This window comes from Lepidochelys kempii, chromosome 9 (assembly GCF_965140285.1).
Source record: "Lepidochelys kempii isolate rLepKem1 chromosome 9, rLepKem1.hap1, whole genome shotgun sequence".
NCBI classification, from domain to species: Eukaryota; Metazoa; Chordata; order Testudines; family Cheloniidae; genus Lepidochelys; species Lepidochelys kempii.
The window spans coordinates 56,823,329-57,055,249 of NC_136388.1; the positions used below are offsets into that span (position 1 = coordinate 56,823,329).

Sequence of the window (231,921 nt, forward strand, 5' to 3'; positions counted from 1 at the left end):
TGTTCCTGAGGGTAAGCCACATTGAATTGGCTAACCGTTCCTATTCGGAGGGATCACAGCCCGAGGGTTAGGGTTTAGATGGTTCAGAGTCCCGATCCACGTTTTAAGAGTACTTTGTGTAGTTTTCTCCGACTAAGATAGGGTTTATTCTAGGTAGGCCACCTGGAGTTAGTGTTCACTTAATGTTGTGGCATGACATACCTGCCGTAGGATTCGGGATCCAATTCGCAGCACAGTTGGAGTTCAAGTTAGGCTTCCTGTGGCTAGGGCTCCCTGCCCTAGGTTTAGGATTGCTAGCGCTTGGCCACTTGGTGTTAGGTTTAGCATTCCTTCAGGTACCGCTCTCCGCCTTAGGTTTACAGTTTCTATGGGTAGTGCTCCCCAACACTTAGGAACCCTATCTCTAATTCCAAGAAGCCTATTTAGAGGAACTCTGTGGGGCGGGGGAACTCTAACGCTAACTCTGAGTGGCCTACTCATAGGACTCCTTAAGTCAGGGATCCCCACCCAAAGGAACCCTAACCCTAGGTTATAGAGTCTTACACATACAAATTTAACCCTAAAACGGGAAGCCCTGCGAATAGAAACCCTAACCACACGTGCGCTGGTGGGCCGGGGGAGTGCAACCAGTACAAACCCTAACACTATGGCGGGGAGCCCTACCATCGGAATCCTTCCCCAACTCCAAGTGGCCTAATCCAAAGATGGTCAACACTAACCATAGCAACTCTAAGCCTAAATATAAGTAGCCTACCTATAGGAATCCAAACTCTAACTCCAAGTTGCCTAACCATAGGAACCCTAATCCTAACCTGGCTACCCATAGGAACCCTAACTCCAAGTGGGCTAAGAATAGGAACCCTACCCAAATGCCAACTGGCTTACCTATAGGAAACCTTACACTAGCGTGTTCCACTCTACTATAGGAACCGTAATCCTAGGGTGAGGAACCCTGTACTTTGAAAGCCTAATGGAAGCGCTACTCACAGGACTCCTGAAACTAGGGCAGGGAGCACTGCGCAAAGAAATCCTAAGCCATGCTTCGTGTAGTACCCATAGGAATGTTAACCCTGACTCCAAGTGACTAGTGTTCGTTATAAATTTCGTATTGACGCTTTCTCTAAAAGACATTTGGATTCTGTCCTGATCTACTGGTATTACAGGGGAACTACAGGTACTACAGGGGAACGTCAAAAGCACACACATAGGTAGGACACACGCAGCTTCAGCAAGAGAAAGACATTGAAATCAGCACTGCATAGGCAGACTGAGCTATGGAATTCCTCAGAACTCAAGTGCACACCTCTTTTGGAGTGTAAATCCAAAAAGGTATTGTCTTGCACTGATCAGAGAAATGTACAGCACAAGCTCGTGAAATTTCGCCCCCTCCCTCAGTGTGGAGGAAGAGATGCAGTTTTTGCCCTGAAGTTATCAACTGGTTTTAGAGAAAACACAAACACATTTATTAACTGCACAAGATAGATTTTAAGCGATTATAAGGAATAGCAAACAGACCAAAGCAGATTACCAGCAAATAAAACAAAAACCGCAATGTAAGCTTAAAACACTAAAGAAACTGGTATCAAGTAGCTATTTCTCACCCTAAATGTTGTTTTAGACGTTTATTTCAGAGGCCAGGCAGCTTTTCCAGCCAGGGCTCAGTTTTTCTCTGCCCCCACTTTTGTCTTTGTTCCTTAGATGTTTCCAGCAGTCATCCTGTTCAGTGAAGAACAAAAACTAATTAAGTCAGTCCCCTGTCTTAAGTAGGTTTATATATGGTGGGGAACCCTTTGTTTGCCAGTGTGGTCCCCCACCCATTGGAAAAATAGTGGTATTGTATCATGGAATCCAGTGCCAAGTGACTTAATCACATGACCCTTCAGTAAGAAGATTCTCTAAAAGGTAGGAAATTAGAATCTTCAAAGTCCTATTGTTCTCCCTAAAGGCTCATCAAGACGGATTGCATTCTGTTTGGTGGGCATTCCCCAGATGCAAACACTTTTGTAATTGATACATCGTGAATATTCCTCACTTCAGATACAGAAATGATACATGCATACAAATAGGATACTCATATTTAGCAACTCGTGACCTTTCCAATGCTATGTCACAAGACCCATCTTACATAAAACGTATCTTAGTTGTGCTATATTCATATCATACCAATATTTCTATGAAGAATATGGGGTGTAGCATCACACCTCCCGCCTTAGGTGTGCTAGAGCCTTAGTTACTGACTAATGCAAAGACAGTGTGCCTACAATCCTCTTTAGGTCTTGGTTATCTAACTTGCCAGTGTTACCAAAAATAGGAGTGTTATCCATAGGTGTTTTTACAATGTTCTGTGTTTCTTTTTCCAGCTTGCAGGAAAGCATTCTAGCGTGTGCAGCATTGTTAACACAATGTAGATATTAGTATATTTTAGAGTGTAGGTGCCTTAGCATTTAGCTACCAATGCTATGAGACAACATGACTCAGTTTCCCCTTCCAAACAGCACTCCAGGTTTATTATGCTTTGCTGCTGTGCCAAGCTCTAATGCTGTTTACAGGTACTACTAGCTAAGTAGTATTCTTATAGCACTTCCTTGTTACCACTCCTAGCATGTTCAAAAGTTCTTTCAAGAATCATGCGTGTTCCTCGTTTTTTGGATACCACACAATCATATTATAAGGCTGAACATTGCTGTGCTGGGTCATCGCCCAAGGTACAGAATGGCACAGTGCTTGAAGGAGGCTTCAGGGCCTGGCTAAGCAGGACCATGTAAAGGAGCCCAGGCTGGTGGAACAGGCCGGCTCAGTGGTACCCCAATGTAACAGGTGGCACCTCGGCAGGGGCAGGGGGCAACCCATCACAGAGCCCTTTCCCAGTACTGGACCCCGTCTCTCACAGGGATTTTTCCCTGCAGTCCTACTGTGATGGGATTCCCCAACGTGAATCCTGGAACTGGGTTACCGGTGTACTCCCTTGATTCTCCAGCCTGGACTATCTGTCACAATGCTTTGCTAGTGACAAGCAGCAAATCCTTCCAGGCACTGTTATCATGCAGCACAACAGCATGTGGAGCCCCGCATACAGCTACATTGCAGGAGTGCGCCCAAAGGTACTCATGAATCACACAGAGAAAGGCACCAGCCAACTCCCCCCAGCTTTGCACCCCTGAGCTGTACCATCTTGTCCTGGTCAGAAGCCTGAGCAGTGTAAGTTTATTACCCTGCCTGCCCCTCCCTCAACATGGAGAGGTCATGCACCAGCCTTTGTAACCAGAACTGAGATTTTCCAAGCACTTCGAGCCAAAGGCAGTGTTTTATGTAAAGTATAAAACAGATTTATTAACTACTGAAAGATAGATTTTAGGGGATTAAAAGTGGTAGGCATCAGAGGTCAGAAATAGTTACAAAGGAAAATAAAAGATAAGCATATTTTTCTCACCCCACTGGCTGTTACAGTTCTTAATATACAGGCTTCTCCTTAAGCCTGGACCACTCTCCTCAGATGAACAGCTGTTGTTCACAGTGAGATGGGGGAGGTGAAAGACTAAACATGATGCCACAGTCTCCTGTTTTATATCCTTAGTCCATGTACCTAGAAGACACTTGCCCAGACATGTCCTGATGGGCTTTGCTGAATCATAGTGTTGTGCAGGCCCCATTGTGTGCTGCTTAGGCAGGCCTTCTTTACTTCCAGAGGAATTCTGCTCCAAAAAATTAAAAATTCTGCATATTTTGGCAATTTTAAAAAACTACAATACAGAAAAAAGTCACAATAACTATTCAGCATTTCCTAAATACATGAAAGTTAAATTACAAATACTTGGTAACCAATACCCTGCACTCCAATTGTAAACCTGGATTTTAATTTAGATTACATTACAGAACACCAACAGCAAATAAAAATAAAGTAGAATGTCATTTTAAATTGCTTAGACTTTCACACATGAAAGTCACAGTTTTGCTAATCATTATCCTGCATTTCAGTGCAATCTAATATTTTCATTTAATTCAGTTATAGTACAGAAAACAAAGAGCCTTCAAGTTTTTCTCACTTAGTGATTTCCTTGTGCCAGAAAATACACTGAAAAACCTCTCTGCATCTGCAGAGTTTGAGACAGCATTTATGCAATTCAAGGCCAGTTTGGAGATATTTGGAATTTTCTCTGTCACTGAAAGCCAAAACACTTGGCAGTCTACAAAAATAGGTTGACTTTGACTAGCTTCAGGCACAATATTTTCCCTGTACAGTTTCAGCTCCTGTTCAACTATCTCAGAAAAAAACAGGTATTGCTTGAAAATTTTTACAGGGATGTAAACACGATGAGGATCAAATAACCTACAAGTCTTCAGAAAATTTAATCTGGTTGTCCAAATGATAAAGAGTTGTCAAGCTTTTCAGAAGCTTCATGGAATGCCTCTTTAAAAGGAGCTAGACAGGGAAGTCTTTTAACAGGAGGTAAGTTTACTGCTTCCCTAAAATTGAAGAACTCTGAGGTGCTTTCTGAATGGAGCTCTAGATGTGAACTGAAATATATCTGCAGTTCTTCCAGAATGTCAAATGCTTTAACAGTGCAAGGCTTCCTTCTCTCAAATGCCAGATTTAAACTGATAATTTGTTCACATTTTCTGTACTTTCAACAATGCATAATTAGTTGGCTCATTCAGCATTTTCTGAATAGTTTGCACAGAAATTGGGGTGTTGCTATTGCACTCTTCATTAAAGAACTCTTTGTAGAACTGAAAGTTCTTAGAATGATACTGGACAGGATGGAACCAGCTGTTCCAGCGTGTTCCACCTGGGCTAGAAGGCATGGATAATTTGGCATCTGGAGACTCCTCTTGTAGTTTCTGGTTCATGAAAAGGAGGTACCTCTCTTTCGTACTTCCAGAGTTACAGAACATGTTTCTGAAGCATCTTACAAATGTATCAACCAGCTGAAAAGGCATTCTAAATGATTCACCAATTAAGTTAACAATATAACCTGTTTGGCACGTATGCACAGAATTTGGAAACAGTGTAGACAACACAAAATCAAATGCCTTTTTTCATGTAACTAGCATTGTCAGTATCAATTACTACAACATTTTTATAATCAATCTGGCACTCGTTTAGTGCTTTGACTACAGCCCGTGAAACAGTTGAGTGATTAACAGTTATCTAAAAACACCAAAAAAAGAGTTAACATTCCCGGCAATCAGGTTCTTCTAATGGTGCAAACAATACATTCAGTATTGATTTTGCCTCATCATCACAATGTTAATCAAAGATAACAGGGATTTTCTTGTCTTTAAGCTTGTTTTAAGTTTTCCTTTTCTTTGTGGTACACTTCAGGTAAGTATGTTGTTAGAGAATGAGGAGGGGGACCCAGAAGCTAATTGAGTAGACAGGCTTCTTTATTGCGGTACTTGTTCCCCTTGACCCAATTGTCGAGTAAGCACTGAATTAGTTACAGCACACTTCTTTTATTTAAGTTAGTATGTAAATACCTACATTCACTACAACACCCCCAAAACCCTTATTTAGTAATGTGAATGTCCATACCATAAATATTAACAGCTATATACTGATCATAATTATTTCAGCCCCTGATTACTATTTACAACATTAGTATATTCTACAGATAGTTTTTACTTTACAGACACATTTCTTTGTAATAATTGCAGCCACAAATTCCCTTGATCAGCTGACCACAGGGAAGGGAGGAACGGGCCATGACCCCAAGCTCGTTTATGTGGCTGGGAAAGGAAGGGAGGGGGAGCAATCACCGCTTCACATAAACAGTATTTTTAGATCCCCACATTCCTGCAATGCTTATCACTCCTTAAGCAGAAGGGAAGGGAGAGGGATAGCACTTTATCTATCAAAGAGACAGTGCCTGCCCCTGCCTTCCTCCCCAATACAATGCTAGTGGTTACCCAGGTTTTAATTAACCCTTACATACCCCAACACTCCCCCACTCTCTTCAAAGAAGGGCCCAGGTGCCCCTCCTTCCCGCACACTGGATGGTGGGGCACTTGAGCTGGAAGCCCTGGCTCCGATTAGCTCAATACCTTGGTCCACCAGTCATGCTAGGGAGAGAGAGCAAAGGTAGGTTATAAAAGGCATAAGCCGCTGAATTTACAAGTATGGATTTTGGGGCGAGGCTAAGGCAGCATATAATTTTAAGCACCCCATTAATACGATTAATAATACAGTTAGTATGAATAGCACCCCTATAACGTGAGTAATATGACCAAGAAGCGAATGAGGGTCCATTAGGCCTGTCCAAAGGGCACAGACTACATCAGTCCAAGTACAATCAATCAGCAGTTCAGTAGCTAGTTGGAAGGCATTCATTCCTTGAAGGGCCCTGGTTTCCAAGACCTGCATTTGGCGTTGCTTGGCCTGGAGCTGCCACAACTGTGTCCATATCATGAATATTTACAGAGAAACGGGGCACTGTCCAAACCAGCTTGAAAACTTGGTATGGAATTGGGTAATGCACTGGTTCAATTTGTCCACAGCAATGAGTTCCACAGATCCATTCATGCACCAAAGTTCCAATGGCAGCATGTAATTGTGCCAGATGCTGGTGCACTTGTACTCCCAAGTGTTCTATTACAGAATTCTCAAAAAGAAAAGGAGTAGAATCATAGAATCATAGAATATCAGGGTTGGAAGGGACCCCAGAAGGTCATCTAGTCCAACCCCCTGCTCAAAGCAGGACCAATTCCCAGTTAAATCATCCCAGCCAGGGCTTTGTCAAGCCTGACCTTAAAAACCTCTAAGGAAGGAGATTCTACCACCTCCCTAGGTAACGCATTCCAGTGTTTCACCACCCTCTTAGTGAAAAAGTTTTTCCTAATATCCAATCTAAACCTCCCCCACTGCAACTTGAGACCATTACTCCTCGTTCTGTCATCTGCTACCATTGAGAACAGTCTAGAGCCATCCTCTTTGGAACCCCCTTTCAGGTAGTTGAAAGCAGCTATCAAATCCCCCCTCATTCTTCTCTTCTGCAGGCTAAACAATCCCAGCTCCCTCAGCCTCTCCTCATAACTCATGTGTTCCAGTCCCCTAATCATTTTTGTTGCCCTTCGCTGGACTCTCTCCAATTTATCCACATCCTTCTTGAAGTGTGGGGCCCAAAACTGGACACAGTACTCCAGATGAGGCCTCACCAATGTCGAATAGAGGGGAACGATCACGTCCCTCGATCTGCTCGCTATGCCCCTACTTATACATCCCAAAATGCCATTGGCCTTCTTGGCAACAAGGGCACACTGCTGACTCATATCCAGCTTCTCGTCCACTGTCACCCCTAGGTCCTTTTCTGCAGAACTGCTGCCTAGCCATTCGGTCCCTAGTCTGTAGCTGTGCATTGGGTTCTTCCGTCCTAAGTGCAGGACCCTGCACTTATCCTTATTGAACCTCATCAGATTCCTTTTGGCCCAATCTTCCAATTGGTCTAGGTCCTTCTGTATCCTATCCCTCCCCTCCAGCGTATCTACCACTCCTCCCAGTTTAGTATCATCCGCAAATTTGCTGAGAGTGCAATCCACACCATCCTCCAGATCATTTATGAAGATATTGAATAAAACCGGCCCCAGGACCGACCCCTGGGGCACTCCACTTGATACCGGCTGCCAACTAGACATGGAGCCATTGATCACTACTCGTTGAGCCCGACAATTTAGCCAGCTTTCTACCCACCTTATGGTGCATTCATCCAGCCCATACTTCCTTAACTTGCTGACAAGAATACTATGGGAGACCGTGTCAAAAGCTTTGCTAAAGTCAAGAAACAATACATCCACTGCTTTCCCTTCATCCACAGAACCAGTAATCTCATCATAAAAGGCGATTAGATTAGTCAGGCATGACCTTCCCTTGGTGAATCCATGCTGGCTGTTCCTGATCACTTTCCTCTCATGCAAGTGCTTCAGGATTGATTCTTTGAGGACCTGCTCCATGATTTTTCCAGGGACTGAGGTGAGGCTGACTGGCCTGTAGTTCCCAGGATCTTCCTTCTTCCCTTTTTTAAAGATTGGCACTACATTAGCCTTTTTCCAGTCATCCGGGACTTCCCCGGTTCGCCACGAGTTTTCAAAGATAATGGCCAGTGGCTCTGCAATCACAGCCGCCAATTCCTTCAGCACTCTCGGATGCAACTCGTCCGGCCCCATGGACTTGTGCACGTCCAGCTTTTCTAAATAGTCCCTAACCGCCTCTATCTCCACAGAGGGCTGGCCATCTCTTCCGCATTTTGTGATGCCCAGCGCAGCAGTCTGGGAGCTGACCTTGTTAGTGAAAACAGAGGCAAAAAAAGCATTGAGTACATTAGCTTTTTCCACATCCTCTGTCACTAGGTTGCCTCCCTCATTCAGTAAGGGGCCCACACATTCCTTGGCTTTCTTCTTGTTGCCTACATACCTGAAGAAACCCTTCTTGTTACTCTTGACATCTCTGGCTAGCTGCAGCTCCAGGTGCGATTTGGCCCTCCTGATAACATTCCTACATGCCCGAGCAATATTTTTATACTCTTCCCTGGTCATATGTCCAACCTTCCACTTCTTGTAAGCTTCCTTTTTATGTTTAAGATCCGCTAGGATTTCACCATTAAGCCAAGTTGGTCGCCTGCCATATTTACTATTCTTTCGACTCATCGGGATGGTTTGTCCCTGTAACCTCAACAGGGATTCCTTGAAATACAGCCAGCTCTCCTGGACTCCTTTCCCCTTCAAGTTAGTCCCCCAGGGGATCCTGGCCATCCGTTCCCTGAGGGAGTCGAAGTCTGCTTTCCTGAAGTCCAGGGTCCGTATCCTGCTGCTTACCTTTGTTCCCTGCGTCAGGATCCTGAACTCAACCAACTCATGGTCACTGCCTCCCAGATTCCCATCCACTTTTGCTTCCCCCACTAATTCTACCCGGTTTGTGAGCAGCAGGTCAAGAAAAGTACTTGTGGCACCTTAGAGACTAACCAATTTATTTGAGCATAAGCTTTCGTGAGCTACAGCTCACTTCATTGGATGCATACTGTGGAAATTGCAGAAGCCATTATATACACAGAGACCATGAAACAATACCTCCTCCCATCCCACTCTCCTGCTGGTAATAGCTTATCTAAAGTGATCACTCTCCTTACATTGTAACAATCCAACTATTACATTGTAAGGAGAGTGATCACTTTAGATAAGCTATTACCAGCAGGAGAGTGGGATGGGAGGAGGTATTGTTTCATGGTCTCTGTGTATATAATGTCTTCTGCAGTTTCCACAGTATGCATCCCATGAAGTGAGCTGTAGCTCACGAAAGCTTATGCTCAAATAAATTGGTTAGTCTCTAAGGTGCCACAAGTACTCCTTTTCTTTTTGCGAATACAGACTAACACGGCTGTTACTCTGAAACCTGTCATATTACAGAATTGTGCACACTCCCAGCAGAACACTCCATATCCCATATACATTACACCCAATTGTTCACTCCTGGCACAGGGCACTGGGCCTGCTTCTTTATGGCCATTGGAGAGGGGCACATTTAGATATTTTATTTGGACAAATAATTACTTAACTGAATTATTGTTTATTTTACATCATTTGATCTTCTTAGTGGTTCCCAGTGAGCTCTTCCCTTTCTTATTATTTCCATAGGGCTCATGGGGACCACCTTAGTTGCAGTCTTATTTCAAGGTTCCACTGCAACTATTACCCAGGTGCTAGCCCCACTAGTTGAACATTTTGCATTCCCATACACATTTCCCCCCCACACCCAAATTTCATGCACTTAACCCTGTGGTTCCTACTGCTCATAGATTCCTTCTGCAGCAACAATTCTATGTGTATACCCTCACCCACCAATTAAATTGTTGCTTTAACCCTTTTATGTATGTGCTGCAGTTAGAGTGTACCCTGTCCACCCACCATTCTTTGGCTAGTACCACCAATTTATATAATGGACTGAAAGGACACACTGACGAGCTTTTGGTGCACCTGCTCCCACACGTTAGCCCATAAGGACGTATTTTCAGCTCCAGGCTGCAGCCAGCTTAAATCAGGATCCTTCCATCTTGGCATCCATATTACGTGTAGGGTTACATTCTGCAAAGCGGTTAAATTGTTATATTCCTTGTGTCCCAGGGGAGACTTCTTGCCCAGTCTGGTATGTACATAACTGCAAGCTTAAGGATTGTCCTCTGTGGAGGTACCATTATGATTACACATTGTAACACCACACCCTAACAGCGGAACCCCATAACCCAAACACCCCAGGAGGCCAGAGAATTATATTTTTGGGCCCTTTGTGATAAACCACCTGTCTAGATGACTGTTTCCTACTGTCATTCATTATGACATATTCTAAAGAATACCATGCAATATTTCCAGATACATTTAGTATTCTTCACTGGGTTAGGATTCCCCCCTCCAATTCATACATCACTTACTGACATTGCTTAATTCCCATGGGGGGGTGGGGGTGGGGCTAGTAGTACAGTTTTTTACGGGGAAATCCTTAGAGTCCCCATGTGCCTCATTACCACCACTTGGGGGTGTAACAGTTCACGTGTTTCCTTCCTTTGCCACTTCACATCGCTGGATTTGGGTAGGGCTTACAATAGCAAGAATAGCAGCAATGATTATTTTATTCCAAGTCAGGGTGGATTTTGTTTTTCCTTTGTGGGTCCACCTGTAAGATGCATACAACAGAATTGATTTATTCCTATTTTTAACCCCCACTCTGTGTAGTCTCAACTCCATATAGTCCTTGAGAGGGTGACAGCCCTTCTCGAGGGTTGCACTCGCTCTCTGCGGTTAGGCCCTTTGGCCCTGCTGCCTCCTGGGACCACATCTCTGAGCCCTCAGCATGCCTTTCTCTCTCTCTCTGAGCCCCCCTCAGGGAGTCCACTCGTTCTGGACCCCCAGGGCCTCCACACCCAGAGGGAATAATGAAACCCCAATCTCTAGCCTGCAGTGACTCTCAGCCAGGGTCAAACAGAAGGCTTTATTGTACATCTGAACACAACACAGGAAGTTCTCAGGACCCTTGGTCCTCAAAAGTCTTAGCACCATCCATCTGGGTCTATACCGCATCCAGATGCCTCAGGCTGCTCTTTATCCCCACTCCAGAAGCGATCTCCTTCCAGTTGACCACCCAGTATCACCTTCCAGAAAGCCCCTCCTCCATTGTTTGTCTTTATTCCTGGGCAAACAGATCACCTTTGTTACCAATGGCCAGAACCAGCTGGCTCCCAGGCTGGGGTGGGCCTCTGGGTCACTGGTTGCTAAGTTCCACAGTATCCAGGTCATTTTCTGGGGGCCAGGCTACTAGGCGAGATCATACCTGGTCCTCTGCAACAACAAACACGCTCTCCCGCCACCTCGTTAAACATGCAGCACATACGTTATTCATGCAAAACACAAAGAAAATCCCCCACTTCGTCACACCTAAAATTGACCATTTAAATATTAAGAGTCTAATAAGAGAATTTGGCACATTTGCTTTAGGTTGTTTGCAAATTCAAGAAGGCAGCTGTGTCCATTTATATTCATGTTACTGTATGTTAATTTCTACAACCATGATGGCTAAAAAAAATAGTATTTCATTTCAAACAAAATTGTACAATTAGGAACCACTGAATGTTCCCCAGAACACACAGTTTTTTAACAGTTGTAACTTCACGTCTTCTCCCTCACCCACTATTAAGGACAGATTGCACAAAGAAGAACTTCTCTGATAGATAGCAGTACAATAAGCTGTAACAATCTGCTCACTTACATGTTTTTAACAGTATAATAAAAGAAGGAAAGGGTTTGTTCTTCGCATAAAACACAAGCTTGGTGTTCTTTGGACAGAGTTAAAAAAAACAACAACACTGCTCCCTGTCAAATGCAGCATTTAATATCACTGTGCCCAAACCAAAACTCTGGATTCAAATGCACCGTGAACTGTGAGGCAGTTTGTATCAAAAGTCTCTGGCTTCGAGTCCTCTCTTTTATTAACAATTCTGTAAGCATACACAATCTCTTTCCGGTGCTGTTTCAGTCAGATAAGGCTCTGCAAATATGAACTGTATATCTGAAACAAACTGGGTGTGAAAAATCTACAAGAATAAATGTGTGAAGATTTTTCTCAGTGAAAACAGTTTCAGCTTAGCAGTGGAACATTTCACAAATGAAGTTTAAAGATCAGACACACAGAACACAATGACCCAACTTTTCCTTTGTCCCTGAGAAATGACAGAGGCTGGAGAAAACTGATGCACCTACCAAATATATTTCCAACTGTATAAAAAGAAAATCCACAACAAACATATCAGTAAAGGCTGGTCTTCTTCATGATCCTCAGGAATTCCTGCTCATTCACTTCCCCATCTCCATCTCGATCTGCTTCATCAATCATTTCCTGTATGATGTTAAGGATTCAGAGACCAAATTAGATGGGTCCATTAAGGTATATCAGGGAAGGGAGGGAAATGGAATGGAAAGGACACAGGATATTACAGCACATTTCACATTCAATCTATTCAAAAGCAGTTGTTATGCTGCTATACACACTGTGTGGTACAGGAACTATCCTGGAAGAAAACAACAGATCCTGCTGTATTGTATCTTTGTAACTCCAGAGTACTGCAATTTCACTGAAGTCATTGGAGTTACTCGGGATGTACAAAAGGATAACGATAGGGAGAGGGATAGCTCAGCGGTTTGAGCATTGGCTTGCTAAACCCAGGTTGTGAGCTCAATCCTTGAGGGGCCATTTAGGGATCTGGGGCAAAAATTGGGGATTGGTCCTGCTTTTAGCAGGGGGTTGGACTAGATGACCTCCTGAGGTTCCTTCCAACCCTGATATTCTATGATTCTAAGTGGGATCCACCCGGCCATATATGCTCAACGCAGTCTTGGCTTTTAGAACCTATTTCAGACACAGATTGTCATAAACTCTTTAACTTTATTTTTTGTACTAGTGCACGTGGAAAGGACTTTGATTTAAGATGCTGAAGGATAGCACAACATTCACTTAAGTAACACATGACAGTGTCTGCACTGAGCAAGAATCCCCATTATGGTGTGGATCTTTAACTTGCAATCTTTAGTCCCAGAGTACTGCCATTTGAGCCAGAATGACACCAGGAGAGTAAAGGAAACAGGAGGGAGTGGGAAAGAAAAGGGCAGTGGGAAATGGAGATAATTTAAGTAAAACTCAGCACTTTCTGTTGTTACAAATATAATTTACAAATTTACCTGCTTGCATCCAGGGCAAGAGTGGGTTTAAACAACCTTTCCATCCCATCCCTGATCCTGGTGCTTGTGGTGTGCCCCTTCCACATAAGCCAGAGCAGCCACAGGATTGTGCTGGCTGAGAATAGCCCCCAAGGAGCCATAACACCAACCAGGGTTTGCAGGCACACAGCAACACTCTGGACACATTTCCTTGCCCTCCCATCTTCCTGCCTTGAAGACTGAGAGGGTTTTAACACAGATCCAGTTATTCCACCAAGGAATATCCCCACACAAGGGAAATCCTCAAGTACTTGGTTAGGGCAGTCTTATGGACCTTTTGCACTACAACAGCAATGCAAAGGGGATATGTCAGGGACTGGGGATCCGGTCTATGGAGTGCGAAAGAACAAAAGATCTCTTGGGTCACCGATGTTGTTAGATGTTCGGCTGTGTGTATGTGTTTTTCCTGTGTGCTGTCCCAGCTTTGCGCAGACTTGGGCAAACTGCCCAATGACACAAGATCGGTTTAGGAACGAAGACACACAGCTAGGGTTATTGTAGATGAAGCATGGTAATAGCACCTGGCAAACTCTGAGGATACTAAAACATGTATGCCCAGGACAATGGATGCAGCTTAGTTAGTGGCAGGACTTTTCACTGCCCCCTAGGCTGGCCAAAGACACTTCCTCGGAGACTTTATTTTATACATTAGTATAAACAAGTTACGTACTGCCCTTCTGACATGGTTAGTTAACACCCTCTGACGTAGTTGGTTACCACCCACCACCTTATACATTTTTATTCATTACACTGTTATTCTGACCTTATTTTTAGGAGGGGTCTATGTGTCCCTGTTATCTTTGGGGAATATTTATATACCATCCTTAATACTGAAATGCTCTGATACCACCCTTCTAAAACGAGTTTGCTTAAGTACTTTGTGCCTAGCACTTCTTACAAATGTGTGTTTTTTTTCAATATTAGCCCTGTTCTTGCCAAATTCAGTAAATTTGCAAGCAGGCAAAGTCTAACGTTTGCTCACAGCCTAACTTTGCTTCAGCAAAGCTTGTCCACTACTTTAGCTCAGGCCTCATACCAGCCCTCTAAGACAAGGGCTTATATTTTAGGCTCTTTGTACTGCAATGTACACGCATCTCTTTAAAAAGAGCATATTCAAGGCCCCATGTACTGTGTGGCAAACTAAACCAGAACTCTGTTGTAAAACTTCTGGATTCTGTGGCACTCTAGTGTAGCAGACTGGTAATTCCGCAGCAGTTTCACCTAAGTTAAAAAATGAATGTTAATGAATTAAATCTGAAATGAAATAATACAATCAGTGACTACTATGTATACAACATACGTAGGCAAAATCATACAAGGCACAAACCTGTAGCTCCTCCTCTGTGAGATTTTCCCCAAGTTCCTTGGCCACACGTTTAAGGTTTTTGAAAGAGATTTTTCCAGTTTCATCATCATCAAACAGTTTGAAGGCTTTTAGAATCTCCTCTTTGGAATCTTTTTCAGCCTTAAAGAAGTAAGCAACATACCAGTTCATAGCCAAAAACTTTGTTAACTTGTAGTTAAATCTAAGAGTACATATCAGTAACTTAAGTGTAAAAGTTGTACTTATCAAAACAAATATTAGAAACACAGGAAACTAAGCTAAGATTCAATATAAAAGAAACCCAATTATTAGAAATTATGCAAATAGTGAGTGAAAGCACTCAGCGAGCCTTAATTTTGCCAATGTAATGATGTTTTCTGAATGTCACTTTTATGTTCCTGTCATGTCTAGGACCAGATCTTTGCATGATTAAAGTTTTGCAGCATCAACACTGTCAAATATGTTATTTTGTTATCAATGAGTTTTTCTAAGAATTTTTAGGTACAGTACACAGATCATGGACGTAGATATCTTAAATTTGGAAAAACACTGTACTGGCATAGTGACTATCACTGTCATCCTCACAACTTACCAAAACTTAGCACAGCTTCTCTTCTTGGTGGCCAATGTTGTTTTTCCTCTTTGGTGTGGTTTTGATTATATTAATTTCTCTCCACTCCCTTCTTTGTAAGCAATCTTATCCAAGAGAAAGATCTTAAAGACACCACCAACTATGATGGGATGGTTCCTGTTTGCAACCATAAATTTTGCACATGTGGTTGCTAAGATTAGGTAGGGAAGTTTTGAGTCCTTTCAACTCCCACTGAAGTCAACAGGAATTGAAAGGCATTCAGCAACTTGCAAAATTGGTTTCATTGTGACTGTCCCAAGTTACATACCATCTTCTGAGTCATCACCACCAGAAAGTCATGGAAGCTGATCTTTCCTGTTCCTTCCTTATCAATGTCTGATATCATTTTCTTGATCTCTTCTTTTTTGGGTTCAAACCCTAGTGCTCTCATGGCCACCTGCAAACAATGAAAAGAGATTAGCTCCTCAGTGGGCAATGGAAATACAAGTATGGAAGAAAAAAAGTTAAACTATGCCATGCTGTGGTTAAATTAGGTATTTTTTTCTCACGGCAAACAACAAGGTCAAAGAGCAGGTGATGGAAAAATGGTCTACTAATAACACTTAGCAACCTGGAGAGAGCTGAATGTCTTAACAGCAACCCTTGTATAAGGAGCTTTCTAGACATACTCTGGAGAATAATGCCTTCTCTAGTCAGTACTAGCAAGTAAGTGGAGTCAGTAAAGGGGGAAATTAATGGAAGAGAGAAGTTCTTGGTGCTCTGCAGACCCTCTTTCCCCTATAAGAAAAAAGCCCAACAGATGTAAGACTCATCATCCATGCTGCCTGAGAAATTGTACCCTCTGGTCCTGAGGTCTTTAACCTTATTCATCTGATCTTTCGCATTCCAAGTCATTTTCTGAGGTCTGGGTTTTCCCTCTTTCTGGTTACGACTCAGACACCCACTCAGAGGGTAAGTGTTCTAGTTAGGTGAAAGGTTTGGGAAAACAAATAGAACAGATCTAAAAGACCACCTTTTCGCCACGGAAAATCAAGGTACAGGAAAATGCAGAAAACGCTTGTATTCTACTGGTCAAAGGGTCACTACATTACTATTTGGACACTACATTCAGGATGAGGAAGCTCAGATATACTAGATATACAGAGTTCCTGGAGCCACTAGGGAGGTAACTGGAGGGCAAAGAAAGGTCACAGTCTTCAAGGAACGTGACCCCATGGGAGAAGATCCCATCATGCCTAGTACTGTACTGAACTCCAATCTACTGTGCTCAACTCAACCAGCACTTAAGCCCAGAGGGAGTTAGGGTCTATACCTTGACATAAACCTTCAGAAGAAGGTCTAAAACAGCTGGGATTCTGGTTCCTCTATAAATCTTCTTTAAAAAAGCTGAACAGTTGGTTTTGTCTATCATGTATATAGAAGTTACTTCTGCCCCTGCCACATTCCACTGACATAATGGAAATTTCTCTCTAAGGAGAGTAGAAAAAACACTTAGAATCCCCTCAGGAAAGAGTTTCCCCATCCCTCCACACTCTGCTTTTCCATTCCCTAGTGAAGAGACAAATGGCAGACTTGAAGGTTGCCTTTCTGCATGGTCCTCTGAGCGAGGCAGGATTTAAACTGGAGAAGCAGAAGAGGGAGCTGTAGAAAGCAGGAAAATCCTAGACGGGGTTAATCATCATCCTCTCTAACAGAATGAGTGAGGTGGAGACACCAAATATCTGCTCTGTCACAAACAGTGACACAGAAATTAATGACACTGGCATGTCCTTTAACTATGGCTTTCGGAATGGTATGATCCTAAGATGGCTTTCACAATGACCTAAAACCTTGGACCTTCTGCCAACACCTACAAAGCTCATGACATCCTGGAACTACATTTCAGAGTGTGATTTTGTCAATCCAGCTCCAAAGAGCCCCATGGGAGAAGGGGACAGCACAAAGAGCGACAGATAGCAGTTGTGTGGGGATACAGTGACTTTATGTTGTAAAGGGATCAACCCTCCTCTGCCCCAGCTTAGATTAGTTTAAGTCTCTATACATCTAGGTCCTTTTTTTCTTTAACATCGAGTTTAATCTTGCCTTTAGCTCCTTAACATCTATGTTCCCAGTGCCATCGGTATCAAACAGATCAAAAGCCTCTCGGATCTCCTGCTTCTGGTCTTCAGTTAGTTCAAGTTTAGGACCGGTCTTCTTCTTCTGGGCTACCGCCCCTAATGTAGATTTCTTGAAGCTGGAAGCCTTGAAATATTAATAGAAGATCAGAGACTAGAATTAGATTCCCAAAGCAGGCAGACAAGACTTTCAGCATCAGGGGAGAACAATCCAGAATGAAACCAGAAACTTCCGTTCTCAGCAACCCTTGTGATTTCCAGTGAAGCCAGAAAACAATAGACAATGTGGCCACACAAAAATCTAACAAGCTGCCCTTTTAAAGGACAGAGATATGGCTTGTGAAGACAGAAGGTTCCAGCCTGAAGGTGTAACTTGCAGGGGTGATAGGTCCCTGCATATTATGCTCCATCTATATTTGTATATAAGTGCATTCAAACTGAGACAGTGAGACTGAGGCTGGTAATTTTTGCAGGCTACATGCAGAGCTGTCCCTAGGGTATGGTGAATTGGGGCAGCCGCCCCAGGCCCCACGCTTTGGGGGGCCCCTGTGGTGGCCGCCCTGAATCGCCTTACCCTAGGGACAGCTCTGTGAGCGTGTCGTGTGGGGTGTGCTAGGCCAGCCCAGAGGGGGAGTGGGGGGCCAGGCTGGCCCGGGGGGTTAGCGGGGGGGCCTGGCTCCAACAGCAGAGGTCAGGCCTGCACACACCATTGGGAAGTGGCAGCAGTAACCCCAGTCCCCCCTGCCAGCTCCCAGTGTCACTCGGGGGGAGGGGGTAGAAGCCAGAAAGAGGCAGAGCAGGGGAAGGAAGGGGGGGGGGGGGGCTTAAGGGAAAGGTTGGAGTGGGGGCAGGGGTGGTCCCAGGCCGCACACTCACCTAGGGACAGCCCTGGCTACATGGTTGGGATCAAGATGATACAGTGCACACCAGAATATCTTTGCAAGCCACACAGCCGGGACCAGCACCATGTAGCACACACTAGGGACTGTTGCCTATGTAGGCCATGCCACCTACATCAACTGGAGCAACTCATTGTGGCAGTATAGCCTAATGGATTAGCACTGACCTGGTCTCAGAAGACCTGGTTCTAATCCCAGCACTATTATTAGCCTGTAGGGTGACCATCAATAAGTAATGTCTCTGCTCTGTGCCTCAGTTTCCCCCATCTATAAAATGGGGATAATGCTACCGCCCTCCTTTGTAAAGTACTTTGAGATTGACTGATGACAAGTGCTCCAAAAGGGCTGGGTGGTGTTATTACGGCGGGGTGGGAGGAGGACCAGCACATGTGGGGGTCTGCACCCCCTTGGAAGCCCCCCTGCAGCACGGGCAAGGATGCAGCTAGGAACTCTGTACCTGCCACGCCAGCGCGGACCCAGCCCTTTGGACCTCAGGGCCCACTCCCGCAGCTGCTGTGTGGGGGCGGGGCTGCTAATTCCCTGTGACAGGCTTCGGGGCCTACTGCTTCAGCACCATCACTCCATCAAGTGGCCGGCCTAGCCCGCGCCCCTCCGTGTTGTGTGCCCCCGCCCCGTCCTCCAGACCGGACAGCTCTCGGACCCACTCACCATCCCTCAGGCCGGTGCTGCAGGAACAGCGCCTCGGGTCCGGACAGAAAAAAGGGGCGGGCACAGTATCAACGGCAGCCTTCCCCATAGGCCAATAGTTCTACCTTGATGCCATAGCAACCATGTTTTTCATTATGCTTAGTGGGCGGATCCGGAAGAAGAGAGGGGTCTATTCCGCCTTCCGCCAAGACCAGTGGCTGAAGAGGAGTATCCAGGAAACCAATCAGTGAGCGCGTTGGAGCTCGGCTGATTCTCGGCCGCGGGGCGGGGCGGGGCGGGGCTGCGAGAAGAGGGGGAGGGCGGAGCTAACAGGAAATGCTGTCGCCGCTTGGAGCGGCTGAGGGGTGCGCGCGTGTCCCTGGGCGGGGGGAAACTGGGTCTGGGGTGGGGCCGGTGAAAGCAGTGGCGGTGTCGGGATCCTGCCTGCTTCTTTTCGGGGCTGGTGCCAGGTAGGGGTGGGGAAGGGCTGTGGCAGGAGGTTGGGAGCATGGGGGAGCTGGGAAGGGGCTGGATTGGCGGGAACTGTGGGGAGAGGGCAGGGCTGGTGGGAGGGTGTCTGGATGCTCAGGGCCGTACGGGCCTGTGGGTGGGGAGCCCTGAAGCCTGGGGGCGGGGGGGACAGTGGGAGTCCCAGTATGGGTGTTGGGAGGGGTGGTATCCCCCTAGGCTTCGGCCCAGGGCAGGGACTCACCTCGGGGCTCTCTCCCATGTTGCCTTTGTGTGGCCAATTCTTGTGCTTTTATTAAAGCTCCAGCTGCTGGAACTGCTATACTGCATGAGAATCTGAGTTTTCATTTTTTAAAGAAAGTGTCTAGCCCTCCGTGGTGAGGAAGCAAGTGCAATGTGAAGGCACAGAAATATTTTATTATGTAAAATAACTAGTGGATTTTAAGACAATCTAATTATTTTTCAGGGCCAGACTCTGTTTTTTGAAGACTGTGGACTGACAATACTACTCTTCCCTGCCAAAATCCCCCTGATAAAATCCTAACAGCCACTAACTTAACCTCAAATTTTTCCATAAGAGTCACCTTTGCTGTTATACTTACAAACCCCAGCCTGTTAATCATAGCTGGGATAGGGACAAGCTGTGATTCTTCCTCCCCAGTTTGAAAACAGGGTACATCCTATGTAACTAAGTAGGGCCAATTCCTCACCAGATTCATTTGCTTATGTTATAGTCTCATTCTTTTTGTCTTTAAATTGTAAGCAATTCAGGGTAGGGATTGTCTCTTTTCTCTGCACAGAGCACAGTGGGGCTCTAGTTCCAATTTGGGAGTTTGCCCTACCATCATTATTAGAAAATATTTTTGTATTATAGTGGTTCAATTCTGTCCTGGCTAAGGATAAATCATGTGGCCACTGGTTCCTCTGCCTCTGGATGTTGTGCAGATGAGTCTCAACAGATCTGCAGTAGATATTGATTGGCCCAGTGTGGCTTCCAGAGTGGTAGAACTGGTGGGGAGTTCTAGCCCGCAGCTCTGAAATGGAACAATAAACTCATACTTGGGAGGGGAGGCAAGATTGGGAACCAAAGAGGCTGGAGTGGCTACCATGGGTTGGGGGTCAGGCCAGAGAGAGGGACCTGCAGGGGCTGGAGTAGGCAGGGACTACTGGGAGCCTCCTTCCCAGACTAGAAACTCACTCCATTTCCTGGCTGAGTCTCAGTACTACCTCTCAATCCCCCACATTTTCAGGGAGCTTCTGCCCCACTCCCAGGCTGCTCTCTGGGAATTATATTGCACAGTCTGCTGATGTGTTTGCATTATAGTGTTCAATTCAGAGATGACATGGCAGTTTAAACTGTCTAAAATGAGAAGGATTTGCTGATTAAGAGGCATTTTCCCACAGGTACACAATTATCTGAGATACATAACCTGTTTGGAGTTCTGTCATTGGCGGAGAATCTTTATACCAAATTGAATTTCAATAATTTATGTATTTTCTGGAGCTTAAAATAATAAGAGCACAACTATGTTGGCGAGAAGTTTTATAAAAAATAGCCATTTTGTTTTTGTGGGACCTACACAAAAACAGTGTGTTCTCCCTATGAAGATGATGCCAGCGAGTAAAGTGTACAAGATCCAAGTTACTCATCTGTTGTGGTAATGTTATATGGGAAAAATCTGTTTTTTCCAGTTTAAATGGCAGGTGTTTAAGTTCTTTGCACCACTCATTAATTAATTAATTGTGATATGGTTAATTAAATGTGATATGTTAAAGTATTAACATCATTATTTATTTATTTATTTTATTTATTTATTTTAGGGATTAGATTTACAGTGAATCCTCCAAGAAATGGCTACACAACTCAGACTAGTAAGTTTAAAGGAAATATTTTTTCCAAGTTTGTTTTCTAAGCATCACTTATTTTTGTTGGAAGTTTATCCAGAAGAGGAAGAAAAATTGGTTATCTACCCTGTGATAAACACACAGCTAAGGGTAGCATAAAATCCCTCCTTTACCTGTAAAGGGTTAAGAAACTCAGGTAATTTGGTTGGCACCTGACCAAAGGGACCAATGAGAGGAGAAGATACTTTCAAAATCTGTGGGGGCAGGAGTTTGCTTTTGGTCTCTTTGTTGTTTGCTCGGGGGTCAGCGAGGAACCAGGACAGGGAAAATACATCTCCCTAAGCCATATCTGAACTAAGTATCTAATCTTACAGAAATAGTAAGTAATCACAAGAAAATGCATTAGATTATCTTTTGATTCAGCTTGTGAATTTTCCCTGTGCTAAGAGGAAGGTTTATCCCTGTTTTTGTAACCTTAAAGTTTTGCTTAGAGGGGAAACCCTCTGTGTTTTGAATCTGATTGCCCTGTGAGATTATTTTCCATTCTAATTTTTACAGAGGTGTTTCTTTTACTTTTTAATAAAGTTCTGTTTTCTTTAAGAATCTGATTGGGGTTTTTAGTTTCCCTAAAAACCCAAGGTTGGTCTGTGCTCATCTTGTTTATTCTCAAGCCTCCCCAGGAAAGGGGGTGTGGGGCTTGGGGAGGATATTAGGGGGGAGATAGGGGTCCAAGTGGCCCTCCCTAAATGTTTATTTGAATCTCTTGGTGGTGGCAGCTGAATCCAAAGTACAAGGGAGAATTTGTGCCTTGGGGAGTTTTTACCCTAAGCTGGTAAAAATAAGCTTAGGGGGTCTTTCATGCAGGTCCCCACATCTGTACCCTAATGTTAGGATATAGATATTCAGGCCTGTCTGTAAAGGCCTATACTCTAAGAATTTAGATGTATTCTTATCACTTGGCTAGATAGAGGTATAGAAGAATCAAAATCACTGTTTGCCAGTGTAAGGTCCTTCTCTTACTGTGACAGTCTGAGGCTCTGTGCTTAGGCTACGGCCTTAGGCTAAGCAACAGAGGCAGCCATAAGCTGGGCGGCGAAAGGTCACATCCTCACATTCCAACCTAGTCACATTGAAATAAGGTGCTATTGGGCTGTTAGGCATTATCAGGACAGGATTGTATTCCTATCGCTGCCAGAGAAAGGGAAGTGCCTAGAAGATGTAAAAGGAAACTTAGTTTGATAGCATCCTGTCTGGCAAGAACTCACTTATCAATAGCTGGGATGTGAAATCCTCACTTCTGTATTGTTTTGTCATTCTAGTTCCCACTTTGCTATTGTTTGTCTGTATAATCTCTGTCTGGTTCTGTGATTGTTCCTGTCTGCTGTATAATTAATTTTGCTGGGTGTAAACTAATTAAGGTGGTGGGATATAATTGGTTAAATAATCATGTTACAATATGTTAGGATTGGTTAGTTAAATTTCAGTAAAATGATTGGCTAAGATATAGCTAAGCAGAACTCAAGTTTTACTACATAGTCTGCAGTCTATCAGGAAGTGGGTGAGTGGGGGAAATTGGAATTATGTTTGGCTAAGGGCAGGAATGGGAACAGGGACACAGGTGTAAGGCTCTGTGGTGTCAGAGCTGGGAAGGGTGACACTAAGGAAGGAAACTGGAATCATGCTTGCTGGAAGTTCACCCCAATAAACATCGAATTGTTTGCACCTTTGGACTTTGGGTATTGCTCTCTGTTCAAGCGAGAAGGACCAGGGAAGTAAGTGGGTGAAGGAATAAGCCCCATAACACCTAAAGTTCAGAGTGGGGAGGAAACCCTGACATAGCCAGTGAAGTCAGGGACTGTCGTCCAGGACACTGGAATACTCACTCCTGGTATTACTAGTGGGAACGGAACCTGGAGTTGTTGGGATCTATTTATAACATGATTGCTACTGATGCAGTTTTAAAAAGATTCAGGGATGTGTCTAACACACATTTAGGCTTCATCTACACTACAAAATCCACAGGTCTGGAGATTCAATTACAATAGGGCTGTACCTTGATACCGTGCAGATGGGTAGTCTGACTATTTTTTTGTTTTTTATTTTAAACCATGTCCCCGGAACTTGCTAGAGCCATTGTTATCCTGTCACTCTGATGTTTAGAGTGCTTGCAGGGAGTTAGAATGGGGAAAGAATAAAATCTAATTTAGTTCATGTAACTTTTTGGGCGTAGGTAAATTGTATTCGTCAAGTGTGAGCTCTGTTATTGCACAACAACTGTTTATTGTTTTCAGAGGAAATTCTGGCATATTTATCCTCCTGATTCTTTTCATATCATTATTTTTTTAAGCTTTCTTGTGATAAGGACAAGTGAAACTGAGAGATAAGAAAATAAGCGTGAATGAAATAAAATGTTGAGCATGCTTCACAGTGGCAGTTGTAATGCTGTGTTTTACTGGGCTATGGGCAAGATTAGTACACACGCAAGTTGGGACTTTCTAATCTATGCTATGGCATCAGATGGCTCCCTCACTCCTCATAATTATGACATCTCTGCTTGCTGCAGTGCTTTACACAACCCGTTCAGAGACCCTTCAGAATAAGCACTGAACTTTGATATAACTGAACAAGTCCAGTAGACTTTTCTCATCTCCGTTCTGGAAAACTGGTACTCTGCAATGGGATCCATCGAAAGACACAGCACTTAGAACCCATTGAAGAGTCACTTGCCTTGGGCAGTTTCAATGGGATAATTTTCCCCTTAAACTCTGTAGAAGATTTGCTGAGGCGAGTTTTTGTGTAGTAACAATAGGAGCAAATCTATTTGCAAGCAGGACAGAGGGTTCGCTGTACGAAGCTCTTCTGCAAAACCTCAGTTGCTCGCTCTGTGCTGGTGTTGAGCCCATAGGTCACTGGTCTTATTTCAGGCAGGTGAGTACCCAGACCAGAGTGCCTGATACTGACTCTGACCAATATCTCCATAGAAAAAAAGGCTAAGGATTAATTAAAAGGATAAGCTGTATCTGCTTGGCTGCCTTCCTGGTTTTGGAGCCATTAGTCCTGCTCCAGGCTTTGTGAGAGAGCTAGTTTCACCTGCTCCTCTCCATCACTGAGGATGAAACTCTATTGGAATAAACTGTAGCAAGCTAAGTTTGTAGGAGGGTTAGAGCTATATATGAAGGAAACATCTGGAGACGAGGAGCTACTGACAGCCAGAGTGGCCTTTGTTCTCATTGATTTTAAGAGACACTTGGGGCAAATAGATCTACAACTGCACCTATCATCCATGCTTTGGTTTGTAGAGACATACATATATTTCATACTGTGCAGGCAGTGTATAGAAGTAGAGAAGAATTTTGCAATCTGAGTGCTCTAGAGATTGAGATTTTGTAAATGAGTGAGCAAGTGGAATATATAAAGAGTGGGGCTCATTGGCAGAATGGACGAGGGGGTAGACAGCTGGCATGTTGCAAAGCCCAAGAATCCCAGCTCCAGTTTACAGGAAGCTGAACGGACTTTTCTAATATTGGGAAACTAATGTATTTGGTTTATATCTGAGCCAAATTAGTGGCATTACATGGGTTGTGAATCAGTACATAAAGTCAAATAGGATTGTGTAGAACTTAGTTCATCATATTTTTAGGGGTGGCTAAGCTCTTGTTTCCCGTGTCTGTCTCTTGAGCAGTTTCAGCCTGCTTGATACAAGAACTGGGAAATTAAACAAAATAAATGAGTCTAATGAATTTTTGCACTATAATCAACCTCCTAGGAAGGTAAATATAGTCAGGATAAACCTAATCAATGAGAGAGAATGAGACAGAATCTTCTTACAAAGGACATAAGCTGTGCATGTCTACTACACTCTATCCACTGAAGTGGATCTTGGTGAGTCGCTTAATACCTGGATTCAGATTCCTCTGATCAGCCTAATTTACTGACTTGTCTAACTGCAGCAGTGGAAAATTTGAATTCTGGACTTCAGCCAAGTGAATGAGATCATCACTCCTATAATCCTATAAAGTTCAAGCCTGGGTTTAATGAAAGACTTCACAAGTGTGTCTGCTTGTTATGATACTTCTCTCCCCTTCTTGCCTCTGCAGGCCAGTAAGAAATGCACCGTGATAGGTGGCTCAGGATTCTTAGGCCAACACATGGTGGAGAGGCTGCTGGAGAAAGGCTATACAGTCAATGTGTTTGATATTCAAAAGGGGTTTGAGAATGATAAGGTGCAGTTTTTCCTGGGAGATCTCTGCAGTAAAAAGGTATAGTATGAACAGAGCTGACAAATATAACACTGTGTTAGGTAACAAAAGTGAAATATATAAACTGAGCTTAGGATCTTGTAGAGGCACGTTCCCCAAGGTAATTGACTCAGTTTTTGTGTGAGACATGTAATGTGTTCCTTGAAAGGTGGGAAGGTCAACACTACAGCAGTATTTCGTGGAATGGTTGCAGTAAGACCTTGTGAAAGGGTGGTCAACTGTATCCCCTCTCTGCTAGTGCTGTCCTTCACTTCTCTTTCACCAGTGGCTCAAAATGGTCCCTAAAGGAACACTCTTCTTGAACTCTTTGGAACAGTCCTTGGGTGTTTTAGCTTGTATCTGTACAAGGACAGGGCTTATACCTGCCTTCCAATGTGGAGACATGCATCACAATGTGTCTTGGAAATAACTTGCTGCATGTGTCTTTGAGAGGACTTCTCCACAGGCATGATGTACTCCTGAGAGATGCACCATAAAGCTGGGCAGTAATGTTGGGATATGGGGGTTAAATCCTTGGAACTATGCTGAGTTTTTAACTCCTATCTGAGGCATCCTTGGCCTTCTGCCTGCACCTGACTAGCTGGGCATGGCTAGTCTCCAAGCCTTGGGAAGCTTCTGGATTTTTTCCTGGGGGGTGAGGGGGAAGGGAAACAAATAGAGCTTCCTGCCTAGCAGAAAGAGGTCTGGAGATACAAGAGCTGGTCCTGTATCTCGACTCTTCAGCTTCATGAAGATGATGTGGCTGTTATGTTTCACAAAACAAAATGTGGGTATTTGTGTGTTCATATAACCTACACAGTTTTCAAATGGAAAGCACTCCTGGTGTTTTCACTGGTGCCTTGCCTCATCTGTCCCCCTAGGACCTGTTTCCAGCTCTACAAGGTGTGACAGTGGCTTTTCACTGTGCTTCACCAGCACCTTCCAGTGACAACAGGGATCTGTTTTACAAAGTGAATTTTATGGGGACCAAAACAGTCATTGAAGCCTGCAAAGAAGCTGGGGTTCAGGTAAGAATAGAACAGCATATGGGAGGGGCATGAGATGCTGAAGTCCTGATATAAGGCTATAGAGTAATAGCAGCGTTAAAAGAAATGTGAACTTAATGACTCCAGTAGTAACTGTAAGACAACTGCACCATTTTCCCCTTGGTCTTTCCAACATCACATGAGCTTTTTATTTCAATTTCTGCCTATTGAAATCCTCGAGCACTGGATGAATGAGAGACTTTATTTTTTGGTGGAAGGAAGGTTGCTTGTGAAATACAGCCACTGTACAGTTTCTGGGCGGAAATACAGAATTACTAAAACAATACACAGAATTAAATGATGCATGTCAAGTATGGACTCCTGCCCCACAATTGCTTTCTTTCTGTAATAGGCTGCTGGGAGGAAAATAGGCCATGCGTTGTTTACCTTCAGGCTTCAGATTGGGATTCGTCAGAACAGGGAGTACATTTCAGTCTAGAACTTGTTAGGCAAAAAGTAATGTCTCTTTTAAATTGTAAAAAATTAAAAAGTCACATTTCAGAGGGTAATTTGATGATATTTCTGATCATCTGTATATCTTTGACTTCCCATTTCAAATCTGCTGGGCTATATCATATTCCAACAAATGCAGCATAAAAATCTTTTTAAAGATACTTTAACGACTAGCAAATACCAATGTGTGCTTTTTTAAGAGGTATTAAGAGTTGAAATGTACCAGGAAAACAGGCTAAGTGGGCATTCAAGTTCTCCTTGGAAACTATTTTTCTCTCTTGATTGACAGCACTGGAAATTTTCTGAAGTGTCCACTTCACCTGTTTCTGAAGCATTTTGTTACTTCAGTAGGATTATAAAATCCTTAGAGTAGGGTATATTATGAGAAGTTTATGTTGTCAGGCAGTTTGCAGTGGCTCACGACCATGAGTTTCTACCTCAGGGCAGACTGTCAGAACCAGGGGAGATACCGCAAACTGGTGGTCTATTCTATAATTAGATTTCACCAAGCCAGTAACAAATGTGAACTCCTGAATCAATGTAACAGTTTTAGCATAGAGTCAGGCAGTCCTCTAACTCTCCAGTCTATCTTGCCACCCAGACAAACTGGACTTAGTGATAAATGGTTATGTATACCAAAAATCATACCATATTCACATTGCTTCCAATCCCAAGAGACCAGTTACTTACCCCAAATCAATTGGTACCCTAGATTTTACACCAAAGACAATGCTTGTAGCTAATCTTGTAATAAGTTATCTAAAGGTTTATTAACTGGGGGGGGGGGGGGGGGGGAGTTAGTTACAGCTTAAAGCAAGCAAATGTATACACACAAATGACTTACCATCTAAATTCTAAGAGCGACAGAGTTGTAGTGTCTTTCAGAGCAGACCAGGAGGCAGTCTCTAGGAATCTCTAGCTTCATTTTGGTAGCTCTGGCCCTGTGAGAGTTCAAACTGCAAAAAGAGAAAATCTTCCTGTGACTTTGTTTGTTTTATTAGAATTTCCCAGGTGCAATAGGGCCATTAACCAGTCCGTAGTATTGTGATGTTCCTTGATGGCCCATCTGTTTTTGATAGTCCTTTGGGATGACTGGGATGCTTGGGTTCACAAGTTCAGAGTAAATATTTTCAAAGTTATAAAACAAAACTCATGCATTTTCTTAGTATGGAATACCAACATTACAAGTGAGATTAATGCATGCAAAATTTTACAAGCATTTCTTAGAGGCTAAACATTAAATACATTCTTATAAGATAATACCTATTTCGAGCAAAACTAACAAACAGGTGAACTGGTCTGGTCTCCAGCTATGAGTTTGTCAGTTCTTAGCTAATGCCTGCAGCATGGGCAAGAGCTGGCATCTGGTCTGCCAGCATCACATATGTATAATGAGACGTTTATGTATATTTTGTTTGCTTTTTCTCTGTGTATTTAAAAATTAATAAACAGTTCATAGAAATAAATACATTCCTTGGAATAGGGACTTCCTCTGATTTTTTCAGTAATGTGCTATCTAATGGAGCTCAATTAAGAAAATGGAGTTTTTATAACCTGTAATTTTCAGATCACTTTCAATTAAAGCATCTCTAAAAGAAACTGCTGCATTCTCTGTAGAACTAGCCAAGAAGAAGCTAATCTTGTTCCTTCACATTGACTTTCCCTTCCATGCAGCCTTTGTAAACAATATATCTTTTGGCTTATCCTCTAATACAGTGGTTCCCAAACTTTAACAGCCCGCAAACCCCTTTCACTAAATCGTGAAATCTCATGAAGCCCCTCCTAAAAATGAATATTTCCAGGGATTTAAGTTTAAATTTCCTCCACACTCTGTGGGTCTCCTGCTGCTGGACCCTATTGACCACCCTGGTCAACTGAGCTCAGGCTGCAGGTCCTGCTGACCTCTAGGGCTTGGGCTGCCAGCCCCAACTGCCCAGCCCCTTCTCCCTGGGGCTCGGGCTGCCAACCCCGCTTGGAGTGCTGGGTTTCAGGCTGCTGGCTCCCCTGCTCATGGGGCAGGGCTCAGGCTGTCAGCCCCAACTGCCCTGTCCCACTCTTGGGCTGTCTGCCCTGCAACCAGGTCCCACCTGGTGCCTCCAATGCCTGGGGTCCTCTGGTTGCCATTAGTGAAATTTTTCTGGCGAACCTTCTGTAACGTTCTGCGAACCCCAGTTTGGGAACCACTGCTCTAATGCATTACTTTTCTTCCATAACCATTGTCAGAAACTGGTGTTAACCAGCAGTGCCAGCGTAGTCTTTGAGGGCACAGACATCAAGAATGGAACAGAAGACCTCCCTTATGCAAAGAAGCCCATTGACTACTACACAGAGACCAAGATCCTACAGGAGAAGGTATACAGCACCGTGCTGCTAATGCTATCACTCTCTGGGCTTAAACCAGCATTTCTTCTTTGAGTGATGGTCCCTATGTGGATTCCAAATGTGGGTGCTCATGCACGCCATATGCTGGAGCCGAAACTGTTCATAGTAGTGTCAGTTGACCTGCATGACCCATGCTGAGGCTTTAAGAGGTTGCGTGGGTCAACGCCGCTCCAGTTCCCTCTTACCGCCGCATCGCCAGAGTTGGAATCTCTGTTCCTCGGTGCTCTTAGAATCATAGAATATCAGGGTTGGAAGGGACCCCAGAAGGTCATCTAGTCCAACCCCCTGCTCAAAGCAGGACCAATTCCCAGTTAAATCATCCCAGCCAGGGCTTTGTCAAGCCTGACCTTAAAAACCTCTAAGGAAGGAGATTCTACCACCTCCCTAGGTAACGCATTCCAGTGTTTCACCACCCTCTTAGTGAAAAAGTTTTTCCTAATATCCAATCTAAACCTCCCCCACTGCAACTTGAGACCATTACTCCTCGTTCTGTCATCTGCTACCATTGAGAACAGTCTAGAGCCATCCTCTTTGGAACCCCCTTTCAGGTAGTTGAAAGCAGCTATCAAATCCCCCCTCATTCTTCTCTTCTGCAGGCTAAACAATCCCAGCTCCCTCAGCCTCTCCTCATAACTCATGTGTTCCAGTCCCCTAATCATTTTTGTTGCCCTTCGCTGGACTCTCTCCAATTTATCCACATCCTTCTTGAAGTGTGGGGCCCAAAACTGGACACAGTACTCCAGATGAGGCCTCACCAATGTCGAATAGAGGGGAACGATCACGTCCCTCGATCTGCTCGCTATGCCCCTACTTATACATCCCAAAATGCCATTGGCCTTCTTGGCAACAAGGGCACACTGCTGACTCATATCCAGCTTCTCGTCCACTGTCACCCCTAGGTCCTTTTCCGCAGAACTGCTGCCTAGCCATTCGGTCCCTAGTCTGTAGCTGTGCATTGGGTTCTTCCGTCCTAAGTGCAGGACCTTGCACTTATCCTTATTGAACCTCATCAGATTCCTTCTTAGCTTAATAAGAGACAGCTTCTGTCCATTGTACATAGTTTTTTCTCCTTAGTTAGTTTTTCGTAGTGTACTTATTTGTTTATCATTAGTTGGTTAGCTTTTTCCCCTAGACGTCTCCCCTCTGGGGACTTTTTGCCTGGCAAGCTGGGTTCAAATACTGTGCTTCATGCCTGCAATCCTTTTCTGTGAGTGACGAGCACCAACATTGCCTTGGCGAGGCTCATATTGCTGCCCACAGCTCTATTTGTCGATCATTTCTGTCGCGCATCTGCAAGGCCATAGAACGTCACCACCACAAAAACCTCATGGAATAGGCAATGCAACACAACCGTGTGTGCTTCCGGGATCCACAGATCTGCTGGAACGGGGTTCAACACTGGCAGTGAACACCTCTCCAGAGCCATCCCGCCCAGCACCAGCTGCATAAAAAGCACACTCATGGGCATAAAGGTAGCTCCCTGATGGCGACTGCCTCCAAGCACAGTGTTGTCTCCCTGAGCCGTGCCAGGTCGGGTGAGAAGTTGCTCGCCAACTCAGACACTCCAGTTCCAAAGAGTCCCACTCTGAGCACGAGTCTAAGCCCTGCCGCCGGCCATGGTGTCTGGCCCACCACTGTCGCCTCAGGCTCTGTTCAGTCTGCTGGGTCTATCCAGATATACCTACCCAGTACCATGCATGCCAGGACACTTGTCTCCCATTACCCCAAACTTATGCTGCTGTACGTGGTCTCCCTGCTCTGTCCTGGGACCTCTGTCACTATCTGCCTACCATTCCCCCTGCTCCTTCTCCAACCTTCTGTTCCGCTCTTCTACACTGGGCCCCTCTGCAGAGGAGCCTCTGTTGCTCCTGGTCTGTCCTCTCACACCAACGGTGCCAGCAGTTCTGACGGCTCTGCCCCTACCAGACCTGTCTTCTGAATCTAAGTGGTCTTCCAAACTGAACACTGCATTCTCGACTGCACGGTCCTACAGCCCGGACCTTCGGTGCCATCCATACCCTCCCGCATACACCCCACTGGCCGATCCATAGTACCATTATGCCCGAGCATTACCGCCGCCTGGCGACTCATATGCTGGGCCATGTGAAAGCCCTACCATGACTGTGGCATGCCACCTCACTTGTGACACTGTCCATCCCCAATGCACGTGGCCCCTTCCTCCATCTTTGAGGACCCACAGGCTGTCCGTGTTCCGGCGGCACTGGTGTTACTGACTGTGACCTCATCAACCGCAGTCCATACGGGCGCTTCCTAGTCTCCAGATGATGCCATCATCCCTCCTACACTCTCACCTCCTGCAGACCTAGTGTCGTACTGGGACTTATTTTGGTGTCCAGGACCTGCAGGATCAATTCTTGGATATCCTACGATCCCCTGGACCCTTGCATATTTCCCTCCCGATTCACAACGCACTCTTACAACTGTTTAGCACATCCTGGCCTCCTGTGCCCCAACACCGAAGCGGGTGGAATGCTGCTATTGCATTCCCTCTAAGGGCATGGACTTTCCTTTCACTCACCCACTCCCTAACTTGCCAGTGGTCCAACCTGCGACTGAGCGTGCCCGGCATCAACACCTGCGGTCCACATCCCTGATTGGGCTGCCAAGAAGCTGTACCTCATGGGCTGCAAGGTCTACTCCTCTGCTGGTCTTCAATTCTGCATCATCAGCTACCAGGCCATCTTGGCCAAGTATGACTTCCTGTCACAGTCCACGCTTACAGACTTCCAGGCCTTCCTTCCCCCAGAGAAGCAACAAAGACTTCTGATGCCAACTGGATGAAGGCAAGTTGGTGGCCAAGGTTGCTGTCCAGGCTGTGGTTGATGCTGCCAATACTGCCACCAAAGCCACCGTCCTGCTCGCTAGCATCCAGGGTCATCCCTCCCTGGGATTCCTGGCTTCACTCCAGTGGCTTCCTGAAAGAGGTCCAAACCATCCTTGAGGACCTCCCCTTTGACAACCATAAGTTGTTCAGCTACAAAGTGGATGAGTCCCTACACTTCTGTGCCACTCTCCAGTCCCTGGACCTTTATCCCCCCACCGCTGCCCATTATCAACAACGTTCCTCCTTCCATCCCTGCCCTCAGACCATGTACCAGCCTTACCACCAGCCCTATTCTCAGCTCCCACAGGATTCTTCTCTGTGCCACCTGTGCACCCAGCGACCTTGCTAGCCTGCCACTGCTTCATCTGTCTCCAGCATTCCTCAAAGCAGCCTTTTTGACTCCTTCCCTGAGATCCATGAACCTTCCCACCACCTTCCTGCCACTACAAAGGTGATTTTTGGGGGGTCAAGATTACCAGCGACTGCTGGGTGCTGGACATTGTTCATTGGGGGTACCTGATTGAGTTTCTCTGCTTCCTGCCCATCCCGGGAGCACCCTGCCACATTGTTGCACTCTCCCCTTCTCCAGAAGGAAGCATATGCCCTCCTTCTCACCTCCTACAGAAGGAAGCATAAGTCCTCCAACTCAAGCACTGTCGGGGCTTCTATTCCCCTTATTTCTTCTTTTCGAAGAAGGGCGGTGACTTTGGCCCTATTTTGGACCTCAGCCTTCTGAACAGATTTATCTGCAACTTCCGTTTCCTCATGACTCACCCTCCCTCTCATTATATCCTCCTCTTCTCCCCCCCCCCCCCCCAGTGGAGCTTGGTTCACAGTATGAAGGCATCCTTTTATTTATATTTCCATATCGACGTCCACCCTGCTCATCGTAAGTTCCTCCGCTTCACAGTCAAACGTTCTCATGATCAGTTCCGGGCCCTACCCTTTGGGATTGCTAATGCCCCCCACGTCTTCACAAAGATCTTTGCCCTCATGTCAGCTCATATTCACTGCCTGGGCCATTCTGTGTTCCCATGCCTAAACAATTGGCTCTTCATGGCATCATCCCAAGCCCATCTCACCACTATTCAAACCTTGCATGCCCTCCTCAGCGCTCTAGGGGTTTGCATCAATGAGGAAAAGTCTATCTTCACCCCTTCCTGTTCCCTCACCTTTATAGGTGCTCATCTGGACGCTGTTGCGGCCTGCACGTACCTTCCCTCAGAATGCTTCACCACTCTCACCACCCTCCTGCCGCCACCAGTGTACCCACATCTGTCTTGCCTCTCCCTTCTGGGTCATATGGCGGCCTGCACCTCCATTACCCCATACACCAGTCTCCATTTGTGCTGCCTCCAACTGTGGCTCCGGTTCTTCTACAACCTGCACTTGGACCACCTCAACAAATGGGTCTTCATTCCCCCACCAGTTCTTGCCTCTCTCACCTGGTGGCGCAATCCAGCTACAGTTTTGGCTGGTGTTCCATTTGCACCTCCCAAACCACACCTTAATCTCACGACAGATGCTTTGCTTGTCGGCTGGGGTGCTCATCTAGACGACCAAGTGGCTCAGGGTCTCTGGTCACCCAGGGAGGCGCGGATGCATCTCAGCATCCTAGAACTGCAAGCCATTTGCCTTGCCTGCTGGCCTTCCTACCTCTCTTTGGATCCTGCTATGTACATCTGCTGTTGGACAACATGGCTGCTGTGGTTTATGTCAACAAGCAGGGTGGAGCCCGATTTCCCCCTCTCTCTACCAAGGCCATCCTCCTGTAGAACTGGTGCCTCCAGCACGACGACATGTTGCAGGCAGTACATCTTCCCGGCACCAGCAACTCCATGGTAGACCTGCCCAGCTTCTCCTTCCGTGCCAATCACAAGTGGGAACTTTACAACTCTGCTCTCTGGTCCCTTTTCTGCCTGTGGGGCATGCTGATTTGGGACCTTTTTGCCATGCCAGAAAACCACAAACTTCCCCTCTTTTTTGCTCCAGAGGCACTCTTGGCCCAGGCTCCTAGGGCAAGGCCCTCCTCGTTCCCTAGACCCACAGCCTATGCTATGCGTTCCTGCCTATTTCCCTACTTCCCCAAGTCCTCTGCAAAGTACAGCGAAATTGTGCAACTCTTCTCTTCAGAGTTCCCTCCTCACCCCGCCGGTATTGGTACATGGCTCTCCTATCTGTTCACCCTCAGATACGTTTTCCAGACATCCCGAATCTCCTCACACAACATGGCTGACTGTACCTTCCCAACCTGGGTCCTTTCCACTTCATGGCCTGGTATTTGATGAGGCTTATGCGTAGACAACACATGTTCCTCTCCTGTTCGTGGCATCCTTTCCCAGAGTCGCCACCCATCTACTAGGGCATGTTACCAACCTAGCCAAAAGGTGCCGTTTTTTGTTGCCTGGGCACAGCACCGTTGGCTCCCCTTGGACTATTTCCGTTCCTGCCATTCTGGACTATCTCCTCCACCTCCATCAGTCGGGCCTTGCCCACTCTTCTGTCTGTATCCACCTGGAGGTGCTCAGTGCTTCGATTTCTCCATCTTCACCCACCCGACTCCTCCTCCTCTTTTGGAGCTTTCTCAACTCCTTCCCCACCATATGAAAGCCTACTCCTACCTGGACCTTAACCTCATCCTCTGAGCCCTCACCAAACCACCATTCGAGCCACTTGCAACATGCTCCCTCGCCTACCTCTCCATGAAGGTGATCTTCTTAGTGGCCATCACCTCTCTAAGGCGAGTTAGTGAACCTAGCAGCCATGATGGTGGGACCCCCTTTTACTGTTTTGCACAAGGATAAGGTCTCCCTTTTGTCTCCATCCCAAATTCCTCCCCAAAGTTGCTTCCCCATTTCACCTCAACCAGTCTGTGCACCTCCCCACCTTCTACCCTAAACTGCAGGCCTCTCCCCAGGAATGGGTTTTTCACACCCTGGATGTTTGCCACGAATTGGCTTTTACCTCCAGCATATCCAGTGTTTTTTTGGGCCTCCCCACTGGCTTTTTATCACTATTGTGGAATGTTGCTGCAGCCATGCCCTTTCGTTGCAATGCCTCTTAAAATGTATTTCTTGTTACTTCATGGACTGCTATACGCTCTCCCATATTTCTCTTCCGTCCCTCCCCCTGGGAGTCATGGCCCACTTCACTGTTACATCCACCTTCCTGGTGGATGTCCCATGGCATGATATCTGTTGGGCTGCCACCTGGGCCTTGGTCTACACCTTTTCTGCTCATTATGCCATCGCCTCTGCCACGTCAACGGATGCTGCGGTGGGCCATGCTGTTCTTCATACTATCTCTTCTTCCAAGTCCTCGCAGCCACCTCCTACCTGTGCAGTACTCACTACTCTCCCATGTTTGGAATCCATATAGGGGTCACCACTCGAAGAGGAGGAGGTTACTTAGTGTAACTGAAGGGTCTTCAGGATGGTCCCTATCTGGATTCTAATCCTGCTGTCTTTCCCCTCTACTCTGGGCATCTTTGTTGCCAGGTAAGAAGAGGGAACTGGAGTGGTGTCCACCTGCACAGCTTCTTAAAGCCTCGGATGCAGTGGTCAACGGACGCTACTATGAACAGTTCCAGCTCCAGAACGTAGTACGCATGCACACCCACATTTAGAATCCAGATACAGACCACACACTGTGAAGAACCTCCAATTACAGTAAGTAACCTCCTCTTCCCAAAGTGGGACATGCCTAGTGCAGTGGGTGCAGACAACTAGCCACAGGGTGGACAGACCTCTTAGTTGTTTTTTAGAGTCTCAGCTTTCATTTAAAAAACAAGAGGTCTCTAGCTCTTATGGTTGCAAAGAAAACCTTCATAACATGACCAAGTATAACCGATGCAGCAAAGTTTGCCCAAGTTCTCAGAGCCTGAAAGGATAGCTCTAAACTATATGTGCCATTCATTTCACCAGGGTTGCTGTTCTTCTTCAGGTGCTTGTTCATGTTAATTCCTTTCTAGGTGTGTGTGTATGCGCACGCATGCCCACGTGCACAGTTATCAGACACTTTTGCCTTAGTGGTATCCGGAGGGCTGGCTGTGGCGTCCCCTTGAGTGCCGTGCTCATGCATCAGTATATCAGGCGCCGCTGGTCTTACCCACTCTGTTCCTTCTTACCGACCCTGGTGATTAGTAGGAGCACCTCTTTCCCTTGCTTTGCAAGTGGTCAGCGTTTTTTTTCCCCCCTACTTGATCTTTAGTGAATCGAGCTCAGTTTGCTTGTTTTGTTTGCTTAGTAAACTGCTTTGTTCTGGTTGCTGTCCCTTTAACCACTTAAAATCTGCCTCTTAGAGTTAATAAACTTGTTTTGTTTATTATTAAACCCAGTTTGTGCAATTTTTAACTGGGGGGGGCAAGAAGGTGTGCATAACTCTCTTCACATTGGGGAAGAGGGTGAATTTTTATGAGTTTGTGCTGTGCAGATCTTTCTACACAGTGCAAGACAGTATTATTTTGGGTTTATTCCCCAAAAGGGGTGTGCACATGACTTCAGAGCTGACTTCAGTCTTCAGCTGGGTGTGGCCCTACCTGTGTTGGAGAACCTTTGCTGGAGAGCCTAATTCAGCAAAACGGAGAGGGAATCTAGGCTGGTGGAGCAGGATGAGGGGCTCAGTGAAACCACAGTACATCAGGTGGCACTCCTGCCGGGGGTCTAACCTGTCACATGCAGCACCCAGTGCTTTGGCATGTAGTGCACCTCCAGCACCAGGCTCTTCCCGGCAGTGGTCCCCTTCACCAGTGCCCACGAAGAATGCCAAGAAGAGGGACCTGGCACTGAGCAAACTGGATAAAGGGGCTTTGGGCAAAGGACACTGCTTGGCTGGCCCACCCACACTGGAGCTGCAAGGGGGCTCTGCCCCGTGGAGTACCATCCCCCTATTGGACCCGCCACCAACTCTAGGGAGTGGTAGGGGAGCCAGGCTGATGGCTCAGTCAACGCCCTCTCGGCTCCCAGTGCCTGGAGAGCAACGAGCTCTCCCACTGCAATCAGCGCTGCTTGCAATGATGGACCAAGCTAAGGCTCCCCACAGAGGCAAGCCTGCCATGAGGGCCTCCCAGAAAGTAAGTGAGCATCCCCGGTCTCCGGAGCCAAGGCAGAGCCAGCCATGTGCCCCACCATTGGTCTCCATGTCAGCCCAGGTCACCAGTTTGTCACTACAGGTTGCCAGCACCGCTTTACTGGTCTCTGTCCTTGCTCAAAGACTCGTCTAGAGAGAGACACTGGTCGCCTTACAGTTGGCACCAGTCATCTTCGCGATGATGGTCACCATCACCGAGGCCTCAGGGATGCTCCCCAACTCAGCATCTCTCCTCCTACTCGGTATTGGTTGGACCATTCCAGGCACCGGTCACTCGCAGCAGTGATTAACCGCCAGACCCGGGCCTTGATGACCCTGCCCTGATCTCCGGAGGAAGAGGACTTCTCCAGCACAGAGGAAGTTCAGCCCCTCCCCCAGGCAGCAGCGCAACTGGACTATAGAAGGTGCATCCGCTGTGGCAGTGCTGACGTGGCAGCAGGGTCAGTGGCTGACACAATGGTCCTATTGGAAAGCCTGGGGTGTACCTGTTATGCTGATGCCCCAATCCCACTACTCCTTGGTTGCCACATCGGCCAAACCTCAGTCGGCACCGATGGCACTGGGCTCGGTGCAGGATGTGCCGATGGGCGCTGCCGTGGAGGAGTAGGTGCCCATCCTGAGGCCTCCTTCCCCTTCCTGGGAAGATGCCCTGGGCTGTCCCCCGATAGTCCAGTCCACCTCACCGGAGGAGAAGGAGGATGTGGCTGGGCCCTCCTGGCCTAGCCCACCAGATGACTTCAGAGATTATCAAGTGCTGCTCTGCTGGGGGCCACCAACTTGGGCCTCAAGGCGGAGGAGATGGTGGAGCAATCAGACACTTTATTCAGTGTGCTCTCCGTGTTCACCCCTGATCATGTCTCACTCCCGGTCCTGAATATTGCCAAGACCAGCTGGCAAACCCCATCCTCCATCCCACCCACTTCCAAGAGGACAGAAAAGAAGTATTTTGTCCCCGCAAAGGGATTTGAATACCTATACATCCACCCACCCCCGGAGTTGTTGGTTGTGTCGGCAGCCAACAAATGGGCCGGCCAGTTCCATCCCAAAAAATGAGGCCAAGAGACTGGACCTTTTTGGACTCTGGTGGAGGAAGGTACCGCAGCGGCACAGTGCTCCCTCCAGATGGCTTGGGATGCAGCCAATTCGGCTGCCAGGGTGGTCGCCTCAGCGGTGGTCATGAGGCACAGTTCCTGACTCCAGACTGCTGGCCTATCCTAGGAGATGCATGCCTCTGTTCAGGACCTCCCGTTTGATGGAGTTGGGCTCTTCAACCAAATGAACGCAAGGATGCATGGCCTAAAGGATGGTCAGGCCACCCTCCACTCACTGGGGATGCATGGTAGCCATTCCATCCACCCGCACCGCGAAGGTAGTGGTAGCCTCGGCAGGGACCTGCAAGGAGAGGGGACTCTGGTTTTAGTCACCACCACCCCTCATCCTCCAACTCACTGGCACAGCCTGGCCTGGCAAAACACCATGGGGGCCAGAAGTGCTCGATTTGAGGGCGCGCTTGAGAGCGACGCACCAGTCACCTCCCTGGATCTGCCCCACCTTTTCCTCGACCGTCTCTTCTGTTTGGCCTGGTTGAGGGTTACCTTGGACCATTGGGTGTTGGACATCATGTCATCAGGCTACACCATCCAGTTTTCGGCCACCCCTCCCTCCCATCCCTCTTCAGGGACCCGTCTCACGAGCAGCTCCTTGTTCAGGAAATAAACCACCTTCCGCAACTGGAAGCGGTGGAGGAAGTCCCTGAGGAAATGGGGGGGAAGGATTCTACTCCCACTATTTCATTAACCTAAAGGCAACAGGTAGCCTACGTCCCATTCTGGACCTGCAATGGCTCAATAAATACCTCAAGAAGTCGAAGTTTTGCATGGTATCCATCATTTCCTCCCTAGCTCTGGGAGACTGGTATACCGCTTGACTTGAGAGGTGCTTATTTCCATATCTCTGTCTTCCCAGGACACAGGTGGTTCCTTTGTTTCATGGTGGGCCAGTGCCATTTCCAGTTTACAGCAGTCCTCTTTGGCCTATGTCAGGGTTCCCTCACCACTCTGAACTCTAAGTACAGACGTGGGGACCTGCATGAAAGACCCCCTAAGCTTATTTCTACCAGCTTAGGTTAAAAACATCCCCAAGGCATAAATCTCTATTTGTCCTTGGACTGAGGTATGCTGTCACCACCAAGTGATTTAACAAAGAACCAGGGAAAAGGACCACTTGGAGTCCTCTTCTCCCAGCAATCCACCCAAGCCTTTACACCCCCTTTCCTGGGGAGGCTTGAGAATAATATCCTAACCAATTGGTTACAAAATGATCAAAGACCCAAACCCCTGGGTCTTGGAAGAATGGAAAAATCAATCAGGTTCTTAAAAAGATTTTATTTAAAAAAAAAAAAAGAGGTAAAAATCATCTCTGTAAAAATCAGGATGGAAAATACCTCACAGGGTATTCAGATTCAAAATACAGAGGGTTCCCCTCTGGGCAAAACCTTAAAGTTGCAGAAAACAGGAATAAACCTCCCTCTTAGCACAGGGAAAATTCACAAGCAAAACAAAAGATAAACTAATCCACCTTGCCTGGCTTACCTATACTGGTTGCAATACTAGAGACTTGGATTAGGATGGGTTGGAGAAGATGGATTTCTGTCTGGCCCCTCTCAGTCCCAGGAGAGAACAGCCACAGAAACAAAGACACCCCCCCCCCCCCCGATTTGAAAGTATCTTTTGTCCCCATTGCTTCCTTTGGTCAGGTGCCAACCAGGTTATTTGAGCTTCTTAACCCCGTACAGGTAAGGAGGAATTTTTAGGTTACCCTTATGGTTATGACAGCCTATCCTCGGCTCTGCAGGTCTTTACAAAATGAATGGCCCCAGTAGATCCCAGGGGATCTATTCTTATCTTGACGATTGGCTCATCAAGGGCAGATCATGTACAGAGCAGCCTCAATCTGGTACGAGCCACATACAGCAACTTGGGCCTGTTAGTGAACGAAAAGAAGTCAACCCTTGTACCAGTGCAATGGATAGAGTTCATCGGGGCGGTTCTCGATTCCACGCAGGCAAGGGCATTCCTCTTGGAGTCCTGCTTCTGAGACATGTCGGATGTAATCTCTTGTGTGAGGGATCATCTGCTCACCACCGCCCGCACCTGCCTAAGGTTGTTAGGTCATACCGCGGCCTGCACCAACATGGTCTACCATGCCTGGCTCCTTCTCTGCCTGCTGCAGGCATGGTTGGCGTCGGTCTACATCCCCAACAGGCACAACCTGGACCCGGTAGTCGAGGTGCCAGACCACATTCGGGCATCCCTGGCATGGTGACTGGATCCTGCATCAGTCTTGCAGGGAGGTCCCTTCACAGCTCCGGCCCCGTCGTTGACTCTGGTGTCCGATGCCTCAGACATAAGCTGGGGAGCCCACCTGGGAGGGTTCAGTACACAAGGCCGCTGGTCGGGGGTCAACTGCACCCTCCACATAAATGTCAGGGAGCCTCAGGGTGGTTCGCCTGATCTTCCAGGCTTTTCGGTCCCAGCTGCAAGGCAAGGTGGTTCAAGTCCTGATGGACAACATTGCCACAATGTTTTATATCAACAAACAAGGTGGAGCCAGGTCATAAGCCCTTTGCCGGAAAGCCAGCTAGCTCTGGGACTTCTGTGTGCAGCATGTCATTTATCTTGTGGCAGCGCACCTTCACGGGACCAGGAACATTTTGGCGGATCACCTCAGCAGAACCTTCTCATTTTACCACGAGTGGTCTCTCCATCCTGATGTGGTCTACCAAATCTCCCGGAAGTGGGGGTCTCCCCAGGTGGACCTGTTTGCGACTTGCCAGAACAGGAAGTGCCAGCTGTTCTGCTTGTTCTGGGGAATAGACAGGGACTTCCTATCGGACGCCTTTTCACTCCTGTGCTCTGGGGTTCTGATGTACGCTTTCTTGCCAGTGTCGTTGCTCCACAAGGTCCTCATGAAGGTCAAGCAGGACAAGGCCAAGGTCATCCTGATCGCCCTGGCTTGGCCTCACCAGCACTGTTTCAGGATGCTTGTGGACCTGTCAGTGTCGGACCTGGCCAGATCTCCTGTCGAGGAATCACGGTTGTCTCCTGCACCCAAACCTGGCAGCGCTGCACCTCACAGCTTGGTTGCTCCATGGTTGACTACTGAGAAGCAGGAGTGCTTGGTTAGAGTCCAGCAGGTCCTACTGGGAAGCAGAAAGCCTTCCACTAGAGCTACCTATCTGGCTAAATGGAAAAGCTTCATGTGCTGGACTTTTGGCCCGAGGGGTTGGGCCTGAGCAGGTCTCGCTGCAGCTGATCCTGAACTACCTTATGCATCTTCAGCTCCAAGCCTTGTCCCTTTTATCAATTAAGGTCCACTTGGCTGCTATATCAGCCTTTCACTCTCCGTTCCAGGGCAGATCAGTCTTTGCCCATGGCATGACGGTCTGGTTCTTAAAAGGTCTGGAGCGGCTCTATTCTCAAGTCTGGGATCCTGTCCCTCCATGGTACCTTAATCTGGAACTCAAGCAGCTCACGAAAGCACCCTTCGAGCCCTTGGTGTCCTGTTCTCTTCTGCTCTCCTGGAAGGTGTCATTTCTGGTGGCGATAACTTCTTCCCAAAGGGTTTCCGAGATTAGGGCATTCACATTGGAAGCACTGTATACTGTGTTCTTCAAGGATAAGGTCCAGCAGGTGCCACACCCGGCTTTCCTGCCCATGGTGGTTTCGCAATTTCATGCCAGCCAGGACGTATTCTTGCCAGTCTTCTTTCCAAAGCCTTATAAGTCTGAGGAGGAGTGTAGCTTACACTCCCTGGATGTCAGGAGAGTGCTAGCCTCCTACATCAAAAGGACCACACTATTTCACAAGTTGACTCAGTTGTTCATCGCGGTGGCAGATAGGATGAAAGGCCATTGTGTGTCTGCCCAGAGGATTTTATTTTGGATCACTGCCTGCATCCGTTTCTGCTATGATTGGCTGAAGGTGCCTCTGCCAGCAATTGTCACCCCCCACTCAACTAGAGCTCAGGCCTTGTCGGCTGCCTTCCTAGCCCAAGAGCCCTTCAAGATATCTGCGGGGCTGCTATCTGGTGGTCCATTCACACATTCATATCTCACTACGTGCTTACCCAACAAGCTTGAGACAATGCTTGCTTTGGTAGAGCAGTGCTGCAAGCTGCACGACTGAACTCCAAGCCCTCCTCCGTTAATACTGCTTGTGAGTCACCTAGAACGGAATCGACATGAGCAAGCACTTGAAGGAAAAATGGTTACCCACCTTTTCATAACAGTTGTTCTTTGAGATGTGTTGCTCATGTACATTCCATTACCCAACCTCCTGCCCCTCTGTTGAAGTTGCTGGCAAGAAGGAACTGAGAAGGGTGTAGGGCCGGCGGTGCCTGATATACCGGTGCATGAGCATGGCACTCAAGGGGGTGCCACAGCTGGCCTTCCAGATAACGATAAGGCAAAAGTCTCCAACTGTGCATGTGGGTGCACACACTCCTGGAATGGAATGGATCTTGAAGAACAACAGTTACGAAAAGGTGGGTAACTGTTTTTTTATTTAGTCTCCTTGCTGACAATTTCAGCAAAGAGGTTAATGAGCCATAAAGAATGCATGAATATCTGTCATGTAGAGACGATGGAGACTTTCAAAAATACAAATAGCGGTTTGCATGCACCTTTGAAAGTCTCCCCTGGTGCCTTTAAAATAGCATTGTGGCACACTGATGGGGCAGTGGAAAAGATGCTTTCACAGCAGATGCTCATGCTGTTCCTGTTCTTTGGATAAATATAGAGCTTTGTCTTCACAGCTGTCAAACCTGCCCTTATACCAGCAGTACCTTCGCTTAATAGAAAAGAGCAAAGTAAACCTGTGGCATAAGTTAGGCTATTGAAGTAGGGTATACGTTTGAGACATGTTTATTTGTGCAGAAGGTGTGCCAGAGGATTAGTGTGGAAAGAGCAGGAAGGTGAGACTGAGACCGGTAAAGTTAAAGGGACACAATCAACTTAATCACATGTTGTACAAACACATTTTGTTGCCTCTGGTGCAGAGAACATCTTCCATTATGAAAGTAAAAACTTGTCTGTCTTTGTGCACTTTGCATTTTCTCCCACTTGGGACATTGAAAATCTCTGAAGTCTGTTTCACATTCAAATTCTTAGTGCTGCAGGAGTTGGGTGTTAAACATGGCAGGGGACTGTTTTCAAATGAAACAAAACCAAATTCTTGTAATTGGAATTAAAAAAAATGTATGGAAATAGTCTAAAGTTTCATAAAGTTTTCAGCAGAATTTATATTTGAATCCCAATTTGAGTTGACCCTTAAGCAAAAGTATTAGGCTTAACAGCCTTTTTGCATTCCTTGAAAAAACCTTTAATTTTTTTTTTAAAAAAGCCATGTACTTGCTATTCAAAAATCGCATCAGCGCATCTATTCATTTGCAAACTCAGCTGCCTTGCAGATTGATGAACTAATGGAGTAGGAGGCTTATGAATACACGATTAGACAAATCCAGCCCAATACGCCCATAATTATGCCTTTGTTTTTGGCAAAGCAGTGGAACTATCCATATTTATTTGCACATACAACTCAGTACTTCATATCAAATAACACTGGGTTTCTTTTGGGAAAGACACTAGCTGCTGGAATGTGGTAGAACATGTTGTTTGGAAACTCCTAATGGAACTAAAACTAAACTAAGTCTGCATGTTATCAGTTGGTGATTCCAGTGGAGTGAGATGATGCTTTCTCAAAAAGTGGATTAAGGGAGCTAATGATGGAAATTTTTCATTTATTGATGAGCTAAAGGATTTTGGGGTGGAGAAATAATTCTTTCTACTTCTCCTATTCCCCACTACCTCAGCAAGGGGTGGATGGAGTGATGCAGTTCCAAAAGTTCCAGGGTTCCACTGTTCACCTATAGATATGATTTCTTTGGTCCTCCTTCAGGTCTCTCTTTTGTTGGCTGATCTGTGAAGTTGTGTCTGACAATGAAACTGGATGCGGCCTTGTCTGCTGCCTTCTTGGCAGGAAGAGGAGTGGAAAAAAAGGAGGCGATCCAGAGGGAAAAGGTGTTCCACAAAGGCATAGATGGGCATTAGCTCATACATTGATGCTCGAGAAAGGTTCCCCCCCAAAATGCAGAGGAAGCAGTTCTATGGGATGATGATGCAAGGGATGCATTTCTAAGCCATCTGTTGGTCTCGCCAGTCTTTCTTGACTAACTTTTTGTCTCCCACAGGAAGTGCTAAATGCTAATGACCCAGATGATGATTTCTTCACGACTGCCATTCGCCCTCATGGGATATTTGGTCCCAGGGACCTCCAGCTGGTTCCCATCCTCATTCAGGCAGCTAAGAGTGGCAAAATGAAGTTCATGATTGGGTGAGAGAGACTTATATCTTTGTCTCATGGGAAATTTGATACCAAAGTGACATACCCCATTTGGAAGAGAATATTATTAGATCTGTAGTGTCAAAGATGTGGATGGTGCTTCTCCAGTGTTAAATCAAAGGCCCTGCCTGGACATGCCCAAGAACTAGGCAGAATGTGTGATTTAACAGTCCATCAACTTCTGCACAGAACCTACTCAGGAATCATAACATTTTTTCCCAGGAAATGATGGGTTCCCCAGCTATACCACCACTGCTTTGACCCAGGATTCATTTTGAAGAAGCCTTCTTTTTGTGGGATACTGGCACTGAGATGAGTTTGTCTCCTGTTTGAAGAGACATCAGTTGAGCTATCCATTAACCATCTAGAACAAATGTATATAATTATAATATAACTATGTACAAATATTGCTTAATGCACTACTGGATGGTGCTCAGACTCAACAGTAACGAGAGTGGCATATGAGCCTTTATCAGATAGACCATCTTTAGGAGTTTCTTGTTCTATGCCAGTTTATAGTGAAGATTCGTGATCATTATGGCTAAATTATGGTTGTGACATTACAGGTCAAAACAAAGATTGACCTATAAATCAGAGAGAAGTTACATTTAAATGCCACAGCCCTAGTAGTTTGGACAGTAGTTCAAAGCTGACCAGTCACACATTCATCATGGTCAAGTTATGTTCATATGTAATATGCAACAAGACCTGACAGGACATGGATTGTGTTACGTTAACTCATCTAGTGTTATACAATTGTTGCATTCGACTGTCTTATTGTGATCTCAAAACTTAAATTGCATTTTGATATTCATATTGATAACTATAATAAAGTTCAAAAACTTTGCTTCCTCATTGCAAGTGGCACAACTCATAGTGTGGAATTTAAAATTTAGAGCAAGAAATAGTACTGACTGTGATTAAGACTTTTTTTAGACTCGTGTATTGTGATTTAAAAAATAAATTTCCCATCCAGTTTATAATAGATTTAATTGCATACTGGGAGGGGTAGGTGTGTGTGTGAGAGACCTATTTAGAGAGAGGTGTCTTGTGTGGCTTGTGTTAGCTTGCACTTGTGCCATCAATTAAATTTACCTTCTCAAGCTGCTTTATGAATCATGAATCCAAATAAATTTAAGCTTCCCCTTCTTATGTTACTGAAACATTTTTTATAGTCTCCATTTTCCTCCCTAAGAAAGGTGTTGGCTCTGCAGAACTAGAAACACTTATGTATTCCCTTCCAGTGAAGACTCTTTTCTTTTCTATCTTTGTATGACCCATTAAAGCCACAATGACTGAAAATTACAAATCATCAGGAAGTTGTTTCACAACAATTAGCTTTCAGGGACAGGGGCTGGGAGAGTGCATCTGACAATCCAGTTGTTGATTTAATTAGGCTCTTAAAGAGAAATGAACACAGTGGGTTAAATTCAACTCTGATGTAAGCAGGTGGAGATCCCCCTCATTTTGGCCAGGGCTAAATTTGGATGAAATGTAATTTTAATGAGTCAGGCAAATCTATAAATGAGCAGAAAGCTTGTCCTTAAATAACCCTTTGTGTGCTAGATACAATAGTCATATCTGTTCTGCTTCTGTGGATTGTTTCATTGATGTTCTGTGGGTCCCAAAACTTTCAGATTTCAATTAGATGTGACTGCAGGTTTTAAAGCCTTACCTGGGACATTGGACAGGAGCTGGGATGGTGCCAGGCTTGCTCCTGAGTAGTGATTTAGGCTTTGTCTACACTAGCACTTTTATTGATTGGGGTGTGGGAAAAAAACACGCTCTCCCATCAACATAGCTACCACCGCTCATTGGGATGGTTTAATTATGCTGGTGGGAGAGCTGTCTCCCATTGGCATACAGCAGCTACACAGGCGACCTTACAGTGGCGCAGCTGCAGCGGTACAGCTATGCCACTGTAAGGTCCGTAGTGTAGACAAAGCCTTAGAGGCTTCTCGTTCAGAAAGGGGTTGGCCTGAAGCAGGACCTTTTTCTGACATCTGGGGAAGAGGTAGCTGGGAGCTCAGCTATGTTGGTAGCTTTGCCTTTTGCCACTTGCTGATTTTCAGCTGCTTTGTACATTGAGATAAGCTGTTTCCTTTTGTGTGTGCAGGGATGGGAAGAACCTAGTAGACTTTACCTTTGTGGAAAATGTGGTCCATGGGCACATACTAGCTGCAGAGCATCTTCATAAAGACTCTCCCCTGTGTGGGAAGGTAAGGTAGTCTCCCCATTGCATATGGATAGCAAAACTGGGTGTGATCAGAGGTTCCATTTCTTTGTGTCTTAGCTCTTCTTTCCTCTCAGTGACTTGGATGAATTTTTATTACACAGGAAAGTGACTGCACTAACTAGAATAAAACACACTATGAAAAAGTGCTGTGTAAACTTTCCCCAGACTCCATCTCCTCACCCGCACATGCACTGCTCTGCCACACCCCAAGGTCGGGACTTAAATGGGGTTGGAGTGTGGTACCCTATCTATGCTCTGCCCACACTCCTGAAATAGCTGCATGTTTCTGCTAATAGGATTGGCAATAAAATAGTTAATACTGACATGGAAGTATTGGTCTCAATGGGATGTTAACTTTGAAGACCAATGGAGGTGGTTCACACCTTGTAGCTATTTTTCTTTTTTGTCTGCAGATTCATTCAGATGGCTTTGCATCTGGTAAAAGCTTCTCGCAACCATAAGGGCTAAAGATAGATAGACTTTAAAGTTACTGCTCAATCAAAGCTCTAAGCACTTAAAAAGTATAACATAGCAGTTATAAAACACCTACTCCAGCAGAAATTCTCAAGGTTATCTTTGGGTAAAGAATTACAGTGCAACAATCACTAATAGTCTGAGGTCTTGTCTACACTTAAAATGCTACAGTGGCACAGCTGCAGCACTTCAGTATAGACACTGTGTACACTAATGGGAAGGTTGGTCCCATCGGCATAGGTAATCCACCTCCCCGAGAAGCGACAGCGAGGTCAACAGAAGAATTCTTCTGTCAACCTAGAGCCGTCTACATGGGGACTAGGTAGGCTTAACTATGCCATTCGGGGGTGTGAATTTTCACTTCTGATTTGTTGGGAGCAGTGGGCTCTCTTAACAAGGGAGGGAGTTGTAGTTCCATAAATGGCCATTTCTTGATATTAAATATAGTTAATTTTTCTTTAAGTCTGATACTAAGAGTCATCAGAGCAAAGCTGCGGGTGTTAATCTATTCAACAATAAAATGAAATTAAAACTAGGGCTTTATAAAAATGTGTCCAAATTGTCACATTTAACCACAAGGCTTTTTTTGTGTTCTTTTTTTCAGGCATTTCACATCACAAACGATGAGCCAGTCCCTTTCTGGTCATTCATGTCCCGTATCTTGACTGGCTTGAACTACAGTGCACCCAAATACCAAATCCCCTATTGGGTGGCATATTACTTAGCTCTCTTACTGTCTCTGGTGTTGCTGTTGCTGAGTCCACTCATCACGATCAAACCTACCTTCACCCCCATGCGGGTAGCATTAGCTGGGACATTCCATTACTACAGCTGCAAGAGGGCCAAAAGGTACATGGGCTACAAGCCGGTGGTGAGCCTGGATGAAGCAGTGGAGAGGACTATCCAGAGCTATTCCCACCTACGCCGGGCCAAGTAAGGAGACCCAGAGGAACCCCTCTAGCTAACACAAGGGCATTGAAGAGACCCTAATTCTCTGGACAAATGAACCTTTCTTCAAGCCTCTCCTAGGGATAATGCGTTTCTCTGGATTGAAGGACTTCATCCTGTAGTTGTACTAACAGCCTGTACCTCCCTGTGACTGCTTTGTGTGACAACCTGTTCTAAAATAGCTATTGGCTGCTACTCTGTTTGAATAAACACCCGAATGTTTCCTCCTAAAATAGTGAGCTAGTACATCCACATCCCATCCCCTGCTCTGTCCGCCCATGTCTTCTTCTATTTCACTGCTTTGGTGACTATGCCAGCCTTTCCTAATGACTGTGGATTGAGTAACAGAATAGGCACAGGAGGAAGGGGGCGAGCAAGCTGCTGGACCACCTCTGGTTGTGGAGGACCCCTTGGTACCAGCTTCCTCCTACTTGTCACCAGATGAGGCTATAGTGGGGCCCCCTCCACTGGTTCCCTAGAATGATGCCACAGCACATAAGGAGCTGTTAAAGAGGGTTGCCGCCAACCTGGGCCTCCAGGTGGAGGACTTAGAGGAGCCCACAGACTCTCTCTATGATGTTATCTGCCCCTTAGCCCCAGCCAGGATAGCTTTCGCCTTGCATGAGGGGGTCACGAAAATTACAAATGCCCTCCTTGCCTCCGATCTCCAAGTGATTTGGTCCGCTTGCATAAGGGCTTGTTATGAGCTGGCAGGGGATTTGGGTCCCCGGTCACTCAGTGAAAACTGATAATCAGAGCCCACTTGCCTAGAGTGCAGGCATCCTTGGCGGCCTTCCTGGCATGTGTTCCGATCCAGGACATCTGTAAAGCCAAGATGTGTGGTCCTCGGCACACGTTTGCGGCCCACTATGCCATCACGCAGCAGGCCAAGGACGATGCTGGGTTCGGTAGAGCTGTGTTGCAGTCTACATGTTCATGAACTCCTTACCCGCCTCCATGGGTAGTGCTTGGAGTTACCTAAGTTGAATGGACATGAGCAATCACTCGAAGAAAAGACAGTTCCCTTTTTCTGTAACTGGTGTTCTTTGAGATGTTACTCATGTCTATTCAACGACTCCGCCTCCTTCCCCATTGTTGGAATTTTTGGCAAGAAGGAACTGAGGGTAGAGGGAGCCGGCGGCGGCCTATATGACATAGCATATGTGCACCACTCCAAGGGGCTCCAGAGCAGGTCCCCTATGGAGACTGCTGAGGGAAAAACTTCTGGCACGGGTGCATGTGGCGAGCACACCCCCTAAGTTGAATGAGCAACACATCTCGAAGAACACCAGATATGGAAAAAGGTAACTGTCTTTTGCAACCCCCAAGAGTGTGAAATTTAAAGTTTGGATTCTAGACTACAATCCTTTGGCAACGAGTGGCCTCTGTGACATGCTATACTACCTGAGTAGACAGGACAGTGCTGAAACCTCTTGGGTCCATATCCTGCCTCTAGCTTCAGTTGGAACCAGGTGCCCTCATCCATGGGCCGCCCTGGATTTTACTCTGTATGTTCGACAATGACACAGTGGTGTTGGCACTAACTAGTGACTCAAGTGGAGCCATCCTTTACACTCTGTATTTGTAACAGTGGTGGGAATGAGCATCAGTTCTCTTATCCTTTAGTAAGCAAAGGGTGTGCCCTGTTCCTAACTTGTAACAATCTTGGGTTTTTCCTGTAACCAGGATATGCCATGACACCGCTAAACCACAGTTGCCATTACTCATTTCTGTACTGCATGGTCCTGCAGAGAGCATAATGAGAAAACAAGCTTCTCTCCTCAAAGCTTACACCTAAATTAAACTTTTTAGTCATTATCTACCTCTTTGCCCTCCCTGGCTATCCAATTCTGTGTTGGTTCTCTGCCAACTTGTATCCCTCCACAATGGAATGCACCTGCAATCGTGAGGTCATGCCACTTTAGGGTGGGGGTTTTGACACCCTGACTTTGTGAAAGGCCCATAATGCTTCCTGTGCTAAAGAGTGTGTTGGGATATGTAAGGATTAAGTAAAGACCTGGGAAACTGCTGGTGTGCTAGCATGGGAGTAGGAAGTAAAGGCACAGACGGGCACTGTTTCTTCACTTGACAGATAAAGTTGCCATCCCTCTCCCTTCCCTTCTGCTTGTTAAGGATAGATAAGCATTGTAGTTGCATAAGGAATGTGATTATCTGAAGGATACCCTTTGTGTAAAGAAGTGTTCTCCCCCATCCCTTCCTTTCCCAGCTACATAAATGAGCTCGGAATCATGGCCTCTTTCTCCCTCCCCTGTGAACTGCTGATTTAAGGGAACTTGTGGCTACAATTACTGCAAAGAAATGTCTTCAATGTAAAAATGTCTATAATATGCTTAATGCTGTAAACGGGCGGGTATAATTATATTTGGTATATAGCTATTCATATTCATTATATGGGCATTCATATTATCAAATAAGGGTTTTGTGGGTGTTGTAGTAAATGGGGGTATTTACATATTAACTTAGATAAAAGAGCGTGATGTGATTAACTCAGGTTTCAGAGTAACAGCCGTGTTAGTCTGTCTTCGCAAAAAGAAAAGGAGTACTTGTGGCACCTTAGAGACTAACCAATTTATTTGAGCATGAGCTTTCGTGAGCTACAGCTCACTTCATCGGATGCATACCGTGGAAACTGCAGAAGACATTATATGCACACAGAGACCATTAAACAATACCTCCTCCCACCCCACTGTCCTGCTGGTAATAGCTTATCTAAAGTGATCATCAAGTTGGGCCATTTTGGAGGGGGGGTGAGGGAGTGAGAGAACCTGGATTTGTGCAGGAAATGGCCCACCTTGATTTTCACACACATTGTGAAGAGAGTGGTCACTTTGGATGGGCTATTACCAGCAGGACAGTGAGTTTGTGTGTGGGGGGGGGGGGGGGGGGCGGAGGGTGAGAGAACCTGGATTTGTGCTGGAAATGGCCCAACTTGATGATCACTTTAGATAAGCTATTACCAGCAGGACAGTGGGGTGGGAGGAAGTATTGTTTCATGGTCTCTGTGTGCATATAATGTCTTCTGCAGTTTCCACGGTATGCATCCGATGAAGTGAGCTGTGGCTCACGAAAGCTCATGCTCAAATAAAGTGATTAACTCAGTGCTTTCTTGACAATTGGGTCGAGAGGAATAAGTACTGCAATAACGAAGCCCATTTACTCAATCTGCCTCTGGGTCAGCCTGTTCTTTTCATCTCTAACAGAGTGGGGAAGCACTAGCGTGTGTTGTGCTCTTTGCCGAGTAGTCAGGCAAGTTACTGGTGTCCAAATGTGTCTTATTGCACTTCCACTTTTAGCATTTTGTGTGAGAGGAAGCATGGGCCTGGGATTTACTCGCTTCTGACCTTGGACCCATCCCTTAGCCTCTCTGGGCCTCATTTTCCTATCTGTAAGTTGTGGGACACTTGCCCTGTGTTGTGAGGATGAATGCAGAAGGGATTGTGAGGTGCTCAGACCCCAGGAATGAGGGCGAGATAAGTACAGTACCAATGATAGAAAGTGAAAAATGAGCTGTTAGAGGCAATATTGAGGTTGGCCTGCAGGTGGCACTTGCCAGCTAGAATTGTCTGCCAGCTTCTGTTTTCACCATACCACAAGTACTGTCTATCTCAACTATCAGCAGTAATTGCAATGGAGGGCTGCCCCTTTCCTCTCCCGTTGTAGATCATCGGGGTATCAAGTGAATGTAGAATCTAGCCAGAAGTGCTACAGGACCTGAAACCTTGAGACTGGTGGTTGGACTGGTGTAATGTAAGGAGCAGTGTGCGTGCTAGAATTTTCCCTCTAAAACCCAGCTCAAAAAGAGAAGAATAAATGAGAGACTGTGATAGGTGAGGTAGCTAGAATGGTCTCCCTGTGCTGGTAGCTCACAAAAAGCATATGAGAGAATTGGAATTGGACTGACCCACTAGGTGCTCCTTATTGATTAGGTCACCTCACCATCTCTTCAACATAGCATCACTAGCCTTTATTTTCCAAACCAAATAGAAACCTTGCACTATGGCTGGGCTGAAGTCAGATGTTAACATGGCTGAAATTATAGCCACTAGCTTAGAGACACCTCTTCTCCATAAGGACCCAGATCCACACAGGGACTTAAATGATGCAGTGCTGAGCGTCGTGGCTCCCATCTTTTAGGTGCCTAGAGAATGATAGAACACAACAGTGAGCCACAGAGCCTGAGTTGGGCTCCAAGGTTCCGTATACAATAAATGGGGAGAGATAGGTACCTTAGAATTTGAGTCACAGAAGCCAGCATGCCAGGTGGGGAGCCGCCTAAAGTAGCCAATGGGAGATGCTGAGCTGAGAGCTGTGTGCTAAGTCCTGCCCCCCTCTCAGAGATGATGCCTAATTCCAGGCTGCAGGCAGAGGCCTCACAGTGCTTAGTGTTCCAGGAACAGGAACCAGCCACTTTGGCATCTGGTTTAAGCACCTAAGGTACTTTCCTGGGGAATGAGTCAGGCACCTGCTTCACTTCACACAACACAGCTGAAGGAGGAGGCAGTGGCATCTCAGCAATTAGAGCACTTGCCTAAGACATGGGACACCTGGGTTCAATTCCCTCCCCCCCCCCCCCCCCCGCCAGACAGGGAGAAAGGGTTTGAATTGGGCAAGTGCCCTACCACTGAGGTGCTCCCTCAATCTCCTCTCAAAGCTGTTCCACTGTGGGTAACTAATGATTCTTCTTCAAGTAGATGCAGATGTGTATCCTATGTGTGTTCTGTGCACAGGGGCTGGAGACTTTTGCCTAGCAATACCTGTAGAGAGGCAGCATTTGTGCATGTAGTCCTCCCTGTGATTCTGTGAGGTGGCCCCCCTCAATTCCTTCTTACTGCCTGTCAACTGCAATTGTAGCTCTGAGATTGTTGCTTCACAATCTCACAAATTTATATCTTAGCCTAGTTGTATATAGTTGGTGTTTTGTTAAAAGTTTTCTGTATAGTGGTAGTGCTCCTGGTGATGCCCTCACTGGGGTTCAAGCATTACCCTTCATGTGGAGAGGTGATTCCTAACAGTGACCCCACACACGGTGCTCGCTCTGCCTCGGTGAAGCCCACTCTAAGGAGTGCTGTGCGATCTGCAGATTGTTCAAGAAACTGACTCAGGTGGTGTGGGCCTTTGCTTTAAACAGCACCTGCTTGAGCAGGCCATGAGGCTTGACCTGGTACCAAAGCCTTCCGCTGGCTGCAGATCACCCACTGGCTCAGAAAGTGTTACTGCCTCCTGTTCTAGAGCAGGGACCTCTCCAAAGAGGTGCAGGAGTTGTTCCCCATAAGCGGTGCCAAAGAAGAGGTCACATAAGACTGACTAGGAGCACCCTAGGTCTTGGGGCAACTCCTCTGCCTCCTCTAAGAAGAGTGTCGACTGTGACTGTTCGACATGCGGAATGGCATGGTTGGTGTGATGATGTTGACATGAACTGTGACCGTATAGGTCATTGTTGCAACCAAGGTCCTATGGTGGCACCAGGTCTTGTACAGAGGAGGTCAAGTGGGGTGTCTATGGAAAGGTGGTAGTTTGCTGGTTATGATTATGCTGTCTGTATGTGTGTATCATTTTTGTATTTGAAGTTATGAATATTGGCTATCTACTTGTATCTCAATGTGTTTGGTTCTAAGTAGCCTCAGTGAAGCATTTGCTCAGCTTCTTGAGAAGGGACTATTCTCAGTAAGTGCCCAATCAAGAAACACTTAACTGACAATGGACTTTGGGAGACACCAATCCACATCTGAGCTTTCCTGGGAACATTCAAACTAACGTAAACAATGGCGTTGGCCTGCAAAAAGCTGAATCATTCATGGACATGTGACTTGGCCATGTGGCTACAAGCTCCATCTTGTTGCTGTGATTTTGCACAGGAGAACAAAGGGGTTTCCAACCACAAGAGAGAGAGTATAAAAGGCCCTGGAAACCCCTCCATTTTGTCTTCTGCTGGCTTAAGAGATGGCCTCTCTACCCCCAAGAGCTGCCTGAAAGAAACTGGAACAAAGGACAGTAACTATGGGGGTGTGAGTGATTGCTGGACCCAGACTAGGAAGGAGTATAGTCTGTGAAAGAAGCTTATTGGAACATCTCTAAGTGTGAGATTTACCTGTATGCAGTTTCATAGAATCATAGAATATCAGGGTTGGAAGGGACCCCAGAAGGTCATCTAGTCCAACCCCCTGCTTGAAGCAGGACCAATTACCAGTTAAATCATCCCAGCCAGGGCTTTGTCAAGCCTGACCTTAAAAACCTCTAAGGAAGGAGATTCTACCACCTCCCTAGGTAACGCATTCCAGTGTTTCACCACCCTCTTAGTGAAAAAGTTTTTCCTAATATCCAACCTAAACCTCCCCCACTGCAACTTGAGACCATTACTCCTCGTTCTGTCATCTGCTACCATTGAGAACAGTCTAGAGCCATCCTCTTTGGAACCCCCTTTCAGGTAGTTGAAAGCAGCTATCAAATCCCCCCTCATTCTTCTCTTCTGCAGGCTAAACAATCCCAGCTCCCTCAGCCTCTCCTCATAACTCATGTGTTCCAGTCCCCTAATCATTTTTGTTGCCCTTCGCTGGACTCTCTCCAATTTATCCACATCCTTCTTGAAGTGTGGGGCCCAAAACTGGACACAGTACTCCAGATGAGGCCTCACCAATGTCGAATAGAGGGGAACGATCACGTCCCTCGATCTGCTTGCTATGCCCCTACGTATACATCCCAAAATGCCATTGGCCTTCTTGGCAACAAGGGCACACTGCTGACTCATATCCAGCTTCTCGTCCACTGTCACCCCTAGGTCCTTTTCCGCAGAACTGCTGGCTAGCCATTCGGTCCCTAGTCTGTAGCTGTGCATTGGGTTCTTCCGTCCTAAGTGCAGGACTCTGCACTTATCCTTATTGAACCTCATCAGATTTCTTTTGGCCCAATCCTCCAATTTGTCTAGGTCCTTCTGTATCCTATCCCTCCCCTCCAGCGTATCTACCACTCCTCCCAGTTTAGTATCATCCGCAAATTTGCTGAGAGTGCAATCCACACCATCCTCCAGATCATTTATGAAGATATTGAACAAAACCGGCCCCAGAACCGACCCTTGGGGCACTCCACTTGATACCGGCTGCCAACTAGACATGGAGCCATTGATCACTACCCGTTGAGCCCGACAATCTAGCCAATCTAGTTTCTTAATGTATTAGGCTTAACTTGCGTGTTTTGTTTCATTTTGCTTGGTAACTTACTTTGTTCTGTCTGTTATTACTTGGAACCACTTAAATCCTACTTTTTATACTTAATAAAATCACTTTTGCTTATTAATTAACCCAGACTACGTAATTAATACCTGGGAGAGCAAACAGCTGTGCATATCTCTCTATCAGTGTTATAGAGGGCGGACAATTTGAGTTTCCCCTGTATAAGCTTTATACAAAGTAAAACAGATTTATTTGGGGTTTGGATCCCATTGGGAGCTGGATGTCTGGGTGCTAGAGACAGGAGCATTTCTTAAGCTATTTTCAATTAATTCTGCAGCTTTGAGGCGCGTGGTTCAGATCCTGGGTCTATGTTGGAGCAGACTAGCATGTCTGACCTTGACAAGTCAGGGTTCTGGAGGCCCAAACTTGCAGAGAAAACTGACTCAGAGGTAGTCTTAGTCTCCACACCATTCATGATTTTATATGCCTCTATCATATCCCCCTTAGTCTCCTCTTCTCCAAAGCAAAGAAAGGCCGGGAGGGGATGTTCTCCTACGTCCCATAAACGGAAGGAGAGGGCTGAAGGAGAACAAAGACCTGCGAGGGGCAGCTCTTCCCCTCTGGACAGAGGTCAGTCCCTGACTCCCGTTGAGTGGCCGAGCCCACTCCAGGACTCGCCTGCCACTCCAGGGAGCGGCAGAAGTCCTCGGCACCTGGCAGTGTCATCCACTCTGGAGGCCTTTCAGGCCTTATGAGACATTCTGTCTTTGCTGGTGCTGCCCACGCTAACTACAGATGAGGGATAAACTGTCCTTGGAACCCTTACAATGGTCCTCGTCTGTATGGCACCACTCCTTGCCACAGGAGGTGCCCTGTCAATGCTCACCTGAGCAATGGCACCAGCCCATGGACGCAGGCTGGCTGGCCTGCCAGAGTCCCTGGTGTCGGTCCATGGACTCCAGGCAGTGTTCCTTGGGCTTGAGGTGGCCATCACCAGTTGGCTGGCGCAGACCTGTAGAGGCATGACAGCGGTCCTCAGAGCCCCAGTACTGGGAGTGCCTGAGCCCCTCACCCAGCGCACAGCACCACTCCACAAGGTCAAGACGCCAGTCCCCGGAGCCACGCCACCGGTTGCCAGACCACTGGTACGGCTCACCACGAGTGCTTCGGTCTCTGAGTCATCAGTCGACCCGCTCATGTTCCTGCTCGATGGAGCGGCACTGCTCTTGAATCGCAAGGGATTGATCATGGAGGTACTGTCGCAGATCCACTGAATGTGGCTGCTGGTCACCAGGATTGTGGCACTGTGAGGCATTACCATCCTACAGAGCCTCAGCAGAGGCTTGGGGCCAGAGCCGATGGAATTGGAGTTGACAGGTGGCCTCGGAACTGGCCTGGTCCCCAGACATGTACCCCCTCCTTGAGCAACGACAGCGAGGAGGAGATACTGCCCATGGGCCAGAGCTACCCATTGGGGCATCGGCATTCTCCACTGGGCCACCAGTGGCAGCATAGCCAGAGGGCCAGTGGCCTGCCCTTTGGCAGCTCTGGAACCTCTGGGGATTTCCTCAGTCATCACAGGGGCATAGCTTTGTTGCAGGGCATTCTACAAACAGTTGGCAACAGTTTCCTGCTCACCCCTGGACTTGGACGTGGAGTCAGAGTGGGTCCAGCCTGCCTCGGATGAGTCTCCCATGACAGAAGTGGAGCAGTTGGCATCTAGACCCATCTGTACCTGCCTCATCTTCACCTGATGAAGTGTGTTAGAGAGCTTATTCCTTCACTCCCCCACTTCCCTGGTCCTTCTCGCATGAAAAGAGAGCAACAATACCCGAAGTCTGAAGGTGCAAACAATTCGATGTTTATTGGGGTGAACTTCCAGCAAGCTTAAATACAAGTTCCTTTTTCCTTATTTTTGAATCCCAACTTACTTTCTGTTTGCCCCAATTTATATAGTAGTATTCTTAGCTATAACTTAACCAATCATTCTACTGAAATTTAACTAACCAATCCTAACATATTGTAACATGATTAGCTAACCAATTATATCCCACCACCTTAATTAGTTTACACCCAGCAAAATTAATTATACAGCAGACAGAAACAATCACAGAACCAGACAGAGATTATACAGACAAACAATAGCAAGGTGGGAACTATAATGACAAAACAATACAGAAGTGAGGATTTCACATCCCAGCTATTGATAAGTGAGTTCTTGCCAGACAGGATGCTATCAAACTAAGTTTCCTTTTACATTTTCTAGGCACTTCCCTTTCTCTGGAGGTGATAGGAATACAATCCTGTCCTGATAGTGCCTGACAGCCCAATAGCACCTTATTTCAATGTGACTAGTTTGGAATGTGAGGATGTGACTGTTCGCTTCCTAGCTTATGGCTGCCTCTGCTGCTTAGCTAAAGGCCTTAGCCTAAGAACAAGGCCTCAAACTGTCACAGTAAGAGAAGGCCCTTACACCAGCAGACAGTGATTTTGATTCTTTCTTTTATACCTCTAGAACTAGCCAAGTGATAAGAATACCCCTAAATTCTTAATGTCAGGCCTTTGCAGACAGGCCTGAATATCTATATCCTAACAAAGCGATAGCAGGACCCTCTCACCCGGTTCCCCAGAATGATGCCAAGGCTCACCAGAAACTCTTAAAGAGGGTTTTCTCCAGTGTTCCCTCTAATTTTTCCCATGCATGTGTGGAATTAATTTTGTTATGTGCACCAATATGGAGGTGATGTGGTGGGGCTGAGGGGTTTGGAGTGTGGGAGGGGGCAGAGGGTTGGGGTGGGGGGTGAGGGCTCTGGCTGGGGTGCAAGCTCTGGGGTGGACCCAAGGATGAGGGCTTTGGGGCACAGGCTGCCCCAAGACTCCCCCCCAGCAGCACCTGGGCTTGGAGGGAGAGACGCTGCTTCTCCGGCTGTGGCAGGCCAGGGCGCTTCTCTCCTGGATGCAGCCCTGAGCACCTGCGCAGTGCTTAATAGGCTGCTGTGTGACCACTCAGCTTAGAGGGAACTTAGGTCACCTCCAACATGGGGCTGGAAGCCGAGAAGTTGCCAGAGCCCTTGGACTCCTTGTTTAATGTACTCAGTGCAGCAGCGCCAGTCAGGGTGGCATTGTCTACGCACAAGGGAGCGGCAAAAATCACCAAAGCGCTGTGGCAGACACCTTCCTTGTTGCCACCCGTCTCCAAGTGGGCAGAGCATAAATACTATGTAACTTTAGAATCATAGAATCATAGAATATCAGGGTTGGAAGGGACCCCAGAAGGTCATCTAGTCCAACCCCCTGCTCAAAGCAGGACCAATTCCCAGTTAAATCATCCCAGCCAGGGCTTTGTCAAGCCTGACCTTAAAAACCTCTAAGGAAGGAGATTCTACCACCTCCCTAGGTAACTCATTCCAGTGTTTCACCACCCTCTTAGTGAAAAAGTTTTTCCTAATAGCCAATCTAAACCTCCCCCACTGCAACTTGAGACCATTACTCCTCGTTCTGTCATCTGCTACCATTGAGAACAGTCTAGAGCCATCCTCTTTGGAACCCCCTTTCATGTAGTTGAAAGCAGCTATCAAATCCCCCCTCATTCTTCTCTTCTGCAGACTAAACAATCCCAGCTCCCTCAGCCTCTCCTCATAACTCATGTGTTCCAGTCCCCTAATCATTTTTGTTGCCCTTCGCTGGACTCTCTCCAATTTATCCACATCCTTCTTGAAGTGTGGGGCCCAAAACTGGACACAGTACTCCAGATGAGGCCTCACCAATGTCGAATAGAGGGGAACGATCACGTCCCTCGATCTGCTCGCTATGCCCCTACTTATACATCCCAAAATGCCATTGGCCTTCTTGGCAACAAGGGCACACTGCTGACTCATATCCAGCTTCTCGTCCACTGTCACCCCTAGGTCCTTTTCCGCAGAACTGCTGCCTAGCCATTCGGTCCCTAGTCTGTAGCTGTGCATTGGGTTCTTCCGTCCTAAGTGCAGGACCCTGCACTTATCCTTATTGAACCTCATCAGATTTCTTTTGGCCCAATCTTCCAATTGGTCTAGGTCCTTCTGTATCCTATCCCTCCCCTCCAGCATATCTACCACTCCTCCCAGTTTAGTATCATCCGCAAATTTGCTGAGAGTGCAATCCACACCATCCTCCAGATCATTTATGAAGATATTGAATAAAACCGGCCCCAGGACCGACCCTTGGGGCACTCCACTTGATACCGGCTGCCAACTAGACATGGAGCCATTGATCACTACCCGTTGAGCCCGACAATCTAGCCAGCTTTCTACCCACCTTATAGTGCATTCATCCAGCCCATACTTCCTTAACTTGCTGACAAGAATACTATGGGAGACCGTGTCAAAAGCTTTGCTAAAGTCAAGAAACAATACATCCACTGCTTTCCCTTCATCCACAGAACCAGTAATCTCATCGTAAAAGGCGATTAGATTAGTCAGGCATGACCTTCCCTTGGTGAATCCATGCTGGCTGTTCCTGATCACTTTCCTCTCATGCAAGTGCTTCAGGATTGATTCTTTGAGGACCTGCTCCATGATTTTTCCAGGGACTGAGGTGAGGCTGACTGGCCTGTAGTTCCCAGGATCTTCCTTCTTCCCTTTTTTAAAGATTGGCACTACATTAGCCTTTTTCCAGTCATCCGGGACTTCCCCGGTTCGCCACGAGTTTTCAAAGATAATGGCCAGTGGCTCTGCAATCACAGCCGCCAATTCCTTCAGCACTCTCGGATGCAACTCGTCCGGCCCCATGGACTTGTGCACGTCCAGCTTTTCTAAATAGTCCCTAACCGCCTCTATCTCCACAGAGGGCTGGCCATCTCTTCCGCATTTTGTGATGCCCAGCGCAGCAGTCTGGGAGCTGACCTTGTTAGTGAAAACAGAGGCAAAAAAAGCATTGAGTACATTAGCTTTTTCCACATCCTCTGTCACTAGGTTGCCTCCCTCATTCAGTAAGGGGCCCACACATTCCTTGGCTTTCTTCTTGTTGCCAACATACCTGAAGAAACCCTTCTTGTTACTCTTGACATCTCTTGCTAGCTGCAGCTCCAGGTGCGATTTGGCCCTCCTGATAACATTCCTACATGCCCGAGCAATATTTTTATACTCTTCCCTGCTCATATGTCCAACCTTCCACTTCTTGTAAGCTTCTTTTTTATGTTTAAGATCCGCTAGGATTTCACCATTAAGCCAAGTTGGTCGCCTGCCATATTTACTATTCTTTCGACTCATCGGGATGGTTTGTCCCTGTAACCTCAACAGGGATTCCTTGAAATACAGCCAGCTCTCCTGGCTTTAATACCCACTGTGACAGGTTGGACCCCTTAGGAGACCACCTGATGCCACTTGAGCCTGCCTATTACGCCAGTTTGGGCACCTTTTTACCTATCTTGCTGAGTCAGGCTATTAAGCCTGCTCCAACACACACACAGGCAGGGCTACCCCCAACTGCAGAATGAAACAGGCACTGAGATCAGTTCTGGGAAGGCTCAGTTTAAGGGACTTGCCTCAGCACACTGGTGTCCACCTCCCTGAGAGTGCAGACCCAAAGATATATTATGAAATCCACCTCCTCCCTCAATGTGGAGGAAGGTATGCACATCTTCTGCCCCACTCCAGTTAGAAATTACAGAAACTGGGTTTAATAATAAAACAAATTTTATTAAATATAAAGGCAGATTTTATAATATAATGGGGTAAAAGGGGTAACAAACAGAACAAAGATTACTGAGCAAATAAAAAACTACAATCAATATACTTAAGAAACAGGTTACAAAATGTAAATTCTCACCCTAAATGTTATTTTAGGCAGGTTGCAAAGTTTCTGTGGTTCAGCATTCCAGTTATATTCCTTTTCAGACTGGACGCCGTCTCAGTCTGGACTCCCCTCTTGCCTTCCCTTCAGGTGGCTTTAGCAGTCTCTCTTCTTGGGCAGACAGCCATGGAGAGGAGGAGTCCCGTTTGCCTTCCTCCCCACCCTTTAATAAGCTTGACATAAGGCAGGAATCCTTTGTTTCCTAAACTTGACCTCCCACCCCTTCTCTTCCAGTGGAAAGTTACAAGAAGTCCCAGGTAATGTTTAGTGTCAGGTGACAAGACCATCTGACTCTGTAGGATCACAGCATCCATGAGTCACTTTTCATAATCCATTGTCCTTGCTGATGGGCCATTGTTTCCTTTGTTGTACCTGAAGCGTTAGCAGTGGGCGTCACCCAAAGTAGCATAGTTGAAATAGATACATAGTTAATATTCATAACTTCAGATACAGAAATGATACAGGCATACAGATTGGATAATCGCATTCAGTAAATCATAACCTTTCCAATTATATCTCACATGAGCCATCTTGCATAAAGTACATCTCAGTTATGTCATTCATATCATAAGCATATTTTCATAAAGAATGTGGAATGAAACGTCACACCCACCCTGCCCCAAGATCACTGGTTGTGTTGGCAGCCAAAGATCACAACAGACAAGACCAACCGGGATCTATGCCCAAGAACAAGGAAGCAAAGAGGCTTGATCTCTTTGGTAGAAAGATTTATTCTGCCTCCAGCTGAGAGTGGCCAACCACCAGGCCTTGCTTGGCCGCTATGATTTTAATATCTGGCAGTCCATGGCCAAGTTCTTGGCTGCACTGCCAGAGGAACTCATGAAGGAATTCCTGGTAGTCCTGGATGAGGGAAGGGCAGCAGCCAGGGCAGACCTCCAAGTGGCCTCAGATACCACAGACTCTACAGCCTGAACTGTGGCCTCCGTGATTTCAATGAGGCGTGTGTCCTGGTTGCAAACATCAGGCCTTTCGATGGAGGTTCAGCAGTCCATCTGTAGTAGTAGGATTTTGTTTGTATTTTATATAATTTAGAATGAAGGATAAAGAAAAATAATATAGTATGTATTAAATGTATGAATGTATGATTTGATCATATTCTGCCAACCACCCTTTTTAAATAGGAGAAAGGAATGGCCTAATGCTTCATCAGCCAGAATCTGTGTCTGGACTGATTTCAAGGCAGTAACAGATCCTTTGAGGGTCACCAATTTGTTGTAGGTTAAGCATTTTAAAATAAGTAAAGGAATGCCATGATTTTTTTTTTTACACTGCAATTTGATGTTCCTGTTCAAAATGTTCTGTGTAAAGTAATTCTGTTGTGGGTGTGAATGAGGAATGTGTGGGTTAAGAGATAAGTCTGAAGGCCATTGCTGAACCAGATGGCCTAGGGAGGAGCTGGAGACAGACGCAAGGGCTCCAGGAGGCAGCAACACACTCCTATTGAAGCATCAGAGGAGGGCAGATTGACTCTAAAGATGAGACAGGCACCTATCAATGGGGACAAGATAGCGGTGATCAAAACCAGCATGGAATAACTCCCTGAGGAACTTGATGTAAAGAATGAGAAGGACAATTTAAGAAAACAAGCACTTGTCAAACAACAATTGATTACAGCATGACCGTGCAAAACTCATTGGTACCAGTGAAGGAAAGTCACTATATAATCAGGGTGTCTTGCCATGAAACTTTGGGTTTGTCCTGCCAAGACTTCCCTGGAGCATTGTGTTGTGAACCTGGCTCGTCCTCACCGATCAACCTAGTCGGCCACTGGGCTGGTAACTATAACATACTATAACTCTGGACTGGTAACTATAGCATCAACTGGTGGGATTGTGTGTGTGTGTGTGTCTGTGGTGTGATACAATAATTAGCATAAAGAAAAGGAGTACTTGTGGCACCTTAGAGACTAACCAATTTATTTGAGCATAAGCTTTCGTGAGCTATAGCTCACTTCATCGGATGCATACAGAGTTGAGAGCAGAAAAAAGTAACAAGGAGGGAGAGGGGAAACAGGAGGAACACCAAAGAAGTGTGGGAAAAGCGCACCCTGGGGCTATAGACACCGGTGCTGGCAAGGAGGTGGTTTAATCTGCAACATACCCATAGGTTCAGGAGCTAACCTTGGTCAGAGCCCTTCTGCAAGAAGGGCAGGGGCTGTAAGGATCAGCAAGGCAACAGTTGGCTTCCTACCCTCACTCAAGCTCCACCCATAATCAGCAGGGTGGTAAGTAGGCATTTTGAGGGTGCGCTCAAGGGCGATCTTCCAGCCTGTGTCCTGGATCCTGCTCCCCTGTTATTTTGCAACTGCCTGTCCTCCTTGATTGGGCCTCTATAACATCAGACTAGTGGGTCCCCAGCACAGTAGCAGGGGGATATACCCTCCAGGCCTTTTCTGGGTGGGAGCTGTGGAAGGAGTCCTGCTGCATTTAAGGGGCAAGGGGTTTTACTCCTGCTATTTTTTTGATCCTAAAGGCCAAAGGGGGTTTGTGACCCATCCTTGACCTGCAGAACCTCAACAAGTCTCTCAAGAAGTTGAAGTTTTGCCTGCTGTCCCTAGCCTTCATCATTCCTTCCCTGGATCCGTGAGTTCTCTGCCAGGAGGCCCTTTGCCTGTGGGACTTTTGCATCCAGGATGCAATCCACCTGGAAGCCTTGCATCTCCCCAGCATCCAGAACATTGCTGGTGGATCACCTCAGCAGGTCCTTCTTCTCTCACCATGAGTGGTTGCTCCACTCGGAGGTCATCAAGGCACTCTTCTGAAAGTGTGTGTGTGTGTGGGGGGGGGGGCTCTCTGAATGGATCTGTTCGCCACCAGACAGAACAGAAAGTGTCATCAGGTCTGCTCTCTCTAGGGCCTTGGCAGGGGCGCCCTTTCCGATGCTTTTGTCCTGTCGTGGTTGAGACACCTGATGTACGCCTTCCCGCCGATTCCACTTATCGGCAAAGTCCTCTTGAAAATCAAGAGTCATCATGACTTCCCTGGTGTGGCCTCGCCAGCATTGATTTGGCATGCTCATGGAACTGGCCAGGGTAGCCCCGTGGCCACTGCCCAGTTGCCTGGACCTACTCTCACAGGACTGGAGTACTCATCTGGAGTACTGTGTCCAGTTTTGGGCCCCACACTTCAAAAAGGATGTGGATAAATTGGAGAGAGTCCAGCGAAGGGCAACAAAAATGATTAGGGGTCTAGAACACATGAGTTATGAGGAGAGGCTGAGGGAGCTGGGATTGTTTAGCCTGCAGAAGAGAAGAATGAGGGGGGATTTGATAGCTGCTTTCAACTACCTGAAAGGGGGTTCCAAAGAGGATGGCTCTAGACTGTTCTCAATGGTAGCAGATGACAGAACGAGGAGTAATGGTCTCAAGTTGCAGTGGGGGAGGTTTAGATTGGATATTAGGAAAAACTTTTTCACTAAGAGGGTGGTGAAACACTGGAATGCGTTACCTAGGGAGGTGGTAGAATCTCCTTCCTTAGAGGTTTTTAAGGTCAGGCTTGACAAAGCCCTGGCTGGGATGATTTAACTGGGAATTGGTTCTGCTTCGAGCAGGGGGTTGGATTAGATGACCTTCTGGGGTCCCTTCCAACCCTGATATTCTATGATTCTATGACTCTGGTTGACTCCTGCACCTGAACCTTACCTCTCTCCACCTCAGGCTTGGATCCTGCATGGCTGAACCCAGAGGAACAGGCCTTCTCTAGTCAGGTACAGCAGGTTCTCTTGGAAAGCAGAAAGCCCTCCACCAGAGCGACTTACCTGGTAAAGTGGAAGCACTTCTGCTGGGCGTCGGAGCGCAACATCTCCCTGACCCAGTTGTCTTTGCAGTCCATCCTGGATTACCTGCTTCAATTAGAGCACCAGGGCCTTTCCTTCTCTTTGATCAAGGTGCACCTGGCTGCCATATCGCCCTTCCACCCTCGAGTCCAGGGCAAATTGGTATTCTAGCATGAGATGTCGATCAGGTTCCTGAAGGGCCTTGAACAGCTCTTTCCACTGATCTGGGACCTGGTTCCCTAATGGAACCTCAGCCTAGTCCTCTCCAGGGTCACAGGCCACCCTTTTGAGCCAATGGCTTCTTGCTCCCTTTCCCATCTGTTGTAGAATGTTGCTTTTCTTGTAGTGCTTACTTTGGCAAGGTGCGTAGCCGAGATTAAAGCCCTCACTTCAGAGCCACCATATACGGTATTCTACAAAGACAAGGTCCAGCTGCTGCCCAATCTGGCTTTCCCACCTAAGGTGGTGTCCCCTTTTCATGTCAACCAGGATATCTTCCTCCCGAAGCCACAGTCGACCAATGAGGAGAGGCGGCCTCACACTTTCGATGTCTGGTGAGTCCTGGCTTTCTACCTGGACTGTACCAAGCCCTACCGTAGGTCAATCCAACTCTATCGTGACAGCTGACAGGATGAAGGGCCTTCTGGAGTCCTCTCAAAGGATTTCAAATTGGATCACCACCTGCATCCATACTTGTTACAAGATGGTGCAGGCCTTGCCTCCACCCATAGTGAAGGCTCACTCAACTAGGGCTCAGGCGTCTTTGGCTGCGTTCCTGGCACATGTCCCTATCCAAGACATGTGCAGGGCCACAATATGGTTTTCAGTACACATGTTCACGATGCATTACACCATCACCCAGCAAGCCAGAGATTATGCTGGATTTGGCAGAGCTGTGTTGCAATTGACATGTCCATGAAGTCCTACCCGCCTCTGGTGGTACTGCTTGGGAGTCACCTACAAAGGAATGGACATGAGCAAGCACTTGAAGAAAAGACCTTTTTGTAACTGGTGTTCTTTTGAGATGTGTTGCTCATGTCCATTCTCTGACCTGCCCTCTTTCCCCACTGTCGGAGTTTCCGTCAAGAAGGAACTGAGAGTGGGGGGAGCTGGCGATGCCCCTTATACTGGTACATACGTGCGCCCTCTAGAGGGTGCCAGAGCTAGTCCCCTGTGGATACCACTGAGGGAAAAACTTGGCGAGAGCAGACATACCTACGATGGAATAGACATGAGCAATACATTTCAAAGACCAATAGTTACAAAAAGGTAAATGTCTTTTCCGGGGCTTGGTGTGGTCACAGTACTGGAGCCAGTACAAGGCGCTTCAGTACTATGCCCTTCCTTGACACTGGTGCAATCGATGCTGCAGCTGGTTCCATGAAAGTTGTCTCCACCCTCAACGTTGAGGCATACAGGCACTCCAGTACCATCATTTACAACAGGCCTGAACTTGCCTATGGCACCAACCTTTTCAGCACTGTTGGTGAGGACTAATTTGGGAGCACTGATCCTGACCTCATTCTGGGCTATGGATTAATCGGATTGCCTATTGGCTCCCTCTGGAGTCGCTGCTCCCATGTCTCCGAGGTCCTGGGACTCCTTTTCTTCAGAGTTGGGTTTTGTTTCACCAGAGGGCATCCAAGAGTCATCAGTGGACCACTATGGCTACCAAAATTGGCATGTGCCTCGAGGCCATGATGGAGGTCCCTTGACCAGCGCCTACTAGCTACCAATGCCTTACCTGTACCAGTGGCCACCTTGGGCCCAATGGGAGACTACTCACTCTCTGAGGTCTCGCTCGTCGTCCAAGTCAAGAGCGAGATTCCCTGCTTGTGTGGCATTGGTGGCTGCGGATCAGATGCAAGTTCAAACACCTGCGGTCCCCCTGCCTGTGGAGCCACCAGAGTTTCTTCGTCCAGAGGTGGTGTACCAGGAGAAGGACCTGCTGGAAGTCCAGACAACAGACTCATCCTTGTCCCCTGATGATGTGGTGTCGCCTGGTTCTTCCTCCTCTTCCATCCTGGAAGATTTTATGGCATACCAGGACCTGTTATGCCAGCTGGCCTCCTCCCTGGGTACTCAGGTGGAGCTTTTCCAGAAAAAATACCTATAAACTCATGGACATTCTCCAGCCCTCTGTCCCTGGGAGAGTGGCCTTCCCAATTAATGAGGTGCTCCTTGAGAGTGCCAGGCTTTTGGGGGCACACCAGCCTTGGTGCCACTGTTAGCTGAGCAGTTGGGGAAGTGCTAATTTATCCCAGTTTAGGGATATTAGGAGTTTTATTCCCACCCAACCCTGATCTTCCTGGTGGTCACAGCAGTGAATGACAGGGCGCAGCAGGGCAGAGTCAAGTCCTCCCCCAGGAGGCTCAAAGCTCCTAGACCTCCTAGGCCAGAGGTAGGCAAACTACGGCTCGTGGGCCACATGCGGCCCGCAGGACTGTCCTGCCCTGCCCCTGAACTCCTGGCCCAGGAAGCTAGCCCCTGGACTCTCCCCTGCTGCCTCCCACCCCTGCAGCCTCACCTCGCCACGCTGCTGGCGCAATGCTCGGGGGGGGGGAGGGGGGGATGATGTGAACTCCTGGGGCAGCGCAGCTGCAGAGCCTGGCCTGACCTGGTCTCTGTGCTGCGCAGCTGCCTGTCCTGGTGCAGCCACGCTGCCAGCCATCAGTGCTCCAGGCAATGTGGTAAGGGGGCAGGGAGCCGGAAATGGGGGGGGGGGTTGGATGGGGTGGTGGGGGGGCGGTTGAGGGTCAGGGGACCGAGAGCGGGGGGGGTGGATGGGGCAGGAGTCCCGGGGAGACCATCAGGTGGTGAGAAGCAGGGGGGGTTAGATAGGAGGTAGGGGCTGGGCTATGCCTGGCTGTTTTGGGAGGCACAGGCTCCCATAACTGACCCTCCGTACAATTTCAGAAACCCGATGTGGCCCTCAGGCCAAAAAGTTTGCCCGCCCCTATACATATATACATCTCATTGTTACTTCAGATGAGTATTGGAAGTCAGCAAGTGCTGCTGGCCAAATATGACTTCCTCAACTGGCTTGCTATCGCCTAGTTTGAGGAGCAATAGCCCGAGGCCTCCCGGGATGAATTTCAGTCATTTGTCTCTGAGAGCTGCTTGGTGGAAAAAATGTCTTTGCAGTCTGTCCTGGATGCGGCATACACTTTGGCCAGGGTGATGACCCTGGCAATTACTATGAGAACTTCCTGGCTTCAAAACTCAGGGATTGCTCTGGATGCTCAGCAAGCTATTGAGGACTTGCCATTCAATGGCCGAATCTTGTTTTCAGACAAGAATGATGAAACCCTCCATTCCTTCAAGGATTTGAGGGCTACCTTATGGTCTCTGGGGGTGTATACATCACCGGCACAGATACGCCATTATGGGGCTCAGCCACAGCACCCCTTTGTGCAGCCCATCCCCGCGAGACAGCACGACTATCCCAGGAAGAAGAAGCACTTGAGCTCAGGGCATAGCCACTCGGCACACCCTCCTTTGATGCCTACTAAGTTCCCATTTTGACTCACTGAGCCAGTTGTTCTTCTTCCTCCTTCATCATTCCCTGTTCTTTTGGGGACAGGCTGGCTTGCTTTTAGAATGCATGGATCTCTAGAATGTCTGACAGCTGGGCCCTAGACACTGTCAGATTGGGCTATACCATCCAGTTCCTCTGAACGCCCCCTCCTCACCCCTCTTTAGGGACCCCTCTCGTGAGATACTGCTCTTCAAGCAGGTCAGTTCTCTGATAGTACTGAAAGTGGTGGAGGAAGTTCTGCAAGAACACCATGGTCATGGGTTCTATTCCAGGTATTTCCTGATACCGAAGTCCAAGGGTGGGATGAGGGCTCATACTCACTCTCCACAGACTCAACAAGTTCATCAAATACATGAGGTTCTGCATGGTCACTGTGTCAGTTATCGTCCCTGCTTTGTCCCAGAATGACTGGTTGGCTGCTCTGGACCTTCAAGATATCTTCTTCCATATGGCCATTCTACCAAGTCACAGGAAATATATCTTTGTTTCATGGTAGGAGACCACCATTTTCAGAAGATGATTCTCCCTTTCAGCCGCTCTTCTGCCTCCTGAGTGTTCACCAAATGCATGGTGGTGGTCATGGCGCACCTCAGGAGGGAAGGAATCCATATCTTCCCTTACCTCGATGACAGATTGCTGAAGGGCAGCTCCAGAGAGAAGGTTCTCAACCACGTCAACACCACTCTATGCTTGCTCGACTGTTTGGGACTCATTCTAAACACCATAATGTCAACGTTGGCCTCCCACTCAGCAAATAGAGTTCATTGGGGCCCTGTAAGAATCCACGAAGTTGAGGGTGCTTCTGCAGACTGATCACTTTCAGGCAATTTGACAGTTGTGCCTCAGTATGTAATCACAGCTGTCCATGACAGTCCATGTGTGCATGAGCCTGTTGGGCCACATGTCCACTTGTACCCAGGTGGTCCATCTTGCCAGGTCATCCTCTTCAGATGTGGCTCGGGATGGTTTACTGCCCTGCCCTGTGTTCTCTAGACAGGCTGGTTCACCTTCCTCCATCAGTCCTGTAGTCCTTGCGCTGGTGGGAGTCCCCACCCAATGTGTGCCAAAGGGTCCCCTTCACTGTCCCACCAAGTCACTGATTACTGATGTGTTCCTCCTGGGTCAGAACAGGAGACCAGACTCCATATCAACATGTTGGATCTTTGGGCCATCCACAACACGTCTTGCCTTCCTGTATCGGCTCAGGCATTCACTGGTTCACGTGCTCATGGACAATACCACTGTGAAGTACTATGTGAACAAATAAGGGGGCGCTCACTCAAGAGCACTCTGCCTGGAGGTGGCAGTTCTGTCTCAGAGGACATCACCCTGTCCACGTACCAGGGGTCCAGAACCATCTCACAGATTATCTCAGCGGAGTTTTCTCCCCAAGCCACGAGTGGTCCTTATAAAGATGGAGATCTTTCAGATGGTGTTCACGATTGACATCTCTTTGATAAGGGAAAATAGAAAGTGTTGCCTATTCTGTTCTTGAGAGGGGTCAGCCCAGGCTCTCTATTTGACACTTTCCACTGCAGCTGGAACTTGACTTTGCTGTTAGCATTTCCTCCTATCCTGGTCCTTCCCCAAGTCATCGTCAAGCTCAAGGCAGATTGAGCCAGACTCATCCTCATTGCCCTGGCTTGCCCAAGGCAGGACTGTTCTCAGATCATCTTGCTCTGTCTGTTCAGCCTCCCCTGCCACTTCCTCTCCTTTCTGACCTCACACAGGACCGCGGCTGCACCCTGTGTCCGGCAACCAGCTTCTTGCACCTTTTCAGTGTGACTGCTGCATGGCTGAACACGGAGGAAGGGCTTTGCTCAGAGGCTATCCAAAAGGTTCTACTTAACAATGGAAAGCCTTCCACCAGAACAGCCTACTTGGCGAAGTGGAAGAGGTTTTTCTGTGTTATCGTTGGCCTGTGGGACCAATCTGGCAGAGGCTTCCATCCAAGATACCTTGGAGTACCTGTTGCACCTTCAGGAATCGGGCCTAGCATTCAACTCTCTGAAAGTGCACTTTGCATCAATATCGGTGTTTCATCCACATGCCCAATCATGGGTGGTGGATAGCATGGGCTGGGGAAGGCTGTGCCTCCTCAAACAGCCTGGCATGTCCCTGCCCATGCTCTGCCCCCAAGCCCACTCCTGCCTGCTTCCAGTTCCCTTCCCTGCACTCTTCCATGGCTGAGAGGCTGGAGCGGGCAGACTTGGGCTGGTGCTCACAAGACCTGGGGCTGGGGCAGGAGCTGGAGCCTACTTTCACACAGTTCTCCAGGGAAAAGGTTATATTTCAGCCACACCTGTAGTTTGTATCCAAGGTGGTCTCTGTTTCACTTGAACCAGCCTATATTTTCCCCCAAACTGCATTCCTCCCTGGAGAAGCAATGCCTCCATATGCTAGACAATAGACACTGTCTAGCCTTCTTTCAGAAGAGGACAGGACAGTTTCATGTTTCACCTTGCCGGTTTGTATTATGCGGACCACATGAAAGGTTAAGCAGTCTCTGTATAGTCTGCCATCTTTAGATGGATATCATCTTACTTCAAGACTGCATATGAGATAGTATCAGCTACACCTCCTCAACAGATAAGGGCACATTCAACAAGAGCACAGGTAATGTCGGTGGTGTTCCTCAGTGCCATATTGGACATTTGTAGAGGAGCCACATAGTTGCCCATTGATACTTTTATGGACCATTTTGCAATCACTGCTTCTTCCAGAGCGGATGCTAATGTCGGAAGAACAGTCCTGAGATCCTTGCTCAGGTAGACTCCAAGCTCCGCCTCCTGATGGGGGTACTGCTCACTAATTACCTGCTTGGAATACACGTCTGCATCTACTCGAAGCAGAAGAAATGGTTACTTACTGTAACTGTGGTTCTTTGAGATTTCATGCAGACATGTACTCCACAACTCACCCTCCATCCCCCCTGCACTGGAGTCTTCTCCTGAATGTTCAGTGCAAAGGAACTGGGGGGGGGTTGGGGCAGTGCCACCTTATATAGCCAGCAGAGGGGTTACAGACACCAGGCACAAGCACCACCCCTCTACAGATACTGCTAGGCAAAAGGCTCTAGCTCCGGTGTGCGGTGCACACACCTACTTGGAATACATGTCTGCATCACATCTCGAAGAACCACAGTTACAGTAAGTAACCGTTTCAAGAGTGACTGGAGTAGGGGGGACTGGACTACAGAATCATTTCCTCCCAGGTGGGTATCCTTCCCACTGGACTACAGAATCATTTCCTCTGTCTCTGCTCCACTGACAAGTCCATTGTGGATAGATACTTAAGTAGCCGTTGGGTGAGAGAGAGAATGACTCTGTAGTCCAGTGATTAAGGCGCCGATGAGGGAGACCGAGGGTCCAGTCCCTCTGTTCTATTCACTCTTTCATTATTTATACCCAGTGGAACAGCTTCAACAGGAAACGTGGAGGGAGCTCCACATCAGAATATCCTGGAGCTCAGTGGTTAGAGCTGTCTCCTGAGAGGTGGGAGACCCCAGTTGGAATCCTTTCTCCCCATCTGACAAAGAAGTGGGAATTGAACCTGGGTTTCCTACATCTCTGCTGAGTGGTCTAACCAGTGAGGTAAAAGTTGTAAAGTGGGTGATAGCAGCAGCACTGGCTCCTCTAGCTGCATTTTGAATCGGATCCCATCAGGAAACGCTTCTGAGCTCATCTACAGATGACTCTGCACGCGACTTAAGCAGCCAAACATCTGTCTTGCCCTGTTTTTAAATCACTCTGGGGCTTAGGTGGTAGATAAGTGCCCAGGCACAGGGACTGTCAAACTTCATTGCACCACAACCCCCTTCTGACAACAAAAATTACTACACAACCCCAGGAAGGGGGAACCAAAGCCTGAACCTGCCCGAGCCCCACCACCTCGGTCGGGGGGGGGGGGGCCAAAGCCCAAGGGCTTCAGCCTCAGGTGGGGGGCCTGTAACCTGTGATCCACCACCCAGGGCTGAAGTCCTTGGGCTTGGGCTTTGGCTTTGGCCCCAGGCTGTGAGGCTCAGGCTTTGGCTTCTGGCCCAGCAAATCTAATGCCACCCCTGGCGACCCCATTAAAATGGGGTTGCAACCCACTTTGGGGTCCTGACCCACAGTTTGAGAACCACTGGCCTAGAGGAAGGAAGCAGTGTGCATGTCTAGAGGCAGAAACTTAGGTGCCCACAGAACTTTTACCCTGAAAACGTAGGCATCAAGTGAGTTTAGGTGCCTACAGGATTCAGTGGCAGTTTTGTGGATTGCAATGGAGTCTAAAACTGGGACCAGGCATCTAAATACTTTTGTGAATCTGGGCCCAAGAGTCCTTTATACCTTGCTGAACCCTCTGTTCTCATCTTGTATGCTTTTCCCACAATTCCCTTTGGCATACAACTAGCCAAACAGCAACTCTGCCCTCTTCAGGGCTCTGTCCTTTGCTTACTGTAACTGCAAGAGATGAGACATAAATGAGAGCCCTGCACTTCCTCTTCCTCCAGTGTCTTGTGTGGCTGTTCCACCCCTTCCATATTCAGAACCAGTATCTGCCTTTCTTGTGGATGACCAAAACCACAGTTAATTCCCTCTGTCAAAAGCTCCTTTTGACAATCTGGGTTCGAATGTTTTATTGCTGCTATGCAGCTGAAGGTTATTGAGCCCTTCATAGACCCTTCCCTAGGGTGCTCTTACCTGGGGGGTCTCTGTCTCTTCCTGCCTTTTCTTTCCTGGCTTTCTCACCATGGCTTTTAATTTTGCTGGCTCAAAACATCAGTGGACTGGAGTTTTTCTGATTTGAGGAGCAATGGGAACAGCAATAAAGGAGCTCTCCTGTATTTCTCTGAGAGACACAAAAGGGTGATAGAGGGGAAGGTAAATGGCCTTGTGGATTATTAGTGGGGTTAAAGCAATCTCTTCATCTCAGGAGAGAAACTGCAGTGTTCAGTTTGTGCAAGCATCGGGAGGACTTTAGGTGTAAAGAATTCCATTCAGTCTTCTCTCTTGAGTCAGATCTGCTGTAGAGCTCTCAGTACAGGCGCACCTAACCGCCAAAAAAGGCATAACCATTGCTCAGCTGTAGAAGAATGGTTAGTAGCTTGGAGCAGGTGAGAAGAACAATCAGTACAAAGCAGATCAGCAGCTATGGTAGGTTTACTGCTGAATCATGCCCTGGAAGCACAAAGTTCTTCTTCGAGTAGTGTCCCTTTGGGTCCTCCACTGTAAGTGTATGTGTGCCCCTGCACCTCTAATTGGAGATTTTTGGTAGCAGTGTCCCATTGAGCCTGCCAGGGCCGGCTCCAGGCACCGGCTTTCCAAGCAGGTGCTTGGGGTGGCAGTCCGTGACCTGTGGTGGCAATTCGGCAGCAGCTCCGCTGCTCTTCCTGCCGCAGCGGCTTTTGGGCGGCAGCTCCGCCGCTGTTGCAGCAGTGGCAATTCGGCGGCTACTGTTTGGGGCGCCAAAATTGGTAGAGCTGCCCCTGGAGCCCATGCATGTGCCCTTCCTCCTTCATGGACTGCCTCGAGGCTATTTAGCACTGCACGGGTGAACCCCCTCACTTCCTTCTCTATTGCCTTTGGCCTCAGAGGGAATGAGCAGTCTATAAGTAGTGTTTGTTTTGTTACCTTTGTTCTCCTTAAAACTACTTAGGCTAGTATTAGTTTTATTTTATTTCTTTGGGTTAAAAAAAAAAGAGAGAGAGGCAAAGAACTTCAGTTTCCTGCCCTGTCTGGCCCTCTCCCTTCCCCTCCCCCAGACATCTAGTAGACTCATAATTTTTTTTTTCAGTTTAAAAAAAAAAAAGTAAAGACGACTTTCTTCTCCATATTCCTCCCTGCTAGAGGATGACAACTCCTGCCCAGGGGCTTGCCTGGCTCTCTCTGCTCCAAGCGGTGCCTCTCCTGCCAGGAGTCAGTTCATGTAATGACCAGACACTCTCATTGTGCCTGTGAGACCCTCACAGAAGTGCTTTACCTGCCACAGCTAAAACGGCAGCCTCACAGGAACTGGGAGCTGAAGTTAAAACTCCTCCCTATGGAGAAAACACTTCAGTCTACAGGGGACTCCAGTGGGTGCTGACCCCGGATCATCCTCGGAGCGTTCACTTCACTTCAAAAGGGGTCAAGTAATGAAGAGGAGGAAAAAAAAAAGCCACCAGCAGACTTCCCCCTGGGAAGACTTCTTTCCTAAAAAGAGCTCTTCCAAGCAACTGGCCAGCCAGAGCGATTCCCCAGTGTGGCCACCTCCGGACTGATCCCAACACATGGGTTCTGAGTAGCTGACCAGCCAGTGGGGCTACCCAGAGCGGCCACCTCAGTAGGATGACACCAGCAGCTCTGAAGCACGGCACTGAGAAGGGGCCCGCATCTGAAGCAGGCACCTGGGAAGGGGTCTCCTGCTGTGAGCTCTGCAGAGACACCAGGGGCTTCCGCAGTCATGCTCTGAGGCAATGGTACCGCCCCCTAAGGAGAGTGGACAATTACTGTACCATCTCTAAAAGAGCAGCACAGAGAAACCCTTTAGAACCAGGTGCAATAAAACTCCGATCTAAGGCCTGGGCTACACTGGGGAGGGGATCGAACTAAGATACGCAACTTCAGCTGTTGAAGTATCTTAGTTCAACTTACCTGGCCATCCTCATGGTGGTGAGTCGACCGCGGTGACTCCCCGATCGACTCCATTTACTCCTACTGCCGAGGTGGAGTACAGGCGTCGATCCCCAATAGATGGATCACTACCTGCCGATCCGGGGGGTAGTGAAAGTGTACCCTAGAAAGTGTTCTGCACCTTCTCAACCATCGATACTGACAACATACTACAAACACTCCGCTGTGGTACCATGTGAGCCCATGGTAAAACACATGCTCTAGTGCTCTGGAGACCTGTGGCCTCAGTACCCAGGGAGAGACCATTTCTGTACCATCTCTAAAATAGTGGCACCAACAAACTTTCTGTATTGGGTGCAACAAAACTCTCATTTAGGGAGTGCTCTGCCCAACTATCAGTACTGACAACGTACCACGGACACTCCTATGTGGTACCAAATGAACCCATGGTACTGCATGAGCTCTGGTACCCTGGAGACCAGATGGTTGGGAAAGAACTGCAATCCCCATTACTTGGTACCAGAATCCCAGTATTGAGCACATCCTGGCACCCAGAATTGCTCTTGGCACTAGGCTGTATACTGCCAATACCCCAGTCAGCGTCACCCTTACCCACTGATGAATCCTGGCCAGTGTCAGAGGAGATTATTTCCCTGGCCCTTCATCGTGGCCCACTACAAGGGTCCTCCCCAGTTCCATCAAGTCAACCTACAATCGCGGTACAGACCTGCTGAAGTTAGACCACCGCCCATGCCCGCTTTCCTCCCTCTCCCCCCAAGCCATATTGTAACTCTTGGGCGACATACACACACATGTCGCAACCATCCCCGGTGTCTCTTAGGGAAAGTTTGCTTTCCATAGCACCTGAGCTGGGTCAGGAGAGAGCTTTTTTCAGAACAGGAAAAAAAGCACCCGAAGAGGAAGCTACCCCTCCAGCACACTTCTCCTTATCTCTCCCAGGTGAGGCTGTGCTGCCCACCCCTCATCACTAGGTGAAGATTTTAAGAACTTTCTGGATCTTACCAAGGGGTGGCAGACGAGCTGCAGATTCCCCTACTGGAGGTGGCAGATACACATCACAAGTTGGTGGAAATTCTGCACACCACCTTCTCATCTAGAACTGTCCTCCCAATGAATGAGGCTATTCTAGATCCTACCAAAGTCATCTGGCAGACACCAGCCTCCATCGCACCAACCAGCAACAGAGTGTAAAAAACCAAACAAACAAAACAAAAAACCCCACCTACATCTTTACCCAAAGAGACAGACTTTGTTTTTAACATCTGCACCCCAACTCCATCATAGTGGATGTGGTTAATGGATGAAGCAAGCAAGATAATGCCAAGTCAACTACATATGATTAGGCTTGGGAAGACGGTGTATTCATCTACAACATTACTGTTTAGAATAATAATTTATCAAACTGTCATGGCCAAATACAATTTTATTAATTTTGGAAAACCCAATGTGTTTTTGGAACATTACTAGAAACACAAAAAGAACAGATTCATACCATTCTCAGTCAGTCAGTTAATAGCCAGACTGGTCCTAGAGACCGTACTGGATAGAGTGGCCTGCCCAGTCTCCATGACAGTGGGACTGAGGCAGGTTGTGGGTTTTTTTTGTTTTTTGTTTTGTTGGCTACACCTCTCTAGATTGTCCAACGAACTACAGACTTCCAGTTTGAAGGGCCAAACTCTTTGCAGAGAAGACAAATTTTCTCTCCACATCTTGAAGGATTCTTGGACCACGTTACGCTCCTTAGGAATCTATGCTGTGGGACAGAAGAGAAGATATACCTCTCAACTGCACCACAGGTCAGAATATTCTCAATACCCACCATCTCAGTGCTGTTATGAGCCACAGTGTAAGAGGACCAGGACTCAAAAGTGGGAACAGTCTGCACTCCATCTCAGCAGTCTATAGAGCAACAACTTGGGCCTCTGCCCATACTTTCACAGAACATTATGCGATCACTGAAGATTTGGCTGCTGTAAAAGACTCCACTTCAAAGTCTGAGCCTCCAGTGGTGGGTACTGCTCGGAAGTCACCTACAGTGGAACACCCATAGGGACACTACTCGAAGAAGAAGAGGAAGTTACTCACCTAAGCGGCGAACAGCAGAGAGGCTTCCAGAGGGAGTTTGCCTGGGATCTGTCTGAGAGGAGGTACGCTAAGGGCTGCATTAGGGAGGCTGTGTTGGTGACTGTCTGAGTGTCTGTTGTGGGGACAGTTTAAGCGTGTGCTTGATTGGTTGTTTGAAAAGTGTGAATTGGGAGTGCTTTGTTCCAGGTGAGCCTTGAGTGGGCCTGACTGTTATAAAAAGCCAGTCAGCTGCAAACCAGCTGAGCGGCAAACAGCAGAGAGGCTAACAGAGGGAGTTTGCCTGGGAGTTCGCCTGGGGAGAGCCCACTGAGGCTTACATCTTGCTGGCTTCTCTGAGTAGTTACTACAACTCCTGAGGAAGCTCGTAGAAGGAAGGTAATATGGATGGGGAGCATTCAGCTGTTGTGACCTGCACTGGATGTGCCATGTTTGTCTTTCTTCCACAGGACAGAAGCGACTTTGTCTGCACAAAGTGCAAGCTGGTCTCCATATTGGAAGAAAAGGCTCAAGGTCTGGAGAAACAAGTATTGACCCTGCGTTGCATAAGAGAAACTGAAGATTTCTTGGATAGACGTCACGATATGCTTCTATGGGCACAATGTTCTGAAGATTCAGAGCAGGCTGCGCAGCGGGGACAGGAGGATGGTGAAGAAATTTGGCAGCATGTGACCTCCAGAAGAGGAAAGGGGAGAGTCCATGTACCAGCAGTGCAGATACAGGTAAGCAACCGTTTTCATGTTCTCTCCACAGGTACTAATGCAGAGAGTGGACTAAATGATACATCTGAGGGAAGGGAGCAGAAGGAGACTCCACCGATTGGAAGGCATGAGATGCACTGTCCTAGGGTTGGGGGTTCCATAACCACCGCTCCCAAGAGAAGGAGGCGGGTGGTGGTTGTTGGGGACTCTCTCTCCTCAGGGGAAATGAGTCATCTATCTGCCGCCCCGACTAGGAAAACCGAGAAGTCTGCTGCTTGCCAGGAGCTAGGATTCACGATGTGACGGAGAGACTGCCGAGACTCATCAGTCCGTCGGATCGCTACCCCTTCCTGCTTCTCCACGTGGGCACCAGTGATACTGCCAAGAATGACATTGTGTGGATCACTGCAGACTACGTGGCTCTGGGAAGAAGGATAAAGGAGTTTGAGGCGCAAGTGGTGTTTTCGTCCATCCTGCCCGTAGAAGGAAAAGGCCTGGGTAGAGACCGTTGAATTGTAGAAGTCAAAGAATGACTACGCAGGTGGTGTCGGAGAGAAGGCTTTGGATTCTTTGATCATGGGATGGTTGTAGCCAGACAGCCAGCCCCCCCCCCTCAGACCAGCATTGCTGGAAACACAAGAGGAAGCCGGAACAGGGCACTTAACATATATTCCAGCACAGCCTTTGAAGCTGTGAAAGCACAGGTGTGCTGCTACAATGTGCCTCTGGGAGCAGATACAACGATTAAGCTCACAGCAGGCAGAGGCCCTGTGACAGACATGGCTCTTAGCCCCTACTAAATAGCGTGATGCACACACACCAACATCCTAGGTGGGAAAATATTTACCCTGATAAAAGAAATGTCCAGTAGTCGAAACTTATTGTTTCTCTCCTTTGCAAGTGTAAACTACTCTTGCGAAAGCTGGCGTCACCCAGACAGACCAGCCTCAATTTGGCATAAGAAAGGAGAAAGAGAATAAAGGAGTACAGAGGTATAAGTAGAGGACCTACAGCACCATGATTTTTGAGTGCTTTTCACTATCTATCTGCTGGTCAGATAAGTGACAGCCTCCCAAGGCTTCTGCAGCTAAGAGGGTCCCTACGCCTTGTCCCTTATTCGTCTTTCCGCGGAATTGAGTGACCGATCCTGGCTTGGCACCGCTGGAATCGAGAGATGCAAGGAGGGTAAGAAGCACCCACACCTGATCTCCTATCTTTAGTGTACACGTATTTTGAAATAGAGCTCTATACTTTGTTTTCTTTCTTTGGGATTGTGGCTTCAGTTTTGTAACTTGTTTGTGTGTGTAACATCTCTACATTTAAATAAGTAGGCACTAGCAATTTTGTAACCACATGATTAGAATCTAGCTTAATAAATTTTGGTAACCATTTATGCATAAGCCTGACTTGTTTTCTCTGGTTTACTGTAAAGCAGCCAACACAATTAAAGAACCTCAGCCGTTTTGGCTCTAAAGCCTGGCCATTAGGTGAGAGTACTAAGAGCCTAGCGTTGAGTTGTGCCGCCTCCACGGGGCGAACTCTTGGGGCACCTGTCAGTCAATCCTGGCTGCCTGCTGCGAAGGAGCTCTGAGCTCTAGCAGTTAAAGTCATGGGTGTGGAGAGGCTCTTAGTGTGCTGCCATTGGGGCACCTGTCAGTCAGTATTGACTGCCCGCTGCGAAGGAGCTCTGAGCTCTAGCAGTTAAAGTCACGGGTGGTTAGGACCTTGGGGCATCCGTCAGCCTAGCCTGGGCTGCCCGCCGCGAAGGGACAGTGCGTCCTAGCGGTTAAAGTCATGGATGGTATAAACGGGCATAGCTGGCACCTCACCAAACATCCTTGGCCGTCGGCTAACAATGGTGTACCAAGAAGGAAGAGTGCTAGGCAGAGACGGGCTCCACCTAACGAAGAGAGGGAAGAGCATCTTCGGAAGCAAGCTGGGTAACCTAGTGAGGAGGGCTTTAAACTAGGTTCACTGGGGGAAGGAGACCAAAGCCCTGAGGTAAGTGGGGAAGTGCGATACTGGGAGGAAGCATGAGCAGGAGAACACGAAAGGGGAGGGCTCCTGCCTCATACTAAGAAAGCAAGACAAACAACAAATTATCTCAAGTGCCTATACACAAATGCAAGAAGCCTGGGAAACAAGCAGGGAGAACTGGAAGTCCTGGCACAGTCAAGGAATTATGATGTGATTGGAATAACAGAGACTTGGTGGGACAACTCACATGACTGGAGTACTGTCATGGATGGATATAAACTGTTCAGGAAGGACAGGCAGGGCAGAAAAGGTGGGGGAGTTGCATTGTATGTAAGAGAGCAGTATGACTGCTCAGAGCTCCAGTATGAAACTGCAGAAAAACCTGAGTGTCTCTGCATTAAGTTTCGAAGCGTGAGCAACTAGGGTGATGTCATGGCGGGAGTCTGCTAGAGACCACCGGATCAGGGGGATGAGGTGGACGAGGTTTTCTTCCGGCAACTCACAGAAGTTACTAGATCGCAGGCCCTAGTTCTCATGGGAGACTTCAATCACCCTGATATCTGCTGGGAGAGCAGTACAGCGGTGCACAGACAATCCACGAAGTTTTTGGAAAGTGTAGGGGACAATTTCCTGGTGCAAGTGCTGGAGGAACTAACTAGGGGCAGAGCTCTTCTTGACCTGCTGCTCACAAACAGGGAAGAATTAGTAGGGGAAGCAAAAGTGGATGGGAACCTGGGAGGCAGTAACCATGAGAAGGTCGAGTTCAGGATCCTGACACAGGGAAGAAAGGAGAGCAGCAGAATACGGACCCTGGACTTCAGAAAAGCAGACTTTGACAACCTCAGGGAACTGATGGGCAGGATCCCCTGGGAGAATAACATGAGGGGGAAAGGAGTCCAGGAGAGCTGGCTGTATTTTAAAGAATCCTTATTGAGGTTACAGGGACAAACCATCCCAATGTGTAGAAAGAATAGTAAGTATGGCAGGCGACCAGCTAGGCTTAACAGTGAAATTCTTCCTGATCTTAAACACAAAAAAGAAGCTGACAAGAAGTGGAAGATTGGACAAATGACCAGGAAAGAGTATAAAAATATTGCTCGGGCATGCAGGAGTGAAATCGGGAAGGCCAAATCACACCTGGAGGTGCAGCTAGCAAGAGTAGTTAAGAGTAACAAGAAGGGTTTCTTCAGATATGTTAGCAACAAGAAGAAAGTCAAGGAATAGGTGGGCCCCTTACTGAATGAGGGAGGCAACCTAGTGACAGAGGATGTGGAAAAAGCTAATGTACTCAATGCTTTTTTTGCCTCTGTCTTCACGAACAAGGTCAGCTCCCAGACTGCTGCACTGGGCAGCATAGCATGGGGAGGAGGTTGTTAGGGGGCTTATTCCTTCACCCACTTATTTCCCTGGTCCTTCTCGCATGAACAGAGAGCAACAATACCCGAAGTCCAAAGGTGCAAACAATTCGATGTTTATTGGGGTGAACTTCCAGCAAGCATGATTCCAGTTTCCTTCCTTAGTATCCTCCTTCCCAGCTCTGACACCACAGAGCCTTACACCTGTGTCCCTGTTCCCATTCCTACCCTTAGCCAAACATGATTCCAACTTCCTTACTCCCATTCCCTGTTCCCATCTCCCTCACCCACATGACCATGCCCACCCCCACCCACACCCACTCACTCCCTCATTGACTACAGATTATATAGTAAAACTTGAGTTCTGCTTAGCTATAGCTTAACCAATCATTTTCCTGAAATTTAACTAACCAATCCTAACATATTGTAACATGATTATGTAACCAATTATATCCCACCACTTTAATTAGTTTACACCCAGCAAAATTAATTATACAGCAGACAGGAACAATCACAGAACTAGACCGAGATTATACAGACAAACAATAGCAAAGTGGGAACTACAATGACAAGACAACACAGAAGCGAGGATTTCACATCCCAGCTATTGATAAGTGAGTTCTTGCCAGACAGGATGCTATCAAACTAAGTTTCCTTTTACATTTTCTAGGCACTTCCCTTTCTCTGGAGGTGATAGGAACTATCAGGACAGGATTGTATTCCTAACAGCCGAATAGCACCTTATTTCAGTGTGACTAGTTTGGAATGTGAGGATGTGACTGTTTGCTTCCCAGCTTATGGCTGCCTCTGCTGCTTAGCCAAAGGCCTTAGCCTAAGAACAGGGCCTCAAACTGTCACAGTAAGAGAAGGCCCTTACATCAGCAGACAGTGATTTTGATTCTTTCTTTTATACCTCTATCACTAGCCAAGTGATAAGAATACACCTAAATTCTTAGAGTACAGGCCTTTGCAGACAGGCCTGAATATCTATATCCTAACAGAGGTGACCAGCCCGCTGTGAAGAAAGAAGTGGTTCGGGACTATTTAGAAAAGCTGGACGAGCACAAGTCCATAGGGCCGGATGCACTGCATCTGAGAGTGCTAAAGGAGTTGGCGGATGTGATTGCAGAGCCATTGGCCATTATCTTTGAAAACTCATGGCGATTGGGGGAGGTCCTGGACGACTGGAAAAAGGCTAATGCAGTGCCCATCTTTAAAAAAGGGAAGAAGGAGGATCCTGGGAACTACAGGCCAGTCAGCCTCACTTCAGTCCCTGGAAAAATCATGGAACAGGTCCTCAAGGAATCAATTCTGAAACACTTAGAGGAGAGGACAGTGATCAGGAACAGTCAACATGGATTCACCAAGAGCAAGTCATGCCTGACTAATCTAATGGCCTTCTATGATGAGATAACTGGTTCTGTGGATGAGAGGAAAGCAGGGGACATGGTGTTCCTTGACTTTAGCAAAGCTTTTGACATGGTCTCCCAGAGTATTCTTGCCAGGAAGTTAAAGTAGTATGGGCTGGATGAATGGACGATAAGGTGGATAGAAAGCCGACTAGATTGTCAGGCTCAACGGGTAGTGATGAATGGCTCCAAGTCTAGTTGGCAGCTGGTATCAAGTGAAGTGTCCCAAGGGTTGGTCCTGGGGCCGGTTTTGTTCAATATCTTCATTAATGATCTGGAGGATGGTGTGGATTGCACCCTCAGCAAGTTTGCAGATGACACTAAACTGGGAGGAGAGGTAGATACTCTGGAGGGTAGGGATAGGATACAGAGGGCCCTAGACAAATTAGAGGATTGGGCCAAAAGAAATCTGATGAGGTTCAACAAGGACAAGTGCAGAGTCCTGCACTTAGGACGGAAGAATCCCATGCACCACTACAGACGAGGGACCGAATGGCTAGGCAGCAGTTCTGCAGAAAAGGACCTACGGGTTACAGTGGACGAGAAGCTGGATATGAGTCAATGGTGTGCCCTTGTTGCTAAGAAGGCCAATGTCATTTTGGGATGTATATGTAGGGGCATTGCCAGCAGATCGAGAGACGTGATTGTTCCCCTCTATTTGACATTGGTGAGGCCTCATCTGGAGTACTGTGTCCAGTTTTGGGCCCCACACTATAAGAAGGATGTGGAAAAATTGGAAAACGTCCAGTGGAGGGCAACAAAAATGATTAGGGGTCTGGAACACATGACTAATGAGGAGAGGCTGAGGGAACTGGGATTGTTTAGTCTGCGGAAGAGAAGAATGAGGGGGGATTTGATAGCTGCTTTCAACTACCTGAAAGGTGGTTCCGAAGAGGATGGTTCTAGACTGTTCTCAGTGGTAGCAGATGACCGAATGAGGAGTAATGGTCTCAAGTTGCAGTGGGGGAGGTTTAGGTTGGCTATTAGGAAAAACTTTTTCACTAGGTGGGTGGAGAAACACTGGAATGTGTTACCTAGGGAGATGGTGGAAACTCCTTCCTTTGAGGTTTTTAAGGTCAGGCTTGACAAAGCCCTGGCTGGGATGATTTAATTGGGGATTGGTCCTGCTTTGAGCAGGGGGTTGGTCTAGATGACCTCCTGAGGTCCCTTCCAACTCTGATATTCTATGGTTCTTCGAGATATGTCCCCCTGTGGGTCTCCACAACCCATCCTCCTCCCCTGCACTTCGGAGTTCTCTTTAGGGCTCTGCGGTAGAGAAGGAAGTGAAAGGGGTTCACCCCTGCAGTGCTAAATAGCCTCAAGACAGACCACGAGGGTGGGAGGGCACATACACGGGCTCAATGGGACACTGCTACCAAAAATCTCCAAGTAGAGGTGCAGGGGCACACGTACACCTACAGAGGTGCACCCATCGGGGGACACATTGTTACTGCACAAGGTGACTTCCTCATGTGGGGACTGATTTCTGAGTCTGTCCCAGGAATGGGTATGTGTTAGGTTTCAGGTGGAGAGAGCTAAGGACCTGAACTGTGTACAGGTTACATCTCGCATTGGAGGTATGCTACCGTCCATGTCCCTTATGTTAGGATCTTGTTTTTAGTATCCCAATGGTAAAGTACATTTTTTTGGAAAAAGACTATATGAAAATTGCACCTTCCTACTCAGCAGATCCCTACGTATATCAGAGTCACTTCTGCTGACATTAGAGACATGCACACATTTGTACTGTCTTGTACTCCCTTTAGCCTTACGGATCCAGCACACGGGAAAACGTGTGGGCTGACGCTTATTTCTTCCTGTGTCTCATCAACAGAATTGTTTACCGAGTTCCAGTTACACCGGTACAAACCCTTTGAAGGCCCTGGGGTTGCACAGATGTAATTTGGTCTTTAATGTGAGTTATAACAAAACCATGAGATTTGGGGGGGGCGGGGGCCAGAAACAGAGACTTTCTGGCCCATTGGGCTTGGATGAGGTTTGAGCATGTTTTGAAAGCCTGGTTGGGGGTGGCTCATGCCCATTTTGTACACTGGGGGCTGGATGGCAGGGTTGGGGGCATTCCATAAAACACATTCTGAAATAGTTCCTAGTTTTACTGCACCTGTCAAGCCCTACTCCTCACCCCTGACATGATGCTCCCTTGTACCTCCTCTAGGCACTTCATGTGTTTAGCTCTTCAACACAAAGGGAATGCCAGAACTGGGCTCCCTCTGGCTGTAGACATGCAGTTGCAGTTTGGAATGGCTTCTCTCTAATAGTGCCCCTGGACTGGGGAAGGGTGCCTAGGGGAGGGGTCCCTCCCTCATGCCCATTGTCCCATTTCACATTGGAGCAGGAGGCTTAACCCCAGGATTTTTTTGACCAACTCTAGCAAGGGAGTGCCTTGACCAGAATGAGACTCCCAGGAGTTGCTGAGATTTCTGTATGTCACAGCAAGACGGGGAAGGGCAAGACAGGGAAGGGTGCGAGGCATGGTTCTGACACTGCTATTGGAGGAGGGTGGTGAGGTCTGGCATTTTGGCAGAGTTAGGTAATGACAGCTGCAGAAAAACCAGTTTAATTCCCTTGCAGCAAGTGAATGTTATAGTTTACACACCCTTCTACTCTTCACAGCCTCCTTCAATCCACTTAAAGGAGGAAGGCCTTAGTTCTGTGTCACCCTGGCATGAGGCCAAAGGGAGGGATTGATTGGTCACCTTCTTTTTACTCACAATAGCCAATTAAAGTAGAGATTAGTAAATAGGAAATACTCTTGTACTGTGTATAGTCAGCCTATGGAATTCACTGGTGCTGGGGGTCACAGACTTAAATACCATGGCTGGAAAGGGCTTGATAAATTTGACCCATAACAATATCTATTGTGATGCAAGCCAAGATAGCGGTAATCAAGTCATATGCTTCAGGGTATATGTCAATGTCTGCATGGGTCAGGAAGGAATTGCTGCCCAACCTGGCATCCCACCATATTGCTTAATTGGCTGGCTGAATTTTATAGAGTCAGGGGATTACTGGCCTGCTCAGTATGAACTTTCTTGTGTTATGCAATTGTGTTTTGCTGATCCCACTGAATGATCTGCTTTGGAGCTTACCAAAGATATATTTCTTTCCTGGCCTACTGGTGTTTCTTCGAAGGAATATTTTGCCAAGGCCTCTGCCAATTGGTGACTAGATTGTGCAACATCACAGATGGTGCTGGACAGCCTGTTCCACACTGGCTGTGATTTGTGGGGCGTGTCATAAATATAAAGGGAACAGTAACAACCTTTATGTATGCAGTAACATAAAATCCCTTCTGGCCAGAGGTATAGAATCACTTACCTGTAAGGGGTCAATCAGTTCAGTTAACCTAGTTGGCACCTGACCAGAAGGACCAATGGGGAAAGAAGATACATTCAAATCATAGAATATCAGGGTTGGAAGGGACCTCAGGAGGTCAGAGTCCAACCCCCTGCTCAAAGCAGGACCAATCCCCAATTTTTGCCCTAGATCCCTAAATGGCCCCCTCAAGGATTGAGCTCACAACCCTGGGTTTAGCAGGCCAATGCTCAAACCACTGAGCTATCCCTCCCTTTGGGGGGGGGGGAAGAGGAAGTTTTTGTTTGTGATCTCTTTGTTGGTTCCCTCTTGGGACAAAGAGAGAAACCAAGCAGGTAAACCAGCTCCTAAAAACATCCTGAAATGATATATGTAAAATTTCAGAAATTGTAAGTAATAGCAAGGAAATGTGTTAGATTATCTTTTGTTTTAGCTTGTGAATTTTCCCTATGCTAAGAGGTAATTTTATTCCTGTTTTGTAACTGGGAAGCAGAGTCAGAGGGGAATCCTCTGTGTTTTAAATCTTTTCATTTACCCTGTAAAGTTATCTTCCATCCTGATTTTGCAGGTGTGATTCTTTTACTTTTTTTAAATAAAATTCTTCTTTTAAGAACCTGATTAATTTTCAGTGTCCTAAAAACGAGGGATTTGGTCTGTGCTTACTTTGTTAACCTATTGATTGGTATATTATTCTCAAGCCCCCCCAGGAAAGGGGGTGAAGGGGCTTGGGGGGATATTTTGGGGGTGGGGTAGGGCTGCAAGTGGCCCCTCCCTGAATGTTTGTTTAAATCACTTGGTAGTGGCAGCAATACCATCCAAGGACAAGGAAAGGAATTTGTGCCTTGGGGAAGTTTTTAACCTAAGCTGGTGGAATATAAGCTTTGGGGGGTCTTTCATGCAGGTCCCCACATCTGCATCCCAGAGTTCAGAGTGGGGAGGGAACCCTGACATGGTGGCAGCTCGGTGGGATCATTTTGAACCAGAAACACAAACCTCAGGATTTTAAAAGGACAATTTTTTTTCCTTTTGGCTGCTTGAAAAACGTAGAACCATAGAATATCAGGGTTGGAAGGGACCTCAGGAGGTCATCTAGTCCAACCCCTGCTCAAAGCAGGACCAATCCCCAACTAAATCATCCCAGCCAGGGCTTCGTCAAGCTTGACCTTAAAAATATCTAAGGGAGGAGATTCCACCACCTCCCTAGGTAACGCATTCCAGTGTTTCACCACCCTCCCAGTGAAAAAGCTTTTCCTAATATCCAACCTAAACCTCCCCCACTGCAACTTGAGACCATTACTCCTTGTTCTGTCTCAGCTACCCCTGAGAACAGTCTAGATCCATCTTCTTTGGAACCCCCTTTCAGGTAGTTGAAAGCAGCTATCAAATCCCCCCTCATTCTTCTCTTCTGCAGACTAAACAATCCCAGTTCCCTCAGCCTCTCCTCATAAGTCATGTGTTCCAGTCCTCTAATCATTTTTGTTTCCCTCCTCTGGATGTTTTCCAAATTTCCACATCCTTCTTATAGTGTGGGGCCCAAAACTGGACACAGTACTCCAGATGAGGCCTCACCAATGTTGAATAGAGGGGAACTATCACGTCTCTCGATCTGCTGGCAGTGCCCCTACGTATACATCCCAAAATGCCATTGGCCTTCTTGGCAACAAGGGCACACTGTTGACTCATATCCAGCTTCTCGTCCACTGTAACCCGTAGATCCTTTTCTGCAGAACTGCTGCCTAGCTATACGGTCCTTTGTCTGTAGCGGTGCATGGGATTCTTCCGTCCTAAGTGCAGGACTCTGCACTTGTCCTTGTTGAACCTCATCAGATTTCTTTTGGCCCAATCCTCTAATTTGTCTAGGGCCCTCTGTATCCTATCCCTACCCTCCAGCATATCCATCTCTCCTCCCAGTTTAGTGTCATCTGCAAACTTGCTGAGGGTGCAATCTACACCATCCTCCAGATCATTTATGAAGATATTGAACAAAACCGGCCCCAGGACCAACCCTTGGGGCACTCCACTTGATACCGGCTGCCAACTAGACATGGAGCCATTGATCACTACCCGTTGAGCCTGACAATCTAGCCAGATTTCTATCCACCTTACAGTCCATTCATCCAGCCCATACTTCTTTAACTTGCTGGCAAGAATACTGTGGGAGACCGTGTCAAAAGCTTTGCTAAAGTCAAGGAACAACACGTCCACCTCTTTCCCCTAATCCACAGAGCCAGTTATCTCCTCATAGAAGGCCATTAGATTAGTCATACATGACTTGCCCTTGGTGAATCCATGCTGACTGTTCCTGATCACTTTCCTCTCCTCTAAGTGTTTCAGAATTGATTCCTTGAGGACCTGCTCCATGATTTTTGCAGGGACTGAGGTGAGGCTGACTGGCCTGTAGTTCCCAGGATCCTCCTTCTTCCCTTTTTTAAAGATGGGCACTACATTAGCGTTTTTCCAGTCGTCCGGGACTTCCCCTGATCGTCATGAGTTTTCAAAGATAATGGCCAATGGCTCTGCAATCACATCCGCCAACTCCTTTAGCACTCTCAGATGCAGCGCATCCAGCCCCATGGACTTGTGCTCGTCCAGCTTTTCTAAATAGTCCCGAACAGGGAGGTTTTGTGGTTTTTTTGGAAGCTGAGAGGAGCTGGAGGTTTTTTTCTTCTGCCTGAGGGCAGAGTAGTTAAGTTCCTGCAAGGGAATTCACAAGCTTTTCTTTCTTTCTTGCTAGCTAGCTAGCTAGCTCTTGGTTTAGGCTAGGGTAAGTGCAGGAAGGCTAGGATGATGGAAAGTGAGGTCCAAAAGAAACTAGAATTAGCCAGATTGGAAGCTGAAGAGAGACAGAAAGAACATGAAAGAGAAATGGCCTTTAAGTGCTTGTAGTTGGATGCAGAGAAGGAAGAGGAATTTTATGTTACTGCATACATAAAGGTTGTTACCCTTCCCTTTATATTTATGACAAACACTGTTCCATGGATGGAACTAGGGTCCGGTCAAACCAGAAAGCCCTCCTTTGCTGCAGGAATGTGCATGTGTTGTGTTGTGTTGTTGAAACATGTCAGGATAATTCCACCGACATTTGGGCTGGGTGACTTGGTTTCCCTGGCACACCTGCTATGTTGGCATTAATCACTCCATTGTCTATTGGCTTACAGAGTTAGTCCAGAAATGCAGCTGCTGTGTGGGGCCTTTTAGATGGACCCTGTTGGCCTTAGTCCTGCAAAAACTAAAGCTGCCACACATAGAGCCTGATTGTACATCACAGAAGCTTTTCCAATGACTTTAGTTGGCCCAGGATCTGCTCCTATCAGTGTTCATCTCACAGAGGGATAACCTGCTTCCTCCAGAAACTTGTTTCAAAGGTTGGCTTAGCTCACAACTGAACATGAGTTCTACCTTCAAGTAACAGCACATCTATGGGTACTGAACCTGGGAATCTTTGCCTGGAAAAGTATGAGCCTCAACTGCTTGTACTAAAGGGCTGCTTCTGTTAGTTCTGGGGCAATAGCAGGCTCATAAACCCTTATACAGTGTCTAGCAATTATAAGGGATAAAGAGCCTGGCTTACATGAGCACCTGGATATTTGCCCCTCTATATAACTACATGCTGGGCAGCCTCTGATCGAGAAAGGCCCAGAGGTACTGCAGCTCACCAGGCAGGGGACACAAGCTAGTGTGGGAAGCATGCATAACACTTCTTAGTATTAATTCCTGCCTCTGGCCACTGCTATTATTTTCACATGCACCTTCATTTTAAAAAAAGTAAACACCTGTAATTAGGAGGGAGAAAAATTCTAATCAGGTTTCATGGGTGTGCTTGCTATGGGTAACATTCAGCCCAGCTTTGGGAGGGTGTGTTTAACACTGCAATGTGGCTGAGAGCTTAATTCAAATAAACCACAATGCGGGGTTTGGCAAATCAAGTATCTCAGTGGGTTGAATATTCCTAACCTTACCAATCCTTGTGTATTTTACCTTATGTGTGTAGGACAGGGATGACATGATAGTTTGTATCTGAACAGCATGTGGAAACCAAAGGTCAAGGTAAGTGCACTGTACGAGTAGCCATGATTATTTTATTCGTGACTGACAGTGCAGTGGAACTGCTTTACTGCCAACAGAAATGGGTAAGGGGGGGAATCTCCCAAATGGGGAGTGAGAGACAAGAACCCAAATGTGAACCAGAACCTGCCCCATGGTCCAGAGCAATAAGCTTGTCAGTGTCATATTTATCAGGAAGTAGTTGAATGGAAACAATATTTCACTTTAGCACATTAACAGCAGCTGGCTGTTGTTTCACTTTAGCACAATATTTCACTTTAGCACAAGAGCAGCAGGAAAAGATGCTGTCATTGCATTCTGATCTGTCCCGAAAACTACTTGTTATTCCCATGGGACGGTAAGGTTAATGCATTCATCCAGAGAAACTCAGCTAGCATAGAGCTTCTGGCTTCTGCCATGGACCTGCTCTTTCCCCTTATGCTCAATTTCAGGCTGTTGATTGATGTATGCAGAGGTCAAGTGACTTGTTCCAATGTCATACAAGGAGGCCAGTGGCCGTAGGAAGAACTGGAACTGTTGCTGGCACAGAGTGCCTGAGGCAAGCAACAGCTGGGTTCGTTGCCCGGTATGCGTCGCCCCAATGACCACAACAGGGTGGAGAAGCAGAGAGATTTATTTGAAGCTTCAAATAGGGCACAGGGAGATTGAGCTGTCTCAAATCCTGCAGCCGCGCAGCAAATTCCAGTATACATTTTATACCTTTGCCTACTTCACTACACAAGCTTATGCAACCAATTACCTGTTGCCCCGTACAATACCGTAGCCAATCAGCTAAAGCAGCCAGTTGTGTTTTTCTTCAGTAGCATTTTCCAAGCCTTGCCTTATTTGGTCCTATTTGTTACTGGTTTTTGCTAAACATTTCTGCCTTATCTATGTGTTTCCCAGGCCGAAGCTGGCCTTGGCTGGCGAGCCGTGTGCAAACCTGTCTGTTTATGTGCTAGCTTCTTCATAGTTATGCAGGGTCACAGAAAGTTCAAGGAGCAAAGGGGCCTTAGTTTATCTGGGCCTAGAGCAAGAGGGCTTCATCGACACTCATGGTCTTCCACCCTCCCGAGTTACCTAGTGTAGTGCCCAGTGTCAACAACAACTCCCTCCTTTGAGAATACTCAACAAGCTTGCAACTGAGTTTTCTCATATTCCCTGGACAATAAGTGATAAAGTGCTGAGGAGTTAGAATCCTCAACAAGAGGCTATAATGGAGTTTCTGTGGAGCGGGAGGCACATATCTTGTATATGAGTGCTTTACAACAGGCAAGCAAGAGGAGAATGATAGTACACAACACGGCACCTGTGACCAGGAGACGAATAATGCCTCCCCCTAGGTTGGGCAGCTATCCCCAGAGTGAATCAAAGATAGTGGGCTCGCTTTCCTGGGTTTTCCACTGGTTAATGGTCTGTTTGGCTGACAGGATGTGCTTGTTAATATCCTGTGAATCTTCTGGGACATACGTACAGCATTCATCCACAATCAGGGCACACACCCCGCCCTGTGCAGCCAAAAGGTAATCTAGGGCTTGGCGGTTTTGCAGGGACAATAACTGGGGTTGATAAAGTTCCGAGTTGAGGCTCCTCTCTGTGGCCAAGGTATCATTGGCGAACTTGGTGAGGAATACAGAGAACTGGCGATAGAGCTTGGCCAATCTACCCACCCCATATGCTGGGAGAAGGAACATACCGAATCTATCTTTCTCACTAATGGCTGGGTCCCCAAGGATACATATAGGCATTTCAACGTCCCCAACAGTTATTTTCTGGTCTGGGAATAAAGTCCCTTCCTGCAGCTTTTGAAACAGATCAGAATTCCTGAAGATGCGAGCGTCATGTACCTTTCCTGGCCATCCCACGTTGATGTTGGTGAAGCGTCCCTTGTGATCCACCAGGGCTTGCAGCACTATTGAAAAGTACCCCTTGCGGTTTATGTACTCGCTGGCTTGGTGCTCTGGTGCCAAGATAGGGATATGGGTTCCGTCTATGGCCCCACCACAATTAGGGAATCCCATTGCAGCAAAGCCATCCACTATGACCTGCACATTTCCCAGGGTCACTACCCTTGATATCAGCAGATCTTTGATTGCGTGGGCTACTTGCATCACAGCAGCCCCAACAGTAGACTTGCCCACTCCAAATTGATTCCCAACTGACCGGTAGCTGTCTGGTGTTGCAAGCTTCCACAAGGCTTTGCATTCCACAGCATGAACCTGCCCCATTAGCACCATGATGCATGCATTGGCAGGGCCCATGCTTTCAGAGAAATCTGTGTCCATGTCCTGATCACTCACGTGACTGCGTTCACTCACGTGACTGCGCTGATGTCGCCTCCTCGCCCGGTATCGCTCTGCCAGGTTCTGGTGCTGCATATACTGCTGGATAATGCGTGTGGTGTTTAATGTGCTCCTAATTGCCAAAGTGAGCTGAGCGGCCTCCATGCTTTCCTTGGTATGGCGTCCGCACAGAAAAAAGGCGCGGAACGATTGTCTGCCATTGCTCTGACAGAGGGAGGGGTGACTGACGACATGGCTTACAGGGTTGGCTTCAGGGAGCTAAAATCAACAAAGGGGCTGGCTTTACATCAAGGAGTATTTCAGGCAGGACTTCACGGAGGGTTCCAATAAGAAATGGTGCACCTAAGTTATTGTTCTTATTGGAACAAGGAGGTTAGTCTGGCCTCTGATTGATACATGGCTAGATTTACCTTGCTGCACCTTCTCTGTGAGTGACTGCAGTGTGACCTAGAGGAATGAGTTCCCCTAGGCGGGGTGGGGAGGGAGGAAGCAAATGGGTACAAAACAAATCCTGGTCTATTTCTTGTTTTGATCCACTCCATCCATCTTTTACATCTTTGGCTGGCAGCAGATGGTGCAGAAGAACTGCATGCCATCCACATCTCATGGCTGCCTGGCAGAAGATGATGCAATAGGACTGCTAGCAATCCGTATTGCCTGCCTGCTCACCATAAGACGGTTCAATAGGACTGACTGCAGGACTAAAGAGAATGACCTGGTGAAGTCACTCCAAATTTAGTCCCTGCGCCCATGTCTGCCCAGGCGCTCCTGGCCAAAGTGGCCAGGAGCACCTCGGACATGACGATGACGGCTACCAGTCATATTGCACCTTCTGCTGCCAGAAGGCAGTGGGTTGCTGCTACTGTGTAGCAATGCAGTACCACGTCTGCCAGCACCCAGGAGACATACGGTGATGGTTACCTGAGCGGGCTCCATGCTTGCCGTGGTATGGCATCTGCACAGGTAACTCAGGAAAAAAGGCGCGAAACGATTGTCTGCCCTTGCTTTCACGGAGGGAGGGAGGGAACGGGGGCCTGACGATATGTACCCAGAACCACCCGCGACAATGTTTTAGCCCCATCAGGCATTGGGATCTCAACCCAGAATTCCAATGGGCACGGAGACTCCGGGAACTGTGGGATAGCTACTCACAGTGCAACACTCCGGAAGTCGACGCTTGCCTTGGTACTGTGGAAGCACTCCGCCGAGTTAATGCACTTAATGCACTTAGAGCATTTTCTGTGGGGACACACACACTCGAATATATAAAACCGATTTCTAAAAAAAACGACTTCTATAAATTCGACCTTATTCCGTAGTGTAGACATACCCTTAGTTTATCTGGGCCTAGAGCAAGAGGGCTTTATCAACACTCATGGTCTGCCACCCTCCCGAGTTACCTAGTGTAGTGCCTAGTGTCACCAACAGAACCTTCCTAGGGCTACCTTTGCACCAGATATAAATACAAATCAATGGAAGGAAGTCTGTTTACACTTGTAGTTTCAGCTCTTCATTCTCAGTGCCCTTCTGGCATCATTGTGGTCTAAACCAGTTGCAAATGTAAGCCTTCTGCCACGCCAAGTTGATAGCAGCAAGGGCCAGGTTCAGTACATAGGGGTTCCCTCTCAACAACACAATGCAAAACTGGCTCAACCCCCCACCCAGTGGGCTGGGAAAATCTTACACAAACCTCTGGGCGCCTCAGAGGCAATAATTCCCCTCTCACAAGCACAGAGTCTCGGTGTAGCAGAAAATCTTTAACAACATGAGGTAAACAACATCAGCATTAAATTGGGAAAACACCACAACTAGGGTTCATAAACCAAACCATGAGCAAAGACCCACCCCAGCAAATTGGGCTGTGTCCTTTCCCTTGGGTTCTTGAGTCCAGCAACCCAAAAATCACCCAAAGTCCCAAAAGTCCAACAACCCAAAAGTCTCTGTCCCTGGTCAGTGTAGCCCCAGAGTTCAAAAGTTTATCTGCAGAGTTTTACCTCTCAGCCTGGGTGGAAATGTGTGTGTGGGGGCTGTTAAGGGGCATTTTACGTGGTCCGAGGCCGACTGCCCTGCCTCTCCGTAGGGTTCTGCTGCAGCCTTCACCGTGAGCCACTCCGCTCTCCCAGCTGTCCCACAAGCTGCTCTGCTCCACCAGCCATCCCGCAAACTGCTCCACTCTGCTCCACTCCACCAGCCGTCCCGTGAACTGCTCTGCTCCGCCAGCCACAATATATCTTCAGGTCCCCCCACTACTTTACACAGCACTCAGTAATTTCAGCTCTTAATGATTTTAGCTCATAGTAAGGGAGCGTCAGTGCTGGTGCACCATTGGCCCAAAGTGAATTCAGCTCAGCAGCCTGTAACTAGACTCCTAATGGAACCAAAATTAGCTCTGATATTCCACAGTGGGGGGGAGAGGGGGAAGGAGGAGGAGGTGCTTGGTGTTTCAGGCCCACACCACCTAGTACAAATGCCTATCCCTAGCCTCTCTCAATTCATTGGGTTTTGGAACCCATGTCCCTTGTCTAGCAAGTGCGACTTAGTTGGTGGCAAGTCCACCTGTCATAAAACAGTTTCACTGTCCTTGATTCACATAATCAGGGTGTAACAATGCTGGTTCTGGTGGGATCCAACTGAGAGTGCCAATTCAGGACAAACTGCTTAAAGTAGGGCAGTTGCAGCCCAAGGCTGGGGTTTCTGTGCACATCAAGGCAAACCAAACCAGCCAGCCAGAGAGAACTTTGGTCTCAGCCCACTGGCTAACCACAAGTCACACAAGCAATTCCCTTAGACACTCCAGTTTCCCAGTATCACCACCAGTGCCACTTGTTATGGGGACAAATGGTTATGAAAACCAATACCCCAGTAAAAGAAAAGAGGTTCTCTCAATCCCAAAGGACCAAGCTCCAGACCCAGGTCAATTTCCAAATCAGATCTTACCCACAAATCACACTATTGCCAATGCTGTAGAATCTAAAATCTAAAGGTTTATTCATAAAAGACAAAAGATATAGCTGAGAGCTAGAATTGGTTAAATGGAATCAATTACATACAGTAATGGCAAAGTTCTTGGTTCAGGCTTGCAGCAGTGATAGAATAAACTGCAGGTTCAAAGCAAGTCTCTGGATGGGTCTTTCAGTCCTGGGTTCAAAGTTTCAGTGTAGCAAAGTTCCTCCAGAGGTCTGAAGCAGGACTGAAGACAAGATGGAGGCGCTGCGGAAGCTTTTTATAGTCTCTTGCCATGTGGTCTTTCTTTCTTTGTTCCAAAGACAAGCTGTCCATCACATGGCATGGAAAAACCTCAGAATTCTGTCCATAGGCATGTCCCTGCATACCTTGCTGAGTCCCAAGGCATGTCTGCCTTCTCTCAATGGGTCAATTGTATACCTGATGACACCAACTTGTCTGGGGTGTCACCCAGAAGCATAGCACAAGTTTGAACTACAGACAGTATAGAGCCAGTACTTATAACTTTAAATACAAAAATGATACATGCTTATAGATAGCATAATCATAACCAGCAAACCATAACCTTGTCTTGGGCACCTTGTTTGACCCCCCTTTATACAAGATTTGGTGCCACTACAGGACCTTGGTTGCAACAATGTTCTATATGGTCCCAGTTCAAGTCAATAACATCACACAGGGTAACAACACTTTATTCTTCCTGCCCCAATAATAGAGAAACTGGGGATCCCACAGCAGCCAAAGTGACCATTTGGGCTGCTGTGGGTTCAGGCTAGGCGGGGTGGGTGTGCCTATGCAAACAAGATCAGCTCCCTGAAGTTCTTTTCCTCAACTTGTCACAATTCACCACCAGATGTAAGGGTAGAGCTCATCCTGACTCTGCCTGCACAAAGAAATGCTTTCCACTGAATGGTTTCAGAGTAACAGCCCCGTTAGTCTGTATTCGCAAAAAGAAAAGGAGTACTTGTGGCACCTTAGAGACTAACCAATTTATTTGAGCATTAGCTTTCGTGAGCTACAGCTCACTTCATCAGATGCATACTGTGGAAAACGCTTATGCTCAAATAAATTGGTTAGTCTCTAAGGTGCCACAAGTACTCCTTTCCACTGAATGCATCCGATGAAGTGAGCTGTAGCTCACGAAAGCTTATGCTCAAATAAATTGGTTAGTCTCTAAGGTGTGAGTAGTACGCCTTTTTTAAAAGAAATGCTTGGTTTCTCAGATCCTGGTGATGAAGATTCAGTAGTTTGTAACCAAATGTGAGCGCTTAGATGTGTTTCAATCCATGGACAATGCCATTGCTTACTGTGATGGGGGCAGGACCATGGTTTTGATACTAGATAGCCAAAGAAGAGGTTAGCTGATTTTAGATTTTTAACTAATAAACACTGATAATAAAAACTCCCCATCAGGAAAAAAAAAAAAAGAAAGAAAAAGAAATTGGTGTTTAGTCAATCAACACTGGCCAGACACCAGTTACTCAATTTGTGTTCCTTTCACCCCTTTCCCAGTGCAGTATGATTATATAGGCAATGTCCCTGCACGCTGGCTTGTATATAAGGGCTTGTCCACATAGGGTTGGAATGCAGATATGGGGGCTATGATTTCTAAAGCGCACTAATGTGTTGTGCCTGATTCTCCTGGTGTTGTGCATTAACATGCACACTAAAGAGTGCTTTACTGTGGTGCTGTTTGACACAGTACGTTAATGTGCCTTCGGGAACAATGCACTACATGCTAAACCAGGGCTTCAATAACAAGGATACAAAGCTTAAACTAATCTGTAAATGTTTTTTAAATATATATATCATAAAAATTAGCATAGATCCTACTTAGACAAGAATTTTGGGCAGTACCCAAACCGCCTTCCCATTACAGTGTCAAAGTGAGAGAAACTTGCCATTTCTGAACATCTACATAGCATTCAAAAATTGCTAAAAGTAACTTCCCCCAAATAAAATTAATGAATCCTGAAAAACAGAAGCCCTAGTTCTATGTTATGTCTGAATTTGCCAATTGGGGAGCACAGTATGACTGCCTTGGCATCTCTTAGGATATGTCTACTCTGCAGCTAGTAGCAAACCTCCTAGCCCAGGTGGCCAGATCTGCTGGAGCTAGGGTGTTAAAAATAGCTGAGTGGATGTTGCAACATGGGCAGCATCTCAGGCTAGTGACCCCTCCATGTTTATATACTGCCCCCAGTTGCTATAGTCTCTGTGGTGCCAGTCCTTGACTAGCGCATGGGAAGACTGGTAAAGAGTTCAAACACCACAAGACAGATTAAATTAACCCCAGAAGGTCTATTTCCAAGGGCAGGAGCCCCTGACCTGGTGCAGGTATCCCTATCCTACAAACATATATGATGGCATCATGCTGAAAAGTGCAGGATACTGACAAGCATATGCCCTGTGGGGTCAACCAATGATGCACTCCCTTTTTTAATGGGCAATGCTACCACGGACTTGACCACGTTCCCCTCAGCCAAATCTGGACAGATATTTACCTGCCCCCAGATCCAGCTCAGCACTCTGTTTATCTTAGATTTGCTATGGCCCAACTTGCCTTAGGCCTTGAAGTAGAGGAAGCTGCTTTCTTTGCAGTGTCATGTGCCCAAAGAAGTGACCGTGCTGTGAGGATGAAAGCTTCTTTCAACCCCCTGCCAATTTCAGAAGACAACCAGTGGAGAGATGGTTTCTTCTTGATGCTTTTTCTTGTCTAGCTGGCCTGGTTGGTGGATGGGACACACACAACCCGTTGAATAAGAACTCCGGTTGTGCCACCAGCATGATACTCAGAGCACCAATCCAGGTGTCTTGCCAGCTTGGTTCCACCGTACAACAGCAGTGGCTGGAACAGTGTATTTGCTTTGCTTCTGGCAGAGGCTGCTATTTGTTAGACAGATTATTCTTGTAATAATCTGAACACCACTCAGCGTCACCAGGGTATGCGAGGAATGCGGAGGGAAAAGGGCACCTCCTTGGTAAGAGGCCTCGAGCAGGGAGATTGCATCTGAACAGAGAAACCTGTTTGATCTTCCCCTGAAGGGCAAGACACACCCACATCTCCTCCTCAGAACAAGGCTTGGCTTTCGGAAGCCAGTCCTAGCAGGTAACCCACTGCATCTGCTGGGGAGTGTGAAGAAGAGTCCTGCAGGAAGCTGGGGGAGACAGCTCCAGCCACTTCACACACCATTCTCAAATTCACCTTTGGGGGACACCTGAGCTGAAGAACTGCTACAGGTAGGGCCAGTCATGCTTCTTGGGACATCTGGAGCGAGAGAGAGCCTCTGTCTTTCTGTTCTCCTTTTCTCTCCCACGCTCACTGTAAGAAAAGGCTGTCTGTTTATAATCTGCCAGTGCTGGGATCCAGCCAAAGGCTTTTGCTCTAAGCAGAGCTGGGCCTCAATCAAAATCCCAGCTCCCAGCATGCTGTGGACCATGCAGGGCCTGTGTCTGAAATCCCTCTATAATGGGCTGAAGTAGCCTGGGTCCGAGTGCTGTTGGGATACCAGAGTGCTGTGTGCTGTATAAGAACCTGAGTGGACCAGAATGTTTGGAGGGGGTCATGGTCTTTGTGGCTTGGGCTCAGGTCAGGTCTAATGCATATCCATTTACCTCTCAGCTTTGTCTGACTGCTGCATTCCTTCCCACCAACCTCTCTAAAGCCGCTGTTTTACCTAAGATCATTATATACTGAGTAAAAACTGGTCTCCCCTTTGTATGTATTAACTTGATGGGCTGGAGAGAGAGAGCGAGTGTATGTATGTGGTGATGGAGGGCGAGGAGGTGGTGTTCTTATGAAACTTCTGGCAGACCCTTTCTCCTGCAGAGGTTTATTTGCTTATCTCTGAATTAGTATGTAAATTAATGCTCTTGGAAGGGACTGACAGTACTGGTAGGGCTGATCTCGGGTAGGCAGGCACCTCCCTCAACCCCAACTTCTCCACTGCACCTCAAATCCTGTTACATCCTTTTCAGCCCACCTGCTGGTCTAGTTCTAGGTCTCTGCCTAACAGAGACTTGGCCATCACAGCAAGTGATGCGGTGGCTAACAAATGTGATGTAGCCCCCACCCAGCTCATTTAATTTGTGAGCCAAGGCAGTATGCAGACCCAGCTCCCCAAAGGCAAAAGGCTCCTGAGTAGAACTGCTCAGGATTATTATTTTATTTTTTATGCCTGCAAAACAGCTGTAAATGAAATTTAAGCTTGTCAAATGTGTCCTCAAATTTAAAAAAACAAAACAAAAAAAATTCCATTTTGTTAAAAAGAAAGCTGTTTTCCATTGCAAAAGTTGAACATTTTCAGTTGAAAATAGAGCTGTTCATGATGCTTCCTTGATGAGATGGCTGTAATGTGCACATAAGGCTTGGCTGAGCCCATGACAGTAGGAAAAATGGTGTCCTTACTTTTCTTTTTTTATATTGCAGTCAAGGCTCAAGCTGAAGTTTATGTGGGTATGGAGATCATTGCTCTCCTTTTTAAAATAAAGGAAGTACTTTAATAATAGTTAATTACTTGTAATTATAATAATTAAATGGCAGGCACAGTGTGGTGAAATGTGCTTTAGAAATGTGTATCGTGATAATAGTAAGCTCACTGGATAGGGGACTGTCAATTTCTGTTTGTATAGTACAATGGGGTCCCAGTCCGGTTAGTGACCCCAGATGCTATTGATATATTACAGATGCGGAGAGGGGAGAGAGAGGGGTCAAGGAAACATTTCCCTTGTTAACGGTTTAACTCTGTGATTGTCAACAACAAAAATGACAGAACTTGTAGCACCCATGTCTTGGAAGAGTTCTTACGTTGGGATTTTGTTATAATACAAAACACTGACTGGCGCTCAGAAGGCAGTTCTGTGCAAGCCTTTGTCTGCTCTGGGTTGATCCTGAGATGCTGACGCCATAGAACTTCATATAGATTTGCCACCCTGGCTCATCCCAAGTCTGGGATTGTGTCTCTGGCACTGACAAGATCAGGGACTAGCAAAACCTGTAAATGCCTCAAGCCAGCTGAGCATCAGTTTAGTTGCAAGCATGGGTACTGCACAGACAGGCAGGGCAGTCTTCACCCCCACACCCTGTTTTACCCATGTGTCTCAACCCTGACCTGTAGAGCCCACCCCCACCCAGGCTGAGACGGAAGTTAATTTGTGGGACCCATTCCTCCCTTAGCTCTTCTGCTGCAGCAGCCCATGATGGTGGGCTTTGTGATGTGAACATCTGTTCACAAGCGACTGAACTAAGTCCTCAAACTCATTTCATTCCATTTCTCTCTTGCCCTGAGCTGGATCTGAAAGGGTGCTGAAGAGGTGAAAGGTTCCATCTTCCATTGCCAGTCTCTGAAACCAGCTAAACAAATCACTTACAAAAATTAAACTGAATCCTGATTGCTGCAGCAACCAGGACCAGAAGAAGGGCTGAAAAGGCTCTTTGCCTTCAGACTAACACACCCTGTAGGTTAAAATCTAAACAACAGTTTTCAAACCACTGTTTTATTTAGTGGCATGGAATTGTATTTATTCACAAGGCAGGGATCTCCAGCATTAATGTTTTCAGCATAGGGGAAAGTGCTGGAAGGAGGTCACCAATGGGGGATGGACTCCCAGGTGTTGAGGAACAAGTTAGAGGACTGAACTAAGTAGCAAGTGTTCAGTTTGGTCAAGGTAGCCAGTGCTAACACTGATTGGGTAACACATTAGCTATTGGAGATAGGTAAGGTTGCCAACTTTCTAATCGCACAAAACTGAACACCCTAGCCCCACCCCTTCCCTGAAGCCCTGCCCCCTTCCCTGCCCCTTCTCCGAGCCCCACCAACCCTGCTCACTACATTTCCCTCCCTTGGTGGCTCGCTCTCTCCCACCCTCATTCACTTTCACTGAGCTCCAGCAGAAGGTTGGGGTGTGGGAGGGGGCTGGGGGTTGGGGCATGGGCTTACTTCCAGCGGCTCCTGGTCAGTGGCGCAGCAGGGGTGCTAAGGCAGGCTTCCTGCCTGTCCTGGCATCAAGGACTGGGCTGTGCCCCAGAAGTGGCCAGCAGCAGGTCTGGCTCCTAGGCGGAGGCACACACCTGGCTCTGCATGCTGCTCTTGCCCGCAGACACCGCCCAGCCAATGGGAGTATGGAGCCAGTGCTTGGGGCAGTGCGCAGAACTCTGTGGCCCCCCTGCCTAGGAGCCAGACCTGTTGGCCACTTTTGGGGCACAGCGCGGTGTCAGAAAAGGTAGGGACTAGCCTGCCTTAGCCCTGCAGCACAGCAACCGGACTTTTAATGGCTTGGTCAGCGGTGCTGACCGGAGCCACCAGGGTCCATTTTTAACCAGGTGTTCTGGTCAAAACCGAACACCTGGTCACCCTAGAAGGTAGGCCAACCAAAGGCTTTGGATCTCACTGCCAATGATTTCAACAGGACCAGCAAGTGCTCAGCACCTCTAGAAATCAAGCCATTTATTTAGGCTTTAGCTGCCTAACTTTAGCTGCCTAACTGAATTTGAAGAATGTGGTCTCAGCCCCAGGTCTCAAAGGTACCCAACCCCTCCTGATTTCAATGGGAATACCTTTGGGGATCTGGGCCTCAGTGCCCATGGCCACTTGTTTAAATGGGATCCTAATTTTAACACCAGGATGCCTTAAATAGAACATTCATATTCCATGCTTGGCTGTTCACAGTAGAGACTGGCACACTTTGGATGGTGTGTCCATAATAACTTACCTGAGTAAATGCCCATTTTACATGTTGTGGCAGAACTCCGACCTCGTCCACTTGCGTCCCGTGCTTCCAGGTGGTTTATGCTAGCTTCAGAGGCTCACTGCAACCCTCCACATAGCCCTTCTCTCTCTAGGGCCAGGGATACAGTCTACTAAGCCGTTTTCATCATAAGCCAGCAATGGAGGTTGCTGAGAGAATTCCCACAGTCTCTGTTGTTCCTACGGCGTCATGCCAAAACAGTTTAGCCTCCTGTCCAGACAGGGGCCTGTTTTCCCCTTCCAGGAGGTGTTTCGGTAGTGGTGGGTTGGGGGGAACCTGCCAGCAAGAATCCCCCCCAGCCCTGCTCTTGGCACCACTCATCATCACAACATTGAACATACGGGGCTGTAGGATGGGTCTCCGCAGGTCCCAGGTGCTCTCTTTCCTTCGGGGGGGGGGTACTCTGTGGTTTTCCTGCAGGAGACCCATACGGATTCGGCCGCTGAAGACAGCTGGTGGCTGGACTGGGGGGACAGGGTCTACTTTAGCCATCTCTCAGTTCGTACAGCTGGAGTGGTGACCCTGTTCTCCCCCGACCTACGGTCCAAGGTACTGGGGGTCATCGAGGCTGTGCTGGGCTGCCTGCTGCACCTCCGGGTCTGTATGTAGGGGCTTCTGGTCAACCTCGTTAACGTCTATTCCCTGACATCGGGCCCGGAGCGGCTACAACTCCACCAGCAGGCATCTGCCTTCCTCGGCACCTTGGATCCTCACGAGTGCCTGGTCCTGGGCGGGGATTTTAACACCACCCTTGAGGAGCGGGACCGCTCAGGGACCGAGCAGTGCCCGGCTGCCGTGGATGTCCTCCAGGAGATAGTTGAACACCACTCCCTGGTGGACGTTTGGCATGACCACCACCTGGATGACATTTCAATGTTCACCTTTGTCCTGGTGGAGGCCCATCGGTTGCGCCACTCCCAGTTGGACCACATCTATTTATCACATTTCCACCTTTCATGGGCCCACTCCTCCAGCATCCAGCCGGCCCCATTCTCTGATCATCATCTAGCCATCGTGACGGCCTCTCTCTGCGTGGAGAGGCTGGGGCTGGCCTAATGGCATTTCAACAACAGCTTGTTGGAGGATGTGGGCTTTGTGGCATCCTTCCGGGAGTTCTGGCTGCCATGGCGAGGGCAGCGGCATGCCTTTCCCTCGGTGTGGCGGTGGTGGGACCTGGGGAAGGTGCGCATCTGGCTCCTCTGCTGTGACTACACCCAGGGTGCCAACTGACGGAGGGATGTAGCGATAGAGCAGTTAGAATGGGAGGTCTTGGAGCTGGAGAGGCATCTGGCGGCCAGCCCCGAGGATCTGCCCCTCTGTGGAGCGTGCCGGGAGAAGCAGGAGGAGCTCCGGGCCCTGAAAGATCGGCCTGGGGCGCCTTTGTTCGATCCTGCATCCATCTCCTTTGGGAGATGGATCGTGGCTCCCGCTTCTTCTAAGCCCTGGAGTAAAGGAGGGGGGCCAAGAACCATGTCACCTGCCTTCTGGCAGAGGACAGCACCCCCATCACGGATCCAGTGGAGGTGTGCAGGAGGGCGAGAACCTTCTATGCAAGCCTTTTCTCCCTGCATCCAACTGATCCTAACGCTTGCAGAGTGCTCTGGGAGGAGCTCCCTGCTGTTAGTGTCGGCGACCGAGACTGGCTAGAGCTGCCTCTCACTCTGGCTGAGTTCTTGGAAGCCCTCCGCCGCATGCCCACCAATAAATCTCCGGGCATGGACGGGCTGACCATGAAGTTCTACCGTGTGTTCTGGGACATTCTTGGCCCAGACCTAGTCACCATTTTGGCCGAGTCTTTGCAGAGCAGGGTCCTCCCTCTTTCATGCAGGTGAGCTGTGCTCGCCTTATTGCTGAAGAAGTAAATCACCTCTGTGATTTACAAAATTGGTGTCCCATGTTGCTCCTCAGCATGGACTACAAAGTCATAGCAAAAGCCATCTGGCTGTGGCTAGGGTCCGTGCTGGCGGACGTGGTCCACCCAGACCAGACCTACACCGTCCCGGGCCGCAGCATCCTTGACAACCTATATCTGGTCCAGGACCTCTTGGAACTCGGGTGTAGGGGTCGTCTGTTGTTCGCCCTCTTGTTCTTGGATCAGGAGAAGGCGTTTGACAGGGTGGACCAAAGGTATCTCCTGAGCACTCTGCGAGTGTTTGGCTTCGGACCCCAGTTTGTGGGTTTTCTCCGGGTGCTGTATGCCTCCGCAGAGTGTTTGGTCAGGCTCAACTGGACCCTGACCGAATTGGTCAGCTTCGGGTAAGGAGTACAGCAGCGGTGCCCCCTCTCAGGCCAGCTGTACGCTCTGATGATCGAGCCCTTCCTCTGTCTTCTCCGCAGGAGGTCAACAGGGTAGGTGCTGTGGGAGCCGGAGCTGCGGCTGGTCCTGTCGGCATACGCTGATGATGTGCTCCTCATGGTGCAGGACCCGGGCGACTTGGCGCGGGTGGAGGCTTGCCAGGCCATCTATTCGGCAGCCTCCTCTGGCCAGGTTAAGAGCTCTGACCTGGTGTGTTAGGGGGCTTATTCCTTCACCCACTTACTTCCCTGGTCCTTCTCGCATGAACAGAGAGCAACAATACCCTAAGTCCAAAGGTGCAAACAATTCGATGTTTATTGGGGTGAACTTCCAGCAAGCATGATTCCAGTTTCCTTCCTTAGTATCCTCCTTCCCAGCTCTGACACTACAGAGCCTTACACCTGTGTCCCTGTTCCCATTCCTACCCTTAGCCAAACATAATTCCAACTTCCTCACTCCCGTTCCCATTTCCCCCTTTAGCAAAATATGATTCCAATTTTCTTACCCCCATTCCCTGTTCCCATCTCCCCCTTTAGCAAAACATGATTCCAATTTTCTTACCCCCATTCCCTGTTCCCATCTCCCCCTTTAGCAAAACATGATTCCAATTTTCTTACCCCCATTCCCTGTTCCCATCTCACATGCCCACCCCCACCCACACCCACTCACTTCCTCATTGACTACAAATTATATAGTAAAACTTGAATTCTGCTTAGCTTTACCTTAACCAATCATTTTCCTGAAATTTAACTAACCAATCCTAACATATTGTAACATGATTATGTAATCAATTATATCCCACCACCTTAATTAGTTTACACCCAGCAAAATTAATTATACAGCAGACAGGGACAATCACAGAACCAGACAGAGATTATACAGACAAACAACAGCAAAGTGGGAACTATAATGACAAGACAATACAGAAGTGAGGATTTCACATCCCAGCTATTGATAAGTGAGTTCCTGCCAGACAGGATGCCATCAAACCAAGCTTTCCTCCAAATTTTCTAGGCACCTCCCCCTCTCTGGAGGTGACAGGAATACAATCCTGTCCTGATAGTGCCTAACAGCCCAATAGCACCTTATTTCAATGTGACTAGTTTGGAATGTGAGGATGTGACCGTTCGCTTCCCAGCTTATGGCTGCCTCTGCTGCTTAGCCAAAGGCCTTAGCCTAAGAACAGGGCCACAAATTGTCACAGTAAGAGAAGGCCCTTACACTGGCAGACAGTGGTTTTGATTCTTTCTTTTATACCTCTGGAACTAGCCAAGTGATAAGAATACACCTAAATTCTTAAAGTACAGGCCTTTGCAGACAGGCCTGAATATCTATATCCTAACACTCCACCGCTTTTTTTTCTTTTTCTTTTGGGATCCTCCTGCCCAGGTATCCCTGGAAAAGCATAGGACATATGGCGACACATTTCCTGATAGGGCCAGGCATCAAGGTGGAAGGTGTCGATATTCCATTTGTCCCACTGCCCCTTGTGTAGTATAGTGCCCTGCACCTTCTCTCGCAGGGGCATACCACACCTATTCCAATTAGTGTTCCAGACTTCCCATTATAGCAGGCCTGAGAAGGTTGGGTCCAGGTTGTCTAGTACACTGTAGGGTTTGGAGGGCTTACTACATTACTTATAGGTTATCTCCCTATGCAACGTAACACAAGTAGAGTTAACAATACAAAATCCACAGCAACACCGAGTCCTGACCACTGCAGTATGGTCCAACATCCGAGACACCCCCAAAACACTGCCTCTCTTCCTTCGACGGGGTCATGATCTTATGTGTCCAGTTGCTGGCAGTTGCAACAAGCTGCCCCTGCAGGTTTTGCTTGCTTTTGTCCATATCATAAGTCCATTGAATGTTCACAGAGAAATGGGATATTGTCCAAACCAGCTTGCCCACTTGGTATGGAATCAGGCAGTAAGCCCTGGTTTGATTATTCACAGCAATAAGATTCACAGATCCTTTTGTGCACCAAAGTCCAGATAGCAGCATGTGAATGTGTGTAGTTTGGTTATGGGCTGGTGTAATTGTGCCCCCAGTAATATGTACATTCCCAGCAAAACACCTTATACACAGTACACCCAATTGTCCACCCCTTGCATAGGCCATTGATCCTGCTCCTCCATAGTCATAGGAGTGGGGCACATCCAAACATCTTCTATTGATTTACACTATTTTACACACCCCTCCATTGATTCCCAGTGAGCCCCTCCCCTTTTCATTATTTCCATAGGGCTTGTGGGGGCCACCTTAGCTGCCATTCCATTTCCAGGTACCACGGTAGCTATTACACAGGTGCTGGCCTCCTAGTTGAGAATTTGCATTCCCATACACATCTTCCCCCCCAAGGCCAGCCTTTGGAAGCCATCCCCCACCCACATCATGAGGTTTTCTGTTCATTAAAACACAGCAATGCTAGCAACAAGACAAACACCACAGACAAACAACACAAAACATAGATCCATGGTATTCTGGGTTATTTTTCCCGCTGGCACCAGCTTGCTTGTAGAGTGTCTGAAAAACAAAAGAAACAATTTCCTTCTCCATGGTGGGGACAGATTATTGCTTAATAATAATACCACTTTCTTTTACAAATGTCCTTGCTACTTGCAGGAAAAACAGAAGAATTACCTCCAGACTGTCCTTATTTTGTTCTATAGTCAGGCTAGTGAATTACCTCACTCACTGGTCATTTATGAAATTCATGAGATGGTGTACCTCAGTTTCCCCTCTTGTACAACAGACCAAGTTTGCAATAGTTTCTCTGCTGTACCAAGCTTTAAGTTTATTCTCAGGTAATAGCTGAGACACAGCTTCAGATTTTAGCACTGTACACACACACACACACACACCCCTTAAGGTTAACCTGTCCCCCTTATTTTCAGGCTTGACTTGTTTTTTTTCACCTCCCTTTCCTGGAGGGCCATAATCTGAGTCTTCTAGTAGCTTGTTTGCTGACCGGATGTATTCATTATTTGCAGCTCCTTTGTGCCTATCAGCTAGGTAATTTGCATTTACACACAGAGGCTTACTAGCTTGCTTCTGGATCCAAAGCTGTTAGCAGCTCAGACACTGTCTTAAAAGGGAAGCATTTTACTTCCACCAGAGTTCTGATTACTTTCCACTTTCATCTCCTGCTCCAAAACACACAGATCTGAAAAAGAAAGCACAACCTATTGTGGCTCCTTTTGGAGCCCTATTAGGATTTTAATGAAGTACCATGTTTTATTTGCATTTCTTTTACTCCTTTTCCAATATACACTGCACATGTCCTGGGAAAATGCAAATTCCTTCCATATAGTTTAACCTCCATAACATCATATTAGCCACATTAATTTTACACAAGGTGTAACTGCCTCCCCCATGCCTACACAGTTTTCATGCACACCCACCAAAGCAACAATCTAATCCCCCAGAGCCATCCCAAGGCTCAGTGTTCCCATCATTCCTCCCCTTTTCCTTTTCTTTTACCTGTGCACACACACACAAAATTCTGTTTTGCCTAATATCCCTTGCACTGTGATTACTCTTTTTTACACAACTGTACCGCAATTACACTTCCATCTTGTACAACTAGACACAACCAGGGGCAGCCAAGTTAAGTTCCAAAAGAAACCTCTTCCATCCTTTAGTGATTTTGATTACATTACCCAATAGTCAAATAATTTTGCTCAGATTCTCTCTCCGCCTGCTGCCTGCAGCAGTCCCTTATAGACCATTTCTGTGGGAAAAGGGCCCATTTTCCCTCAGAATAGCTGTAAAGGCTTCTGGGGACAGAAGCGTAGTGGTGATAGTAGCCACTCTACCTGACCCCCTTGGAAAATTTAATTACCAAGCTTCCATCCAATGTGACTGCACAGAGTTGCACATACAGTTACATGTATATAACTGGGTTTTATCATTAAACAAAAACTTCTTTCTTTACATCTCACATAAGTATCCAAAGTACCCTCCATTAAAACTTCAGAAAAACAAAAGAGTGTGGAAAGGCAGGTTGCACTTTGAAACTTTTTTTTTTTCTCCACTCCCCCAGGACCAAGTCTCAGATCCAGTCTCTAAAGGTGGTCTGTTAACTCTGCTTTTGACTTTAAACCCTTTTGTGCCAAATCATCTTTAACTACCCCTAACTAATTTACAACCCTTCAGCAGCCCTTGCTGAAGCAGCACCAAACTTGAAAGATTACACAATGCACAGCTACAGACTAGGGACCGAATGGCTAGGCAGCAGTTCTGCGGAAAAGGACCTAGGGGTGACAGTGGACGAGAAGCTGGATATGAGTCAGCAGTGTGCCCTTGTTGCCAAGAAGGCCAATGGCATTTTGGGATGTATACGTAGGGGCATAGCGAGCAGATCGAGGGACGTGATCGTTCCCCTCTATTCGACATTGGTGAGGCCTCATCTGGAGTACTGTGTCCAGTTTTGGGCCCCACACTTCAAGAAGGATGTGGATAAATTGGAGAGAGTCCAGCGAAGGGCAACAAAAATGATTAGGGGACTGGAACACATGAGTTATGAGGAGAGGCTGAGGGAGCTGGGATTGTTTAGCCTGCAGAAGAGAAGAATGAGGGGGGATTTGATAGCTGCTTTCAACTACCTGAAAGGGGGTTCCAAAGAGGATGGCTCTAGACTGTTCTCAATGGTAGCAGATGACAGAACGAGGAGTAATGGTCTCAAGTTGCAGTGGGGGAGGTTTAGATTGGATATTAGGAAAAACTTTTTCACTAAGAGGGTGGTGAAACACTGGAATGCGTTACCTAGGGAGGTGGTAGAATCTCCTTCCTTAGAGGTTTTTAAGGTCAGGCTTGACAAAGCCCTGGCTGGGATGATTTAACTGGGAATTGGTCCTGCTTTGAGCAGGGGGTTGGACTAGATGACCTTCTGGGGTCCCTTCCAACCCTGATATTCTATGATTCTATGATTCTATGATTCTATGATTACTGGCAGCTTCCCATAATGCTGCCCTTACTTCAAACCTCTCACAAGCAGACTGAAGTGCCTCCTTTCCCTGGAAGGCATTCAGTCCCCATGGGCAGGGACCTTCTTCCACTACCCATGTACCAAGGAGGGTGGGCTCCTCAGCCACCCCCCATCCCTCTGGGTCCCCTAACACTTCCTCCATTTCCTTTTTAATCTCATCCCAGGTTGACCCCTGTACCTGGTATGGGCCCTGGTTCTCCCTTATCCATTTATCCAAAAAATCCTTTATCTTGGCTTGCCAGAACCCGCAACTACCATCACGAGAGTTCGCGATACCCCCTCCAAGCAGCTGCGCGGACTGTTGGGGAGAGGGACTTACAGGCTGCCACTCACCTATCCAATGCAATGCATCCGAGTTAGTCACGGCACCAAGATGTTAGGGGGCTTATTCCTTCACCCACTTACTTCCCTGGTCCTTCTCGCATGAACAGAGAGCAACAATACCCGAAGTCCAAAGGTGCAAACAATTCGATGTTTATTGGGGTGAACTTCCAGCAAGCATGATTCCAGTTTCCTTCCTTAGTATCCTCCTTCCCAGCTCTGACACCACAGAGCCTTACACCTGTGTCCCTGTTCCCATTCCTACCCTTAGCCAAACATGATTCCAACTTCCTTACTCCCATTCCCATTTCCCCCTTTAGCAAAATATGATTCCAATTTTCTTACCCCCATTCCCTGTTCCCATCTCCCCCTTTAGCAAAACATGATTCCAATTTTCTTACCCCCATTCCCTGTTCCCATCTCACATGCCCACCCCCACCCACACCCACTCACTTCCTCATTGACTACAGATTATATAGTAAAACTTGAGTTCTGCTTAGCTATACCTTAACCAATCATTTTCCTGAAATTTAACTAACCAATCCTAACATATTGTAACATGATTATGTAATCAATTATATCCCACCACCTTAATTAGTTTACACCCAGCAAAATTAATTATACAGCAGACAGGGACAATCACAGAACCAGACAGAGATTATACAGACAAACAACAGCAAAGTGGGAACTATAATGACAAGACAATACAGAAGTGAGGATTTCACATCCCAGCTATTGATAAGTGAGTTCCTGCCAGACAGGATGCCATCAAACCAAGCTTTCCTCCAAATTTTCTAGGCACCTCCCCCTCTCTGGAGGTGACAGGAATACAATCCTGTCCTGATAGTGCCTAACAGCCCAATAGCACCTTATTTCAATGTGACTAGTTTGGAATGTGAGGATGTGACCGTTCGCTTCCCAGCTTATGGCTTCCTCTGCTGCTTAGCCAAAGGCCTTAGCCTAAGAACAGGGCCACAAACTGTCACAGTAAGAGAAGGCCCTTACACTGGCAGACAGTGGTTTTGATTCTTTCTTTTATACCTCTGGAACTAGCCAAGTGATAAGAATACACCTAAATTCTTAAAGTACAGGCCTTTGCAGACAGGCCTGAATATCTATATCCTAACACGGTGGTCGGGGACGGCTGGCAGGTGAGCTCCCTCCCACCTGCGCTTCAGGCCATGCGGTGGAGCGTGGTTCTGCTGCTCTATCTCGGTGTTTACCTTTCTGCCACACATCCCTCTCCGCCAGAGAACTGGCACTATTTAGAGGGAAGGGTGGTAGAGTGGCTCCGGAAATGGACAGGACTACACCGTGCCTCTCCCTTCGAGGGAGAGTGCTGGTGCTTAATCAGCTAGTCCTGTCCATGCTCTGGTACCGGCTCAACACCCTGGTCCCAGCCCTGGGTTTCCTGGCTAACCTCCAGACATTGATTCTGGAGTTCTTTTGGTCAGGACTGCACTGGGTCCTTGCAGGGGTTCTCCACCTACCCCTGGAGGGGGGAGGGCAGGGCCTGAAGTGTCTGCACACTCAGGTCCATGTCTTCCGCCTCCAGGCCCTGCAGAGGCTTCTTTATGGTACAGGTAGTCTGGCATGGAGCATACTAGTGCACACCTTCCTGCACCATTTCCGAGGGCTCCGATATGACCAGCAGCTCCTTTATCTCCATCCAAGAGGTCTTCCGCAAGACCTCTCCAGGCTGCCAGTCTTCTACTGGGACCTCCTCCGGACCTGGAAACTGCTTTCAACGACCAGGTCCATGGCGGCCACCGAGGGGGCAGATCTCCTCCCAGAGCCCCTGCTACACAACCCCCAGCTCCGCGTGCAGGTGGCGGAGTCCCCCTCGGTGCACCAGAGGTTGGTCTTGGCAGAAGTCACAAGAGTCGGAGACCTCCTGGACTACGACTGGGGAGATTGGCCTGATCCCCTGACGCTTGGTCAGTGCATGGGCCTCTCCAGACCTCGTACTCCCCGGCGCATACTTCAGGAGGTGAGGGCCACTTTGCTGCCTGCTGCTTGCGTTTACCTCGACCAGGTCCTGCACAAGGGTGCATCCCGCCCTCCCTCCACCCCAGGCCCACCGGACCTTTTCATTGGGCCCCTGCCCCGTGGACCCAGCCGACCACCTCACCCGTCACTGTGAGCTGGCTGCACGAGCTGCAGCTGGTGTGCTTCCAAACCGCGCCAAGGAAACATCTATACATGTTCGTGCTCCACACCCTACACATCCTTACCCTCGCGTCCCACCCCGATACAAAATGGCGGGACCTCCTGCCACCTCTGAAGCATGAGGAGCCCCAGTGGGCCAGCCTATACTCCACCTTGGTCCCGAGGCCCACTGGGGATATCAGTTGGCGGCTCCTTTATGGAGCCGTGAGCACGGGCATGTACTTGGCATGGTTCACCCCACCCAACACCTGCCCCTTTTGGGTGTGAGAGAAACCCTGGCACACATATACTTGGAGTGTGCCAGGCTGCAGCCCCCTATTCTGGCTCCTCAGAAATATTTTGTTACGCTTTTGGTTGCACTCTTCCCCTCACCTTCTTATTCATGCACTCCCTATCCGTAGCCCCACAAAGTCGCGGGACCTCCTGGTCAACCTCCTTCTGGCCCTAGCTAAAATGGCCATCTATAAAACCAGAGTGAGGAGGTTGGCTGATGGAGTCTCCTGTGACTGTGGGGCCTATTTCCAATCCTCCATCCATTCACGTATCCGGGCAGAGTTCCTCTGGGGAGCATCCACTGATTCCCTTGCCATCTTTGAGGAGCAGTGGGCACTGTCCGGGGTTCTCTGCTCAGTGTCCCCGTTCGGTTCCCTTCGTTTGACCCTTTGACCACACTCCTGTCCCTGTTATTTCATTAGTTGTCCCCCATATTTATTTGGTGTCCAGGTCCTGTGAATCCCCCTCTTAGGCTGGGGGGGATCCTTTAGCACTTCCCAGATCCCAATAAGGCTACTCTGCTGTACCCAACTGGCCTGGGTCTGTAACATAGTCCACGTGCTGACCGGGATATATTAATGTTTGCTCTCAATGACCTGTTCGGAGCTCACATTTGAAAACAACCCCTGGTGTCAGTGTGATAAAGAGATTGGTGGCACCGTTCAGTTTTGCTTCTAGAGACCTGACTTCAGGGCTGGATTTTGAATCACAGGTGAAATGAATTTGATGGCTTCCATCTAGTCCATATAGGTCATTTGTCCACAACACACAGTTCAGAGGTTTGGAGCTTCCACTTCCCAACATGGATTTCATGTTCGAGGGGGGACTCCACTCTGCCGCCCCTTATAACACTAGCCTGGATAGTTCAGCTTGTGCCAAACATTAAATAGAAGTGCTTTTCAAGAATGCTACCTCCCTAGATGGCTTTGCTGTTGTAATGATTGCCATCTTGTCTGACACCAGGCATTGAACTAGGGACCTCCAAAGCTCAAAGCCCAAGGGAATAAAGTTCCTTAGGTGATAGCTGTAACAGACTCCTGTCCTCTGTGGATTGGGCACAGAGCACAGGTAACATACAGTAACCAGAGGCAGGGGCAAGATCTGGGCTGGGGAGCTTTCTGGAAATGAGTCAGGGGGTATGTAATGAAAGCATGCTGGGGCCACTAGCTGCAGAACTTCCTTTCCTTGGCTGTCCCCTTTTCCCATCTGTTTCTTTAACTACTCAGTTCTTTTCACAAAGGCTGAGTCTGATATATGCTATTAAATTGCTCACCCAGAAGTTTCTCTCTTGCTGATTGTATCATGTTGTCTGAACCAAGGATGTGTAGATTGTTCCAGTGTTACGTATCCACAGTGGTTTTAAGAAAGGGGCCCAATGACTTTGCATGCTGATGCTGGATTAAAATATGATCCATTACACTTTTGATTCACTGCCAATCTTAAACTTTCTTGCTGCAACTGCTGCTTTTATTGTACTGATTGAACATAAACCTTGTGGTTGTGCATCCTGTGTATGCTATTTTCATATGAGTGACGGTGTCTAGAGCAGAGACTCATAAGTTTTGCTCCTTGGCTCATTCCCTGATCCTGAACAGAATGAGTGATTTTGAGAACTATGCAGTGAGGAATGGGAGGGTTGCAGCAGATTACGGGGGACAACAAATGTAGCAAGTCTGGATGGGAGTGATGGTCACAGGATTAAAACAAGGAAACCAGAGGGGAACACTGAGCAGAGAACCCCAGAGAGCATCTCCCACTCCACGTGAAAGGTGCCAGCTGGATAGCTCTGGAGAGTGAAGTCTCCTATTTATCCTGGTCACCTGGTAGTTGGTGACCTGTTCAGATGAGCACAGTCAGCTCAGTTCCTGGCCAGCTAGTGCCAGATGTGAGGGTGCGTTTTGTGATGTAGACACTGTAGGTGGATTTTCAAAAGTGCTCAGCATTGGCCTAACTCTGCTTCTAGTGAAACCAATGAGAATTTTACCAATGACATAGATAGGCTGCTGCTGAGTGCTGCTGAGACACCACTTGCCTATTAGAAACTGGAGAGGGGCCATCATCTCAGTCCATACAAGACGCTGAACTGTAATCAGGAACTTGTGGTCACTATTAGCCAAGGCTGGATTCACGTCGGGGACAATGCCAAGATGCATTGATTCCATTCAGAAAATGAGGGTTAACACTTCAGGAGCAAGGGAAAGACTCCCACTGTTTGGCTGAAGTGCAGAGTGTGGCAGGGAAACTTCTCCAGGAGAGGAGCAGAGCTGAGGTCAGCTAGGTGAAGTAGGTACTTCCTCAGCACTCTGTGAAAAGATGTGTTCAAGGCATCCAGCCAAGGCCTCAGGGTGGAAATACTAACTAGGACAGCTCACTTTTGATGGATTCACACTTTGTCCCTAAGCCTTGTGGTCCCTAAGCTCAGGCTGAATGAAGCTTTTAGTTTAAGCTCTAGTTGAGAGAGGCTGTTGTTCTCTTTGGGTATGTCTACACTAGAACTGGAAGGTATAAATTACAGCTCAAGGAGACAGAAGCGCTAGCATCCTAAAAATAGAAATATAGCCACACCGACAGGGGCTAGCCTCCCTGAGTACCGAACCTATGGGCTCAGGCTCCGGGCAGTTAGCCCTTCTTGCCATTTGCACGGCTGTAGTTATGTTCTGTTTTCAGTGTGCTAGCTCACGCAGAGCTAGCATGCATATGTCTCCTGAAGCTGGAAGTTACACCTCCAGCTCTAGTGCAGATGGACCCTTCGTTGCTTTGGCTGGGTTCTAAAAGTCTTTGTTCACTGAGTGGGCTTCAAGAACCTGGGCTACGGTCCCATAGATGACCTGAGCAGTGACTGGGAAGAAAACGGCTCCACAACCCTTCCCAGAGGTAGTCAGGCCTCTACCTCATTTCTGCCTTTCAGAGAGAATTACCATTCCGAAATGGGCACCAGCAGGGCCATGTCAACAGCATCATAAAAGGTTTGTAGGGGCATGAACCCCCACCCCAGGTGCTGAGGCAATACCATGCTGTGTTACATGGTCTCCGGAACAGAGAGCTGGCAGCAGCAGCCTGATCACTAGAGTTGCTGCAGCACAGAAAAGGCTGCAGGCTCAGCTGGCAGCAGTTAATCACTGGGGGGATTAGGGACACTTGGGTGGTAATAGCTGGGTTAATGATATGATAGCTGTAATTGGGAGGATATAAGAGGAATACAGGAAGTTGGGGAAAGGGTACAGTGTGGAAAGCTCCTGCTACAATATCTTGTTTTCTTTGTGGGAGAACTGAGGAATAAATGTACAAGTGGTGAAAGGGAAACAACTTGGTGTGTTTTTGACCGAGGCAGGGCCATCCTTAGGGGGCCCTACACAGTATTATTAAAGGTGCCCCTATGCCTGACTTGGGGCACAGCTACCACCCCTGCCCACAGACCCCCAGAAGAACCACCTGCCCCATTGCTCACACATGCCAGGGCTCGCAGCCTGGGGGGCAAGGGGAGGGACAAGGCAGCAAAGAGGATACCGAGCCGCCGGGCAGAGAGTCACCGTTCCCCGCAGAGACCCTACCTTCGTACCCTCTCCGTCATGCAGAATGTGCTACGCTGGCGCATTCGGGTCTGTGAATATGGTCCCTGCCTTCTGCCTAGTAAGGAGACTGCAGCGCATGCTGAGTGTGTAAGAGCTGAACTGCTCTTACCTGCTGTCCCAGTCATAGGTGTGGACTTTGTGGGTGGGTGCTCCGGGGCTGGTGCACCCACAGGGAAAATTTAGTGGGTGCAGAGCACCCACCAGTGCCAAGCTCCTCCCTCTCTCGGGGGAGGAGGTGGAGTGGGGGTGGAGCAGATGCAGGAAGAGGTGGGGCGGGGGCTTGGGGGCAGGGTGTGGAGTGGAGGCGGGGGAGTCGAGCACCCTCTGGCAAGATGAGAAGTCGGCACCAATGTTCCCGGTGGTGCCTCAAATTTTCACGTGCCCGACCCAGCTGTGTATGCTGCATATGCCTAAGGATGGCCCTGGACTAAGGGACCATGGAAACAGGCTAGGCAGTGCGGCACACCTGGTAGCTGAAGAAGCACCTGTGACATTCTCTTAAAGCCACCTTTGTGCAGGGCATTGAGTTGGCTCTGAGCAGAAATAATTAGCTGTACTTTTCTGACAGATACAAGTACTACACTGTGCCTAAAGCTCTCTGGAGAGGCATTGTATTACCGTGGCAGGTGCCAGTGCTGGAAATGGCAGTTTCTCAGAACAATGACTCAGATGTGTTTTAGCAGGTAGCTGCACAGTCCTGAGTTGTGTGCTGGGCCTGTTCTTTAACTTCCTTTTAGTTCAGTCTTGGAAAGTGCCTGCGGCCCTGATATTTCTTTCCTTTCAATTGGGTAAATCAGGAGTTACCATTGTTGATGTTAATGGGATTACACCAGTGCAAAGGTGATGAGAATCAGGTTCTCAATCACTGATCAAAAAGCACAGCTTCCTGAAGGCCCCCTCAATAAATATTTCACAGGAGTTATTTTGACCTGCTCACTAAAGCATAGGCACCCACCCTACGCACACAGCTCACTAGGGCACTGAACTGGGTGGCAAGAGGCCTGGGTTCAATTCCCAGCTCTTCTACTGCTTTGCTGGGTGACTTTGGGCCAATCACTTCCTTCTCTATGCCTCAGTTTCCCCATCTGCAAAATAGGGAACTCCATTGTGAAGTGCTTTGAGATCTACTGCCAAAAAGTGCTATATAAGAGCTAGGTATTCTTTTATTCCACTGACTTCATTTTAAGTCCTGTTATGTGGCAGTGCTTGTGACCTTGTATGGAGCTATTTCTCACTGGGGTTACAGCCAAATTCATTTGTAACATGACCAGTTTGCTGACTCCTTTTGGTGGCAAACACAAAAGGATCTAAGCTGCAAAATTTGAATCGCATTTCAAAACCATTCACCTCCATGTCTGGAAATATTCAGCAGTTGCAGGCTTTTGCATGAGGTTATTTGCAAAGTTTAGCTCTATCTACCCATGAGGGTCTGGCTTTGGATTTTGAGCCATACAACCATTAAAGTTCAGAGATGTGTGTGTAACAACCCTTATGTTCAGCACCGCTGGGGTCTGAATCAGCGAAGCCTGATTTTTATTATACTCTTTTTGTACCAGTGTTGGCCCATAAGGCAGAAACTAGTATCTTCCTTCCCTCTCTGTCCCTTGCTGCTGCTTCCATCTGTTCTACCCTGCCTGCCATGTTCTTAAGCTTTTTCTTGGGTGTATTGTATCCTCATTTCCTCACACAATCTGCTTTCCACTTGACAGCTTCATGTGGGAATCTGTGTTGGCATCCAGTGTACATGCCCCAAATACGTCCAGTGCGTCCTTCAATTTCTAGTGGAGATGAGCTGCTGGTAGGTGACTTCTGGGGTCTCTTCTTTGGTGGTATTCTCTTCATCCAATGCCCAGAATCTTTCATAGGCACTTATTTTTGGAGTGAAGTCTGAGCTTAGGAATTAATTCTTCTGTTGCGGGGGGGGGGGGGCTGCAGCAGAGCATCTTCTCTGTGAATCAGGCAGAGAGTGGGCTGTGTCACATGCTGAATGAGTTGCATTTGGATCCAGGATTTTGGTTTTGACCCATTTGCAGTTACCAGCTCTATGTGGAAATCTTGCCATGTCCCTGCTGGAGGCTGGTGTGGAGAGATTAGGTGCATGGTTTTCACTAGCATGTTTGATTCCCTGTCCATGCTGGAGCCTGAAGCCCTGCTAAACTCAGGCTAGCTACAACCATGTTTGGAAATGGCAGACAAGTGGTTTTGCCAGAACTTTGACAGCTCTTTCAGAATCCGATCGGGTTTGGCAGAGCTCTGCTCTCATTGTGGAATAATCACAGGCATGTCTATACTAAAGAATCCTGCTATTTGGCCATGGGGACAAATCTAGCGCATCAACCATTGTTGAAAATGTCCAGCTAGCACTGACAGGGCCAAATAAATTCAATGCAGCAAAGCATGGGTGACCCCTTTGTTCTAAAAAGGGTGTGACTCATGCTTTCTTAGAATTGGTGTTGGACTCTATTGACTCTGCTCACTTTAGCTAAGGATCACTTTCAATATTGGTGGAGGGGAAGGGCAGGGGAGCAGGGAACACATGTTTTCAAGTGTAGACACTGATTGGAAGGGACAATGAATCCACTAGATTCTCTTAAAGACATAAGGTGTGGCACTGTTTGCTGGGGAAGAAGAAATATTTTTCTCCGATCGAGGAATGATAGGGAGTGCAGCCTCCCTTGATTTTATTTTCCTCCTATTGGTTCTTATTGTTGAAGAAGAAACTCCTCTAGTAAGCAAGGTCTGTTGGAAAGATGGCAGGCATGTGTTTAGGAACCGAACAAGTTCTGACCACTCTTTAGGGCAGAAAGAATTTAAGACCTGTGTATCCACTACTCTATATAAATGTGCTGATGCACAAAACAGAGGTAGCTTCACTGAATCGGGAGAAAAAGAAAAACGTGGACAGGATAGAGCATAAGATACCTGCATATTGAAGCAACTGATGAGGAATAATAACTTCTTTTTGGTCCTTTAACTTGTGTAGTTTCTATTAGCCATAAGCCATTGTAATGAACTGGATTGGGGGGTAGGGGTAATGTCTGTTTGTGTATGTGCATACAGTGTAGCACAGTCCTCTTCTGGACAGAAACGGAACTGCTTTGTGTGTCATAGACCCTATGCTTCTAAAGCTAAGGCAGATTCTCCTTTGGCTCAAGAGGGAGAGGCCTATAAGAAGGAGCAAGGGGATCTATTTATCCCCACTGTTGCTTGGAAGTTCTGACTGGCCACTCTAGTTGGATAATGGCAAATGAAGTCTTAGGTAGCCATGGGGTTGTGCCAAGAGATTGCATGTGATTTGTCCACAGAGAACCATTGAGTAATCTTTCCAACAAACCCTTAAGGAGAATGAGAAAAGAGTTGGCCCAAGTAATGAATCTAGGCACTGTGGATAAAAGCAGTCTGCATTCTCCCTTATGTTTGTCCTCTTCCACAAGCAGTGTGGCATGTGAGTTTATGAAGACAGATTTGGCAATATGGAAAACGTTTAAATTGTTACAAAACAGGAAGCATGGGCAGTCAGATGCTGCCAGTAGCTGGTTGGCCTGCTCTCCCTAATGGATTACAGATAAGAAGGCGAAGAAGGATCTTTACTTGCATTACAGGGCAAAATATAATTAATCCAAGGGCCATCTGCCTCCATTTGCAGGATCAGCATGAAGGATGGGAGCATTGTCTTGTAGCAAGAGGAAGGGACTAGGACTTAGGACTCCTGAATTCTATTTATAGCTCTGCAACTGATTTGCTGCCTGGCATGGATGGACATCATGTCACATGTTTGTGCTCAGTTTCCCCACTACTAACACATAGATAACACTTGGCCTTGCTCACAGGCAGGTTGTGAGGCTTACTTTTAAAGTGTGACTCAACTTTTTTGATAAGCAACTATGAAAATGGCAATTGGGATCCCACATTTCTTCTTCGAGTGCTGTCCCTGTGGTTGCTCCACTCCAAAAAAAATGACAAAGTCCTTCACACTATGAAAGACTCTAGAGCAACACTGCACACACTGGGCATATACCTGTCCCTCCCCAGGAGACAACAGTATCAACCTTATCAGAGGCCATGCACACAACAGTATCACCAGCCCCAGCCCAGACCATACGCTATAGCCAGAAGTCATGCTAGACCTCCTAGGTGCAGACAAAACCAGGTGCGACCAGCTACCACCCATCCATCAGGAAACAAGAAACAATTTTGAAGTGTTGGTTGCGGGTTTGCACGATCACCCCTTGACTCCACCGCCTATTTGCCCATTTAACCAGCACCTCCAGGTTTTCCACCATGCCTGGCAGCAGGTCACACAGGACCGTTGGGTCCTGGAAATAGTTCAGTCCGGTTACTCCATCCCTTTTATATCCTACCCTTCTACCCTTCCCCCTCCCCCGAACCCTCTTCAGGGACCACCGTAGAAGTGGCTCATCTTATACAGCTAGGTGCAGTGGAACCTATGCTGACACAACATCGAGGAAAAGGGTTCTACTCCCACTACTTTCTGACCCAAAAGAAGGGTGGGGGATGGAGACCTATACTAGACCTATGATGACTGAACAAATTTGTACATGTACAGAAATTCAAGATGGTCACATTGGGTACAATGATACCTACTCTGGAACAAGGGGACTGGGTCTCAGCCCTCGACCTATAGGACGCCTATTTTCACGTATCCATTCATCCAGCACACAGACGCTTCTTGCGAGTCACACTTGGACATGACCATTTTCAATACAGGTGTCAAGGTTCCTTCCCCACTCTGAACTCTAGGGTACAGATGGGGGGACCTGCATGAAAACCTCCTAAGCTTACTTTTACCAGCTTAGGTTAAGACTTCCCCAAGGTACAAATTATTTTACCCTTTGCCCTTGGATTTCCACTGCCACCACCAAACTTTATCTGGGTTGCTGAAAAAATGGAGTTTGGACACGTCTTTTCCCCCCAAATCCTCCTACCCCTTGCACCCCACTTCCTGGGGAAGGTTTGGTAAAAATCCTCACCAATTTGCATAGGTGACCACAGACCCAAACCCTTGGATCTTAGAACAATGAAAAAGCATTCAGTTTCCTTACAAGAAGACTTTTAATAGAAGTAAAAAATAGAATCACCTCTGTAAAATCAGGATGGTGAATACCTTACAGGGTAATTAGATTCAAAACATAGAGAATCCCTCTAGGCAAAACCTTAAGTTACAAAAAAGACACACAGACAGGAATATTCATTCTATTCAGCACAGCTATTTTCTCAGCCATATAAAGAAATCATAATCTAACACATACCTAGCTAGATTACTTACTAAGTTCTAAGACTCCATTTCTGTTCTGTCTCCGGCAAAAGCATCACATAGACAGACACAGACCCTTTGTTTTTCTCCCTCTTCCCAGCTTTTGAAAGTATCTTGTCTCCTCATTGGTCATTTTGGTCAGGTGCCAGCGAGGTTACCTTTAGCTTCTTAACCCTTTACAGGTGGGAGGATTTTTCCTCTGGCCAGGAGGGATTTTAAAGAGGTTTACCCTTCCCTTTATATTTATGACACCCCCCCCAAATCTCAGCTAGGGTGAAACGCTGGCTGGGATTTCTTCCTGGAGCTCTAGGAAAAACAGAGTTAATAAGGCACATGCACCTCTAAATATACTACCAAGTACATAAAGACCAACAATATTTTCCACATCTCAAGAACGATTTTAACCAGTTGATTCTGGGAAACTTTCACGGGAGAGTGCATCAGCCACTTTGTTAGAAGCTCCTGTGATGTGTTGGATGTTGAAATCAAAATCTTGGAGAGCTAAACTCCACTGTATAAGTTTTTTGTTATTTCCCATGGCGGTATGAAGCCACTGTAGCGCAGCATGGTCGGTTTGCAGGTGGAAACACCGTCCCCAAACATATGGGCATAGCTTTTCCAGGGCGTAGACAATGGCGTAACATTCTTTTTCACTGACTGACCAGTTGCTTTCCCTCTCAGACAGCTTCTTGCTGAGAAACACTACAGGGTGGAATTCTTGATCAGGTCCTTTCTGCATTAAAACTGCTCCCACACCACACTCGGACGCATCTGTGGTTACTAGGAATGGTTTGTCAAAGTCTGAGGCAGGGTCAGACATGAGTGTCGCTTTAACCTGGTTAAAGGCCTTCTGACACTTTTCGGTCCACTGAATGGCATTTGGGTGTTTCTTTTCGGTTAGGTCTGTCAGTGGGGCAGCGATTTGGCTGTATTGCAGTACAAATTGTCTGTAATAACCGGCCAAGCCTAAGAAGGATTGAACCTCTTTCTTTGACTTTGGGACAGGCCACTTTTGGATAGCATCCACTTTGGCCTGTAGGGGGCTGATAGTTCCTTGACCCACCTGGTGTCCAAGGTAAGTCACTCTGTTTAGGCCTATTTGACACTTCTTAGCCTTAACAGTTAGTCCTGCCTCCCTTATGTGCTCAAGGACTTCTTGTAGATGTTCCAGGTGTTCTGCCCAGGAATCCGAAAATATGACCATATCATCAAGGTAGGCGACTGCATATTCTCCTAATCCCGCTAGGAGACCATCTACAAGTCTTTGGAAGGTGGCGGGTGCATTTCACAGCCCGAAAGGGAGTACATTAAATTCATACAGCCCGACATGAATTTCCTTGGCGGATTCATCTAGTGGTACCTGCCAGTACCCCTTGGTTAAGTCCAAGGTAGAGATGAACTGGGCCCATCCCAGTTTCTCTAATAGTTCATCTGTGCGTGGCATTGGATAGTTGTCTGGGCGAGTTACAGCATTTAGCTTACAGTAGTCCACATAAAAATGTATTTCCCCATCTAGTTTGGGAACTAGAACCACTGGAGATGTCCATGCACTTCCAGAGAGGCGGATTATGCCCAACTGTAACATATCCTGGATCTCCCGTTCTATAGCAGTTTTAGCTTGAGGAGACACCCGGTAAGGTTGGACTTTAATTGGGTGAGCTTTACCTGTGTCAATGGAGTGGTATGCCCATTCAGTCAGTCCTGGGGTGGCTGAAAACATCGGCGCGTAGCTTGTGCACAGCTCCTTGATCTGCTGTCGCTGCATACTCCCAAGAGCTCCATCAAGAAGCTGTGCACTAGCTACGTGCTGATGTTCTCAGCCACCTGGACCGTGAGTGAATGGTCCTTCCCATGATGCTTCCATTTTATGGGCCTGGAGCGTCTTTAAGACCATGACCTGGTCCCCTACTTTGAAGGAACGCTCTCTGGCATGTTTATCATACCAGGCTTTTTGCTCTTTTTGAGCATCCTGTAAGTTTTCTTTAGCAAGGGCTAAAGCGGTTCGGAGGGTGTTTTGTAGGTTGGTTACAAAGTCCAGAATGTTAGTTCCTGGAGAAGGTGTAAATCCCTCCCATTGCTGCTTCACCAACTGTAATGGCCCCTTAACTGCATGGCCATATACAAGTTCAAATGGCCAAAACCCTAAACTGGGATGTGGTACAGCTCTGTAGGCAAAGAGCAACTGCTGCAACACTAGGTCCCAATCATTGGAGTGCTCATTTACGAATTTATGTATCATGGCCCCCAAAGTTCCATTAAACTTCTCCACCATGCCATTTGTTTGATGGTGGTAAGGAGTGGCAACCAAGTGATTTACCCCATGAGCTTCCCAGAGGTTTTCCATAGTTCCTGCCAGGAAATTAATCCGTGCATCTGTGAGGATGTCGGAGGGTCAACCTACCCTGGCAAAAATGTCTGCTAGTGCCTGGCACACACTTTTAGCCCTGGTGTTGCTTAGAGCTACTGCTTCCGGCCATCGGGTGGCAAAATCCATGAAAGTCAGTATGTACTGCGTTCCTCTGGGTGTCTTTTTTGGAAAAGGACCCAGAATATCCACAGCTACTCGCTGAAATGGAACTTCAATGATGGGGAGTGGCTGGAGAGGGGCTTTGACCTGGTCTTGGGGTTTTCCCACTCTTTGGCATACTTCACAAGACTGGACATAGGTAGAAACATCCTTGCCCATTCCCTCCCAGTGGAATGACCCCCCCAAATGGTCTTTGGTCCTGTTCACCACAGCATGACCACTAGGATGATCGTGGGCTAAGCTCAAGAGCTTGGCCTGGTATTTAGTTGGAACTGCCAACTGTCTCTGAGGATGCCAGTTTTCCTGGTGTCCACCAGAAAGAGTTTCCTTGTATAAAAGTCCTTTTTTTACAACAAACCTGGATCGATTAGAAGACCTGAGAGGCGGTGGGTTGCTCCGTGCCGCCGTCCAAACTCTCTGGAGGCTTTCATCTGCTTCCTGTTCAGTCTGGAACTGTTCCCTTGATGCTGGAGACATCAGTTCCTCATTGGATTGTGGACCTATGCTTCGTCCCTCTGGAAGCGATGTAGGGGATGGGGCTGTTTCCGTTGACTGTGAACCGCTCTCCGCTAGGACACTATGTTGGGGTTCAGGCTCCGGCTGAGCCTCTTGTGTAGGGTTATGGGCTGCTGCCGGTTCAGATTCGGTGGGGCCCTCGGGTGTTGAGGTTGCAAGTACTGGATTCAGTGCTGGCAATGGGTCTGGTGCTGGTTGTTCCGCTGGTTCTGGGACTGGTTCCGTCGGGGTCTCTGGGGCTGGATCCACTACTGCTGTTGCAGACATTGGCCTGGGGTCCGGGTCCATCACCTTTGACCGGGTCCTGATAGAAGTTTCTGGAACAGAGCTAGGCGTCACGACTTGTTTAGCCTGGCTGCGGGTGACCATTCCCACCCTCTTGGCCCGCTTCACATGATTGGCCAAGTCTTCCCCCAACAGCATGGAGATGGGGTAATCATCATAGACTGCAAAAGTCACATTCCTGACCAGCCCTGGTACTGGACAGGCAACTTGGCTGTAGGCAAATTGAAAGAGTTGGAGTTGAAGGGTTGAATTGTCACTTGGATCTCTGGATTGATTAAATTGGGGTCCACTAAGGAAGCATGGATAGCTGACACTTGTGCTCCGGTGTCCCTCCATGCGGTGACCTTCTTCCCGCCCACACTCACAGGTTCCCTCCGCTCCAAAAGTATCTGGGAGGTATCTGGGCCTGTGGATCCCTGGTGTGATTCCGGTGCAATGAACTGTAATCTGTTGGGGTTCTTGGGGCAGTTGGCCTTTACATGCCCCAGCTTGTAATCGTCCAGCTGACGGGTCACTGGGGCGAGGCGGGTTGCTGGAGAAAGGGGTGGTGGGACGATAAGGTGTCTGGAGGGTTCTTTGGGAGGTAGGTGGGGCCTTGCGCGGCCCCCGGTAATAGGGTGTGATCTGGGGTTGTCCCTTCTGGTCTCCGCTCCAACTGGGACCAGTTTTCTTCTTCTCTGCCACCTCTACCCATCTGGCTCCAATCTCTCCTGCCTCGATTACAGTTTTGGGCTTCCCATCTAGGATGTATCTTTCTATTTCCTCAGGACCACCCTCTAAGAATTGTTCCATTTGCATTAGGAAGGGCAAATTTACTGGAGATTCAACACTTGCTCCTGATATCCAGGCATCCCAATGTTTCACAATGTGGTAGGCATGTCGGGTAAATGACACGTCTGGTTTCCACCTTAGGGCTCTGAACCTCTGACGAGAATGCTCGGGTGTTATCCCCATTCTGACTCTCACCTTGGCTTTAAACAGTTCATAATTGTTCATGGGTTCTTTAGGCATTTCAGCCGCCACCTCAGCTAAGGGTCCACTGAGCTGCGACCTCAGCTCTACCATGTATTGGTCGGTAGAGATGCTGTACCCAAGGCAGGCCCTTTTGAAATTTTCTAAGAAGGCCTCAGTATCATCGCCTGCCTTGTAGGTGGGGAACTTTCTGGGATGGGAAGTGGTGCCTGGAGAAGGATTGCCAGGGTTTGTTGGTATGTTCTTCTGAGCCTTTACCTTCTCCATCTCTAGTTCATGCTTCCTCTCTTTTTCTTTCTCCTCCTCCACATGCTTCCTCTCTTTTTCCTTCTCCTCCTCCACATGCTTCCTTGCCTCCATTTCCCTCCTGTGGGCAGCCTCCTGTACCTCCTTCTTCATCTGCATGAGTTCTATCTGTCTTTCATGTTCCTTTTGTTTTTCATCAGCCTGAAATCTGGCTAATTCTAGCTTTTGTTGAGCCGTGGAGTCTGTCATCCTAACCTCTCTGTTTTTAACTAAGTTTACACCCGAGGGTTAGAAATAAAACAAACAAAACTTGGCTTGTAAAATTTTGCTGTGCTGGAATAGGATACCTATTCTCCGATAGTGATTGTCAGCCTACAGAAAAAGACAATTCCCTTTGTCAATCAAAGCAAAACCCCCAACTACTTGGAAACCTGCTTTCCAGCAGCCCCAAAGGAAAAAAAATTCCTTTTCAAATCTATGCTCCTTGTAAAAAAAATCAAAATCCTAAAAAAAAAAACCCTGACACTTTTGTCTCCAGGCAAATGGGTAGAACACCCCCCTATTTACTTTTAGGGGGGAAAAAAACCTCAGGTTTGTGAAGACTGTGAATTTCCCTGCAGGAGGTTAACTACTCTGCCTCCCAGGCAAAGAAAACCTGCAATTCACACAGATAATCGCCTTTTGTCTCTGCTCTGGCCGCAAAGCAGAGAAAAAACTAGCTGCTTTCAGTTGGACCTCCTTTACAGCAGCTCCAAAGGAAAAAAATATATTTCCTTTTTAAAATCTGTTTTTCTGGTTCAAAAAATCTCAAATTGATCTCAAAAGGATTTCAGGTTAATCCCAGCACTCTGCCACCATGTCAAGGTTCCTTCCCCACTCTGAACTCTAGGGTACAGATGGGGGGACCTGCATGAAAACCTCCTAAGCTTACTTTTACCAGCTTAGGTTAAAACTTTCCCAAGGTACAAATTATTTTACCTTTTGCCCTTGGATTTCCACTGCCACCACCAAACTTTATCTGGGTTCCTGAAAAAACGGAGTTTGGACACGTCTTTCCCCCCAAAATCCTCCCACCCCTTGCACCCCACTTCCTGGGGAAGGTTTGGTAAAAATCCTCACCAATTTGCATAGGTGACCACAGACCCAAACCTTTGGATCTTAGAACAATGAAAAAGCATTCAGTTTCCTTACAAGAAGACTTTTAATAGACGTAAAAAAAAGAATCACCTCTGTAAAATCAGGATGGTGAATACCTTACAGGGTAATTAGATCCAAAACATAAAGAATCCCTCTAGGCAAAACCTTAAGTTACGAAAAAGACACACAGACAGGAATATTCATTCTATTCAGCACAGCTATTTTCTCAGCCATATAAAGAAATCATAATCTAACACATACCTAGCTAGATTACTTACTAAGTTCTAAGACTCCATTCCTGTTCTGTCTCTGGCAAAAGCATCACACAGACAGACACAGACCCTTTGTTTTTCTCCCTCTTCCCAGCTTTTGAAAGTATCTTGTCTCCTCATTGGTCATTTTGGTCAGGTGCCAGCGAGGTTACCTTTAGCTTCTTAACCCTTTACAGGTGAGAGGATTTTTCCTCTGGCCAGGAGGGATTTTAAAGGGGTTTACCCTTCGCTTTATATTTATGACAACAGGGTACTCCCTTTTGGACTCTCCACAGCACCAAGAGTATTCTCCAAGACCCTAGCTGTAGTCATGGCCCACCTTCACAGACACAGGATTATACTTTCCCCCTACCCAGACGACTGCCTCATCAAAGGCGGCTCATACGATGAGACATTAAGAGCTACCCATTTCACCATCTCCCCCTTCTACAGCTTAGGTCTGCAAATAAACTTTCAAAAATCCACCCAGACACCCACACAGTGGATTGAGTTCATTGGAGCTCACCTGGACTCAATTCAAACCAGAGCCTTGCTCCCACACAACAGATTCCTCGCTATTACACATCTCTCCGTTTTCTCCCAGGATACAGGCAAGAATTTGCCGACAGCTTCTTGGCCACATGGCAGCCACCACCTTCATGGTCAAGTATGCCAGGCTGCACATAAGATGTCTTCAGGGTTGGCTCAGCTCCAACTACAAACCCAGCAGACACAGCTTCTGCATGATGCTAACTCCTCCAGCAAATGTATTACCCTCCCTACAATGGTGGACAAAACCAGAGAACCTGTGCATGGGCGTTCCTTTCCAACATCGCTCCTTGGCACTCATGCTCACCATGGACGTTTCCCTGATTGGCACAGGGCTGCTGGTCCCTGTCAGAGACACATCAGCACGTAAATCTCCTAGAGTTCAGAGCAGTCAGACAAGCCTGCCTTCACTTTCTCCCCCTCATAAAGAACAAATCCATCCGGGTCCTAATGGACAATATATCATGTATGTTTTACATCAACAGACGGGGGGGAGCACAATCACACTCCCTATGCATGGAGGCCATTTCAACACCACATAGAAATTACCACTTCATATCTACCCAGCTGTCACAACACTACCGCCGACACACTCAGCAGACACTTCTTTGAGGAACACTAATGGGAATTACATCCCATGATACTATGACAGCTCTTCTCCCACTGGGGCACCCCATCGATAGACCTCTTTGCCACAACCCAGAATCGCAAATGTCACCTATTTTGCTCCAGAGCAGGATGTGGGACTGCATCCCTAGGAGTTGCGTTCCTCATCCCGCCTAAGTCTCCGCCAAAGCACTGTCTCCGCAGCCCGGGGCATAGATCGCTGGCACCGTGCCATCACAGGTGTGCCCGTCAGAGCAGCAGCTACAGGCGGTACCGGTCCTCTGCATCGAAGTCGCAGTCCCGTGGGCGACGCCGCTCCCAGCACCGCCATTTCTCCCGGTCCCTTGGCAGCTGCAGGTCTTTCGTCAGCCCGGGCTCCTCTCGTAGTCACACTTCCATGGCCAGGCAAGTGGTACCAGTGGGCACCATGGCCTCCGACGCAGCCCCTGGTGGTGGCCTGCTCAGTAGCCGGAGCCTCAGAGGTGCCGTCGGCCTTTCTCTCCAGGCCCCCGAGGAGAGGGTCGGTGGGACATATGTCCTCAGCACCGTGCCTGGAGACTGACCGGGTGGTGGACCCTCCGATGCTGGTGGATACCCAGAGCACCATACCGGCTTCCTCGCCCTCCCCAGATGAGGCGATAGCGGCCCCGCCCCCCTCCATCCCGCAGGAGGACTTTAGGGCCCACCAAGAACTCTTAAAAAGGGTAGCATCGACCCTTCACCTCCAGGCAGAGGAGCTGGAGGAGCCCTCGGACTCCCTGTTCAATGTACTGTCATCTTCAGCACTGGGCAGATTGGCTTTGCCCCTCCATGAGGGGGTGGCAAGGATTTCAAATGCCCTGTGGCAAATACCGGCTTCCCATCTTGAAGACGGCAGAACGCAAGTACTTTGTACACACCAAGGGGCATGATTACCTCTACACCCACCCGACGCCCAACTCCCTGGTGGTCGAGTTGGTCAGCCACAGGGAGCAGCAGGGCCAACCAGCCCCAACTCTGAAAAATAAAAACTCAAGGAGGCTGGACTCTTTTGGCAGAAAGGTTTATTCATCCTCAAGTTTCCAGTTGCGGGTGGCAAACCACCAATCTCTCCTGGGCAGATATGGATTCAACTTGTGGGGTTCGCTGCCCAAATTCGAGGACTCCCTCCAGGCCCTGCAGGCGGCATCAGATGTGGCGGACACGGCAGCTCGATCCATGGCCTCGGTGGTGTCTATGAGAAGGGCGTCGTGGCTCCTGCTGTCCGGGCTGTCCAGTGAGGCACAGTTGGTCATGCAGGATCTCCCGTTTCATGGCAAGGCTCTGTTTGCGGAACAAACGGATACACAGCTGCATGGCATGAAGGACTCCTGCACGACCCTGCAGACCCTGGGTCTTTATGTTCCAGCTCTGGCCAAACCTAAGTTTAAGCCACAGCATGCCCCTGCTCCAGCTGCCCAGCCTAAGCACGAGGCTGCCTATAAGATTATAAGAGGCATCCTCAGTGGCAGTCAAGGCCTGCCCTGCTACCTGGGTCCTCCAAGGGCAAGCAGGCAGGGAAAAAGCGGTTTTGATGGGACGCCGGAGGGCACCCTGACAGTTCCCAAAGGGGATCCCCCCCATAAAGCTTCCCTTCTGCAATTGGTTGTGTGCTTTCCTCCTGGAGTGGTTGCAACTAACCTCAGAGGGCTGGGTCCTCAACATGGTCTCCTGGGGCTACACGCTGCAATTTGTTTCGCCCCCGCCCAACCACCCCCCACCCCCGTTCCTTCTGGGGGATCCTTCGCACGAAGTCCTGCTCTCAATACCACCATGTCGACTTCAGCAGAAGATTTCCCATAGACCACGAATGGGAACTAAACAAGGATATAGTACTAGACATATTTCACACATGGGGATACCCAACCACAGACATTTTTGCAACTGCAGCAAACAAGAAATGCCCAAGATTTTGTTCCAGAGAGGGACTAGGCAAACACTCCTCGAGGGATGAGTTCATGTTCCCATGGAACACCGACCTAATGTATGCATTTCCCCGATACCACTCATACACAAATTATTGATAAAAATACGAACACACCAAGCCAGGGTCATAATGATAGCCCCACATGGCCCAGACAGGCATGATACCCTTTCCTTACCAAGATGTTGCTTTCCGCACCCATCCCACTACCCTCTGCCCGAATCTCTTGTCCCAACAGCAGGGTTTACTACTCCACCCCAATTGAACCATGTTACACCTCAAGGTCTGGCTCCTTCATGGTTCTCTCATGCTGAGTGAACTTGCTCGGAGCAGGTTCAAAATGTAGTCCTTCATAGCACAACAAATTCTACATGCAACACCAGCCTTTATAGCTGGACAAGATTTACACACTGGTGGGCTGTCACAAACACTGCTCCTTTTTTCCATGCCTCTCCTGCTAATCCTCGACTATCTATTAGAGATTAAATTATCTGGACTCTCCCTGAGTCCCATCAAACTCCACTTGGTCGCAATTATAAAGTTCTATGATGTCATCGACGATAGGACTATCTTTGCTCATCCCATTACTAAGTGATTCGTTAAGGGACCCCAAGCCCTATACCCACACATCAAACTGCCTTATCCATTTTAGGACCTCCCCTTAGTCTTAACATGCCTAATCCAAAACCATTTGAACCATTAGCCACATGTTCCCTCCTACATCTCTGTATGAAAACTGCATATCTGGTACGGATTGCCTGTGTGAGACAGCACAGGAGAAATTGCAGCACGCATAGCAGATCCGCCATGCACCATATTTTCAAGGACAAAGTTACCCTACACTTACTCCCTGAAATTCCCTGAAGGTGCATTCATCTTTCCATGTCAATGAGCCAATCCATCTCCCTACCTTTTCCAAAACCACATGCGAATTCCTTTGAATCTACGATGCACATGTTGGACATGCACAGAGCTTTGTCCTTCTACTTTGACAGAACTAAAACCTTTAGGCGTTCCGACAAGCTATTCGTCCCCATTGTAGAACACTCTAAGGGCTCATTTATCTCTAACCATTGACTTTCCAACTGGATCTCGAGTTGCATTTGTCTCTGTTATCAACTACAGAATGTGATTCCTCCTACCTTTATCAGGACTCACTCCACCAGATCCATGGCGGCCTCAGTGGCCTTTCTACATAACGTCCCCCTTTACGGACATTTCCAGAGCTGCCATTTGGGCTTTTGAAAATACATTTGCAAAATATTTTGCTCTTACACAGGGACCCATCACCAATACGCATGTGGGCAGAGCTGTTCTATCTACTGCATTCCTTCCAGATCCGAAGTCCCTACCTCCTTGAGAGATACTGCTTTTCAGTCACCAACAGTGGAGCACCCACAGGGACACCTCTCGAAGAAGAAGAGGAGGTTACTCACCTGTGCAGTAACTGATGTTCTTCTAGATGAGTGTCCCTGTGGGTGCTCCACTCCCCATCCTCCTCCCCCACTACTTTGGAGCTGGGTGGCCTCCATTGTAGAGAAGGAACTGAGGAGTTCGGCCGCACATGTGCACTATTAAGACAAGACTGGTATGTGAGGCAGGCTCCGTGCATGTGCTACTGATACGGGTACTGCTGTAAAAATCTCCGAACAACGGCACAGGGGCACACCAACACCTACAGTGTAGCACCCACAGGGGCACTCATCTCGAAGAACGTCAGTTACTGCACAGGTGAGTAACCTCCTCTTATGAGTGGCAAACCACCAGGCTCTCCTAGGCTGGTATGAGTTCAATCTGTGGGGCTCCCTGCTCAAGTTCGAGGACTCCCTCCAGGAGCGCAATAGGAAGGAGTTAGAAGTGCTGGTGGAGGAGGGTACAACGGCTGCCAGGGCAACCCTGCAGGCAGCTTTGGATGTGGTGGACATGGCCGCGCAGTCCATAGACTCCGCGGTGTCCATGAGAAGGGCGTCATGGCTCCTGCTCTCTGTCCACCGAGGCACAGACCTCCATGCAGGATCTCCCGTCTGACGGCAAAGCTCCATTTGCGGAACAAACGGATACAAAGCTGCATGGCATGAAAGACTCCCGCATGACCCTCCAGACTCTGGGTCTCTATATTCCAGGTCCTGCTAAATCTAAGTTCAAGCCTCAGCAAACTACAACTCAAGCTACCCACCGGAAATACGAGGCCACCTTTTAGAAGTCAGAGGACTATAAGAGGCGCCCTAAGAGGCAGTCTTGGCCTGCCCCCCTACCTGGGTCAGCCAAGGGCAAGCAGGCGGGGAAAAGGCAGTTTTGACAAGATGCTCCGGGGCGCCCTGCCAGTTCTCATCAGGGCTCCAGCCTCAATAAAGCTTCCCTTCTCCAATTGATTGTGTGCTTTCCTCCCGGAGTGGTTGCGGCTAATCTCGGACCAATGGGTCCTCAACACCATCTCCAATACAAGCCAAATCCAGGGTCTGTACTGGACCATATTTTCCTGAAAATAATTAATGTATTAATTATTACTTTTAATCCAACAGCAACAGATAAGGGCATGCAGGGTTTCTTGGCAGGCTCCTCAGACTCTTTGTGCAGAGAACATGTTCTGGGCCATGTCAAATTGCATAGTTCCCTGCAGAATTCCATAGACACTCCCTCAGGGAGTTGGGCTCTCTCTCCCATCCTGCTCTGCACTGCACTCAGCCTTTAGAGATAGAAAATAGAGACCAGAAAGATCTGATACAAAGAGTTTTCAGAGGGTGGAAGGATCTGAAGGCTGCCCAGCAAACAGGAATCCTTGTCATTCACCCAAGACCTGAAAATGTGACACCCTGTGTGTTCAACAGGCAGCATGCTGGTTTGTTTTCACACCCCCTAGAGGTGGCTGCATTTTAGTGGTGCTACAGGTCTAGAGGTTGTGAAGTGCTATGGGATACAAAGCGCTATATAAAGCTGAAAATGATGTAATCAGTATCAGGGGTTGGGTGAACTACGGTATAATTGGGATCCATTGTCATTATTTTCTCCTGCCCTGAAGAATCACACTTGGGGCTGTGGTAGCTTTCTTACAGAGTTCTGTTTATCCTCCTCTTCCCCCAGAAATGACAAAACCCTTTCATCCTACCAGCAGGTAGTAGAAATAGCAAGATGACCTATCAACTAACTGGGACAGTTTACAGCTTGCTAATAGTTCTTCCTCTCCTGTGACCTACAAATCTGGAGCTCAGACTGAAGGGCTCTAAAATAAGTTCCCACAATCTCCTGGGCATGTCTCAATGTAAGAGTTGGTTTTGGAGCTAAAATACTTCTTACCAGGCGTTCCCCTTCTGTAGAGACTCACAAAGATACTCCAGGGAAGCTGCTATATTGCTCTGACTCAGTGGTAGGCAACCTGCAGCCTGTGGGCGGCATGCAGCCCGCTAGGGTAATTTGCTGGTGGGCCACCAGACAGCTTGTTTACATTTGCACGGCTGCCCGCAGCTCCCAGTGGCTGCAGTTCGCCGTTCCTGGCCAATGGGAGCTATGGGAAGCAGCGGCGAGCACGTCTCTGCTCCCCGCGCCGCTTCCCGCAGCTCCCATTGGCTGGTAACACTGAACCACAGCCACTGGGAGCTGTGGGTGGCTGTGTAAAGGTCAACAAACTGTCTGGTAGCTCGTCAGCGGATTACCCTGGTGGGCTGCATGTGGCCTACGGGTCGCAGGTTGCCCACCACTGCTCTGACTCATGTAATGTGGATGTCTTGTCTTCTTTTCTTTTTTCTATTTCCCATCACAGCAGCTACCTCCCATCACTGTCCTCTGGACAGAGGACACTTGTCTTGAGGCCCAGCCTCTCCCCTGATGCCACTTCAGTCTGTAACATGATGCCAATAGACATCCTCTCCTCCACATAACAATCTAAGTAATGGTATTCTCCTCAAGCCTCCCATGGTCCATCCTGGACAACCAGGTATTCAAGAGCAAGTCAGGGCTGATTGCACATTATGACTGCTTATTCTCACCACATGATTCATCCTTATATTCTGCCCTGTGACGCTTTTTTTAGAAAGAGGTGCATGAGAATTGAATGACTTTCTACATTAGCTAACAACATAATTGAATCTGTGGGACAGCACTGCTGGAAGTACCCACAATGCAGTCAATGTGTCCACAAAAGCCATGCTGTTTTGGGTTTAGAATGGTGGCAGTTTTGCCCTGTGTCCACCCTAACAGCGATTTACACAGCTGTAGTCACAGTGCCCTCTGGGTACCTACCATTTCCTGGTTCTGCCACCAGAAGCTGTAACTCCTGGGAGATTTCAAAAGTTCTTCTAGGATACCTGGAGTGGCACAAGAGAATTATGGGAGAAGAGGTCACACTGCCATAATTCCCTGGAAGAACCCTTGTAAATCCTCTGGTGTTGGTACTATTTCCTAGTCCATAGCTCAAAAGGGAGGCCAGGGGACATGCTCTGCTCTTGCTCCTCACTTAGCAGGGAGGGTTCTGCTGTTGAAAAGCAGTTATGAAAGGTGACTGTGGTGACTGGATGGAAGATATTTCAGAAGAGCCTATGGAGAGCTATCAGGGGGTAGCCGTGTTAGTCTGTATCCACAAAAACAACAAGGAGTCTGGTGGCACCCTAAAGACTAACAGATTTATTTGAGCATAAGCTTTCGTGTGTAAAAAACCTCACTTCTTCAGATGCATGGAGTGAAAATTACAGATGCAGACATAAATATACTGACACATGAAGAGAAGGGAGTTACCTCACAAGTGGAGAACCAGTGCTGACAGGGCCAATTCGATCAGGGTGGATGTAGTCCACTCCCGATAATAGAAGAGGAGGTGTCAATTCCAGGAGAGGCAAAGCTGCTTTTGTAATGAGCCAGCAACTCCCAGTGCCTTTTCAAGCCCAAATTAATGGTGTTAAATTTGAAAATGAATTTTAGTTCAACAAAGGAGATGCTGTAGTCATAATGAACAGGTCGGATTATGAACAGGAGGCTGCCAGGCAACTCTCGAACACCACATTCTACAGGCCACTATCCTCTGACCCCACTGAGGCGTACCAAAAGAAACTACACCATCTGCTCAAGAAACTCCCTGCTACAGCACGGGAACAAATCTACATGGACACATCCCCAGAGCCCCGACCAGAGGTATTCTATCTGCTACCCAAGATCCATAAACCTGGAAACCCTGGACGGCCCATCATCTCAGGCATCGGCAGTCTTACAGCAGGATTATCTGGCTATTTGGACTCTCTCCTCACACCCTATGCTACCAGCACTCCTAGCTGTCTTTGAGACACCACCGACTTTCTGAGGAAACTACAATGTATTGGTGATCTTCCTGAAAACACCATCCTGGCCACTATGGATGTAGAAGCTCTTTATACCAATATTCCACATGAGGATGGACTACAAGCTGTCAAGAACAGTATCCCTGATGAGGCCATGACACACCTGGTGGCTGAGCTTTGTGACTTTGTTCTCACCCACAACCATTTCAGATTTGGAGACAATTTATACCTTCAAGTCAGTGGCACTGCTATGAGTACCCGAATGGCCCCACAGTATGCCAACCTTTTTATGGCTGACTTAGAACAATGATTCCTCAGCTCTCGTCCCCTAGTGCCCCTCCTCTACTTGCGCTACATTGATGATATCTTCATCATATGGACCCACGGGAAGGAGTCCCTTGAAGAATTCTACCTGGATTTCAACAATTTGCACTCCACCATCAAGCTCAGCCTGAACCAGTCCACACAAGAGATCCACTTCCCGGACACTACAGTGCAAATATGTGATGGTCACATGAACACCACCCTCTACCGGAAACCTACTGACTGCTATACTTATCTACATGCCTCCAGCTTCCATCCAGGACACATCACATGATTCATTGTCTACAGCCAAGCCCTAAGATACAACTGCATTTGCTCCAATCCCTCAGACTGAGACAAACACCTACAAGATCTTTATCAAGCATTCTTAAAACTACAATAACCACCTGGGGAAGTGAGGAAACAGATTGAAAGAGCGAGACGGGTATCCAGAAATCACCTACTACAGGACAGGTCCAACAAGGAAAATAACAGAACACCACTGGCCATCACTTACAGCCCCCAGCTAAAACCTCTCCAGCACATTATCAATGATTTACAACCTATCCTGGAAAATGATCCCTCACTCTCCTAGATCTTGGGAGGCAGGCCAGTCCTCACTTACAGACAGCTCCCCCCCCCAAACCTGAAGCAAATACTCACCAGCAACTACACACCACACCACAGATACACTAACCCAGGAACCAATCCCTGAAGCAAACCTCATTACCTGCTCTGTTCCCATATCTACTCTAGCGACACCATCAGAGGATCCAACCACATCAGCCACACCATCAGAAGCTCATTCACCTTCACGTCTACGAATGTGATATATGCCATCATGTGCCAGCAATGCCCCTCTGCCATGTACATTGGCCAAACCGGACAGTCCCTACGTAAAAGAATAAATGGACACAAATCAGACATCAGGAATAGTAAAATACAAAAGCCAGTAGGAGAACACTTCCATCTTCCTGGACATTCTATAACAGATTTGGAAGTAGCTATACTTGAACAAAAAAACTTCCGAAACAGACTTCAAAGAGAAACAGCAGAACTAAAATTCATTTTCAAATTTAACATCGTTAATTTGGGCTTGAATCGGCACTGGGAGTTGCTGGCTCATTACAAAAGCAGCATTGCCTCTCCTGGAATTGACACCTCATCTATTATTGGGAGTGGACTATATCCACCCTGATCGAATTGGCCCTGTCAACACTGTTTCTCCACTTGTGAGATAACTCCCTTCTCTTCATGTGGCAGTATATTTATGTCTGCATCCTTAATTTTCACTCCATGCATCTGAAGAAGTGAGGTTTTTACCCACAAAAGCTTATACTCAAATAAATCTGTTAGTCTTTAGGGTGCCACCAGACTCCTTGTTTTTATGGAGAGCTAGAAATTGTCAAACAGCTTCCAGCACTCATGATCAGCAAGGCATCCATCACCACTGCCTGGCAGGCCAGCTCTGTGCTGCACTCACAGATGAGCCTCACTGGGTGGAGTACCACTTCTGTGTGCAGACCATGAGCTCAGAATCCAGAGGGGCACAAACATACACAAAGCTGAGGGCAATATTGCAGCACCAGACGAGCATGGGATTTGCTGCAACAAACAAACAAAGATCCCTCTTATGCAGAGCTATGGGTGTTCAGCTCTGGGGTTTTGGTTCAGTCCAAAAAAAATACCTCAGCATCAATGTTCCCTCTAATTTTTGACAGGCTGTGTGTGCAAAAAATTTCTTCTGTGCAAATTGTTGTGCTTCTGTGCAAATTTTTGTGTGTGCAGTGTTTCGCAGTGTGCTCGGGGTTTAGGATCTGTGTGCATGTGCACATGAGCACAGCTTAGCGGGAACAGTGCTCAGCACTGATTTGTTTTTCCCTTCCCTTCCTTGCTGAATTCAGAAGTCTGAGCCTCCACTGCAGTGACTGATAATGTGCCTAAGGTGGGGCAAGGAGGAGAGCTGTTCTAGCTGGTCTCAGAGGGCAGGTCTACACTACTGCCTAAGTTGATCTAACTCATGTCGCTCAGGAGTGTGAAAAAGTCATTTCCCCCTCTCCCCCGAAACACACAAGTTTTGCGCAGTTCACATCGGTGCTATATCAGCGGGAAACACTCAACTGGCAACATAGCTTCCATTTCTTGCCAAGGTGGAGTAATTATGTCGACAGGAGAGCACTCACCCAATGGCATAGTGCGTCTTCACTGGCCATGCTACAGTGGTACAGCTGTGCTGGTGTAGTGCTCTACTCTGTAGACTTGCTCAGAGCTTCAGCCTCTGTGGCTTGAGTACACAAATTTGCACAGGTTTTTATGGAGCTAGCACCAATGATGAGCTGCCAAAATCTTAACACCCAGTTCCCTCCTCACCCCATGAGGGGGTCGTGGCCCGCCCCTGCCCCCCGGGACTCCTGCCCCATTCAACCCTTGTGTTCCTTGACGCCCCTCCCCTGGGACCCCTGCCCCATCCACATCCCTCCCCTGTCCCCTAACTGCCCCAGAACAAGGCAGGAGGGTCTCATGGGCCACTGTAGTGGATGCCGACCACGCCCCACCCCTAAAAGCCAGAGGGACCTGCCGGGGGGCGAGGTGGGGAATCCCAGTGGTGCTTACCTGGGGCGGCTCCCAGGAAGCATCTGGCAGGTCCCTCAGGCTCCTAGGGGTGGGGTAGCATAGCGGCCACTCCCCCCACTGATGCCGACTCCATGGGTGCTCCGGGGCTGCAGCACCCACAGGGAAAATTTGGTGGGTGCAGAGCACCCACCAGCAGCTCCCCACCGTGCGCCCGGCCCCAGCTCACCTCACCTCTGGTCCGCCTCCTCCCCTGAATGCGTCACCCCACTCTGCTTCTCTGCTCCTGGCTTCCCGCGAATCAGCTGTTCGCAAGGGAAGCTGGGGAGGGCTGAAAAGCGAGAGGTGGCTTTGCGCTCAGGCCCAGGGAGGTGGAGGTGAACTGAGGCGGGGAGCGGTTCCTCTGAGCCCCCCCCCAGTTTACCTGCTGTGGCGCGGGTGGCCCTCCTCGCACCCCCTTGCCCCAGCTCCGCCCCGCTTCGCCTCCACCTCTCTGGGCCTGAGTGTGAAGCCGCCGCTTGCTTCTCAGCCCTCCCAGGCTTCCCGCATGAACAGCTGATTCACGGGAAACCTGGGGGATGGTGGGGGCGGAGAAGCAGAGCAGGGTGGTGCGTTCAGGGGAGGAGGCGGGGCGGAGGTGAGGTGAGCTGGGGCCGGGTGGGGAGCTGCCGGTGGGTGCTCTGCACCCACCAAATTTTCCCCGTGGGTGCTCCAGCCCTGGAGCACCCACTGAGTCAGTGCCTAGGCACCACTTTTGGCCTGGATCTGTGTCTTTCTCTATTGTGCCAATTACTATAGTATTGAGGTGTTAAATACAAGAAGTATAATTTCTGTCCAGTTATGGATCTCCTGATCTGCCCCTCCCTTGGTTAGGATATATTTCTGTGATCATGTTGGGGGATGATATCTAAGCAGAGGATAAAAGTTGTTGGCCACTTTTTAGCCTCCATTGATAAGGATGGTGAGTCTTGTGTTGTGCTCTAAATTAATCAAGTCAGGGACTCCTTTTTTCTCCTGAAGAAAAAGCCTATTTCCCTTGTGAACCTACTGCAGAAAACTGGCAATGTGGCCGCTTCACTATGGACTCTAACATTCACAATGTTCCCACAGAGCATCTGATTCTCGGTGGGTGCAGAAGCACAGACGGACCTGAGGAGACCACGCCCTAGCTCAGTGGTTCCCAACCAGGGATACACATACCACTGGGGCTACGCAGAGGTCTTCCAGTGGGTACATCAACTTATCTAAATATTTGGCTCGTTTTACAACAGGCTACATAAAAAGCACTAGCGAAGTCAGTACAAACTAAAATTTCATACAGACAATGACTTGTTTATACTGATTTGTTTACACTAAAATGTAAGTACAATATTTATATTCTAGTTGTTATTTTATAATTATATGGTAAAAATGAGAAAGTAATAGTGTGTTGTGACACTTTTGCACTTTTATGTCTGATTTTGTAAGCAAATAGTTTTTAAGTGAGGTGAAACTTGCGGGTACGCAAGACAAATCAAATTCCTGAAAGGGATACAGTAGTCTGGAAATATTGAAAGCCACTGCCCTAGCCCATAGAGGCCTCTGGAGATGATTCAGCTTGAAGTCAATCTTACCGTAGATCTGAAATTGGGTAGAAAACCAGAGTAGCTCTCAGAGTGCTGGTGTGATATATTCTCTTGGAAGTGTCCCACTTAAGAGAAGAGCCACTGTGACAGATTTTCATTACCAATCTACCTGGGGCCACAGTTGATCAGGCTGGGGCCACAGGATCTTTTTGGGGAGGAGATGACGAGGCACACCAAGTGTCTAAATTTTAAAACTTTATTGATAAAATAATAAAATAACAGCAGAGAGTGTTGGGAACACTCCCACATCACTCGGGGAAGAAAGAAAGCGTTAATGCCCCAAGCCCTAACCCACTTTCATACTCACACACACATGACCCAGACTGGCCAAGTCTGGGTGTAATGTCAGAAGAAGAGTGTGTGGGGGGGGAAGGTGGACGGGAGTGCTGTCCTGGGCCCAGGCCATCCAACTGTCTGATGTACTCTCCGAATTGCTCCAGCTCTCAGGAGAGTTTTAAGTCCTGAGCTCCTTTGGGGGTGTTCCATTCTGCAACCTTTATTCCTGGTGCTCTTTGTGCCAGTCCAAACCGGCTTTCTGTGGTCTCTTTCCCTTTCCCAAAACATCTTGGCTTCAGGGACGCCTGGCTCAGTTCCCCCTCTTGTTGTCTTGTCTGTGTTTTTAGACTCTGCAGCCCTGGGCTTTGTTTTCTTCTTCGCTGGCCTTGCTGTCTTGAGGTGCATGTCTGTGCAGTTGGATTTTCTTTCTCATGGCTGCTCGGGCAACTTTCAAGCCCCCGTCTTTCTCGGCTTGCAGCCAAACGTTGGCTTTTAGCTGCAACCTGGGGCTGGCTGGGGCCAGCGTCTTATCTTCAGCTTGAGCTAGCTGAGGTATTGAAATAACTCATTCTCTGCTCTTTTCTTCTTTCTCTCCCCCCCCCCCCCCCGCCTTGGCCTCTCGTGATCTGCACAGGAAACTTCCACTCCTTACTCCCTTTGACCTTTCCCAAAATGCCTTGCGATGCTTGCAACAGTGTTAGCCACATACAGTGCTGATCTGCCTTCCCTGGAGACTCCCTGAGGGAGAGGGGGCCATTGGGGTGTGACACCACCCCATGTTCAACAATGCAATGGTAAGCTTCAGATGCCAAGGGAATCTGCTCTCCAAGGCCCCTGTTCAACTAGGTGTTTAAGCATATGTGTAGACTCACTGAAGTTATGTGCTTCACGACTACTCATGTGCTTACTGAGTCAGGGCCCAATTGTTAAACAGCTGCACAGGCTTCAAGGCATACGGGACTCACCTCTACACCTAGATCTCCAAATAGCAGCCATAAGTGCAACTCAGCTTCAATTTGCAAGGAGGCAGAACTCTTCCTCTCAGATATAGAGCTTGCCATTATGACCCATGTCTTTGTCATCTCATGATGCACTCTACCCAGGAGTGACTTGTGGAGGCCAAGAAACTCTAACATCTAGAGATGCTGTGTAACTTGTGTGTCTGAGGTGCTGCTGAGGCACTGCATGGATCCTATTGTGCTCTGGCACTGGTAGAAGACTCATTTATACTTAACAACCCCAACCGTGCCTTGTCATAGCCTTCCTAGGATAGAAATTCCACACTAAAAAATAGTCAACTTGTCCCCCACCACAAAGCCTGGAGTTCTCCTGATAGCTGAGAATTATCTTGGGAGGCTCTTCCTATGTGGATTGCAGTAGTCAATGAAACATTGTCTGACCACGTCTGCATCAGGCCAGGAGTGGGGTTTGGTACTAGGCCCTGTTTGTGTTTACTGTCCCATTTCTTGCAATGCACTCTCCTACAATAGGTTTTTTGCTTTAGAAAAATCTCATCATCTCCAACATGTCATTAGGAAATCTGCTTGGAATTCTGCACTTGGGTGGTGTGGCCCTTTACTGAGGCTCTAGAGACAGCTCTCCCAGGCACTGGCCTGCCACTGACTCTGAACCACCACACTCAGCATGCTTGTACCTTATTAGGCCGTAGCGTGCCTGTCAAGGAAGGGCAGGGCTGGCTGCTGCTGTGTGAGTCAAGGTTGGAAAAACAATGTGTGGGAACCACTGCCAGTCCCACAGAGCCAGCCCTAATGAGCACCATCAACATGCCCAAACACCTGTCTGCAGAGCCAGAAATACCAGTGGAGCACAACCATTTGTGATGGACTCTCCCACACTGATGTGAATGGAAAGATAGAGAAGCCTGACAGATCAGGTAGAGGGGTTGGCCAATGTGCAGTTTCAGGCATCAGAACTGTGTATTTATTCACACATCCTTTGATGCCCACTGGCACCTCCTTTAATTTTGGGGTGTGTTGTTAAAGTCAGATAAAGTTGGGTAAGTAAGAGGCTAATAGTGTGGCTAGATGATGTGCCAGCTGTGTCTAGGGAGGAGTCCCAAGCAAAATTCTGGGGCTCAGATTCTTATCACTGCTGTGGCCCCATTACCTGCCATAAAAGACTCTCTGTACAAGCACTGCAGAAGACAACTGTAAGCTGCCCTCTGAGGATGCCTTCATGAGCCTTTGGATAGGGCATGTGAGGCTGTGATGATGGGAGGGATGCGCTGGGGGTGAGGGCACAGCTGGGAGATTTCAGGTAGCACTGCAGTCCAGGTAGGATGCCCCTAGAACAGCCCAGGATTGGGAGGGTGCAAAGGAGGCTTAAAACCACCATAGCACCCCACACCCCTGGGCTGTGAGTCCTGTGCTGCACAAGCCCAGAATCTCATCTTGCTGGATCTTTTTATGAATCCAATTTGCATGATTCTAAAATTGATTTGTATTCCATGGAAAGATCTGCTTCTCTGTATTAAATGCATGATTTGTCCTCTGATTTACACTAGCTTATGTATGTATCAACACTCCAGATTCTCAAAAACACTTCACTAAATTAATTCTGTTTTAAGGCTATCACTAGAGTTGTCCAGGAAATGGAAATTGCTTCCTGCGAATAATTTCATTTCAGGACAAAAACTCAGAAACATGATATTTTTTGCAAGGAGGGATTTCCAGAAAAATTCTGTTTCAGGAGAACCAAAACAAATTTTTTTAGCTAGCAGACCATCTTGGGGATCCAACCAACCTGTGGAGCTTGACAATTCACTGGCAGTGCCAGCCTGGGTACCTGCTTATCTGGTTTCCTTTGAAGCTGTTGATGAAATTGATGCATGTTGATTCTGTCAAATCAGGCAGAACATTTTCGAGTAGCTGACACTGCTTTTAACTCAACATGGATCAAGGGCAGCATCTGACCATTGGGTAGAGCTGGGTGCAAAACAGTTTTCTTCAAATATTCAAGAGTTCAAAATTTGTTCTCGTCTTAAATCAAGATGAAAAGTCAAAAACTCAACAAAAAAAATTGCAATCTAAAACACTGAAAAATGTTTTGGTTTGGGTCTATGGAAGCATTTTATTTTGAAAATTTCAAAATGTTTCATTTCAATTTTAACTTTTTTTCTTTTTTCCTCAAACCTGACTCTGACTCAAGAACAGTTTTAGTTTTGACAAGTTAGCCTCTTTCAATGAAAAACGATTCATCCAAAAGATTCCCAACTAGCCCTACCCTTGGGCTAGTTCCTTGCCACCATTTTTCCCTTTGTCCCTGTTCCAGGGTTGTTTTATACCACACTGTTACTGCAGGAATAGGAAATTACTTGTTAACAACTAGAAGGGAGAAAGAAATGCATCAGAGCATCTGGCATATTAAATATTAGATTTGAAATACTTTACGGTCATCCATAATAGGATTATTGTCCTTGTTCTGCTTCTGTCCCCTTGTGAGTCTGAGTGGAAAGGCCTCAACAGGGCTGGTCTGGGAAGGATAGGGGCAGGAGAGGGCTGTCTATATGCCGTGGGAGTTAAACAAGTATTCTAGAAGGGAGAGGTTGAGCAAGTGAATGGAATTTGAGAGCAGGAGTTGTCCTGAATTTATTGCACTTTGGTTGTGTTCCAGAATTCAGTGCAAACTAGGAGGGAAGTTGGATCTGCAGAGAGCAGAGGTGGTTATTTTAGCTTCCCATGTGCCAAGCAAAGGGCAAGGACTTCGCCAAGCAGTGATGCCGTGAGATTAGGACTAGGCATTTTTAATGGGAGCATGGTTTCTATGCAATATTTCAGAAACAAGCCACCCACAGGTAATAATAACTTAACTTTATAGTCATGCAGCATCTTGAAGATTCCCAAGCACTTACAGACTGCACACACACAGAGTACTTGCCTGGTGCTTAAACATGGCTGCTTCTGGGGAGAAATACACAGCTGTCAGAAGCAGTGGCACAGGACAAGCCTTTAGGACAAGAACTAAAAAAAATCTTCTCTCTTGTAATGTTTTCAGAGGGGATTTAGACAGGCAGTGTACAATTAACCAAATTGGAATTTGGCCAGGACACTCACACAAATCCGAGTCTGACTCAGAATGCATGGTATGTCCAATGACCATTCATGTCCAGGACTTTGGTGTTTTATTTCATAGGAAAGGTGACACTTCCAGTAGCAAAATACTTCCTAGCTTCCCAGTTGGTGCATTGGTTCAGACTAATTCAGATGCCTCAGAGAATACTGCTGCAGAGGATTACACTCCAAGTAGAAGCTCATCATCATGCAAATCCCAAAGGGACATAGCATCCTTGCAGGCTGAGTGCCATGGAGATTGATCTCTAGCTCGATCTTTCAAGTGGTCTGGCTGGATATTTGGGTTATGTCCATCATTGGTAATCTTACTGCATCCTGAAACTTGTGATTTCCCTGGGAACTCTGGCCATGTAACAGCATTCCTTGGTAAAATACACTTTGGAATTCTTTGGTCTTCCATTGTAATTATATGTCCATACCAAGAAAGCCACTGAACCCGAACCAGTTTTGATGGAGATGGTTACTGGGTCTGGCTACAAATACTCTCGTTGCTGATCTTGTCCCTTAATATGGAGCAGATGATGAAGATGGTGAAAATTGCAAATGTCAGTGTGCCACTCTTCAGCAGCCACGTTTCATTGCTGGACAATAGAGCTGGTATAACTAAGGTTCTATAGATCCATAGCTTTGTAGCTGTCATGATGTCCCCACAGAAGCTGCTGAAAGGCCCAAAACATGACAGTACTTCCTGCTATACAAGAAGAAGAAGAAGTCCTTGCATATCAGCCTGTAGAGACTATAGATCTTTGGATGAAAGAGACTATTAATTGTCAGTCATTAAGTCATTTACACACTTGTAAAAGAGACAAGAATATGTGTGTGTATCTATAGGCTAAGGTTACTACAGCTTGCTATCTGCTTGTGAGGTCATTAGGCAGGGAACAGGAATTGTCAGTTCTGCCTGGAAATGTGATGTTGCTTTAAAAGAATGTCAGTTTTATATCAACATCAATATGTGTCTTGTTGTCTGTTGTGTCTGAATGGTTCCAGGCATATGACCCTGAAATGCCTCTTCCTCCACTGATCCTGGATAGGCATGTCTGCCATGACTAGACTATGGACCTGAGCATGAATCCAAGTGGGGTTTACCCATCTTGGTCCTGCCTCAGCACAGGAGGATGGACTAGATGACCTCTCAAGGTCCTTTCCAGACCGACATTGCTATGATCCCTTAATTCTGAACGCCTTTTCACATGGATCCATGAGAACAGTGATGGGAAAGACTCCAGTTGGCCAAGAAGATGAAATAAAATAGACAGGAAAATAGACCTTCCTGTCTCTCATTTCTCCCAGTGTGATATTGCTGTGATATGTAATTCACACACTCACCCAGATCCTGTCTGGAAACCATTTATAACTGGAGCAATAATTTGGGTTTTTCCCCCTTTTTCATTTTTTCAGGTGGACCCATTGCCTTGAACTGGGAACCAAAGTAGAAGAAAATTTGAGAGAACCATGATGTCTCTTGGTGTCAGCAAAGGTAATTTATCTTGCCCCCGCCCTCGCCTTCCTTAAGATCATACTATTTGCTCTCTTAGATGAACTTGAATATCTGTAATTTCCCCCATTCCAGTGTATGATGTCTGAAAATTCATTGGTCCTACTCTTTCCTCTCAGCATTACTCAAGAGATTGTCATGTATTTATGTATGTATTTATGTATTTACTTTCCACAGAATTCTGTGTGTTTGATATTTCACTGGGGTTGAACTGTAATGCCCACAAAGGTCGAGAAAGGTGGAAAAATAGTAACCTCCAATGCATTTCAGGGTGAACAAAACAAAAATGTAAGCAATCCTCTATTATCCTGGCTGACACAGAAGGAGTGTATAAAATTCTTATTGGGGCAACATGTATCCCACGACTCAACAACAGAATCCGCCCCTTCTCCAGAATCTGAGGGTCCATATTAAAAATAATCATAGATTCAGAGAAGATTAGGGTTGGAAGAGACCTCAGGAGGTCATCTAGTTCAACCCCCGCTCAAAGCAGGACCAACCCCAACTAAATCATCTCAGCCTGGGCTTTGTCAAGCTGGGCCTATGGATAGAGATTCCATCACCTCCCTAGGTAAGCCATTCCAGTGCCTCACCATCCTCCTAGTGCAATAGTTTTTCCGAATATCCAACCTAGACCTCCCCCACTGCAACTTGAGACCATTGCTCCTTGTTCTGTCATCTGCCACCACTGAGGACAGCCTCTCTCCATCCTCTTTGGAACCCCCCTTCAGGTAGTTGAAGGCTGCTATTAAATCCCCCTCACTCTTATAGAATCACACAATCATAGCACTGGAAGAGACCTCGAGAGGTCATCTAGTCCAGTCCCCTGCACTCAAGGCAGGACGAAGTATTATCTAGACCATCCCTGAAAGGTGTTTGTCCAACCTGCTCCTAAAAATCCCCAATGACGGAGATTCCACAACCTCCCCAGCCAATTTATTCCAGTGCTCAACCACTCTGACAGTTAGGAAGTTTTTCCTAATGTCCAACCTAAACTGCCCTTGCTGCAATTTAAGCCCACTGCTTCTTGTCCTATCCTCAGAGGTTAAGAAAAATAATTTTTCTCCCTCTTCCTTGTAACAACCTTTTATGCACTTGAAAACTGTTATCATGTCCCCTCTCACTCTTCTCTTCTCCAGAATAAACAAACCCAATTTTTTCAATCTTCTCTCAGAGGTCATGTTTTCATAGAATCATAGAATCATAGAATATCAGGGTTGGAAGGGACCCCTGAAGGTCATCTAGTCCAACCCCCTGCTCAAAGCAGGACCAATTCCCAGTTAAATCATCCCAGCCAGGGCTTTGTCAAGCCTGACCTTAAAAACCTCTAAGGAAGGAGATTCTACCACCTCCCTAGGTAACGCATTCCAGTGTTTCACCACCCTCTTAGTGAAAAAGTTTTTCCTAATATCCAATCTAAACCTCCCCCACTGCAACTTGAGACCATTACTCCTCGTTCTGTCATCTGCTACCATTGAGAACAGTCTAGAGCCATCCTCTTTGGAACCCCCTTTCAGGTAGTTGAAAGCAGCTATCAAATCCCCCCTCATTCTTCTCTTCTGCAGGCTAAACAATCCCAGCTCCCTCAGCCTCTCCTCATAATTCATGTGTTCCAGTCCCCTAATCATTTTTGTTGCCCTTCGCTGGACTCTCTCCAATTTATCCACAATACCTCGTTAGAACTCATCACCATGCATTTTTTGACAGGTTTCTATGCCCCGTTTGGGGCTTTTGTCCTGCCTTCCCACCCTGTTTCTGTTGGCGCCGAAGTTTAGCGCTGACGGTCATTTTGAAAAAAATTTTTGTGCGCGTTTGAATGGGGAAAGTGTTGTGCTTGGATACATGGAGAGCAGTTTAAAGTTTGGGTAAGGTTTATTGAAAAAAGGGGATTGTGTAAGGAGAGCTGTTGTTAAAGGGCAGGTTATTAAAGAAAAGAGATGATGGGGTGCTATAAAAGAATAGAATACACTGTGATACCCAGTGATACACTGAGAGACGAGAGCGAGAGAAGTTTAGGGTTGATGAAAAGGAAAGTCTGTGAGAGTGATGGGTCGTCCTTCAGGATAGCTTGTAGACCCATCACTCTCACAGATCTTGGGAGACAGGTCAGTCCTTGCTTACAGCCAGCACCCCAACCTGAAGCAAATACTCACCAGCAACCATACACCACACAACAGAACCACTAACCCAGGAACCTATCCTTGCAACAAAGCCAGTTGCCAACTCTGTCCACATATCTATTCAGGGGACACCATCATAGGGCCTAATCACATCAGCCACACTATCAGAGGGTCTTTCACCTGCACATCTACCAGTGTGATATATGCCATCATGTGCCCCTCTGCCATGTACATGTGCCCCTCAGCAATGCCCCTCTGCCATGTACATTGATCAAACTGGACAGTCTCTATGTAAAAGAATAAATGGACACAAATCAGACATCAAGAATTATAACATTCAAAAACCAGTTGGAGAACACTTCAATCTCTTTGGTCACTCGATTACAGACCTAAAGTTGCAATTCTTCAACAAAAAAACTTCAAAAACAGACTCCAACGAGAGACTGCTGAATTGGAATTAATTTGCAAACTGGATACAATTAACTTAGGCTTGAAGAGAGACTGGGAGTGGATGGGTCATTACACAAAGTAAAACTATTTCCCCGTGTTTATTCCCCCCCCCATTGTTCCGCAGACGTTCTTGTCAACTGCTGGAAATGGCCCACCTTGATTATCACTACAAAAGGTTTTTTCTCCCCCGCTCTCCTGCTGGTAATAGCTCACCTTAAGTGATCACTCTCTTTACAGTGTGTATGGTAACACCCATTGTTTCATGTTCTCTATGTATATAAATCTCCCCACTGTATTTTCCACTGAATGCATCCGATGAAGTGAGCTGTAGCTCACGAAAGCTTATGCTCAAATAAATTGGTTAGTCTCTAAGGTACCACAAGTACTCCTTTTCTTTTTGCGAATACAGATTAACACGGCTGCTACTCTGAAACCTATTCTTTTATAGCATCCCATCATCTCTCTTTTCTTTAATAACCTGCCCTTTAACAACAGCTCTCCTTACGCAATCCCCTTTTTTCGATAAACCTTAACCAAACTTTAAACTGCTCTCCATGTATCCAAGCACAACACCTCCCCCATTCAAACGCACACAAAATTTTTTTTCAAAATGGCCAACAGCACCAAACTTCGGCACCAACGGAAAGGGGGTGGGAAGGGCAACAAAAATGATTAGGGGACTGGAACAGATGACTTATGAGGAGAGGCTGAGGGAACTGGAATTGTTTAGTCTGCAGAAGAGAAGAATGAGAGGGAATTTGATAGCTGCTTTCAACTACCTGAAAGGTAGTTCCAAAGAAGATGGATCTAGATCTCAGTGGTAGCAGATGACAGGACAAGGAGTAACGGTCTCAAGTTGTAGTGGGGGGCGATTTAGGTTGGATATTAGGAAAAACTTTTTCACTAGGAGGGTGGTAACACTGGAATGCGTTACCTAGGGAGGTGGTGGAATCTCCTTCCTTAGAAGTTTTTAAGGTCAGGCTTGACAAAGCCCTGGCTGCGATGATTTAATTGGGGATCGGTCCTGCTTTGAGCAGGGGGTTGGACTAGATGACCTCCTGAGGTCCCTTCCAACCCTGATATTCTATGATTCTATGATTCTAAGGTGGGACAAAAGCCCCAAACGGGGCATGGAAACCTGTCAAAAATGCATGGTGATGAGTGCTATCGAGCTATTACTACTCTCCTGAATGAGTCTGTTGGTAGTGGGAGTTCTGTCCTTATTCAACAAGCCCATTCCCTCAGTCCCACACATCCCCTAAACCATCTCCTCTTGTTCTATATCAGGGGATGTTATTCCACCTAGTGAAGAAGATCGCAAGAAGATCATCAGGCAGATGAAGGTACGCACCACACTAAAAGGGGATAAGAGCTGGATCTACCCACAAAACTCAGACAATGAGGAGGAGATGAAGAGAAGCTCATTGTAAGTAGGATACCAGTCTCACCCACCCCCAGCTTGTTGCCCCTTCCTCCCAGAATTCTGTGGTATTTTGGTAGAGTTCCTTCCCCAAACTCAGTGGAGTCATGGGACAACTCCATCACCGTCAGGCATTCCCTAAGGGTGACACAAGGCCATGCGGCTGGCAATGAACTCACAATCAAATGGATGCATCGCTTGTATTTATTTTTGATAGTTAAATGGAAATGACCTATCCAGAGAACCATGAACCCAGGAGCTTGGAGGAGTTTTTAATCCCCAGGAGGAGATGTCCACCTGCAAATGGGAAAGGATCAGCTGAACTCATGGAGCCAGTCCTGCGCAATGCTCTGGCCCTGTGATTGCTGACCTGGTAAAAAGGGGCTGCAAAGCTGCCTGAAGTGGGCAGATGGAGGTTGCCCCACATTGGGGAATCCTGGACCCTAAGAGTTGTAAAGCCAACACAACTAGCTCTTCACCACCCCCTGCTGGTCCCAGGGGCATGGCATTACCCTTGCAAGGTGCATTGGGTGGAGCTTGGGACTACAGATACTTAAAGAGCCAGAGTTTTATTAAACTGCTTAATGAAAAACAAAACAAAAAATCTCCCTCCTCTCTAAACAAGCCTCCCCAGTGCTGATGAAACCTGAGTGTGTCAGCAAACTGGCAGCTGACCACAAGATGCTCCATCCCCATGCCAGTTTGGATGCTGTAGATTATCTGGCAGGGACTTTGCTCCCTACTAGTTTATAAAGCACCATCTGCAGCATGAGCGCTCTCTAAATAACAGCAGCAAAATAGGGAGGCAGACAGTGCAATCCCAGTGGGTGGGGCACCAGAGTAATTCAGAAGACCTGGGTTCTGGGTCTGCCACAGACTCGCTGTGTGACTTTGAGCAAGTCACTTTCCACTCTTTGTGCTTCACTTTCCCCATCTGTGCAATGGGGCTAATGCTCCTTGCCTCATGGTGAGGTGCTTTGAGATCTGTGGATGAAAGAGCTGGGTGAGTATGATGACAGCAATGTGGTTCTTCAGGGAGCATTGCCTGCATGGGATTTCCTTCATGGGTGAAGTCCTCTCTGACTGCAGCACGACATTGCCACGCTGGCACCACGATGTGCCATGCACATGGGCTGGCACTGGAGGTGTGTTTTACTCACATAACTGTCACATTTGGCATGTCTAAAGAAGTTGAGAATTGTGTGAATGGGACTGTTGCCATTGTGATTCTATTCCTTCCCCCCACCAGGCACTTACCATGTAGGTCTGGAAAGATTGACGGGGGATCCCCAGCCTCAGCATCTGTTACACCCCACGGTAACAGGTAACTGAAGGCTTCTGGCTGGGATGGTATAAATATGCAGTGCCATTGCAGCTGCCTGGGCATGGGGTTCTTCGAGGTCTCCTCACACCCACTCCTGGTATTATTAGGTTATAAAACATAATACTGGAGGAGAGCTGCACCCATTGTGCTCAGCACAGCATTCTGCAAGCATTCATCTTGGACAGAGCATGGCCCCAATCCTGCAAGTTCATACATGCGGATGGATCCATGTGCCACCGTAGTGCCATGTATGGCCCCAATCAGTGGCAGATTATCCAATGGGCTGATGGGGCCTGTGCCCAGAGGCCCTGGCCAATTAGGGGGGCCCTGGAAAAATAGGTGCCCCTCCCTTAGCAGAAATCTACCGCAGGGTGGCGGAAGCCCAGAGCCCTGACAGAAGCACCATGCAGGGGGCAGGTGGGGGAAGCCCCAGCGCCCAGACCCCCGCTGCGGCCCTGGGACTGGAGGAGCTCTCACTCCCTGCTGTGGCCTCAGGGCTGGGAGAGCTCTCATTCCCTGTTGCAGCCCCAGGGCTGTGGTCGGGGGACACAGCTTCTCTCATGTTAGGGCCATGGGGGGCAGGGGAGGGAGGCAGAAAGGAGCAAATGGGTTGCGGGGCCACAGTGTGTGGGGGGGTGGAATTGTTCACTGCCGTGGGTGGAACAGGGGTGGGGCTGTGGGGGAAAGGGGCAGAATGTGGTGTGGCTATGGGCAGGCAGAAGGGGCAATAGGGATGGGACTGCAGGCAGAAGGGGCGGGGGAGCAGGGGCACTTGCTCTGGCCCAGGGCACCAGGAAACCTTAATCCACCTCTGGCCCCAAGCCTGCAAGCTCACAGGTGCAGGTGGATTTGTGTGCTGGCACGCTGCTTTGGATGGCCCTGATTCTGCAAGCTTATGGATTCAGGGGGATCCCTGTGCCAGTGTGGTGCCTGGGCATAAGGGTCCAGCTGTTTGGATCCTAAGAAAATAAAAATATGGGGCACTGGTTAGCCGAATGTTTGAGCCCCCTGCTGGCTGCAGTCCCATTGCTGAAAAGTGACAGTCCTTGCCGATCTGAATTTTTCATTAATAACTCTCCTGTGAGTGGTTTGCTGCCACTTCCCCCTTCTCCTCCATGGCCTCTTGTCTGTTCTTGTTGCATTCCTCCTCTCATTAGCCGGCAGGATTCTCCATGGAGGGCCTTTGCTTGCGGCCTTCCTGTAAAGCAGGATGCACAATAGATAATAACAGCAACACTTGTGACATTGCAGGGGAGTGCACTGAAATAAAAATGTGGCCGCTTTTGGATAGGTATTTTCTGTGTCCCATCCCACCCCCACAGCCGGAGGAGCTGGTTCTCCCCACCAGGGCCGGTGGAGCTTGCTCTCCATGCCTGCCCCCCATGGCTGGTGGAGTTCACTCTCAACTGGCAGCTGTAGGATCTGGATCTCCCTCTGTGGACTCAGGGCCAGAGGAACTTGGTCTTCCCACCCTGGCCCCAGAGGAGTTCTTTGCCCTCATTGATTGGAGGGCCTGTGCCCCTGCTTCCCGCCCCCCCACGCACACTCCTGTGACATTGGCAATGTGATGCCTTTGGGGGCATGTTCACCTCTCAGTGAAAGGGGAGGAGTGGAGTCTGCTGTAGCGGAGGTAAGGGGGAGAGCAAGGTGCTCAGAAACCCAGTGGTAACAAGGACCACTGTCTTTTTGTTCTGTTTGTACAGTGCCCAGTATGGGCGTCCTGGTCAGTGACTGGGGTTCTGACATGTTTCTGCAATACAAATAATTAATAGGCCAAGATTTCCAAGAGCATCTAGTGATTCTGGGTGCCCAACTTGAGATATGTTAAAAGGGGCCAGACTTTCACCAAAGCCCAGATCCTCAAAGGTATTTAGGCTTCTAACTCACACTGAAAGAGCCTAAGCACCTTTGAGGACCGGGGCCCCAGCCACTACAAATCAGAACCTTTAAGGTATGTCAGGTTGAGCACCCAAACATTGAAACATCTCAAATGACTAGTCACTTTTGAAAATCCAGTGTGGCCATTCTTATGCTGCTTCTCCTGCAGTCCCTGTCCTACTTTCACTGTCAAAAAGACATTTCTGATTCAATATTTCACAGGTTTTTATGTCAGTCCTTTTAGCATGTCACAATTTGCAGGTTCTAACCCTATCTGACAATGTTTCCTTCCTATTCCCCTAAGGGAGTGTTTCCCCAAACGCCTTCGCTGGCTGAACAGCAGGCCCCTTCTGCAGATGGACATTTGAATAAGTTAATGTAATAATGTATGTTGTTCTATAAGAGAGACAATGTTTGTTTGATCCATTATCCATCCACGTATATTCCATCTGTGGATTTATCTTTGTTTCATGAATTAAATAGACTGTCAGCATAATTTTTTAAAGAATTAGTCAGTTTCCTGATAGAGCCCCTTACAGCACATCCTGAAATAGCGTAAAAAATTTCCTTTGGAGCTATTTGTAAACAATAGTGGCTACATAAACTTTGGATGGGGATGTGAAATAGCATCACGGGGCTCTGGATTTCCACTATTGTGGCTTTGAACAGCACCAGAAGCCCTGGTGCACTGACAGCCTTGTACCCTATCGATATTGCTGCTCCTGTTTCTTTCTTGTGAGTTTTTGATTTCTATTCACTGTGTAGGTTGCCAGGTTCCAAGCCCACCTCCGGTTACCTCATCAGGTTGGTATGAAGAGCCCCATCCCTGGAGTTAGAAACACTGGGGCTGCAGGTGACAGAGGCTAAGACAGTAGAGGATAAAATGGGTGAAATATCAATATCACCTGGGTTTCACTGTTATGGTGGTGTCTGACTGTGGAGACCCCCTGTGGGTAGACATGTTTGGGTGCTTAACAAGCAGAGCACTGGCAGTGATGGGAAATCAGATCTCATAGCCTGAGGAGTAAGGTAGTCACTTGGTGGGGGTGTCAGAAAGTCTCTCCCCAGTCCCTTGTAAACAGGAGTGTACTAGAAACCCAGAGCACTGTGGGATTCACCATCCATTGCAGCACTAGATGTTGACCAGCAATGGACTTGGTCCTCTGTGGTCTGCCAGAGGATCATGTATCCTGTATTGCCACACTCCCGAGTCCATGTGGGAGCTGATTAAGTGTTGACTACAACCATGGAATGGTTGAATCTCTTTCTGACCCAACATCTTGCCCCCAACATGAGACATAGGCCCTTGCATTAGCCAAAACGCTAGGTGTATTCACGTCCTCTCACAATTCCATTACCCTTTGGGTGCTGGATGGATCCTGGTACACACTCAAGGGTCACAAAGTCATCATGCTTCCATGGAATGTGAGGCTGGGCAGTGCGTCCCCATCAAGCTACACAGATGCCATTGTGATGGACAGAGATTATACAGTCATAATGTACTGGAGGTGATGAGAGCCCTGCAATCTATGAGGAAAATTTGCAGCTTAATAGATTTGATGGAAAGAGATTTGGTGTCCACTTTAGCATGGTTCTCTCCTCTAGGGCCTTTCTCGATGTCTCCCTCAGCCTTTCTGTAATCTTCGTTCTAAGATGGCCCTGAACCTAACTACAGTTCTCCTCTTCCTATAGGGGTGTGTTCACCAGGACTATTGAAAAGACGTCGCCCGAGAGCACCTTCTATTCCAATGGCACGCAGAAAAGGTTTGTCTGATCCTATTCTTCATACAAGACCTACTTGGGGTTTTGGAATATTCTGCATACACTGGTGCCCAGTCTTTGATTTCATACAGTGCCTGTAGAGTCCCACAGATCTCCATTAAACTCTGGCAGAGCTACTCCAACCACAATCCAGAATCCAGAGATGATGAAGCTTCTAACAAACTAGAGAGAGACTTGGACCCAACCCGCTGCACTTGAAGCACATTCAAAACTCCAAACTCAGATTCCAATTCTGTGGCTTCATGCCATCTTTAAACTGAACCAGTTGTGGTGCATAGTGGAAAGGTTCAGCTTGGCCCCCCATTGACCTCTGAGAAGGCAGCCGGACGTTGTCTGAGAAGGCAGCCGGAAGTGGGAGTGTTCTGGGTGTGCCCTCATTTTTTATCTTGGGATAGCTTGGCCCAGAAATCATGTGCTGATTAGAGCTTTTTGGAGTGGGTAGGAACCTTGAGAAAATGTCCATGCTGGTTTCATTCAATAATCATTGTAACAAACCTAATCACAAAAATAACAAAAACATTTTATAACAATGATGATGTTGTTGTTTATTTTTGAAACCTGGAGTGGATGGTGGTCACCCCCAACTTGCCACTAGCATTACACGGCCCTGGCATCAGGAGTACTTGTGGGGTGGAGAGTTGCAAGCTAGCATAGCCAATCCTGAGTCTTCCCCGTGGCAGGATGATTTACGGCTTCTTTGCCACCTTGGCACACCCATGCATTTCCCCCTTTAAGGTCCAGTGGATGATGCTAGAGAGAGCAGTTTTACAAGATGTGTGTCTCTCTCTCCTTGTAACAAGATAGGGTTGTGTGATGGAGGGGGATTCCAAACCCAGTAATGACAGTTTTCAGGAGCCCTTGGGAAACTACTGGGCCCTCATATCTCAGCCCAGGACAGCTCACAAGGACAATGTGCTGGCCATACTTTGGCTAAAGTAATCAGCATGATCCATTAGGTCATCCTTTTTACCCTTCTCTTGTGAAACATTCTTGAATCTGCATGGGAGGGAGGCTGGCGGGAGGGCAAGAGGTCACAAGTGCCACATTAATGGAAGTGACTGTGTGTTATCTGCAGTGCTGCAGCTCAGGCTAAGAGTTCCAGCCTCCCCCGCTTCTCCTCCGGATACAAGATGACAACTGAGGATTATAAGAAACTGTGAGTGTACTGAGAGGAGCAATGCACTGCTCATCGAACTGCAGGGCCTCGCCTGGTGCAATCGCCTGCGTGATGGAGCCACCTGCTCAGCCAGGCTGATCTCTCGGCTTGCTGAGCATTCCATTGCCCTTCATTTTAAAAGAAGTTACTGCGTGGAGCTTCCTTCTGCATGGGGTGAATTTTGTCCTTAGTAAATCCAGTTGGGACAGGAGCCAGAAGCCTCCAAACTACCACAAGTGGTGCTTGCTTTGCTGTATCTGTGGCCTGTCTGAAAGCAAGAAATACAGAAATCTCGTGTCTGGGCCTGCTGCCAGGCCACTTCCTGACTTTTCTGATCAAAGCAGGTTCTGGCTGAGCATTCAGCATTATCATCTGCTTAAGCCCTGTAAATCAGAAAACCTGGACAGGGATATGTTTTCACCATGGTGCATGGAAAATAAAAGTGCCTCTCCCATAAATGAGGGTGAGGATTCCAGTGCCCTCCTTTAGGTGCTGCACTGACGTCTACACTTAAGTCATCTCATCATCTGTGCTCACCTGGCTAAGGCTGCTCCAAAGTCTGTTATTCAGCGCCCATTGCTTTAAATGCTTTTATGACTAGGTATGAAAACAAAGCCATTAACATAGCTCTCCCCTTCTCTTGGATTCAGGGCTCCATTCAATGTCAGGCAAATATCAGTGGACTCAGATGAAGAGAAACCAGCTTTTTCCCCAGATGAACATAAGAAGAGGTACAAACTGCTGCAGTCAATATCTTTCCATGCAGGGGTTGTGGGGATTCAAAGGACACAACAGAAAGTATCTTTTCATCTTATCTACCAGCATCATGTGGGTCAGGTTTATGAAAACTTTAGCTGAGCCAGTCAGAATAATAATGCATTTCTATAGAGAGAGCATCAATGCCCCCAGGCCTCTGGGCTCCTAACAAAATATAATTAAAAGCCTGACGTGATTCAAAATGACAGCACGGCCCAATTAATTTCCTAGAGAGTGAGAGGTGGAGGGGAACCCATCAGCTACATACAGTTTATGTGACTGGATGGAAAAAATGGTGTAAAGACTTAGAAATATCCTGGGAGTAAAGTGAGCAAGCTGTTTTCTGTAGCCAGACCCGAGCTCCAGAATTCTAAGTCTGGACATTTTTGCATTTGGATCTAAATCCAGATCTGAACTTCCATAGCTCAGGCCCAGCTCTACCTTTCACATCACTTCCTCTGTAAGGCAGGACTTCCTGGAACACTGCCTCAGAAGCAGCCAATCAGAGTTCCTGACACTTGAAATAATATTTTCAGAACTACCCTTTTCTGGCACGGGTCTTTTGGAATGGAAACATATATTTTGACAGACTTGTTGAAAATCTCTGGGTAAGGATAAAAGGGGTAAAAAACAATTGTGATGTCATGGTATGGGTCTACTACAGACCACCTAACCAAGAAGAAATGGATGAGGCTTTTTTTAAACAACTAACAAAATCTTCCAAAGCACAGGACTTGGTGGTAATGGGGGACTTCAACTATTCAGGCATCAACTAACACAGATTATCCAACAAGTTCTTGGAATGTATTGGAGACATTTTTTTATTTCAGAAGGTGGAGGAAGCTACTAGGGGAGAGGCTATTCTAAATCTGATTTTGACAAATAGGGAGAAACTGGTTGAGAATTTGAAAGTGGAAGGCAGCTTGGGTGAAAGGAACCATGAAATGGTAGAGTTCATGATTATAAGGAATGGTAGGAAGGAGAACAGCAAAATAAAGACAATGAATTTCAAGAAGGTGGACTTTAGCAAATTCAGGAGTTGGTAGGTAAGATCCCATAGGAAGCAAGTCTAAGGGGAAAACAATTGAAGACAGTTGGCAGTTTTTCAGAGACATTATTAAGGGCACAAAAGCAAACTAACCCACTGCATAGGAAAGATAGGAAGTATGGCAAGAGACCACCTGGTTTAACCAGAAGATCTTCAATGATCTTAAACTTAAAAAAGAGTCCTACAAAAAGTGGAAACTCGGTCAAATTTCACAGGATGAATATAAACAAATAACACAAGTAGGTAGGGACAAAATTAGAAATGCCAAGGCATAAAACAAGATCAAACTAGCTAGAGACATAAATGGTAACAAGAAAACATTCCACATTAGAAGAAAGAGGAAGACCAAGGACAGGGTAGGCCTGTTACTCAATGAGGGGGACAAACAATAACAGAAAATGTGGATATGGCAGAGGTGCTTAATGATTTCTTTGTTTCGGTTTTCACCAAGAAGGTTAGTGGTGATTGGACATCTAACATAGTGAATGTCAGTGAAAATGAGGTAGGATCAGAGGTTAAAATAGGAAAGAACAAGTTAAAAATTACTTAGATGTCTTCAAATCACGAGGACCTGATGAAATGCATCCTAGACTACTCCAGGAGCTGACTGAGGAGATATCTGAGCCATTCGTGATTATCTTTGAAAAGTCATGGAAGATGGGAGACATTCCAGAAGACTGGAAAGGGGCAAATACAGTGCCCATCTATAAAAAGGGAAATAAAGACAAACCAAGGAATTACTGACCAGTCAGCTTAACTTCTGTGCCCAGAAAGTTAATAAAGCAAATAATTAAGCAATCAATTTGCAAACATCTAGAAAATAATAAGGTGGTAAGTAACAGCATGGATTAGTGAAGAACAAATTGTGTCATATCAACCTGATAGCTTTCTTTCAAAGGGTAACAAGCCTTGTGGATGGGGGGAAGCGGTAGACGTATCTTGACTTTAGTAAAGTTTTTGATACTATCTCACATGACTTTCTCATAAATAAATTATGGAAATGGAACCTAGATGGAGCTATTATAAGGTGGGTGCATAACTGGTTGGAAAACCATTCCCAGAGAGTAGTTATCAGTGGTTCACAGTCATGCTGGAAGGGCATAATGAGTGGGGTCCTGCAGGGATCAGTTCTCTGGCCAGTTCTGTTCAATATCTTCATCAATGATTTAAATAATGTCATAGAGAGTACACTTATAAAATGTTTGTGGATTATACCAGGATGGGAGAGATTGCAAGTGCTTTCGAGGACAGGACTATAATTCAAAATGATCTGGACAAACTGGAGAAATGGTCTGAAGTAAATAGGATGAAATTCATAAGGACAAATGCAGAGTACTCCACTTAGGAAGGAACAATCAGTTGCACACATACAAAATGGGAAATTACTGGCTAGGAAGGAGTACTACGGAAAGGGATCTTGGGGTCATAGTTGACCACAAACTAAATATGAGTCAACAGTGTAACACTGCTGCAAAAAAAAAAAAAGCGAACATCATTCTGGGATGTATTAGCAGTAGTGTTGTAAGCAAGACACAAAAAAGTAATTCTTCTGCTCTACTCTGTGCTGATTAGTCCTCAACTGTAGTATTGTGTTTAGTTCTGGGTGCCACATTTCAGGAAAGATGTGGACAAATTGGAGAAAGTCCAGAGAAGAGTAACAAAACTGATTAAAGGTCTAGAAAACATGACCTCTGAGAGAAGATTGAAAAAATTGGGTTTGTTTAGTCTGGAAAAGAGAAGAGTGAGAGGGGACATGATAACTAAACTGGGAGGAGTGGTAGATATGCTGGAGGGGAGGGATAGGATACAGAAGGACCTAGACAAATTGGAGGATTGGGCCAAAAGAAATCTGATGAGGTTCAATAAGGATAAGTGCAGGGTCCTGCATTTAGGACGGAAGAACCCAATGCACAGCTACAGACTAGGGACCGAATGGCTAGGCAGCAGTTCTGCGGAAAAGGACCTAGGGGTGACAGTGGACAAGAAGCTGGATATGAGTCAGCAGTGTGCCCTTGTTGCCAAGAAGGCCAATGGCATTTTGGGATGTATAAGTAGGGGCATAGCGAGCAGATCGAGGGACGTGATCGTTCCCCTCTATTCGACATTGGTGAGGCCTCATCTGGAGTACTGTGTCCAGTTTTGGGCCCCACACTTCAAGAAGGATGTGGATAAATTGGAGAGAGTCCAGCGAAGGGCAACAAAAATGATTAGGGGTCTGGAACACATGAGTTATGAGGAGAGGCTGAGGGAGCTGGGATTGTTTAGCCTGCAGAAGAGAAGAATGAGGGGGGGATTTGATAGCTGCTTTCAACTACCTGAAAGGGGGTTCCAAAGAGGATGGCTCTAGACTGTTCTCAATGGTAGCAGATGACAGAACGAGGAGTAATGGTCTCAAGTTGCAGTGGGGGAGGTTCAGATTGGATATTAGGAAAAGCTTTTTCACTAAGAGGGTGGTGAAACACTGGAATGCGTTACCTAGGGAGGTGGTAGAATCTCCTTCCTTAGAGGTTTTTAAGGTCAGGCTTGACAAAGCCCTGGCTGGGATGATTTAACTGGGAATTGGTCCTGCTTTGAGCAGGGGGTTGGACTAGATGACCTTCTGGGGTCCCTTCCAACCCTGATATTCTATGATTCTATGATTCTAACAGTTTTCAAGTGCATAAAAGGTTGTTACAAGGAGGAGGGAGAAAATTTTTTCTTCCTAACCTTTGAGGATAGGATAAGAAGCAAAGGGATTCAATTGCAGCAATGGAAGTTTAGGTTGGACATTAGGAAAAACTTCCTAACTGTCAGAGTGGTTAAGCACTGGAATAAATTGCCTAGGGAGGTTGTGGAATCTTCATCATTGAGGATTTTAAAGAGCAGGTTGGACAAACACCTTTCAGGGATGGTCTAGATAATACTTAGTCCTGCCATGAGTGCAGGGGACTGGACTAGATGACCTCTTGAGGTCCCTTCCAGCTCTATGATTCTTTGATTTTGCCCACATTCCACTGTGTGCAAAAAACTGAGGTTGGCATCACCCTATCCACATTTAGTGGTACCAAAATCTTCAAATGAATCTGTATAGACACAACTGGTCCATTCAGCAATCCAGCTGTGAAGCCCAGGCTCCACACTCTGTATTTGCCCTATTTTATTATGTACCATATTGCAACCTTTCATTGCCTTTGGACAGTAATCTCCTTGACCTAGGGAATCTATTGTGTGCTTGGCACATTTCACCCATTGCCCAGAGCTACGTACATGCCTGGTACAGTATAAATAGTATGAAGGCGGGAATTGATACCTGGCCACCACAGTGATGGGTACAGAATAAATGGACAGATAGGCCATTGTTACTACCCTTGGCTCTTGCTTGATTTATGCTCTTTCCAGTGGAGTCTGATAAAAGTCTTCAGTGACTCATTCACCTCTAGCCCCCTACTGTCTCAGTCTTCTGCCTCCCAGCTTCATCATTGGAACGTGCTTTCTTTACTCCTGAGGGCATTCTGTGCCAAAAAAAAATAAAAATTCTGTGCCCAATATTTTAAAATTCTGCAAAATTTTGCAAATTTCATTTGTCAAATAAATGTGGAGGCTCCAGCACAGGGCACTGGCTGTACAGAGGTGGGAGATGACTGTACATCTCCCCCTCCCACTCCCGGGACATGGACTTAGCGATAAGGCTGCACCCAAACCTGACACAGTGCAAAGACTGGACCTGCCCCAGAAACACCACAAAGCCCTGCCCCTCCGTGCCAGGTGCATCAGGTATGGGCAGGCAGGATCCAAGTGTGGAGGAGCTTAGTGTGGGGGGAATTCAGGTGTGGGTTGAGAGGGTTCTGTGTGGGGCAATCTGGGTGCAAGCGGCTCAGTGGGGGATCTGAGTGCGGGCAGGGATCTGGATGCACAGGGGCTTGCTGGGGGGTTCTGGATGCAATGGTAATGGGACTCTGTGGGAGGATCCAGGTGAAGGTGGTTAGAGCTCAGCAGTGGGATCTGAGTGTGCAGGGGATAGAGCTCAGGAGGGGGGGTCTGGGTGTGGGAGGCTCAGTGCAGGGAGCCAGATGCTGGGGGAGTGGGGCTTTGTAGGGTTGGGATCCAGGTGCAGCCGGTTGGAGCTTGGTAGGTTGGGGATCTGGGTGTGGGTGGCTCATCAGCGTGGTCCAGGTACAGGGGGGAGCGGGACTCTTTGGGGGGGTTCTGGGTGCAGTGTGGGTGAGGCTCGGTGGGAGGGTTTGGGTATGAGGGGGTCAGAATGCATGGGGGTTGGATGGATGGGGGATCAGCTCCCTGCACAGTGATCTCCACCCCTGCAACTGAGGAATGATGGGTGCAGGAACAGCTGAGAGTGGGGGTAGGGGGGAGTTTGCAGAGCTTCCTACAGCCGGGGTGAGAAATCTGGGGTACGGTCTGACATGGCCCTGGATGCCATGCAGGGCAGAGGAAGTTCTGTTCTCCCCAGCCCAGCCGAGACTAGCAGCTGAGCCCGGCACAGGGAAGGAGCCACCAGCCATATCTTACCCATTCCTGCCCATACCCCACAGTGATTTACCTCTCTGTTGGCTGCCCTGGGCACCCGAAACATACTGCTGGGGAGGGTCGCATGACTGCTTTTGTGGCTTCCCTTTGCTTCCCTATCAGAAAGTCATTTTTCTGCGGGGAAACAAAGAAATCTGCAGGGGACATAAATTCTTTGTCTGTGCAGTGGCGTAGAATTCCCCCAGGAGTATCTCTTCCTTCTCTTCCAGGACAGAGGCAGCCAACAGTGTACTGAGGCGCACAGCCAGCAGGGAGCGCTCTTACGTCCTCTCTGCTGCCAAGAAAAGCAATGGGTGAGTCTCATGGGAGGGGTAAACAGAAATTGAAACTATTAGCAGATGTTTCACAGGGACTTATGAGCCTGATCCATTGAAGGCAATATGAGTCTTTCCATTGGCATCTATTGGCTTTGAATCAAGTCCTAACTGAGAAAAGTCCAAGGAACTGCAGAACTGGGCATATCCATTGAAGGACTTTTGAAGTGTTTCCCATCCGAGAGGGAAAGGAGCAGAAGGAAAGAAAAACAGCCTGAAATCTTTGAAAAAATGATTCCTAACTCTCTAGAACCCACAACTAAGATGCATATTTTCAGGCCTGGCTGCTCAGAACATCCCAAACACCTGTTTTCTCCATCCCAGCTTTATTGCACCAAGGAGAGAGGGGACAGGGGCAGAAGGGGCTTGCAAACATTAGTATGGGCCAAAGAATCTTCCACAAAGAAATTGGATTCCAAGCAGGATTTGCATCCAGTTTAGATAAGCTCCTTGGGGCAGGGACTATCTTTTACCATATGTTATGAGGCCCCCCACATCTCAGCTGCAGCTCCAGTAACAGGAGAAGTGTAAGTATGCAGAGATATTGCTGGTGTAAGAAGCTCCTCTATCCAACTCTTCCCTGGGGGTTGTAAAGGTCAGTTCCACTGGTCAAAATAAGATTGATCTCCCAGGAGAAGTGACTGCAATTTTTGCAGCTTAAAGGGCATCTTTTCCCCTCTTGGTCTAACTTGGGGTGGCACAATGAGGCGGCAGAGAGGCTGGCAATGCCTGTGAGGGAATGGGAGAAGCAAGGAGGGAATGTGCCACAGCAGTGACATAAAGTGGTGTAATTTACACAAGGGTAATAAGATAGTGTACCTTGCACTGATTTGGAATTCAGCTGGTGTGCAAAACAAATGCCGTATATGTGGCAAGAAGGCAGAAGGATTTTGTGTGTAACAAGAAAAAAACTACTAAAAGGAAGGTGTAAAATATGAGGGGGTGACTTTATTTTACACCTTCTTATCAGATGCTTTTCCTGCTTTCGCCCCCTAGGTGTGTAAGTTACACTGGTTTTGTATACCCACTCACTGCTAGATCTGTGCAAACAGCATTACATGGCCCTATATGCAAAATAGCATCCCCCTTCAGTTCTCTGTCGAATTTGTCTCAGCGCCTCCCATTAGAACTGCTCCTATGCCAGGTTTGCTCACTGGCTTCATGCAATCTTTGCCCTTGTATCTCCTTTACAGAAGCCCAACACAAGAAGTACCACCCTTCATTGCCAAGAGGTGAGTCATTGGCTCTGTGCCCCAAAATTACAGTAGAGCTCCCATTCTATGATACCATCTCAGTGTAGTGGATTCTATTAAGGGCTAGGGTTTGGAGTTTCCATCTGGTGTGAAATTGTAGGCTGGGAAAATGCCTAGATAGGCTGGACCCATCTGTTTGGGCTGACTTATACTGACACTGGAAAGCTCCTAGTGGGATGAACATGGCAACTTAGGCTATATCTACAATGGCCCTTTTGTCATAAAACTTTTTTCACTCAGGGGTGTGAAAAAACACCCCCCTGAACAACAAAAGTTTTAACGACGAAAAGCACAGGAGTGGACAGGACTTGGTTAGCAGAAGCTGCTCTCAGCGCTGAAGCTGCCACTCCTCATTGGAGATGGCTTTATTTTGTTGCCAGGAGACAAAGTGGCTGTACAGCACACCTCACAACGGTGCGGCTGCAGTGGCAGAGCCACGCCGTTGCAAGGTGTGCAGTGTAGACATAGCCCTAGACACTGAACTGGAAGATGACAACCGTGGATTGTCAGGAATCGTGGAATTGTGGTTGGGAGATCATGGGGATCCACTTCCCTTCCTCCTCCAGAAGAGATTGGCCCCTACAATCAGGGCCACCACTGGGCTTTTAACTTCCTGAGCAGTCAGTCCCACACAGAGAAAGGCTATTGAGGTGAGGGTAAGGGCTTGCTTCACTCAGCCAGTTAACAACATATTCATTGTTAAGTCCAGCTGTGGACTCCAGGGACAGAAACAAAGTTTGACCCTAAGACGAACAGAGAAAAATTCTACAGCATGAGGGGAGATGAAATAAAATGTTTGAACAAGTGTGTGTGCACGTGTGTGTAATGATGTGATGTTTGTGTTTTTATTTTTCATCCTGAAAGCGTTGAGATTGAGGAGGAAGGAGGACTGCACATGAAGAATCAGACCCTTCCGGCTTCATCAAGGTTTGGTCTTGGTGGCAAAAGATAATGTCCCTGCCTCTGGATTACTCTGTGTGTGTTTAGGATGAGGTCCATTTTCCAGCTTGTCTTCCTGCGTGACACTGAAGATAGTTGCTGGTGAAAGGTGACAGTCTTTCTGACCACAGTTGATGATGGAGGGTCCCCTCCCACAAGAAGCAGGGCAAGGATGGCTAGGGCTGGAGATGGGACACTAGGCAGGGTAGGCCAGAGTTCTGAGGTGGCCCTGAGCATTCTCTCTCTCAGGTGGTTGACTGGCTCACATGGTCAGGGTCTAACTGGCCACCATATGTGGAGTTGGGAAGGAATTCTCCCCCAGATCAGATCGGCAGTGACCTTGGGTGGGTTTTGCCTTCCTGTGCTCTGCAGGGGTGCAGGTCACTTGCCAGGATTATCTGGATATCTCTCACTTCATCATTTCTCTGCCAATGCCGGGTTTTGGGCTCTGATGCACCTCAGTCCCTTCTATTCTCTGCCTGTGGCACATAATAGTCTAGTCTCCTGTGGTCTCCTGTACTTTGGTCTCATTTTGGGTTTAGTGTGTGGGTGCTGGGTGGTGCTGGTGGCCTGTGTTCTATGGGAGGTTAGACTAGATGATCTTGTGGGCCCTTCTGGCCTTAAATTCTGTTACATCCTTGGCCATCCCTGCTGAAGAGGGGAGGGGCCAAAAAAACCAGGTCAACTAATTCTAGGGGACAAAAGTGCAGGGGTGGGAATGGGGCCAAAGGGAGTGAAGGAGCCATGCTGATAGGCCTGGAGACTGATGGCCTGTGTGACCAACTATAGTGTGGGGGAGGAGCAATGCAAGCTTCCTCCAAAACACCACTGCTTCTCTCTTGCCTTAAAGGTGAGGGGAGTTCAACCTCTATTGCCCATTTAGTCTTGATGTCATTTCAATGGGGAGCTCATATGCCACAATGATAAGCATGGTGTAAATTCCTAGAGAGACAGAACAAGCTAAGAAGCCAGTGCTAGTTCTGACGGGCTCACCTATCCATTGAACAGCCATCAGATGGTAACGATTTCCCTAAATTAGGAGCCTTGGCTGGATGAACTGATTCAGCTACTTAGCTAATTATTTCCAGTCCACTAAGCCAACTGTCCCGTCTTGTTGGATTTTAAATTAAATTAATCTACCTTGACAATGGTAGCATAATTTCGGTCTGACCTCCAGGACTAGAGCCATGTATTAGTTTTCAATTGATTGTTACTGCAGTGGTAAATGTCACCCTACTTTCTGAAGAAGAGCACTGTGTAAGCTCAAAAGCTTGTCTATCTCACCAACAGAACTTGGTCCAGTAAAGATATTACTTCCCCCACTTTGTGTCTCTAGTATTCTTGGGCCAACACGGCTACAACAACACTGCATACTCTAACTTCAAGCATCCAGCAAACTGGACGTCCCACTGAAAGCCCACCATTGTATAGAAAGGATCGTTATCATAGTAAATGGGCCACTGCACTCTTATCTTGGCACCTGAGGCCCATGACCAGCTCCATCCAATTTAAAGGAGGTGCAGTGACAGCCCCCTGCAATCTGTGTTGACTGGAAAAGTGTTGGCTGTGCTGCTGGGCTTCAGAGGAGGTGGGAAGAGTGAAAGAGTTGTGGAAGGGGAGACACACCTGTCCTCAGAGGGAAAAATCCTGGTGATTTCCCCATGGCTTCTTCCAGTTTAGCATTCAGCTGTCACCTTCCACTTGAACAGCGGGGTTGGTGCCAGATACCAGTATTATTGGTATTTCTGCTGTTCTTAAGACTAGTGGCCACACACAGCAGAGAATCCAGTAGCCAGAGCCTCTCTGGCTAGAGGACTTTGTCTTCTGGGATGAAGTAGTTGCATCACAAAACTGTGATGTATTCTCATGACAATAAGATCCAGGACCATAGCTGGAGTTTCTTTGGGAAATGTTTCTCTCTCTCTTCTCCCCATCCCAATTTTTTTTCCCAAGGAAAATTATATTTTTTTATTTTAAATGTATTGGATTTTCATCTAAACATTTTTTGGTTTTCATTTTTCAGTGAAAACCCCAAACATTTCAGTGACATTTCACAGACATTTTTCATGAAAAAGACTGTTTAATGTAAAAAGCCATTTTCAATTAGTAAAACATTTAGGCAGAATTTTTTTTGACCATCCCTAGTCACAGCATCAAGACTCAGGTGTATTGATGCAACATCACAACATGGTGACATTTACATCTTTATCTCTCTAACTTGGCTCTTATTCTGAGACCTATTACTGTACCATATCAGTCCCAATATAATGTGGGGTAAACAAAAAATTGGGGGCAGTGATGTGAAAGTGAACTTAGAGAGGTTTCAGAGTAGCAGCCGTGTTAGTCTGTATTCGCAAAAAGAAAAGGAGGACTTGTGGCACCTTAGAGACTAACCAATTTATTAGAGCATGAGCTTTCGTGAGCTACAGCATACATATGCATCCGATGAAGTGAGCTGTAGCTCCCGAAAGCTCATGCTCAAATAAATGGGTTAGTCTCTAAGGTGCCACAAGTCCTCCTAGTCTTTTTTTGAACTTAGAGATGTGTGGGATTGTCATGTCCTATGGGTAACACTATTTGTCCTATAGGGGAATGTGGTCTGTTCATCACTTACGTGCACTCCTCCTTACACAATATGTACGAATGGAAATTTCCCTTCATTGGTAGTGGTTATAATGATATTTACATTTATACAATTATAATAAGTATCTCAAAGCATGTTACCAACATTAATTAATGAAGCCTTCCAATACACCTTGTTTCAGTCGCAGCATCACAAGCTCTTCCTACGTTGGGGTGGGAGACTTAAGGAGGGCACTACTAACTCTTGCACACTGGAAGGCGCTGTACTGCCAGTTAAGGAGTAAAGGGTTTATTATCAGACAAATGCTGCATGTTGTTTGCGAATAGGTTGGCTTTTCCCCACATGTTCTCCAACAGGGGGCAGCACCTCTTCAAAAATTTGGCCTATGTACAAAGTCATTTTTGGGTAGGGAAGGGAATACACGCACACAGGGCACAGTAGACTGTATGCATGCATATACTGTGCAGCTGTTCGACGTGCTCCTGCCAGTTATTGGCACTCTGAGGCCTCGACCACAAAGTCCCCATTGTGCTAGGTGCTAGACAGACCCTGTGTTAAAAAGTTCACAGTCACAAGTGTGAGGGAATCCTTGCACAGAGCCCCATTGATGTCAGTAACTTCAGTGAGCCCTGCATGGGTGCAGATGTCTGCCCATGAGCGTTGCATTGCAGTCTTGAGGCCTTGAAATGGCTATTAAACTGTCATTGGTGAGCCTGGTGATGGTGCCATCAGGAAGGGTCCACAAGACCTGGGTTCAAAGCCCTGCTCTACCACAGACTTCCTGTGTGAGTTTAGATAGGTCACTTGGCCTCCTCAGTTCCCTATCTGTACAGTGGTGCTAATAGGGCTGCCCTGCCTCCCAGGGGGTTGTGAAGATAACTACAGTAGACTGGCAGATGCTCAGATACTCTGGTCATGATGGCCAGATAAGTACCTTAAATAGATATTGCATTATTATTCTTTTATTGCCAGTATCAATGGGGTGAGAAAGAGACCAACTGGGTCTTCCTGGAGTAAGCCAAAGCCAATGACTGCTGTTTCCACCACAAGGTAAGAGGAGTGGTACTGATGGTGCTCACATGGGAAACCTGTCTGTCCCTTTACCCTACCCTGGTGTGTGTTGCCCCTTGAACTTATTTGAAAGGTAAAGTGAAGCAGTCTTGCCAAGCACAGTCCCTCTGTGCAGGAGGCACTTTCACCATATTAGGGGAGGGAGCATTAAATATGGTAATCTGCTGTCTTCTGGAATACACAGCTGCAAAAAAATTCAGCTGCAAGAATTCAGAGTCAAACTGGCCAAAAGCCCAAAAGGAGTTTAATGAAAAAATTTGTATTTGTCTTTGTTGCAAAGTGTTTGGAATGGAACCGTTTTCATTTTTTTCAAAAATGGTCACCATTTTTTTACATTCCCGATGTTTTTATCAAAAATGTTATCGAAATTGTTATTGACCATTTTCAATGTAATTGAAAAACAAGCGCTTTGGTAAATGATATTTTTTAAAAAATGTTCTCAATTAAACACAGTTTTTTCTGCAAATAATGGAACATTTTGCCCACAACAGTTAAAAATGTTGGGGGGGGGCTGTTTTTTTGATGGGGAAAAAAACCTTTTTGATAACAAATTTTGACCAGCTTAGTCGTGAGCTAGTTTGCTCATTGAGCACATTTTTCTTTGCTGTCTTCGCAGCTTTGACACAGACAGTAAGAGCCAAGCCACCAGATCCTGGAGTGAAAGCACATCACAGATCTCCAGTTACACTGAAATCAGGTGCAGTGCATGAGTTCTAAGTTTTTCAAACCTCCCGGGTGGCCATAATATATGGCTGCTGAGACAAACCACCACTGGGGCTGTTTCTTCTTAGTGATGCTTACTTGTATCTGGGCCATGTGATTGTTTTCCTAGAATCATAGAAATGTAGGGCTGGAAGGGACCCTGAGAAGTCATCTAGCCCAGTCCCCTGCTGTGAGGCAGGACCAAGTAAACCTAGACTATCCCTGTTGGGTCCAATCTGTTCTTAAAAACCTCCAATGATGGGGATTCCACAACCTCCCTTAGAAGCCTATGAGCCCTGAGAGTTAGAAAGTTTTTCCTAATATCTAACCTATATCTCCCTTGCTGCAGATTAAACCCATTACTTCTTGTCCTACCTTCAGTGGTCATGGAGAAAACTGATCACAGTCCTCTTTATAACAGCCCTTATCTCAATACTAAACATGCTGAGTTGTTTTAACCTTTCCCTATAGATCAGGTTTTCTAAACATTTTATCTGTTTTGTTGCTGTCTCTGGACTCTCAACATTTGTCCACACCTTTCTTAAAGTGTTTCATCCAAAACTGGACCCAGTACTCCACCTGAGGCCTCACCCAGTGCTGAGTAGAGCGGGACAGTTACCTCCAATGTCTTACATATAACACTCTTGTGAATACACCCCAGAGTGATATTAGCCCTTTCTGCAGCTGCATCCCAACACTGACTAATGGATGCAGTGCAGTCATTGAACAGTCCCCACCATAGCACTGATGCTTCAGTGCTACAAATAAAGCTGAGGAGGCTTCTTCTATTTTATGACAGAGTTAACATTTAGACTGAAATTTGCCCTGTTTGGTGTCAGTCTCAGAAAGGGAAGATAGCTGCCAGCATCCAGCTTCCGGTTACCTGATTTTCAGAGGTTCTGAATCACAAGTCTGTGGGGACTGGCTGTTCAGCACCTCTGAACAGCACCCACTTTCTGACAGCTAGGGTATCAGCAGAGTAAAATGTAGAGCCTTATTTCCTGAGCTAAGCAATATTTCATTTTAACCCAGTCCCTGCACTGTATATATTACAACCCACCACATTCCCTCACCTCCCTGGCAGTAGCATTTCTCCTCTGTCCCCCAGCCCCAGCCCTAGCTAATTTTTATTGCATTTTGCCTGCCAAAATGGTGAAGACAGACAGACCGCAAATGGCAAGTCCTGGTCTGAAATCAAGTCACAGCATGGGAAGAGGTAATAAGTCACGAAGGACTGGCTGTGCTGCTTGACAGAGAGCATAAGCCTTCTTTTCATTCAGAAGAGTATTGGTCAGTGATTGCAGACAATCTGAGAGTCACGGTCACAGGCCAGTCTCCGAGCACATCACCTGCTGCCTGAGTTGTGCCTTATCATGTTTTCCACTGGTCCTTCCCTGCCCCAACAGAGTCTACCATGTGTCCCAGTCCCCAAGGAACTCCTCTGTCCATTCCTTACTTTTCTTAGTGGGCTCCCAACTGCCCCCAGCAAGCTGTGCACCTGCCAATCACAATTTGAGTTTGAAGCACTGTGGCTCCCTCGAATGCTGCACCAGAGCCCGGGCACAAAAGTAGCTAAAAAGCCAGACAAAGAGCTTCCCAGGTAACGTCATGCACACACTCTAAACTCACATAATCACTGTGAAGTGTCGAGACCACTTGCAATGAACATCAGGAACACTTGAGCTCCATTTTGATTTCTGTGGGAAGAGGGGAAGTGATCCGATCCAGAAGAACAGTTTATTCAGTATTTCTGAAGTGTTCCTTGCACTGCTGCAGGGAGCAGACCTTCACTCCATGTGCACACATTTCTATCGGGGATGGAGTGTTCAGTGCAGCGCAGGGTGTCTTGGAAAGTAGGGGGACATTCACACTTTGTCTTGTGTTTTATTAATTATTGTTTATTGTGATTATCAGTGACAAAGTGGATGAGGAGAAGCCTGTTGAGACTTCTCCAGCTGAAGCAACAACAACCAAACCCACTCTGGCTACGGGCAAAAGGTAGAGTTGCTGCAGAGTTTGTTACATGAAATAAGCCTGCATGCGAGCGGGTGCTCCCAACTCATATGTACTTTGCGTGGCAGGAGGTGCCATTTGCTATGCTATTGGCTTCACTAGCTCCACTGAAGAAGGGGTGGTTCCTCTCAGTATTGAGAAAGACTCTGTTCTGCCCAGTGAGCAAGCAGTGAGGCCCTTAGTTTGTTCTACCCAAGAGTAGATGGGGGCTGATATCCTTCCCATATTCAGATCTCCTCTGCCCCTAATCTCAGTTATACCCACCAGTCCAGCTGAGAAGGCTTGCTACCCATTTCTTTTATACAGACCTCCTCTGGCCTAGGTTATACTGTTTGTCTATTTCAGAGATCCTTCTGTCCTTTCCTCAGGTTCAGACTTCCATGGGTGGAAGAAACTCATTTGCTTACTATGTCCCATGTTAGTGGAGCTCTCTTCCCTCTCATGTTCACTGCTCAGAGTTTGTTTGCTATGTTTGGTTGGATCAGAACAGGCTTCAGACCTATTTATTTGGCCTTTCCTTTTAAATTCTGTCTTCCTTTGTTATATGGGACTTCAATAACTGTAGAGGGCTTGGATGTACCAAATGAATTTGTGGTAGCATGTCTGGTTAATTGCAACTTTCTTTCTATATTTAATCAGTGAAGAAAGAGTTATAAATGCGCCCAAGCCAATGCCTCAGAGTGAAATAAAATTGAGAGCCACCTCCTCTCCAGAGAAAAGGTAGAGTTCAGACGGTGTTGATGTTCCCTTAGTCAAGGTCCATGAATATATCCCTGTGTCTCATTATTGCAGCGAATGTATGATCCTAGAGCACTGGCCATGGTGGGAGTTATCTGACATGGCCACTCCTACCTGTGCAATCATTCAGTGTGTGAGATAGTCTCCCAAAAGACAGAAGGGATCACTGTTGCTTGAGCTAGGCAGGGCAAAGAGTGAAGAAAGATTACACTGTAGGGAACAATTCGCAGAGTGAGAAAATAGACACAGCAGCTGAACAGGTTCATGGTGGCTCTGATTTATATGATTAGCTTGAGCAGAGTGGGCTATCCTCCAGAATATTTCTGTTTTTTCCTATGCACCCCTGTATTATATTTCCATAAGTTATATTAGGCTACAGTACAAGTATTACATATCAAGTCTTACTTTTGGTTTTTTGTTACTAGTGACAAATCAGTTAAAGAGGAGCATGACCTGATCTCCTGGGATGAATCGGTTCCAAAAGCCACCACCATTTCCACAGGGGAAAGGTAGAGTCCATATGAAACACCTTCCCTCCTCCTGCCGTGAAATGAGGGTTGTGCAGAGAGTGAAATAGATGCTGTCTGTCTCTGCCTGTTGGGTGTTCCCTTTAGCTGTCCTTGTGCCTGCAGTGCAAGAGCCCTCTGATGAAAGGTTAGTATAGTAAATCAGGCTTAGTCCAGGAGACAGGCAGTAAAAGGCGCTGTAACCAGGTGTCACCGAGTCACTGGGCCAGTGCTCTGGAACTACTCCATATGAAGCCAGTCAGGACTCTGGTGTGGCATGCCTTCTCTCTCTGAGCATACTGTTTCCAGGGCAAGAAGGGTACACAGCTTCGACCTTCCTGGGTCTGACCCCAGAGCATTCAGCATCCCCTTTCACACCGTGCATTTCCCACAGTGAGTCCACCCGTGCGGGACTCCTGGGGAAGCCAGCGGGCCCTGCACCCCAACTCCACAGTCAGAACTGACTCTCAGCCAGCCAGTAAAATAGAACGTTTATTATTCGACAGGAACACAGCGTAGAAATCAGTGACTTCTCCCCCTCTTCCAGTCCAACACAGCAGACTGCCAGCTTCCCCCTCTTCCAGTCCAACACAGCAGACTGCCAGCTTCCAGCCATCCGACCTCAGACAGCCCCATTGCTCCTCTTCCTTCTTTTTGGTCTCACTTCCTGGGTAGAGTCACCTGGTTGTCACCTGGTTGCATCCCCCTCCTGGGTCTCAGGTTATGAAGGGCACCGGTCATAGTATAGGTGCAGGCAGCTAGAGCAGCCTCACCTGCCCGAGAGGTCCTAGCCAAAGTCACACACTCCTATTCCCACTACCGAGGTATTGGTGCAGCACACAGGGAAACTGAGGCACACACAGTATACATGCAAAACAGTAAAACTCACATAGGCTCAACAGTAAAACTCACATGCAACATAACAAGGGAAAATCCCCACTTCATCACACCAGGAAAATGGGGCAGCCTGATGTGAAGGTAGCATAGCAAGTGGCTAAATGTCTCTTCTACCCCTGGAGCACATTCTTTTCAGAAGTAGCTGTTGTGGGTGTTCTCCCCACATCTCTAATGAAAGCTGCCTACCACTGCCCTCTTTACCTTCAGCATAAGATCAGTGATGTAGCACTCATTTATATAGCTCATTTCATCTAGCAGGATCTCAAATCAGGTTTGACTGTTGACCTGATTCACGTGTGCTGGAGAAAGAGAGGAGAGGAAAATGCAAATTGAAGCCCCTGCAATAGTGTTACCTTGAGAATTCACCCTGAGGGAGGACAGTGGTGTTTAAGACATTGCATGCCCTAGAAGTTTCCCCTCTTCCTTTTCCTCTCTCTCTGCCCTCCCCTGATTCCCCCTTTCACCTCAGAAGACTACTCATTTGTATAGTTTCCACCTTTAGGAGAAACAGCTGCCAGCTCCAGCTCTCAGCAGCCTACTAGACCAGAGCAGCAACCTCCTTTCTCCAGGCCTGGCAGCTACAACACTCTTGAAGGGGTAGACATCTCCTCTCAGCACAGCAAAGGGGATTAACCCCTTTCTTGCTCAGCCAGAGATGGGGCACATATACTCCATCACACTTCCCTCCTTGCCTAAAGGTTGTGTCTAGCTCAGGTGGGAGGCAGGTTGGTGATGCAGTGTGTGATGGAAGCTTGCAGTGAGGCTTCCTGTGCTGTGGATAAATTGATTGCCAAATCAGCCTCTTTCACCAGCTGCAAAGTCATAGAATCATAGAAGATTAGGGTTGGAAGAGACCTCAGGGGGTCATCTAGTCCAACCCCCTGCTTAAAGCAGGACCAACATCAACTAAATCATCCCAGCCAAGGCTTTGTCAAGCCGGGCCTTAAAAACCTCTAAGGATGGAGATTCCACTACCTCCCTAGGTAATCCATTCCAGTGCTTCACCATCCTCCTAGTGAAATAGTGTTTCCTAATATCCAGCCTAGACCTCCCCCACTGTAACTTGAGACCATTGCTCCTTGTTCTGTCATTTGCCACCACTGAGAACAGCCGAGCTCCATCCTCTTTGGGACCCCCCTTCAGGTAGTTGAAGACTGCTATCAAATCCCCCCCTCACTCTTCTCTTCTGCAGACTAAACAAGCCCAGTTCCCTCAGCCTCTCCTCGTTAGTCATGTACCCCAGCCTCCTAATCATTTTTGTTACCCTCCGCTGGACTCTCTCCAATTTGTCCACATCCTTCCTGAAGTTGGCGACCCCAAACTGGATGTAATACTCCATATATGACCTCGCCAGTGCCGAATAGAATAGAGGGAAATAATCACTTCCCTAGATCTGCTGCAATGCTCCTACTAATGCAGCCAATATGCCATTGGCCTTCTTGGCAACAAGGGCAGGCACACTGTTGACTTATATCCAGTTTCTTGGCCACTGTAATCCACAGGTCCTTTTCTGCAGAACTGCCACTTAGCCAGTTGGCCCCCAGCCGGTAGCAGTGCATGATATTCTTCAGTCCTAAGTGCAGGACTCTGCACTTGTCCTTGTTGAGCCTCATCAGCTTTCTTTTGGCCCAATCCTCCAATTTGTCTAGGTCACTCTGGACCTTATCCCTACCCTCCAGCATTTCTATCTCTCCCCCAAGCTTAGTGTAATCCACGCACTTGCTGAAGGTGCAATCCATCTCATCATCCAGATGTTAATGAAGAAGGTGAATAAAAGCGGTCCCAGGACCGACCCCTGGGGCACTCCACTTGCTGGCAAAAATACTGTGGGAGACCGTATCAAAAGCTTTGCTAAAGTCAAGGTATATCATGTTCACTGCTTTCCCCGTATCCACAGTGTCAGTTATCTCATCATAGAAGGCAATCAGGTTGGTCAGGCATGACTTGCCCTTGGTGAATACATGTTGACTGTTTGTGGTCACCTTCCTCTCCTCCAAGTGCTTCAAAATGGATTCCTTGAGGTCTCACTCCATGATTTTTCTGGGGACTGAGGTGAGGCTGATCAGTCTGTAGTTTCCTGGATTCTCCTTCTTCCCTTTTCAAAGATGGGCACTATATATGCCTTTTTCCAATTTTCCGGGACCTCCCTCGATTGCCATGAGTTTTCAGAGATAATGGCCAATGGCTCTGCAATCACATCAGTCAACTCCTTCAGCATCCTTGGTTGCATTGCATTCATCCCCATGGACTTATGCATATCCAGCTTTTCTAAATAGTCCTTCACCTTTTGTTTCACTACTGAGGGCTGCTCACCTCCTCCTCATCCTGTGCTGCCCAGTGCAGCTGTCTGGGAGCTGACCTTGTCTGTGAAGACCGAGGCAAAAAAAGCATTGAGTACGTCAGCTTTTTCCACACCATCTGTCACTATGTTGCCTCCCCCATTCAGTAAGGATCCCATGCTTTCCCTGACCACCTTCTTGTTGCTAACATACCTGTAGAAACCCTTCTTGTTACCCTTCACGTCCCTTGCTAGCTGCAACTCCAGTTGTGCCTTGGCCTTCCTGATTACACCCCTGCACACTCTAGCAATATTTTTATACTCCTCTCTAGTCATCTGTCCACATTTCCACTTCTTGTAAGCTTCCTTTTTGAGTTTAAGCTCACCAAAGATTTCACTGTTACGGTTGCCTGCCAAATTTGCTATTCTTGCTGCACTTCGGGATGGATTGTTCCTGCGCCCTCAATAAGGCTTTTTTAAAATACAGCCAGCTCTCCTGGACTCCTTGCCCTGTTCATATTAGCCTCCCAGGGGATCTTGCCCATCAGTTCCCTAAGGGAGTCTAAGTCTGCTTTTCTGAAGTCTAGGATCCTTATTTATCTACTCTCCTTTCTTCCTTTTTTCAGGATCCTGAACTCAACCATCTCATGGTCATTGCTTCCTAAGTTGCCACCCACTTTTACTTCCCCTACCAATTCTTCCCTGTTCGTAAGTAGCAGGTCAAGAGGAGCACGGCCCCTAGTCGGTTCCTCCAGCACTTGTACCAGGAAGTTGTCCCCAACACTCTCCAAAAACTTCCTGGATTGTCTGTGCACTGTGGTATTGCTCTCCCAGCAGATGTCAGGGTGATTGAAGTCCCCCATGAGAACAAGGGCCTGTCATCCTGAGATTTCGGTAAGCTGTCCGAAGAAAGTCTTGTCTACCTCATTTGTCTGATCCGGTGGTTGATAGCACACGCCTACCACAACATCACCCTTGTTGCTCTCGCCTCTAAACTTAACCCAAAGACTCTCAACAGGCTTTTCTCCTTGTAACAACTTTTTATGTATTTGAAAACTGTTATCATGTCCCCTCTTACTCTTCTCTTCTCCAGAATAAACAAACCCAATTTTTTCAGTCTTCTGTCAGAGGTCATGTTTTCTAGACTTTTAATCATTTTTGTTGCTCTTCTCTGGACTTTCTCCAAGTTGTCCACATCTTTCTTGAAATGTGGCACCCAGAACTGGACACAATACTACAGTTGAGGCCTAATCTACAAAGAGTAGAGTGGAAGAATTACTTCTCATGTCTTGTTTACAACACTCCTGCTAATACATCCCAGAATGATGTTCGCTTTTTTTGCAGCAGCGTTACACTGTTGACTCATATTTAGCTTGTGATCCCCCAGATCCCTTTCTGCAGTACTCCTTCCTAGGTAGTCATTTCCCATTTTGTATGTGTGCAACATACTAAATGGAGTACTTTGCATTTGTACTTATTGAATTTCATCCTATTTTCTTCAGACCATTTCTAGTGTTTTACACAGTGCAACCTTGTTGGTCTAGACAGTAATTCCACTGAATGCCCTTTATGAAGCACTTTAACAACACATATGAGCGAGTGAAGCAGTTTAATGAGTCTCCTCCTTTGGCAGGTCCAGCCCCCGATCTAGAGACATTCCTGCACAAACCACTGATGACAGATTCACAGCCCCTGGATATCTGGGTGATGCAGAATGTGACCCTAAAAGGTACGTGGGTGTTGCATTTAGTGGGGTTATCCAGGAAATCTGAGGACAAAGGGAAATCTAAAGGCCACTCCTCTCGGAAGGTACTCTTATTATAGCCATCAGCCCTGGAGTGTGAAATGATGAAAAGGACTGTGCAGAAGAGTGTAGATACCCCAGCTTGCAGGACGTAGGGTGAGCCCAAGGTGTATTTCACCTCAGCCTTTTCTGACAAGATTTGAACACTTGAGCTCTATTCTCTCGTCAATGCCATGTGCTCCGAGGGATTAGAACCGTTAGTTCTTAGCCAGTGTATATCCTAGTCACCATAAGATGCTGCAGAGGCAACAGAGGTGTTGAAGGACAACTGAAATATATAGACAGGTTTCAGAGTAGCAGCCGTGTTAGTCTGTATCCGCAAAAAGAAAAGGAGTACTTGTGACACCTTAGAGACTAACCAATTTATTTGAGCATATGCATGCATCCGATGAAGTGAGCTGTAGCTCACGAAAGCTTATGCTCAAATTAATTTGTTAGTCTCTAACGTGCCACAAGTACTCCTTTTCTTTTTGAAATATATAGAATGTCAGTGTCAGTAGGTTGGCACATTGAAATGCAATTGGGGCCCATGAAACAATCCCCACAGAAAGAGCCTTTGAACAATTGAACAGAGTCTTTCCTTTTTCTCAGCAAATAGAAGAGGTTTACATGTTGATTCAGGTGCCAGAGATGGGCTTTTCCTTCCTTACCAGATCTGTCCCAGGCTATGAGGAGGGACGCCCCACAAAAGAGGTCAGATATGAGAGTACCACAGCCACAAAGCACAAAGAGCCTGAACAGAATGTGACAAGGTAAGGCGTTAGGGGACACAACCATCATATTGCTCTGATGATGAATTCCTGAGCTATGTTCCGTTCCCCTTTTGTCTAAGGCTTTGGAAGTGCCTGTTGCTCACTAACCTCTAAGCGTCAAGCAGCTGCAGAACATCACAATTTGAAATTACCATGCCAGGTGCCAATTCCATCTATTCCCTGCAGGGGCCTCTGGCACTGCTGCACCTTGGTCCCTCCTTTTCTCTGCCTGTAGCACACAGTAGTTTGCTCTAATTCTGGATGTGCAGGTGCTATGTGGTGCTGGTGGCTTGTGACATACATGAGGTCAGACTAGATGATCTGCTGGTCCCTTCTGGCCTTAAACTTTATTACTTTACAATGTTCAGGGCAATTAGGCCAAACAATTCCAAACTCGCTGACAAGGGGTTTAATTTGAGTAATTAATATTCAGATGATATTCACTGAAAATCAAATCTCAGTGAACTGATCTAATATAGCCCAAGCTTCTTCCAATGTTCCCAAGATCTATCCATTGCATGTGTGTCTTCATGGGTACAATCCAGCCCTCAGAAATGCATGCAGGACTCTCACTGACTTCTGTAGACTTTGCACTTGTGTATAGTTGGGTGGAATAGAGCCTGTGCTAAGGGTCTCCTAACTCCAGCATAAAAGAGGCCAAGTAACAAAATAGTAATTTCTATAGCAACTCACACCCCTTAATTGTACATGAGTGAACTTAGCCTCACAACCCCCTCTCTTAGATAAGTAAATATGATTATCCCATGTTACAGATGAAGAAACAGAGGCAGAGCAACTAAAAGAGTCTTGCCAAAGGACAGACAGTGAATCAGTGGCAGAGCTATTAGAGGTGCATGTCTTCTCAGTCCCAGCATTGTGCCTTAATCATAAGACCTCATCCTTTCTTCCCAGTCTGACCCTGGGTGTTGACTTGATGTGCAGGTGCTGACCCTGGGTCAGACTCCATTGGCTATTGGTCTTCGCTTACAACTGTCAAGCCACTATTGCTGGGAGGAAAACTCATAGAATGCTGTACATCCCAGATTAATGGGTAGTGCGAAGAGGGGTTTAGCAAAAGGAGTTCTGTAGTCCACGTTTATTTTGCTTTGTCTATACTTCCCACACATTGCCATGTTCTGGAACAGATATTTCATAAAGGATCTAACCATTTCAGAATCTAATTCCATGAGCCAATCTCCAAGGCCCTTTGCACACTGGAATGACCCTCCTTCTTTGGTAGGTCCAGCCCTTCATCTGGAGTCAGCAGCGCTGTTACCCAAGAGGTCCGACACAAAGTTCCCATGCACCTGGATGATGAAGAATTTGACTTCAACAGGTGAGGGGGAGATGTGTGGTTTTTTTCGAGTGCTGTCCCTGTGGGTGCTCCACTTTAGGTGTTTGTGAGCCCCTGCACTTTTAGTCGGAGACTTTTAGTAGCAGTGCCTGGTTGGTTCGACAGTGAACTGACACTGTGCCACCAACCCCCACTCAGTTCCTTCTCTACTGCCCTTGGCTACAAGTGGGAGCAATCAGCAGCACCTCTTACTTTGTAGTTAATTAGTTACAGTCAGTTACTTAGTTTCCTTATTAGCAGCTATTTAGTTTGTTTCCCTTTTCTTTTCTCCTTGGTTTAAAAAAAAACAATAAATCCTCACAGCCAGGAACTTCAGAAAAACAGCCATTATGAGAGTGAAAGCCCGCCCCCAATGGGAATGCCCGGTTTGCTGGGCTCTCAGCGCCTTGCCTCCAGGCTTGGAGCGCCTGTCCTTGACAGCCACCCTCGTGTGTTTGCTGCCTGCGTGTGAGTGCCTCCAGCGCAGGCACTAACAGTGCTACATTGCCTCAGGCTCACAGAAAGGCAGGGAGTGGAGAGATCTCTGGGACCTGTGTCAGGGTATGAGGCTTGGGACCCTCCCCCCTCACTTCACCGGCCACGGCTTCAGATCGGAGTGCCCCGCTGGGCGTCACTTGAGGAAGCACCTGGGTCCCTACTGCAGGAATAAAAAAACCAAAACAAAACAAAAAAACCCACATCGGATAATAATAGCACCGGCTGTGCTGTCAGCACCAGGAGCTCGGGTGGCTGAGAGCTCCGGCACCGCTGCAGACAGAGACTTCGGGGAACGGCTCCGGCACGGGCACTGAGAGGAGGTTGGAGACCCGTGCCTCCACGCCACAAGCAACAGCCGCTCCGTGGGCAGCTATCCAGTTCCGGCACTGCCTATGTTGTCAGCACTGGGAGCCAAGGTGGTGGAAAACCCCAGCACGCCGGCTCCACTGGCTATGTCTACACTACGAAATTAGGTCAAATTTATAGAAGTCGGTTTTGTAGAAAGCGTTTTTATATGGTCAATTGTGTGTCCTCACACAAATGCTCTAAGTGCATTTAGTTGGCATTTAGTCAGCGGAGTGCATCGAGGCAACTGTCGACTTCCGGAGCGTTGCACTGTGGGTAGCTATCCCACAGTTCCCGCAGTCTCCACCACCCATTTGAATTCTGGGTAGAAATCCCAATGCCTGATGGGGCAAAAACATTGTCACGGGTGGTTCTGGGTACATATCGTCAGGCCCCCGTCCCTCCCTCCCCCTGTGAAAGCAACGGCAGACAATCGTTTCGCACCTTTTTTCCTGGGTTACCCATGGAGACGCCATACCACGGCAAGCATGAAGCCCGCTCAGCTCACTGTCACCGTATGTCTCCTGGGTACTGGCAGACGTGGTACTGCATTGCTACACAGCAGTCGCTCATTGCCTTTTGGCAGCAGATGGTGCAGTATGACTGGTAGCCATCGTTGCCGTACTCCAGGGTGCTCTTTTAGCCAACCTCGGTGAGGTTGGTCAGGGGCGCCTGGGCAAACATGGGAGTGACTCAGCCAGGTCATTTCCCTTTTAAGTTTTGTCTCATGGCGATTCAGTCCTGCCAGCAGCCCTACTGCACCGTCTTATCATAGAATATCAGGGTTGGAAGGGACCCCAGAAGGTCATCTAGTCCAACCCCCAATCTTCTAATGAGCAGCCAGGAGACGATGATGGCCAGCAGTCATACTGCACCATCTTCTGCTGAGCACCCAGGAGATGACGATGGTCAGCAGTCATACTGCACCGTCTACTGCCAGCAAGATGTATAAAGATAAATGAAGTGGATCAAAACAAGAAATAGACCAGATTTGGTTTTGTATTCATTTTCTCCTCCCTCCCTCTGTGAAATCAACGACCTGCTAAACCCAGGGTTTTGAGTTCTATCCTTGAGGGGGCCATTCTGTTTCTCCTTGATGCAAAGTCACCCCCTTTGTTGATTTTAATTCCCTGTAAGTCAACCCTGTAAGCCATGTTGTCAGTCACCCCTCCCTCCGTCAGAGCAATGGCAGAAAATTGTTTCGTGCCTTTTTTCAGCACAGATGCTATAGCACTGGGGACATGGAGCCTGCTCAGATCACCGCGGCTATTATAAGCACTGCACGCGTTAGCCAACAGGATATGCAGAACCATAACCTGCAAGAAAAGTGAAACCAGGCGAGGAGGAGGCTACTGCAGCGCGGTGATGAGACTGATGGGGACATAGACATAGACTTCTCCCAAAGTATGGGCCCCTGCAATGTGCACATCATGGTGTCAATTGGGCAGGTTCATGGCATGGAACGCAGATTCTGGGCCCTGGGAACAAGCACAGAGTGGTGGGACCGCATAGTGTTGCAGGTCTGGGACGATTCCCAGTGGCTGTGAAACTTTCGCACGCGTAAGGGCACTTTCATGGAATTTTGTGAATTGCTTTCCCCTGCCCTGAGGCGCAAGACTACCAAGATGAGAGCAGCCCTCACAGTTGAGAAGCGAATGGCGATAGCCCTGTGGAAGCTTGCAATGCCAGACAGTTACTGGTCAGTCGGGAATCAATTTGGAGTGGGCAAATCTACTGTGCTGTGATGCAGGTAGCCAACGCTATCACTGAGTTGCTGATATCAGGGTAGTGACTCTGGGAAATGTGCAGGTCATAGTGGATGGCTTTGCTGCAATGGGATTCCCTAACTGTGGTGGTGCGATAGACGGAACCCATATCCCTATCTTGGGACCGGAGCACCAGGGCAGCCAGTACATAAACTGCAAGGGGTACTTTTCAATGGTACTGCAAGCACTGGTGGATCACAAGCAACATTTTAACAACATCAACATGGGATGGCTGGAAAAGGTACACTGATGATAGCAGAGTTTTGTGCATTTTGGAGCATTCAGTGATGGATAGAAACAAAAGGAGCACCATCTCTAAAGACTTTCCATGTAGATCCATAATCACACAAAACTCTGCTATCATCAGTGTGACTGCCAATCCCTCATGGTGATTTGCTCACATCCCACTAGAGCCTTATCAGCCTCCACGGCTTCCCTGCATAATGTACATATCTTGGACGTTTGTAGAGTTGCTGCCTGGGTCTCAGCCCCTACCTCTAGACAGCACTGTGCCTTAGAGCAACAGGCACATCTGATACCTCCTTCAGATGCTCTCTATTATCGGAGGTCACAACTTCAACTCCAAAGCCCCTCCTTCCATCGGCGGGCACTGCTCTGAAGTCACCTAAAGTGGAGCACCCACAGGGACAGCTCTCGAAGAAGAAGAGAAGGTTACTCACCCTGTGCAGTAACTGAGGTTCTTCATCATGAGTGTCCCTGTGGGTACTCCACTATCCTGCCTCCTTCCCTCTAATTCAGAGTTTTCTTATTAGTCTCTGCAGTAGAGAAGGAACTGAGGGGTTGGTTGCACAGTGTCAGTTAACTGCCTGCAGCAGCGCGAGGCAGGGACCACGCATGTGCGACCCAACCGGGCACTGCTACTAAAAGTCTCCGACTATGAGTGCAGGGGCTCACGAACACCTAAAGTGGAGCACCCACAGGGACACACATCTCGAAGAACCTCAGTTACCGCACAAGGTGAGTAACCTTCTCTTGTGTTGAGTGATATGATTTAGTTGGGGATTGGTCCTGCTTTGAGCAGGGGGTTGGACTAGATGACATCCTGAGGTCCCTTCCAACCCTGATAGTCTATGATTCTATATTAGACAAGGACTCTAAGGAAAATCTTGAGGATATTGCACTGGTAAGTCTTGAAAGTAGAATCGGGACTTTGATTAAGATTGTCAGGTACCCAGTCTTCATTTATGATTGTACAGCACTGAGCACACTGCCAATGCTCAATAGATAATCAAATATCATATAGTTTTGTGCAGACAATAATAGTGCTTTTTCTAGACAGTCAATATTAATGTGCAGTACTAAGAGGCCTTGACCAAATGAGATTCCATATTTAATTCCCACTGCTTACACTTTTCCCACAGTACACTTTTCCTTGTGGAAAGGTATCACTTAAGAATGTGCTGTTTCAGATCGTAATGCCATTAGCCTATCTCTGGGGCTCTTCACGGTCTGCATTGACTTTCTTTCTTCAGCAAGTCCAGGTCTCATTCTACAGAAAGCAATGTTACTACCACTGACCCAAGACATGGAATCCCTGTGTGTATGGAAGATGGGGAATTGGACCCGGAAAGGTATGGGAAGTCTTGCATTTAGTGTTGTCACGCAAGAAATCTGAGGACAATGGGAAAAAATTGGGGCAGTCAGTATGTCAGGTTCCCGAGAGTGCAACCTGGAACTGGGGTACTGCTGAGCCCTCTCTCTTAACAGCCTGGGCTCCCTCTCACACTGTGATGCTGTGAGAAGCTGCAAACCTCTCCAGGTCCTGCACTTACACAGATATCCACAGGCAGGGATACACCCAGCTGAGTTACATGAATGCTTCTCCTAGCCACTCATGAACAATAGAGAGGCTCCAGCCAATTCTTCCAGCTCCACAGCATAGGACCCCAGAACTGCACCATCTTGCCCTGGTCAGAAGCCTGACCAGTGTAAGTTTACTACCCCATCTGCTACTTTTACAAAGGAAAGTGGACATGCATCAGCTTTTGTACACTGAGCAGATTCCCGAAGCACTTCAAGCAAAACACACTATTTTAGGTAAATATAAAACAGATTGATTAACTACAGAAAGATAGATTTTAAATTATTATAAGTAGTAAACATACAGATCAAAGTAAAATCTCAATCTGAGTTTTATAAACTAGACAGGATTTTAATCAAGCACCCTGATAGATAATACAAGTAGGTCACAGATCTTCCATACACAGGTTGGAAATCCCCTTCAACCTGGGACTACCTCCCCAGTTCAGTCTTTGTTCTCCAGGTGTGTTTCCACGTGTTGAGTTGTGGGGGGAGTGAGGCCAAAGGATGGTGTCACTTCCCCTCCTTTATAGGTTCTTCCAGCTGGCTGGAAAGATCTTTTGCTATGATGTGAGTCAAGCAGTGTCCATTGTTTACGTGCTCCCTCTGAGAAGTCTTAGAATCATAGAATCATAGAATATCAGGGTTGGAAGGGACCCCAGAAGGTCATCTAGTCCAACCCCCTGCTCAAAGCAGGACCAATTCCCAGTTAAATCATCCCAGCCAGGGCTTTGTCAAGCCTGACCTTAAAAACCTCTAAGGAAGGTGTCAAGGTTCCTCCCCCACTCTGAACTCTAGGGTACAGATGTGGGGACCTGCATGAAAAACCTCCTAAGCTTATCTTTACCAGCTTAGGTCAAAACTTCCCCAAGGTACAAAATATTACCCCCGTTATCCTTGGAATGGCCGCTACCACCACCAAACTAATACTGGTTACTGGGGAAGAGCTGTTTGGACGCGTCCTTCCCCCCAAAATACTTCCCAAAACCTTGCACCCTACTTCCTGGACAAGGTTTGGTAAAAAGCCTCACCAATTCGCCTAGGTGACTACAGACCCAGACCCTTGGATCTTAAGAACAATGAACAATCCTCCCAACACTTGCACTCCCCCTTTCCTGGGAAATGTTGGATAAAAAGCCTCACCAATTTGCATAGGTGACCACAGACCCAAACCCTTGGATCTGAGAACAATGAAAAAGCATTCAGTGTTTTACAAGAAGACTTTTAATAAAAAATAGAAGTAAATAGAAATAAAGAAATCCCCCCTGTAAAATCAGGATGGTAGATATCTTACAGGGTAATTAGATTCAAAAACATAGAGAACCCCTCTAGGCAAAACCTTAAGTTACAAAAAAGATACACAGACAGAAATAGTTATTCTATTCAGCACAATTCTTTTCTCAGCCATTTAAAGAAATCATAATCTAACACATACCTAGCTAGATTACTTACTAAAAGTTCTAAGGCTCCATTCCTGTTCTGTCCCTGGCCAAAACGACTACAGACAGACACACAAACCCTTTGTTTCTCTCCCTCCTCCCAGCTTTTGAAAGTATCTTGTCTCCTCATTGGTCATTTTGGTCAGGTGCCAGCGAGGTTACCTTTAGCTTCTTAACCCTTTACAGGTGAGAGGAGCTTTCCCCTGGCCAGGAGGGATTTCAAAGGGGTTTACCCTTCCCTTTATATTTATGACAGAAGGAGATTCTACCACCTCCCTAGGTAACGCATTCCAGTGTTTCACCACCCTCTTAGTGAAAAAGTTTTTCCTAATATCCAATCTAAACCTCCCCCACTGCAACTTGAGACCATTACTCCTCGTTCTGTCATCTGCTACCATTGAGAACAGTCTAGAGCCATCCTCTTTGGAACCCCCTTTCAGGTAGTTGAAAGCAGCTATCAAATCCCCCCTCATTCTTCTCTTCTGCAGGCTAAACAATCCCAGCTCCCTCAGCCTCTCCTCATAACTCATGTGTTCCAGTCCCCTAATCATTTTTGTTGCCCTTCGCTGGACTCTCTCCAATTTATCCACATCCTTCTTGAACTGTGGGGCCCAAAACTGGACACAGTACTCCAGATGAGGCCTCACCAATGTCGAATAGAGGGGGACGATCACGTCCCTCGATCTGCTCGCTATGCCCCTACTTATACATCCCAAAATGCCATTGGCCTTCTTGGCAACAAGGGCACACTGCTGACTCATATCCAGCTTCTCGTCCACTGTCACCCCTAGGTCCTTTTCCGCAGAACTGCTGCCTAGCCATTCGGTCCCTAGTCTGTAGCTGTGCATTGGGTTCTTCCGTCCTAAGTGCAGGACCCTGCACTTATCCTTATTGAACCTCATCAGATTCCTTTTGGCCCAATCTTCCAATTGGTCTAGGTCCTTCTGTATCCTATCCCTCCCCTCCAGCGTATCTACCACTCCTCCCAGTTTAGTATCATCCGCAAATTTGCTGAGAGTGCAATCCACACCATCCTCCAGATCATTTATGAAGATATTGAATAAAACCGGCCCCAGGACCGACCCTTGGGGCACTCCACTTGATACCGGCTGCCAACTAGACATGGAGCCATTGATCACTACCCGTTGAGCCCGACAATCTAGCCAGCTTTCTACCCACCTTATAGTGCATTCATCCAGCCCATACTTCCTTAACTTGGTGACAAGAATACTATGGGAGACCGTGTCAAAAGCTTTGCTAAAGTCAAGAAACAATACATCCACTGCTTTCCCTTCATCCACAGAACCAGTAATCTCATCATAAAAGGTGATTAGATTAGTCAGGCATGACCTTCCCTTGGTGAATCCATGCTGGCTGTTCCTGATCACTTTCCTCTCATGCAAGTGCTTCAGGATTGATTCTTTGAGGACCTGCTCCATGATTTTTCCAGGAACTGAGGTGAGGCTGACTGGCCTGTAGTTCCCAGGATCTTCCTTCTTCCCTTTTTTAAAGATTGGCACTACATTAGCCTTTTTCCAGTCATCCGGGACTTCCCCGGTTCGCCACGAGTTTTCAAAGATAATGGCCAGTGGCTCTGCAATCACAGCTGCCAATTCCTTTAGCACTCTCGGATGCAACTCGTCCGGCCCCATGGACTTGTGCATGTCCAGCTTTTCTAAATAGTCCCTAACCGCCTCTATCTCCACAGAGGGCTGGCCATCTCTTCCGCATTTTGTGATGCCCAGCGCAGCAGTCTGAGAGCTGACCTTGTTAGTGAAAACAGAGGCAAAAAAAGCATTGAGTACATTAGCTTTTTCCACATCCTCTGTCACTAGGTTGCCTCCCTCATTCAGTAAGGGGCCCACACATTCCTTGGCTTTCTTCTTGTTGCCAACATACCTGAAGAAACCCTTCTTGTTACTCTTGACATCTCTGGCTAGCTGCAGCTCCAGGTGCGATTTGGCCCTCCTGATAACATTCCTACATGCCCGAGCAATATTTTTATACTCTTCCCTGGTCATATGTCCAACCTTCCACTTCTTGTAAGCTTCTTTTTTATGTTTAAGATCCGCTAGGATTTCACCATTAAGCCAAGTTGGTCGCCTGCCATATTTACTATTCTTTCGACTCATCGGGATGGTTTGTCCCTGTAACCTCAACAGGGATTCCTTGAAATACAGCCAGCTCTCCTGGACTCCTTTCCCCTTCAAGTTAGTCCCCCAGGGGATCCTGGCCATCCGTTCCCTGAGGGAGTCGAAGTCTGCTTTCCTGAAGTCCAGGGTCCGTATCCTGCTGCTTACCTTTGTTCCCTGTGTCAGGATCCTGAACTCAACCAACTCATGGTCACTGCCTCCCAGATTCCCATCCACTTTTGCTTCCCCCACTAATTCTACCCGGTACACAGATTCATTGTACACAGATCCTGTGATAGATTTTGGTGCTGTGGATTCCGCTTAATGGGCCATCAACACTATCTGGCTTCTTCATTGTTGTACCTGAAAGACTGGTTGTGGGTGTTTCCAACGTCACAACATATTTTGATAGCAAAACTTTGTAACTCTTGTCAGGGTTCCCTCCCCACTCTGAACTCTAGGATACAGATGTGGGGACCTGCATGAAAGACCCCCTAAGCTTATTTCTACCAGCTTAGGTTAAAACTTCCCCAAGGCACAAATTCTTTGCCCTTGAAGTGTATGCTTTCACCAACAAGTGATTTAACAAAGAATCAGGGAAAGGACCACTTGGAGTTCCTATTCCCCCAAAATATCCCCCCAAGACCTTACACCCCCTTTTCTGGGGAGGCTTGAGAATAATATCCTAACCAATTGGTTACAAAGTGATCACAGAACCAAACCCCTGGGTCTTAGGACAACAGAGAAATCAGTCAGGTTCTTAAAAGAAGGATTTTATTTAAAAAAAAGGTAAAAAATCACCTCTGTAAAATCAGGATGGAAAATAGCTTTACAGCGTAACAAAAGATTCAGAAACACAGCAGAACTTCCTCTAGGCTTAGTTTCAAAGTTACAAAAAACAGGAATAAACCTCCCTCCGGCAAAGGAAAAATTCACAAGCAGAACAAAAGATAATCTAACATGCCTTGCCTGGCTTTTACTTACAATTTTTGTAATATGAGAGACTTTTAGGATGGTTTATAGGAGAAGGAGTTTTCTGACCTGATGCTTCTCCGCTTCCCAAGAGAACACATAAAATACACACAAAAAAGCTTTCCCCTCCACCAAGATTTGAAAGTATCTTCTTTCCCCATTGGTCCTTTTGGTCAGGTGCCAACCAGGTTATTTGAGCTTCTTAACCCCTTACAGGTAAGGAGAAATTCTGGGCTACCCTTAGCTGTATGGTTATGTCAACTCCACATACAATGATAGCACACACAATTTAACAGAATATTAATGTCTCAACAGTTTAAGACTTTTAAAATGATACCTTACAAGACATACTTTGTACAAAGCATATCATAATTATATCACCAGGGTACATATGGGGTTGCCAGGGTGTTGCTTTGGGGTACAGAGTGTCACAGTCAGCTGTTCTGGGGAGACATGGAAGCAGAGCTGTAACTCCTAGTTCAGTGTGTAGGACAGTGGTTCTCAACCTGTGATCTAAACTATATCTAAGGGGTCCGCAAAAGACTTAGACTGAAAACTGACTGAACAGAATTCAACTATATATACAGATAATAGATTTCCAAAGGGGTTCACAAATTTAAAAAGATTGAAAACCACTGGTGTAGGGTATACCAAAGGTTGTGATAGCAAGGGTTGTTGATATCACATAGGTGACTACGTTAGCTGTCAGCAGTAGTGTCATAGAAGGGTGACCACCAGAGGTATTACAATGCATGTGTCAGTCCCCAAACTTAATTGATTGTCATATGTCTAACACAGGGTTCTTAGCCTTTTTCTTTCTGAGGCCCCCCACAACATGCTATAAAAACTCCAGGGCCCAGTGGGGAACGGGGGACTCGGGGCTCTGGGTTGGGGTGGGGAGGCTCTCAGGCGTAGGTATAGTTTGACTTCTATTTTGGGTGGGCAGGGGCCAGTGGGGCTCGAGCCAGCTCCTCACGGGGGGAGCGTCACCTCCACCCGACTCACCTCAACAGGCCACCCAGCCTGTCTAAGTTGTGTGTGTGTGAGGGGGTAGAACCAAAAATTATAACTCAAAGGTGGGGGGCTCAGCTCAAAAAGTTTGAAAACAGCTCAGGGTGCAGGGAGAGAGATATCTAAGGGCTGTGTGTGGGCAGAGGATAGCTAGGGGCTGTGTACAGGCAGGGGGATAGCCCAGGATGCAGGGAAAGGAGTGGCTAGGGGCTGTGTGCAGGCATGGGGGTAGCTCAAGGTGCAGGGAGAACGGTAGCTGGGGGCTGTGTGTGGGCAGGGGGATAGCTCAGGGTGAAGAGGGAGGGGGTAGCTCGGTGCAGGGAGGGAGTACTTAGGGGCTATGTGCAGGCAGGGGGAGTAGGTCAGGATGCAGAGAGAGGCGTGCTAGGGGCTGTGTGCGGGCAGGGAGGTAGCTAGGGACTGTGTGCCCGGAGAGCTCCCCTGCAGTCCCTGTTCCCCAAGGGCTCTGCCAGCCACGGAGCCAGGTCCCCCAACCCGGACAGCTCTTTCCAGCTGTGTGAGCAAAGGGGGCTGGGAGCTGAGACACAGCTTCAACCCCCTGCAGCAACAGGAGACGAGGGAAAGCTGCAGCTACCTACTTCATAGCACTAGCCAGAGCAGCCTCTGACCTGGCCAGGGGGCAGGGAGAGAAGGAGGTGTGTGCTGGGGGGTGGAGCTGTCCAGCAACTGCCCTGCTCTTGCAGTGTAGTTTCAGGGTGGGCAACACCTCCGTGCCTCCCAACTCTGTCCATGGGTGCTGGAGATTGGGGCTTCAACCCCGCAGGTCCTGGCTTCAGCCCCAAGGGAGGTGTTGGGGCTCGGGCTCTGAGTTTTAGCTGCAGAGCCCCACAGCCCCCCTGAAAGGGTTCACACACCCCCAGGGGCTACAGACCCCCAGTTGAGAACCACTGATCTAACAAACAGATATATCCATGTCGTTTTGCAACATATGGAAGGGAAGGGGAAAAGGGAGGAGGTGTTGCCTTATATATTAAAAATGTATACACTTGGACTGAGGTTGAGATGGAAAAAGGAGACAGACTTGTAGCAAAAAAATTTTTAAGTACATCAGAGCCAGGAAGCCTGCCAAACAACCAGTGGGGCCACTGGAGGATCGAGATGCTAAAGGAGCACTCAAGGACGATAAGGCCATTGCGGAAAAAATAAATGAATTCTTTGCATCAGTCTTCACAACGGAGGATGTGAGGGAGATTCTCAAACCTGAGCCATTCTTTTTAGGTAACTTATCATTTACATCAACTTCTGATGCCAATATGACACCAATTTTTTAAAAAGGCTCCAAAGGTGATTCTGGCAATTATAGGCTGGTAAGCCTAACTTCAGTACCAGGCAAACTGGTTGAAACTATACTAAGGAACAGAATTATCAGAAACATAGATGAACACAATTCATTGGGGAAGAGCCAACATGATTTTTGGAAAGGGAAATCATGCCTTGCCAATCGACTAGTATTCTTTGAGGGGGGTCTACGAGCATGTGGACAAGGGTGATCCAGTGGATATAGTGTACTTAGATTTTCAGATAGCCTTTGACAAGGTCCCTCACCAAAGGCTCTTAAGCAAAGTAAGCTATCATGGAATAAGAAGAAAGGTTCTCTCATGGATCAGTAACTGGTTAAAAGATAGGAAACAAATGGTAGGAATAAATGGTTTTCAGAATGGAGAGAGGTAAATAGTGTCCCCCAGGGGTCCGTACTGGGACCAGTCCTATTCAACATATTCATAATTTATCTGAAAAAGGGTAAACAGTGAGGTGGCAAAATTTGCAGATGATACAAAACTTCTCAAGATAGTTAAGTCCAAAGCAGACTGTGATGAGTTACAAAGGGAGCTCACAAAACTGGATGAATGGGCAACAAAATGGCAGATGAAATTCAATGTTGATAAATGCAAAGTAATGTACATTGGAAAACATAATGCCAACCATACATATAAAATGATGGGGTCTAAATTAGCTGTTACCACTTAAGAAAAAGATCTGAGTCATTGTGGATAGTTCTCTGAAACATCCACTTAATGTGCAGCGGCAGTCAAAAACGCTAACAGAATGTTGGGAATCATCAAGAAAGGGATCATAGAAGGTTAGGGTTGGAAGGGACCTCAGGAGGTCATCTAGTCCAACCCCCTGCTTGAAGCAGGACCAATCCCCAATTTTTGCCCCAGATCCCTAAATGGCCCCCTCAAGGATTGAACTCACAACCCTGGGTTTAGCAGGCCAATGCTCAAACCACTGAGCTATCCCTCCCCCCCAATAGATAATAAAACAGAGAATATCATATTGCCTCTATATAAATCCTTGGTATGCCCACATCTTGAATACTCCGTGCAGATGTGGTCAACCCAGCTCAAAAAAAAAATATAGGAATTTGAAAAGGTTCAGAAAAGGGCTACAAATATGATTAGAAGTATGGGACAGCTTCCATCTGAGGAGAGATTAAAAAGTCTGGGATTTTTCAGCTCGGAAAATAGATGACTAAGGGGGATATGATAGAAGTCTATAAAATCATGAGTGGTATAGAGAAAGTAAATAAGGAAGTGCTATTTACTCCTTCGCATAACACAAGAACATGGGGTCACCAAATGAAATTAATAGGCAGCAGGTTTAAAACAAACAAAAGGAAGTATTTCTTCACACAACACACAGTCAACTTGTGGAACTCCTTGCCAGAAGATGTTGTGAAGACCAAGACTATAACAGGGTTCAAAAAAGAACTAGATACATTCATGGAGAATAGGTCCATCAATGGCTATTAGCCAGGATGGGCAGGGATGGTGTCCCTAACCTCTGTTTGCCAGAAGCAGGGAATGGGGGACAGGGGATGGATCACTTGATGATTACCTGTTCTGTTCATTCCCTCTAGGGCACTTGGCATTGGCTACTGTCAGAAGACAGGCTACTGGGCTCGATGGACCTTTGGTCTGACCCAGTATGGCTGTTTTTATGTACAGAATTATCATCATTCTGCAAAATTCACAATAAATACCATAAGTGGACACTAGAGATTCTGTGGACCATATTCATAGCCCTCGTGTCCTGTGAGTTGGGGCTGGACATGATGCAGAAGCATAATGTTAATTTCCAGGAAACCTACAGAAATCCAACTAGAATCCTTGTAAAGTTCAGCCTTAATCTAAGGTCACAGACTTAGAGCGCTATGTGTCTAGATGTGTGTCTAAAATAGGATTAGAGCCGTGTGCCTACAAGGTGCTGATCCCATCTTGTGAAATAGTCATTACTCTGCACTTCCACTGAAAATTCATGGGAACTGAAGATGCATGTCCCTTTTGGGAGGTGTTCTGCTCTTTTCAGGATCAGTCCCCATGTCAGTTGCTTGGCATCCTGGAGCACAATTTTGAAATTGATCCCCATTGACACAAGACCTTGACTGACTTCTCTTTCTTTGTGCATTTAGCTTAGCCGTCAGGTGGTTCAGATATTGTGTTAATGGGTTTTCTCCTTCTTTGTTAGCTCTGCCACAGAGTGTGGAGAGAGAAGCGCCTCCAGAGAGATAAGACATGAGAGTAATAGAACCACAAACTACTACAAACTGGTGTGACCGGGGTCCCGGGGGGGGGGCAACGCCAAAATTACTCACTTAGAGCAAACTATAAAGAATGGGGCAGACAAGCCCCCAAACCAGTGGTTATTCTAATGCTTAGATACATGAAGCTAGCAACAAAACAGCTTTTATAATAACATATTGGTTACCCAGAAGCCGATAACACAGTTATCTTGAAGCAACTCAGGCTTTGGGCTCTCACCCAGACAGCGAAGTCAAATATGATGAGGATTGAAAATCTTGTTCATCATATAAAAGTTCTACCAATCCCAAAGGATGGACACATTACCTCCAGGTCAATTAATATTTTAAATCTAACCCCAAAACATGCTTATAGCCAAATTTTATTAACTAAACTAAAATTTATTAATAAAAAGAAAAGAGAGAGTATTGGTTAAAAGATCATTATACATACAGACATGAATAAAGTTCTAAGGTTAGTTTCATAGTAGAGATGGTGAGCTTTAGAGTTGCAAAGAGTTCTTTTAGAATTAGTCCATAGGTTCAGTCCAATGTTCAATATCAGGGTAACCCGGAATGGAAGCGGAGATCTCAATCTTGTGACTCAAACTTCCCCTGATGAAGCATAAGCAGATTTGAGATGAAAGGATCAGGTCCCAAAAGGCTTTTATACATTTTCTGGGCAGCGTCTTGACTGCATGAGGTCCTTGGGCGAACAATAGTGTTTTTGAAGTAACCTATTTCCTAAACATCTCCGGTAATTAGCTACATGGATTAACATAAGGCAATTGCTTATCTCCCACCATTTGCAAGTGGTTTGCTATATACTTAAAAGAGAAATCAAGACAGTGATATCACTACATTCACAGTTCATTTAAATGTTAATATCTCCTTTTGATCTCTGAATTAACAGAATACAGCAATAGACAGGAACTGTTTGGTTATATTGTTAACCTCTAACAATATGTATGTAAACACACAAAACCACAAACATTATCTAGTAAAATGTCTCTAAAGGTTGAATCTGGGTCAATTAGCCTGCTAGTTGTGTAACCCTTTCTGGCTCTTTGTCACAGAGGGTAATCAATCAGTGGGACTAACATAAAGTTAGCTAGACAAGGTGGGTGAGGTAATATCTTTTATTAACTCACCCACCTTGTCTCTCTATATCCTGGGACCAATGTAGCTACAACAACAATGCATACACCAAAGTTAGTTACTCAGCTGAATAATTCCTCCATCTTATTTTATTCCTATCCCACTCAAAACCACAGAAATGCATTTCTCTCTAACCCCTTTGCTTTAGCCTAAACCATGAGCCATAACACCAGGCAATCCCAACTCTGATGTCACAGGAGAGCAATTTGGATGATGAAAGTTCAGACATTGTCCAATGAAAAGTCAAAAGGCCAGTTTCTGCTCCGAGTAACAAACCACATCACTCCATCAACAGAGCTGGGTAAATAAAGGATTTGTCCATTTGCTGGCAATTTAGAAAAGTTGGGGTGGGGAGGTGTGACGTTCCCCTCTGGTGTTATCCGGACCAGTGGTCTGCTAGGTCACTCCAATCCTTGACTCTGGGAGCCAGCCTTACCTTGCACTGCAGTGAGAACCCCCACTCCTGGACTGTTCATGCACACTAGCCAATATCTCCAGTCCCAGACACAACCCTAGGAACCTCCGTCTTGCAGTGTCCAGTTATACCAGTCTTGCAGTGTCCCAGGCTTGTTATCCCAAGGAGAGTCTCTGACACACTTCAAATCAAACACACTGCTTCAGGTAGAATAAGCAAACAGATTTATTAACTATAAAGATAGATTTTAAGTGATTATAAGTCAAAGCATAACAAGTCAGAGTGGTTACCAGAATAAAATTAATATAAGCACGCAGTCTGAACTCTCAACCTAATTAGACTGAGCAACAACTCAATTAAGTGAAAAGAAAAGGAGTACTTGTGGCACCTTACAGACTAACAAATTCATGTGAGCATAAGCTTTTGTGAGCTACAGCTCACTTCACCCCACTGGATATTGTAGACCTTAATATACAGGTTTGTTCCTTAAACCTAGGCCAGTCTCCTGTCTTGGAGTCTTGTCTTCTTCTCAGTGTCTTGGTTGCTTGCAGCATAGGTGGGGCAGGAGAAGGGCCCAGTATGTGTCCACTCTGCCTGTTTTATACTCTCAGTCCATGTGCTTGTAGAACACAAGTCCAGGCATGTCTGTGTGGCATTGCTGAGTCTCTCCAAGCAAGGTTGAGCAATTCCCCTGGTGAGGCCTCATGCAGGTGAGTCATTGCACTGTAGCTCCCTTGCTGGACAATGGCTGTTGATGGGCTATTTGATACCCTGCCCGGGTGTTGATTACTTTCCTTGGGAGCTAATACTTTCCTTAGCCTCTGGGGAGCTAATATCTGGCTGATTTCCCAGTTTACAGCAGGTTTTAGTGACCACCATACAACACAGTTCTCATAACTTCATATGAATTAATGATACACATATATGGATAGAGAAATGACTTTCAGCAGATTCAAACCTTTCCCCTGATACCTTACAAGTCATGCTTTATATGTGAGATCACGATTATATGAAAATGAAGAATATGGGGGTTACAGTACGGTTCTCCCAAGGCATAGAATGTCACAGGGGGGAAGGAATGTTTTCAAACTAAAAAGTCAAAACATTTCCTTTCCAAGATGTAAAAACAGAATCTTTCAATTTTTTTGGAATTTCCCCCCCAAAACAAACAGTTTGGTGAAATTAGCACAACAGTTCAGTGTCACCAAATGTCAGGACAGCCAGGCAACTTGCTGTGGTTGGAGCAGGGACAGGGGAGGAGCAGTCTCTCAGAACTACCAGGCAGCTGGGAGTATCCCAAAAAAGTAGTAACACTGGGCAGGTTGAAGTGGCTGCCATAGGTGCTGACTCTGTGGGCGCTCCAGGGCTGGAGCACCCATGGTGAAAAATTAACAGGTGCTCAGCACCCACCGGCAGCCAGCTCCCCTCCTCCCTACTCCTGCCTGCCGGCGGCCCCTGCCAATCAACTCCTCCCCATCCCTTTCAGTGCCTTCTACACGCTGCGTGTAGGAGGTGCTGGGAAGGAGGAGGAGGAGTGGGGACAGACTGCACTTGGGAGAGAAGAGGTGGGGTGGGCGTGGAGTGGGGGTGGGAAGAGGCGGGATGGGATGGGGCCCTGGGGCAAGGGGTGGAGTGGGGGAGGGGCATGGGGCTGACTGGGGGTTGAGCATTCTCCGGGAAAATTAGAAGGCAGCGCCTGGGTGGCTGCTTCCATTAGGAACCTATGTACCTGCCTCGGGGTCACCTGGTCAGACCCTTGCTTATGGATTGGCTGGGCCCTTAGGACTCACAGGGAATTATCTCTGATGACTCATCAGGCTCAGAACACTCATGACACGAAATACGCATTTTTCACCCAAAAAATTTCACCCAGCTCTACCCATTTACATCAGTATGATGCAGTGAATATTAGTGAGTAGCAGAAGTTTGGCCCAGAGATGTAACTCAGTGTTATCCAGGCCTTCAAGGACACTGCCTAGATTCTGTGTTCAATATGTGTGTTTTTCTGTGGGGCTTGTGTCAGTGGAGGGAATCAGAGCAATGCTAGCAGGAAGGAACCTACGTCTGGCAGAAGTAAATGCTCCAATGGCTAATATTTTCCCTCTGTGACTCTCACAGACAACAGGCCTTTAGCTAAGATTTTCAAAGCCAGCTAGGGGATTTAAACACCTCATGCCCACTCATTTCAGTTGGAATTGTACATTCAAATCTCTGAGGCAACTTTGAAAAGCTGAAGCCCACCATAATATTTTTCCAGCTTTCAGCCTGATGGTTCCCATCTTTGGAATAGATTTCCACAAGTCCAATATATTAATTTTTCACATGTTCTTAAGAAAACCTCTATTTTCTCCCCTAGGCTTTCTCCCTTGAAGGGCAATACTGAGGATGCTGAGAATGAGAACATATCTACTACCCAATCTGAGCCTCCTACCACTAGAAAGCACACTGAGCCTGACGAGAACACGGCACAGTAAGGAGACAGGGAATTCATGCCCTGTTTTACACTGAAGTTTCTCCACACACGAGGATAATTAAATCCTTTCCCTGGCTGATGCTGTCTGTGGAATACTCACTCCATTGCCTGACATTGGTAACAGTACATTTTCTATGAGAGTAGGGGCGAAATCATCCGTCACTCACATTAATGAGGCCTGAGGTACCCAAACATTGCCCAGCCAAGGGCTGCACTGACTTCTTGCCAGAAGCCCCAGGGTCACACCCACTGTGCATAAAATGGACCTGGATGCAGAGGCCTGCAACTTAAATATGGAGGTGGGATCTGCTTATGGAGACATGGCCCAATATGCAAGGAATGCTGGGACTTGTAGTCTCTGGGCCATGCATCCAAATTAAAGATCATGGGAGCCACAGGACTCTCATTTTAGAAGTTTGTAGCCTTGCTAGTTACACTTTGGCCACCCTGAGTTAGGGATTGATTCCCTTTCCTCATCTTCCAGCTACCAGTTATGTGAAAGGCCACATTTCAGCCTCAGTTACACCCCTGCAACTCCATTGGCTTCAGTGGCACTGATTGGGCATAACTGGGGGTGGAATTTGCCCCAAAGCTTATACACAACCTAAGAATATATTTACCAATGTAAGCACTTAGTTTTTAAGAGAGAGCTGGACAAATTTGTGAGTGAGGTTGTATGATGGGATTGCCTGTGATGGTGGGATCCCTTATGGTTCATGTCCAGTGTTCCTAAAATTTCAGGCTTCAGGCTTCAGATGGTTACCTGCAGGGGTCAGGAAGGGATTTTTTTACCCCAATGTATTCTGGGTATTTTTTGATTTCCTTCAGAGTAGGCCACAGCTGGAGATGGGACACTGGATGGAGTGGGCCAATGCTCTGAGGTGGCACTGATAATTCTCTCTCAGGTGCTTGACTAGCTGGTTTTGCTCACATGCCATGGTCTAACAGATCACCATACATGGGGTTGGGAAGAAATTTCCCTCAAGGCAGATTGGCAGTGATGTTGGGGAGTTTTCACCTTCCTCTGCAGTGTGTGGGTCCGGGTCACATGCCAGGACTATTTGGCTATATCTCACATAATCATTTTCCTGCCATTACAAAGGCATCGGGCTCTGGTGCATCTTGGTGTCTCCTACTCTCTGCCTATGGCACACAATAGTTTACTCTTATGTGGGCTGTTATACTTTGGTTTAATTTTGATTGTTGGGTTTAGTGTGTGGATGCTGGGTGGTGCTGGTGGCCTGTGACATACAGGAGATCAGACCAGATGATCTAGTGGTCCCTTCTGGCCTTAAATTCTGTGACTCTATGGCTGTGACTCCATTTATGGGCAGAAATCTTGACTTGAATTTTTATTTTCCATAGAAATGTGGACTGTTGAGTCTGTTTGACAAACTGGGATTTAGAGCCCATTTTGGCTCCAGGCTTCTCATGTGTTTTTCCAGCATGAAAGTGTTTTCTGAATGCTAGTTACTTAGTCCCACAAAGCAAACTCCTGAATCCCTTTCCCACAAGTCATGCTTCTCTTCTTTCTCAGGTCCATGTCATTTTCCAGAGACAACACCATCACTAGCACAGACACTAACCATGGGGGCTCACCATATATGGAGAGTTTAGAACCTGCCTTCCAAAGGCAAGTGGGACAATGGGATTGCTTATGTCAAAGAGGTGCCAGATGTTTTGGGAAAGAGGAAACTGAAAACAGATTTGAGAGTGTTAGTTCCTGGTTATGGTTGGGGTTTGTCCTGTTGTCTCCAGTGTGAGAGCAGACACATACACATTTTTGTACCTGTAGGTAGTAATAACCAATGGAATTAGGGTGCGAGATATCTGAGAATGCACTCGACAGTCCCAAAATGTAGATCCTTGCCCTTCATCACAAGGAAATGCAGAATGAGGCAAGAGGGATTGTTCAGGTTTCTAAGGGACTCACTCATGTTTGAGCTATACCCATTCACAGGCTGTTGGGCAAGAGAGAAACCTGCCCCTCTGTGATGGGGTTCACTCAATGCAGGTGGCGCCTCCTCCTGGCCATCCTGGGGATTAGCTCTGCCAGGCGTTGCACCATCCTCTGGCGATGTCTTCATCCATCCTGTCTCACACTGCAGCCCCTCTCACTCCAGGAACTGCAGCCTCCTCTTCGTGACTCAGACATCTGGCTGGGTTACAATGTGGTTTCCCCTTCTGGGGGTTTCCCAAAGTCCTTCCACACAAACAGTCTCAGGCAGTTTTCGCCAGCACTGTTCTGATGGTGTCACTTCCCCAGTGGCTGGCAGGGGAACCTGGGCCAGCCCATTACTCCAGGTTCCAGTCCAGGGACCCTTTACCTGCAACAGTGGTCTGCTTTCCTTCAGCCCTTGTTGCTTCTTCCCTGGATTCCTTCCTACAGCTTCTGGTTCCCTCACTTCTCTGGGTATACCAGCTCAAACTGTAGGCTACTCTCTAATGCCCCAATACCTCTCTCTTTTCCCAGGGAGTGACTGCAGACAACTTCCCTGGAGCCATCTTCTGTTGCCAGCTTCCTGGCTTTATAAACCTGGCCAGCTCCTCCCACAGCTGGACTTCATCAGCAAACTAGGCCTTAGCACTCCCTGGCTCTCCTCCACATGTGACCCGTAGGCTAATGGGCCTAATTTACCCCTTTGGGCCTTGTTCGGAGTGGGCACCCCATCAGACCTTCCCTCCCCAGTCCCACCCAATGAAATGAGAGAGGAAGATAAAAACACACAAGACACATGTCAAACACAAGTGACCACTTTGTCACTTGCTCTGCCCTACCTTTTAAATGCCCCTGTTGAAACAATCATTGACTACCCCTTGTGACAGAGTCAGGCCAGATGGCTACAGGAGAGTGACAGAAGGAAGATATATTAGCCCCAGGTTAAGTAGGTCCCTTTTCCCTGGGTAAGGTAACAGGGAAGGTTCCAGAACAATCAGGAACTTTCTGGAAACAATTAAGGCAGACAGGCTGATTAGAACACCTGCAGCCAATCAAGAAGCTTCTAGAATCAATTAAGGCAGGCTAATCAGGGCACCTGGGTTTAAAAAGGAGCTCACTTCAGTTTGTGGTGTGCGTGCGAGGAGCTGGGAGCAAGAGGCGCAAGAAGCTGAGAGTGAGAAGGTGTACTACTGGAAGACTGAGAAGTACAAGCATTATCACACATCAGGAGGAAGGTCCTGTGGTGAGAATAAAGAAGGTGTAGGGAGGAGGCCATGGGGAAGTAGCCCAGGGAATTGTAGCTGTCACGCAGCTGTTACAGGAGCCATGGTAGACAGCTGCAATCCACAGGGCCCTGGGCTGGAACCCGGAGTAGAGGGCGGGCCCGGGTTCCCCACATCCCTCCATCCCCCCAACTCCTTACTTGATACCGGAGGAGTTGAACTGGACTGTGGGTTCCACCAGAAGGTAAGGTCTCTGGCCTGTGCCCCAATCCACTAGGTGGATCAGCAGAGACTGTGGGGATTGTTCTTCTTTTCCCCATGCTGGCCAGTGATGAGGCTAACTGAGTGAACGGCAGGTTTGAGCCACGAAAGTGGCCCTACTGAGGGCTGCTGTGAACCTCTGAGGCGAGAAAATCCGCCAATAAGCACAGGACCCACCAAGGAAGAGGAGGAACTTTGTCACACCCTGCTTTGCCATTTTTTCTCAGTGCACAGAACTGCGCTCTAAAATGATTCAGGTACCAAGTGCTGTAGATGTTGTTGGGCAGATCTGTCCCAGGTTATGAGGAGAGAAGCAGCACCAGAGAGACTAGATATGAGAGTCGTAGAGCCATAGAATAAATGTACCAAGCTTTGCAAAGTGAGAAGTCGGGATCGCTAACCACAGGCTTGTCTACACATACAGCGATGCAGCTGCGCCACTGTAATGCTTAGTGAAAACATTACCTATGCCAGTGACAGAGTTTCTCCCATCAGTGAAAGGCTATGTCTACAGTGGCAGAACTATTTAATGGAGAGTTTGGTCAATGATCAAAAAGCATTTAAAGAAAATCAATGTTGTGTGTTCACACTGTTATATGCTGTCCGCATAGCATATCCACACCTCGGGCATCGACAGTGAGAGCAATTCATTGTGAGTAGCTATCCCACAGTTCAGCTCTCCACTTTCTGCCAGTAGGTGTTATGGGAAGGTGGAGGGGATCGCAGTGCATCATGGATCTGAACTCAACCTCCCACAATGCGTTGCTTTCCGTCCCAGCATTCCATATGTTTCTGTCTTCAGTTCATGGCATTTTTCAATGTCCCATGGATCCGATGCTCTTGACTGCTCTGCCAGCTATCACTAGCACATCGTGAATGGCAGTGGAGTTCATGTTGAAGCTCCAAAATCAACGGGAATCACAGTTGCCCAACGTGCTGTCCGACATGGATATGGCCAACATTAGACTGCTTTGGGCATTCACAGAACAGTTGAACACGGTGGAAAGTCACTTTTGGGCTTGGGAAACTAGCACTGAGTGGTGGGATTGCATCATTATGCGGGTCTGGGATGACGAGCAGTGGTTGCAGAACTTTCGGATGAGGAAAGCCACCTTCCTGGAACTGTGTGCTGAGCTTGCCCCAGCTCTGCAGTGCAGGGACACCCAAATGAGAGTTGCCCTGATGGTGGAGAAGTGTGTGGCGACCACAGTGTGGAAGCTGGCGACTCCAGACTTCTACTGGTCAGTCACAAATCAGCTTGGAGTGGGGAAGTCAACCATTGGGGCTGCATTAATGCAAATGTGCAGGGCCGTTAATCGCATTCTGCTGCAAAAGACCCTGACTCTTGGCAATGTGCATTAAATAGTGGAGGGCTTTGCAGAAATGGGTTTCCCTAACTGTGGAGGGGTGATAGATGGCATACATATTCCAATTATGGCACCGGACCACCTTGTGATGGAGTACATCAATAGGAAGGAATACTTCCCCATGGTGTTGCAGGTGCTTGTGAATCATCGTGGCCGTTTCACTGACATCAGCGTGGAGTGGTCCAGAAAGGTGTATGATGGACATATCTTCAGGACACCGGCCTTCACAGAAAGCTGCAAGCAGGGGCTTTCTTTCCAGCCCAGAAGATCACCATAGGGGATGTTGAAATGTCCATAGTGATCCTGGGAGACCCAGTGTATCCCTTAATGCCAGGCTCATGAAACCATACACGGGAAACCTAAATAGCAGTAAGGAGAGGTTCAACAATAGACTGAATACATGCAGGATGACTGTGGAATGTGCGTTTGGCAGATTAAAGGTGCACTGGTGATGCCTTTATGGCCGGTTAGACCTCAGTGAGGAAAATATTTCCATGGTCATAGCATGTTGCATAATATTTGTGAAGGTAAGGGCAAAAAGTTTGCTTAGCGGTGGACTGCTGAGGCAGACTGCCTGGCTGCTGATTTTAAGCAGTCAGATACCAGGGCTATTAGAGGGGCACAACATGGGGCAATTTGAATCAGGGAGGCTTTGCAGCAACGCTTTGAAAATGAGAACGAGTAATGTTTGTTACTATGCTTGGGACTGCAGTGCTTAATGAAGTCAAGTTTTACTAGGCTAGGAAGCACTTGTGATTGTTCAGGCCAAGGATTCAATGTAAACAAAAGATTATAGAGCTTGTTTATTTGTTGATGCCTTTTGCTAACATAACTGGCATGGAAACAAATAAAGAGTGCTTATCTGTCAAAGAACTTTTCTTTTAAAACAAAAACAAAAAGCCCAACAGCACACACATACAGACAAACACACATTCTTGGAGGGAAGGGATGGGAATGAGGTACCAGGGTAGGGCTGACTTTCAGAGCTGAGTGTAAGTCCAGCTATCATTTGTGAAGGTGTCTGTGGGGGTGGAGTGCATGGGAAAGTGAGAACTCACAGAAATCTGAAAGGAATGTGCGTGTGGTGTTTGGGGAGGGCATGGGAAAGAGTTCTGAATGTGCTGAAGGGGAGGGCGGGCACACATGTGCTCAGTCTGCAGCATGAGGGACTGCAGCATGTCGGTTTGCTGCTCCAAAACTTTTATCATCCTCTCTGTTGCATCCCTATTGTACATCTCATTTTCTTTTCTTTCCTGCCTATCGCTTTCCCAACACTGCCTGCGTTCTCTTCTCTGCTTCTGAGAGCTGCACCGCCTACCTGAACATATCTTCCTTGCTCCATCTTGGATACTTTCTTATCCGTCTGAGATGCTCAGCCAGTGTGTGTGGGGTGTCTTTCAAGGACAGATCTGGAGAAGCACAAGGAACAATACACAGAAGCATGATTGTTAAGTATACATACAGCACTGAAACAGTTCAGTAAAATATACCGCTGCTAATATACCAATGACGTTCTCGCTGACCCTAGACACACGTGCCAGCAAACATCCCAAGCACGGTGAGTTTACTCCAGGGTATGGAAGAAAAGCACTATTATAGGGTCTCGGGGCACTTGACGGGGGACAATATTCTAAGGTGTCCCACCCTTTTCCACAGGTGGGAGTCATTGTAGCAGACATCTCACTGCTGAGGGTAACCAGGGAAGCAAGGGTGCATCTACTATTTGCTTGTGGCTTCCATCCTGTCCCCTATGCCGCTCGCCTGTGTGCCGCTTTGGTCCCTCCTCAAGTGATTGCAGAATGGTGCAGGAAAATGTCCCTCAATGGGGGAAGGAACAAATCAGCTCTGCCAAGGAACCTTCAGCAGAGGATTGCCAAGTACCTCCAGGAAAGTTTCCTAGAGTTCTCTCTTGAGGATTCTGATGAAATCTTGGTGTGCATCAACACCCTGTTCTGCTGTGCTGCCTAGATGCACTGGGAGATGTCCAGCTCATAGGAACTGAGCCAGCCTTGCACATTTCTCTGCCTTCAACCCATCTCTGCACTACCCAAAGCAAAACCATTTATCAGGGGTCCCCTCTCCTGCTTCTTGCTCACTGGAGAACGACGGCTGAGACTGGCTAGACACCTCCGAAGTGGAGAATAGCTCCTGACCGGACACAGCACTAAGTGACCCTTCCACGGGCTCCACATTGTCTTCTGTCTCCAACTCTTCATCCATGACATCCTCCTCTGGGTTATGTCCACCTTTTGCTGGCTCCAGACCCGCCGAAGTATCCACTGGGCTCTTGGGGGTGGAGGTGGAGGTGCCACTGAGGATAGTGTCCAACACCTTATAAAAATGGCAGGTCTGGAGCGCAGCACTGGAGCAACGGTTTGCCTCCTTTACCTTCTGGTACGCGTGCCTCAGCTCCTTGATATTTGCTCTGCATGTCCCAATCATAACCCTTTTCACGCAAGCTGCGCGCAATCTGGCATAATTCTTACAGCTGGAGCGCAGCAGGGACTTCTCTGCCTCCTCTGCCCAGATACTGAGCAGATCGAGCAGCTCCACATTGCTCCAAGCAGGAGAGCATTTGCTGCTTGGAGCCGCCTTGGACACCTGGGAAGATGCAATGTGAGCTCTCCACACTGAGCAAACAGGAAGTGAAATTTTAAAAATTCCCAGGGCTTTAAAGTGGGATGGGCAGACAGTTGCTTACTTGGCAGCAGGGCAATGGAGTTGAAACTGCTGACCAGAGCGGTCAGGATGGGCATTGTGGGACACCTTCTGGAGGCAAATTACAGTGACAAAATTAAGCATGGTTTCAACACTGGCAATTTGGTGATAAAACTTTTGTGTAAAAAGCCTTCTGACTCTTGTCAAGGTGGCTTTATTATGTTGCTGAAACTGAGGAGTTCCATCACCGAAACTGACTTTGCAGTGTGTACACCTCCAATGTTTCGTCACCAAAAGCTGCCTTTTGTGAAAAAACTTGGCAATGTAGATAAAGTCTAAGTACTTCACCTCCTTGAGAAATGGTAGTTCTGTCAACAGGAGAAGCCTTCCTGCCAACATAGCGCTGTCTGCTCTGGGGTGTAGGTTGGTATAACTGTGTCGCTCATGGGTGTGGATTTCCCCGAGCGATGTAGTTATTCCGACAAAGTCTGTAGTGTAGACCAACCCCGTGATTGCTGCTTTCTGAACAATGTTAGCATTATGTCCTATTTCTGTATATTGAAATACCTCTTCTTCTTCGAATGGTTGCGCATGTGTATTCCACTCCAATGTGTGCATGCCAAGAGCACCAGAGCTGCAGAGTTTTCTGTACCAGTACTCATTGGGGTGGCACACGCATTTTGCATCTCCTTGTAGTCCCTCCCGAGGCTATAAAAGGGCTGCTCTGACTCAACCCCCACAGTTCCTTCTCACCGCCTGCGTCAGAGCTCCCTGTGCAGATTACTTCATGGCTTTTATTACTGACTGCTCTTCTAGTTTAGCTCTCTATCTTTCCTGGAAATAGTAGTTAGTTCCTGCTTAGACTTCCTTTCATTTTTTATTTTGTTTTTAGTTATTTAGTAATGTTTTCAGTGCTAGGCACCTGTGGCATGCCGGGCTTTATGCACTGCCCATCAGTAGGGTGTCTATCCCAAATAGTGACACACACCCTTGCCCACATGTGCTGCTTTTTGGGTCTTGGCACATTAAAGCGAGGTGCTGTATCTGCTGTTCTTTCAAGAAAACCAGGCAGGTTTCCAGAGATCTGCACCTCATGGAGTAGACAGTGAGACCAGCCTGGGCCCCAGGCCCCTCAACTGAACATCCTGTTGCCCACACTCACAGTCCACTATGGAGGCTACAGTGGTCACTGACAGAACCCTGGACTCCGACCCTTCTTGTATTGGCTAGCAAACAGAGCTGTAAACAGGGGAGTTTGAGTGGGAGTTCTGTTGGAGGAGACGGTATTTGTGTTTGGTTTTGTATTGGTAGTATTTGTATGTGTAGAGACTTGTAGGGGCTTTGTGCTGGGAGAGAAGCTGAGCCCTGATTAGGGGGCAGGGTTCTCTGACTAGGGGTCCTAAAAGGTAGCAGCCAGTCAGGCAATGGCACAGACAGCTGCACCAGCACAGGAGCTAGCAAACAGAGCTGTAAACGGGAGTTTGAAAGGGGAGTTTGTCTTGTGGTGTTTGTTTTTTGCTGTGGGTGGTGGTGTTTTGGTGTGGTTTGTGTTTCCCAGATTAACAGGATTTAGGTGGGAAGGCAATGACAGATACAGAGGTAGCAGTGGGAGTGACCCATGTAGCGGAAGACACAATGAAGATGACTGGATGTGGAAGCTGTGGTATGTACATGATCCTAGAGGGGGCACCTGGTAAGAGTTTTGTCTGTATGAAATGCCGTCTGATAGAGCTGATGGAGGAAAAGATCCGAGGTTTGGAGATGCAGCTGGAAAGTCTGGTAGAGTTTAGGAAGGGGTTTGAGCAGATTATGGAGCAAAGACATGAGGTATCTGAAGGGAAAAGCTCAGACTTGCAGATGGAAGCAGGACTGAGGAATTCTGAGGGGAGACTGCTGGGTGAGGAAAGTGATCAGTGGAAGCATATGACTAAAAGAACCAGGCAGAGGAAAAGACGGGCTAGTGAAGGAGAAATAGAGCTTAAGAATAGGTATGCAGAGTTGGAAAATGAAGAAGGGGCTCAGTAGGTAGTCACTGAAGGTTGAAGAGCAAGGAAGAAGAGAAGAACAGCTAGTCCTATAGGAAAAGGGGAAGAGTTAATGGAGATTACACCAAATATGAGCCCCAGGAGGATACAAGATGGGTTAAAGAGGATTACAAGGGAGAATAGGAATGGAAAGAACTTGCAGCCAGAGGGAACAGGGGATAGACTGGAGAATAGCACCGTCACTAGGAAAAGACAGGTCTATGTGATTGGGGACTCTTTACTGAGAAGAATAGATAGGCCTGTAACCAGAGCTGATCCAGAGAATAGGAGGGTGTGCTGTCTTCCAGGTGCTAAAATACAGGATGTAGCCCTGAGGTTGAAAAGGATTCTAAAGGGAGCAGGAAAGAATCCCCTAATTATCCTTCATGTGGGAACAAATGATACGGCTAGATTCTCGCTGGAAAGTATTAAGGGAGACTGTGCTAGGCTGGGGAAGACGCTTAAAGAAATTGAGGCTCAGGTGATCTTTAGTGGGATTCTGCCTGTTCCTAGAGAAGGGCAACAAAGGTGTGACAAGATTATGACTATCAACAGATGGCTTAGGCAGTGGTGCTATAAGGAGGGCTTTGGGATGTATGGCCACTGGGAGGCATTCATGGATAGAGGACAGTTCTCTTGGGATGGACTTCATCTGAGTAGGGAAGGAAATAGACTTCTAGGATGGAGGCTGGCACAACTGATTAAGAGAGCTTTAAACTAGGAATTAGGGGGAGATGGTTGGGAGATGTCCAGGTTATCTCCACGCCAGAATTTAGCATTGAGAGGAAAGAAAATGAAGTAAGAGTGGATACAGCCATGGGTAGGAGGAAGGGCAGTGTAGATACAAGTCTAATAGGTTATACTGGTAGTAAAATGACCATGCCTAATAGAGTACAGAATGTGAGTGAGGCCAAACAGCAAAAATTAAGATGTTTGTACACTAATGCGAGGAGCCTCGGTAACAAAATGGAGGAACTAGAGCTACTGATGCAGGAAGTGAAACCAGATATTATAGGGATAACAGAACCATGGTGGAGTAGTTGTCATGACTGGGCTACAGGTATTGAAGGGTATGTTCTGTTCAGGAAAGACCGAAATAAAGGTAAAGGTGGTGGAGTAGCACTGTATATCAATGATGAGATGGAATGTAAAGAAATAAGAAACAATGAAATCGATATGACTGAGTCCGTCTGGGCAAAAATTAAATTGGGGAAGAAAACTATTAGAGCCTCCCCTGGGATAGTGCTTGGGGTGTGCTATAGACCGCCGGGATCTAATTTGGATATGGATAGAGCCCTTTTTAATGTTTTTAATAAAGTAAATACTAATGGAAACTGTGTGATCATGGGAGACTTTAACTTCCCAGATATAGACTGGAGGACGAGTGCTAGTAATAATAATAGGGCTCAGATTTTCCTAGATGCGATAGCTGATGGATTCCTTCAGCAAGTAGTTGCTGAACCGACTAGAGGGGATGCCATTTTAGATTTGGTTTTGGTAAGTAGTGAGGACCTCATAGAAGAAATGGTTGTAGGGGATAATCTTGGCTCAAGTGATCATGAGCTAATTCAGTTCAAACTGAACGGAAGGATTAATAAAAATAAATCTGCAGCTAGGGTTTTTGATTTCAAAAGGGCTGACTTTCAAAAATTAAGGAAATTAGTTAGGGAAGTGGATTGGACTGAAGAATTTATGGATCTAAAGGTAGAGGAGGCCTGGGATTATTTTAAATCAAAGCTGCAGAAGCTATCGGAAGCCTGCATCCCAAGTAAGGGGAAAAAATTCATAGGCAGGAGTTGTAGACCAAGCTGGATGAGCAAGCATCTCAGAGAGGTGATTAAGAAAAAGCAGAAAGCATATAGGGAGTGGAAGAAGGGAGGGATCAGCAAGGAAAGCTACCTTATTGAGGTCATAACATGGAGGGATAAAGTGAGACAGGCTAAAAGTCAAGTAGAGTTGGACCTTGCAAAGAGAATTAAAACCAATAGTAAAAGGTTCTATAGTCATATAAATAAGAAGAAAACAAAGAAAGAAGAAGTGGGACCGCTAAACACTGAGGATGGAGTGGAAGTCAAGGATAATGTAGGCATGGCCCAATATCTATATAAATACTTTGTCTCAGTCTTTAATAAGACTAAAGAGGATCTTAGGGGTAATGGTAGCATGACAAATGGGAATGAGGATATGGAGGTAGACATTACCATATTTGAGGTAGAAGCGAAACTCAAACAGCTTAATGGGACTAAATCGGGGGGCCCAGATAATCTTCATCCAAGAATATTAAAGGAATTGGCACAAGAAATTGCAAGCCCATTAGCAAGAACTTTTAATGAATCTTTAAACTCAGGGGTTGTACCGTATGATTGGAGAATTGCTAACATAGTTCCTATTTTTAAGAAAGGGAAAAAAAGTGATCCGGGTAATTATAGGCCTGTTAGTTTGACATCTGTAGTATCCAAGGTCTTGGAAAAAATTTTGAAGGAGAAAGTAGTTAAGGACATTGAAGTCAATGGTAAATGGGACACAATACAACATGGTTTTACAAAGGTAGATCGTGCCAAACCAACCTGATCTCCTTCTTTGAGAAAGTAACAGATTTTTTAGACAAAGGAAACGCAGTGGATCTAATTTACCTAGATTTTAGTAAGGCGTTTGATACCGTGCCACATGGGGAATTATTAGTTAAATTGGATAAGGTGGGGAACAATACGAAAATTGAAAGGTGGATAAGGAATTGGTTAAAGGGGAGACTACAACGGGTCCTACTGAAAGGTGAATTGTCAGGCTGGAGGGAGGTTTCCAGTGGAGTTCCTCAAGGATCGGTTTTGGGACCAATCTTATTTAATCTTTTTATTACTGACCTTGGCACAAAAAGTGGGAGTGTGCTAATAAAGTTTGCGGATGATACAAAGCTGGGAGGTATTGCCAATTTAGAGAAGGACAGGGATACCCTACAGGAGGATCTGGATGACCTTGTAAACTGGAGTAATAGTAATAGGATGAAATTTAATAGTGAGAAGTGTAAGGTCATGCATTTAGGGATTAATAACGAGAATTTTAGTTATAAGCTAGGGACGCATCAATTAGAAGTAACGGAGGAGGAAAAGGACCTTGGAGTATTGGTTGATCATAGGATGACTATGAGCTGCCAATGTGATATGGCTGTGAAAAAAGGTAATATGGTCTTGGGATGCATCAGGAGAGATATTTCCAGTAGGGATAAGGAGGTTTTAGTACCGTTATACAAGACACTGGTGAGACCTCACCTGGAATACTGTGTGCAGTTCTGGTCTTCCATGTTTAAGAAGGATGAGTTCAAACTGGAACAGGTACAGAGAAGGGCTACTAGGATGATCCGAGGAAGGAAAACTTGTCTTATGAAAGGAGACTCAGGGAGCTTGGCTTGTTTAGCCTAACTAAAAGAAGGTTGAGGGGAAATATGATAGCTCTCTATAAATATATCAGAGGGATAAATACCGGAGAGGGAGAGGAATTATTTAAGCTCAGTACCAATGTGGACACAAGAACAAATGGATATAAACTGGCCACTAGGAAATTTAGACTAGAAATTAGACGAAGGTTTCTAACCATCAGAGGAGTGAAGTTTTGGAATAGCCTTTCAAGGGAAGCAGTGGGGGCAAAAGATCTATCTGACTTTTAAGATTAAACTCAATAAGTTTATGGAGGAGCTGGTATGATGGGATAACATGGTTTTGGTAATTAAATATTCATGGTAAATAGGCCCAATGGCCTGTGATGGGCTATTAGATGGGGTGAGATCCGAGTTACCCAGGAAAGAATTTTCTGCAGTATCTGGCTGATGAATCTTGCCCATATGCTCAGGGTTTAGCTGATTGCCATATTTGGGGTCGGGAAGGAATTTTCCTCCAGGGCAGATTGGAAGAGGTCCTGGAGGTTTTTCACCTTCCTCTGTAGCATGGGGCACGGGTCACTTGCTGGAGGATTCTCTGCTCCTTGAAGTCTTTAAACTACGATTTGAGGACTTCAATAGCACAGATATAGGTGTGAGGTTTTTTTTGTAGGAGTGGTGGGTGAAATTCTGTGGCCTGCGTTGTGCAGGAGGTCAGACTAGATGATTATAATGGTCCCTTCTGACCTAAATATCTATGAATCTATGAAAAGAGGTCCCACACAGAGATTGCAGCCATTTGAGGCCAAAGAAGAGTTCTTCTTCTTCTTCTTCTGCAAAGAAGGACTCAGAACATCATTGGGACTCCTCAGGTACTCAGGAAAGAGCTGGGCTGTCAGCCTGTGTCTCCATCAGTTGAACTTCCATCTTTTTGATGGTCTGGGACTCATACTGAACAAAGGAAAATCCACATTAAACCTGATGCAGAAAATCAAGTTCATTGAGGCCCTACTTGATTCCATGAATTAGATGGTTTTTCTCTCACAAGACAGATTTGAGACCATTCACCAGTTGTGCCTATCTCTCAACTTTCACCCTACCACCATTGTCCAAGGAGGTTTAATGCTAATAGTCCACATGCTTATGTGACCTTTTGTGCCATGCTACACCTGAGCATCCTTCAAGGGTGGCTGATGTTAGTCGGTCAACCAGACACCCCCTAGACAAGTTGGTCCAGGTTCTTCCTGTGGTTGTATGGTCCCTAGATTGAATGGATCAGAACACATATGTGGAGGTGTACTGTTTTCTTGCTCCCTAACAATCAGACAATCATTACAGATGCCTCTCTGATAGGGTGGGCTGCACATCTAGGGGACTTACAAACCAAAGCATTATGGACAGAATGAGAAGCAGCTCTTCATATCAATGTCTTTGAACTTTGAGCAGTTCACAAGGCTTGCTGTGCTTTTCTCCCTCACATCAAGGGCTTGTTGGTCCTGATACTGACCGACAATACAACCGCAATATACTGTGTAAACCGACAAGGAGGGGCACGGTCCAATCAGCATTGCCAAGAAGTGCTGAGACTCTGGGATTTTTGCATCAAGGAAGACATTACTCTCATTGCCACTCACTTACAGGAGATTCTCCCAGAATCCTGAGTGGTTCTTCTAGAACAGTGTGCTGAGGACCATCTTTCAAACCTGGGGTATTCCAGCAGTCGACCTATTCACAATGAAAGACAACAAGTAATTAAATCCGGTAATTAAATCTGCTCGTGAGCGATTCCCAGGCCAGGTTCACTAACCAATGCCTTTCTCTTGTGATGGGGATCAGGTCTCATCCCTGGTTCATTCATCCTACAGGTTATTCTCAAACAGAAGCAAGATCACCCCAAAATAATTCTCATCATGACATTGTGGTCGAGACAGTGCTGGTTCTCAGAGCTTCACAATCGCTTGATTCAGCTCCCTTGTGCTTTGAAATCTACTAATGAAAAGTGCTAGATAAGAGTGCTATGTTTTGTTTCTGTATCTTGGAAGTACCTGTTTCTTACCAACCATTTAGCATCAGGCAAGTACGGAACATCTAGCTAGGACTAATGTATTTTCTCTCATGGCAGCAAACCAGCAAACCATAACCCCAATGGGAGTCTATTGTATTGATGAATATTCAGATTGAATATTGGTGTTTTCATAAGAATTATGGATTTTGGTGTCTAAAGTAAAGACGTCTCTACAGCTCTTTCCTCCTGTTGTGAAAATAGCAGAGATCAGTTAGGACAAGGGTGGCCAACCTGTGGCTCCGGAGCCACATGCAGCTCTTCAGAAGTTAATATGTGGCTCTTTGTATAGGCACTGACTCTGGGGCTGGAGCTACAGGCGCCAACTTTCCAATATGCCGAGGGGTGCTCACTGCTCAACCCCTGGCTCTGCCACAGGCTCTGCCCCCACTCCACCCCTCCCCACCCCCTCCCCTGAGCCTGCGAGCTCTTGCTCCTCCCCTCTTCCCCCCCAGAGCCTCCTGCATGCCACGGAACAGCTGATCGGGAGGTGCAGGGAGGGAGGGGGAGGTGCAGGGAGGGAGAGGGAGGCGGGGCTGTCGGTGGCTGGGAGGCACTGGGAGCAGGGAGCGGGGGGGAGCTGATGGGGGTTGCTGATGTATTACTGTGGCTCTTTGGCAATGTACATTAGTAAATTCTGGCTCTTTCTCAGGCTGGCCACCCCTGAATTAGGGTCAGCTGAGAGGGAGTTACCTGAGATCAATGAGGATCAGCTGATTCCAACTCAGGGCTGCCTGAGATTTTTTTAAACCCTCCCCTGTTGGGAGGATGTGGGGGGGGGGGGGGGAGAGAGAAAAGGAGTCAAGCTACCAGTAGGCGAGTAACAGCAAGGGAGCAAGCCTCTCCAGGAGGGGAGACTGTATTCCCTCCCATAAGGGAGAAAAACAAGCCCAAAGCACTGGCTGAGAGAAGGATGGACTGCCCTTGTGCAGCCAAGAGGAACTGTTTTAGCCCAAGCCCATCTCACCAAGGCTAAAAACAACGCAGGCACCTTGCCACATGTGGTGTCAGAGTGGGATCTGTGAGTGAGAATTCATGGCAAACCATCTCAGGGCAGGGTAAATCATCCCCAAAAACAACAACAAAAAATGGAGGCTGTATTGAAGGCATTGGTGCAGGACACTGCAGCCAACAAGAGGCTACCAGGGTTCAGATGGCTACCCCGCAGGAGTCAGTGTGAATACAGCAGGAGACGAATCAATTATTGATGAGCCAGGCAGCCCAGGATCGAGCCACCCTGCATGTGGTTGTGAACCAGCTAAAGGCCCTGACCACTCTGACGCATGGTCCCCATGGGACCCAGCTCCTGTGGGCAAGCAGCTACTTACAGAGGATGATGATGGACGACGACGTAGAGGCATATCTCCTTCCATTCAAGAGAATGGCCCTGCGGGAGGCCTGGCCCCAAGACCAGTGGGTTAGCATCCATGCTCCTTTTCTGTGTGGGGAGGCCCAGAAGGCATATTTTGACATGACAACAGAAGCAGCTAAAGATTACTCCCAGCTGAAGGCAGAGATCCTGGCAAGGTCTGCTGTGACGACAGCTATAAGGGCCCAGTGGTTCCATGAGTGGAAATACCAGGACAGCAAAGTGCCGAGGTCCTAGCTGTTTGACCTGATCCACCTAGTCCAGAAGTGGCTGTTCCCTGAGACCCATGGCCTGGAGAAAATTGTGGAAATCATAGTTTTGGACAGGTACATGAGACGGACATATAAGGATGGGTCAGTCAAAATGATCCCTCCTCCTATGACGAGCTAGTTGCCCTCGTAGAGAGACACCTAGCGGCCAAAGAACTTTCTTGGACCACCGGGGAAGGAAAGCGCCGGAATAGGAGGCAAGTCTCTACGCCGAGGGCCTGAATTGCCATAGCCCCGGGTAGAACTATGGAGAGGAGGAAGGAGGCTGAAGAGTGACCAGAGATCGCGGAGGGACTTGGGGACTTGGGGAGAAAGCCTCGGGGGGTGAGGCCCAACAGCCTGAAAAATAGGGGGCTGCCCCAAGCAGGGTACAGATGTTATGCATGTGGAGAAATAGGGCATACAGCTCCCCAATGCCCGAACCTAGAAGAGCCCATGCAATGCTACCTGGGCGATCTAGGAGGACCATGCAACCTAATAAATCTAGTAGGGGTTGCGATGGTCCCCCATGGGTATACTAGATCAGTTAAAATGAATGGCATAGAGACCACCGCGTTAGTGGACTCGAGAAGCGCGGTCATGCTGGTCTCGGGAAAACTAGTCGGGCAAGACCAACTATCCCGGGCCAAACGCACAGGAATATCCCGTGTACATGGGGATGTCAATTACTACCCGACCATCCCGGTAAAAATAGAAGTCCTGGGAAACCCCAGTAAGGTGATGGTGGGGGTGGTCCCGAAACTCCCATATCCAGTCCTCATAGGACGAGACTTCCCAGGGTTTGGCAGCCTACTCCCCGGAGAGGAGGCAGAAGAAGGTAATAATCCCAAGAGCAATGGGATGACCTTGATAGTTAGCACCCTCCCGATCTTCCATTAATTTGCCCAGGATTTGTTCTCTCCCCCTGGGAATTCCAGGAAGACTCAGTGGGAAAGGAGGGCAGATAAGAGGAGGGGAACGAGAATGTTGGACCAGAACCAAAAGCCTACACTCGTAGGGGAGAGCGTTGGCCCAACTGATGAGGGGACGATACAGGGGGTCGATGAACCAGCAGCTGGATCCAGTTCCCCAGGGACCCCCCCACACACCCCCAAGGGGGAGACGGAAATAGATCCCCCTGAGTTTGGGCCAGTTGGACCCTCACTGGAGAATTTTGGGCAGGATCAGGCCAATGATCCGATATATAACAATATTCGCAAAGAAGTAGTTGAGGTGAATGGGGTTCCTGTGGAAGGGAGAACCAAGGGTCCAGGGCCATATTATATGATAAAGAGGGATCTGCTATACAGAGTAGTCCGGGTCCAAGAGCAAGTCATGGAACAGCTCTTAATACTGTAGAAGCATCAGAGGGGTGTGCTGGATCTAGCCCACAGCCATCTGTTTGGGAGGCATTTAGGGGTAGATAAAACCCTCGACTGAATTCTACAGAGGTTTTTTTGGCCCAGAATTTATGCAGTGGTGAGCCGGGATGGGAAGAACTGGGACTCCCTGCTGCTGTACCTAATGTTTGCTATAAGGGAGGTTCCTCAGACTTCAACTGGGTTTTCCCCATTCAAGCTGGTTATATGTTCGCCACCCCCGTGGCATCCTGGACATTGCCAAAGAGGGTTAGGAAGAACAGCTGAACCCAGGGAGAAACATCACCAAGCATGTGTTGCAGATGAAAGACAGGATAGCCCAAGTCTCCCCCTTAGTACAGGAACACATGAAGAGGATACAAGGGGCCCAACAGACATACTACAATCGCTGAGCGACGATCCAAAAATTCCAGGTGGGAGATTGGTAATGGTGCTTGTACCCACAGCGGAGAGCAAGCTTCCAGCCAGGTGGCAGGGGCCATACGAGATAATAGAAGCCATTGGAGAGGTTGACTGTAAGGTCCGACAGCCTGGTCACCGGAAGCCAGAACAGATGTATCATATAAACCTGTTGAAACCGTGGCAAGACAAAGAAGCTCATGTGGTTACTCTAGGGTCGCCACTACCTGAAAGCAACCGGCATGGCCAAGTGGGAATATCTCCGGAATTGACCCCTGTCCAATGAACTGAAGTGATCAACATGATCAAAAGCAACCAGGACGTATTCTTGGAAAAGCCAGGCAGGACTACCAAGGTTCATCATCATATCCTCACAGATCCTGGAGTGAAGGTGAATGTCAAGCCATACCGGATCCCGGAGGCAAAAAGAGAAGAGATCAAGACAGAAGCCAGGAAAATGCTGAAGTTAGGAGTCATTAAAGAGTCTCATAGCCAATGGTCCAGTCCAGTTGTCCTAGTACCTAAGCCCGATGGCAGTATGAGGTTCTGCAACGACTTCCAGAAACTGAATGAGGTGTCCCAATTTGATGTGTACAGTATACCCCAGATAGAGGAGCTAATTGACTGATTGGGAAAAGCACGATTTTTGTCCACTCTTGACCTGACCAAGGGTTATTGGCAAATCCCCCTGGACAAAGAGAAGATGGCCTTTTCAACACGAGAGGGACTGTATCAGTACATTGTCCTCCCTTTTGGTTTACATGGGGCTCCCACAACTTTCCAATGTCTCATGGATAAGCTGTTGCAGCCACATGGCAGATACGCGGCCGCCTATCTTGTCAACGTCATTATACATAGCCCAGACTGGGAGACACACTTGGAGAAGGTGGAAGCAGTCCTGGACACCCCAAGGGGGGCGGGGCTGACTGCAAATCCCTCCAAATGCATGACTGGGATAGCAGAAGCCAAATACCTCGGGTATATCATCAGGAGGGGCATGGTGAAGCCCCAGCTGAATAAGTTAGAGGCAATACAAAATTGGCCCTGACCAGACTGGAAGAAACAGGTCAGAGCATTCCCAGGACTAGTTGGTTACTATAGGCATTTCATCCCCCATTTTGCTACTGGGCATGCCCGTTAACAGACCTAACAAAAGCCCGTGGCCCAGACATAGTAAGATGGACCAGTGCGGCTGAGGCTTTTGCAGATCTGCAGACCACCCTCTGCACCTACCAGAGAAGGAGTTTATCTTACAAACCGATACCTCTGAGGTTGGGTTGGGAGCAGTTCTTTTGCAAATGGTTGGAGAAGAACAACACCCAGTTCTGTTCATCAGTAGGAAACTCCTGCCCAGAGAACGAAAATATGCCGTAGTAGAGAAGGAATGCCTGGCGGTAAAGTGGGCCATGGAAAGCCTAGGCTACTACCTACTTGGACGGAGGTTTACCCTTGTCACTGACCATGCCTCTCTGAAGTGGATGCACCAAAACAAAGAAAGAAACGCAAGAGTAACAAGTTTCAGAGTAGCAGCCGTGTTAGTCTGTATTCACAAAAAGAAAAGGAGTACTTGTGGCACCTTAGAGACTAACCAATTTATTTGAGCACAAGCTTTCATGAGCTACAGCTCACTTCATCGGATGCATAAAGTGGAAAATGCAGTGAGGATGTACATCTACCAATGTGATATATGCCATCATGTGCAAGCAATGTCCCTCTGCCATGTACATTGGTCAAACTGGACAGTCTCTACGTAAAAGAATAAATGGACACAAATCAGATGTCAAGAATTATAACATTCATAAACCAGTCGGAGAACATTTCAATCTCTCTGGTCACGCAATTACAGATATGAAAGTTGCGATATTACAACAGAAAAACTTCAAAACCAGACTCCAGCGAGAGACTGCTGAATTGGAATTCATTTGCAAATTGGATACAATTAACTTAGGCTTGAATAGAGACTGGGAGTGGTTAAGTCATTATGCAAGGTAACCTATTTCCCCTTGTTTTTTCCTACCCCCCTCCCCACTGTTCCTCAGATGTTCTTGTAAAACCCTGGATTTGTGCTGGAAATGGCCCACCTTGATTATCATACACATTGTAAGGAGAGTGATCGCTTTAGATAAGCTATTACCAGCAGGAGAGAGGGGTGGGGGGAGAGAAAACCTTTTGAAGTGATAAACACCCATTTTTTCATGGTCTGTGTGTATAAAACATCCTCACTGCATTTTCCACTTTATGCATCCGATGAAGTGAGCTGTAGCTCATGAAAGCTTATGCTCAAATAAATTGGTTAGTCTCTAAGGTGCCACAAATACTCCTTTTCTTTTTAAGAGTAACAAGGTGGTTCCTGTCGCTACAACCTTTCCATTTCAGAGTAAAACATAGATTCAGAATCAAGCATGGCAATGCTGTTGGGCCTCTCGAGGGTGCACTGTTTGCCGACCCAAGTAGCCCAACCATGTAGGGAGGAAAAACAAGCCCAAAACACTGGCTGAGAGAAGGACAGACTGCCCCTGTGCAGCCAAGCCCATCTCACCAAGGCTAAAAACAGTGCAGGCTGGTGAGACCGAGAAGATGCCTTGCCACAGCAGCTACTTACCACTCTTTACGTAGTCTGGTTTGACCCCTCTTTCTCAGTGTACTGAGCTGACCCCTGACTGGTTCAGATACAAGTGCTGAAGGCATTCATAGGCATTTTCCTCCTTTACCAGGATTGCTCCAGATTACAAAGAGAGAACTTTGAGTAGCAGAGAGATGAGTCAGGAGAGTCCGCGAGCCAGGAGGCACAAGGAGCCTGACCTAAACTCAGCAAAGTAAGGAGTCGGTGGGATCAACCACTTGCTTGTTATCTTGGATCTTGGCTTTTCATCCCTGTTGTTTCCATGAATTGATACATACCCTCGATGAAATCCTGACCCCACCAGTGTCAATAGCAAAATTCCCTCTGTATGATTGTATACATCTATTAATAATGACAAGAGAACTAGGATTTCACTTCCTGAATGTGCTTGATCATGTTTAATTCCTTGGAACCGGGTTGATCAGAGCATCACTAATAGCACTACTGAATTTTGCATCCACGTACTGTGTTGGGAAGTTCAGCTCTAGGATTGTGGGAGTAAATGTAGACTATGACTCTTTATGGGTTAATTGTTGCAAAATTAAGCATAGCAAATAAATTCATTCTCTGGGGGACTTTACAGGCTGCAGTGACTCTAATATTTAACAGGTCCAACTCCCACTCTAGACAGAGTACTTTCAGCATGATAGAGACCTGTCATGTGATGCCTTCATATCTGAACTGCCAGCAATACAACATCAGCATGTCACAGCTCAGTCAGAGGATCCCATCATATCTGGACAACCAAGTTTACAACACCAGAAGGAAAGGGAGTTAGGAATGGTCATGGAAAGACCTTGGAGATACCTAGAGTAAGCTGCTGTGTGGCTAGGGGTCTGAAAGCAAAGTTGAGTCTTATGCCCAGGCCCAGGCATCCTGTAGACTGTGGTCTGTAATTGGAGAACAAGCTATGGGAGCCTGTTTTGTACCGATTGGCAGCAGTAACATGTGGAGTAGTGTTACCAGACATCACAGAATGCAGCAAGGTTCAGACATTGGACTGGGACTTGGGAGATGTGGGCTCATTTAGTTGCCGAAGTAGCTCTATTGGATGAGTGTTACACTGAAGGTTGAAAGGTCTCTGGTTCAATCCCTAGCTTTAGCATGCTGGGGTGTTTTCTGGGAGTGAAGCTGTGCCCTTAGCCAACAAGAGTCTCTGATTTCCAGCTCCTCAGCAAAAGAAGAGAGTGTGAGGTTCTGCATCGAGGTGGCCAGCCTGACCTTTTTTTCATCTTGGCAGGGAGTTAGACTAGATGACCCTTGCAGTCCCTTCTAACCCTATGATTCATGACTTTATCTCATTGCGTTTCTGTGTCCTTGGGCAAATCATCTCATCTCTCTGTGCCTCAGCTCCTGATCTATAAAATGGGCATAAAAATACTTCATTTCTCCAACGGAGTTCAAGACAGGTCAATTTCCAGGCAGCTATGCAAGAGATGCCTCAAGATAGTAATCAAGTATTAGTGTTAGCTCTTGCAGGAACTGGTTACATGGCCTTCGAACCTCAAATCATAGAATCATAGAATATCAGGGTTGGAAGCGACCTCAGGAGGTCATCTAGTCCAACCCCCTGCTCAAAGCAGGACCGATCCCCAATTAAATCATCCCAGCCAGGGCTTTGTCAAGCCTGACCTTAAAAATATCTAAGGGAGGAGATTCCACCACCTCCCTAGGTAAAGTCAAGGAACAAGTCCCCAGAAGCTAAAGTCAAGGAACAACACGTCCACTGCTTTCTTTTGGCCCAATCCTCCAATTTGTCTAGGTCCCTCTGTATCCTATCCCTACCCTCCAGTATATCTACCTCTCCTCCCAGTTTAGTGTCATCTGCAAACTTGCTGAGGGTGCAATCCACACCATCCTCCAGATTATTTATGAAGATATTGAACAAAACCGGCCCCAGGACCGACCCTTGGGGCACTCCACTTGATACCAGCTGCCAACTAGATATGGAGCCATTGATCACTACCCGTTGAGCCCGACAATCTAGCCAGCTTTCTATCCACCTTATAATCCATTCATCCAGCCCATACTTCTTTAACTTGCTGGCAAGAATACTGTGGAAGACTGTGTCAAAAGCTAAAGTCAAGGAACAACACGTCCACTGCTTTCCCCTCATCCACAGAACCAGTTATCTCATCACAGAAGGCAATTAGATTAGTCAGGCATGACTTGCCCTTGGTGAATCCATGCTGACTGTTCCTGGTCACTTTCCTCTCCTCTAAATGCTTCAGGATTGATTCCTTGAGGGCCTGCTCCATGATTTTTCCAGGGACTGAGGTCAGGCTGACTGGCCTGTAGTTCCCAGGATCCTCCTTCTTCCCTTTTTTAAAAATGGGCACTACATTAGCCTTTTTCCAGTCATCCGGGACTTCCCCCAATCGCCATGAGTGATTGCTTGAATGATTTGCTGCATTGCAGAACTTGGGTGTGTGAAGCAGGGAAGGGCAGAAAAGGAGCTAAAATATCTCCACTGAGCCAAAATATTTGGAATTGACTGACACCTGAATTGCTACATGTCATGTCCAGGAGCTGTTATTGGGCTTTCTTGCTTCCGTAACAGATCTGTCCCAGGTTATGAAGGGAGAAGTAGCCCAGGGACATCAGATATGAGAGCCAGAGGGCACAATGAATTCGACTCCAATATGGGAAAGTAAGGAGCCAGCAGGATGAAACCCTTATTTGTGAGGCCAAATAGTGTGCTATCACTTGGTTCATTCAATATCTTGAGCATAGTGGGCCTGTTCCTATTGAACCCCTGGCAGAAGTCATGGCCAGGGCATTGCCGTTAGCTGGATTATGTTTTAAATCAGTGTGTTTTGAGGATTTCAATTTCAGTGTTGGGGGGATGGGGATGAGGAAGTATAATGAGTATTCAGAATGTTTGTGGATTCTTCATCACACATTAACGTTCATTCTCTGAGGCTGTATTGCTTCTTTATAACAGTGTAGGTACACCCTGTCATGGGGTGTCAGGTACCATCTGGTCCAAAGAAAGGGAAAGGATGTACCACAGCCAGTTAGGTCCTATGCTGGTGATCCTGACTATAATACAAGGTATCCTAGTGGCTGGAGTCAATGAAGGTACTCTTCCTCATGGGGCTATGTGGCCCTATGGCCAGAGTCAATGGAATAGCCCATCTCTGTGGGGTTGTGTGGCCTATTGGCAGGAGTCAATAAAGCTGCCCATGTCCGTGGGCCTGTGTTGGCCTGTTGGGGAAGTGGGGTGCCATCTAGGGGTGTGTGGCACCCGGGATGGGGACTCAGGCCCTCCCTGCTTCTCCGAGTCCCAACCCAGGGTCGCTCGCCACTGAGTCAGCGGGGATCCCCCCGAAACACACTGACCTGTTCCCTGGTTCTCCAACCAGAGCAATGTCTAAGTCCCCTGGGCTGTTTCCTACCCTGTCTTCCTTGGTGTTGGTTCACTGTTCCCCTGGGCCTCTGGGGTCCTTGGCCAATGCAGCTGCTGTTGGCTCGGTCCCTTCTCTGGGTTCTGCAGGCAGCCTGGAATCTGTCTGGGGCTTGGTGCATCTTGGATCTGTAGTTGGGGCATGTAGCAGCTCCAGAGACAGAGCCTGCAATCTGTATCCTTTCCCTTCAGCAGCCTGCTGAAGCAGAGGGGCGTGTCCTCCTCGGCCTGCAATGCACAGTTAATCTCTGTGTGCCAGTGCAGGGGAGGTACACCCTGTCACAAACAAGTACTACTTCCATTCTAGAGACAATATTGTAACTATGTCACAGGGAAGTCACAGCATGCATGGAGTATAACACCAGAAAGTAAAGGGATGGGGCTGGTGATGGCCATGGGAAAAGCCTGCAGTCAGCGGCTTTGGGATGGGAGCCAGGAAGCAGAGTTGAGATCTTTAACCTCCAGTTCAAGGCAGAGAGATGTCATGAAGGTGATGTGATCGCTAATTCTCTGGAAAATGATTGCAGTTACAAGAACCACTTGTACCCACTGAGATGCACAGGACTGTCTTTAATCTGGATTAGTTCTTCCCAGCAGATGCTACACAGGATGGGTCTGTGGTATGTCCTCATCTACACAAGATTCTTTGCCATTCCATTTGTGGACTTCCCATATGCAGTGCAAACCCCACTGTACCCTAGCTCCAGAAAGCCAGTGATCAGTCAGATTGGCTCCAGAAATGCCACTGGACTGTTGAAGATGGCAGTTCATATATTGGGTGGATTTTTCTACAGTACTTTACAGCATTTAAGCCCATACAAGCACAGCATGACACTCTGTAGGGTGCATGACCTGCAGGCTGTGAGTATTGGGTCTGTAGTTTACACCCAGAAGGGACTTCATATAGGTATGAACATCAGGCATGGAATTCCTAGATATCCTGGAGCCACAAGGTTTTACTCTAGGCAGGATGAACTCTGCCCTTTATCCTTCTAAGGCAGATTAGTTATGTTTCATTCAGGTTGCTAGGCATGGCTATTTCTGGTGACATCTTAAAAACCATAGTACACTCTACTCTCTATGGGCACTTATGGTCCCATTGCATTTTTTTTCTAAAGCTAAAAGTTTGTGCCAAGGACCTGGCCAGGTAGTTTCTCTCCCTCTCCTGTTGTACAGTGTTGTGTGCTGGTTGTCCACTTGGCCATGGCTCTCCCATCACAGAGATAGCTAGATGATTCTATATGACACTTTGGTCTTTTGAAGTTCTTAGTTGACCCTCCCTTCACTGTGCTGCCCCAGGATTAATCACCTGAGAAGCTACTCCTCTCTCTAAGATGTTGTGTGTGTCAGGTGTGGGAAGGGACAGGAGCCTGTGTTACCTGTGACAAAATATAAATCAGGATGCTATTTCATGCAACTGAGGGACTTAATATTGTCCCACACCTTTGAAACAATGTCATTGTGTTCTTGCTTTTCCATTCTCTCCTAGCACACAGACCTGACACCTGTTGCAATTCAGGTTCCATGTGTTTGTAGCCTTTTCCCTCTCTTGGCAGGCTTCCCTCAGCTTCAAGTGAGAGGATCTCCATGTCTACTGCCAGCTTTCAGTACCACAGCCCATCAGCCATGGGACACAAGTCCAACCCCAGCGCTGCAAGGTAAAGAGTGGAGAAGACTTAACCTGTGTTTGTTATCCTGAGCACTTCTCTTCTCATGCACAGATCCTCACAGAGAGCCAAATTCTGTCCTTGATGCATGTGAATGGCTCCTATTGCAGTGAAATGGGAGCCCTGTAAGCATACACTGTGCTTAGATACTGTGGTGATAGCCACCTTAGAGATAGAAGATAAAGCTAGAATTTGGCCCACTGAGTAGACTTCACCTGTTCTGTTTCATAGAATCATAGAATATCAGGGTTGGAAGGGACCCCAGAAGGTCATCTAGTCCAACCCCCTGCTCAAAGCAGGACCAATTCCCAGTTAAATCATCCCAGCCAGGGCTTTGTCAAGCCTGACCTTAAAAACCTCTAAGGAAGGAGATTCTACCACCTCCCTAGGTAACGCATTCCAGTGTTTCACCACCCTCTTAGTGAAAAAGTTTTTCCTAATATCCAATCTAAACCTCCCCCACTGCAACTTGAGACCATTACTCCTCGTTCTGTCATCTGCTACCATTGAGAACAGTCTAGAGCCATCCTCTTTGGAACCCCCTTTCAGGTAGTTGAAAGCAGCTATCAAATCCCCCCTCATTCTTCTCTTCTGCAGGCTAAACAATCCCAGCTCCCTCAGCCTCTCCTCATAACTCATGTGTTCCAGTCCCCTAATCATTTTTGTTGCCCTTCGCTGGACTCTCTCCAATTTATCCACATCCTTCTTGAAGTGTGGGGCCCAAAACTGGACACAGTACTCCAGATGAGGCCTCACCAATGTCGAATAGAGGGGAACGATCACGTCCCTCGATCTGCTCGCTATGCCCCTACGTATACATCCCAAAATGCCATTGGCCTTCTTGGCAACAAGGGCACACTGCTGACTCATATCCAGCTTCTCGTCCACTGTCACCCCTAGGTCCTTTTCCGCAGAACTGCTGCCTAGCCATTCGGTCCCTAGTCTGTAGCTGTGCATTGGGTTCTTCCGTCCTAAGTGCAGGACCCTGCACTTATCCTTATTGAACCTCATCAGATTTCTTTTGGCCCAATCCTCCAATTTGTCTAGGTCCTTCTGTATCCTATCCCTCCCCTCCAGCATATCTACCACTCCTCCCAGTTTAGTATCATCCGCAAATTTGCTGAGGGTGCAATCCACACCATCCTCCAGATTATTTATGAAGATATTGAACAAAACCGGCCCCAGGACCGACCCTTGGGGCACTCCACTTGATACCAGCTGCCAACTAGATATGGAGCCATTGATCACTACCCGTTGAGCCCGACAATCTAGCCAGCTTTCTATCCACCTTATAATCCATTCATCCAGCCCATACTTCTTTAACTTGCTGGCAAGAATACTGTGGAAGACTGTGTCAAAAGCTAAAGTCAAGGAACAACACGTCCACTGCTTTCCCCTCATCCACAGAACCAGTTATCTCATCATAAAAGGCGATTAGATTAGTCAGGCATGACCTTCCCTTGGTGAATCCATGCTGGCTGTTCCTGATCACTTTCCTCTCATGCAAGTGCTTCAGGATTGATTCTTTGAGGACCTGCTCCATGATTTTTCCAGGGACTGAGGTCAGGCTGACTGGCCTGTAGTTCCCAGGATCCTCCTTCTTCCCTTTTTTAAAGATTGGCACTACATTAGCCTTTTTCCAGTCATCCGGGACTTCCCCGGTTCGCCACGAGTTTTCAAAGATAATGGCCAATGGCTCTGCAATCACAGCCGCCAATTCCTTCAGCACTCTCGGATGTAACTCATCCGGCCCCATGGACTTGTGCACATCCAGCTTTTCTAAATAGTCCCTAACCACCTCTATCTCCACAGAGGGCTGGCCATCTCTTCCCCATTTTGTGATGTGCAGCGCAGCAGTCTGGGAGATGACCTTGTTAGTGAAAACAGAGGCAAAAAAAGCATTGAGTACATTAGCTTTTTCCACATCCTCTGTCACTAGGTTGCCTCCCTCATTCAGTAAGGGGCCCACACATTCCTTGGCTTTCTTCTTGTTGCCAACATACCTGAAGAAACCCTTCTTGTTACTCTTAACATCTCTTGCTAGCTGCAGCTCCAGGTGCGATTTGGCCCTCCTGATATCATTCCTACATGCCCGACCAATATTTTTATACTCTTCCCTGGTCATATGTCCAACCTTCCACTTCTTGTAAGCTTCTTTTTTATGTTTAAGATCCGCTAGGATTTCACCATTAAGCCAAGCTGGTCGCCTGCCATATTTACTATTCTTTCGACTCATCGGGATGGTTTGTCCCTGTAACCTCAACAGGGATTCCTTGAAATACAGCCAGCTCTCCTGGACTCCTTTCCCCTTCAAGTTAGTCCCCCAGGGGATCCTGGCCATCCGTTCCCTGTTTCATGTGGCTGATAAATACTTTATGAGCTCTGAAATATGGAATGACCTAATGAAGTGATGCAACTTGCAAACCTTCCTGCCCTGCTCACTCAGCCCCAGATTGGAAAGCTCTGATTCCATTTGGGTCACAGGCCAGTCTATCAAGCTGGACTCACTTTTGAGGAGGGGTGATTCTGTAAAGGCATAGCATCCTGTAGGCAAGGCCAAAATACAGCCACAGAGGCCAATGTAGCATATAGGCACCTGTAGCTTTATTATAGAAGGTTGGCCTGCAGGACCACAGTGCCCTAGTCGGATAAACTTGGCCAAGCCAGGGTATTGCATGCTGGCACTTGTAGTCTCCACAGGTTGCACCTTAAAGCTGAAATCGGTCCATTTAATGCAAATTATCTGCAGCTTTCAAGCTCCTGCTAAGATGCCAATGTGGGCGTCTGTTGGCTAGTGTTGAAGTGCCCCTGGCATAGAGCCACACGTTTATGACAACTATCACTATGCAAGCAGAGAGTGCTCATCTGAGATGCTGGTTCTGGAAGAGTCTATGCAAAAGGAAAAGGCTCTGTTTTTCTTTCCTTAGCTGGAACACAGCTTAATTTGATCACATAAAAAGAAAGGATTAGTCGTAGCCCAAAGGCAGCCATGAAAATGAACCATGGAGAAAGATGGGTTGCTTGAACTCGGCCTCTAATTAGCTCATTCTCACAGGCTCTGGCAGGAATGATGTCTTGTGTAGGATCTGTGACAGAGGTACAGACACACAGGGGGCAGGTCACTTTGAAGAGAGCATACAAAGTGTGGGGATGGACAAATGCAAGGACGTTCAGTTTCCTGATCTGCAAGAAAAACAACACAAAGGATAACCATCAATTAGAAATTACAATAATTCGAAATATCACTAAAGTAGTAGGTTTTTAATGTTAAAGGACAGAGAGAGCAAGAGATAGCTAATGACTATTAAGTCCTGAGATTGTTGGAAATGGCCAAACTGAATGTAAATTGAGATTTAGTGATAATCCAATAGCACCTACATCCCACCTTCCTCCTTGCCATGCACACGCATGTGCACACGCACACGCACATTGTCTCTCTCACACTTCCATTCGTTCCTGACTCCTCTGATTGAATGTTTCTGTTACTGTCTCCATCCTTTTCTAGCAAAGGGATCCTCTTTGTGAAGGAGTACGTGAACAGCCGTGAGTTATCTCCCACTCCACACTACAGCAGGTATGAGCAGTCCATGACTCACTCCACAGTGGAGATGCAGAACTCCATCTGTTGGGTTAGGGCAGTGAAACAGTCACACTGAAATTCCAAAATCTCAGTGTTTGATGCTGTTGGGCTTCATTGCATATTTGCAAAAGTGGTTGGATTTGGTGCAAAAACAGATTTGTAGTGTGTTTTCTGTCAAAAATAGGACCATTTTTTATTGAAAATTATCTATTTTCAAGCAAAAACTCACAATGTGTTTTAAATTTTGTTTAAAGTCAGTGAAGTTATTCCAGATTCTCACCAGTATAACTGAGAGCAGTATTTGGCTCTCTTTGCTTTCTATTTATGCTCACCTGGTAAACATTAACATCCTGTTAAAATGCATGCTTGTTGTATTTTTATCCTCACGCAGTACAGCACTAGAGTTTATAACCTGCTGGCCACAGCAGTGTAACCATTGTCAGCTTCTAGCTATTCTGGTCTCAAAAGCAGACCTCAGTGACTTAGAGATGTGCTTTTATATTTGGAATATCAGCATTCGCTCAGGTACCCATAGTGTTTCTAACACAAATGTCTTTAAGAAAGTAAACAAACATGAAGCTCACTGGGGCAGGGATTGTGATTTTTATTTGTCTATGGAGTGCCTACCACATTGGGTAGGTATTGGGAGTTATACTATAATCAATATTAATGATATCCTAAAATGTTAATAGGCTACCTTGTGTGAAATTATGGCCCCACTGCAATCAATGGAAGTTTTTTCAGACTTCAGTGGAGCCAGAATTTCACCCCAGTCTGTCCAGTGGCCAATGAGTTAGTGGTCTTAGGATATGTGGTCTCAGGATATGTCTAGCTTGTACACAACAAAAGCTGTGCACAAGCTAGCCTGTTTGAACTAAGCTGAATCCAATTAGTGTGGGTAACAATAGCAGTGAAGGCAGCACAACTTGGGCTTCAGACTGCGTAGTATGGGCTTGGCATAGATGCTAGCGCTTGCCCATTCTGAAGCCCGCACTACACTCTCTTCAGTTATCCTCCTAGTTGGATTCAAGCTAGCTGGGTAAGCCAGCCTGTACACAGCTTTTCCTGTATACATACCCTCCGCACAGTTTACAAAACCATATACCTTGGTTAGCACCCTCGTTAGCATACTTAGCAGAAAGGCCAGGCACTAGGTGGGCCACAGAGCCTAAATTACTCTGTCTCATCATCAGAGTGGTCCCTCTGGGTTGAGAGTGAGGCACATTGGCGCCAGAGCAGGGAAAGCTTCTGCTCTGCTGCCCCTCATGCAGTACATGCCCGTATGGGAAAGTTCAGTCTGCAGTGATGACACTTTGCTGCCTTTCACCAGCACAGCACTCACTTTTAAGAAAATGTCTGTTGATATTTAATTGACAAGGGACAACCCTCTTGTCAGTGACAAGGCAGCTGGGAAGTTGCTCAGCAGCACTGTGACCCAATTAGAATTTCTGGATGCTCTGCACTGATGATTGATGTTTCCGCTCCTACATGTGACTGTCAAGTAATGATCTCTCTCTTTCTTCTCCAGTGACAGCCTGATTGATTTGTCTGACATAGAGAGAGCAAGCTACCTGCACAGCAGTGCCTTCCAGAGGTAGGAAAATTCATTGCAGTGGAGTGATTTCAAGGGGATGTTATAAAGAAACATTCTTTGAGGCTTTACTGTATATGGTCTTTTATATCATATTTAGGTGTTCAGTAAAATAATGTCCTTTTCTTTGCCTTCCTTGTAAGGAAGGTTAGAACCGTCCAAGGAGAATAAAGAGCATCAGCCACAGAGTTACTGGGGATGGTATTAAAACAGTGCTTCCTGCTGCCATGCTGCTTTGGGGTAACAACAGAGGAATCTTTTCCCTTGAACTCTGGCAATCCTGCTACACCACAGATGTGTCTGTATTGGCTCTTGGCACAGCCAAGACATATGGATGGATGTCCACTTTTGTATTGCATGGTAGTGCTGATTAACACCTAAGATTGCCTTTGCTCCTAGTCAGGGACAGGAACTGTTTGTGTTATTGAGGTGTGGTGATGTTGTGATTCGAGTCCTTTCCTCTCCAACCCCACAGGTCATGTGAAGGTGTCTGCACTTACTGTGGCCGTGAGATCCGAGACTGCCCTAAGATAATGATAGAACATCTCAATGTTTACTGCCATGAATACTGCTTTAGGGTAAGGGACATTATTACTAAAGGTCATTCTCTACTTGTTAGTATGTAATGGAACTGGAGGGGACTCATGGCTGGGAAAGTGATCATAAGGCAATATTTGTTCAAACTTTCAGATTAAAAGCAGATTAAAAGAGATCTGGGTCCATCTTGGAGTAGGAAGTCATGTAGCCACAAATTTTGAAAGTGCCCACAAAAATTATCTTGGGCCACTGTATAAACTAATTATTGAGCTAGAAGATCTCATTGTTGATTGAACTGATTTTATAATCCAATGAAATTAAATAGCAAATTGATTGTCAGGCATTGGATGGCTCAGAGGGTTTGTAATAGTAGATCACTATTTCATATCCAATAGTGACTGAAACTTGTTGCTATCTGGTAGGTATCTGCTATCTGAATTTAGTTGGTGGCCTTAATTCACAGTTGACTATTGTCTGCATTAAAACGTCGACCACACAATTAGCATCCCAATCAGAGAGGCCAAGTTTGGGATGTGTTATGGAGACTGACATTCCCTCTCTTACTGAAGTTGATGTACATTCCTCAAGGTTGATGTACATTGAGGTGGTGAGGTGTATATGGGGAGCTTGCTGTGATATGGCTTGTGCTGTACCTGTTCTTTACAGAAGCAGAGGTTTTTAGACCTCAGGGCCATTAATCCAGCACCTTTCACCAGTTTTAAGTTCACTTAAAAAATACAGAGATTGCCACTCATTTCTCAATCCTCTTCATATATATGCTTCTAAATAGGGCTCTGGTAACCATCCAACCCCGTTTTTGTTTCCACAGTGTGGGATTTGCCATAAGGCAATGGGAGACCTCCTGGATAAAATATTCATTCATCGTGACATTGTCCACTGTGACCAGTGCTATGAGAAGCTCTTCTAGGTGAGTGCCACTTTTTCCAGGGTTAGCATGACTGGATGGACACTAGCTCATGGTGAGCATAAAGAATGATGAACACTAACACTGGCAGTTATTGGGTGGCCAACAATTCTGTGCATCTCTTCTACACAAAAATCTTCCTGTGTACCCACAATGGAAGGCACTGAGCCCAAACCATTACGTTGTTACTCCGAGTCCCTGATCTACAGAAATGTATTGCTAATCCAGAGGAGCATTTCCTGGGTACACTCTCTAGTAATGAAGAAATCTTGATCTCAGTTGGTCAAATCAAGCAGAAACCTGGCTTGATTAGTGAATGAAGTAGCAGTTACACATGGGTAGTATCTTCTTCAGTATCAGCTGGATACAACATTTCTCCTCATTTCCTGTACTACCCTGAGGTGTAGTGTTACTGTGCACTGTTAAACAGTTGCCACATTCCAGCCTAGACGTGGCAGCACTGCAGTAGTGGGTGAAGTGATTCCTGTTTCTGAAGATTTTGCAGGTCAAAAGCAGTATGAAAAGTCTAAATCTAAGATACTGTACTATATTTTTTGCCAACCCAAAAGGAACTAGATTTATTTTTTAATTTTCTTTTATTTGGTAGCTAGCTTGAAATAAAAGGCATAAACATAAGATAAAATGAGTGGCCTCAGCCATTGCAATGAGATCAGAAATGGTTCTCTCTCTCTGGTGATATATACACATGCTTCACAGTACACGACTGCTTTATTTTCACTTTTGATTAGATAAGACTAGCTAAGCTTTTGCATCCCACTCCTATGCTTATATCTGCTCCAGTGGCCTCTGTAATGCCATTTTCAGTGTAGCACCCAGTTCTTGCACTCAGCTTCTCCGTTTTGCTTTTAGATCTTGAAGAACTGAAGGAGCCAGCCAGTTGAAAGACTTCAGCAGTGTACATGGGAATGTATCCAGCAGTGCCTGACTGGCTAAGATACCAAATCTCCTGCTCCCCCTTTCCTGGAGTTATTTCCCTCTCACCATCTCATCACAATGAATGAGTTTAACATCCATTAGTTTATTAGTCAAGGATCTACAACCTATCCTGAAGGACGATCCCTCGCTCTCACAGACCTTGGGAGACAGGCCAGTCCACACTTACAGACAGCCTCCCAACTTGAAGCAAATACTCACCAGCAACTACACACCACACAACAAAAACACTAACCCAGGAACCTATCCCTGCAACAAACCTCGTTGCCAACTCTGTCCACATATCTATTCAAAGGACACCATCATAGGACCTAACCACATCATCCATACCATTGGGGCTCATTCACCTGCACATCTACCAATGAGATATATGCCATCATGTGCCAGCAATGCCCCTCTGCCACGTACATTGGCCAAACAGGACAGTCTCTACGCAAAAGAATAAATGGACACATATCAGACGTCAAGAATTATAACAGTCAAAAACCAGTCGGTGAACACTTGAACCTCCCTGGACACTCAATAACAGAATTAAAAGTGAAGGAGTACTTGTGGCACCTTAGAGACTAACCAATTTATTTGAGCATAAGCTTTCGTGAGCTACAGCTCACTTCATCGGATGCATATGTATGCTGTAGCTCACGAAAGCTTATGCTCAAATAAATTGGTTAGTCTTTTCTTTTTGCGAATACAGACTAACATGGCTGTTACTCTGAAACCAGATTTAAAAGTGGCAATTCTTCAACAAAAAAACTTCAAAAACAGACTCCAACGAGAAACTGCAGAACAGGAATTAATTTGCAAACTGGACACCATCAAATTAGGCCTGAATAAAGACTGGGCGTGGACGGGTCATTACACAAACTAAAAACTAATTTCCCCATGCTAATTTTCCCCCCTACTGTTACTCACACCTTCTTGTCAACTGTTTGAAATGGGCCACCCTGATTACCACTACAAATGTGATTTTTCCTTCTGCTGATAATAGCCCATTTTAATTGAATTGTTTCATTAGAATTGGTAAGGCAACCCCCATCTTTTCATGTACTATGTATATATATCTTCCTACTGTATTTTCCACTCTATGCATCTGATGGAGTGGGTTTTAGCCCATGAAAGCTTATGCCTGAATAAATTTGTTAGTCTCTAAGGTGCCACAAGTATTCCTCATTGTTTTAGTTTATTTTGTTAACTGCACACAAGACAAGTGCCGACATTAAGGAGAAAAGGCAGTGTCCTCTGCAAAAGAAAAGTGGTCTGATTTTTGAAAGGTGCTGAGCACCTCCAACTACCATTAACTTCAGTGGGATTTGTGGGTGGAAATCAGGCAGAAGCTTCTCTCTGAGGCTGATATTTTAGGATTCTCTTTTATCTTTCCTTTTCTTTGATTTTTACAATCGGAGCGCATCTGATTACATCAGTCAGGCTGCCTATACAGGC

General features: G+C 47.1%; 3 protein-coding genes across 5 annotated transcripts; 2 read left to right on the forward strand and 1 right to left on the reverse strand.

The window, feature by feature from the left end:
- Positions 1-10,950: 10,950 nt before the first annotated feature.
- CETN2 (centrin 2) lies at positions 10,951-18,987 on the reverse strand. Of its 2 annotated transcripts, XM_073360524.1 has the most exons (6): positions 18,847-18,982; positions 17,247-17,405; positions 15,472-15,600; positions 14,576-14,713; positions 12,235-12,370; positions 10,951-11,167 (listed from the first exon to the last, which is right to left on the reverse strand). In XM_073360524.1, the coding sequence occupies exons 1-5, from the start codon at positions 18,847-18,849 to the stop codon at positions 12,281-12,283; spliced, it is 519 nt and encodes a 172-aa protein (XP_073216625.1). In that variant the 5' UTR covers positions 18,850-18,982; the 3' UTR covers positions 10,951-11,167; positions 12,235-12,280. The 2 variants fall into 2 exon arrangements, with proteins under 2 accessions (XP_073216625.1, XP_073216626.1); XM_073360525.1 differs by lacking the exons at positions 10,951-11,167; positions 12,235-12,370 and adding an exon at positions 12,377-14,469 and having other exon boundaries at positions 18,847-18,987.
- A 204-nt stretch (positions 18,988-19,191) lies between these two features.
- Positions 19,192-48,481, forward strand: NSDHL (NAD(P) dependent 3-beta-hydroxysteroid dehydrogenase NSDHL). Of its 2 annotated transcripts, XM_073360526.2 has the most exons (8): positions 19,192-19,295; positions 21,115-21,165; positions 25,236-25,397; positions 26,258-26,404; positions 29,099-29,227; positions 44,439-44,581; positions 46,707-46,809; positions 47,905-48,481. In XM_073360526.2, the coding sequence occupies exons 2-8, from the start codon at positions 21,145-21,147 to the stop codon at positions 48,235-48,237; spliced, it is 1,038 nt and encodes a 345-aa protein (XP_073216627.1). In that variant the 5' UTR covers positions 19,192-19,295; positions 21,115-21,144; the 3' UTR covers positions 48,238-48,481. The 2 variants fall into 2 exon arrangements, with proteins under 2 accessions (XP_073216627.1, XP_073216628.1); XM_073360527.2 differs by lacking the exon at positions 29,099-29,227.
- Positions 48,482-98,545: 50,064 nt separating this feature from the next.
- Positions 98,546-229,530, forward strand: ZNF185 (zinc finger protein 185 with LIM domain). Its single transcript, XM_073360542.1, has 25 exons — positions 98,546-98,625; positions 145,590-145,668; positions 149,544-149,682; positions 150,926-151,000; positions 153,644-153,682; positions 154,571-154,642; positions 155,736-155,816; positions 156,467-156,547; positions 162,354-162,437; positions 163,652-163,690; positions 164,576-164,657; positions 168,205-168,284; positions 168,922-169,002; positions 170,922-171,005; positions 172,184-172,267; positions 177,073-177,168; positions 177,897-177,995; positions 179,236-179,331; positions 183,431-183,529; positions 196,783-196,896; positions 222,784-222,885; positions 226,400-226,468; positions 228,003-228,068; positions 228,541-228,643; positions 229,432-229,530. The coding sequence occupies exons 2-25, from the start codon at positions 145,644-145,646 to the stop codon at positions 229,528-229,530; spliced, it is 1,989 nt and encodes a 662-aa protein (XP_073216643.1). The 5' UTR covers positions 98,546-98,625; positions 145,590-145,643.
- The last annotated feature ends 2,391 nt before the right edge of the window (positions 229,531-231,921 follow it).

What these genes read in the sequence shown, in the direction of transcription:
- CETN2 (XM_073360524.1), bottom strand. An exon ending in TAGATGTTAAGGAGCTAAAG is followed by an intron (nt 15,601 to 17,246) that starts GCAAGATTAAAC and finishes CATTGTTTGCAG; the next exon opens with GTGGCCATGAGAGCACTAGG. An exon ending in TCACAGAGGAGGAGCTACAG is followed by an intron (nt 12,371 to 14,575) that starts GTTTGTGCCTTG and finishes AACATCATACAG; the next exon opens with GAAATGATTGATGAAGCAGA.
- NSDHL (XM_073360526.2), top strand. Translation starts at nt 21,145, where the DNA reads ATGGCTACACAACTCAGACTA. An exon ending in TGGCTACACAACTCAGACTA is followed by an intron (nt 21,166 to 25,235) that starts GTAAGTTTAAAG and finishes TTGCCTCTGCAG; the next exon opens with GCCAGTAAGAAATGCACCGT. An exon ending in AAAATGAAGTTCATGATTGG is followed by an intron (nt 44,582 to 46,706) that starts GTGAGAGAGACT and finishes TTGTGTGTGCAG; the next exon opens with GGATGGGAAGAACCTAGTAG.
- ZNF185 (XM_073360542.1), top strand. Translation starts at nt 145,644, where the DNA reads ATGATGTCTCTTGGTGTCAGCAAAG. An exon ending in ACTCTGGCTACGGGCAAAAG is followed by an intron (nt 171,006 to 172,183) that starts GTAGAGTTGCTG and finishes TTTTGTTACTAG; the next exon opens with TGACAAATCAGTTAAAGAGG. An exon ending in CACAGCAGTGCCTTCCAGAG is followed by an intron (nt 228,069 to 228,540) that starts GTAGGAAAATTC and finishes CCAACCCCACAG; the next exon opens with GTCATGTGAAGGTGTCTGCA.